Source organism: Cheilinus undulatus, linkage group 6 (genome assembly GCF_018320785.1).
Source record: "Cheilinus undulatus linkage group 6, ASM1832078v1, whole genome shotgun sequence".
NCBI lineage: Eukaryota > Metazoa > Chordata > Actinopteri > Labriformes > Labridae > Cheilinus > Cheilinus undulatus.
This window is the reverse complement of record NC_054870.1, coordinates 36,021,880-36,305,975: the sequence shown is the minus strand read 5'-3', so window position 1 is coordinate 36,305,975 and position 284,096 is coordinate 36,021,880. Positions and strand designations below refer to the sequence as shown.

The 284,096-nt window shown below is 40.3% G+C and overlaps 3 protein-coding genes across 8 annotated transcripts in view; 2 read left to right on the top strand and 1 right to left on the bottom strand.

The window, feature by feature from the left end:
- The first annotated feature begins 61,043 nt into the window (after positions 1-61,043).
- zmiz1a (zinc finger, MIZ-type containing 1a) lies at positions 61,044-252,826 on the top strand. Of its 6 annotated transcripts, XM_041789652.1 has the most exons (25): positions 61,044-61,177; positions 104,036-104,145; positions 128,599-128,676; positions 186,371-186,479; positions 190,947-191,060; positions 199,777-199,882; positions 221,530-221,565; positions 234,370-234,505; positions 238,272-238,386; positions 238,503-238,723; positions 238,819-239,020; positions 239,117-239,398; positions 240,315-240,494; positions 240,663-240,731; positions 240,820-240,985; positions 241,075-241,216; positions 243,302-243,512; positions 243,687-243,792; positions 243,952-244,112; positions 244,215-244,282; positions 244,365-244,433; positions 244,514-244,797; positions 246,723-246,925; positions 247,413-247,706; positions 249,828-252,826. In XM_041789652.1, the coding sequence occupies exons 4-25, from the start codon at positions 186,411-186,413 to the stop codon at positions 249,933-249,935; spliced, it is 3,342 nt and encodes a 1,113-aa protein (XP_041645586.1). In that variant the 5' UTR covers positions 61,044-61,177; positions 104,036-104,145; positions 128,599-128,676; positions 186,371-186,410; the 3' UTR covers positions 249,936-252,826. The 6 variants fall into 6 exon arrangements, with proteins under 6 accessions (XP_041645586.1, XP_041645589.1, XP_041645590.1 ...); XM_041789655.1 differs by lacking the exon at positions 221,530-221,565; XM_041789656.1 differs by lacking the exon at positions 247,413-247,706.
- Positions 252,827-253,860: 1,034 nt separating this feature from the next.
- Positions 253,861-262,543, top strand: ppifa (peptidylprolyl isomerase Fa). The gene is made up of 6 exons (XM_041789094.1): positions 253,861-254,081; positions 254,162-254,192; positions 254,304-254,392; positions 254,953-255,049; positions 256,318-256,393; positions 256,504-262,543. The coding sequence occupies exons 1-6, from the start codon at positions 253,938-253,940 to the stop codon at positions 256,637-256,639; spliced, it is 573 nt and encodes a 190-aa protein (XP_041645028.1). The 5' UTR covers positions 253,861-253,937; the 3' UTR covers positions 256,640-262,543.
- Positions 262,544-264,152: 1,609 nt separating this feature from the next.
- Positions 264,153-284,096, bottom strand: part of zcchc24 (zinc finger, CCHC domain containing 24) — a 54,777-nt gene continuing 34,833 nt past the window's right edge. Inside the window, exons 3-4 of the mRNA XM_041788664.1 lie at positions 268,721-268,885; positions 264,153-265,024 (exon numbers count right to left, since the gene is read on the bottom strand). Coding sequence (XP_041644598.1) covers positions 264,911-265,024; positions 268,721-268,885 — 279 coding nt within the window. The 3' untranslated portion in view covers positions 264,153-264,910. The remainder of the gene's footprint in view (positions 265,025-268,720; positions 268,886-284,096) is intronic.

Below are 284,096 nucleotides of genomic sequence, written 5' to 3'. Positions count from 1 at the left end.
TACACTGTAACAGTATGAAACTTGACTGTAATAGCGTGTATGACCACACGATGGCTCCATTTGTTAAAGAAACACCACAAATGTAGCCCCACATGCAAACCTCCACTCACAGCGTTTACCTGATAGTGAAATAATTCAGCTGTAATTCATTATTTTGGTGAGGCTCCATGTTGCTTAACTTTACTGCACAGATATGCCATTCTTTTGCTCTTTTGCATTTTCCTGTTTATAAACACCATTTGGAGGAGAATAGATGCTCTCTCTCCACAGTGTGACCTTTTGAGATAATTTGCATGGAAATACCCAGAGCGAGTGTGTGTAAATGAAGTGATTAAAATGCCAGGGAATGGATCGTCCTTAGGGCAAACCTCACCCACCCCCAGGAGTTCCTCCGACTGTTTCCCATTCTTTAATCAGGGCTCCCACAGATCCTTAACAAGTCTTAGTTTTGGTATTTAAGTTTGTGAGGTAATGAAAGGTGCTAAAAGTCTTGGGGTATTTTTTGCTGAGTGGTGCTGAATTTTTGGCTGCACTTTAACTTCCTCAGACCCTGCATGCAAATATGAGAGGACATGGCATTTTGGTTTTCCTACAACAGTAATAATTTATTCCATTACAGTTCTTGAGAAAATTATCTGGAATGTCCATTGAAGTTGAAGTAATTTGACTAAAAATGTCAGTTATTTGCTGTTTGGATATTTTGGGGAATCTTCTTGGAAATGTTCAGATATTTTCGTGGAAATTCAGGGGATATGTTTGTATATTTTAGAGAGTTTCATTGGAAGACTTGGGGAAATTGCTTTGAATCTTATTGCATTTTTATGGGAATTCGGAAAAGTTATCTGTCATTTTTGGGGGAATTAGATTGGGAATTTGGAGGCAGGAATTTGGGTGTTTCATGGAATTTTGGAGAATGTATTCATTAATCTTTTTGTATTTGCTAAGAAATTTTAGGGCAAATTTTTGATATTTTTCAGGAATTTGAGAAGTTCAGCGACTTGCATGGTATTTTTAAGGGGTGAAATTTTTATTGGGATGTTTAGGTTTTATGCTAACATTTCACAAAAAAGTTGAGAACTATTTTAAGAAGTTTTGGAGTACTTTAGATACATGTATACGATTTTTTACAGATATTTTCGGTCAGTTCGTTGAAATTTTTGAAAATTAGTTTGGATTTTGGAAAGGAAAATTTACCAAAAAATAATCCTGTTCAGAGACAAGGATGATGTTTTAACCTCTAAGTCCCTACTTATCCCAAATTAGTGGGAGAAACTTACATTAAAAAAAAAAAAAAAAAAAAAAGGCTAGGTCTCAGGGGGCTGAGACATGTCTGAAAACCAATCAAATCTTTACTGCCTGGTTAGTATTTTTTTTTTTAAGTTCTTTTTTGTAGATTGGATTGTTCACATGACTGTTCACATCCTTATCTGCACTAATATATTACATATTCATGCAATGCAAATAAAGGAAAATAAGGAGAAGATGGAGAAATGCAAGTTTTCAGTAAATATGGCAAAGTGTTATAGTTACTACCTCCAACCCCCAGAACTGCTGAACACTTCAGACTCACATCCTACTATGAACACGTGTGTGCATAATATTAATGTAAACTTTATGGTACATAATTTATAGTGTTTTAATCTTAAATTAAGCTAAAAACTTGCTTATACTAATTATCCTATGGAGCAATATGTTAATCCATATAAATCTAAAGTATTTTAAATGTGTTAATTTAAAGCCTTTTAATGCGCAATATTTCCTCATGACAGGGTTTTAGAAAGTACAACCAGGTTTACCTTCATTTAATCCAATTTTGGATTTCTTCTATCAGCCCGTGATAAAGCGGCCTAACTGGCTGTGTTGAAAAATCTGACGATATAAATGCACTTTTTCCCACGCCATATAGAGGTGATGGTCTCTCAAATGAAGTGTTTCTACGTCGACGGCAGCATAGCAGCAAACTGTACGGCGGAGTTACCGTTGTAACTTTGTATGCTAGCTAAACTAGAGTTAGGCGTTATAAGTGAGCTTATTTCGAAAGATATACAACAAAATAGGCTATGTCAAGAAAAGCAGAAAAGACAATTTTCACAAGAAGGGTGAAAGTGAGTGTTTTTAATCTGTGAAGAGCAGCTGTTTCTGTGCTGTATCCTCGGGTCTTGTGTTTTGGTTGGCGAAAGAAGCTGTGGGGCGCCATTAGCCTCTAGTCAACAGTAACTTTGCACTGAATTTTCCTTTAGCCAGCACACTAAGGGCTTAATGGTGACCTAGCTAAAACAAACACTGTAAAACATTGACATTAATGTACTCAATGGGCAAAGAAGGCCAAGGGAGGCATCACTGACTCACATCCTAACAAAGCAAAAGCTGTCATTCAGTAATGGCGGGCTGGTGAAAGACGCTCTGACCGCAGTGGCCAAAGACTGTAAAACTGGCGCAAACATACTGACAGCGAGAGCGTCTCTGCTTCTTCTGAAAAACACAACCAAAGAGGCTGATATATACAATGTTCTGGAATAAAGCCCTAATTTTTAAGGAAAAACATGCCTAATGGGAAAACTGGTGTCTATTACAGCAGATAGAGCTTCAACTATGATCCAGGATCTACTAGGCCTTTCCTCTGCGCTGTTCACCAGCAGTATATATGTGCAATATGATTTGATCATGTAATGACACTTAATAAGAGGATCATATATTATATAACCTGTGGGTCCATTTGAATGAGGGCCAAACAGAAGAAGCTTCAAGCTGTTTAGTCAGGAACTGTCAGCTGAGTATGGTGATGTCCCTTTCCACTCAGAGGTATTGAGCAAAGACAAGATACTTATGATCTCTAATCTGTACAAAAAGTACCTGTGTTCATTTGTACAAAGTAGCTTCAAGTGGCCTGTTGCACTAGCTATGCACAAGTTATGGTTTCAGATGCACACCGAAGCAAAGTAGAAACAAGTCAAGTTGTAATTTGAGTCATCTAACTGTTTGAATGCACCATGGAGGGGTAAGGTTGATCTTAACTAGTCCAAATTAAACAAAATATTGTAAAAGACATTAGGCTTCAGTTTTGTTTTGTTTTTGTTTTTTTTACCAATCATAAAAAGTATTTTTAAATGCAGTCTCTCATACCTCTTTAATCTCTAAATAGACGAAAGGCTGAAAATAATTTCTTTTATCTGCCGTGAACTGACTAACAGACATGAAAATGTGGGTCAAATGTGTCAAACTAATGGGATTTGGGCAAATAAAGCATGTACTGTAAACCTACAGCTAGTGTATTATAACAACAGTGATATGAAGTGGTGAAATCGTAGACAACAGGAGGTAATCTAACTCTACTTAAGTGTTGGGCAGATGATGATGTCTCCACTCATCGAAAATGAACACACAAGTCCCAGAAAAGTCACGATGTATTTCTGAGAACACACTGTTGGCTATAAGCCTTCTCCTCCTCCTCATCCTCCCACATTTCAAAATGATACACTATGACAACTGCATTTATAGAGGACTTTACACCTACTAGTTGTTGGTTGGAAAAATTAAGTTGTAACTAAAGCCTTTGCTGAAACTGTCTCCATTGGTGCAACACCTTATACATTAGCAGTGCATAAACTCAGTCGTAAGTTACAACTTAGGGTACATCTGAGCTTGTGCACTGCTGGTGCAACCCTCAGAAGATGAATAAAGGCAGAAGATTCCTATTGTAAAGTGCAATGCTATGCTACTGGACACAAAACCACAATTACTGGATTTTAATAATTGTAGGAAAGAATTGTGAAGGTACCCCTGATGTTGCCAGGCAGTATCCCTGTTGAGAAAGGCTGACCTGGACTACAAAGGGAGTAAATTTCAAGAATATTAAAATTAAAGTAAAAACTAGATGTGGAAATTCATAAATAGAATTTGGTAGCCTGTTGTTGTAGATCTCCTAATCGCACATTATCGTTATCGTTACGTCCTTTCTTTCTGCATTCCTATTGGTCGGTTAGTCGTCATGGGTCATAGCAGCACTCACATTGTGAGATGGTCCTGAATTTCTGACACTGTCAGAATTTTCCCCCAGGCTATCTTTGCTTGCAAGACCATGACAACGGCCGTCTGTCAGCCTGTCTCACAGTGCAGCGTAGGACACCGTTTCAGAGCCACGACTGAGATTTAGTCACAATTGGTCATCTTTTGTCTAAAACACCCCAAAATCACGCAGTGTGTACCAGGCTTTACACATCTCTGTAGTGGCTTCATTTTTACAACCATAGAGTTTGCTGCTTGAAGTGGTCCTTGAAATGCTGTTGCTGCATTGAGGCTGTTTATACATGACAACAATTTCAGCTGAAAACTGTAACCTTTAATTACATATTTGCTGTTGGATTACAAGGCAACATTTTGGATGGACTAATATAGAAAGTTTTTCAAAATAGGTTCCTGATTGGGAACATTTAAAAATGGCACCATGTCCGTCCTCAACTAAACTGGCAACAGCCCAACAAACTTCCTCCGTCTCATAGTTCCATCTAACAGCGACATCTTCATCACTCTTGTTTTGCTGCGCGTGCAGAGCACACTATGCTCTCATTGCTAAACACCACTGACATCACAAAACAAATCTTAGGAAGCAGGACAAAAATCAGACATGCTAGACTTTCCATCTGGAGGTTGTGAGCAGTCATAAGGTGTCTCAGACATGTCATTGATGTAGTCCTGAACTGCTATGACTGTCGGATCAGGCTGTAATCGTGCTAAATTATTGTTGTCTGTGCTGGCTTCAGCTGAGTTGACCGAAATTTGTTTGAGAGAGCCTTTCCAGTATGGCAACCACCTTTGATGGGCCTCAGAAGTACACTTCAGAAACCACCACTCTGTCATTGATGTTTCATCCTTGTTTCTATGCTTCACAGTATCATATATAACACATATTATGATTGTCTCAAACCTACATGACATATTTCCATGCCCTCAGAAAGTGCTGAATATAGGCCAGACATTTCTCCTCTGTGCCTACACCACTGGGAAAAAGAGGAAAACAGTCGCTTGGAGGCTCTTCCATTGACACATTTTGAGTTGTGGGCTCTTCATACCCAGTAGAAAGGCCTATATTTATACCCAGCATCCCTTGTGGGCTTTTCTTCAATCGATGCCAAGATTAAACACTGACAGTTTATCAAGATAATTTGGACTCCAATAAGCACAACAGAGAATGGGAGTTACTGTATCAAACCCCCATTGATTGGGTGGACAGTGAACTGTTGCAAAGGTGAATATATTAAAGAAAAATCCATTTTTATGCAGAGTACAGGAACATCTAACAAATTGGTGTCCAAATAATTGGACTTTATTTCTCCCTCAACAGCATCTGAAACCAACTATGACCCAGAAAAGAGCTGGCAGATTCATTTATCTCAGCTAAAGTGTGTGTTAGTGCCACTGCAGAGCGTGAGAGTGGGTGGGTGACTGTTGCTTAGGTGTTGAGGAAAAAAAGATGCCAGCGACAGAAAAAGAAAAAAGGCAGTGGGGTCTCTCACGGCTCGACGGTGCTCTACTGGTGTGTGGTTGTGGGAGGTTTGACATAAGTGGAGCTTTCAACCCAGGGACTGGTAACAGATGGTGTTGGGAAATTAAGCTCCTCTCTCTGCAGCCCTGTCGGTCCGTCCCAGGAGTCTCTGCCTCTCCGTCTTTGTCTCTTCTCCTCTCTCCCTGCAGCGTCTCCTTTTTCTGTGTCCCTCACTCATTCCTTTTGCTCCTGTTTCTCATCATCTGGCCCCTTCTTTTGTTTCGAGTAAAATCAGTTTCCCTCCTTGCCACTCCTCATTTAAAAACAGGAAGGTAAACAATATGAATATGATAACAGGTCAACACAAGGAGTAGGACAATACATAGAGATTCAGAGAAAGAAGTGAGCAATAGATGCACTGGTAGTGTGATCAGTCGTACATGAAGTGTTAAAAAGGATGCTCACCTTTAATCTTCCCTGGAACTCCTTTAGATGGGCTGCTTTTAAAGACAATATCTGACAGTTTGAGGGCAACCGCCCTTGACATTTTCTATAACTTTTAATTTACACTTGTCCCTCCTGGTGTTAAGCTTCTCAGGTTTATGGAGGCAGACGTGACGTTAAAAGCTACGGTCATAATGTTTACAAGTTATCTAAGGTGACTGCAAGGTGAAGTCAGGCCTGATATTGACCATTTTTTACTTAATATCAAGTGGAGAAGCATCTACTGATTTGTGCAACACTTGATTAATTCGTGACTCTGTTTTGGTAATCATTCCTAAAAACAATTAAAGCTCCAATGAGATTACTATATTGACCTTTTCCCCTCTGACATCAAAATATCTGTGCTGCCCAGGCCTGGATGGCAAAAAGGGATGTTACCTACTGGATGCAAGTGCTAAATAAATACTGTTATCTAGAGATGTGTGCAGTTAGGCGGCTAATGGAGAAATGCTTGTTCATTAAATTTAAACTAAATACCTTTTTTCAGGCCTGCAATCCCAGTCAAATGTTCTGGAATATGATCCGAAAGCAAGGATGGTCTGCTGTTATGCAATCCTGCATCAACTGTACAGATGAGAACGTGTACTTCCCACTAAATAAGAGGAGAGGCATATTTTTAAGGACATTTGCAGGCCAAAATATCAAAAATATATTAATGTTAAAATGTTTTTTTTAATTTTTCCTTGGGGGAGGCTCACTCTCGAACACTTTGAAAACCCCTGATCTAGAAAATGGGGATATAGTTGTAAGTAGGCTGTGTTAGATTAATACTCACATAAACCAAAACTTTCAGAGGTTCTTTGACGATGATGTCATGAAGCAGCGGAGAACACTCTTTGGGGTCAGGTAGCAATGTCTGCATAAAGAAATATACTAAAAAGGCCATGTTTTCCAGGCATTCAAAATGCTTTTAGTCTCACGCTGACTTTCAACACACTTTTTTCCTGTTGATTCAGGCACCATCCCTAATCATGGCCATACACTGGAAGAATTGGAAGCCATCAAAACACACGAGACTTTGTAGTGCAGAAGCTCAAAATGTCAGTATTAGATACCAGTAACTCTGTTGAACACAGCATATTCCACTAAAATGTCTCATTTGTCAGAAGCACTGAATGGGCTAGTAACCCTGTTGTGACCCTGTTTGACTTTAAACTGGATGAAATGTTGAAACATAAAAAGTCTTTGCAAATGCCACTTTGTGTAGTTTTCCATTAAATACATGTCTGATGAATATATTTTAAATTTCTCAGAAAAACTAAATGAAGAAATATTCACAAGGACAGCTACATGAGCATGAAGGTTTTTGTTAGCTTTAAGATCCCTGCCTATGTTTGGAGAAATGCCCCTTTCAGTACAATCTTTGCAAATTTCTGTTTGTGATTGCCCTTGAGGTGACTCAGTTCATTTAACAAAGTCACTGACATTTATGTTGTGTTTAATAGACTAATTCTATTATGCTATTTCCTAATTCTTTATGGCTTCAAAAAACAACACTGGTACTTTAGTGGTCCACTGTAGTGAGTGATAGCATGGTGGTCACATGACTGCAAGATGCCAGTTATGAAAACAGATAAGGAAACAAAAGATTACAATAATTTTTACCTTAATATTTGATACGATTAGACAAACTGAGGAGCAATTGTTACGTAGCTTCATGTATTTAATGGCACACCATACAGTAGCTGTAGTGTTGATATCAGGATACCCTGCTAAGGACCTCTATGGACCCCATACTACCAAAAAAATCACACATAAGGCAAAGGATAGGGAGAAGTTTGTCATCAGGATATTCCCCTGTCTGCTTGCACAAGAAAAGGTATCTGTGTTGTGATAGATGGTTGTGAGGAACACATGTTTACGCCCTCACAACAGGTGCAGTTTTAATGGCTTAGCCTCTCTCCATGCAGAGATTTGCACAGAAGAAAAGGGACAGAATTTCTGATGAGTCACTGTGTGTGTTAGTACCAGCAGACATCAATAGCTGCAGTAGATGTCAAAGACAACGCTCTGGCTATTTTTTCAGCCATTACAGGCTACATACCAGTGTGGTAATATGTAATAACACTGCTCCAGCGTGGTTATTATATATTGATTTTTTTTTTTCACTGCTGTTCTTTTAAGATTATGATTATAAAGCAGGTTGGTGTTTGCTTTTCACCCATCCGATTCAAACTCAATGTTTACAATGATGCTGTGATCATTTCTGCAAGGGGCAACTTAGTGCTGTAAAGTGTGGCCGGGCGTTTGAGGATGCTACGCATCTTAATGAGGTGTGTGTCTCTTGTTGGCCTCAGCGGGGGAATCATCACAGCTCATTTTGCAGTCCTGCAGTGTCCTATCAGCTTTGGCAGCCTGCACTAAGTTCACTCCATCTGCCAGTTGCTAGGTGCTGATATATAAAATGATCTGTGCCTCGGTAGCCCCTGAGCACCAGGGAAGTGATTTGCTTTTGAGGACAAACTGTGTTTCCTGAATCCTAATTATCCTCTTTGCATCACAAGCCTGACGTGGTTTTGTCATTTATCCCTCTCTGGAAGCAGTAGAGGAGGAGAAAAAGGCAACAAAAAAGCGGCAGAGACTGCAGCAAACCACATCTGCCAAAACAGACAAGGCTCCCATGGATATGCTGTAAAGTCTTTGAAATGCAACAATTGTATTTTCCATCTTTTTTTTTTCACAGGTTCAGGGAGAGGTGGAAAAAAATGATACCTGCTGTTTAATTCTGGCTCCCTAACTGGTGTGCACACACATGTGGAAAATCACTTCTTGGTTTCAATCATGTGAGGTGCATTGAAACCACTCTGCAGCCTTTTTTCAGACTGTGAACATGCTGTCTGAGGCTCAGAGGACATCGGACTGGTGTGAAAGCGTGTCAGCCCACCTGCCACCTACATCCGCAGGAATTCTGTTCATTTTTGTTGGCATGGGAGGATAGTCGGTACAGCAGGAAGAAAAAGGGAGCGGGAGAATAATACGGCCGGTTGTACAGGAGGAGCGAAAAAAAGGTTTGGCTGAAGGGGAGGTAAAGGAGAGTGGGAGAATCGGGAGGGTGCAGTAATGAGAAAGGGCAGCAGATGTGAGTGACAGTATGATGGAATGCTCTGTGTGATGGCCACGCTGTACTCTACAGACTGAGGAGCATGTGTGTGCACTCACTGAGGAATCATGTGTGCATGAGTGTGTCCTTGGGTTTTCAAGAAAGGATACCAGATATAGGCTTATCAGGTTTGCACAAAAATAAAGTCATATGCCCTCTCAATCATTTACCAGGCAATTCATCATAGTCAGTAGCTTTGCTAATTAAACTCCATTATACCATGATGCTTTGTAATAGCGCATTACTACCCTCATCTTTTAACATCATGCAGATATATACAGTATTTGCTGCACAGGCGGGAAGTTTTTGCTGCCCTGTTTTTTTTCTTGACATGAAATCTGTAGAATCACCATTATTATTAATCCCTTAATAATTTCATTTCTTTCTGAGCTCCAGTGAAAGGATTGCACCACTTTCACAACTGCAAACAACATCAGCAGTTTGCTTATTTACCTGATCATGACAGTTGGACATTTAGCAGCCAGGAAATTCAAAATTTTAGCCATGTGGCAACCTTCAGTGTTGAAAAATAAAGCCAATGCTGAAGTGCAAAAAACTGGTGTCCGCTTCAGGCTTGCTACAGATGGTAAACAATCCTTATCAAATTCCTCTTTTTTCAACAGAAATGAACATTCTTACAGACTGGTACAAAACTGTTTTTGTTTGGAATGGCTAATTTCTTTGTTGAAAAAAAAAAACACAGGGTGTGAATTTTTGAAAACTCATCCATTTTGATTTTATCAAGCCATGCATAGATTTGCATTCTTAGGGGCATAGCTGCATTTAATGTGAGGTGGATGCTTCTGCTGTTTTCTAGCAGGCTTGAGGCCCACCTGAACCCCAACACTTTGCCTGTTAATTCATAGCTTTCAGTCATGAGACTGGCAACAACAGAGTAGGACAATGGTAGTTCCCATTTACCACTATGTGGAGCTGCAGCACTAGCAGTTTAATTTTCCGTCTCTTTGAAGTAACGTTTTTACATCCAGTAATGGCAACAGAGGAACTGAGATAATCATTTAAATTGTACAACTTTTAGACATGCCAGGAAATTGCTGAGATTTTGTGACCTTCAGATGCAGCTAAGCTAAGCTATCACCTTTTGGCATTATATTTAGTCATCAAAATCATCAACACAGCTAACATATGTGGCAAGTTGTGGTGTTATAGGTATAGAAGAACTTCCTCTGAATCTGCTCTCCGGTCTCATGCTACAAAACATTTATTGGAGCTTCATTAAAATTGGCATGCTAGTGATCCATCTCCTGAATGAACTCTGTGTTGGAAAGTACAAGAGTTCATTAATATAGGTCCAAATGACTTATAGATCTTGAAATATTAGTCACAGTTTATTGCAAAAAGGCTTTTAAATGACATTTATGTTGTGAATCCACCAGGGAAGCAAAGAAAAACACAATATATGAGGCTAAGAGAAATAACTTCCCACAAAGCCAGAATGTTTTCTAAATTATCCCCATTCTATAGATGTTAACTGCATATAGACAAATTTATATATTCAATTTATGAACTGAACACTCCCTTGTGCACAAGACTGGATCCTTGTTTTCAATCAATTGAACAAATTTGTGTTTGGGCTTTATGCTGCATCATGCAGCTTCAGAAGCAGCAATATAACTATGCTACATGGTTTTCCAATAGCAGTCTGAAACCAAATTGTCCCAGTCTCTTTTGGTTTAGCAGTAATTTGATGACTCTCTAGTATATCATCGCAGAATACGGTCAGATTATAATGGACTTTCTTTCTAGTGAGGAAGGGACTGAGTTGTGTTTGGACCGCACACAGCACTTGGCTGACTGCACGACTGAGTTACTCTGCCATTTTTCAGCCTGAACACATTCCTCCACTCATTGGTATTCCTGTTCATATTACCCTCTTCAATCAGCAGCAGAGAAGCTCTGATTAATGGCAACAGTGAGAGCAATCTCCCAGTGATTCATTAAACAGGACTGGCATGAATAAAAAGGGAGATTTGCTCATATTGCCTCTCAGATCCCATAATATGTTCTGTCGCTGAAGAAATGCATAATTCATGGTGTTGTTAGTGACTCAACGTATCCACACATACAGTAGTAAAGCTATACTAAATGAGTGAAAAGTCAGATAACTAATCAGCCTTGTATCAGGTCATAGTTGGGATACACATCAGTCTTTAGAAAAAGACATACGTAACTAATTAGACTGTTGTAGATTTTAAATGTTTACATTTTTGGATTTGATAAGCATAAGAGCATAGAACAGTGGCAACTCCAATTGACCACTATGTGGAGCCGCAGCACTTGCATTTTAATTCTCCATCTATTTAAAACAACATATTTAATCCATCCATGCAGCAGAAAAACTGTAATATCGATATAAACTATATTTTGGTCACTTTGGACCTTTAAACAGCCCCAGAAATACTATTTCAATCAGTACAAGCCACTGTCAGAACTTCACACTTGTCGTGCTTATATACCCGTATAGCTAAAGTAGATTGGAGAATCTTACTTCTTGTACCATCACCAAAGTACTTACAGCTTTGTGTGTTTTCAGTGTTTTTTGAGTTAATAGTGCTGCAGTTGAGGAAGTGAAATGCAAGAAATTCTTCATCATCAAAGCATAAGAATGCTAGTTAGTCAACATTAGTAAGTCATGGTGATACTCCCTAACAAGACTGCCAGGATCACTGTCAGCTGTCACTTTCAGTCAGCATAGGTGAATGCTATAAAGTCCTACAAAATCAAGGGAAGAAGAGGAAAGACGGGACATAGAACTATGCTGAAATGGTGGGCAGGGCAACAGCCTTGTCTTTAATTTCATTGCCAAGTGTTATAAGCCTTGCAAAATGGATTAATTTTCCAGGTTCCATCTTGCAAAGCTTCAAGCTGAAACCTGCTCCTGGTCAGAGAATGACTGGACCAATCAGCATCATTTGAGGAGTGGTGTGCTTTAGTAGTACTGCAAGCCAGTAAACAGTGGCTGCAAATGAAAAGATTAGCATTATGGCAGCAGTTTAGTCAGAAGTGGACAACATTTCTTAATCAAAAGAAAAGCAAAGAACTCTGAAAAAAGCTTTTTCTCAGTTGTTTTTACTCACTCCTAGAGTGTCAGCAAGAGTTTGATTTACCTACCAGTTCACTGGAAGTGAACAATGACATTGGCTCTCTGTTGAGCTTGTGATGTGTAGTTTACTCCCCCAGGTTGGCTTACACCCACCACTTCATAAAGTTCTTTTCCAAAGTGTTGCTCAGATGGATGTGAAACATATCCATGCCACGGTTATGTGAAACTGCCGTTTCAGGTTGAAGTGTTATGTTATTACCCAGTTAATAGCTTGCTTGTGGTGAATTTCCTGCAGTGTTATCTGTTGCATTCTCACATGAGCACTTTGATTTCATGCAGAAATGTTACCAGAGGACTACTGAAGTAACATTTCCAAATGAAAGTTCATCCATTACAGTTCAAATAAAGTACTTAGTTGTAGCGCTTTCATACCTGGAATAACCTTCTGAAAACTTCCTGCAATTTTTTCAGGTGAGCTGCATTTGTGAACACAAACAGATGAATTGAAATGAATATTTATACTGAATATGCAAAGAGAGCAAAATGGGCATACAAAAAAGAAGAAGAATGGTATATGTGTATTGTAGAGGAGCAAGATATGTAGATAATGCGAAGAAATATGGACAGACAGGACAGTTTGGTATTGGAATATGAATATCAGTTATGAATATTTATAGAATAGTAGATAAGCATGTGAGTTAGCAGTTAAGGTGCTTTTATGTAATGTTTTCTGTTCACCAGTGTATTCTTCTTCCCTCCTCTTTGAGATTGTGAATTGTTAAAAGGATGCAAATTCTGAATAAAGTGTTCCTGAGACCCCACCCCTCCACTCCAACAAGTAACATTTCCCACTTTGAGGTGTCCATGTGAGCAGGCAACTCAGGAAGATTTCAGGAGCAGCATGCTATGAAATTTTGTTAAAATTTTCAGGATTGCTCATGTAAAAACTGTTTTTGCCATATGGTTTTTATGCTGTACGAAAGGGTTACTGTAACTAGCATTGCTAAAAGAAATGTGGCAAAAAGAAAAATCTTTATATTGAGCACTCTAAGTGCGTTTCTATACCAAAAGAGACCCCCTCCCCAGTGTCTGAACCTTTGCACTGGATGAAACCCATCTCCAGAAAATCACCTCAGCGCTACCATCCGCCATATTACCCTGGATTGATTTCTATCAAACATTACCCCTGCAAATGTGCATGAGCATGGCCCATCAGGCGAGCGTCATTACAGCCGCTCGTTTGAGAGGTAAGAGACGATCGGATGTGACAGGGGCGGAATTAGCTTTGTGTTGGCTCTCCGTCACTCTCATCCCTAACTGCTGCTGGGTGGGGGAGCGTGATTAAAAGGATATATAATTCCACCCTGCACATTAAAGATCCCTTGCCCCACTTTTCCCTCCTACCTATACCATGAAGCACACAAAGGCCGTGGCTGTTCTACTGTAGTGCTGCGATGGAAGCCCCTCTTATTTCTGCTGCCTTTTCTTCTTCAAGGTGATTGCTGATCTGAGAGATAAAATGGATGAAAGCATCCAGGTGGAAAGCCAATCATATCGAGATCCCCTGTATTGCTTTTTCATTATAGAGCACCTACATGAAATGGATGTAGCGGCCAGTGTAACTGAGCTGAGGCCGTGTTTCTTTACACTGGCTCCATAGTGGTATCTTTTGCACCGAGCAGCCTGCTGTCTCATTGAGCAGTGTTAAAAATCAATAGGCTCTGACCTTACCTCTGTCAGGAGGCATGTTGGAGACCCCCATCAGAACACAGTATGTCCTCCACTGTCTCAGTACAAGCTTCAGCCAGCTACTAAAGCCTCTAGTCAACACTGTGGATGTCAGTCGAGTACTTGTGGATATGTGTTTAATAACTCGGCAGTTAAACCATTGCATGTATGAATACATTAATTTGCTAAGTTTTATTGCTATATTTAGACAGTTAATAATTTGGCTTCACATCTAAGAATGCAAAGCTTCTCAAATGGTGTAATAAACAGCTTTTCTTTCTAGCAACACTTCTGTCTTAATCATTTCTTAATGATTTTACAGGTTTTTATGGATACATAAAATGTATTCTAAATCTTGATTCACATACTTCTCTACAACTCAAAATGTGGTTGACATTTCTGGGTTTAAGTGAAATATTCTTGCATGTTGATATTTTATACTGTATAAAAAGCATTAGCTGTGTCTCATTTCAGAGGTGGCATCCCACAGCAAACACAGCCCTCATAGCCTTTTACATTGCTCAGGCTGAACTGAAACAGGACAGTCTGAATCAGAGCTGGATGACTGGGTTTAAATTTTTTAATGATATGGGGTATGTGTAGTATGAAGGACATGGTTCAAGCCATTGCTGTCAACTCTTTCACAGCCCAACTTTCACATGCTACTCTGAGAGAAAATATCTAACAGTGACATCTGTCTGCGAGTCTGTCGTACCTGTCAATTTAGTAACAGGCTGCTCTTTCCTCATCTTCTCCACTCTTGTAGCTGTTGTGATGGTGGCTTTTTCTCTAGTTCAACAAATGCCATTGGTTTGCTAAAGTCTTCTTCCACAAAACTTCATGTGGGCATATCTCTGGTCACCGTTTTTTTCATTAGCAGGCCAATCTTCTCCGTTCTGGTATTGAATTTGAAATGATTAAATTACATGAATCATTGTATTGGCCTAATTTTATTCTAGGGATACAGAATATTATTGGCATGATGTCAATATTGGCTGCAGGTAGGAGCTTAAAAAGTTGATTATCTATATCAGCAGTTATAAAAATTTATGCTGATGTTTACAACCAACACATCTGCTATATATCAGCTTATATTGTCTGTTAACATTGGGTGTTTGTATGGATAACTTTTTGATGTTCAGGCAGGACCAACAGACTTATGTCAGCTTAAGACTTTCTTTGTTCATCACCATTCCTTACATTTAAAAGTGTGTTTTAAAGACAGGCCTGAAACTGACACTGAAATCAGTATCACTTAAAATTAATTTGAAAATATTGCCATATCAAACACCTGCAAAAGTCCAATATTGTGCATCCCTAATGTTTTTTTTACCAAGCTGCCCTAGTCTAAATACAGAGGATTTTAAGTTTGCATTATCAGCTGTCTCTGCTCTTACCCATACATTTCTAAGAGCTGCTCTGTTGCCTATTAACTATAACCAGCAAACAGAATCGTTACTGTAACTTAACCTGCAATTTCAAAGATATTCAAAGTTTCAAGGACCCTCACATTTTTTAAACTAGTATTAATTATCATAAGATTTAGTTACTCTAGGACTTGTATCTGAAAGTGTACAGTGCGTTCAGAAAGTTTTTCGACCCCATTCACTTTTTTAATTAAGTTATGTTTCAGCCTGATGCTACAGTTGTTTAAATGATTTTTTCTCTCATTAATTTACTCTCAGTATACCATAATAATAACAAAGAAAAAAAAGAATTAAATTTTTTTTTCCAAATGTATTGAAAAGAAAAAAACTGAAAAATCACATTGTCATAAGTAATCAGACCCTTTCCTCATTCAGTGGCACCACCAGCCATAATCGTGTATGCACTGTGTGAACATTTTTTTTTTTACCAGTATATACATATTTTTGGCTGACCACTGAGGTCAGCCCTGCAGATGGCTCTGTTTGTATACTGACTGACTGACTGAGTGATGCTACTTTCAGGGCCTCAACATAACGGAGTCGGGTTTGCTTGGACTGAATGCTGTCAGTAATGGCCACCTCCACTGTGTTAACTAGAGCATTACATACAGAGTTGTGCTATGAGCAGGGTTTAGTGGGACTGAAAGCCCTCTAACGGCTGCCTCCACTGCTCTAAATACTCAGATATAGCTTTAGCATTGTGTCTGTTTTACCAGAACTGGACCATGTTTCTGTATGTTATAAAGAATAAAACCAACCCTATAAGATTTTCATGTTAGGTAAGATGTTTTCACTTTTCTGCTTTGGCATGACTGTGTGATAGTTAAGGGGGAAGGGTACCTTCTTGTGTACAATGACTGCTAGTAGAGTGGTTAGCTATGACAGCAGTCACAGCAGCACTTTTGTCAAGCTGGACATTTCTTTATTAAAACAAGCGAAGAGAGCAACATTAAAAGCTTTCTGTGAACGAGCTTCATTATGACTGTGTGATAGTTAAAGGGGGAAAGCGTTGCTTGTTGTGCTTGTATACAATAGCTGCTAGTAGAGCAGTTAGCTTGGCCTTAGCCAGACCAGAACTTTTGTCAGAAATGTCCAGCATTTCTTCATTACAGTTAGCACTGAGAGCAACACGGAAATCTTTCTGTGACAGAAAATGATGTTGTAGCTCTTCTGCCGACCTGCTTCAACATGAGTGTGTGATAGTTACGGGGAAGGGTTAGTTGTTGTATACAGCTAATGACTGCATAAGCAGGACTGTCAATAGCTGGGACTGAGCCACAGTGGCGGTTTTGTCTAAACAACACAACATGTCTAAATCCACACAAGCGCAGAGAGCAACACTGAAAGCTTTCTGTCACAGAAAAAATGTTCTCGCTCTACTCCTGGTCTGTTTCGGCATGGCTTTCCAAACATAGCGGTGGACTTGTCTCGTATTTTCCAGCTTTAGCTGTTAGCTTGGATGTCGCTGTAGGGCCAGTGCTGTTTACTCGGAACTGGACCGCTGTTCTTGTTAAAACCAGTTCTTGTTAAACTAGCTCAGTTGTTGTGTGTCTGTGTGTGTTTAACCAATCAGATGCGGTAGAAGAAAAGCAGGAGGGGAGGGGGAATAACGCTATGAAGGGCTTCAATACACACAGAAGGAGACAGAGAGAGACAGAGGACAACATGTAGCTTTTTACATTTACTATAACTTTGGCTAAAAATAATAAACAAATAGCAATTGGGACAAATTCACTCTGCCAGAACACATATTTCAGGCAGGCATTTCAACAGACATCCCAGAAAGTCAGCCATATACAAGGTTTTTACCTAGTCTTGTTTAATAAAAATAAAAGTGTGACAACAGCTGATGGTAGTTTTTCTCCACAATTTCTCTCCTCTTCCTGTTCTTAAGTTGTGCTGCGTCCTCTAGCAGATGTGATGATGCAAACACATTTAAAGCAAGGCATATAATTGGTGCCGCATTATTTGTAGTGGTAACAGGTCAAAGCTCACTTTTACAAAACATTTCTGGCGTCGAACTATCAAGTTAGCAACACGAGCTTGAGTTATCTTCAGATTTCTATCCAAACATTAACACTGTGCTGAAGGTTCTTTTGACGATGCCTCCTGCATGCACTCCTCCTGCATGCACTCCTCCTGCAAGTGCCGAGCGCTCCTTCAGCTGCTTAGGTTGGCTAAAAACATCTAAGGAAGACAGGCAAGCATCTGAGTGGGCTGGGGGAGATGTCAGATTAACTTATTTTAGGTAGGAAAGCTTTTTTTTCATCCTTTGACTTTTCATTGCTTATATTGACAGGTAAGTTTGCTGTAACTGATGCAATGTTTCTTCTAGTTCTATCTGTCCTTTTCTTTGCTGCTCTACATTACTACTATTTATGTCAAAACTAAAAAAATGAAGGGGGTCTGAATACTTTCTGAATGCAATGTATCACTCAGCTGCTTGAGAGTTTGTTGTCATTTAAATTGGGGGTGCAATGATTCTACAACAGCACAATAGTGATGGTGATCGTTTTGCATTGCTGTAGAAAGTTTTCGCACACTTACGTGTGTAATAGTGATCACATCATTGCTGTAGACTATTAGCCCTAGTATTAATTTCATATTAAGAAATAGTTTGCAACCTTTTTGAGAAATATCTGATTCTGAACATGGATTTTCAGTTATTACTTGTTAGCTATACATTCAAGTCATGAATATTTATTAACCATAAAGATGAACATGAAACAAGGGTGTCATTCTGATTCTGTATTTTCTTACTAATTTTAATATGCAACCTGCTCAGACTACAGTTCTATAGAGGACTGTATCTGCCTTAAAAACCAAGTGAAATTGGGTCATCCATAATCTTTTAAGGAAAATTACACCTCAGAAAGAGTGATTTCTCCTTGTGTCAGTATTTCAAGTTGTGTAGATGGATTAGGGTAGATGTTGAGAAGCCCATTAATAATTAAGAGGAACTCAGTGTATAAGCTGCTCCCTGTTGTGCAGTCAACTGCACTGGCTCAAAAAAAAAAAAGAAAAAAAAAAAGAAAAAGAGAGAGCTGGGATAGACGAGGAGGGGATGAATGGTGAGAAGGGCTTATGAAATATAGATATCAGGAAGAGAGCAGATGGGGAAAGTTACCAAGGAACTACACTGGTCTAATGATGGCTTAAACTGATGGAATGATTGTGCATTGCTTGAGTAAAAATCTTCTCTTAGTGGTCCTAAAGCCTCTGAATAAGATCTACTGAAGGTCAGCTGTAAGTATAACCACTGTGGGTATAATACATTATGTGATCAATGACTTTCTACACATTCTGATCCTTTCATATGTGGCATTATGTTCATGTAAGAGCATGGTAATTGTCTCCATGGAAGATCATATGTCTGATATTTCAATACAAGGCTCATTAGCATCCATTAAAGGAGGAACAATTTCTTTAAGTACTTCCCTGTGTGTTTGTCGGAGAAGAGGCATAAAATAGCTCACCTAGGTAATCCCTAATGGCTGCTGTAACGCATGCATGATTTCCTGCCTGCTGGCGCAGCTATTCCAAGAGCAACAGCTATGATTAGCGTCCCAGCGGTGATGTTTATTCCCTGTGAGGTTCAACCCAGAATCTTAGATATCTGATGTGAAGACGTATCATAAAAACTGATCAAATATAAAGGAAATGTATTGTCTTGTAATTGTTTGTGTTTATTGCAGAGAGACAATCTTTGCTGAGAGCAGAATGATAGCTTGAGTTCTCTGGGGTAAATCAGCTACCCTGCTTATTCTAATGCATTGAGAGAAAAAAAGGCAGTGAGAAAAGAGCAAGCACGATCTTGCCTGTGAACCCGTGCCATCATGAATATTTACTTAATACTTCAGAAGACTAAAGCAGCAGGAGATTCAAACTTAAAATGAGTGCATTATGAGCCACTTGAGTTGCTTTTATGCCAAATGTTACATGCTCTGTTGGGCAAATGACTGCAGGATTTGCACTGGCCTCTGTTAAAGCCCTGACCGTAATATTAAGATTTAACATCAGTGCTGACATAGGTTGGAGGAAAAAGCTGTTTTGTATTCCCTCTAGAAGACCGGCATCATACAAACTAGTGGGGAGGGTAGCATGCTATCAATGGGCTGACTGGCCGAGCGGCTCTGGCGTTCAGCTTCAAAGAAGCGCCTGTGGGCATCGTTTCTAATATTGTCTCAGAGTCTGTGTTTTTCACAAAACTACTGATGCATGAGTAGCCTGGAAAAACAGAGGGGAAACATCAAAAGTGCTTTTGAAGTGCGGGGGTTTTGTCAGGCCTCGACTAAACGTTTCCACCTGATTGGTATACAGCCATCATCTGAAGGTGATGAGGAGAGTAATATTTGGATCGATAAAAAGAGCAGATACATGGAGAGAATGTGTTTCTCACCCTCAGAAACAAGGCGATAACACACTTTCTCTTCATGTGCTAAAAGAGCTGTTGGACCTCCTTTATCACTGGGATGAACAGCTGTGTTTTCCTTATGCACAGTTCACGTCTGGCATTTTAATCCACAACCAAAACAACACTATCAAAGTGGAGGATATACCTAATTGTATCATCCTTCAGCCTGGGCACACAGCTCGAGCAACGTTTAGATTTCTCCCCCTACCCCCACACTCTTTCCTCCCTTTTTCTCACATACTACCCACATACACATACGTAGCATTATGTAACCGGGCGGTTGCAGAGAGAGCGGTCCTCAGAGGGGAATGTGTAAACAGCTGCAATGTCTTTGCTGTGCACACTTTATCATCACGGCATAACACAACACCTCAGGCATCTCATGGAGCAGAGACACCAAGAGTTTCAGCAGGGCTTGCATAAGTCACTCTCAGTTTCTGAAGCTGCTTTTACACAGCAGGAACTTTATCCAGAAACTTTCTGATATATTAAGCAAGTTTCTTTTACCTTGACCGGGTTCTGAAAAAGTCCCAGAAACTTTTTTTTAACCCCTCAAAGGTCCTTGATTGGCTGATGGTGCTTTCTGAAAGTACAGGAAGTTCTAAGACAAGTCATGCAGTGCTAAACAGCCCTGATTGGGGGAATATTTTCAGCATTTGTAAGACTCTTACACATGAGCAAGCTAAGTTGAGTAATCTTCACAGGTATTCAGACCTCAGTGAAAAAACAAAGGCATCAAAGCGGTGGAGGAACCTTTCTATGCCTTTAGAAGCAACACCAATGACTTAATGTTTGAGGTACTTTAGGTAGAAATGTGGCTTTAGATGAAGTTCTCTTACAGCCTGAGATTGGTTAAGGAATACACAAAATTGATCACTGGACTTATGAATAAGTGTTGTTAATCCATAGCTATAATTGTGTTGATTTCGGTACCCCTGCAAGAATTAAAGAAGCATCCTTTGAAGGACCAAGATTTCATAGCTTGTGTTGTTCATGGTCTGGTAAACAGAGGATTCCCTGTTTGCATCACTAGTTGTTCCCACTCCTACCAATTTGTTTCTAAATGGGAATTAGCGAACACAACTAGTATCACAAAACTGTTATGTTTAAGATGACTTTAAGTTTCAAGCCACCCTTTGCTGTTTTAAAATTAGTATTGGTAGTTAAACCTATCTCATTTGTATTTAAGTTGTTCAGAGCACTTATACTGGCTCTGTCCACATTACTGCTCTATTGTACATGAAGGCTGAGTAATGCTATAATTCCATTTGTGATAAACCAGGTTGATTTCTCTTTCTGTCAGCCAGGTATACAAAGAGATATGTCCTTTTTCCCTTCATGTATAATTTTATGCAGGGGAGTACTCGGACACATGCTAACGGACTCAGAAACACAAACACACAGGCACACTTCTCCACACAAGACGGTGGTTGGAGTAGGCCGAGGACACATTTGTCACTCTGGCAGGCAGGCCTCCCATTCTCTGGGTTGGTGGCCTGGTTTCTGCACAGGGGCTGGGCACCTCCCCGCCTGTGCTGCCTAGTAACTGTCAGATCGAGCAGTGATTTATGCAAATTGGCAGGAAAGGGCTTGTGGGTCAGCCGCGATATGAGGTAAGACCATCATTGGGACAGGGTACAAAGGCGAGTCAACAGAAGAAGTCATGCTGCATATCCAGCCAGGAGCCCTTCATGCCACTAGCAGCTGAGAGATAAAGCTTGAAACTGACTCAGTGTAGGAAACTTAAATATGAGGAAAAACTGAAATTCATCCTCTAGAATGCCAAAAGACAAAATGAAAAAGACAAAAATAAAGTAAAGGTACTCAGCCTGGCTTCAGTATCTTTAACATGATTGTCTTGTTTGTAACATCAGAGACTGATTAAAAACACCACAATTTCCAAGCAGCCATCACTGCAGGATAAATAATGAATACTAAAAGCTCCAAAAAGGTCCAAAACACAAACAACACCCCCCATTTCTCTTAAGAATACAAAATGAGAGAAATATCTATCAATCATGGCTGCCAACTTCTGGACTCAAATCTGTCCCACATGGTTCTCTCACAATCAAACACCTGCTCACTTTGTTCCCCCAACACTTCACATGATTACTTGTGTGCAATTTGGCAAAGTCCACCTGTGCAACGCTTCTGGAAGGCGCTTAGAAATAAACAAGCTAATAGAATGGCGGACTACCGTCTGCTCTGCTAGTCTTCATGTTATCCAGGCAACCTTATAGTCCCTAACCGTGACCTGATAAAATATCTGGGGGTTTTTACACCAAAGCAAATTCACAAGTTTAATCCTTTTTTTCTACTTAAAAAACTATGGATGAGAAAGAGATTACTCAAACAAGCTTTTCTCTTATTTTATCACTAACATTTAATAGTAACAGAATTTCCCTTTAGGGATAAAGTGTGAGTCTTTAACTTGTCTTTAAAAGTAAATTGTAGTTTCAGGAGAGTATTATAAGGAGTAGCATAAATGTGGTAGAATATTTCTAAAATAGGCAACATTTCCCTATTATAGTAGATGAGATTATGTATTCTGTTTCAATGTCCTGGCACTTTAAACTCAACTTTTTATGACTCTGTATAGCCATGCCAAGATTTGAACAACAGTTAGGATACTGGGAAATCAAGGAGAAGAGAAGGGGGGTTGCATGTGATCCCAACAATAAGTTGTAAACAAACAAAATCTTCTTCTTAAGGGGAAGTAATGTTATGCCTGACCTAAAGCTGGAACTTAAACCAATTTGAGTGTAACCTTTACGTCTAACATGGAGCAGAGGTAAGTTTAAAAGTCAGACTTAACCTCCTATTTCCACATGCAACTGCTGCACCAGTGAAACGCACTAAGGAGCAAATCACTCCCTCTCTGTTAATCAGAGCATTTCAACTGCCTATGCTCTGGTCCTGCGAGTCCCAGAAGCGCCCCACTTCTTCATTGGAGATATACGGCAGGTCTAGTTTTAGCGCTTGTCGCTGGCAAACAGCATTAATCCAAACAGAGCAGACTGATCCAAACAGCTGGAAAAACATGCAAGGTATCTGGTCAGTCAACACAATGCATGGACTCTTAACCTGACACGCCAGATGAATTTGTTTCACACATCCATCTTTAAAACCTCCTATAGATGGTTTATAGGAAAGGGCAGATCCTTTGAAAAAAAACTTGGAGGGTGATTGGATGAATGTTCTGTCTGTCACATCATCTACACAAAAATAAAGAACTTAGTGCCGGTCTTTGTTCTTCTTTTAGAAGAAAATGTCGTCAAAATTGGATAAAACTGACGCTATAGCTAACCTGACACGCCAGATGGATTTGTTTCACAAATTCATCTGGAAAACCTTCAATACAAAGTGTTTGGGAAAGGGCAGAGGATTTGAAAAAAACTTGGAGTGTGATTGGATGAACGTTCTGTCTGTTACATTTTTACGGGCTAATCAGAGCAACAAAACACGTGATGTAGCTGCGACCGAGGTGCGTGTTCACAGCTACCGAGGAATAACACGAACCATGGATACTGTAGACATGTCAGTACACGACTTTTGTCGTTTTTGAAAAGAAAACAACTCACGGCTGTTATGCTCCGACTCATCTCCTCGACCGGCGTGCATCTTTCAAACTCTATAAACTCCAAAATTTGAATAAGTTACTCATGTCTGCCATCTCCTGGTGTAAAGTGGTAACAGCGCAGCCCTATCTCCCAATAGTACAGAATCCTTTAAAAAAATTCCTGGATCCAGATGGTGATCCGGATCAGTCCCAAAATCTAATCGGTTCTTCCTTATGCCATTCCTGACATTTCCTGAAAATTTCATGAAAATCCGTCCATGACTTTTTGAGTTTTGTTGCTAACAAACAAAAGAACAAACAAAAACCCACCTGATCACATAACCTCCTTGGCAGAGGTAATTAACCTTTTAACTTCATAACACACTCACCCATGGCAGAAGCAATAAATTAATGGAATCATGTTGAAATGAACAATTAGTCAAACCCCTAAAGGGTAAAATAATCTGCTGTTGACAGACTATTCCTGCATGAATTCGTGCCCTATCGTCTTAAGGGCTGCGCTGTGTTTTGCAGCGTTGCATACATGCTTACAGTGTGCAAGGTCGCTTGCCTTCAGTTGGTGCAAAGCCACTGTGCTTCAGAGCACAGCGCTGCCAGTTTATGTGAAAATTCCTAGTTATCAAATGTAAACAGAAAATGCATTGCAGTGGTCATAAGATGTAGGTTGAAAGTAATGCATAGTGGCTGCACAAGTTATTTGTAGATTTGCCAATAAAAAAGGCATGTAGACAAGAGAGAGTCATCTGCAATCAGATTAAAAATCTGGAAGCCTGTAAGGCAGTGAGCCTGTATACAGGCTTAGTTTTAGCAGGCAAGCCCTTTTCAAATGAACAAAATAATTTCTCCTCAATACAACATGTCAAATAGAAACACAGAGCTGTCACTGACTTTCAGGTGCTGATTGCTGAGAGTTAATGCACACTTATTAGAATATTCCCCCTCTCAGTATGTCCTAATCATCTATTTTAATAAAAAGAAGATACGCTATTAAAACAAAAAACTTGTGGGGTGCTAATTTACTTAAAAAGACTCCATAACTCAAGACAGTGGCAGGCGTGAGGTGCATTTTCAAACACTGGGGGAAACATGTTAATATTTATTAGACAACAGCGTGCTTGATTACAAGAAACGTTTCTTTGGCTCTAAAGAATTTATGATTCTTTTTGGCTTCATCAAAATCCTTTGCTGATAGTTTGAAAGAAGTTAAAACAGCTACCATGGCTCCAGGAGGCTAGTGCCACTTTAATGGAGCCGATGAAGGGCTAAGCAGTTACAGTAGGCAGAACTGGCTGCAAATTACATCTTATCCCTCCATTTCCTCAGCTAGAGGCCTTTTTAAGAACTGATCTGAGGTAAAAACCCCATGAAGGAAAAGGAAATATTTGTGTACAGGTAAGGTTATATAATTAACATTTTGTAGTTTCCCTCTTAGCCAGATGATCCAGGTGTTTTCAGGTGCCAGTCTGACATTGCCACTCTTTGATAAAAACAGTTGTTCTTTCCATTTTAACAGCTGGGCTCTTGTAGAGCCTGGCACACCTTAATTAGTGTGAATACATTAGGTCTGTGTGAGATCTTGCTACCTGGCAGGGGTTAGAGCCATGGAAGAGGACTGCAGAGGAGCAGGCTGCAGCAGAGACGCTCTCAGACCCCGCAGTAATGACCCTGCCAGGCTGACACCACACTCCCACCTGGGGGACCACTGCGGCTTTCCAATGACAGATGGAGGGCTGCTGAGACAGGAGAGCCAGGCTGGATCACTGCAGGCTAACAGAGCGACCATTAGACCATCAGACAGTGTGCCAGCAAGCCAACATGTCTTTGTGTTGGCGGCACCTTTGCCTGGTAAGTAATGTAATGGTGTGAGCAGACAGACAGCCAAAGCACTAAGTATATGTTTACTCTATCATCATATTGCATCTGTGGTTATGTTTCAAATCACTTACACCCACAGAGAGATGCACTAAGATTAGGTTACTGTCTCTGTGTTTCAATGCAGATGCATGATATAAGACTATAAGCCTTGTTTGAAAGGGTACTTTTTACTTTTATGCTTTAATAAATTGGATGATTACACCCAAGGTCAATTTTCACAGTCTTAAGCAATCCAAATAAACCAAAAACAAATTTCTTACCTCAAAAGATAAAGACAATGCCAATATCACTTGTATTTCACTTCTTTTTTGAATGGCTTCAGGTGGACACCTGAGGAATTGTTGTTTGTTTTATTTCTGTGTACATCTAAAGTGGCTTTATTTTAATACCAGAGGTTACCTGTGCTGATCATGCCCACAAACATAGTTGGGCCTCTGAAAGGCCCTGTAAACGGACCCTCTACCCTTAGGTACAATAAAATAATGATACTGCAAGCTTGATGGGTCAGTAGGATTAGCACTAGCCCCCTGGCTAACATGTGCCTCCTTGTCCTGGTCCAATCAACATTTTCAGCTGACTGAATAAAGTTTGTTGCAGGTATTGGCACAGATATACTGTCCAACAAAAATGGACTTACAGTCAAGTTCAATAGGCCTGCCTATAACTTTAAATGGAAGCTTAAAAATGTTTAGTTTTTGTTGTTTTAATAAGTGCTGTAGACTTTTAGCTAAAAATAACATTTGGCTATCATTATTCAAATTTACTAACCTTCATGGGACCCTAAATGGCAGCTTGGCCACAGTACAAAATAAAAATCAGGATATCATGAAAAGTTTACTTTTTTCCCGTGATTGAAAGCTCATAAAAATTTTAGTATGTTTTAGTATCTCAAAAAATTAGAGTATCACAAAACACTAGTCCAAATTTTATAATATAGAAATGTTGACCCTCTGGAAAATGATGCTCATTTATGCACTCAGTACATGGTCCTTTTGCACAAGTTACTACATTTCTGCAAGAAAAAAAATGGCATGAAGCCAATCCATCTGTGGCATGGCTGGGGTGCTCTGAAGCTGTATTGTTGATTCTGGTGTCTCTCTCTTCCTCTTTACATTTCCCCAGAGATTTTCTGTGAGGTTTGGGTCAGACCAGTTGGCTGCCTGGCCAATCAAACACAGTAATACCATGGTCAGTAAACCAGTTTCTGGTAGTTTTGGTTTCACCTTGGGCAGGTGCCAAGTCCTGCTGGAAAGGGAAATCAGAATCTCCAAAAATTTCTCAGCAGATGGAAGCATAAAGTGCTCCAAAATCACCTGATAGACATCTGACAGCGTTGACATGATAAAGCAGAGTGGACCAACACCAGCAATGACATAGCGGCTCAAGCCATCACTGGCTGTGGAAACTGAAAACACTGGACTTCAAGACCCTTGAATTCTGTGCCTCTCAGACCTCCCCCAGACTGGAATTTTGATTTCCAAATCAAATCAAAATTGAGTTTCATCTGAAAACGGGACTTTGGACCACAGAGCAACAGTCAAGATCTCTTTCTCCTTAGCCCAGGTGAGACACTGATACCACTGTCTGTGGTTCAGGATTGGCTTGACACTGGGAGCACAACACTTGTAGTCCATTTCCTGGACCTGTCTTTGCATGGTGGCTCTTGATCCACTGACTCCAGCCTCAGTCCACTCCTTGTGAAGAACCCCAAAGTTCTTAAATCTGCTTTGTCTGACAGTTCTTTGAAGGCTGTGCTCATCCCTTTTGCTTGTGCTCCATTTCTCATTACACTTTTCCCTTCCAGACAACTTTCCATTAATATACTGTACTTTGATATAGCGCGCTGAATACAGCCTGCCCTTTCAGCAATCACCTTCTGTGGCTTACCCTCCACTAGGAGGGTGTCAGTGATTGTCTCCTGGAAATGTACTAAGTTAGCAGTCTTCCCCATGACTGTTGTTGTCTGAAAAGAGGATGCGACAATAAAGAGTAAGAGAAAAAAGGCTCAAGAACACTTGACAGACCTGACCTGAGATTTCTGTTAAGAAGGATTTTTACAGGTACAATGCATTGTTGAAGAAGCAACATCTGACACTTTTTGTCAGTGTCTGTTAACCCTTAATTTGAACTTTGGACATGAGCATACAGGCCTGCAGTGACAGCTTTTTTCCTTCTGACACTGATCAGAGAATTCATTTGAAGCCATCAGATCTCCACCATGTGGGGACTTCCACCGCTGCCTCTGATGACCAGCACTGCTCCTGTGTTCCAGTCAGCAGAAAAATGAGCTCTTTGGTCTGGTTTGTGTTAGTGATATAAACGTTAATAAATGAAAGCTCTTCTATCACACACCCTAAGGCAAAGACTGGCGGCTGGCTGGGACTTCACTTGGCGGCAGGAGAGCGATGGGGGAATGAATGTGACAGTTCTCATAAAAAGAGAGAGAAGGGGATGGAGGGATTAAAGAAGGAGAGAAGGAGAAAAAAGACACCAGTTTTAATGTTCACTGTCCATGCCCTGTCCTGAAATGCTTGAATCTAATGGGGGACAAGCATGCAGCACCTCCTGAAGGTTGTACTAGCAATTATGCCATTTAGGAGTCTTTGACAGTCAAGGTCGTATCGGCAAACAGACATGAGGAGCATTATAATATAATGTTCTGTATTCTGTGTGTCACAGACCCTTTTAGCTGAGACAATATCAATCTTCTGAGTGTCACTCACCATGCTGTGTCCACTGTGACCTCAAAGCCTGTAATCCTGCTTGTGCTCAGATGGGTAAGATTCCAAAAATACAAACAGACGGCTAAATTTGGTTATACTTTGCTTGTTTTTCCCCAATTCAGATGTTATATTTTTCCCCAAGGATGTGGAAAAGCAATGAGGAGAGCGAGCAACTAAAGCCAGGATCAGGTTTAATCAGACTTCACTCCAGGTGTCACCCAGCCTGGCCTCTCTTCCCTCCAACTTCTTCACATCAGTCCTGATGATTGATCAGACACTTCAGTGTAGTCTGTCACATCAGCCAGCCAGTTCACGGCATGAATTTATGTCTCTATGATCGCCTGATCTGACACAGTGACCATCATAACAGACAAAAAGATCATGTAGTTTGACCTCAGCCTCAGAGACACATTTCACTTGAACCCTGTAACCCAGAGAGAAGGAGCTCCTAAGAGAGGATGACAAAAGCAGATGTGGAGGGAGAAGTCTGCCAGGAAGAGTTGATGTAACAGTTTGTCGGGTGTTTCTGGTGCTCATTTTATTCACTCTATGCAGGCTGTCAGGGGAGACTGTGCATGTGCAGAATGTGAGTAGGAACAGTGTGCACCTGAGCACTCTGCAGGAACATGGTTACTATGGACACAGGAGATTATTATAGGATGCAGACAGCTTCATCTGTTGGCATGTTGGAACCAATAACTGAAAATAGCTCAAATGTAAAGCAACTTCTCTTTTATCTTTCACTTTAAAAGATCCAAACTGCTGCCTTTAGGCTATCTATCGTTCTCTCTGGGTACTTTGACTTCCCCTTACAGATCAGAATCATGCTTGTTAGCTGAATTGGTGACTTTACATTGTCTATGACTGGTTGTTTGTCTGTATGTCAGGCAACTGGTCCACGGTGTACCCTGCTTCTTGAACAGTGACAGTTGGGATCAGCTCCAGCACCTGTGACCCCGAACAGGACAATTAGTATAGATAATGGATGCATGGATGGCAAGTACAAGATAAGATCCAGCATGTCAGCCTCCTTTGAAATACAGAAAAAGATTTTGCACGTCTATTTCATTCATTCATGTTTACATTTGTGTACAATCAAAGGAAAAAAAACAACAACAACTATTATCCTAACTGTCACGTTATGCATCTCAGTTATTTTCCCCTTCTGTCAAAAACATGAAGACACTTTCTTTTTCTCATGGTCATTTTTTTCATAATTTGTATTTCATTTACAAGATTGTTCCATTCTGAATGAATTGGTGGTGGCAGTACCTCAGTCCACCCTCATCTGGATACAGAGTTACAAAGGGTAGTGGTGACATCTTCCCACATTAAATGGGACAACCCTTCAAGTTCCTGCAGCATAATGTAAACAGACATTACCACAACAATAGACGTGCCTATTATAAGTAAATTTTTTTAAAAATTGTTCCAAATCCAAAGGTCCATATGCACTGAAACAACAGTAAATTATGATATAAGAACATTGTCATAATTTTTTAGATTGTGCCATTCTGGGGGATTTCTCGTGACACTCGTGTGTCTCCTAAGAATCTCATTTTGAAACATTTCACACTACCCCTCCATGCCAAGAAGAATTTGGACACCTAACCCTAGACGTGAACGTGCAAAAGGTAAGGGTGAGGTTAAGCAGTACGGACAAGGAGTGTATTGGGATTGAGCACAGTAGGGCAGGGTGGAGTGCCAGGGGTACATGGCTCTTCAAATAGAGATTTTCCAGAGGCCCACTTCAAGCTAAGTGTTATGGGAAATCTCAAAAGGGTCATTTAATTTTGTGGAAGACTTCCGCACTACCTCTTGTAAGGCTGATTCAAGGAGCAAAGGGCACTCAAAAACCAGGGGTAGGGGTTAAGTTAGATAGGGGACGGAGCCCAAGTCTGAAAATTGGCTGGAGAGGTGCCATTTCTCAGAACTAATGAGATGCTCTTAGCCAAGGTACTGAACCCTCAACTGCTCTAGCACCATCTCACCGTGATATCTCTGTTAGTGTATTTCCATAGGATCCTGTTTGTGCATCTGTTTCAGCCCTATGTGTGTGTAGAATTTTCAACAAAAGAGTGTAAAAATACGAATTTTCTCCTAATAAAGTATCTTAAGAAAATCTTAAATCCATTTTGCCGAGTGGTTAGGTCACACCTGATGTAGGCGTGTGGCCCAGGTTCAATTCCTGTGGCCCCTTTCTAGCATCCCCAACTCTCTTATCCTTGTTTCTGGCTCTATCTGCTGTCTTTCTCTCCAAATAAAGGAAAGCCCCAAAATATATCTGTAAAAGTATTTTGAATTAAGTTATATTTCTTATTTTTTTAACTAAAGGTTTAAAATAGAACTGAAATGATGCCAATATGAATTTCTGCAAGTTAGACAATGTCCTGTAGTTTGGTTTCACTATCAAAACTTCCCTTTAAATCCATTTTTCACACTTCATTGTGCTCTATGTTGCATGTTTTCTTGGATATACAGCTGCATTTTAAAAAATTGAATATCATGTAGAAGTTCATTTTTCCCTGTGATTTAACTCAAGAGGTGAATCTTCCATATAATCTAGATACTTCTCAAACAAAGCGAAAATATTTCAAGACTTTTTGTTTCAGTGTTGATAATAACGGCTTTCAGCTCACAACAAAAGCTTTTGCATATGACTGAATAATGTTGCAGGTGCTTGCATGGATACACTGCCAGTCAATTCTGGCCTTACAGTCAAATTCAATATGCCTGTGTATTGCTTTGTCTGGGCAAGAATAAAATGTGTAGTTTTGCTGCTTTGTTAAGTACTGTAAGAATATAGCTATAAAAATAATATTTGGCTATCATTATTCAATTGTTGATTTGAATTAATTCTGCTATCCTTCATGAGCCCCTTAATTGCAGCTTGGCCACAAATTAGATATTAGAAAATCATAAAACATCAGGCCAAAAAAAGGACTTATAATACATTGTTTTATCTGAAAACACAACTTTGGACCACTGAGCAACGGTCCAGTTCTTTTTCTCCTTACCTCAGGTGAGATGATGAAAACGATATCTGTGGTTCAGAAGTGGCTTTACACTAGGAACATGACACTTGTAGCCCATTTTTTGACCCACCTGTGTGATGGCTCTTCAGCCTCAGTCCACTACTGGCGAAGTCCCCTAAGTTCTTCTGCTTTGGTTGACAATCCTCTGTAGGTTGTGCTCATTCCTGTTTCTTGTGCACCTTTTCTCACCACACTTTTCTCTTCCAGTCAACTTTCCATAAATATGCTTTGATACAGCCCCTGAGGACAGCCTGCCCTTCAGCAATGACCTTCTGTGGCTTACCCTCCCTGTGGAGGATGACAATGATTGTCTTCTGGACAATAGTCAAGTCAGCAGTCTTCCCCATGATTGAGGTTGTGTGGACTGACCAGAGTGGGAGAGTTAAAGCTCAGGAAACCTTTGCAAATTGGACCTTTCCACAATATTCTAATATTTTGAGAGGGTGGATTTTTGATATTCATGAGCTATTGGCTGTAATGTAATTGAAATGTTTCACTTTGTATGAGATGAACCTAGGATATATGGAAATGTTACTTTCAGAAGTATAACCACTGGGGAAGAAAAGTACTTTTACATGAAATTCTTATTTTTTTACATGCACCTGTAGTTTCATCTGAAAATACAGGTAGTAATTCGTAGAATTGAATAAATTAGATAAAACAGAAAGAAGGAAAATTCTTAACTCGCAGACCAGAGCCAGTCTTATAGGAAATAGGTCTCTTTCTGGCATTTAATTTTACTTTCTTCTGATTTCCATCCTTTTGTATCTTTCTACAATTTTTTTTTGAATCACTCACCACCTGCTCCTCCTCCTCCACCACCGTCACAATCTGCTTTAAATGTTCAGAGAGGTGACAAGTATGCCGCTTGGCGCCAGAGTACAGAGTGTGTTCAGACACTTTTCACCAAGGGAAAGATATATTAAAGTTAATGGTGTTAAAACTGGAACCTCTCCACTTTCCATATGGCCCATTGACTGCCAGTAAACACTTAAAACACAGAAGTGACTCTTCCTGCCAACAGAGGGTGCTGTGTGATGTGTTTGGAGCACAGCTTTGGGGTCTGTAGGTTGAGGTTACAGAGAGGGGGATAATTATATTTAATTAAGCCTGGTGCCATCTTCTCCATACCTCCTGCACCCTTTAGCGATGACAAAACCACACAGTGCATCTGGTTAGGCAGAATAAGAGAAAATGCAGAGTTAAAGCTTTACTGTCCTTTAAGGTTCTCTGATCATCTGGGATGCATATGTATCCTGCAGGATTTTTCTCCACCACATTATTTTTTTTCATGCGGTATTCTGGTTTGAATTAAAGAGGAGCTGGAAAGCATTAATGTGTGTTATCACTGCCTCATGTATCCTCTCAGTGATTTACCTCAGTGTAGTCATTCCACTCAATCTTCAGCTACTGGTCTCTAACAACCTTACTGATTCTCTCCATCCATCTACTACCTCTCTCCCTGCATCCCTCCTCCTCCTCCCCTTTTCATATACCTCCCATCATCCTCCCCCTGCCTCCCCCCCTCTCCTTCCCTCTGCTGTTTCTTCTCTCTGCTGGTAGACACAGAGTCAGCATGGGAGGAGATTAGCTCAGTGTGTTGGACTCATGGGAAAACCTCTGAATATGCAGCAAAAGACCTTTTACTACACCAGATCTTTCTTCCTTTCTTTCAGATGATCCCCTTTTGCCAACTTTCTCTTGTCCTTTCTCCTGAATTGCACAATGCTTATATGCATGCCTATCCATTTCTCATTCTCATACTTTAATCTATTTTCAAGAATATTTAAGAAAACATTCCTCCTTGACTACTATTTTTAGCATACCCCCAGCAAACATATTTATAACTTCTCAACAAAGCAAGGCTTTTACATTCTCTTCTTTACTAGCACAGTGTTTGATATTACTGAACTGGAAAAACGCTGCTCCACCCACCCACACTTACCTCATCCATAACATTATGTCTAATCTAAAGTTGGAAAAGATTCGATATACTGTAAAGGGCACTCTTAAGAACTTTCATAGCACTTGGAATGGATTTATTAATTATGTCAAGGACCTAGATAAGGGGTGTCCAACTTTTTCCACTGAGGTGTGGCATAGGAAGTGTATAAGGATGGTGGGGCCACTTTCATATGCCACACCTTGATGATAGTGAAGTGAGTAAAACCAATGTTATGGTGGTTAAAATATGCTCAGTGATTAGGTATGATTAAATTGATAATTAATGGCTGACAAGGCAGTTAGCCAGTCATTTTAAGGATTTTAGGAAGGCCAGTCAGATTTCAGGGGGCCCTGGTTGGCCCTGGCTACGACTGGCTCTGCCTCTAAAACACCGCTGGTGATGCTATTAGCCTTTGTAATCCGACAGGGCATTATAAATCAAACTATTATTATTATTTTGGTTGCCAATATGTTTATCATTTACAGTTTTGTGTTCATTTAATCACAAAAAACTAAATTCAATAAGTTCTTCCCGTCAAAATGTTTGTTTACAGAATTTGTAAAGAAGCACTAAATGATTTTCTTCAAACTTAACACAATCGTCTTCTCTGACTTCATGATAAATGATTAAATTTTGGAGGTCAAATATCAGAGGTCAAGGTCACTGAGCCTTCTGTTCATCCTTTGCTCATAGGGAATCTGAGGATGTTTTGAGAGGTTTCTTCAAACACTGCAGATATGTCCACTCTGACCAAAGGATCAGCTCATGGAGGTGTAAGGTTAAGATCACTGTGACCAAATCTTGCAAGCACAATACTTCAAGAATGCACTGAGGGGAGGTCAAATGTCATTATATTATGTGTTAATTTGACTTTCATACATTTAACTAGGACTCTTGTCCAAATTTTTTTTTTACAAAGCATGCGTGTTTACAGTATAAGAAATTAGATTTCTATCAATCACACAGCCATAAACACCCAAAGCTCTTCTGCTTGATCCCTCTTCTTATACTTTCACTGTTCAGCAATTGATCTATGGCTAAGCCACGCCCCCTCCACTCACGTGGACAAACAATGAACATTCAGTGACAGGCGCTATGGCAGGTGTCACAGTAGGAGACATTTCACAGGAGGCCATTGATGATTGTTGGAGACAGAAAGATCACATATCATCTAGAAGTCACCAAAAGGGTCTAAACTAAGCATTGGGGGGGATATATTAATCATTTTATTGTTGAGAAGGTCGATAAAAAGCTTCAGTTACAAGCCAAAATTTATAGGCCCCAGTGCAAACATGATAAACCGCATCTCATAGCCATCACAATCTCAGACCACAAGACAGAGGATCAGCATCAAAGTGCCACTGAAGTTAAGGTTTTTGGCTCAGAATGTCAAAAATATAACAGCCTTTTTACCATCTTTACCAAGAGTGTCTCTCCGTTAGTTTGGTGCTACAGTATTTACACTGAATCATTCAGCATAATGTTTGCCAGCCTTTGTTATCTTGGCTATTACAGAGAGGTTCATGAAGCTAAGCTCCAGAAGTTAACGTTAGTTTACCTAGAGCCCTTTGGACAACAGCTAACAATGATGTACGATCACCAAAGTACAAAAACTAACGTTAGCCTAACTTTAGCTAATGTTTGAAATGTTTAAGATAACTTTATATTTATTTCCAGCAAAGTGACAACATGTTGCCTCAAATACGATACTGGCTTACCTTAGAACAGATGTAGACATCCTTGTTAATTTTATTGACGTTGAGTTGATGTTGTGGTCTACCACGCATCTATATCCAAAGAAGACACTTTTCTCGGTTTAGATGTGGCTTAGGAAAGGGTTAAAAATACACTCCATCGCCCAGACTCTCAGGATACCTTGTGTTGGAGTTGCATGTACCCCATGAACACCGTTTGACCATTTTTAAACTCAAAATCTCAAAAAAAAACTTATAAAACCGGACGAAAACTGACTTTCTCCTATTCATTTCAATGGACGTCCAGGCAGCAGATGTCCGAGTGTATGGAATGGCTATATGCACTGTGATTGGCTCATCGCATTTGAGGGTGGGACTTAGCCATAGGTCAATTGTGTACCTCACAGAAGCGTAGTGCTGGGGTGGTACTTGAAGTCTTTTGACAAAACTTTATACTGTGGCTTTTATAGTTAAACCTTTTTGTGTATGTTTAGCTTAATAATCACGTAAGATTCATGTGCTGCCACACTGTTGCTTTGGTAGGTATGATACCTTAAAGAAAGATCATGGAACATTCAAAGCAGGTTTTCAGATAAAAAAAAAAAAAAGCTCTCTTTGGACTCACCTCCTTCATCCCTCAGCTCCTCCTTCCCCTCCTCCCTTTTTATGCCCCTAAAACAGCAACCCTGAGAGGAAACTTAAGCTACATATCAGGAACAAGTTCTTCATTCAAGGGCTGTAAACACAGAGCTGAGAACAACAAACCCAGAGGAAGTTTGACTTTACTCCCTTCTTTATGAAGTATATTTAATGTTTTTTCCTGAATGTGGAGAATATTGTAGGTCTTTTATACATGTTCTCCAGGTAGATATGAGTGGACATAGACTGGATGGTAAATATAAATTTGTCTACGTGAGTGTCAAACACACACATCATACCACTCCTGCATAATTCAGTTGCCTAGTTTGGAAAAATCTGTCTCACTACTGCTTTGGAAGGCAAATTCTTTTTACTGCTGAAGGTGACTCCTCTGTTGGTCTGAGATTACTTATTTTCCTAACAACTTGATAATAAATCACATACACATTTGTTTTCAGTGCAGAGGTTTTTGTAATCCCTGTAAGTTGGAAGGCAGGTGCACTTTTCATAGTAAGGTCATAAGGGCATCAGAAAGGCCTGTTTGGCTATTTTCCTTTCTAAAATGGAAAATGACACCATTAGCCATTTCATAGACCTTAATGTAATGACCCATCAGTAATAGCTTTAGTATCACATTGTTGGTCCCAGTCATATTTAAATTAATTGCCTGTTCTTTGTGAGTCCTCTAGTCTCATATTGTGTACACCCCGTCTGTGCGCTCCTCCTGTTGTCTCCCTGCCCTCGAGACGTCCTTGGCTGAAAGTGTCTGCTCCGTGTGGATGTAATCCTGGTGATACATGGTAAACTCCTGACCCGTCTGCGCCGTGGCCTCTCTGTTAGATGCTATTACGCGGGCCTCTAATTGCTGCTGACATTCATTTACCCACTAAGGCTATCACCTTCCCCATTACAGCACCGACTTCTGTCTCTGGGATTTAGCCTGCACCGCAGAGAGGTGTGTGTTTGTGCATGTGCGCCCATAATATACAGTTCAGCGTAAGGTAAATGATGCTAACTATCCTGCAGCAACACTTTACCGTTCATAATCAAAGACAGTTTTCAATCCCTTTCCCCTGACTGCTCTCCAGCATGGTCACTTGTGTGTTGTAAAGCAGCCACCGTCTTATCAGCAGTCCCTCAGAATGACAATATTCACCGTACAAGCCACAGCTTGATTACACAGGGAGTTATCATCCCAGAGCATGCCATGGACCCACCTGCATTCTGTTGCATGTGTAACACTGATTTAAGCTCCTGTGAAATACTTTTATAGCCAAAGAGCTATGACATGGTTCAATCTTCATCATTTCTGATGCCCTCCAAAATTATTTTCACCACATTTAGTCTTTTTCATGAGCTAATCAGGGCAAAATGGAGAATATTATGGCTCTAATATCTCACAACCTTGCCTGTTTTCAAGCTGTTTAGGGATTTTTTTCTTAACTTCTTTGGGATATTGGAGCACTATATCTGCTATCTTTGCAAGGTTGGCCCGTGCCTGTGTGTGTGATTAAGGAAGAGGGTGATTTGGCAGCTTATCTGATAAACTGGGATGCAGGATGTGGGAATAAAAAGGAAACTGATTGGGTTCATCATGTCCTAAATACTCCTCATTTCAAAAACATTATTTAGATGTTTTTAGCACTGGCTCCTTTTCTAAAACTAAAACTGTGACATTTGAATGTCATAGGTTGCAATTAATTATGATATGTATGTCCTTACCAGCGGTTCCTCCCAGGGGTGGTCAGCTTGATGGATCTGATGGGCCGATCTCGAGACCAAGACTGTTCTCGAGTACGACAACACTAGCTCTAAGTATGATTGTTTGGTCAGCACCAGGGTTCAGTTGACAAATTTCATCCTAGTGCCAAAGAACTACAAATGGACTTAAGTTTGTTTCAACTGGACCAAACAAGTTAGTTGTGAACGCACCCTCAGATGCATCCCATTTTGAGTAGTTATCACTAATCTGTCAATAAGAACTGTAGGTGTTGCTGATAGCCTGTTAGATAATTATCCTGGTAGGAGGTTCCACACAGCTCTGCTGAGCATTTTAGCATCTTTGAGGTCTTTGTTCATACAAGGGCTTGTGTCAACCAACAATATTTTTTTCCCTGTGTCTCTTTATACTGTGCAAGCTGTGTTGATTACACGCTAACAAACAACATAAAATGATGCTTACCCTACCTCCTTACCAGTTTGACACGTAATTGATATTTTTTGTATGAAGCAGACTCTTAATCTTGGTCTAGGTTTGACTGAAGCTTGAAAATAGGCTATTAAAACTCTTCATGTGTTCTCTAGTGCTATAGCCTGATGCTTGCTGCTTTCTCACTGTCCTAGCCAAGACCCCATACGAGGGGCTAAAGGGGAGAGCTTTCTGGGGCCCAGCCAAATGGGGGGCCCAAGAAGGTCAGCAAAAGCATGGTCCAAAGTAAAGGTAAGTTGTGATAACATGTTTTTTTTACCTGAAAAATAACTACTCTTATCAAAGCACCAACTATTTTTATTTTATTTATCCATGTTGAATACAAGCCTTTTTAAAAATGTAAACACCTCTTCTAAAATAGGCAAAAAGTGGAAAAATGATATTGAAGTGGCAAAAATGGGTTCAAGTGACAAAAACAGGCAAAAAATGGTTGAACTTGTCTATAAAGTGGAGAAAATGGTTAAGTGGAGCAAAATGGGTTCAAAGAGGCAAAATGAGCAGAAATTGTGCTAAAATAGGATTTTAGTGGCAAAAATAGGCCAACAGTGTTGAAATATGTTTGTAGTGACAGATGGGGAAAATGGATTAATGGAGACAAATATAGGCAGAACCAAGGTCATGATAGTTTGGCAAGTTTTTAATGTTATTTCATTTTTACTTTTTGTTTTAAATTTGAGTTTAGTATTATTATTTTTTTCTTCTGGATTGTTAGCTTAGTCTAGTTTATATTTGCAAAAATGCTTCATTTTGGTTTAGCTTTTATTAGTTTTAGTGTTAGTTTTAGTTTTAGTGGCAATATGGGGAACTTGTCATGGTCAGGACCCAAAAGGGTTCTTCACTTTTCTCTTTATTTATTCAATTTTTATGTTTGTATATAACTCAAGACCTAAGATTACCACTTTATAAAGTATTTCCAGTCAAAATCAGGTGATTTTACATTCTCCAGGCATGGGTGTCCAAGACTAAAATTAAGGAGACTTTGTCTCTGATTTCATTTTATTTTGGTTTGTTTTGTCAGCAAAGAACTAAGTTTTAGTTAGTTCTGGTTTTTTGTAAAGCTTAGTTTTTATTTAGTTTCAGTGAACTCAAATAATTTTTACATTTCAGTTTTAGTTTTTTAGTTAGTTTAAGTTACCTATGATAAACTTGGGCAGAACAGGGCAAAAACTGGAAAAATTTGGCATAAACAAGCTTAAGAAGGGTTTAAAAAGTGGCAGAATGGCTTAAATTTGGAAAAATGGGCAGAAAAGGTGGTGTAATAGGATTCAAAAGTGGCAAATATTGGTTTAAAAAGGCAGAAATGAGCAGAAAAGGTGATGAAATATGATTAAAAAGTGGCAAAAATGGGTTAAAAGTGCTGTAAACAGGCAGAAAAAGTGATGGAAAGGGGATCATTTTAAAAGGTAGCAAAAATGGCTAAAATGGGCAGAAAAGGGAGTGAAATAAGATATTATAGCGGCAAAAAAAAGTTTTTTAGTTTTAGCATATGTTTAAGGTTGTAATATTGGTTAAAAGTGGGAAAATGGGGTTACAGAGGCAAAAAATGGCAGATAGTGTTAAAACTGTGTCCAAAGTGGCAAAACAGGCAGAAAAAGTAGTGGAAGGGGCTTTAAAAATGGCAAAAATTAGTCAAAATGGGCAAAACAGGGCAAAAATAGTGAGCCAAATTGATGAAGAGTATCACCAAGACTAGCATAAATTGTATTGATCCAACACACTTACATACGCTCTTGGGCCACGGCCAGATCTATGGTCAGGGCTGGTCCTGATGCACAAGTAAGCTAGCTGTTACAGAATCTCTTATTAAGGAAGAACTTAATAAGATTTTAAGCCCCTTTACTATTTCTTCAATGTTGTAAAATATTATTTGATATTATTAACAGTGGATTAAAATGTATTTACTTCAACATTTGTGCTTGCTTGTTTTGCTGTTAGCTTTTTTTTCTATTAGCATCTTTGCAGCCAAGCCTTGCTCTTTTTATGTTTATACCTGATGCATAAAGCTATCAACAATGACATTGTTGATAATAAACCAGTTGTTTCTGGTTATAAACCCTCTAAAGCTATCTCTGTATTAAACCCCTCAGGGACCTTTTGAGAAGCTAACACTCATCTGATATACAAGCTGCAGCCTAAAGAAAGCGGCCGTCACAGCACCACTTTGTGTGTCAGTATTTGATGCAATACTCCACACATGAGAGCCTATATGTACGTGCACTTCTCTGAGAGGGCCATTTGGAGTGCAGCAGGTCAATACACATTCATAGAGAGTGTATTTCCCTGAATGCTTCAACAGTCTGTAAAGCCTCAGTGCCACTTTTCCACCATATTCTGCTTACTGCATTAATCCATCGTACAAAAGCGTCAGTCTGCGCTCTGAGAGAGGACACTTTTACACATACACACTGAGAGCTCAGAGCCACAGCAGAGGCCTACATAGACACACATTTTCACAGCTTCAATGGCAGAAAATCCATACCCCTTTCTGGGCGGAGGAATTCCATTAGATAATAGATATGGAATCCATCTCGATTCCCCACCTTATCTTCTCCGGGGGTGAGGGATCAATACTGGGGCTTCAGCTCAACTGCCAACAATAACAGGAAATTGATGGGACAGCATAAGCAGTGCAGAGGGCCTGTAATGGCACTTTCTTGGCCACCCCTGTAATGCAAATCAGAGGGGGAGTTAATTGGTGAAAGGCTGTTTTAGTAATGAGGAGGAATGGGAGCTGATGTTTGGAGTTCATGAACCGACAAAGATTAGGTTGTTGATTGTTAAGGAAACAAATGTGGAAAATTTACAAGGTTGAAGTAAAGTCCCTAGCTTTTTTTTTTCACATGCACTCCTGACAATTTACAGAATATTTTAGGGCAGCCTGCACCTTGAGTTTTCCTTTTACACATGTCCATCACAGTGGGAGACATTTTACTGGTGGGCAAACGATCTCAGAGAGCAAGAGATTATTTAAAAGGAACCTGCAGAAGTAGAAGTGTAACGTTTAGAGAACATTTTAGACTTTTGCACATGCACTCCTGAAGATTTCTGGAATATGACAGGACAGGTTGCTGCAAGAAATTTTACCATCAGACAAGATCGGGTAATCTCAGGAGGCAGGATGTTGTGGAAAAAGCAGATGAAGGAAAAGAGTTGTTTGTCATGAAGACAGTATTCGCCCCTTTAAAACAGTGTGACACATAACTGGACTTTATCCCAGTATGAACAAATGAGCAGAGAAAAGAGGCTGAAGCAGAATGAGGAAACTGTCATTAAAACACATCGCCTATCCAGCCTTGCCATTTTTGGAGCTGTTTGAGGAACTCAGAGCGGATTTGGAGCCAGCCACGAGGGGGAGTCACACAATACCTGCAATGACAAAACTCCTTGCAAGTTTACATTTTTTTGCATCTGGGTCATTGGTAGCTATTACAGCTGGGATCTCCCAATCCCGTTTTTCTGATGTTCTGTGTGAAGTTGTAACACTTAACTTTTCTCAAGCTAGCTTTAAATGCACACATGGGGGAATTTTTATGGAAAATAGAAAACCTTTTAAAGTAAAGAATATATCAAAATGCAATAAACAACGGTTCCGAAAAAATATAATCAATAAATCTCTCAAGAGAACATAATGGGTTTAAAGACCCTGTAAAGTGAAAATAAATCTGTATTTAGGTTTGTTGTCTGACAGGTCATTGTGTTATGAACCCCCCAGGTCAAATTTCAGTCAGATAAAACATCTCAAAGTTTATAAAATTAAACTTCAAAATCATGTAAAATGAGACAGTAAAATCTGGTCCAGGATGGTGTGGGCGTGTCTGTTGAATGAGCTGAAGCTACACCCACTCAGGAGAAATACCATCCTCTCAAATTAAAGAAAATGCCCCAAAAGTATCAGAGGGGCGGGGTCACCATCTACTGTGGGCTCGTGACATCATGAGCCAACATATTGGCCTCGCCCACATGAAACCAATCCAGGAAAGAGGTGAGAAACTTTCTAACAGTCTATATCCAGAATTCAGTCACAAGTAGATCTCAGCATTTTCACTTGTTTACAGCAACTATATTCCAACATATCTAGTGTGTTAAGACAAAAACTTTGGATTTCACTTTACAGGGTCTTTAAAGTGCCTCCCATGTAATTAACACCCCCCCAACATAAGTGCACGTTGTGCGTAAACTTAAATGAAAAGTGGGTCACAACAAAATTAAAGATTTTATCTCAGTCTTTATAATTTCATAATGAACTAAAAGTCCAAATCTAATGAAAACAGCAACCTCGTCCTTATCCGAGCACTTTTAAGTGTCTTTTGTCTTTTTTAAATGTCTATGACTCACGTAAACACAAAAGTCTATAATCCACCAGTCTCCTCAGAAAAACCCCCACAATAAACCCACACAGCAAAAACCCCCCAAAACAAAAAATATGCGATCTACCGCTTATTAGTGGTATACCAGGTAAAAAATACAAACAGAAGACAATCTCACCCAAATCCAGGAAGCATAATCCAACAGGAAAAACTTTTTTTCTTCTCCCCGACTCCCTGAGGGCATCTTTGCTGTAGCTCATTTAAGTGTTTATTGGCTTTATCCATCAACTCCTCTTATTCTGTAAGGTCGAATTTCATTTTGCGCATTCGGCTCTCATGCTGTAAACCACGAAACATGCAAAACCCTCATTTAAATAGGCGTCTCCAACACGTTTGCACCTCTTTTCATTTATGCAGTCACTCTTAGTAAACTACCTGCAAACCGTGGTCCAACCCCAAACGCAAAATTCTAGATTGTGCAAGCAAATCAGTATGCAAATTGGGATCTCATTCTGGCTCCTAAGTGTATTGGAATATGGTTGCTGTAAACATGTGAAAACACTGAAAACTACATATGACTGAATTTTAGTTTTAGACTATTCGAACGTTTTTCCCGCCATTCCTGGCTGGGTTTAATTTGGGCGGGGCAAATGCGTGGGCTGGTGATGTCACCAGCCAACAGTGGGTCCCCTCTAACACTATGATATAAAATCACAGAGCAGTTCATCTCAGTACACTCTGTTGTTAGCTGATGTCACTGCCTTTATTTGAAGTTAAGTCAGTTACATGCTGTTTTGTTGTTCGTTGTGAGGTAGATTTCCCAAATCTATCAGCCACAGTGGCCCATGGATCATTAAAAGCATCATCATAGAGATCTGAGCCAGAAAACTGACTTTGTCTCATCTCTGGCACAGAGCCAGGCAGCTGCAGCCTGATCATAAGGTCAATGTAAGGTCAAGGGGCAGGCTAATGGCGTGAGTGCTTTTCTCCATTCAGATTGTAGCATTTTTAAATTTGAGAGGATCAAATTTCTCCTGAGTGGGTGTGGCTTCTGCATTCAACAGACACGCCCACACCATCCTAGAAGCTTGATTTCATAAATCTAGAATTTTTTTTTTTTTTTTACTGAAATTTGACCCGTTCGTTCATAACACAGTGACCTGTCATACAACAAACCTAAATACAGATTTATTTACACTTTACAGGGTCTTTAAGTGTCTTGACCAAGGACACATCATGAGCTGGGGGTGGAACCCCTGACCTTGAGTGACAACCAGCTCTACCACTGATCCAGAGCTGCCCAGAATTTCAGGTGAGGTCTGAATGAGAAGTTTGTGTATTTGTGTTCCCACATGTGGCTCAACTAGAAAAATGTCTGTACATTAAAGTGAAAAGAGTTACTGTTTTACAGTAGAAACCAAAGAGTGGAGACTGACAGAGAAACAGTTCAAGCACAGATATCCGGTTATCTGAAACAAATGGGTGTGCACACAGTAATGGCTTCTAATTTTCCACAGAGCTGTGGAGGTTTCCTGTCAGAGTTGCCAGGTGCTGTGTTTACAGAGGCCGTTGCCTGGTAACGCATTCCAAACAGTGCTAGGATATGAGGACGAGGAAGCAGTGGTGAGGTGAGTGTGGGGTCAGGTCAGGTATACGACACAGGGCAGTATAGATCCTGGCGTACTGATACCGCTCACAGAGGGACATGGGTGGTTCCTTTTTTTACTTACACAAGGATGAGTCATGTTGTGTTTGTGTTACAGTGGGTCCCGTATGTGGCAACATGTGGGTGGGTGGTGGTTTGGAGGTTTACAGCTCGCCGGTCAGTGAGGTCCATAGTCCGTTCTGGCTGAGATGTTTGCACAGCTAAAACACCGCTCATTGCGTCATATCACAGAGGGGTGTCAGCGGCAGAACTGGAGCATGGAGAGCATGAGTGACCACTGGAAAACTGCAGACTTCACCCTGAACCAAAATGTAGAGACCATTTCAACCTTATTTCAGCACAACTTTATTGGTTACTAGTAGGATTTAGAATTTACCTTAAGATGACGTTTTTGCCACAGAAGGGTCCGGCCCCTAGCCTGCTGCAGATTTTATTGATAATGTGCTGACTTACATGATAAGCTCCCCCAGAAAGGCCCTTTAACATTTTACTGTATCCAGGCACAAGGCTAACAGGAGCATTACCTCTCTTTTATAGTGTTGTACTGTGAAATGACCTGGGGAGAGAATCAAGCCAACAAAATTTAGTTTACTTTTAAAACACTTAAAAAAAGTTGATAGGGCAGGGTTTTTTTTTATAAATCTATAGAGGCCCTGAGTAGATCCATGCATTTGATAGGTTACTTTCCTGTAATACGTTTTTATCCCATATTCCCTGAAAGTACGAATCAAACATCTTGGAACTATCAGTGTGTGATCTTTGTCAGATTCCCACAATCTGGAAGACATCAGCCGTTGTACCTTTTCCTAAATTACTCTCTACCTTAATAAGCCTTCCAAGGCCAACTACCAAGAAGCATCCCTACAGCATGATGCTGCCACCACAATGCTTCACAGGGGGGATGGTGTGTTTGTGGTGATGTGTAGGGGCTGATATTAGGTTTTTGGATGACACTGTCCTATTTCTGCTTCATGGTTTGTAGGATGATCAAGGTTCTGCTTTACCTGATTTTGTAAGTTTGCTTGATGATAACTATCTTGATCTAAATGTGACTAAAACCAAATCTATGAAAATGATTTCAGACACAACATTGAACATACAAGTGCATATCAAAAAATTAATACATCATGAAAATGTTCGTTTCTTTCCTACCATTTAATGCAAGAAGTGAGACTTTCATATGAAATATTTCATGACCTTTTTGTTTTAATCTCACATCTATGGAAAATAAAAAGAAATCTGAATATTAGAATATCACAAAACATCAGTCCAAAAAAAGATATATAATACAGAACTGTTGACCTTCTGGAAAATTATGTTTATTTATGCATTCAGTAATGTGTTGGAGCTTCTTTTGCACAAATTACTGCATCTATACAACGTGTCATGGGGCAGTCAGTCTGCTGGGGTGTTATGAAGCCCGGGTTGCTCTGATAGCAGCCTTCAGCTTGTCTGTAGTGTTGAGTCTGGTGTTTCTCATCTTCCTCTTGACAGTTTCCCAGAGATTCTCTATGGGGCTCAGGTCAGACCAGTTGGCTGACCAATGAAACAGTAATACCATGGTCAGCAAACCAGTTTCTGGTAGATATGGCTGTATTGTTGGCAGGTGCCAAGTCCAGCTGGAAAGGAAATCCAGCATTGAATCCAGACTTGCTAAAACACAGAGGACCAACACCAGCAATGACATGGCGGCCCAAACCATCACTGACTGTGGAAACCTCACACTGGACATGAAGCACCTTGGAGTCTGCGCTCGGTGAAGACAGTCAAATTGCTGATTCCTACAGATATCTGGGAACTGTGTTTGACATTAAACTAAAGTGTGATGTTAACACTAAATCTCTTGTCAAACGAGGATTCATTTGATGAGGAACTGAACTCTTTTAATATTAGCAAGATGGTTTTATGGAACTTTTATTGCTCATTTATTGAAAGCCTTCTATCATTTTCTTTTATTTCCTGGTTTAATAGTTTATCTATTATGGACAAAAACATCCTGAAAAATGTTGTAAAGGACTGCCCCAAGATCATCGGAGTCAGCCGGAGACTGAGAGATTCAAGTAAATAGGAAAGCAAAGAACATTATCAGCCAACTGCATCATACTTTGGGTTTATTGTAAAGCCTTCAGCTCGTCAATACAAGGTACTTCTGAGCAAAACCAACCTTTTCTGAATTTTTTATTGCATCTGATATCAGGTTACTGAACTCAGATGGCAGTCATCATTTCAACTGACATTTTTAACTACTGCCTACTTATACTGTAGATGTTTGTGAGTTTATATATTACCTTATGTAACAGTCTTGGACCTTGTAGTCCTTCGCTGACCTCTGTCAGTGTTGACATGTTACAGTCAAATGTTGAGGACATGGGTGAGCTGCAAATCCGAAAAATCTGTTGGGTTGTTTTCCAGATCACCAGAATATTTTCACTTTATCATGAGAAAGTTAGCTTAAAGTATGATTTTGATGATGAGATTCTATTGGTCATGATGGGAAAACAAGCTTTTTCTTATCAAGAAAATAAAATTAACAGGTTAAAATCTTAGAGAAACATCTGAAATGACTTGTTATTATGGGATAATGGACCAAAAAGTTTTTTTGGATGCATGTCAGCTCACTACTTTTACTTCTACTCAAGTTTTAACCAGAGTAACTGTGCTTTGAGTACAATACTCTAATACTCTACTCAAGACAACGATTTGATGTCACATCCCAAAATAACAAACTGGTGTTGACTCAGTGTTGATACCTCTGTGTTAAACATTCCAGAGTTGTTTTTGACTCTCAAAGTGTAATTTTAACTCAACTTTGAGTGAAATGGTTTACAGTGTTGGAGGGCGTTTGGATGTGTTTAGTTATGGCTGTTTTACGGTGATCCCTGCTGGGGTTCTTTTGCTCATGTTTCTGGTGGATTCTTGTTGTTTTTTATGTGAGGCACATTTGTACCATGAGTGAAGTTAACCACTGGGTTAGAGTTGATATCTATGACTTTGGCGTCTCCAAAGGATTCATAGTTCATATTCTTCATCAGTAAGCATTGCCTTGCTTTGAGGTTGACTCGGCTTTGTCCTTGCCAGAGGAGACCCACCTTACTGCAGCTCTGTCATACCGTAAAATATTTAACACTTTCAAAAGTGCAGTTTATTTTTACAGTTGTGTGGACCAGTATAGACACTTTTAAAGTGTTGAATTTAACTCTGTATAAGTTTAATTTACACTTACAATTGTACTGAGTAATTTACTTTATTATAGAGGTGTGACTTTACTGAGCTACCTGGTTGGAGATCTGTTCTCATGTTGTTTTTGCCATTATGGAAATATCATTTTTTACTGCACAACTCCTCAGCAGCTACTCAGTAATCAATACTTAAAGTAAACTTATTGAATACGTTTTACTGTTACTTGAGTCAATTTACAGACCAGTACCTTTCATTTTACCAAAGAAACTGTACTTTTACTTGAGAACAATAGTCGTGTACTTTTTCACCTCTGTTCTTAACCTGATTTGTTGGACATTTTCTCTCCTGGACTGTAAACTGTAAGGCTTTTGCTTCCTTTTTTTGTCCAAATTAACTACATCAGAGCCTTTAAAAAGTATGGTTTGTTGTTGTTTTTGAAAGCTCTGGCTGTTGAACTTACCTACCTTACCTACTTAACTACCTCAAAACATCACCCATTAATTCTTTATTTATTCTGTCCCTTGTATTATTGATGCCATGTCATTAAATGTCAAGCGCATTTCAAGTTTGTCCTTAAAAAGTTCTATACAGTTAAATCTGGTATTATTCATTGTTTTTCCTCCAGCAACTGAGCAATTGCCACTGGGCCGTATGAGGTCTCGGTGCCACTCTGCTCACGCTATTTCTTTCATTGCAGGGATTAAAACCTGCCTGCTCTTTCATCACCAGCTACACCCTTACAGTAACTGTCAGTGAAACTGTGTTGAGCAGCATCTGGATGAGATTGTCATGGATGTGCTCGCTCTCATTCCATAACTAATCCTGTTCTGTGATCTCTGCACGTTACAACTACAACCCACAACCCTCCTACCCCCAAACCACTGACCCAAATGAACCAGCAGGTGGTGCTGTCATCTGTACTATCATCAATGGATTAAAGGTTTTGGCAATGCCTATAAAATCTGTCTATCCATATTAGAAGTCTAGCTGTGTTTTTAGTGTGTAGATTTAGTAGTCAATGCCTATTTTGCAGCTCTCAGTGATACTGTGCTGCTCTGTAATCAGTGACGATGAAGTAGATGAAAAGATGAGGCCTTTTTAGATCATTTAGATACTCATGATTACAAGTTGGGAGCAACACGCGTCTCCCTCTGATCTCTCTGGATAAAATCAGAGTCTTATCTGCAGAAATGGAGTCACATCTTCATGGACAAATCCCTGTAATGTCATCCACAGTGCCGAGGGGAGACCACCCTCAATGGGAGCAGGGTGGTGGGAGCTCATTTCATCCCACACAATAGATTCATCTCTCACACTGCCTTGTTAGACCACACTATTTCTGTGAGTAAAAGTCTCTGTATTAATGGAGAAATGTTCTGTCTGAGCCTCATCACTGTGGGGAATTAAGGTCATGTTTTCATGCCTCTTGAATACTAATAACTGAAGATTGAAGCTCCCCTCTTCATGGACACATAACGGTCTAATCAGGGTCCTGATGGGTCAGAGAAGCAACTGAGAGAAGACAGAATGTTCTCGCAGATAAAATCATGCTGCAAATCTCATTAGGAGAGAAGGATCAGGACATGATCTTGGCGTTTGATTGAGTATCGAGCCTTTGTGGCGGTGCCTTTTCCTGCGCCTTGCTCTCCTCCCTGCACCATGATGTCATCTGTGGGAAGGTATTTCTCCCAGACACAACCTGTCTGCTTCTGTCAGGGGCCGCAGTAACTCGAGCTGCCTTAAAAGTCTGGGAGGGAGCGCCGGTCACTCGCAGACAAGGGCGTTATTTATTTTTTCTGGAGGAGATTCAATACCTCCTCCTGCTGCTCCACGGCTCCGGGCTTCGTCCTGAACTCTGAGGCGCAAAACACTTGCCCTCTCCAGAGACACATGAGAGGTTGTGAGCTTGGAAAAGTGTATAGTGCTGTAGGGTGTATAGCTTGATTAGTCACTGTTAATGTATAGAATCACAGAGGTGGCTAAGACTCTGAAGAAGAGGTCAGGCTGTGTTGTTAGCCTGTCCTCTGCTTAAGAGTTGAAGAGTTCTCTACTTCCACTGGCTTTAATGTAGCACAAAACCGTTCAGTGGAAGCTTCATGGAATGGGTTTCCATGGCCGAGCAGCTGCATACAAGCTTCACATCAAAAAGTCCAATGCTAAGCATCAGATGGAGTGGTGTAAAGCACACCAACACTGGACTGAAAGCACACCAGCACTGGACACTGGACAGCAGCAGAGATGTGTGCTTCACTGTTTGGCAGTCAAATGGGCGAGTCTGGGTTTGCTGGATGCTGTGAAAATGTTCCCTGTCTTACTCCATTGTGCCAACTGTGAAGTTTGGTAGAGGAGGGATAATGGTGCAAGGCCGTTTTTCAGTGTTTTGGCCCCTTATCTCCAGTTAAGGGCAATCTTAATGCTTCAGCATACCAAGACATTTTGGACAATGCTATGCAGTTTATAACAGCTTGGGGAAGGCCTTTTTCTGTTCCAACATGACTGTGCCCTAGTGCACAAAAACAGGACCATAAAGACGTTTTTTGATGAGTTTGATGAGAAGGAACTTGACTGGCACACATAGAGCCCTGACCTCAAGCCCATTTAACACCTTTGGGATGAACTGGAAGAGTGGAGACTGTTAAAGCTAAGGGGTGACCTACTCCATATTAGGTACATGTGTTTGAATGCAATGCCATTACAGTCCCTCTTGGTGCCATCGTCAGGTGGCCAAAGACTTTTGTCTATAGTGTATAAGCAAGAAGTTATGCATCAACTCATTCAGAATACTCATTCCAATATCCTTAGCTTTCAGTGCTAATTTAAATTAGAAAATGACCCTAAACTTAGCTTTAAAATGATGGGTTAATTTATGTGACATCAGTTTCATTGCAGTAATCCAGTTTGTTAGGTGACAGTACTGAGCTTGATAACAAAAAAGTAAGGAGGGCTGGGTGCACAGATGGTTGAGTGGTTTGAAGCGCGCACCATGTACATGGACAGCCTGGGTTCGAATCTGGCCTGTGACCCTTTACTGCATGTCTCTCCCCAATCTCTTTCCTGTTCCAAGTCTATCCACTGTCCCCCTCTCTCTAATAAAGGCCCAAAAATAAATCTTAAAAAAAAAAAAAAAAAAAAAAGAAAGAAAGAAAGTAAGGTTGGGGACAGCAGATGATACAAACATTAAATCCTACACTTTAATTTTAGATGAGCCTGAGCGATGTATGCAGACTACAACAGTTGAATCCTTTAAAGGATGTTACCCCTGAATTAGAACACAGCTTATATGCACCACAATGTTTGTAGATGCACATTAAGCTCCCCACTGTATGTCATGCTAGTATAGCCTATCTCTTACTAACATTCACAAAACTGACAGTACACCAAGGGTGTCCAAACTATGGCACTAGGGCCAAATGTGGTCCGCAGTCCATGCTTTATTGGCCCAAAGCAAACGAAATGAAATATGGCACCCTGTAGACAATGAAGCTTGTGCCTGACTGATCTTTTTTTTTCGTTCCAACACTAGATGTTGCTGCTGTGTAAATTCTTAAAACAAACATTTTGACAAGAAGAATTTGTCATGTTTTTATGACGGTGAGGCAGATGCAGCGGTAGTCTGGGGCTGACCAGGGCCCTCTGAAACCAAAATCCTTGACAATGGTTGGCAATTTCTTTAATGAGTCATTGATCTGGCTGCTATTTTTCCTCCAGTATATTCAGTTACCAAGCACATCTTAAACTACCATTTCATCTGATTGGTTCGACTAATTTTAACACATGGGTGAGGGATATCAAAGTGGCACTCAGTGTTTCTTTAGCTGTTTTCCCGCTCACTTACTCACTCAATGTACTGTTTACATAGCACCAGTACACTTCAAATGTTATCTCAAGACACTTGTCAAAGAGGGCAGGTCTAGACTGGTGGTGTATGATTTAGGGAGCCCAACATTAATCCACCATTAGCATTAATGAAGGTTAACCTTGTAAAGCAGATGGATACACCCATTTCCTTGTTTCTCACTGGTGAATCCATCTTGCAAAGCTCCCATCTGAACCGTTTGGGCCAATCAGCGTCGAGGCAGTACTTTCAGCAGAGTCGTGACGTAAACAAGCAGCAGCAAGAGCTGGTGCAGTTTTGGAGGAAGAGATTAGCGTGGATGCTGCTAAAGTGCCAGTTTTATCAGAACTTGACATTTCTTCATTAAAAGAAGAACAAGGAACAGCAGTGAGATGTTTTCTTTACTAAAACGACAAAAGTCGAGTACTTACATGTCTACAGTCGACATGTTTTGCATTATTAGTGGCTACGTCACGTGTTTTGCAGCTCTGATTGGCCCGTAGAGATGTGACAGACAGAACTTTCATCCAATCACACTCTGAGTTTTTTTTCAAATCCTCTGCCTTTTCTCAAACTTTTCCTATTGAAGCTTTCCCAGATGGTTGTGTGAAACAAATCCATCTGGCATGTCAGGTTAAATGAAGGTACAATGGCAAGACAAACTGCTTTAACAGGTAAAATACCTCCAGCAGCACCAGACTAATGTTGGGACTGGCATGGCAGCCATATAGCTACAATGCCATACACAAATGTTGTGTGACACTTTTTGTCCAGGCTTTTTTAATTCTTGTCTGAATATTTCCCTACTTTTTAAACTACAACAGTAGTTCAAGAATTAGGGTTGTTTCTATTTTCACATTTTGAATGCGTGGGTAGTTGTGAACAGCTTAAAACATGGCCTTTTTGGTACCATTTCCCGTTGCAGAAATCACTATTCCCCCTGCATGGAAAATTCTCAGCTGCTGTGTGACGTCATCTGCAAATATCCTATACAACTTCATAAGACAATTTTGGGGGACTGGGGGGAAAATCTAGAAGAATTGGGTGTAAAAAATGGGCCTTTAGGTTCACACATTCAACTATTTAAGGATTTTTTTAGTGAAGTTTGTGCATTTTAATTTTAAAAAAGATTTTTAAAATATTCTTATTCTTTGTTTCCAAAAAGTCCTCTTGAAAGTTTTAACATCTTGTGTTTACAACAAGGAGATTTATATTCACTGCAAATGTTTTTGATCAATTTGACTACAAAACATTCAGTAGATTTGATAGCAGCTGCTACACTCGTGGGGATTTCAGTCAGCTTTTCCACACTGCTACAAACAATCCCAATGTGTGTGCTGGCCATTTAGCTTTTTTATGAACTCCTTTCGGGGGTCAAATGGATCTCAAGAATCTGTGTTTAGGATGAGTCACTATGATGTGGGGAAGCATTTGGACCATTGGAAACCAGGGTAGCATGAGTAAGCATGGCACTAACAAGTCACAGTGAGAGTATTTATATCTTCAAAATTAAAAAAAGGGTTTAAAGGGACATGATGCACAAGAGCCTTGATAGAAAAAACTATACAATAAAATGATCAATCATGAAGGAGATTAATAACTTGCTTTAACAAGTTCACTGCAGTTTAATTTAAGTGAAAGGGTGAAAAAAAAATCCGACAAATTAGGCACACATCAGCAGAAAAGGCAACACAAGACACAATATTTAACATGCAACCCTGCAACAAATCTTTGCTTGAAAACATGCCCATGCCTAAGCATTCTGAGCTGGAGTGCAGCAAATCGATTGGCTTAAAAGGTTATGCGAATCAATACAAAGTTGTTTTGGGCACCAGCGCTATTATATTAATGTCATCCTGAGAAATAGGCTGTATAGCTTAGGTGGCTTGTCTGCCAGCCTGTTTTCCTCTTTAACTCCAGTCACAAGATGCTTGTTACAATGCAAGGATTGCTATTAAAAGCTGTTTAAAATTGTGGGGTTTTGAATGAAGCTCTGTAAGGGAATTTTTCACGATCAGAAGGATGAAAATATGAATGTTAACTATATTTAAAACACTACTAAAGCCGTGCACTAGACTTGCAGGTAACCTATGCATGTATTGGAGCGAATAAGCTGAATTAATAATGTTCAAAGTCCTCCTGAGAGCTGCTCTCAGACTAGTGAGGTAGCTAGTTGTGCAGTCAAGGATGACACAGAGGTTGAAGTGGTCACACATTCACTCGGCTCTCTTCCTATCCCTCTGGCACATGTTCTTCCCAAGGTCAAACACTGCATTGCATAATAACAAAAAAAAAAAGGCCAACACATACGCATGCATGCAAACCATGCAACAATGAGGGGAAATAGAACTAAAAATAGCTCTATCACTGCAGCCATCACCGCCAGCATTGGACCACCACTCCTCCCTTCACATCTCATAACTGATGCTTCACATGCAGCCAAGAAGAGTTCCTTAACTGAACGCTGACCTCAAGTTACACATGCTTTATTGCACATGCAGCTTAAGTGCTGCATATATGTTCCTAATTTCTACCAGTGACATGTAAACAACCTATGACACTCATGTGTTAAAGCACAGAATCCTTTATCCCACCGTCCTCTGCCTTTTCTCTTCTTTCTCCAACCCCCCTCCCCTGGTTTCATCCCCCTCTTCTCCACCTCCTTCCCATGGCCTCAGGGAGCTGTTAGCTATCTGGATGCTGGAGCTCTATTGTGAGCACTCATTGATTGCCTGTGTGCTCCCCACAGCCAGTCGGGGCCAGTCAGCATGGGGCCCCGGCTGTCTGCCTTATCTGCCGCTGCTCAGTCGACACACACTGCAAAATAAAAAAAATAAAAAGGAGAGAATGGAGAGAACAACTAGGAGAGAGAAAAAGAGAGGGAGAAATGGAGAATTTATAAGGGCTGTCCAAGCTTCCAGGAGCCAGCGGTTAGATCATCTGTTTTCTGTCCCTCTCTCTCAGTTCCTTGTTCTTCTCACAGCCAGAGACAATCAATGGTGTACTCAAGCAGACATCTCTGGTCTTGTTTTAAAATAGTGCTCCTCTTCTGCCTTTTCTCTGCAAGAGACGATCCATTTACTGCCCTGCGTTTTCTTCGCTCGCCCTGAATGTTAACCTCGGTTTCCCTGCATCCTGCTCCGACCACTTTGTCAATCAGTGACTTCACTTTCACACAAAAAACACAGGATTTACAACGATGGTGCAACCCAGATCTAACCATGCGGAACAGACTATTGACCTTGTATTTAGACCAGGATGTGGCAACCAACTCAAGGTTGAATATACTCATATGTACTCATACTCGTATGCTTGGTATGTGAGTAAGTAGTCAAAGTTAAGCCATGTCTGCAGTTTGTTGATATTCTAACATAAGTGAGGATGAAAGCGTAGAGGAGGATGAAAAACTGTGCACTTACAAATTGACAACAGGGATGAAGAACATCTAGGAAAATAAAGCAAACTTTCAAAATAATTTTAAGAGCATGTATTGCATTATTAAGTACTAACCCGAGTGTAAGTACTTGTACTCCTTGGTCTGGAAAAATATGATATTGGTGCATCCCTACTATGTTTGGTATGGTATAGTATGGTACTGTGTAATGTCTTTTCCTATCCTGTCATATTGTGACAAATTTTGTTGTACTCTATCCTTTCATATGGTTCTATATAATTTTGTATCATATCGTGGTATATTGTATCTTGTTTTACTGTATCCTATAGCATTTATCATCATATTATACTGACTCATTTTATTATTTTTAACATAAGATTGTGTTTTTTGGTATGGTATGAATCAGGACGGATCAGAACAGATGGTATCATGTCATGTCAAACTGTATCCTGTGGTATAGTTTTAGTTTTATATTGTATAATATCACTACTCATCATACCATTTTATTTTGTTGTATTTATTTTTGTTGTATTTTGTTGTATATCATAATGGAGCTTATACTTTCATATGGTATCATATTCTATTATTGCATTGCATTTTATTGTACCATATCCCCCAACTTTTCTCTTATTTCATTAAATGAACGTTCACCACCAAGACCATCCTTGGACTACTGATAATTGATGTGATTTCTTCTGTAGCGTTTAATATCCATCTGTTCTCACTTCAAATAAATAATTCAACTAGAGAAAGAGATACCATTTATAGACACAACTGTTAGTTGGTTTTTTTAAACGAAAAAAAGGGAGTCATTCATGTACAAAAGACACCGCTGCAGCCATACTCAAGGTAAAATATTCTAACTGTACAATCTCGTACATTCCTGCAAAAATCTCTGTTAACTCATTGTGTGCCATTGACGTATATATATGTCATTTAAAAAACAACGCTTGAGTGCCATAGATGGATATATATACGTCAAAGTGTTTTTTCGGCGACTGGCACAAGGGGGCGCTCTCACACTCCCTGTGAGTAATTTTGGGGCTTCTGGGATACGTAGTCGGAACACTACAGTCGGAAGTGATGGTAGATCAAACGTCAGCGGTGGAGACCCTAGGGTCAAAGAGCAGAGCGGTCGTTACGGAGGCAATCTAAGCTAAAAGTTCTAACTTAGACGCTGGAAGAAACTTTAACTTTTGCCTGAGAAATCGCTTACTCACTGAAACCGACACTGAACTTAACGACAGCGAATCCAGGGATCTGCGCTTTTATTCATCTGTCTCTGCAGTCAAGAGGCTAAAGAATGCCGCAAGGTCCCCCCCAAGCGTCAGAGAAATAAGGCAGCCTCTCGCCAGCTGGATGCATACAGTGACAAGCAGGAGAGGACGTGGGCATATAGGGGGTTCCGTGGAGGCCGTCCAGTTCTAGAGTGTGAATGGCATGACAGTGACTGTAAGCATTGTTATTTATTTTACAATAAAATAACATTTGTAATACAATTTTCAGATGTCTTTTATGTTATTGAAGGCAAAATTATAACATTCAAATCACTGTTCTGCTTGACAGACTCTCTTTCACAAAAATGCATTTTTCTGAGCTTTCTAGAAAAAAAGTGGTCTTTTTGGTGAAACTAGCCTCTATTCAACTTAAGATAAAACAAGAACGGAACAAGCTACAAACAAACGTTTTTTTCCATGATGAAATAGAGAGTTTCTTCTTTCATTTGAGCTATTTGGTGTTTTCAGAATCAGAGTACAAAATATTCTGTGGGTCTTGAAAGATGACTCAAAATTGCCAACAACGCTGGCACAAGGCACTTTCCATTTTACGAAAGGGCTAGCACTCAATGAGTTAAAGACCTTAGCTACAAGAATCTTATTGCCGTTAGGCCATTATAAATTGCATTGATGTTGTAGATTTTGTCATCCTTATTCTGAGACATTTTTAAAGGTATGAAAGCTATGCATTGATTTAAGCCATACAATAAAGTGCAAATGGCTTGAAAGTGCAGCTCAGACTGGAGAAGAATTCAGCGAAATAACAGGGAACAGCAAGACACTCAGGGCCCCATTCAAATAATCAAATACTGAGAAAATTAACTTTTTTTTCTAATATTGTAAGGTCCCTGTCAGTCATGGGTCATCAGAATTGAGTTAACTTTTCTACTGGAAGTGGCATCTCTGATTATTACTATCATTATGTGCTGTTACAATGTGCTCACTTTATGCTTACCATAGTTGTAGAGGTATACCACAGCAACTGTGCTAGAACTTAAACATAAAACTGCTCATGAGTCATGTCTGACTAAAGTCGAACTCTATCACTAAAGCAAGATAAAGAAGCTTTTTCTTGGTCCTGCAGTGTGAAATGGGCATCAATCATCCAGCAAATCACTCCCACTGATGATAGAACTTGTTTATTAGTATCTCAGTGTTGTGTTTTCGACAGCAGGGTGGCACTGTAAACAACCATCACACCTCACCATGAAGGGGAAGAGCTGATGTCAGCACAACTGAAAGTCTCCCTCCATCATGTAGCTACACAAGGCCACGGCAGCATCCATCACTCCCGCTGCTGCAGCTACAGAGAGGAGCCGTGTCGCCAGCACAAAGCCTACAGCAAGGTGGCCGAGAGAGACGTACATCATTCTGAGCTTCAGCACAAGTCAAAAGCTGAGTCTAGCCTTGGTCGTCACCCATGTTTGTAAGGTCTAAACAGTTTTTCATATGTTGATTTAACACACCCCTACACAATGCAATATGTATTAACCTTGTTGAGGCATGCTTCATTGAGAGAGCTCTTTGTTCTACTTTGATGCATTCATTGAGCTCTTTGAAATGCCGCCGGATGAAATTATACACAGAGCCAAGTCTAGCTGGAGTCACCCCACCTATAATCCATCCGTCTTGTTGGCAGCCATCTGGCCATATTATTTTGTGGCTAAGGCACACGCGTTGATATGAAAGCCAGGACTTCTGACAACAAGCCATTGTTTGAACTGCAGGGTGACCCGACTGGCTGCAGGACCCCCTGACACCGTAACAGGCCCTGTCATCTTAAGTTGGTTCAAACAAAAACTTGATTGATTATCCAGAACGTACAATATTATGATAAGACTGAAACCTCAGTGGTAAATGCCAACAATAGATGGGTCAGGTGTTCATCTCAAGCTCTGGGGGGAAGTAATAGACACTGAACCTATCTTTATTAAAGCCACTGTGGGGACTTTTCATTCTGGGCTGCTGTCTTTAAGCAGTCCAATATTTCTCTCCTTGTAAACTTTGCGGGTGTTCTCTTGAGATGTGCTTCCTTGTTGAAAAATACCACCATAGGGCTAATTGATGGCAGATGCTATCTGTATCTTCATCAAATAATGCCTCTGGTACATTAATATTATACCACCATTCATTCCATATACATAGTCTACAGTATGGAGAGCAGGTTTTGGTTCAATTTTATTTAAGACTTTATGACCCGTTTTAAGCCCAGAGAAGAAGAAGGAGCCTCAGTGCTGAAATGCAACAGCGCATCTAAAAACACGTTGTCCCTGGTGAAGTTATTCACTGTTTAAAACAAGTCCCGAAAAGATCGTGAAGGGAGTATAAAGTCCTCAAATTTTAACACAACAGATCTTATTGGTAACTTAAGATGTCGTAATCCTAACGATAGACCATTAACGGAAGATGAAACAGCAGTAGCCGCTAGCATTGGCACTGCTAGCATTAGCCCAAAGCCGAAGACCTAATCTTGACAGTGCAGATTCAGCAAGCATTTGAAAACGGCAATGTTTGCCATATATTTCAGAAAAAAATAAAATAATAATAATAATAAAATTAAAGATATATATAGTATGTACAAAGTTAGGGGCAAAAATTCAACATATTGTATCTATGAGTGTCTGACAAGCTGCTGTTCACCAGTGATTATTTTGTGTAACCGAAATGCATTTTACAGATTCAGGATAATCACAGACATTACACTACATCAAGTCTGATCATAAGTGAACATTGGCCTTTTTTGGCCTTTTCAGACAAAAAAAGTGGTAACTTGACAGCTGCATAAAACATAAGCTCATGTTTGCATCTGCTACAACCTAGCCAATTGATTAGCAAAACACAATCTTAGCTAGCATGACTGTTTGACAGTGGTCCAAATCACATATTTCTGTTAGCATACTTTATTGCAGTACACTTTAATGCAGTACACAGCATTTAATCACCAAAAGTTGTTCCAAATCTCACACAACTATTGCACTTACAGGAAGTGACAACGGTTTCACTGGCTTTTTTCCTTCACCTGTTTCTTATTTAACAGCAAATTGCAAACAGATGCCACATTAATATGACAGCTTTTTTCACCCACTATTAAACTAAACTTACCTTTTATTTTAATATACGTTATTCTCTCAGAGAAAACAAACCTTTTTGCCTTGAATGCCTTTTCATTATCAAAATGTGCTGCCGTTGCTAGCACTTCATTAGCTAGCGGATGCTAACGTTAGCATGCTAACAGTTCCATATAAATCACTACTATGGCATTTATTTAGGCTACAAAGTGTCCGTTCCACATTCAATTCTTGGACAGTTTTGAGTGCACCAGTACACTGTATTTGAGTATACTTGTCAAATGCAGTATTTAGTAGGAAAGTTGGAATACACTAAGCGTTTGACAAAGCAAAAGGAGCTTAAGAAATTACTGGCAAACAAAATATATTGCGACACAAGTGTTCATGTATTTATTAACTTAGTAGGATATGCATAATTTAGTAAACATTAACTGAGCACAGGCATGAATATAGGCCTTCACTCTTGAATTACACTATCCATCTGATTATCCTTATCCTTATTAATCTGGAAGAGATTAACTGACAATATGTCATATTTTCACCTTTAATATTGCTTAATGCTATGTAACAACACAGTTTGACTTACTGTGACAGCATCTTGTGTGAACCACAGACAGTTTCACTGTTTCATAGCAAGTAGAAAACATCAATAACAGAAGCAGTGTCTGAACAAAGACATGGGTCATCTCGACAAGCTATTTCCAGAGGGAAAAAAAATCTGATCATGAGTTCACAGCTACAGCACTGTGACATTGACTGCCCGCCTGATCTCCATCTAAGAAACGGTCCCCCCTGAAATAAAAATGAGTGACTGCCGGAGCCGGTGATGTCACTGGCCACATTTGTCCCCCATCAGTGTGGGTAGCTCACTACTCTGACCAGGGGGGCTGAGGCGTCCGTCCTTGAGACACTGTGATAGAGACACCCACCCCCCTCGCTGCTGATACCCTGTTCAGGCCCTCACTGCATCAGTGTCAGGAGCCCTGCAGGCAGGAAGCTAAAAAGGATGGCAGCCCTTTCCTTCCTTCAAAGAGGAGAGCAGCCCAGGCCAGGAGGAGCTGCTGACAGGAATTTGACCCCCGGACTGATGACATTATGCAGAGGAAAACTGTGAATTACCTTCCAGAAGGCCTAATCTTGTCACCTTTCATTGATGATGTATCTAAATTTATCAGCCAAGGGAAATAAGGTGATTGAGAGGTGCAAACGCAGACTTACTGGCAGTTTTTTAAAGACTGCTATTTGCAGTTGATGCTCTGCCACTCCATTGTTCTTTTATTTTCTCTGCATAAAAACAGAGTGTAGAAATCCTGTGTGCAGGCACAGCATGAGGAGTGAGTGATTCTATCTGATGCACTGCAAGCTGAGCGGCCCTCCCTCTGGGCAGTTCAGCCTTGCCTGACTAGGAAGAGAGGGAAGAGCTTGTGTGCGCTAGCGTGCGTGAGTGCGTGCGCGTGTGTGCGTGTCGGGAGGGGAGACATTGTTCCTTGACGTCACCGCTCAGCCCAGCCTGCCGCTGCTCTCAAACACGTCTTTGTTATTCCGAGGCTTCCACCGGAGACCGGCCATCCGCAAAACACGGAGACCCGCCTGCAGAGCTGCTGGAGCGGGTAGGAGGTTGAAAAAGGTTCACGGTTACACAAAAAACACACGCACATAAGCAACCACACATGCACAGGCACAAAGTAAAGGGAAGTTCCGAATATAATGTGAAACTTTAAGTTTCTTTTTTAATGGCTCAGCCGTTAATGACACTGAATAGTGAACAAAATATTCTTCTTCTTATTATTATTATTGTTATTATTAGCCTATTATTGTTTTTATTTTATTTGATTGCTATATTGTTGTTGTTAATAAATTATTAGATAATTTCTATCATAATTAGTATATTGTTGTAGTTATTTTATGATGACAATATCAATACGATTATAGTAGTTATGATAATGATGATGATAATAATAATAGTTATTATTATTAATAATAATATTGTCATGGTAAAGAATTTATATTCGTAATTCTTATTATTGTGTTGTTGTAATAGTAATACTAATAATTTTCATAATAATAGTTAAAAGTAAAAGTAATTTAATAGTGTTTTACTGTTTTGTTATTGTAGCTGTTATAGGAAACTATAGGAAACATACCTTATTTAATATATATATATAGCTTATTGTGATTTGAATAGTTTAAAGCTTAGCTTAACTTTTAAGAAAAATCTCTTTTAATAATTTATAATTTTATTTCTTAAACTCAATATTCAAATATTTTGATAACTGGTCAAATTACGTGAATCCACTGTGAACAAAAAAAGCAAATTAAGACTCTTAATCACCATATTGTCTGTATTGGCCTCTTGTCTACTAAATGTTAAAATTATCATCTTTATTATAAATAAATACAGTTTACTTTAAGGATGGATATATGATATAATGTATGTTTGCGTCGTTGTTTTGTAATTTATATAGTTTTAACTTGTTTATTTTCTAATTTATTTATTTATTTATTCATGTATTCATTTGTACTTACATTATATTACTGCCGCTAATTTCCAACAGGAAGTGCTCCGTAGTTTTAATTAATGTCTTAGAAAACAATTCCATGTCTTTAATTGTTGAATTAAACAAAAACAGTCTAGTTGCAGACGGCTATTTTATATATGAACACTGCTGTAATTATACACAAGCAGACAATAGCTGGAGCTGTGAACTGCACTCCGCTCCAGTGTGAAACGTGCTGTTAACAGCCCATTAGCGTGTACTTACACCTTTACACTCAAGTGTCCTTCCGCGGGAATCTAGGTCGCGTTTTCGCAGCGACCGCCAAGCACGGCTCTCTCTGGTAACTGAATAGCCAGTGTAATCTGACACTTCAACTTGCCGTGCTCTACGGTAGTTGATTCAGTCAGTCACTCACACCGTCTCCGGGGCTCTCGCGTCGTCTTTGTGAAGTGCAGAGAGCGAGACAGAGGAGCGACGTAAACACGAGGTTTGAAGGAACAATACGCGGATTCGCCACTGACTCCGAGCTCAAAGTAAGTTTCGCGCCTGCTTATTTTTTGTTGCAAAGCGGGGTTTGAATGCGTGTGTGGCTTGCTCAAGACGGGGGTTTGCCTCCCGCTGGACACAGACTACCTGCTAACAATAGGGTGACCTCCTGGAAACCTTTAACAGCCGCGGATGAACTCGTGTCAGAGGGGGCAGATTCTGGCTGTGTGAGCGGTTACGGAGCGCCTTTACGCGGCGTTATTACCAGACTTGTGTGTATCCCATGTTTCTGCCCTTTGTGGACGAGTTGAGCTGGAGCGAAACAGCCAAAGTCAATGTGTCTGCATGGTTATTTCTAGATAGGTGCATGCGTTATGTGAAGACAGGAATGTGCTCGTAGACAGTGATTGCAGGTCTGTGTGTTTCTCTCTGTGTGAAGTCTCGGTCGATCAGCTGATGGCTTGGTTGATGCCTAACTGAGAATGTATGTCACTTAGCTAACAGTCAGCGGTGCGACTGGGCTTGTTGCTATTATAAGCTACCTGTTGTAATGCAATTAGCAGGCATGTCCATATGTTACTCTGATATGTCAGTGTTATTCAACACCATGCAATGCAGCTTCAGTGACATTTGCCACCTTGAGGTGCACTGATAACACTGATTGGATCCTCTCTGGGATCACCCAGAGATCAGTCGCCTCTAATGTGAGGTCATTGGACCCTTTAGGGCTCCTTAAGGGCACTGTATGGGCTCTGGTGTAAACAGAGAATGGGTCAAGAATAAGAGAAGCTCAAAAGTGTTTCTTGTATTTATTTACATGCATTGAAACCCTCATTGCTCACCTTAATGGCAGTGCAAATATGCATCCGAATGCCGATTGGAGACCTGCAGCAGTGGCACATTTTCCAAGCCCCTCTGCAGCCAAGTGTGATGAGCTGCTCGACTCAGCACAGCCCTATATGCCTTGAGTCTGGCGGACCCTCCCCGTAAAAATTCCTCCCATCTGGATGTGAGGCCAGTTGGGGCAGAGCGCAGCAGAGGGGGCTCCCGACAGGAGGTGGAGGAGAAGGAGGAGACTGCTGCTCTTTCATTACGGTGCACCCAGTTAAAGGACAGCTAACTTTGGCAGAGGGTGAAAAAGGGGCCTTTGCCCTTGTTAGTAAGGCACTCAAGTTAAAGGGAGAGTGATGAAAAGCAGAGTTCTGCAGTTTTAAAGCCAAAAATATTCACTTATGTTTGATCCAAAACCAATTTCACTGATCCTGTAAGAACAAGTGATTTTGTTGCCACCATAAGCACTAAATCAATCATCCTTACACACATAAAACAGCCACTTTCCCCTAGAAATCTCACCCTGTGTTAACAAAATTGAGACATTATGAGTCAGTATGTATTGCAGGAGTATTGCAGAGGATTGCAGGTGTTCATGTTATTGTGTCCGCTCCCTGTATCTCAGTCTGGAGAGTGCGTGTAGAGTGTAAACAGATTTAGGATGGGTGCACCCTCCAGTGTCTCCTTGCTCGGTAATTTAAATTGGTGATGTAATGAAATTGTTTCCGCAGCAACACTTGTCAGCGGCTCCACATTAATTAGTGCTGTTGGACTTTTTTCTCCTTCTTCTTCTGATGAACTGAAGCAGCGTTAAGTCATCTCAGCAAGGCATGAAAGGAAGGCACGCTTGTTCAGAGTGGGTTACCTGATAAATTGTGAAAGAAAGAGGGCAAGGAATTAAAGCCATCTGCAACTGTTTGAAACTTGGAAGTGTGTGTTTTTGTGTGCGTATGTTTGTGTATGTGTGAGTTTTCTTTCCTTCTGTTGTCCCTCCTGGGGCCTCTCTGCAACCAGCCAGCCAGCCAGCCAGCCAGCCAGGCTGTGAGACGAGACAGAAGAGTGTCTGATTCACTAAACAGGCTAAAGGCTCCACTCACTTTGAAATCAAATTTGGCTTTTATTTTCAAATGCTCACTGAGACTGGACTGTCTGGGCCTCCATGCTATAATGTGAGGGAGATGATGCCGGAAATATGTTGGGAAATCTAAAACAGAGACAGAAAGGCAGCACATGCACTGGCAGTGGTGGAGAAGTGCAGCTAAACATGAGGAAGCGTGTTTATATACTACAATATGTTTGTTCCCTAAAGCAAACAAGGAGACAGAATGGAGAAATTACACTCTACACAGAAGAGCCAAAGAGATGGATGCTAATATTTCATCAATCAATATTTCAATTATTTGGTAGCTGAAGTAGATGTTGGCTGATATGAATGAAGCAGCAATTTAATGCTCAATCATGAAGTAAACAGCATAAAGAGTTTTTAGCTGGTTATGAAACCGACTTACATTAATACAGAAGCCTCTTTATGATGTAATCCAGACCATCAGCTATAAGGTTGACGATTTTTGTTGTGTAATTTTGATGCATTTTTTTTTTCAGTGTTTACATTTTTTAGTTATATTTCTGTGCTTTTTATGCCTTTATTTAGAGTGGAGCAGAGAGTGGGGCAGAGACACCCAGGAAAGGAGCCACATGCTGCCAGTGTGCATGGGGAGCAACCTAACCATTAGGCCATCTGCGCCCTAGTGTTATAATTTACATAGCAAAGTTTGGATACATTTTTGCAAGGGAAACCTGCACATGTATGCACAGGACATGATCTGCAAAAAGAAAACAGGGGCTGCCAAAATCTCTCAACAGAGAGGTTTTCTACAGTTGCTTTTATAAAAGGCAATAAACAGAATGAAAACATTTTTCATACTCTAATACTTAAAGCTCCTGTCAGGAACTTTTCATTTGTGTCAATTTTGGCACCCCCTGTGGACAAAGCTGTACCTCTTATCTGATTTTGTCTTGACCACCTGAAGTAGCATTCATAAAAACACACTGCACCCCTCTTTATTTAAACAGTAAAATGTATCACTATACCCATGAAGTAGTGAACTGCTTATACTGTTTAGCATCATTAGTAAAACAGCATGCATTTTACTTTGGTAAAGGGTGTAGGGGTACATTATTTTAGCTCAATATGCTGCACTTACCACGAAAAATGGAGGCTTCACTAAACAAGCTCAATGGCAGAGAAACTAAGTAGGGAAGCTTTGTACAGAAACAAGCACCGTTGTATCAGCAAAAATGTGACACAGACATTTATCAGCAGCCAGTTTCTTTAGATGTTGATTTAGGCTAAGTACAAGATAATTTGTCAGTCAGGAGAATTCACCTGTTGGACAAACTCTGATCTGTTTACATGGTCAAATATGAAAGAAAATGCTGTTACAGAGGGAGTGAAAGGTGATGAAAGAAATCAGTTTCATATCAGTATCATTAGCCAAGTTGTTACTTTAACCCTTTGACACCCGAGCTTTTGTTTGGCATGCATTTTTACTATCCCACACTTATTTGGGATAAGTAGGACCTGGTAAATTGAAACATCAGCCTTATCTTAGAACAGGAATTTCTTGGATATTTTCCTTCCCAAAATCTACACAAATTCCCTAAAATTTCATAAGAAAATACCTAAAATTCCTATGAAAACTTAAGTATCCCATAAAAATACCCCACAATTTCCTCAAACAGTTCCCATATGTTTCAGTAAAAATGTATCATAAATTGTAAGTATCCCAATAAAAAATACACAAAAACAGAATATAAATGCCTCAAGCAAAGTTGCCAATTTTCAAAGCAATTTCCCCCTAAAATTTCTTAGCAAATTCCTAAAAATGTACAAATACATTCCCCACAGTTCTCCAAAAATGAAGGAAACATCCAACAAATGCTCTGATATTTCCATGAAAACTTCCCAGAATCCCTGCAGGATCAAATGGCTTAAATCACAACATGTTCTAAAGAATGTCCACATGATTTTATACATGAGTAATACTGTGAAAAACAAAATCTCATATTATTTCACCCCTTATTGAGAATCTTTGCTGTGGCATTAATCAAGTAAAGGCTTTTTCTTCTAATCACTCTGTCTGGGACCTCTCCTGAGTCAGAAGTGTAAGGCATAAAAGCATATGATGACAAAAATACTCAGTCTTATCAATACTGTGCTTGTTTGCTTCTGTAGGTCATAAACAGGCATCAGTGCTAATGTCAGCATGCTTTAATACCAGCTAAAAACTCATAACAGGAGCTTTAAATGACTTTGTAGTACAGTATAAACATTTGTTTGTCTTTCAGTCTCTTTGTTCAGTCATTTTTCAAGGGATCTAAAGGTCCTGTCCAAGCAACTAGAATGGAGGAAAAGGAATGTTTGTGTTGCTGTTAAAGCTCCTGTGATTTTCAGTTTGTGGCCATTTTGGCATCCCTTGCATAAACTGCAACCCCTCATTTCTTTTCACATATTTGGGAAATGTTTCAAATAGAAAAACTAAACTAAACTTTCTTTATCAGTCACATTTATGGCTCATCTTTACGCTGCATGATTAGTTTCTGCATGGTGCTTTAACTCACTGACACCTACCCTCTGGCAGCAGTTTTAAGAGTTGAAAATAACTACACCTGAATAAGTAATCTTAAAGCTGGTGGTTTTGTTTGTCTTTGTAGGTCACTTAGAGGCAGAAGTATTAATTTCAGCCTGTTTCGTAACAGGTACAAAAACTCCTCACAGGAGCTTTAATGACGCACCACAGGACTTTGTGGATGCAGTCGACCACCCATGTGATATTTTAAGGCTGCTGAATCACAAGTTTAGCTACAGGCAATTGGGTTATTCTTAATGTTGAATCCCGAGCCAAAGTGGCTGATCAAACATTTAATAAACGTACTTGTAAAATCAGATCTCTCATAACTTTTACCAGCACCTCATTATTACCATTTTATTCATTTAATATAGAAAACTTTGCAGTGAGTAAGATTATAAATTCAGGTGTCCGTTACAAACACCTGCAGCTCCAAGCCCTGTGTTATGATTCATAAAAGGAGAAAGATAAGTGCACCTCACACTCTCTCTGTTTGTGAAGCAACGGGTGAATACAGTTAGTAAGTACAGGAAAAAGAACAATTACACGTGTCTGAGTAATTAGCTTTTCGTTACTCGGCAATTTAACAAGTTAAACAGTCTTTACTGCTGTTTACTGAGTGCCGGCACAGCTGCAGCCTGCCAAGTGCTTAAAACCTGGCGAACGCTAATCAATGTTTTGACAGCCTGACATTTCATCTAGCTGTTCACGTTGGGTTGAGGACCGCCGTGAAATACTTGCTGCCTGTTCACTTGACACGGATTCTTGTAGTCTGGTGTCTCGCCGTCAGCCCGAACCAACCCACCCACCCACCCTCGCGTCCTGAGCAGAAGTCAGCCTTTGTCTGTGTCTCTCCTTCTCTTCTGTTCTGTCTCACTTGTGGTTCATCTTGGCAGCGCTCATGCTTTGTTTCTATGTGCCTATTTTAGTCTTTAATAGGGAAAGTTGTGTTGCCTCAGAGCGTTTTAAAGAGTAATTTTGAAAATAAGGTCTGAGGGGAAGCTTCAGCTTTAAGTGAGGAGTTTGAGTTGAGGTTGTGCCCTCGTGTCAGACGCTTAACTACTTCCTAAACGTTGTTGTAATTCCACCAGTAAGCCTGCCGTCAAGCCCTCCTCAAGTTAAAAGCAGGTAAGTGAGAAAGTTAAGTATCCAGCTGGTGTAACTTCTCCTGCTGGCCAATTCTGATGACATCATTTTGGTACAGAGAGCCAAAGTGGACCAACATTATGCGCTGGGTTAAGAAAACCTCAATGGCACATTCCTGTCAGTGCTGCAGACTTAATGCTGTGGCTCTGCCTGTGGCTGAGACATGGTCGGGTTAAACCTCTTAGATGACTGAAGGAGTCATTCAGCCCATGAGCAAGGCATATTCAACCTTTCAGCTGCAGCAAACAGGATTGTTTGGTGTCCAGCTGTAGAAAACTGTGACTCTGCTGAGCTGTTTTCAGGTTAGTAAAATAGGCCAGGCAAGAAAGGATCACAATCAGGAAAAAAAGCCCTCATAATGCATGACTTTCATCAGCTGTCTTGTCAAGAAGCCCCCCACAAAACAAAACAGAAAGTAGACATGCACTAAGAATTTGGGCCGATGCTGATGTTTAAAATGTCAATTTATCTGATGCTGATGTTTTCTTTGTCTGTCTTATTACTACGTTTTTTTGAAAAATTGATTCATAAACACAGATGAACTGTGGCTACTGATATCTGTTCTTGCAGCATCCTTTTCCAATGGCTGGTGTTTGTCAGCAGGTTTTAAACTGGCCGACACTGATGTTAAACCAACACATCAGTGCTAGGGATAGCTGAAATTGTCAGCATGATATCGATATTGGCAGATATTACCTTAAAAAGTGGATTATTGGTATCGGCAGATAGCGAAATTTCTGCCAATGTTTACAACCAGTATTTTGGCTGTAAAAGTCCACCTATATCAGCTTGTACATTGGTCACAAACAAATAAATGAGTGGAGTTTTTGGTCACTTTCACATCTGATAATCCAGGTGACTTAAGATTTCTGCTTTTGCTTTGGATTTACTCTGAGCAGACAGCAAGGTGGCGAGCTGTCCAGCATGTTGTTCTTTGCATGACAAATCAGTACCGAAGAAGGTGAGCCAATATCAGAGCAAGCAACTACGATATGTTGCCCTGGTTACCCAGAAGCCGAGTGAGGTGCTGACATGTATTTCAGTGTGATAAATTACATATATCTGTAAGTCATTACGTTTGATGCCACTTACTGTCACAAGTTGGTCCACTTTGCTTTCACACCACAAATGAACTGCACCAGGGTTTATTTAGGAGTGAACCAAGACCCCCGTTTTTAAACAGGGCCCAGTTCACTTGTTTGGTCTTTACCAGAGTTTGAATGAGCGTTTACCACCCCAAACAAACCAGACTATCCAGGGAAGATGGACCAGAGGATATTTAAAGCAGACCAAACAGCTCTGTTGTGGATGTGACTTTAAACTGGAGTCTGGACCAACAAACCTAGATCAGCTGAAATAATTTCCTTTATTTATCTTTATTCCTTACATTTCAAAGTGTGTTTTAAGGACTGAAATTTTAGGCTTGCAACCTCAGTATCAATATCAGTATCAGCCAAAAGTATATAGTAAAGATCAGCATATCTAAAATCAGCAAAAATTCAATTTTGTGCATCCCTAATCCATGCATCCTTAAAAATCTGCCAAGCCTAGGTCTAATATGCAGAATGACCAGAAGGAGGAGCCTTCCATAATATTTTCTGTTTCTGGGTTAATATCATGAGAACATTCAGTACATTTGTACAAAATACAAACTTTCTGGCTAGTATTTGTATCTCCTTGTAAAACTGAATGTAATTTGTAGGTATTAACAGTGAGATCAGTTGCAACTGTCTGTACTGCAGTCAGCTTTAAGGGAGAAATTGAGACATTTTGACTTGAAGTGTAAAGTTGACACAGGAAACTGCAGATTTAATCAGGATTTAACTGATAAGTTTGTGTGAATCATGCATAATATTAGCAAACCATGGCTGACAGGTGGGTTTATGTAAAAACAGAATCTTAAGTAATTCCTGATTGAACTGTTTCAATATTAACTGTTTTTGGGGTTTATTAACAGCTGTTGGTATTTAAAGACAAATGATACCATAAAAGAATTTATTCATGTTCTGGTGCTGGATGGGGAGGCTTTGGGGTGCCTGATGTGGCCCTGGGGCCGCCAGTTGATTATTGCTGGGCTAGGCGGATGAAAAATTAAGTAAATGTGGAGGTACAAAAAACTGCAACTTTTGGAATATCCACTTGAGAAAATTTGTTAGAGCTCATCTGTTATGGTTTTAAAAATGATAGTGCACAGTTAGGGCCATGATCCGTATGACTGTGACTCTGTGGAATGAGTGAAATGAGACTTTAAGGTGCAGTGGTGGACGTGACTGTGGCTGCAGGGAGATTCTGCAGATGACTGACAAAGTGTGCTGAAAAGGGACAATGGATCATAAGATTAATCGTTATAAAAAGAAAACTGATGCACTAAGTGTGGACCTTAATCACAATTAATGCAATTACTCTTGACAGCCCTAAAATAAATCCAATATTTTATAAGATGGTTGTTTTAGTGGTATAATTAAGTCAAATATTTACAAAACTTTTGTTTCAAGAGTCATCATTTCAAACTCCAGTTCCCCAAAACATCCGGGAGTCACAGTCCATTAAGTGCTGTTTTTCTGGGACAAGAGAGTGAACCAGAGTGCAGAGCGAGGAGAGAGTGAAGAGAGAAGTTGCCGTCCCGCCCCTGTCACCGTCTCATGCATGTTTGATTTGATGTTTCTTTGAGAAACGAGTGCAAGGGATGTCACAATGGTCCATGTCCTGTTCCCATCCGCCAAAAGGCTGGGGCCCTTGAATCATAAATGACACCCGGCCTCAACCAGGAACAATATGAGAGTGTGCGCCCGCACAGGAGGAACAAAATGTTCCCTCCAACCATCCATCCATCCATTCGCCCACCGCTGCTGCCTGCACTCAAGACTTCTCACCATCGCAAGCAATTACCCTCACTTTTTTCCTCTTTTTTTCTTTTCTGCTGATGAAATCCTCACAGAGAGCCTGTCTCAGCCGTGTCTGTGTTGTTGTTGAAGCGGAGAGAGAGAAAGGGTTAGCGATCGAGAGGAAAAAGAGATAGTATGTGTCTGAGTGAGTGGCGTTGGCGTGTGTCTGTTTGGCTTGTAAATCCTGTTTAAGCTAAACAAACTCATTGTCCTCATCCTCCAACTGTGTGCTTTCCCCCCCTCCCTCCCTCCTTTCTCCTCATCTCTCTCTCTCTTTTTCTCTTTTGAGTTGTAAGTACAGTCACTAATTAGTCCCCTCTCCCTCTTCATGCTGGGTCAGTGGGTTTACGGTTTCAGCACTGATCTGCTGTGTTTGCCTTGTCTCTCCTGATACCAGAGCGACGCCTGCGAGCCAGCGACTGCTGCTGCTGCGGCCTCCTCCAAAAAGGGTCTTCACACCTCGCACGGTGTCCCACATGGGTTCATTTGCCAGACAGACACTCAGGACTGTGCTGGAGCTCGCTCTCATGCTGCTTGAGTTCATGCCAGGTGCTAAGTCCTGCAAAGAACTGTGCCCGCTGGGTCAGCTCAGAAAGTTGAAACCGGTTTTGTTTTCATGCAACAGTGCTACATCGAAGGGAGGATGGCAGACGACAGCAAATATTTTCTGAAAGCTTACATGCTACATGCTGTGTTTATATTATCAATTGTGCTATAAACAGCCCAGTCTAGTCTCCGAGTGCACGGCAGTGTTGATTTTCTGGTGGAGGTTGCGTGGGAGACGGAGAGTGATGGCAGAGTTTCTCTGAAGGCGGTCGAATTGTCTCCAACAGGGCCTCCAGGGATACATACTTCCTTGTTTTCTGACAAAGTAAATTAATGAGGACGATACTAATGCAAAGGGACAGTGCTTACTCTTCGTGGTTATGCAGAGAAGAGGGAGTCTAGCAGTATCTCCCCTCATAAAACAAATTCTTACACTTGTAGAAAGTTGTGAAAAAGCTGAAATGTGTTCAATAAAGAAGAGAAACTTCTTTGCTAAGACGTGCACTGCATGCAAATGAAATATTATGTACCTGTAAGGAGTCAGTGTAGGCAGAGGTAAGGTTGTACACTAGATTGATTTTTCACTTGTGCTTTTGCTCTGTTAATGAAGCCCGTTGAGGTTGTTACGAAGAACCCCTCAAATCATATTGGCATACAGTCTTGAGCTCCACTAAGGCTGTTTTCTAACCCGCTTTCCAGCATTGCTCAGCTACAGAATAAAAAGTCTATTACTGCGTGCAGTGTGTTTGCCCGCTCCGTGCCCTCCCCTCCGTTTTGACACTGGCAGTTGAGCCAGGCGCTTTCCCAGGGTTCTAAGGACTGACATCCCTTTCATTTTCCCGCCTGGGCGGCTCAGATAAAGGGGCATATTTTAAACCTCTGTGTGGATACACCAACTGTAAAGAGAGACGGGCTGGTGGGCTAGGGCCGAGCCGCAGCATTAACTTCACAGGGAGAGAGAAGGTCTGGCTGTGAAGAAGGGCGAAAGTCTGCTTTATTAAAAAGTGATCTCAGCGATTTTGAAATAAAGTATAAAGGACTTTAACTGGGTGCAGACCTGACTTTGCAAATATCACAAATATTACCTGCAGATAACCAATCTCTCTCCTTTATCAGGGGCACCATTTTTACTCCTGACCTCCCTCTGTTACACATACGTCCTCTCAGCGAAGAAAAGCCACGATGGAAGCTGTCGTTTATCAAATCAGTAATGAGAGCGGGCTAATCGTGTGTATTCCAGAGACGGCAATGATACACTGCCTGGCGCTTGCCAGGGATCAGCCTCTCAACAATGTTTATCATTGTCTCCCTGGGCCCTTTAATTATCTAGCAAACATTATTGACATAACAGCAAGGGTGCATGTGTTCATGATTTTAAAGGAGCCTGGGTTACTATTATAAGATCTTTGTGCTGGCAGAAATCACAGCCAAGAGATTGTTTTTGTTTCAAGTTCTTGAGCTTGTATTTGCTGTTATTTGCAACACATAAACAACTTTACTTTTATAGTAATGACTGACAGCTTGGTGTTTCAGGGGTAAGTTCAATCCTCTACACAATGTGTGTTTAAATAAGGCTTAAAGGCAACAAATTGTTTGAGTTTACCAGTGTTTTTTCAGCAACAGCGGCTAGCTTTAACAGGAAGCTCCCCATATCCAAACAGTGTACATAAACGATTCCAGTTTTTAAAATTTGTTCAGGAAAGTCAATAAAGACAAATTCAGAACAAAGCTTTACATGTCAAAAGAAAGAAAAATAATTGCATAGAAAGACAGTAAATGCTGCTGTTTTGTGGCCATGCTAGCAGTTTTTCAATACTTTTTCAGTCTGTTAGCCAAAACAATTAGCAGATCATGGCTAGTGGAACAGCTAATAAGCTCCACGTGTAGAGTGGTGCAGGAATGAGTCCTAGAACGTGGAAGTGAGTTAGTATTTTAACACTTCCAGTTCCCTCGTCTGAAAGTCTGAGGGGTTTATCACTGAGTTTTTAGTTAAATGCCTGAATTAGGGCCTGTGGTGAACACAAGCTCAAGAGTGTTTGACATTTTATCCTACAACATAAAATCAATCTGAAACGTGCCCAACCTTTCAGTCGTGTATCTTTTCATATCATAATAAAGGCGGTTGCTAAAGGAGAGCAAATAAAGACTACAGCGTTTGTCGGGAAGGTTATACGTCATCACCTGAAGCACGGCGACTAAGCCTTCCGCTCACTTGTATCCGTGGATGATGACATTAAATTCAGTTGACAGTGTTGTAGTTCAATATAGCATGACATTAGCTTTTTACTTTCACCAGTTATATTAACGAACCAGATATGATGCTTATATTATCAATTTATGAAGATAATCGCTATAATCAAAAGGTGTAAGTTTCACAAACCTTTATTGGACACAGATCGTATTTTCAGCAATGACCCAAAAACCCACTGAAAAATCCCATAGACTCGCCACTGAGTGAACCCATGCGACGCTAACTTTCGGGTATTGCCAGCAAAATTACGTCACAACTGCACCACTCTATTAACATCCAGTTAAAAAGAAGGAAAGAACAACTAGTATGACTTTAAAGGACCTGTTCAACCTAAAGCTTTGGATATGCTAACGCTAGCATGTTTATATTACAAAACTAATATAGCTAACAAGGTTTAATATGCGAAATTAAGATGACTAGGTAAACACGATAGCTGTACAAAATCTAAAGTGTACAGTGTGCCCTTACTTTCATTAATATACTTTATTACAGTATACAACACAGCACTATACAACCCTAAATCATAGTGAGGTAGCATTGTCCCAAATCTTGCTCTGCTGTTTTGCATTTACAGAAAGTGACAACAGTTTAACTGCCTCTTTTGTCTTCTTCTACTTCTTTTTTTGACAGCAGTTTGCAAACAGATGACTATTTTCAACTAATATGAAGGTCTATCATTTTATTTTAGCATTATTCCTTCCAGGTCTCACCTAGAAGTGTTTAAACAGTAGATGTGATTGAGAGATGTGAACAGTGAAAAAGCAGAATGAATCAAAAGGTAGCAGTAAAAGTGCAGTGTGGAGTTTCATTGGTTTAATCATTCTGTTGTTGAGAACGTGGATTGGATTTGACTTAAAGTGCTCTGTAAACATCCAACCTTTGTTTTCTAGTCAACATTGTACGATTCTGATCGTTCTTTTTTTGTATAAAATGCTCAAAAAGTAGTATTAATCTTTCTCAATTCAGGTCTTAAAAAGTCTTAAATTTGACTTTTAAAAAAGTGTAGGAACCCTGTAAATTAAATCCTGCTTCTATGAACACAGGTATATACCAGTGCAAATATACTCACCTGCAGCATGCCATGGCTTTTGCACAGAGAGAGTGAGAGGAAGGGGAAACAGAGGATCACTTCATCCTGAGGTAACTCTGCTCACCTGTAAGACGTGTAAACAACACTTCAGCTTAAAATCAGTTTTAACATCCCTGCACTCAATGTTGTTTTTCTTTTAGAGTCAAAGCATTTTGTTAAAGGATTAATTGAAGCGCCTGCAGAAGTGTATGTGGGCAGTACCTGCTTAATGGGGTTTATAAACACCTAGTGGTATACCGTAACATTGCAAAGCAGATGGATACGCCCAGTTCCGTGTTTCTCACTGGCGAATCCATCTTGCAAAGCTCCCGTCTGAACCTTTTGGGCCTGTTTTATAAAGTGACAGGACCAATCAGCGTCGAGGGGCAGTACCTTCGGGCACGTCGAAGTCCTGACGTAAGCAAGCCGCAACAAGAGGCCGGTGCAATTATGGTGGAAGACATTTGCGTGGATGCTGCTAAAGCGCCAGTTTTATCAGAACTTGACGACATTTCTTCGTTAAGAGAAGAACAAAAAAACAGCATTGAGTTGTTTTCTTTCCAAAAACAACAAAAGTGCACTGACATGTCTACAGTCGCCATGGTTCACGTTATATAGTTCTCTGTAGTGTTAACTCCTTCGGTAGGGGCACAGCTTAGGAGCGACAGACAGAGCGTTCATCCAATCACCCTTCGAGTGTTTTTTCAAAGGCTCTGCCCTTCCCCAAACACTGTCTATGAGTGGTTTTCTAGATAGACGTGTTAGGTATACCGTATACACCAGTAAAATTTGGAGAAGGTCTGATGGTATTTAAAAATGGATACCACCTAATGGCTGACACCCATGCAAGGTGTTATCAGACAAGCATTGATGGATTAATCATCTGTGTATTTTGCTGTTAATGTCGAAGCTCGGGTCTGTAATGACTTCTGCCATGGCGCTTGAATACTCTACTCTTAGGATCTAAACAAGCATAGTGCACATTTAGGCTCTTTCAGGTTAAACCAGCATATAAAAGCTTCTGAGGCAATAAGTAATGCTGTCAACTGAGTGCTGTCACCCTGCTACATAAATTGGCTCTATTTTGACTTTTTTCTGCATGTTTTTTAAACTTGATATTTTTCAAATGGTCTGAATCTAAATTAGCATTTTATCAATAGTAAGATTTTATGCTAGGAGCATCATTTTGTCAAAGTTACATGCCAACTTCTCTTTTGTAAACATCCCAAATTAGCTTTCTCATTGACGTTCCATCAGTCAATTTTCCAGTAATTTATCCTGTAGAAAGAGTCGATGGAAATTGTTAAGAGCTCCTGGGTGTCTGCTCCTTTCCAAGCAACTACCCATTACTTCAGATTACATGCATTAGCAGCATCTAATACAGCTATTACACATCTCAGCCATATTGCTTTCACAGCCATCCTGTAACCTTTGCCTGGCTGCCCAGTGGGAGCCCATTGCAAGCTGAATGGCATGTGTTGACATTGTTAAGGATACACGTGAGGACATCACACGTTACATGTCTGACTCATATATTTGGACGAGAGAGTGCACGTTTGTGAGTCGGGTTAAGTTGCCATCCCATAGCAGAAACATCTTAAGGTGTTGCTCGATGTCCTGTAAATGAAAAGTGGAGGTCAATGAAGGCTGCAGCAGCAAAAACAGCAGGCATACAAAGAGCTGGGAAATATAGATTAGGGGCAAAGCGTATGTTTCCTACCCCCACACATTTACAGACCCATCCTTTCCTCCATGTCATGTCTGTGTAAGCACGTCTCTCCGGATATCAAATCAACATGATTGTATAACAAGAGAGGAGGTGTGTCTCATTGATGGGTGCATGAAATCACCTTTGCTTTGCTGTGAGTGTGTGTGCATGCTGCCGTGAAATGTGTGTGAGGAAGAGGGAGAGAGGGACGGTGGGTGGGGGTGGAAGCAGCAGCAGCGGTGGCTTGGGGTGAGGTCCTGCCCTGATTTTCTCTGGAATTCCTTTGTTTTTGGAAGCCAGAAAGGGGGAAACTGAATCTGTGTAGCCCGAGGGGTCTCCGCTCCTTGAGATACTCCGCGCTCACACAATCACGCACACGTAGACACACATCTCTCCGTCAGTTCTGATGGTTTTAGGGGTGGCTCTGTTTTCAAAGCTTGGAACAGTCAAGGTGTTTTTCACCTTCCAGGAAAGAAAAAAGACAAAAGGAGACTGCACCAGGCAGCGCATCTCCGGCCTGGAGGGAGTGATGCTGCTCAAATGTAAATTTGCTCCACACTCAGAGCTAGTGAGATTAAATCCTGTTACTTAGGACACAAAAAATACCTTTGGATGAGTAAAGAATAGAGCACAACAGCAGAAAGAGCACTCTCCTACTTTCATTTAAAAAGTGTGGTAACTATTGCCTAATGTTTTCCATTTTTAACGACGCTCCTCTGCAGATTAATACATGTTTTAATGGCGTTTTGTGGCCACTTGAAGGGCCAAGCCTGCTGCAGAAATGTCGTCAGCTGCTCCTGCAAGCTGAAAATTTCCCCTCACATTCATGCCTCATTAAATCTGATAAACCTTGGGTAATGGTGTTAGAATTGTACAAAGGTATCTCCATTTACGCCGTGCCACAAGTTTTCCGTGACCAGATCCTTATCTGTGGGGCTGTCGCTTTAAGTAAGTAACTTCCACAAAGCCCTGCTTTTCCCTCTCGTTTGAAGGGGGCTCGTGTTGAGCGAGAGGGAGGGAGGGGGGCTGAAAAGGCTTGTTGCCTACCTCCATTGAGCCAGCTTCATTCTTTGCTGTCCCCTGGAAGAGGCGGGGGGGGGGGGTTAAAGGAGGGGAGATGGCAGCAGAAAAGGGGAACAGGAGAAGGGCTAGAAGGTCTGGTCACGTGAGCAGTAACAGTGTTCGTGCTGGTCCCTTTCAGGCTGTCACAGTAAATCTGTTTGACTTGTCACTTTGTAAATCATTACGGAGGCTAAAAGCCTCTCTATTGGATTGTGGTGGAAGAGGGGAGGCAGCAGGTTTCCTTTGTGCCTTCTTGACGATGATGATAATCAAGTTTGTTTCTGGCCATCCTGCTGTGAGGCTATAATTAGCTCCTTTTGCTCTTCTTCTTCTCTGCTTTTTTTGCATGTTGCGCCTCAAAGTGAAAGCAGAGTGGAGGAGTCATTGTGAGGAGGTCATGTGTTGATGGGTTTTATGTGGAGGTATCAGTGGATTTTAGATGCTGTTATTTAGTTTCAGTAACACAGCTTATGTACTTTCCTGTGATGTGCAATTAAAAAGCAAGCTTTTAAGCATTTTCAGTCCATATGCCCTGTTTTTTTTATCAGATAGGATAGCAGAAGAGGGTACAGGAAATATGGACAGAGAGTGGAGGGGAAACATGCACCAAACAGCACCTGCATCAAGATTTGAACCTGAAGACTGTAGCCTCTGAAAATGAGAGCCTGCGCTTCTAACAGAGCTAAACCATTGCATTTTATTTTGATATCTAATTCAAATGAAACTATTTTCCCTAAAGACAAACTGTGTCAACACCCTTTTTAATCTAATAAGAGGCTTTTCATTCTGTTATTCTCTCTCTGATATTTTTATTGCAACAGTATGATCCTTCTCAAGCACAAAGATTAACTAAATAGTTATCCAGTGCCATCAGCAATTTGGAGATATAAAAGTGCATTACAGTGAAATTGATATTAGTTTTTGATGTATACACCCTTTTTAAAGAAACTTCTCTCCAATACTGCTGACTAGAAATGTTCTAATACCATTTCTTCCTTCCTAATGTCAATTTTGATACCTTGATCTGATGGCAAAAACCCCTTAAATATGAGTGTGAGCCAAATATATACAGTATGTAATATTGGTGGGAAAACCCTTATTGCTTGAGCTCTGCTGGCTTTGACTACTTTAACAATCTCTGTCTACTCAGCAGATATACAGTACTGCTTAGAACTTTTAGGCATGTTTGGGCCAAAAACTGAGGCTAAAGTAAAGTGTAGTTGGGCGAGTAAGATACTCGAGGGCACCATCCAGCAGGAACGAGGACTGACACAACCCCAGTTGTGCTGTGGATGTCCTTGCATATTATCAGGGGCTTCTGTTGAAAAAATAAAGTTCACATCTTTAGGGAGGAGTAAGGGGAGGATGTGGAGAGGTAGCACAGCCTCGGGTACTGCCTGGGCGAGTAGTAGGGTTGCCATGTGCCCCTGGTCGTGTTGTGGATGTCCCAAAACCACTGGCAGTATCTGGGCATAATACCAGGGGTGAAAAGACCCAGACAAAAAGTATGCTGTCAAGCTTGACCTTGGCCTCTGAGCGATCCACATCTGTGTAGGCCAGGCCCAACTCTGTACCCCCTCACCTTCAACCCTGGGTTGTGGCAGATTGGGCCCTGTGAGAGCCCTCTTAATGTCTTAAACATATGCACGTGACTACCTGCAAAGGGAAGTGGAGCTATGGTTATAGTTCAGTAAGTAAATTGAAGTGGTCTACTCTTCATGCCCCAGTATGCAAGCACTGGGAGAGAATTAATTTACCTGAGAAGAGTGTCACCTCTGCCTAGGTAGGTAGAAATATGAACCCTTTTAGTGTAGATACTAGACACTCTTCCTGTTGACCTTGCTATCAAGTTAGCAGATGGCAAACTTTGAGCATCATTGGTATCCTGATATTGTCTTGATACCTTGACCTGATATTGGCCAAAACCCTACAATGCAAGTGTGAGCCCAAACACAATGGGGAAAAAAAACATGATTGCTGATACTTTACGAGCTTTGAGTGCTGTATCACTGTCTGCCCATACCACACTCAGTACATTTACATGAATAATAGTTTTAAGTTGAACTTATTTTAAGAATATTTTACTATAATGGATGAATATACCACTTTTAATCATTTGGATTTCTCTTTGGGTTTTGTTTTTTGGAAAGCAACCCCCAGCCCTTTTCAGTGTCTCATGAACCCAACATGGGAATCACTGGCACATCCAAAGGTAAAACATAGACAACGGTGCAGCTCTGTACGTGTTCTACGCTTTACTTTTGACATACAGTCATGTGCATACATTTCAACAATGTAGGGCTCTACAGATTGATCACAATTCCAGATATACTAAAACCCTGTACTGGAGGGAGTTGGGGTGGGGGGCAGCCAAGGCCAAGCTGGATGGAGCAACTTGGGGTTCAAGACCCCCTTGGGGGTTTGCAAGACACCGTGCCTTCCAAAAAAATAAATGTATTTTAAATGATCTCAAATTGTGTATTTGACCCATTTTTTCAATGCATAAAATTACTTAATTTTAGTTGGGGTCCCTAGTCTATGACACTCTTATTTTGGGGGTTGAGAGCTAAAAAGTTGAGAACCTCTTTGGGCCATGCGTACTCGCTATATCCATCCCTTACTCTGCCCTAAAGGTTCTGACTTCATTTTTTCAACAGATAATTTTTCCATGCCCCGGTCATATGCAAGAACATCCAGAGTATGACCAATGTTGTGTCAATCCTCCTTACCAACTGATGGTGCCCTTTAGGCGGCTTACTGGCCACAGCTGCGCCTTACTTCAGCCTCAGTTTTTTGGTCCAAACATGCCTTTAAGTTCTGCACAGTACTGTACATACTACACCTGTAGCGTATAGTGATAGCTAAAGGCAGACATTAACGCCACTTCTGCTCTGCTAAGTATTCATGCTGTTTGACTTCCAGGTGAAAGCTAAGTATGGAAGCTGTGGAGCATGCACAGAAAAACCTGGGCATTTTGGGCTAGATTGGGATGTATACAAGAGTACAAAGATCCACATCCACATTTTGTTGCAGATTTTTATTAACATGTTTAGTCCAGTTTTAGTCTAACTTTAGCAGTAAATTGACTTTTTTCATTGCAACACTTGGCTGTATTGGCTTAACCCCACCCTGTTATTTAGTGCAAGTTAGGTCTGAGGTCAGTATGGGTGACACTTACAGCTTAAAGTATATCTTTACTTGTAGTGTGACTTTCTGATCAAATTGGTTGCAGTCTGACAGAAATATAACAGTTGCCCCCTCCTCCTATGTTATTTCTTCCTTTCCTCTCCTTTCCTTTAACTTGGCATCCATCTTTCTCCTGTTTTCTCCCCCTTTTTGCTCTCTCCTCCCCCCACCTCTCGTCTTTGGTGTGTGTGCCAACAGCACTCATGCCTGGAACAGAGCGCCCGGGCAGACATCTGTCGCACTGTGTCCCTGATCTGATCTGCGTCTCGAAGCATCGGGGTCACGAAGAGTAGCAGTCGCCGGTCCAGACGCTGTGGGAGACAATCTGTGTTTTTCGCTCTTTTTGCCTCTTTTTCATTAAAATTCTCATTGCACCCAGCCGAACCCACACCAGGGTGTTTAAGCTGTTTGTCGTCTCTGTAAAGTGGAGCGTCTGCCGTGTGGTCTATGTTGCAGCACTGGGCTGGCGCTGTCCCGCGCCTCCCTGATAAAGCTCTTTCTTAGACTCACAGGTGCAGAGAGCAGAGGAAAATGTGGCTTTATCAGGCTGTTTGTCAGCCACAGTGATGTGCAGATGATCTGAAAGGAGGATTTTTCAACAGTTAAACCGGATCTTTGTGCCCGGGGCAGCGCCATTAATGACAAAACCAATGACAGAATGAAGAAAAGGGTGTTAATTGTGGCTGCTCACTGGAGTTAGACAGAGTTTAAGACTGACATACACGCCGTCTGCCAACTTTGATACTTCACATACCATCTTGAGAGATTAATGCCTGTGTATTGATCTTGCTCAGTGTTTTGACATTTATTGGCGGTAGCATTTTATTTAAACAGGTGACAAGACTGGTTAACACTCAGCAACGATGTCAAAAAGAAGTGAAATGTTGAAGAGAGACTGTCATAAAGGATAACAACAGCACTTTTTGCATGCTTAAGCTGATAAACCTCAAATAATTTTGGTTGTGTTATACATTTACATACATTTTCTGACATTTACAGATTGATTTCCTGCCTTCTAGGCACCTTATTTCACTGAAATATGAAATATAACTTGCAAAATTTGATTGACATTACTAATCCATGACAGTACATAGACTATTTAGTTGCCCTTAAGTCATGTTATCTGAACTCAGTGATAAAGTTGACAGCAGAGAGTAAAAATCTCCTCCTGCTGGGATATTTGAAGATGCTAAAACTTTCAAGATTTCACAGAAATCTTTTATAAAGCAAGAAACAACTAAATTCACATGCTCCTCCTCACATCCCTGTTTACTCGCTGGCTTTTCTGATTTGATTTTCTGACAACACGTCTTGTCAGAGCTCTGTTTTTCAGTGTTCGACTGTCAGCTCTCAGATGTTGCCGAGTTTTGAAATTGGTCCCTGTTTGCAACTAAAATACCACACAATTTTTAGAGCAACTTTGATAAAAGGCCACAGAGGTCACAGCTGCTCTGTGATTAAGTGTCGGGCTTGAACAAGTTTTAAAGTTGATTGTCAAGACACAAAGACTCATCTGAAAGACAGGAGAAAGAAAAGCCAAAAAGAAGCTCAAATAAACTTTGTGAGCTGTGATAAATAATTAGTAGTAGGCTGTATCATTCAGCTATGAGGCTCAACATGCAAAAACACAAGCTTTGTTTTTTTTCCATTGTGTTTGCCATTGCTTTTCTGTACGACATTTCGTCCCTGTTAGCTGTTTCTGTCAGCAATGTCTGGTTGTTTTATTGTGTTAAAGTGGCTACTAGGAATGGAACTGCAGGACATGGCACATTTAGCCAGGTAGGTTATTAACCCAGATCTCTTGGTAGTTAGTGGTCAACCCAATTCTTAACAATTTCTGTCATGATAACTGATAAATTGTAGGAAAAGCATCGCAGTCTAGTTTTACATTGATATAATCATGATAGCAAGTACAGTTAAAAATACTAAATTCCTATGATGGTATATTGTGGAATTAGTTGCCATGAAGTAGTGTCATGGGGAGTTAAATTTACAGGATTGCATATATGAGGACATTGATATATTGCTTTATCTAAACTTGGCATAAACGTAAGGAAATCAGATCTGAGTATGTGGGTTCTGCCCATGAAAAATTTGCCAAATCTTCTCTGCCATTTGCTCTTATTAGGTGTTGTTTGGTGGACTGGATGATTAAAGTCTGAAAAAACAAGACATACTGGCAATTCAACGATTTCATAAACACAGACACAACAGCCTGGCTCCTCCTCCTCATGCTGGTCACCAGCCCGGTCACACACTGCTGTGGGATGGCATCCCATTCTTGAAGCAGCATTTGTCCCAAGTCAGCCAGTGTTGTTGTGTTGGTCACTCTGGCACCAACGGCACGCCCAAGCTGATCCCACAAGTGTTCAGTGGGGTTGAGGTCAGGACTGTTGGCAGGTCCTCTCCACTCCCAAATTCTGGAGGTCGTCTCTGATAAACCCCGCTCTGCATCGTCAGAGACGATCTGGCAAATCTTTCATGGGGGGCAACTCAGCTCTGCTGCTCATCCCACAAATGCATGTTCTTTACAAATGTGGCACCATTTATAAGGGAAATAAACAGGCTTCCCAACAGTGTAAGATTTATTGCCAAGAAGCACTGTTACAACAAAGAAATATTCTACCAAACACAAATTCCCTTACTTTTGTGCTAAGTGTATTAAGTCCACCCCTTGTGTCTTTGTTTCATGGAGTTGTTTTAGTTTATCATGTTGATTTAGCTTATTCAGTCCCTTGAAAATCATTTAAGATTGAATTTCAGTGTTCTGGAAATTCTGTGCCAGATGACAGCTAAGTGGGCCTGGGTGACACGGCCTAAAATTTATAGTAATTTTTTGCATTTTGCAGCAATCCCTCTCTTTATAACTTTTTTTTCCTACCTGGTAAAACACCACAGCTGACTTCCTTGAATCATCATGGACTTTAAACAAGGAATTCATGAGTTTAGACACACCTTTAAACAGCCATTGTAATACAAATTGCTGCAGTGCTTGTCTTTAGCCCAGACAGGCCGACAGAAGCAAATACACTCACTTCATGTTGCTGTTACTACAGACAACAAACTTCCGGAGGAGAGAACACACCTTTTACCTTACTAATGTGCTTCACATTAATCACACAGACACAAATGGGTTACGCTTGGCTTTTTATCTGGTTGCTCTTTAGTGTTGAAGCAAAACATGCTGCTGGTGCACTCAGACTGAGCTGCTGTCAGTCACATATCACTGTAGCTGCAGCTGACAGTGGTTTGGCTGTGATAATAAGAGGTAATAAAACAGCATTTTTTAGCAGATAATGGCTGTAATCAAAACGACCGCTACTTGGCTGGAAAAGTAGAAAGTAGCAGTGTTTTATATTGCAGATTTAAGTTGCAGATTGTTCTATTAAGGGTAGTAGGTCAGTCGTATTGCACATAGTTCCTTAAACTGAACACATGACATTTTACATGCTACAGCCATGATACAGTTGCCATGCTTACATCATTTTCTCTCACTGTTTCCTCATTCTTGTATTATGCTCTGATTGGCTTTGTTTCAGCTGAACATAGGCATGACATATTTTGAATTGCTGATAAAAAAATCTGCCTGTGGGCAGCATTTCAGAGGTCTGGAGCCATGCTACAGAACCAGCACTGTGGTCCTTTATGATAAAGCAGTAGACTTGTTTGATTAACTCAAAGCCTCTGTAAGACGCGGCTCTACAAAGCTCCTCCTGAGTCATAGAATCAGAGACTGCTTTGATTCCGCTCATCTCTTGTGAGTCAGCACAGGCACAAAGTAGAAAGGATATAGCAATGTGTGACGAGAAGATTAGTCCCCTCTCTGACACCTGTCCCCTTTCAAAAGAAATATCTGAAGATCTTGTTTACTTAGTATAAATCCCTTAGATGGAAATCAGGCTAAGATTAGATAAATGGCCTTACACAGCTCTTATCTTTTGAGGGAAAATTGACCCGTGACACTTTGTTGGCAGGACCAGAAGCAAAAGGTGGCTCCATGATCTGAATGTCAATGCATTTAAAAGCAGATACAAACTGTTTATAAAGTGTACATAGAAGAGCCATTCAGTAGCACCGCTGTGCTGGTTTAACATGAGAACGGCTCTTATGACCAGACAAACTGCAGGCCAATATACACTGTAAGGACATTAAAAAAACAGCTATGCTGCAAATTTCAGATAACATTCACTAAGCAAATATTAACTGGCTGGCTCTATGCATTAATTCAGTTCACTTACAGAAGCACAGCCAAGGCTCGCAGTATGCTTACACTGTATAAATCACTCTTAAATAGGTTCATGTTTGTGCTCAATAACACCCTTTCACCTTGATATATCTTTATTTGCACTGTCATTATGTATCTCATTAGCATTTGGCTGCACATATTCCATACAGCTTTTATAGCCCTTTGTGTGTTTTTTAACTTAAGAGCATCAACATTATATCAATTTAATATGAACATTTAGATTTTTTAACAGTCATTCTTTAATTAAAGAGGGCTACAAAATAAAGTAATGTAACTGCCAATCACAATGTCCCATAGCCCAGACTGTTGTCCCCTATTTGGCTGTTTTGCCCATCCAGACCTCATGTTTTAAACAAGAAGATATAACCCCCTTTTAGATGCAGTGTCTGTGAGACTCTACCATCACTTTGCCTTTGGATATTGCCCCCTTTGTATGCCTTTTTTATATTTAGATTAAATCGGTAATGTTGGTGTAATATCGGTTCCTGGTGTGTGATTTCAACTCAATGGTAGACCAACTTGGTTCGACCATAACGCCTGGTCTATGTGTCTGACTCTGGACCATGAGCTACCAATCAAGGCTACAGGAATTTGTTGTATGTTTTTTGTCCAAAGATGCATGAGATTCTCGCTCTAGCCCTCATCATATTGGTACCTTCGTCTTGTTTTCTTCATTTGTGTCAGCTCAAGAACTGACATGCACACGTCATTTTGTCTTTCTGCTTTGATTAGCCAGCCATGAAAGTGACAGAATGTTCCTCCAATCACTGTCTGAAAATGTTTTAAAAAGTCCTGCCCTTCCCAAACGCTTTCTGTGGGAGCTTTCCCTGATAAAAGTGAAAAAAATGTCCATGCAATGGAGATACAAAACAGTCTATCTGGTGTGTCAGGTTAGAAGTCGTATACATTCCCATTTTGAAATGTCCATTTTTAAAGCAAAAGTCTACATGTTTACAGCCTGGTTAAAAATTGATTTTGATTGGAATAGTTAATGACTTTTGGGGCACACACTGTAAAAGGAGGGAATTTCTTTTTTAATAAATCGTCCGTTTTGGATTTAGGATAGGGGTTACACGTATTTAGCGGCATAGCTGATATCATAACTGCAGTCAGCATGGTGTAGCAGTTTGTTTGGGGGCTTGAGGCCTTTCTCAGCTCCACCTTACTTTCTGTTACTAGGTTGAATGGAAATGTGAGAGAGTTTTTCAGTATGGATTTAAAGGCAGCTGCAGAAACCAAATGGGTGACATCAGCCAGACATCCAACGCTTTTACGCTTTATAACAAGGTACTTTCCTCCTCCTACTACTTCACTTTGTTTTCCACCACAGATAATTAAATCCTGAGTATTGTCAGACATCATTTTTAGTACAACAGAACCAGAGGGTCATGTTTTTAATGGTTTTGAGTTTTCTAAAAGATTAATTCTAAAATTGCAGTTTTTTAAAAACTACTTTCTAGCTCAGGTTATTTAAAAAAGGAGTATGTGCAACATAATCTTACTCTTACTCTTCTCCTGCATTTGGATATTACCCACATCCTCAAAGTGTCCGTGCAAGAGTCAAAACACCACAAAGCCATATCCACAACTTTTTGCAACAGGAAACAAAAAAACCATGGAGCTACCGTGTAAATCATTTTATCTCTACGTTTGTGCATGCTCTATATAAAGCAGAGTCTTGTATTTATAAAAACCTGCTCACTACTGCACCTTAACTAGAAGTTTATCTGGCAGAATCCTTTCAGCGTCCTCTCCCATGCCTGGTATGCAGCAGCCTGGAAAAGGTGTTTTATAGCGATGACAGGCAAGGTCGGGCCACTGAAACAGGACAGTGAGAGGGGGTGGTGGTAAGGGGAGGAAAAGGGGGATGTAGAGAAAGTGAAAGGGAGTCACTGCAGCTCTCCTGGTGTAGCACCCTTTAGTCAGCTGCAGCAACAAATCAAACATACGCGAGCGTCTGCTGGCTCTTCTCCATGACACTGATCACTGGCACACAGAACACTGTCAAAAACATCTTGATGGGTAATTAGGAGTACTCCATCATTTCTGCCATCACTTAGCTTCGCTGCGGTGCTTGTGTAGTCCAGCATGTGTGTGATGTAGCATTTAGTGGCTGTGCTATAAGATCTGCAGAGATGCACTCTAAGTGTTTTACACACTATAACCCCTGCTAGGTCTGAGATAGAGGGATCTCTGCTGATCCTTCACAGTCAGTCCGAAGCAGTAAACTCTAGCTGACTCTTGTGTGTGTGCATCTTTATGTGCACTATGTGTAACCTTGTGGTTGTTTTAAAAGGGTTGCAGCAGTGTTACGGCTCTTTGTGAGTGTCGCTGATGCACATCGCGTCCTGTGTGACTTTGACCAGGGGAGCCTCGCAGCTTTACAGAGCAGAGCGAGTGTATAGATTGAGCTTTTAAAGCGCTCTGCATACATACGGCTAGAGAGGAAAGAAAAGGCTGGTGTGCAGGTAGAAGGTTACCCCCTAACCCTCCTTTTTCTCCCTTGTGATTTAAACATTCAGAATTTTCCCATTAACCCTCATCACTCACAAGAAGACCTCCACTAAAATGCCTCCTTTTTACACTTAACGCTGGGAACAATTTTGCAATTTGTGCTGTTATTATCCCAATTTGCGCGAGCTGAAAATGAGAGAACGGGATTGTGTGCCCTTTGATTAAGTGGGATGTTTGAGCGCGAGGCCCTCCACCTTCAAGAGAGATTTGATACTTGAGGGGTTGAAGTGTTTTTGATGGAAACTCCATTAATGATTGATAACAGGAGGAGAGCGCTTAAAAATCTCCCTGCTGCAGCGCCATCAATTATTTAAAGCTCTCTCCTTGCATTTTGGTGGCACATAAAATATCAGTCACCATCTTGAAATCTCAAGTTGATAATATCAGTCAAAGGAATTAAGGCTTTGTATTGATTCCCTCAAATACTCTCCTTGTCCTCGGGGTTAGAAGTGTGCATTTTTAAGGTGATTCTTGCAAGAGATTGCAACAATTAGAGCGGGTTTGTTGCTGTCATTTCCTCTCATCAAAGGAGAGTGTTTCTTCACTTCTTAGATGATTTATAAAATTCTCATTGATATTATCAGAGGTTTATGATTTATTAATCAAAAGAAAATATGTCTCTAACTGGAACTGCTTGGCTAATTTTAGATACAAGGTTAGATAACATTTTTAAACAACATAGAAACTGAAGAAAGTGATGTTGGTAAAGTACCAAGGTTGTCTTCATACTTGAAACATGATTGTCTTATACTGTGCCTGGGCTCAATTTATCCCATCTCCTGCTGGTCTGCTTTTACATTACTGACATCTTCTTGTGTTTGTAACTCTGACCAATATTAGGAAAAAGATTAGACTACCCTACTACCCTTTTCGTAGTTCCATGTCTACCAGAGAAAGTTTTTGAGGGACAGGAGATATTAACTCTACAAGTCTTCTCGCTGACCGCTACCCAGTACTCGGGGAGGTTGGGTTTTCATTTCCACCTGCAGTCTGTGCATTGAGCCCACATGAATTATGCCCCAGACCACCTCTTCAAGCAGACTCAGGCATCGTATGCTTGCCTCTCTCAAATGGAACCAGACTTTGGGATCAAGTGTACGCCCTTAATCTGAATCCACCAGGGATGTTCCGATACCATTTTTTCTTTCCTGATATAAATTCCAGACCCTCACAAAGGGAAAACAATATGGCATTCGAGTTAGCATTCGAGCTAGTGGTAATAAATGATAGCAAGTCAATTAAAATGGATAAAAAGACGTTCAATATCAGGTTAAGAGATGTGGATTTAATCATTTAAGTCCCCAAAAGTCACATGAGTTCCAGGCTTGCTGAAAAAAATGCTGCGATAATGGATTCAAAGACATCAATAGCGTCAATGGGACAGCATAACGGCAAGCTTCAAGAGGCAAAACAAGTAAGAAGCAGCGATTTATGGTTCAAACGTTATTTAACTTTTGATAAACTGTGTCTCTATTAGTGTGTATGATAGCGCCGGTCTGGAAGGCATTTTGGCCATCACATTCAGAGAAAAAATGTCATGCAGCCACCATTCTTTGCTGCTGCAGTGGGTCCTTTTGTTCTTCGTTGCTCTAAAAACAGTAGCCTGTGCATGCAGTGCTTTCTGGCAGCGAAGAAGAATTGATTTCTGATTTAGTGTCAACATTTAGCATGGCTAAATGAAGCAAAATATAAAGCTAAACCACACAGTATCTGATCGGTGCATAAACTCGTGTTCTCACCAATATCAATACCTGTATTTTAAGCAGTATCGGACATATTTCTGATACTGGTATCGAAATTGGAACAACCCTAGAATCCGCCGTTGAACTTTGGTCTATTTTCTATACTGCTTATCCCATTAGAGGTTGCAGGGAAACTTTGATATGATTTAAATTAAAAAAAATCTACAATATTTGATAGCGATGAGGATATTTCTTAAATATTTGAATTCGGGCTGTCACCTTTTTTTCAAAATTCAAACATTCATTCAAAACAGAGGGTAAAAGTTCATATTCGAACTGTAATGAATGGTTCAAAGTCCAAGAACATACTGTATCTATCACAGCACCATCCCGCTTGAAGTAGTTTGCCTTTCGAACTAGCAGTTGGAGCTTTCAGTGCAACTTGACCATTGTGTGCCCTCTTGACCTCAGTAAATAAAGACACTGCTTCCTTCTGGCTTGCACTGAAATCTCACTTTAAACACCGTGATTTGCCCGTGTATTATGTGGATATTAACCATAGACGATAATCGATGCTTAAAACCAATGACTGATACTGGCACATGCCAACGTTAAACTAGTGAATCTGTGCATCTCTATCAAAATACTTCATTAGGCTAAAAAAAACCTTAGATGTACAACTTCATCTTTGACAAAATAAATCAGTTTTTGTAAATGAAATCAAATAATTAAATCTTAGTAAGCGCAGTGACTTTCAAATATTGTTTTAACTTAGAAATGCATCCTTATGCCACAAAAATAGAAGTCCTATGCACCAAATATTTGTTAATTTCTTGTTTTCAGTCATCAAAAATCATACACAAACCAGTGCACAGCATCAATAAGAATTAAACAACCTCAAAATGTATTAAAAAAATCTTAATGCATCCTCTCCTCCAGGTTCAAGGGTTTATGACAAAATATTGCCCCTTTCCTACATATCTTGACATGGTTGTTTGCCATGAAATACTTAAATCTTAAAAGCTTGAATGATTCAGCCAGTGTTCATGTCAAGAATCCTGCACACACGGCACATGTCGAGTACGATGTTGAGGGACTGAGTGGATGTTTGAAGTGATGCTGGAGATTCGTGTCAGCCAGCGTTGGAGTGTTGGGAGTGCGTGTCAGTGCAGCGGCAGAAGTTCTCCGGAGCTGAGAGCTGATTTGAGCTGCATGGAGACGAGCTGACAGGCCTGCAGGCTTCTCTGTGTCATTGCCAAGGTTCCCGTCAGTGCAGAGCACCGCTGTACTTCCACGCAGGAGCCCCCTCCCCACTCTCCCCGCCGCCTCGATTAAGTCTTTATATTGCATGTGGCAGCGTCAGAGCAAAGTGTCCGGCCACTCTGCACAAAGTGCTCTGAGGATGCTCGAAGGCACGCGAGGAGAAGATGTTTTCAGGATGCTTCAATTGGTCATAGAGCTTTGTTTTGCAGGTAATGGTTATTGGCTCAGATGGGGCAAGAAAACACCTGGCAGTTGGCGTATTTCTTGTTACGCCCTTTTACTGGGTCATCCTGGGGGGGATAGAGCAGAAATAGAAAATAATCTTTACCTTATTTCTGTATGGTTTAATTCATGATCATCACTGACTATTAATGGATTTTGTCACCACTGTATTGATGTTGTTTTTTCTGTCCAAATCAACTGCAGTCACTTTAGATAAGAAAAAAAATCCTCCCGGAGATTTATATCGGGCCTAAAGGACGTAAAGATAGAAATGAACCATGACAGCAAATAAAAAGTAACAACAATAAAGTGACGGCTGCTCTTATCTAAACCCTCGTCGCTGGTGTCTCATTGTGGCAGTGAGGCACCGTGCGTTGCCCATCCTGTGTCAACAGCACTGTATTTACATAAGCTGTTTCCCATCTCGGCCGCCTGCTTCTGTCCCCAGCGTGCAGGGAGCTGCGATGGTGAGGCGGTGTGATTAGATTTACAGATGGAGATTAATGTGAACAGAGGTAATAGCACAAAGGCATAAATCACAAAGAGGAGGCTGGAAGCACTGTGCTTGACCTTTTGAATGGTGATAATGATGCTGGTGGCAGATATGCTGCTACAGGAGCTGCAGCGGGGCAAGCTTGAGTTTAGACAACCATGTCATCAGGGCAACATGTTTCAGTCCCAGTGCGATCTCAGTTTCTTTTACTGCGAGTGGTGCAGACAGGAATGCCTGATTTTATGGCAGCTTTATCAAAAAAGTCTCAATGGTAGTTGTGATTTTTGTAGGTTTTCTGTGTTACATATACATCCAGTTTGCACTTCAGAAAACAATCCAATATCAACATGCACTGGCTGAGAGAGCTGTTTCACATACTGCCATAAAATACAAATTTTGAACTTTGAGTGCTCTTTTCATTCTATCCATATGGGCAAAGGACAAGTAATCTTTACTGATACATTTATACCAATCTAACAACTATTTCAGGTGCTGTAAGAGAACAAAACCAACATATCAGTGAGTGATGTGACTCTATGTAATAGATCCTGCAGTTGGTAGAAAGTTAAGAAATAAACCTCTGGTTTGTCAGTAAACTTCTAGATAGGCCTACCCCAATACTTTTAATTTCTACACAAGACCAATCTATCTGTTGTTTTGATGATGAAAGGTACCAAAGAATGATCTTCAGCCATGTTTTTAATTGAAAGATTGCAGCAACAGGGTAAAGGAGTGAGGTAAGACATGCCCAGTCATGTGCCAGGATAAGGATTCAATCCTGCAACCAGTGCATTGAGGAGCGTAGCTCCTGTATGGACACATGTTCTACCACATGAGCTAAACCGGTGTCATGTTTTTGACCTGAAGCTGCAACAAAAGAGAGGCTGGACCGTCTGGACTGTCTTGTATGTTTGTAACGTTTTGGTACCAAAATGTGACCAATGACATTGTGTGATAAAGATAGTTTTTAGGAGTCTGCCTGCAATTTTTGCTACTTAAAAACAAGAAATTACCCAATACTGGATTACTAGTGCTTCTATTTAAATTGGAGTGGTATCAAAACATATAACTATAACATTTGATTTTCACTAGTGCCAGTGATTGGCATCATTTAAATTCTACTATGTTTAAAATGTGAGTATGTACCCTGTGACCACATACATGAAGCTGTCAGAGCTTTACACGCTGCAAACTGAAGGGAATAAGTGAATGCAGTCTCCACACAGAGAGAGCTGCAGGCACCTGGCTCCATGCTCTTTCTTTAAGTGGGAAGTGAAACCTGTCTGTTTGTCTGTTTGTCCGTCTCCCCCGTCTGTCCGTCCTCTCTCTGCAGAGCATCAGCAGGGTTATTAAAGGAGCCCTATGGCTGCCGCTGATAAGGCCTGTAATGGTTGCTGGTGCTGCCACTGACAGCGCTGCCTTTTCCTTGCTGCCTGTCTGCGTGGCAAACACAAGTGGCCTGGCTGGGGGATTACTGCCTGCTGCCATTTCTGCTGATGCCTTTCTTTATGTTATCCCCTCCACTCACATGTGCCGCATTTGAATAACTTGGCTGATGTTGTAGAAATGGAACTCCTGGAAATCTTTCCAGCCGTGCATACAAATGACGGACCGAATGCTGTCACAGACTCGTGTTTTTCTGTTTTTTTTTTTTTTTCTTTCCTCCCTCCTTCCAGTGGCCATAACTGGTTATTTACATGCTCTGTCACTTACAGGGAGGAGTGATGCTGATGGGTTAGGAGGCTCACTAATCCACTCTGCCGCTGTCATTAGGGAGAAGCAAACAGACTATTACCACCACCTCCTCCTCTTTCTGCTCATCATAAGCCTGCCTGAACCTCTCACACACACTCACACAGCTGTGATGGAGAGTGCCTCTTGTTTCTTTAGCGCTACTGAGTGGAGCCCTGCTTTGGTAATTGATCCTGTTTGCTACATGGGAAGGAGGGGGGAGGAGAAGCAGAAGGAGGCCCTAAGTGTTGTCAGTTTGCTGCATTAATTTTTCAACCGTGGCCAGAGGAGGGGCCCACCGCAGAGCTCGCACAGAGGGACCACGCTTTCCCTAATGCTGCTGCTTCGTCCATCTACATTTCCATCCCTGTTTATCGGTGCTAAATCTAAAACAAGTCCCTCTCTATGAGACTCATTTGTGATTCATGCTGTCGGTCGCAGCCGCCTGCTGATGACATATTTGTTTTCGTCCGTCTACTCTCAGAAATAGAACCTCCTGGTGGTTTGTGTGACTTGTGCCTCTTTGTCTGGCTGTTTGCTGCCTTCTCATGGCGTACAGTATGCACATCTGATAATAGACAGACCTCATTCTGTGCTTTTTGATCCCAGCTCCAGGCTCTGGTCGCTGACTCACTCATGATGTCACTCAGCCAGCTGAGAAAGAGGACTCAAAGCTTAAGAAGAATTTTCTTTCCCCTGCTGCTTTCCGTAGTAGAAATTTCTATTATTGCCTCTATGTTCTTCACGGCTCTCCCCCGCGTTCCCTCTCAAAATACTCCTCTCCTATAATTAGTCCCAATGTTATCACAGTGCCGGTCAGTGCATGGAAAAGCATACCGCTGAGCGATTTCTGTGTCCGTCAGAGCCGCTTTAGCAAACACTTCCGTGAGTCACTCAGAGGTGCACACAGCCGCACAGGACGTCACTGCTGACATTTGTTACAGATATGACTCATATATTCTTTCTTTTTATTTAATTCTTCCAAAGCAATTTAAGCCTGACACATTTCATTTAGCATCTCCAATGCTCCCAGAGCAGCTCAGAGCTCCCAGCATGCAAATTGTCCAAAAGGAGTGCTTGGTGATGATGCAGTTTGTAAAGCACACTGTGGGAGAGGAGTGCCTGCAGGCTATGATGGAGTTAAGTCATGATCATTGGAGTTATAGCACCCACAGAGCAGCACCCAGGGACCAGGAAGTTACTTAGCCATAAATAGTCAGGATGGGTGGCATGAAGGGGGCAAATCTGCTCCCAGGGGAGAATAAAGTCAAACTCCTCTTTACTGTAAAAAAACACTGAAAGATCACTGAAGGAAATGTCCACTCTTCTGTGGACGGACCTTAAAGCTCCCCATCAACACTGTCACATTAAAAAACAGCTTTTGGAATATTTTCTTAAAGTTTGGCCTCCAAATTTAATGCAATTTAAAGAGGTTTTTTAAGTAGTTTGGCAAAAAAGTGCTAAAAAGTGAGTCCTTGTCTGAAAGACTATGAAACTGATAGTGCTGGTATACTAATGAAGTAGGGATGCAGAATATTATCTGCATAAAGTGAATCATCTGTATTAGATATGAACATTTCTTTACAACCAATATTTGGGTTATAAAAATCAACCTGTATCAGCTGTAAATAAACACGGGCCTGGTGCCAGCCTGGAGGATGAACATTTGGAGGCCAGAGCAGTGCAGGACCAAAGTTGACGTGGCAAAGTGCCAAACTGGCATATGCTCCCATACCTGACCTGATATGGACACATAAGTTAGTGGAGTTTTTGGCTGGACCAACAGACCTGCGTACGTCAGCTGAAGTCCTTCTCTTTAATTATTATTCCTTAAACTTTAAAGTGTATTCTAAGAAGTAATGTTTTTCAAGACTGTCTTCTCATGTTTTTAATTTGCTCGAGCGTTTATTATGGCAGCATAGCATTGTTTGGCCTCAGGCTCCAACTTCATCACTCCACGCAGATTTATTTCACATGCAGAAATAAGGAGTGATGATGATGATGACATCTCAAACCCCCAGTCAGAGCCAACAAGCGGATGCTGGGGTGGAGGAGGGTTGAAAGCGTGAGCAGTTGCAGAGTAGAGGAAGAGACTGGAAATCTAGCAGCTTAGACCACTGAATTAGGAGGATATGAGTCATGGGATTTGATTAAAATGTGTGTCAGGTGTGAATCATTAGGCTTCAGATCAGTGATTCTCAACTGGTCTAGCCTCAGGACCCACCAACATCTTTGATGACAAATCACAACCCAAATTTTCAATGATTTTCAACAATACACGTTTGATAAATAAAAATGTTGCACTAAGGCTCTTGGATGGAACAGAATTTTTGACATGCACAATAGACAGGACAAAACAGATATGTTTTACAACCCTCTTTTCCCCACATGTAAATTTTAGCTTATTTTCCAGCGATCTTGGTAAAAGCAGCTCTTTTATTGCCAGAAAAGGTGATAAATATCAATTATCACAAAAAAGAGAAAACTAAATGGTATAGTTGCATTTTCTTCATAGACTTTTGCCACCATTTTTTTCTAGACACACATTGGTGTCTAGAAAAAAAACTGCCCACTGAAAACTGCTCCATGACCCGCTTTTGGGTCCCGACCCACCAGTTGAGAACCACTGCTTTAGATGACTGCCAGAACTAACCCATGGGCTTCATTGCATTTAATTTGTTCATCCTCAGACTTTAAATTATGTATTTTAAGAGCTGAAGTTTTTAGTCTAAACAACAATTAAATATCAGCGTATCAGCAAAAATCTAATGTCCCACATCCCTAAAATTAAGTCTTGAAGGGATCATTAAACAAAAATGTCAAACTTTTCCCATTTCCAGACAGTTTGTACAAAATGCATACACTTGAATCAGAATAAAAATAGCTGCTTTTTGTCATTTTATTAGTAGAAAGTTTTGAATTTGAGCTGGTAAACTAGAACACTTTTGTGAATGGGAAATTCTGACTTTTATAAATCGCACTATTTATCCATTAGTTGCAAAACTTTATCAGATGATTTCACAAAGTTGGAAATCTTGCACCAGGTTCATAAACAAGTGCTTAAAATCACATGAATTAGGGGCTAAAACATCACAATCCATAGTTAGACTGCAAAATTAAACATTGGATCCTAAATTTCCCACAGTGCAGCTGATCTTTCAGTACTCTTCTCCATGTCCTAAAATCGTTCACATCTTTCAAACTTGAGTCCTTTCTTCTGATGTCAGCTTTCTGCTGTCAGTTTGTAATTTTCTAGCAGAGATGAATGTGTTTGGGGCATAACCAAGGTTATTCTTCGGATTTCGGAGCACTCCTGAGAGACACAGAAGTTTTGATTTCACTGCAGTTAAGAGACTGAAAATATACTTTCAAAATGACTGAATTAAGTTAGTAAGTTAAGGGTACACCTAATTTATCTAGTTGCTCTATAAGTTTAGCTGCAGTGACCAATGAACTGATGTGTCAGATTTCCTGTACTTTAAGGGAATTCTACTAAAAGATTCTTGTGTTAGTAAAGGTAAAAAGGCAGAGGAGACACGTGGAATATGAGACGGATGTTCCATTGAAATAATGGAATTTCCACCTGTTATGTAAGACTAACTGTAGCAGGGCTCCATCCAAATGAATTGCAAAATTAAAACATTTTTTTGCAAATTTGGCAGAAGATGCAAATTTGTGTTTCCACCCTAACTGTAATGCATGTATTAGGTTTCAACAGGTCGAGCAGTGGGTGGTGCTACCTATGAAAAAAGTTGGAACAGCATTTGTGTTATAGTCAAGACTCTGCCTTAGAAGTTAGTGAAGATTAACTAAACTGAAGAGGGTAGAAGAAACCTGTGTGTTTGGTTGAGTTTTAGTGTCACACTTTGGTGTGTTGAACCTGAGCTATCATGGTTTATTTCCTAAAAATGCACTGCAAAACATATTTTTTTGCTTTTATCTATACCCACACTTTTCCACCTCCTCCAAGTGTTTAAACCTTTTAGTGCTGTTTTCTGATGCAGAAATCAAAAATGTGCATTAAAAGTGGTGGATGGAAACTCCACTTATTATGTCTGGTCATTAGCATGACTGATAAAATTCAATTCAGTTCTATTTTTTATGGCACATTTCACTAAAATTCAAACTCAATTTGCTCCTCAGAAGATTAAAAAAGAAAATTAAGAGGGCATTTTATTAGACAGTTTTAGCTTCTTGCAGATATGATAATTTTGGTGAATGTCTTCTACTTAGTTCCAAGAAATAGCTGTGGAGAAACGACATGTATGTATTAAGGGAAAAATAAATTGTGTTCAGTTTACATAGTTTAATTGCTTGATCACATGTTGATAATTACATTTTAAAATGTACTTCTAACTACACAGTTCAAAGAAATAAAAGTATCTTACAAACAAACATTTGAACTTACATAGTGTTAATTTAAGAAAAAGTCCAGTGCTGAGTCTAAAGGAGTCAACAATTATGACTCTTATAGTTTCCAGTCTTTACAGTGGTGCAGTTGTCATTGCTGTTGGCTCACAGCAAAAGGTTCAAATCCTGGATTGTTAGGGTCTTTCCTTGTGGAGTATGCATGTTCTCCCTGAGCATGTATGCTTTCTGTCCTGGTAATTCCTCCTATGGTCCAAAAACATGCCGCTGATGTAGATGAGTGACTCCAAATTGTCCGAAGGTCAGGAGTGTGAATGTTGGTTGAGGTGTTTTCACAGTGCATTTCCATAATGGCGCCATAGTGAAGCTTTGCCATCTTTAAATCTTTAATTTTTCACATTGATACTGCAACAGGCTGATATCTGGTGCCACTTTCTGTCAACACACACTGATGTGGCAGAAGTTCTGGAGAGCATGGCACTGTGGGAGCTCTACATAAACACAATGTCATATCATGCACTCTGTGCATTCCTCTCTGGCTCTGCTGATCCTGTTTTCGCCTCTGGAACTCCCACCAAAGCGGGCACAGAAAAGGGATCACTTTGACGTACATAGTAAAGTGAAACACCACATGTGCTGAAATATCATGGCTTCAAATCACTCCGTAAACTGGGCTTTTGTCTCTTTAAGTTTGCCCCATGATTGACTGGTGACCAGTCCAGTGTACCCTACCTCTCACCCAGTGACAGCTTTGATTGGCTTCAGCCCCCCGTGACCCCAAAAGGGACAAATGGTATAATTAATACTTGGATGAATGACACCTTTTTTTAGTTTTTAGGCTTTTTTATGCCTTTTTGTAGAGAGGAGGACAGTGGATAGAGCTGAGAGAGTAGAGCAGAGACTTATGGGAAAGGTGCCATAGGCCGGATTTGAACCCGACCTAACAACTTGGCAATCTGTGGCCCTGAAAGACACTTTTTGAAGCCACCTGCTTTAAAAAAAATAGTCTCTGTAAAATTCCGTTTCAATTGTATTGGTTAGCTTTGAAAAAGGGGGAAAATCATTTTCATACAGTCATCTTATGCAACAGCCTGAGCTGGTTAAAGCCACAGTCCAGACTATAATCATGTCTGCCATTTGGTGACACGGTACATTTTGGCACCGTGTAAACCTGACTGTTTAACCTCACCATGACTTCATACCAAACACAATGAAGGCAGGGCAGGGCCACAGATGAACTGTGTGATTTACAGCGTCTCTGAGGTCACACAGGTGAGAGTCCTTTCTTCCTTCTCTCTGTTTTCTACCATCCAACAGGTGTGTTTTCTCTCAGGTGTGATACCTCTCCCCCCCTCCTCCCTCCTCCCTCCTGCCAACTCAGCTAGCCAGGACAGGCCTCCTTCCACTCCAAAACCATGATTGCATTCTTGAGCTATTCCTCCCCCTCCTTCAGAACAAGAGCCCTCCGCATCTCTCTCCCTTTCAAGTAGAGGCTGTCGGCCGCATCGTCCCCCTTTGAAGATGTAATCTCGGAAAACACAGAGACATCTCCGGGATTATCTTAAATGTCTTCAGTGTGTCAACAGCCCGACCTTGTTGCCGAGACGCGCTGGGCTGTTTAAAGGGATCGGCTTGTGATGACAGCCAAGGAAAATGCGGCACTGCAGAGGTAATCACAGGGTCAACTCTGCTGACTCCATTCAGGGCTGGACTCCCGCTGTTCAAACTGGATGATAACACACACAATGAAAATGATGTATTCCCCCTTGTGGCAGGGCTGTGTTTACAATTGAAGGTAATAGCAGGCGATGGAGCGCTCAATAACAGATGGTGTTTGTAGGTGAGGTTCATTTATGTCATGGCATTTTCCAAAATGTTGTGAAAATCCAGCCTGTGTTACATCTTAACTAAGCATACACAATAAAAGCGGAGAAGCACCATTGAATAGTCACAAGAGGGAGAGTTACTATACACCAAATTAGAGGCACATAAGTGGGCACTCCTTGAAAAGGATCTTGACTTTGTAATCACATCAGATGTTATCAGGAGGAGATTTTAGGAAGGGTAAGTGCTCAGAAACTAAATCAGAGAGAAGCTGCCAGGGGAACACGTTGTTATCATAATTACCTGCTGAGCGACGACTGCACAACCCTTGTTGATGTTGACGCCGAGCTGCCCTCTGTCATGTGTGGGCTGCTGCCTTCGAGTCGACACATCTCTTTGTGCTCTGTTCTCCCTGTGTGTTTTTCTTTCTCTCTTCCAGCCAGGAAAACACATCGTAAGGCCAAATATTGTTTTGGTGAGATGTGGCTCAGAGATTCAGGACGGACTTGTGTGCGTGCGCTGGCGGGATCCGACGCCCGCTCCTGGGAACCTCCTCGTCTTCTCCGTTTCAAACAACAACCTGCTCCTGCCTGCCTCCCTGCCTGCATGGGATTTTTATTACAAATGATCTGTTTGAATGAAACGCAGCCCCCGGCCTCCTTCGCTGTTGGCATTTAAGCTGCAGGAAATAACAGATGATGATATCAGAGTGGGAGAGGGAAGAAGGAGAGGGAGAGACCACTCAAGGAGGAGAAACACTTGACCTGTTTGTTTTGGGAAAATGGTATTCCTCCGCTAATTTCCTCCTGATAAGTATCTGACAGCTCCTAGTAAAGTGTTTTATCTCAGCTGGAGGGAAATGGCTTCTCTCACTCAGAGCGCCGATCGATTCGAGACACACTGCTGCTTTAAATTGCATTCTCTGGGTTTTAGACTCCTTCTATTTGCATAGAGGTAATCAATTACATATATTAGCCTTTTAGCAGACTTCTCCTACCTACTTTCCTTCCTTTCTTACCTCCTTAGACGCTCCTGCACACTCTCCCTCCTTCCCCTAACATCATCGACTGCTGTTTGCCATGTTGGGGGGCATTGATTTTTACTGCTCTGCCTCTCTCTCTGGTTTAACAGCTGATGAGTTGTGTTAAGACGCCCAGGGACAGCCCTGCCTGTTTTAAGGAGATGAGGTCGGCTTTTATAGCTCTCCTGCTTCCTCAGCCTCGGATGATAAGGTGTGTGTAAGTGTGTGTAAGAGTGGATGCGAATGTTGAGACTATAGGATTCCCCACAGGAGGCTAAAGTAAATGCTGCGGTGTTAAGGGCTTTTAAGAGACAAACTCAGGCTTTGTCATCTGCAGCATTTGGATCACTTTAAAGACTTTGTGTTGAAAATTGGTTTACCTCCAACGATGAGCGGCCACATCATCAGATATGATTACCAGGATTGAGCAGCGTGCATGAAACACGAGACGAAACACGGATGTAGTGGAGAGATTCAAAGGTGACAGGAATTTTGAGTCTCTCTGCAGCACCTAGAACCACCCACATCCCACACGAATGCTCAGAAGTCATAGACACAGACACAAACCTCATTTAACACGATTAGTTTCTTTGAGGATTTTCACCGCAGCCTCTCATATCTGGGATGAAAGAGTTCACACTTCTGACAAGGAGGGAAAAAAAGAGCTGGAGTCTGCAGAAGCTAGCAGCAAGCACTCAGCTTTTCACTGCAATATTCACCACATTATTAAGGAACACATTGCTTTGTGCTGTGTTGCTCTCAACACCATCTGTAGTGTGCTGCTCAAGTGGTAGCAATTTTCTCCCAGTCTCGTGTCTCTTGCGCTGTATTACAAGTGAAACTCGATTGCAGATCTGTGCTCTGCTCGATGTTCTACGGCATTCAGTTTCTCATAAACGTTTGCATTCTTCACTGATTGCTCCTCGGCAGTTTTCAATATGCAGAAATGCACTGCTCCCTCACTATTTAGCTCTTTGAATCCTGAAGTCATTTCAGAGTGGGAGAGAAATATTTGTGCTCAACTGGGATCCAGTCTAAACTGTACTTTTAAAGACCCATGGTGCTGGATTTTTTAACCTTAGAAAGCTAAACATAGCTCTTTTAAGTTTGAGATGCATGATACTATAAGATACCACACAATATAAAAATTTCTGCTGATGTTTTGCCCATAAAAATCTGCCTCTACCAGCTGCAAATATTGGCCAAAGGAACAAATAAGTTTCTGGAGATTTAGGCTGGACCAACAGACCTACTATATGAAGTCTTTTTCATCATCCCTACTCTTTAAAATGTGTTTTAAGGACCAGAATTTGTTAATTTGTTCATCCTCAAACTTTAAATTGTGTGTTTTAAAGACTGAAGTTTTAAGCCTTATCTGTATTTAAATATCCATGTCAGGGTGGGAAATTAGCACCCACCACCAGCCAAATGCAGGTTAATTTTTAGCAGTGTCAGGTGAATTAGCCTAACTTTCCCGCCACCAGAGCATCAGAACATCAATTAATGTAGCAAAATGATTCTGTGGCAGTAGACTGCATGAATTAAGTCCTGTTTTTTAGTTTACAGTTGACTGTGTTGGAATAGTTTGACTAGAGATGTGTATCGAAATTTGGTACTGGTACCAACACATCTGATACCTACTGGACCGAATTACAACACAGGTATCGATACCTCATTACGATACCCTGGCACCCCAATGTGACCCCCTCTCACCCCAAATGAAAGGCAAGAAATACATTAAGGAATTTGTGATTCATGATTTATGTGTTGAGTTACAGCGGTTTCCTTTTCTTACCCCATAGTTTGACTGGCGCTTTATAAAAATATTTCTGCAAATCCTTTATGATACTCAAACAACTTTTAGTCTCTGGCCGACTTTCAACACACTTTTTTCTCTCAAAAGGGGTGCAGGTGGCCTAGTGGTTTAAGGCGCGCCCCATGTAAGCAGTCAGCCCGGGTTCAAATCCTGCCTGTGGCACCACTGCATGTCTCTCCCCAGCTCTCTCATCCCTGTTTCCAATTCTATTCGCTTTCCTTCTCTGTCAATAAAGGCAACCATTTTGGCGGCCACATGTATTAAAAGTCACGATTTGGCACCAATTTCAGAAAAAAATCCAAAAGATACCCAACCCTAGGTTTGACTCAGTATCTATCCGTCTACCTGCTAAAGGTGTCTTTAAACTGGTGTTTTGCTCATCTGAAGTCCAAGTTAGTTAAACCAGTTGATTGACAGTGTGAAATTGCAGGAATCGTGCACAAAATACTAAATTCTCATGAGTCTGACACTCATAATGCAGGATGAGCTGCATAATTTTACATGCAGCACACATATGCATGGACAGGTATACAACACAATGTGAAATAATGTGATAGAACACAATACAGTATGACAAGAAAACACAACATGTTACGAAACAACCACACAAGATTACTCAACACTGTGCGATGCAGTGTGGTATAAAATCAGCATAGTTTAGTACAACACAAAATGACACAATAAAATTCATAATTCAAACATGAAACAGCACAATGTGACACCACACGATACAATATACCACAGTACAGCATGATAAAACATGGGACAGCACCATAAGATATTACAAAACGCAATACTAGTTTGCTCACATCAACAAAACATCATGATACAGGGATCCTGGGATTTTTAACACATTGCAAAGAAATCATAGAATGAGAAATTGTGATATCTGATTAAGTGAATGATAAAAAATGCCCCTAAAACCTTCTGAGCAGGACTGGTTTATTTATTCACTCCAGTTTGGTGCCAGCTTCCCCTCTTATTATGTTTCATGGCTTCAATTCTACTTACAGCTGTCCAGCATTATTCTGCTGTCTTCTTTGTCTGCCCCTTCTTCTTCTTTGGTCAGTAGTTCTCCCTGGTCATGTCTCACCATCGTGAGTTGTGTAGAAGTGACCAGACGACCACCCTATCTTTATTTTTCATTAAAATACACTAATTTTATTATTCTGTCACACAAGTCAGGACAGATATTGCTGTATCTCCCACCCCTAGACGACACTTAAGAAATATATAATTGAGTGAATAAAACCTCTTGAAAATCTGCTTTAATACAGTAATTGGATTCTCAGGACTGAATGTATGTCCAACTTAACAATGTGATATTCTAATCTTTCTCTTAAAACCCATAACCTTTACACACTGGCTGCACAGACACACATTTTAAAGAGGGTCCATCGGTGCGTGTTATAGCTGGGTAATATCAACCTAATAGGCTTACCTGTCAGCACTGAACGGGGACGTAGACCCTGTAAATCACATTTGTCTGCGACACCTGCTCGCCTCCCTGCGTATTTATGGCTTTCTCCTCCGCCCTGTCCTCTTCTTTTTGGCCTCAGTCCAAAATCAACCCCCTCTTCCCACAGTACGAGCCTCAGTGTGCTCCCTTCTTCTCATGGATTAAATGAATGAGCAGGTGTTCAGATGTATGGGTGCCCCAACCCATCTATACACCCCCCTCTGGTAGAAACCAGCCATGTATTGTTTTTTAGATATTGAAATCCAAGATATAGTCTCTTACTCAACCTACAGAATATTGTAGTGTATGTTTTTTTTTAAACAAAGCACTGACATCGAAACTTAAGTATACCATGGCCCAGTCTGAAAGCTGAAAATCTTGAGCCCACCAAAGCCTTCATAAGGTCAAAAGATATTGGATATCTGCAAAAATCTAACATCATGCATCCCTTATAATTATTTTCAGTCTAGTTTTTTTTCGGTTGACTACAGCCTGAAAGAAATAAAACTGTGCTAACATTCACTATTCATTCACACTCTCTTTTAGGGTTGATCATTAATGGCAAAAAACATTATCACTGCTATTTGGAGCGATATTGAGATCTCGATTATTATATGTACAACTTTGTGCATGAATTTTAAGTTTTCATTAAGTTTGTTGTGTGCCTTGAGAGGTAGCTATAATTGTGTAATGAATCCTGCAAGTTAACTTGCATTTTTCAAGCTCCTTCTGCTGTGGCTCCCTCTGCTCCTCACTTAAATTTAAGTGAGAGCTGACAAGGAGTGTTTCATGGACTCAATTAAAAGATTGTTTGCAATGGGATTCCTGTAGTTGGTGAATTAACAAGAATAAACACTCTCTTCAAATATTAAAATGCTGTCGAATAAAGGCTTTTTAATGTTAAAAGTGAGAGCTGTTTTGATGGGAGGGGCAGAGCGGAGGAAGTGAGTTTGCGCTCCATTTAGCACATTTAACAAAACCTGTGGACAAAACAAATGCAACATGGCACAGTTGTCATTTAATCTGATTTATGTAGTTTTCATGATCGTGTGAAGTCGAAATTAAAACTTTATTCAAACCTAGATCAACAACCCAGCACTAGTTTCTATCATTATCACAATATCTCAATGATGTTATCACAAATTGAATATTTTTCTCATAGTTTCCAGGTTGTGAATTAAAATACCTACATTTTCACCTGCTCACATGAAGTCACGACACTGGCATGTCCACATTTACCATCTTACTTTATCCTGTCTGTATTCCTACAAACGGGAATTAAATTTTCACTCAATAAAGGCACTAAAACCAATCACATGCACTGGGGACACTTTTAAAAATCAGGATTACTTTCTCTCTTGGAATATCATCCCAGCTTTCTTAATAGGACTTAAACTAATAAAACTTAAGTGCATTGCAGATATCAAGAGACAGAATGAGTGGTAGGCTAATCCTGAAACCTGTGTGTGTTCTTGGCCTCTGCTGGATTTGTGTCGGCCTGTAAAGGGTGCAGCGAAGCAGTGAGGAGAGACTAAGAGAGGTGTATTAAGGCTGTGAATCCGGCCGCTGTGTGTGTAATGGACTCAGGATGAGGGCTGACCAAGAGCCAGGCTGCTGATAACCTTTAGGAAGGACATTGTTCCTGTGCAGTGGGGGGTGGGGTCGCGTGGGGAGGTGGAGGGGCGGGGGGGTGTACAGGACTGCTGCAGTACACAGGCACGGCAGTTTGATAGGTGGTGCAGTTGTTCATTGGTTCATTGGCTTTCCGGCAGGGTTAGGTGGTAGAGTAAATGGGGCAGTATAGCAAACTCCCTCATGGCTCCCTGCATACATTTCTCAGCACCAGGGGCGTATTTCTCTGTGATACATTTGTCCTCTGTCTGAACCATGTTCTCCCTGGCACTCCATTAAAAGAAGTTTAACAGCCTTTTCTTTTGTCTTCCTTCCCCTCAGATCACCGCTTCAGGAAGGGGTCAGCGAGGGATTGGCGTGAGGAATACATGAAGGGCCGGGTGGGGGAGGGGGCGGCGACCACAGCACCACCACGGTGAAAGTTTTCACAGGTAAACCAATTTTTTTTCACAGTTTGGTCGTTGTGCACATTCTTAGGTGACTTTTTCCAACTTGGGGCAGACTTGGCACGCATATGTGGAGTGAGGGAGTAGTGTGGCTGGTTTTGATTGGACCCTCCTGGGCTGGCGGCCTGGGAGGAACTGGGAAACTGAGCAGTCTGCAGCTGCTGTTTATGAGGAGCTTTGCAGGATCTCATTTGGCTTCGCTGAAAAAAAAACCTAGCCAGTCCACAGAGGAAGGCCTGTAGCCAGTGTCAATACTGGGAGATTTAAACAAAAACCATGATGCTATGATTTAAGACACATTTGTTTCCCAAAAACTCACTTTTTTTTTTTTTTTTTTTTTACATTTTACAGATTCCTTTCAAGGGAATGAGGAAACAAGAGTTAACAGATTTTTAGGCTGATGTAGATGCAACCCTACTTTAACCTGAGCCTATTTCTAACTAAACTCCAACCTGGATTTACCCTTTAAAGGACACTCATTAAAATACTTTCAAATTCAAAATTACTGTACATATTTTTTCATTATTATGGCAAAAATCAAGGTCAACAAAGTGAGCATATGTGGTTCCTTGTCGGTTTATGGCAAATTTAAAAAAAAAGAATTCCATAAAGTGTATGCATATTAAGATGTTAATAATGGACACAATAAACACAAACAAGACATGGTGAGGTTGCCTTTAGATTCTGACCTATAAAAGAGGTAAACATCACTGGCTTCAGAATACTGTGTAAATAACTGTGGTACCATCCAGTTTTATCTTTTAATTCCAACAGAGGACCTATAATAATCACAAATATTGAAAAAATAGCAGTGATGGGGCTCATAATAAAAATTAGAACTGATTTATGCAATTTAAGTTTAATGAAACTGATAAAAATGTTTTAAAACTGACTAAAATCACATATATTTAACTTTTTATACCACTTATTTTTCTTTATATTCCATCAGAAAATGTGAAAAAACATTACGAATATTAAATGTCTGAATTAATTTAAAGATAAATAAGGCTCATGGTAAAAATAAAACCTGATATAAACCACATACGTATAATAAAACTGTTCTACAGTTATAAAACTGACCAAAAATCACTCCTTAATTACTTTTACTAGGAACAGCACACGTCCCTGCTTTTCCTGTGCTAATAAGGAAAGCCTAAGGCAGGGAGAGAAGCAGACAAAACCCAGAGCAGAGCAGGCATCATTGACAACAGATGAAATTGATTAAGTCAGAAGCAGATGAGGGAGGAGCTGGGGTGGAGGAGTGTTGCAAGAGCAGCTCGAAGAGGGGATGGCAGAGTGTAGCCAGGCAAGAGCAGTTTAAATATGGCAGCATGTATGAGATTAGCCAATAGTGGGCTTAGAGCATATCAGAGGGCCACCAGCTGATGAGGCCTTGAGAGCAAGGAAGGAAGTCAACCAAAGTGACCATATGTGGTTTCTTTCCCCATAAAGAGTTATAACTAGGTTGCTTCTTTTTCTGGGATTTGGTACATTCTCTCTGCAGAATTCTCACTGGTTTAGTAACTTGTTGACAAATTGCCTATCAGGATTGCACTGCTAGTGAAACATGAACCTTTTGCAAACAAATTCCAGAGTTCTGCCCAGTACTGATTTAGAAAAGTTGGCCACTTTTGAAGTATATCCAGAGTATTGCCAAACTCCTAGCTCCATTTTCACACTATTTTCTGCCTTTCCTCCTGTAGTCTTTGCTACCAGGGATTAAGGAGGATTGGAGGGGTTTTTGAGGGTGGGTGGGTGCAGATCCAGGAAGCAAATGGATAAATAAAGTGCTGGTTAATCTTCCTTAGTGTGATGTGTGTGTGTGTGTGTGTGTATGAACACTGAGCAATTGAACCAACCAGGCAACATCTGCCTCACACACATGCACCCACATATACCGTTCAAACACACATGCACGACTCACAGGGATCAGCCAAAGTGATAAGCACACGGACGTCAGAGCACTGAAAGCGACAGGTTTAACACACACAAATAGACCATCGGCAGAGTGACAAGTAGAGCAGAGTGAAAGAAAAAGAGACGCTGCCAGCCGACAGAACAGAGCTGCACAATGTGACAGCCCATGACTGCAGACACATGAAAGTATAGGAAGACAACTTTTACTGTGCCTCTCTGCTGCTGTCGCATTGAATTCATCTCGCCTGGTATCCATGGACTCATATCTGCTTCTTTTTTCTCCTCCCTCACATTAACACATACGCAGCCTACAAATTTTTGATCAAACAACTGTGCAATTGAGGCAGAGTTTGGCCAGACAACCAGCCGTGATGAGTAATGTAGAGCTCCAATGGTTTAATTTGTTTAGAAAGCCTATCATCGCTGCAAACATGTTACACACTGTTGCCGTTTACAGCCGAGTTTTTTCCCCTGCAGTTTAATTGGATGCATTTTTAATGTTAGCAACACACAGTGTGAGCACTGTTGACACTGAACACTGTCGCCGTTGTGAAGCGATGAAGCTGGGACTGGGGGAGAGGAAGGGTGAGTGTATGTGTGTCGGAGCGTGAATAAATATATGTAAAGTTTTAAGTTCTGCATGTTTGTGTTCTGTAAATTAGACCTCAGGGCTACAGTGACTATGTCAGTACTACTTGGTGACCAGTGCAGCTGTAATAAGGCTGATTTGGTTTCCTGTACCCTAACCTCCTGCCATTGAGGTAAGCTATAACACATCCTGCCATAGGTGCTACCATACTACACTTTGGACCTATAGTCCAACAGATGTGATTAAGCATCCTGAGCATTCAGTGAAACCAAAATCCACATCAATCTTACCAATTAAGCTGCAAAGATTCCTCAATTCAGTTCAGCTTGAAGCAGAACAGATTCTTGCATTGAAGCAGACAACCACAATCATGGATGTTTAATGACTTGTTTTTAGTATTTACTACATGTCTTATCAACAGATCTCTTCTTCTCTGCTAATTCTGCACACAATGCTGCATTTGTCAACGGAGTTACAATTTATAGCACTAAATAATGAATTAAAACTAAAATTTTCTAAATAAGCACACTTTGACACAGATCGGCATAATAAAGACACTAACACTAACTACAAAGACAAAAACAGTTGCTGAAAAAGTAACAAGAGGTGTATTTTTACCTGTCCATCTGGTAACATGTGGGAGAGTGATTTTATGATCAGTATTTAAGCTTTCAGTCACATGACCTGCATGGAGGCGAGGAGAGCTTAGGACAGTGGCAGCTAACATTGACCACTATGTCGAGCTGCAGCACGAGACACTAACACTACATAGTGTAATTTTTGCCAAAATTTCAGAATGTTGATAATTGTCATAAAAGTATAAAATCAACAAAAGTTTGTAAAATTGTCGAAGTATCAAAATTGCAATTTAAATTTATCATCAGCTAAGACATGTTTAGAAGTTTGTTTATGTTTAGCTTATATTAATTATAGCCAAATTGTAAGATTTGTTTCTTTGATCTTGTCAAACTCAAACATGGTATGTACAGTTGATAAAAAGAATGCCCACTTACCAGGCTTTGTTGTATTGACATTCTGCCAACAACACCAGTTTAATATGCTGCATTTTTACATACCCTGAAAATCTTAGAAGTTAAAGCTCGTCCTCCATGAAAACATTTTGACTCAGCAAGCATAATTCACATTGCTCTGTTAGCTGCATAAGCTACAAAGATAACGAAACTACATAGATTACATAGCTATGTAGCTAACATAGCTTAAGCTACGCTCACAAAGACACTACATAATCTACATTATCAACATAGCTAGGTTAGCTTTAGAAATGTTTGCTACAGCTCATATCAGCTACGTAGATGTTTCCTATGTAACTATGTTAGCTTTAGCTAAAGCTGACAAAGCTAAAGCGAGCCACTAAAGTGAGCCACCATTTGTTTATCTACTTCTAAACAGGTCTATACATAATTTAATACTGGATCGGACGTCTGATCTTTTTCTCTGTTTTATTTATGAAATGCAGCTTAGTCTGTAATGTCTGCAATTTGGTTACTTTATGAATGTAACTGCCAAACCTTCTTTATTTATAAAGTCATCTTCAATCTAATACATTGTACTGGCAAATCACAGCACTTCCTCTCTGAGATGTGTGGCATCTCAAATTAACGATTTGTGCGAGTGGCCTTCAGAGATGTATGGCCTACTGCCAGACTCCTCTCCATATGCTTGCATTCTAGCATCCTCTGTTAGCTGGCTAGCATGTTTTTATGCCAATTGCGCCTTCTAACTTTTCAATTCAATGTATAATTGTGCTTCAGTCTGATAAAGACATCTGAATGTTGATAATATAGGACATATTCTAGCAAAAAAAACATGACTCAGATTCACATCAGGTTGAAACTAGATTAACAAGTTCCTTTTAATCATATGAACTTAAGTGGACCTGTAACAATTAAGCAACTGAATTGGTGGGAGGAACATTGTGGAGGTTAGGTGTTTTGCAGGCACATGGGATGTCCCAGAGATTACCATAAAAATGAATGGACTTTATGAATGGAGGCAGTTGACTCACCTCTGTACACATGCACAAGTGAATACAAGGAGTTAGTGTTTCCTTTAAACCTTCGAGAAATTTATCAGATGACGTGACAGTTACACTCATAAAGGTGGAAGTACTGACTTCACAGTGCAGCAGCAAAGGACCTGCTGTTCACTATATGTCTTCTTTTATAGTTTACCTGTAAGGCACCTGATCTTTACAAAAACAATGTGAATCTCTAGCAATGATGCTCAGTCTGTAACAGTTCTCCAGTTTATAGACAGAGTGGTTGAATTTCGCCAGCCTTGGTGCACATAGATCAGCATCCAGTTCCCAGGCTTTTTCTTTTTTGTAGTATTTATTTCTTCCACATTTTTGTCATTTCAAACATTTAACTTCCATTTTTTATGCAATTTTCATTGATTTCCTCCTCTCTTTCCTTCATTTTTCCCTCATTTTCCTTCATTTTTTTCCTGAGTAAATGTTTCAGATGTAAAAGTACTCAGTTGATGACACAAGCCTCATGTCCTGCATGTCTTTGTTGTGTCTAGGATTGTGACAGAGGTTTAGAGACATAAGCTGAGAAGCAATGGGAAAAAAGTCCAATGAAGACTCATATTCTTTGAGGAATCTCACCTCGGGGCACTGCAGCTCAAGAGACTGTGATGATATTCAAAAACAGGAATGTGTATTTTTATCCATGCCGGTTATACTCATTGTGCACACCGTCTTACGGCCCATTTTTCACATCCACAAGCCGGCCTTTTTTTGGATTGTGAGCTGCAAGAGGCATCTCACAAACAGGCAGAGGTATAAAGTGGTGAGAGTGGGAGGATGAGAGAGAACATTGTCTTCTCCTTTCCAGCTTAGGGACAGAGCAGAACAGGTTGTGTGAGGATACTTGCTATCCTTAACAGCGTCTCACACAGCCTCGGGGCCACCTCTACCTCTCTGATGCAGCTGAGAATTTGTGTTGTGCAGAGGAGTTGGAATATGTGCAAGACATTCCTCAGTGTCAGGTGGCATTCCTCATACATAGTAATTAGCAGAGTAACGCTTTCACTTTGTCATGTTTTATCACATTGAATGCAGCAACTTAGGTTAACATTTCATGATAAAAAACAAAACAAAAAAAGATCACCAGCTTGAGAATTTTACCCATCTCACCTTGCTGCTTGCTCTAAATCGTTAGCTGCAGCTGGATTACAAAGCAGCAGTGCCACATTCCTCTCCTGCATTCTCCAGGTTTTCTACATAATTTGGTGACGCAATCCAAAATATGGGGCTGTGTATTACAATTGTTGACATGACAATTTTTCACAAATGCATCGACAAAATTTAAGTTTCAGTTGCTTGTTGACTTATAAAAATTTACCCTGTGAAATAGGAAGTAGTGTGGTTTCAGAAGGCAGGGCACAATGTATGAAAGGATGCACCAAGATGGTTGAAAAGTAACAGAGTCGAACAGTTTTCATTATATCAACACTATGTGTAATTGGAAATATTAACAGTATCAATTAAAGAGCATAGAATAATATATTGTTGTAAAGAAAATATAACAAAAGATCTTCATGCCATGCATAGTTTGCCCTGGTGTCATGATGGTCACTTGACAAAAACGCCACCAACCCCTCCCACTCATCTATGGTGAATCTTCCTGAGTATTTATTGCTGCATCCACACATCGACTCATCCTCACTTTACATGGGAAAACAACCGTGTAATCTGTAGGAAAAATTTAGGGTAAATTCTGGCTTTGTGTTTGTTTGAATTCAGCTACAGAAATTGAAATGGTAAGCTTGCCTGTCCCAAGTGTGTTCTGTCAAAAGGACTGGTGGGGAGTGAGTCTCTGCCTCAGGTGAAGGAGTTCAAGTATCTCAGGGTCTCATTCACAAGTGAGGGTAAAAGGGAGCGTGAGATTTACAGACAGATTTACCAGTCGATCTACCCCCCACCACTCAACGTTCTCTCCAAAAATAGTGGTTGAATTTCTGCTAAAAATGTTGTAGATGTTGATTGGTTTACTAACAGGGTTTGACTTGACATTATATTCCTGCAAATGAGATATTACCCTTAGTTGTTGCACTCATTTGAAGTTGTACTCTTGTTAGTGATTCTTGCTCTTAGGTTTAGACGAACTGACAAACTGAAAGCCTCAGGGCTCAATTAGCATTTGTTGCTCAGATGCTAATATTTGTCTGGCTTTTCACTTGTCTTTTTAAATACGGCCTGAACCAGACTCCCATGTGAACCGGTTAAGGCCCTGCATGCACAAAAGAACAACAACAAAGTGTGTCACAAGCAACGCAAAGTTTGCTTTTGTAAACATGGCAGCAAATTAAGTTAGCATGGAAGCCGGTGAATAAATGAAATGAGGGTAATGAGGAGTATGAGGAGAAATTGTCTTTTTTTTACTATTACTCCCATTAGTTTTTAGATTTGTTTGTGGGCTTTTAAGTCTTTAATGCAGAGAGGTCATGTCTGAAACAGGGGGGAGAGTAAGAATTGACATGCAGGAAAGGAGCCAGATTTAAACCTGGGAGGATGCCACTCAGTAGAGTCAAATATGAGGAGCAATGGCTGAGTACAGAGACTCCTGCTCGTCCTACTGTCTCAAGATTGTGTCAGTTATCGCTTAAAAGTGGCTTCAAAGTCGCGTATGGATCGAACTGTTCTGACTGAGGTGGCATTGTATCTGATCAAGGACTGCACATGAATTAAAAAAGACCACATTCCATAAAACTTGTGTGGTTCAATCATAAAAAAAATCAGCTCTTGCTTCAAGTGGCATGCTTCACTCTTAAAAAACGAAGTAATTGCAAATGCAATAACTGCAGTTCCTGGTGTGTCCACTTGAGGCCAGATCAAAAGACTTAACAGCCCATTAGCACCCTTGTTTGGATCCCTGTTTTCACAGCAGAATAAACATGTCTGCAGCCTGATTCCAAAGAAAAATTTGGTGCCAAAAGATTGAAGAGCTGTTTATGACCATGCCAAGTGTTCTCTTTACTCTTAGATACTTTTGTGTCATAAAAGTGGGGAAATATTCAGGCAAAGAAAAAACAAGTTTAAACCATCTTTTAAGAGAATCAGATCACTTGGCTCACGTCAGTAGAGCTGGTTGTTTGGCTCTTAATTTGGTACCAGTTTGGCTATTTGAATGTGGATTAAATAACGACAAATGACTGAAGAAAGGCAGCTGGCACTCAAACGGGAGATAGCTACTGTGGCTCACATTAAAAAATAATTTCATAGAACAGGCTCATTCATGAGCAGCACATCATAACCCTGTTGCTCACTCTTCAAGGTTTATTCACTTGATAGCATATTGCCATTTCAATTAAAAGCATGTTTAAGACAATAGGAGGATTTTTTATATGTTAAAGGCTCAACTAGCCTATAAGCTTAGTGCAAGACTCTTCAAGACTCCCTTAGACGGGGCTAGACGCTAGGATGTCTGCAGGACTGAGTAATTGTGATATTGAACATCTCCACATCTGGTTCAACTGTGGTAAAAATCCCTTTTTGTAAAGTCTAGGGATCGTGTTAAAAATTTTCTCCATTTAGTACTAATTTTCCTCCGTTCCCACTTACTCCTAATGGTTGCCCCCAACTTCCTGACCCCCAACGGACATTCGTGATCAAATGACTGCGTTCAGCCTATTGGCACAAAGTGGGGTGAATTGCCTTATTACACATCTGTTTTGATTATTTAGGATAAGAAGTTTGCATTGACCCTAAGTTAGTGTGGAGAACATGTTTTATACCATACATGCCTGAGTCACATATTTGGGTACTTTCACCAGCAGTGTAAACATAGATGTTCCAGGTGAGTGAGCTGTCATAGTCAAAATAAATGATCAAAACTAGAATCAAGGCTGAAGCTGGAATTAAACACAATTATCTCTTGAAATGTCTCCAAATGTTGATATCATCTGAAATGACATCACCCCGGTAGGCCGCCATCTTTGCTCACTTCTCGGTCCATGATGTTATCCATCACAGGGGTCTCTCTGTCTGGCGTCGTCAATTACCCAGAGGAAAATAACATTAGAGGCCTGAATGGGACACGGAGCCGTGGCAGGCCTGACATGGCTGTGTTATATGATTACACAACCTGTTGGCTGTCCGCCTGTCAAGTGTCTCCGCGGCCCCTGATGAATGGCTGTAATATGCCGCGCATCACAACACACCACGCCACACACTCATTAATGGCTCCTCATAATGCATGGGACGTTCCTGCGACGCCGCAGCAGGACTCAGAGCGAGAGGAGGAAGGGGGGGGGTTGTAGTGTGAAAGTGAGAGTGAGAAATGGCGTTCATGAATACTCCAACCTTGTTTCCGTGTCGCCATTGAAGGTGGTAAACAAAGGAAATGTGGTGAATAATTTCACAAATGGTGTGGCAAGACTCCAGCAGACCAGCAACACCTAACCAATGAACTCTAGGACGAATGAGGGAAATGTAGGAATTTTTATTATATTATTGAAAAGTGCGATGCATATGTTTCTCTATTGCATACATTCTTGTCCATCTGTGGCCTATTTGCATAGATTATCAGAAATGAGTGCAATGCAGCGTGCACGCCAGTGTGTGGGAACACGACAATAGAGTTGCTGGAAGAAAAGAAGATTGAATCTGTCGGATGCCATGTGAAGCTTAGCTGATTGCTCTTTCTTTCAGAGAATTAGGAGACACGCTACCCAAGATCCTCAAAAACTACTCGACTCTCGGCTTAAACAAACAGATTTGATTCGACACTGCTGCGAGTGGTTTTGAATAAACGGTGAAAACAGTTCTGAATAAGCTTTTTATTTTTACCGCACAGGGAGAGTGTGCTCTAGTGTTGCAACAAAGTAGTTTTTCACAGATTGTACCAGCTAAAGAGGTTATCTAAAGCATACATGACCCTCAGCCACATTACATGCTGGTATTTATGGCTCTGTCAGACTTTTAGTGTGCAATGCCTGCTGGGAAACGTCATTGCAAGAGTGTCATTGATAAGCACATTCTTTCTCTGGATCTGGCATGTTTGCACGCTTGTGCTATATTTTAGTTTGTCTCACCTTAAAGTGTATTTTTGCAGGAAGAGTCGCAGATGTTTAGAGATTTCCAATTTCACCTCGCTCAGATGTGCCAGGCATGATGTCGTGGAGGAAAGTAGTGAGCTATGCTGCACCTGCCGCGAGTGTTTACGTCTGCGAGAGAGGAAGAGACAGAGAAAGACGCTCTGTCTGTATGTTACCCCTGTAAGTGTGCGGGTTCCCTCTCACAGCATGACTTTCCCAGTTTGAAATGCAACACCTGCAGATGTGTCTTGTAAACTGCGGTCCCCAGCTTCTCTCCCATTCAGAGGGGACCACTGAAACAAAGCAATTAAAGGAGCTCTCTATATGGGGGGAAGATTTGGTGTGTGGTTGGGTGTGCCTGTCTATGCATGAGTTTGTAGGAGATGATTCCATTGTTACTGCTAGGGCTGAACCCAACTCTCATTTTAGCACATGAATCAGATTTGGCTGGTCAATAAAAAACTGACCATTTCCTCCTCTTTGTTTTCAGCTCAATGCAGCACCAAACCCTACAATCAGCCTATTAGAGTATCACATTTTACATCTAACATGTCTATTGTTTTTTTTTTTTTTTAACAGAGCTGTTGGTGAGAAGTCACATTTTCGTCATTGTTACTGTTTTTGAAGTACATAATATTGTCTGATTGTGGTCTTTTGTCTGCTGGTGAGTCAAAGTAGTGTAAGATCCATATTATTAGTCACAAAAATCTATGAGACACAGTCTGCTTTTCAGGAAAAAAGACTCAAAATGTCTTCCTGAGTGACAATTTCCATTTCCTTCTGCAATGCCATAGCCATGGGTAGAGATACCGGGGGAGGGGCAGGTACATTATTATGACATAGTGATGTCACAAGGAGCACTGATTCTGAGTGGATCATGGACAGAAGTATTAGTCCACACCTGTTGATTATTCAGTTCTGGTGTTTCAGTCAGACCTGTTGCCACAGGTGTATAAAATCAAGCACCTAGCGACACAGTCTGCATTAAGAAACCTTTGTGACACAAAATGGGTCATTCTGAAGAGCTAAATGACTTCAAGCATGGTACTGTGATGGATGCCACCTTTGCAAAAAGACAGTTCATGAAACTTCATCCCTGCAGGGTATTTCACAGTTGACTGTAAGTGATATAATTAGAAAGTGGAAGAGCTTAGGAACAACAGCAACTCAACCATGAAGTAGAAGACCTCCTGAAATCACAGAGCGGGGTCAATGACTGCTAAGAGGCATGGTGCACAAAAGTCACCAACACTCTGATGAGTCCATAGATGAAGAGAATTCAGCAATGTCCGACAAGCTGCATGCAAGCCTTAATCACAAAGTCTAGTGCTAAGCATCAGATGGCGTGGTATAAAGCACACCAACACTGGAGTGTGGAGCGGTGGAAACGTGTTCTGTGGAGTGATTAATCCTTTTTCTCTGGTTGGCGGTCAGATGGGTGAGTCTGGATTGGGCGGATGCTGGGGGAACGTTTCCTGCCTGACTGCCTTGTTCCAAATGTGAGGTTTGGTGGAGTAGTGACAATGGTATGGGGCTATTTTGTACGGTTTTGGCCCCTTATCTCCAGTGAAGGCTAATCTCAATGCTTTAGCACACCAAGACATTTTGGACAATGTTGTGCTTCCAACTTTGTGACAATAGATTGGGGAAGGCCCTTTTCTATTCCAACATGACTGTATTCCAGTACACAAAGAAGGACTAGAAAGACATGGTTTGATGAGTTTGGTGTGGAAGAACTCTACTGGCCTGTACAGAGCCCTGACATCGACCCCAGTGAGCACCTTCGGGATGAACTGGAATGGAGATTGCGAACCTGGCCTTCTCATCCAAGATCAGTGCCTGACCTCATAAATGCTCCTCAGGATGAATGGGTACACAGGCTTACCAAGATGTGTGGAGGCTGTTGTAGCTACAAAAAGGGGGCCACTCCATATCAAAGTACATGTAAGTGAACACAATGTCATTACAATCCCTGTTGCTGTTACGGTCAGGTGGCTAAATTCTTTTGTCCTCATAGTGAATGTACTATATTTCTAGTACCATCTGTTTTGTGCTGTGTTGAGTTTGTACTCCTGTTCATCACTGCTTTGGTAGTTGAGCTCTCAGATTGCAGTAATGATAGTATAGCTGTCGATGTGATTTTTTTTTTTTTTTTAAATAAAGAAATATGGTCAAGGTCTGGTTAAACTGCCACTTTTCCACAGCTACATCCATGCTAATAGCTACAGCAGTAGCAGCCATTGTATACACCACCTTACAGTACAACTTAACCTTTAATGATCGCAAGCTCATGCCAAAGCAGGTCGGGAGAAGAGTGAAAACACCTGTTCTATCTTGGCTCTTTATTTAATAAGGAAATGTTGTCCAATTCTGAATAAGCTGCTGCTATACTATAGCCACATCTGAGCTAATTGCTACACCGGTGGCAGACAAAGCCATCAGCTTCTAGTATAACTTAATCCCATCAATAGCTACTGCTTTATTCAAATGATGCTGATTGGTCAGAACCATTTTTTTGGTCTGGCACTAATGTGGATTGGAGCTTTTCAAGGGAGATTTGCCTGATGACAGACTTACATTTTATGTTTGCAAATATTAATAAAAAATAACTGACAGATTTGCCACAATGCTTAAGGCCCAAATGCATCATTGCATCCCTAGCATCTCAATACACCAGATTTTATGGTGAAGTGGCCTGTCAGAGTGCAGCCTCCTTCACCTTAAATGGTTAAAAAGCACTAATTTTTAAATCAAAGTTGCTTCATTCAGTGTTTTATTGTTTTGAATTACAAGGGATGCTTGTTTTATACAAAGGAAGACCTGTTGGATTATTTTGCTGTGGTTAGAACTTACTGAACAGCTCTCAGTCCTCTTGAAGTCTCCTAAAATGGAAGATTGAAAAACTATTATTTTTGTTCCAACTTAAAAGGACTCATTTTAGGTGTTTACCATTTTAAGTCACTGGATCCATGACTTCAGCTGATGGGTAGACTTGTGCATATATATTCACACCCATCATATCTGAGATATTGATGGGATATCTTTTGAAATGTGGTTTTCAGTTTCTTGTCTTAACAAAACTGGAGTAAAGATTTTTAATCAACACAATGAGAATAGACCCAGGGTATTTTTGCCTCGCTATATCTGAGAAAATGTTGAACTCAGAGAAGAATTTATGTGGAAAGAGGACCACTCTGCAACAACCACAACATTAGCACTTCTGTCATAATCTGTCATGTCAGTTTAGTCAGTTTAGTAAAATATAGTGGCCAGAGGTCACTGACAACCTGTTGACACGGTGCAGATTTATGCAGCACACTCTCACACATGCAAAGCAAAGGCAGCCACAGCCCAGTTTTTGGCGCAGAACTTCAGAGCAGTGGTTTCTTGTTGCTCCTGATCTTTGGGTCCTTCCAGCTCCAGATACCAGAGCCCGAGTTATTCTCTGCTCTGCTCCCTGACCCTCCTAATTGAGAACGGCTGTGGCTGAGAAAGACGAAGCTAAAGAGACAGAAAGTGGGGGAACTGACAAAAGAGTACAAGGGAAAAGAATGAGCGAGTACAAGAGGAAAGAGCCGATCAAGCGAAAGATCGATGTGTTTTTAACAGTTTCATGGAAGCCAAACCTCCTAACTCTACCTTTCCTCTCTGGCCATGAGCCAAACAAAGACAAGCACATTGTAGCTTTTAATATAGTGTATGATAGCTGCAGGAAAGGAGAAAAATGTGGGTTTACAGGGGAGATAGAGCGTCTAGCATAAAGGGAGAATCAAAGACGAGGGTTGGGAAGAAGAGCGGTAAGCTCAGTGACAGCTGCATGCATGTCGTAGTGGGTGACGGTCTGTCCGTCTGTCAGAGCAGATATTTCTGTCTGTTTAGTGCTGCCTTACTGGCTGCCAGAAACACTCCTCATGTCATCGCTGGGTGCCTGCTGTCACAGGCTAAAAAGGAGAGAGGGAGTGGAGTGTGTGTGTGTGAGGGAGAGTGACAGAGAGAGTAACTCGAGCAGCTGTCTTGAAAGCTCCTCCACTCTGTCAGTGCATCTTGAATCTGTTTCCCCCCTGGTGCCTCCTCGGTGAGACAGTTTTTCAGGCAGTTGTTTGGCCAGAAGTCTAACCTTTTCTGCTGTTAAAAAGACACACTTTGGGGAAATGGATGTGTTGCACAGCTTGAATGTTAAATGACAGGATCATAAACACTGTTTACAGTCATTTAACCCAGCATTAGAGGCCCCACTGTAGCCTCCTGATCATGATATTCTTGTAAAAAACAGGATGATCCAAGTAAAAAAAAAATCTAAACACTACATTAAAAACAATATATTTTTTCAAATCTATATGTTTACACATTTTTTATATATATTACTTAACCTAGGGATGTGCATTCCAATGGAAATTACTCTTTGAATGTCTCTAAGAAATTTAGGAAGAAATGTCCGAGAGCACTCTGCGGGACTTTTAGGTGAGTTTGGACCAAAAATTGAAGCTGAGTTAAGGCATAGATGTGGCAAGTAAGCTCCCTAAGTGCACTGTTGTGTGGGAAGAAGGACTGAGGTATATGTAGGGGGGGCTCCGAGGAAAAAAGGTTGGGAAACACTGGCCTAGGGTACTGACCAGGTGAGTAGTAGGGGTGCCAGAAGCCCCTTGAATGTCCCAAGGGCTTGAAAACTACCAGCGTTTTTCAAGTGCATTACCAGCGGTGGAAATGCCCACACAAAATAAATGCAATCAAACCTGATCTTGGCTACTGAACAACACATACGTGTCTCAAGTTTGACTTTGGCATTAAGATGTAGTTTTAGATTTTGAGTCCACAACCCACAGTGGCAGGTAGATGAAAAAGTTACATTTCAACCCTGACAGTTAAATAGTCTTTTTTTGGTTCGGAAGGTTTCTTACTGAGTGAAACAACCTTGGAGGTATTTAAGTGTCAGCCATGTTAATAGCTGTCTGAATCCTCTAAATGAAAAAGAAATGAGCTTCATTCCTTCCTTTATTGCCTTTAAGAAAGGTGAGAAGAAAAACTGATCCACGATTCCTTGCGTCAACTTCAAAGTGACCCACCGCTTTATAGCTCATGAAAACAAGCCATCAAAATGGCCGTGGAAAATTTTAATGTCATTTACAGTGAATTCAACAATCACTGCTTTTGATGTAGCCTAGTAAAGTTAGTGTGGTAAAAGTTTACCCAGGCCAGTATGAGGTAGGATTTCTGCTGTTTAAAATTGTAGGATGGACATTGTAGGAACTTGGGATAGAAAGACTGGGGAATGACATATGGAAAAGAAGCCACAGGCCAAGTGTGAACCCAGACTGTCTGCTTTGAGGACAACGGCCCATGCATGGACATTACCACTGAACTAGTAGCATCCCACATTTATTGTCTTTGAATTGAAAAATACCACTATAAAGACAGGTAGGTCAAAAGCAGGACCGGCAAATTCTCTGTAGCGCCCAGCATTAGAAAGCTTTTCTCACCATGGGCTGTACCAAAAGTGTGTGATGTCACATTTGCTATCATTCTTGTGTCATCCAATACTATTTCATAGACAGTTGGCTCCAAATTATTGCAATGCACCATTGAAACTGTGCTCATAAATGTTCCAGAAGTCATTGAACTACTATGACTTTGTATACCCTGTAAAGCCTCTTCTCGTACAGGTGATTGCTACCATGTTCTACTCTTGTGTTTGCTATGCAGTCAGCCTGAAGTACCAGCACCGACAGTAGGCGATCATCTCAGAAAACTTGTAGCAGCTGTATTAAAAAGACAAGGTGGTAGGCGGCTGAGTCTGTCAGTTTTGTGTAGGAGGAACAATTTGCATGAAATATTAAATAAAAATTGTGCACTGTTTTAAATCCTCCTGGGTCAAACTGACTGTGAGTGTAGGTGGCACAGTGAGACAGTGTAGAGCTGAAAATCCCTCCATAGAGTTATTCTCGCTCGAAAAAGTTCCAAAAAAATTAACCTGGCAAGTCTGCCTTGTGAAAAATATACCATGTTCTACAGCGTGACAGAATTTCAAGTGGGTATTTTGGATACTTGTCGCAGCGGCTGCTACCATTTAACATACTGAACTAGCATGAAACATATGGGTGATTTCACTGTCTGCACTCTCAGTACTCACACAATGGACCAATCTATTAAAAGCATCTCTCATCCAAGGGTTTCTGTTTCTTACTAATATGCTGTATTTCTGCCTTTAAGTGCTGGCCATTGACTTGTTTGATTGCAATCATCTGTTGTTTCAGTGCCATTGTGTGATTACAAACACGTGTTTTTCACTAAAGGAGATGGCCATGGAGTGAGGTAATGGAATAGTATGAAAAAAATTAAGAGCACTAAGGAGGTACTGGGCTGCACAGTGGCTTAGTGTTTATCACGGATGGTGGGGTTTTTAAACATGAGGCGGCTAAAGTGGTGAAGTTGCACATTTTTGTGTGGGGCATGTGTTTTCTCTTGTTTTCAACTCACCAAACTTTGACTCACAGTTTGAATATTTGCAGCTTGGATGGGGTGGCACTATCGTTGAGCTGCCACTGCAGGTACAGTGCCGATAAAAAGTATTCACCCCCTTTGATGTTTTACCCTTTTATATATCAATCATGGTCATTAAAATTCAGCTCTTTGGAAAAAGGAGGAAAACAATTAAAAAAAACCCTGTTCAATTTCGAAATGAAAACAGATTTCTACAAAATAATGTCACTTAAAGAAGAATATTTAATGTAAAATAAGTGACTGCATACATATTCACCTCTTTAAGTCACTATTTAGTAGATGCAGCTTTGGTTTCAATCACAGCACTGAGTCTGTGTGAATAGGGATAATAATCTAGACACTGCAATTTTACTCCACTCTTTGCAAAACTGCGCAAGCTCTGTCAGCTTGCATGGGGATTGAGCTTGAACAACCTTTTTCAAGTCCAGCCACAAATTCTCCATTGGACTGAGGTCTGGGTTTTGACTCGGCCACTCCAGAACATCAACCTTGTTGTCTTTAAACCATTTCTGTGTAGCGTTTGCTGTATGCTTCAGGTCACTGTCATTTTGGAAAATAAATTGTCCCCAAAGTTGTAGTTCTTATGCAGACTGAATAAGATTGTCCTCCAGGATTTTCCTATATTTTTCATCATTCATTTTACCTCCTACCTTTACAAGCCTTCCAGGGCCGACTGCCGAGAAGCATCCCCACAGCATGATGCCTCCGCCACACAGTGGAGGATGGGGTCTTGTGTCTTGTGTGGTGGCCAAAAAGCCCCATTTTGGGCTCATCAGACCAAAGAACTTTCTTCCATTTGACCATGGAGTCTCCCTCATGACTTTTGGCAAACTCCAGTAGAGATCTAATCTGCGTTTTCTTTAACAGTGTCTTTCTCTTTGCCACTCTCCCATAAACTGGTGAAGAACCCAGGCAATAGTTGTTGTATTCAGCGTCTCTCCCATCTTAACTGCTGAAGCTTGTAACTCTTTCAGAGTAGTCGTAGAGTGGGGTGTTCTTTTGTCTTCATGGTGTAATGGCAGGCATGAATACTAATTAAGCAGTGACTAGACCTTCAAGACATAGTCTTTATACTACAATCACTTAGGACACATTCACTGCACTCAGGTGATCCCCATTTCACGGATTGTGAGACTAGTAGCACCATGCCTATTTTACATTACTTATTGTTATTTAATATTATTTTGTAGAAATCGCTTTTCAATCTGACATTAAAGAGGGGTTTTTTTTCAATTTTTTGGTCATAAAATCCAAATTATATTGACTGTGATTGCTTTATAAAATCAACAAAATCTTAAAATTTTGTGACCTTTTCCCTGAGTTTTTTTTTCTAAACAAAACAATCCTGCAGCTCTCGGAAGAAGGGTCGCTCAGTTCTCCGAGTGTTATCCCCAGGCTGGAAAACCCCCAGATTTTTAGCAATAACATGAGCATTCACAGTGACATTACCTGTAATTTTGTGGCAGCCGTGACAACATGTGTCCAACTTTAGATTGTGTACCATCAGTGTAAGCTTCCTGACAGTGCTGTAACCGCACACGGTGTTTATGTTCTTTAGGTTAACACGGTTATCTCTGTCCGTAACCCGAGCCCTCCACCTACATGGGCACTTGGCATACGTTCGTGTGGTTGCGTGTTTAAAAGTGCGCGATCTTGCAGCTGCGGGACTCGTCTCTATCTCCCCCAGTCTCTCTCTCTCTCTCTCTCTCTCTCTCTCTCTCTCTCTCCAGAAAGAGCTGCAGGGACTTGCCAGTATTTTCATTCCCTCTGGAGGCATTTCCGCACGCTAACAAAGCCCGGCCTGCGTGATGAAACGGGGAGGAAGCAGCTTTTGTGGAGAGAGCAGCCAGTTTTTTGGTGTGTGTTTTCTGTGTGAGTGTGCACTGCTGACCCTGTCTAACAGTTTGTTACATGCAGATTTACTTTTGAGCTTGTAATTCAGGCTGCTCCAGGCTCTTGTTTGCTTACGAGCCTACTGTAGCACGAGAACAAACCTACTCTCAGTCCCATTCAGGAGACAAAGTTGCCTCCTGTTTGCCTCTAATTAACTGCTTTAATACCTAGCATAGTTTGATTTGCTGCTTTTTTTTACTGGGCTTGTTAACCCTCAGCCTTTCAATTCCTGTGCAGCCTTTGCCAAAAGGAAATGTGTGCTGGAGCCTGGGTCACAGTTCTCCACAGTGCCTGGCTCTGGGAATTGACTGAATCAAACTGTTAATAGTAGAAAATTATAGTTTTGTTAAGCTAACATAAAACACCCTTGCCCTCATGCCTACAATAGATAAAAACACAGATTTAAATCGAAAATATTCTGCCTATTTTTTCAGTTCAGTGACTGAGTATTAATATTTCTTTCTGCCTCTTTGTGAAGTCTGTGGTTTCCAGAAATAACTCAGGTGAAAGCTCACACGAAACATCATTCCTGCTGTCTCACTCGAGGTCATGACACAGCTACCAAAAAATCACATTTTCAGAGCAATAGCAAAGCAGAATCTGGCAACCGCAGTGTCACTAAAGCAGAGGGTTTTTCTCTTCTTTGGGGTTGCAGACAGAGTCAGCGTCCTGCGGGCCTTGTGACACACGCTCATGCCCATAAACAGGGATTTGGCCCTCTGGAGAAAATAACCCTGATAATTACTGGGTGCATATGGACCTGCCCACAGCAGGAGGAGGAGGAGACGGGGGTTGACTGAGAAGAAGAAAAGAGAGAGAGCCACATCCGCTGGTGCATTCCTCCATGCTGCGTCATACCGGTGCTGAGTTTCCCCTCAGTTTGCACAGAGATTTCCACAAGGCAGAGTGCAAAGGGCCACTGACACAGCGCTCCGGGCTGTGGACAGTGACATTTAAAGTTTAACAATCTGCACGTTCGGAGAATCCCTGTGGTAACAAAAAGACAACAAATAGTGGTTTTACCCGTATACAAAACACCTGGAAAGTTCACGGCTTTTTTAGGGTGAGCTGCTATAACTGAACAGGTGTGAATTTTGGGTGAGCTGATGTGAGAGCAGAGCAGTAAATATGTGTGATAACTCACTGAGAGCGTTTGAGACACGGTGATAAAGTTTAGGCTACATCCTACAAATGATCTGCATGGCCAGTACAGTGGCTGTTGGGCCACTGTGGATCAGTAGGTAGAGTCAGTCATCCTGCAATCAGGCAGTGGGTCGGGGGTTCGATCCCCAGCTCCTGCAGTCACATGTTGATGAGTCCCTGGGCAAGACACTTAACCCCAAATAGAGTAGTCAAAAACAAAAAAGACACACCATACAAGCTCAAGTCCATTTACCATTTAAAATCTCCACAGAAATATTTTCCATCTTCTTCACTATATTTTCTATTTTCCAGCAAGGATTGAACGCCACCTTGCTGTACAATTAAAAATCAGTACAATTCAAGATGATTCAGATGGATTTGGCAATTGCAACATCTGAGAGCCCAGATCAGTAGAGGGCTGCAATGATGGTTGAGCTTCTTGAACTTTGTCCCATCTCCACACAGGATCTCTGGAGCTCAGTCAGAGTGACCATCAGGTTCTTGGTCACATCTCTTACTAAGGCCCTTCTACCCCGATTGTTCAGTTTGGTCAGGTGACCAGCTCTTGGAAGTGTCCTGGTTGTGCCAAACTTCTTCCGTTTGAGAACTGTGGAGATGTGTACTCTTGGGGACTTTCAGTGCAGCATAACTTTTTTTGTGGCCTTCTCCAGATCTGTGCCTTGCAACAATCCTGTCTGTGACATATGCATGCAGTTCCTCTGACCTCATGGCTTGGTTTTTGCTCTGATGTGAATTTCTAGCTGTGAGGCCACCTAGAGAGGTGTGAGCCTTTCCAAATTATGCCCATTCAAGTTAATTCACCACAGGTGGACTCCAATCAAAGTGTGGAAACATCTCAACAAAGATCAAGAAGAATGGGAGGAACCTAACTAAATTTCAAGTGTTTTTGCAGAGTCTAAATGAAGTTGATATCACAGTTTTTTTATTTTTACTGAATTTGCAAAAATTTCTAAAATTCTGTTTTCACTTTGTTGTTATGGGACACTGAGTGCACATTAATAAGAATAAGATTTTTTTGACTGTAGCATCAGGCTCAAACAGAACAAAGTTGCAAAAAAGTGAAGGGGGTCTGAATACTTCCTGGATGCACTGTTTAGTATATTAGAAACATTTTTAGTCCCAAACTTCTTGCAGATGTATTCATACAGTTAGGACAATGTGCAGGAGTTTGTGTGCAATATTGGTCTGTTGAAAACAAGAAAATACCCAACATCAGGTGCCAACTGGATGCCTATTTTGTTGCCAGGTTATTGACACATATCTTGATGTTGTTTGACTTTTATTGGTGTCATAACAAAATCTAAAAGTCTAGTACCATTACAACTCTATGGGAGAGCTGTGGAAGAAAAGAGACTGAGCCTGGTGACCTAACTCCACCGATTTCTCCTCTCCCCCTCTCTTTCTGCCCTCCACCCCCCTGTCACGTGGTCTCTCTGGTCTGGCTGAATTGGCATCATTACAGCAGCCAGAGCCGAATGTCTGTGGTTGGCTCGCAGCCCGTCTGCTCGCCTGTCATTCAGCTGGTTAAAGAGGCCTTGTTGAACCGCTGCACTGTGCCCGGCTACTACAGGGGCCATTCATGCCTGCAACGGCAGAAAACAGCCAAGTCCTGTCATCAGCGCCAGCTAGCACATACCATTTTACTACTGGAAAATGACAAGGGCATTTTGCTTGGTAAGCACAGACAGCCCCCCCCCCCCGTCCGTGTCAAGCAACCTTGTAACCCGTTTTTCTGCTTCAGAGTTTGGATTACATATCACAGAATGAGAGGCTGCTTTCTGACAGAGCATCTTTAGACAAACAGTGCTCAAGTCTCAAATATGTTGTCTGTCTCTGTTGTATGTACGCCGCCTACATGGAGTGTAAAGTGAACTAGACTGATCTGCTCCCAGAGGAATTGAACAACAACAGCACAAGACAACAAAACAAATCCTTTGTGCTGCCTCGAATGTCGGAAATTTCAAACACAAGACTTGAAAAATACAGTTTGTCACTCTGAGAGGATTGTTTTTTCTCTCTTCAGTTGTTCTTTGTACCTTTAGCTAATGGCAGCTCTTCTTGTTGTAGATGACCTGCGCCTTTTTGCAGTGTTCTCCGTCCTTTTCTCAGTCCCAGAGTGACACTCAGAGCGAGGACATGCCATGACTTCATCCTGAACTCTCTTCATCCTCCACTTTCTCTTCCTCCCTTATCCTGTCTGCCCCCCTTTCTAGTCCTTTCTGAGTCTGTAGTCCTAACATCTTCCCGCTATGATTAGCATTAGTGTTTTTTTCCCTAGCCAGTGTAATGTCTAGAGCCTCCTGTGTCCTTGGAAAGCCGCCTAATAAGCTCAGACACAGTGCTGTCTCTGCGCTCCCCGGGCCTATTCTCCAGTGTCACCCGGCACACACTGAGGTAAACAAAGACTGCCACACGCACACAAACTATCCTAGTGGTGTGCTAATAGACCAGCACACCAGCCCACTGAGGATGGCGTCGACGCTAGCTCGCTAACGTTGACCTTCCGTGTGCCAATCACAACAAATCTGCTCCCAGATTTGAATATGGGGAGGAGAGGAGTGTAAATTGAAAGCAGAAATCCCCGCGGTGTGAGACAAGATGAGCCTCTGAATAAATTATTCAGATGGCAGCCTCTTTTTCCTGCATGATTCTCGCCTTCTGCTACGTTTAATGGCATCTGTGACGACGCCCATTGGAGATTAATCCAGATGTAAGACATTTGTGTGTGTGTTTCTGTCTCTCTGTGTGTGTGGCCTGCTCACCCTGCTTCTCCTGCATCCCGTTGTGTCGTATGATGGGGAAACAAAGCCTCAACAGGGGAATTTATTTCTCCTCCGCAGAGGGCTGTAAATAAACAACTAGTGAATCAATGCCTCCATTTGTTTTTCTCTGATAATTCTGCCTGTGTCGCACGGCAGAGTGACACTGTTTTTCTAAGTCGATGTCACTCTCAGCAGCCATATTTCCTCTCAGCGAGTGAGAAAACACGCCACCCGGCCTCATGTTTCATTACCAGGGATCAGTAAATTACTGTGTGCTTTTTAAATCACTCATTGCAGCTCATTTAGCACCATGATGGAGCATTTGTATGAGTGGGAAATAATACCCGCATTAGATATTGTGCTTTAGAACTACTCTTTTGACTAAAGACATACAGGCAGAGAAATTACCAGGTGTAATTGAATAGAAAAAACACTGGAGCTCCCATGGTGAATGTGTATCAGTCTATCTGAGTCTATCATCGATGCTTGCAATGGTTGAATAAGAAATATATGTACAAATATAATATGTACGGTGTTGGAGAAAATGCTTCTGCAGATTTTTTCTCAGACCTGTTTGCATTACATTATACAGTACTGTGTATACGTTTTAGGATGTTTGGGCCAAAAATTGAAGTGTGGATGTGGGGAGTTAGCTTCCTCAGGGTGCCATCAGGTGGTAAGGAGGGTTGACACAACCCTGGTCATGATCTGGATTCCTTTGCATTTTTACCAGGGGTATGGGAAATAATCTATGGAAAAAGATAAGAAAATCCATGTTTTTCAGGTGGGGTAAGGGGGTTGATGTGACAGGTAAGCATGACCTAGGGCAGTGGTTCCCAACTTTTTTTTCCATTTGGCCCCTCCTTCACATATTGCTGTCAAAAATCACATCACATCTTAATTGTTTTCAGCGTTTAAAGCCAAATGAAATCACCCAAAACACAAGTCCTATTACCTCAAGACCTTTGCATGAACCATTCATATATGTTTTATCATGTTTTCAGATAGTTTGAGTGAACCTAATTTTAACAACCTTAGAGCAGACAGATCCTTGTGCTCCCACTGAAATCTCTGCCTAATGACCTAGGGTACTGTCCTGCCGGTTGCTGAGTTGCCATGAACCCCTGATCGTGCTGTCATTTTACTTGACTTGGCAGAGCAGGTTTAGAATTTTCATATAGGAAGACAGGTAAAACCTTTCCCTCCGGGAGACCCTGAAAAAGACTACGTCTTATATACGGGTGTGATTTATATTCCACTGATTATGGTACTCTTTATTGGAAACTCTCAAAGTGAACTTGTCTTTAAAATGTTTTTTAATGCAAAAAAAAAAAAAAAAATATATATATATATATATATATATATATATATTGTAATTTCCATTTTGTTGATTTTGGTTCCAGGTTGACTCTGATATCTGCAATGTTTAGGTATCATTGAAGAGAAATGAGAGAACTTGTTTTGTTTTTTCCCTATTTCTCCAAGGGTGAAACTACCCTCCAAAATCTGGGACTAAAGTGTTATTTCTCTGATGCTGCTTTGTTGTCTTCAGTAAGTATAATGAGCAGAGCACAGGTCTCTTCAAATATGAGGGGAGGTTCTTACATTAGCTACAGTTCAATGACCAACAGCAACAGTGAATAATGGAGTGAGCCGAGTGATCCACAGCTCTAACCGTGTGCAAACCTTGATTAGGAAGCAGTTGTTACACTAATTCAACTGTTGATAATGCCAACCTGACTTCATGTAAGAGCTCTAATGAGTGCTGGTTAACAATACTTTTCTTTGTGCTCAAGTATCCTTTTCTGTATCCCATATCCAAGTGTGAAATTACAATCACAGATCATATTTAGTTAATTAAACTCATATGACTAATTTAATTTGACTCAAATATGGGGGAAATGAATAAATCATGGAGGCGTATTTAGCTTGCTAGTGCTGGTGTTAACAGTAATTAAATATGGGGCAATCTGCAGCCTGTGAGTTATCTCACCGCCTACTGTACCGCCAGTACACATGTGGAAAAAATAAAATCAGACGGTTTTGGGAAGCACTCTTGCAGAATATTAATGAAAAGATGTGGGAGTCTCAAACAGGGAAGCAAAAGAGTTAAAGATGCAGTCCTGTAAAGTGAGCTGGCGCATTTATAGTCAGCGAGCGGCCGTCCCATTAGGAGATCTGCATGTCGTACTCAGAGAAGAAGCCAGAAGCAGAAGAAGAAATGTTCCTCCATGATTAGAGCCTGGAGAGTTCAAAGACAGCTGCTTCTGCAACCAGAGTGGCGCAAAACACTCACAAGGAAGACGAGAAATCAGCTCGCATTTGTCATTTAAGTGTTTTATCTTTCATATTTGGTGGGGATTAGAGATGCACATTCTCTCCGGCTCTGTCAGTCCTTGTTATGTGCTTCCAATCTGTCAGAAGCACGACAGGGCGCTTTATTACATCTCGATAAATGATGCCACCTAAGTCTTGTTTTCCTATCACTGAAAAGCAGATTGTGTTTTGTCACGCTCCCTGATGTGCGTTGCATTCTGTTTTGTCTCATTTTAGACTCGCTCTGTGATTGATGAGGATTAAGAAGCTGATTTTTGCCTAATAGGGAACACAGGAGCGTCCTCATCCACACTGGTAAGAATCCTGATTTAAACCTACGTCTTTATCCAAACAGTAAAGCATCAGCTGATACAGGCACCGTTTGTTTTTGCATACGAAGGAGAGGGCTGCAGTTTGGATTTTTAGCTTTGTTGTGTCAGAGCAGCCTCTCAACACACTAATGTTTTATCCTGGAACAGAACACACTGGTGATGTGTTTTGAAGCTACTCAGAAAGAAGTCAGTGTACTTTCAAAATGAAATAAGGAACAGGAAATAAAGGAAGGGCATGAATCACACAGTTTGTAAATTCTGTCTCCTGAGTGCTTTCACTTAACCTGATACACCAGATAGACTGCTTCACATATTCATTGCATGGGTTACATCACACCCACATGTGTAACAGCCCATACACAGTGTTTGGGAAAGGCAGAACCTTTCTAAAATTTTCAGATGGTGTTTGAATGAACGCTCTGTCTGTCACATTAATTATGGGCCAATCAGAGCAACAGATGACGTCTGCTGCTGCTAAGAAACTTCATAATTTAAGCTTGACAGGCAGCTGTCATCATTATTAACCATCAGTGGAACCAGAAGCCAGCTGGGAGAAGATTACAAAAACAAAGAAAAGCATCGACATCGCTCTATGCTCTTCCTCTGACAAAGAAATGTTGTTCAGGCCTGATAAATCTGTCGCCATAGCTCAATCTATCCTAATCTCTTCAATGGCCTCCATTGTTTACATGCTTGCACCAGGCCCGTAGCTACTTCCTTTTTCTAACCAAATAATGCTGATTGGTCTGGTCATTCTCTGACCTGCTTGAAGCTTTGCATTTGGACACATCTGACAACAGACACGGAATCTGGCCAATCGGTATATGATGAGTAGGAGTGTGCTACTCATTTCTGCCCACCTCTGTTGCTCATTTCTTGTTTTGAATTAATGACTCTGTTCATTAAAAAAAACAGAGTCTAAAAAGTGTAAACTTAAACACTTTTTTCTTTCATTGATGAATTTCACATAATAAAGGTTAAAAGCTGTCAAAAGTGGCATTCCTGGTTAATGCTGTGAGCAATCTCAAAATACTTTGTAATCAGCTTACAGGGTTAACCAAGAAGGCCATAAAACAAAAAAATGGTTACTGTTGTTGAATACACCTTATGGAGTGCAGGTTTTACTGAACAGAGTGTTCACTCCAAACCAAGAAGTAAGCAACAGAAGTAGATGATGCTGAGCCAAATGTCTGCTCGATACCTAATCCTGGAATGTCTTGTTTAACATTAAGGGGGCAGGAAGTTATTTGTTAGGGGGCGCTTTTTGCATCTGATGGTAGAGAATAATCATGAGCCATCCCAAATAAACAGAACAAGTTGTGAATGAGATGCAGCAACAGAATAGCATTACAATTAGCCGTTCATGCTTCCTTTAGCCCAAACCACACCAGCACTGGACGGTCCCGTCACATCATATGACGTGCCTCATTTGCCGACCCTTGCACACACCGACTGCAGCGAACCAACAGTCAAACTCCTACAAGCCACTGCATGGCCAGGTGCTAGCCTTCCAGCAGCTGATGCCTCCCACTTGTTCTACACCTGGAGCAAAAGATGGCGCTTCATTTTTTGTGTGCTCTCAAACAGAGCTGCTACAACAGCAGCCAAGATGGAAGAAACCGCTGATCTCTCAGGAGAGCAATCTACCAGCCACGGCTGAACACGCCGCAAATAGAGCAATGGCATAAACTGCTGCGGCAGATATTGTCCACACACATCTAGTTGCATCTGGTTGATTCACTCATAGAATGATAATAATGGCCACAATTGTTTGGACACATATCTGACAGCCCCAGTGTGTTTTGGGCTTTACGTAGCAGTCTTCCAAGTAGCATCCAGGGTTGTTAGGATAAACATACCATGTCTGTTATAATAGTTTAATCATGGCAGCTGCTGTGACAACAAACAGGCTGTTAGAACAGAGCAGTCATTTTTAAAGTATTAGAAATTTGTGGGAGCAACTTCTCCTCAGCTGTGAAGATTACACACAAAGTCCTTCTATCTCCCTGCATTACTCACATTCAAAACACACATTTTAGAGATTAAAACTGAACCTTAGGCACATCTGAACTGACTGAATTGATTTAACTGTTTTGGACACTTACATAATGATTCACATGATAGAGTGATAACATTTTGTGGTATTTCCTCTTTGCATCCAAGGCAGCTTGTTTTCGTCAGGTAACGACAAGCACACGAGAACCCAAACAAGCTGTGACGCCAAGTCTTTCTGCACGTCATCATATTGCTTTTCTTCTTCTGATGTGGGTTATTTGGAAAAATCCCATTGAAAGGATGTTTACAGGAGCACATTCTTGCACCATTACCTCAGTGGTGATGCCTTTCTGGCTCTGCTTCAAGCGGTCCCAAGGGTGTGAAACCTGAACAGCAGTGTTAGCAATGTTGAACCAATGGTGTGTTACCATGTATGACTATTGATCTGTCTCTATCAGCACCAATATCAATCTTAAAGAGGGAGACAAATGCTACACCAAATATCCCGGCTCTCTTCTGCAAGATGAGTCTCCATTTGATGCAGAAACATGCATGAATTCGGTGTCCAATTAGCCTTTGAGCAGCATGGAAATTATGTATTCAGTTATCTGCATGAATATTAAGTGTTCATTTAAAACCCCAGCTGAGAAGAAACACTCCATTTATCGTTGTTACTGTGTCAAAAACCTTTGACTGACGTGATGGAAGATGTAATTGGGGTGGATAAGGATGAAAGAAACATCACAGTAAAGGGCGTCACATTACACCAAAAAATTTCATCCCTCTGCTTTTGTTTGTTGGGCTGTGCAAAATGTCGACGGTGTAGTTTGTACACATGTGAAAACGGCATCAAAGCGCTGCAAGGTGAATAATTTTTAGTGGCATCTGCACATTCTGCAATATGCTAATGAGCAAAAGCTGCAAAAGCCAGATTGCCAGGAGAGAGAGAGAGAGAGAGAGAGAAGAGGAGATGGAGGGAGAGAAAAAAAGAAAGAGAGGGAGGAGAACGGAGTGGAAGAGAGAGAGAGAGAAACAGACGGAGGCTGGTGTAAATTATGGATGCAACCTGCGATTTCCAAGAGGAAAAGAAAAGGCAGAAAGAAACCTCAAGTCATGCATATCAGATTACGCATTTACCACATTTTCTTATCATGCTCCGTGAGCAAACTCGTACACAATCTGGTCTTTGTGTGTCTGTCAGTGTGTCTTTATGTGTTTTTGAGAAAAAGAGTGACAGAGGGATAGAGAGCACTTATACATTCATCCATGTCATGTTGTGTAGAGCTGCATTGTGCCGTCAAGCGTTGTTTGGCCAAAGCTGAGTTGACTTTGGTTGCACTACGGTTCTGTTGCTTTGTGTTTAACATAAGGTTGTCAGAATGTTTCATTATTTGATACTTTTAGTACCATATGTTAAAAACTAAACTTAAATTTAAGATTTATTTTGAGGCTTATGGCCTTTATCAGATATAAGGCAAGATGATGACATGAGGGTGAGGAGCCACAGGTCAGACTAAGCTTGTAGGACTCTAGCCTCTGTGTATCTGTATCTATCCATCCAGGGGCTGGAGCCTATCCCAGCTGTCAATTGACCAAACTTGTCTTTGGGAGGAAGTTGGAGTACCCAGAGAGAGCCCATGCACGCATGGGGAGAGCATACACACTCTGCACATAAAGGCCCCCCAGTTGAGATTCAATCCAGGAACTTACTAGCTGCAAGGCTGTAGCCCTAACCCCTGAGCTGCCATGCAGCCCATGTAACTGCACACTGTAAAGTCAACTTAGTTGGCCTTACTTATAAAAATGTGGGAACTCAGTGCCTCAAAAATAACAGTTAAACTAAACTTAACATTTGTGAGTTAAAAAACGTGTTTATTTAAATGTGCTGCAGTTACACTAGCTTTATATTTCTGAGTTAAATACTGATGCTAACTTTTTTATTTTAAGTGTGCATACTAGTTAAGAGCTAATTTGTTAAATGTTCAAAAAAACCTCGATCACATACTTTCATCTTGATCATTTATGCCACTCAAGTAGGCTGACTTAAGTGACTACAAGTGACAACAACTGAGAGATGAACCAGGAAGTCCTCCTCCATCATGTTCAGGAGCATGTTTAAGAAGAAGGTAGTGATAGATCCTGAGGATAGTGCTAGTTCTGCATCACAACCAGGTGCCAATAGAAACAATCATTACAAAAAATTAGATAATTGCATTATATTCAGGATATTTTTTTTAATAACTGTTCAAGTGTTCAAATATGATTGTCCATCCCTAACTGAAGCCCTCTGCTTCCCCCATCTTAATGAGCAATTGAATTGAAGGGAAACAAAACTTTAAAAAACTACATCTTTTTCATTAAAGGTGTACAGAAGAGAAATGAATTCCTCAAAATTGCAGGAAAACCTCGCAGATCTACATTGCATTAAAATACTGCCAGTATATCTGTATGTTGAGAAGCTGCTGATGTTTTTGTGCAAATTAGACTGTGTGCAGGAGTTTGCCTGCGTTTTTGGTAATAAAATACAAGGGATGCAGATGGCCTAGCGGTTAGGTTGCGTCCCATGTACTCTGGCGGCCTGGCTTCAAGTCTGGTCTGTGACTCTTTCACTGCATGTCTCTCATCCCTTTTTCCCAACTGTATCCATTCCTCCTCTCTACATGAATGCATAAAAGCCCAAAATTATATCTTAAAAAATAAAGAAATAATTTTTGAGTAGTCAAGAAAGTAACCACACAGTAAATCTATTCTTCTATGAGCACTTCCAGTAACTTCAACCAGTCAGAAAACACACTTGTAAAAGAAATTTTTGTGTAATAATACCAGGAATGCTGAGCTACCTGATGTCTTTTCCTAAAAATACCAAGCTCTCATCATGTATTTTGCTTGCTTGAGCAGTTCTAAGTTAAGTAAAAGTGAGTATTCGTGTCCCACTACCACATCCCACCCTCGTGTGCCAGTCCCCTAACAGCCTGTGTGAATAATGGATCCATTCTTGAGTCGTGTCTGTGACTGGGAGGAGGGGGAGACTGTGCAGTGGTGTGGTTTCCCCACCAGAGTCTGAGGTGGAGGAGACAGGAGGGGGGCTGCGTGGTCTGGAAATAGCTCCAGTAGAGCCCGGGAGGAGCACCCAAGGTGGGCCTCTGTGCCAGCTTCACCTTCCTCTAACACGCTAGGAAAGTACGGTTGGATTAAAAGACGGGCTAACTTGTCACCCTTTAGCTGTGAGTGAGATTCCCACAAAGAAAGGAGAAGAATTAGAAAGAAAAGCTGGATTTTCTAAGAACTGGACCACAGCCATGTAACACTTAAAGCGAGAAGAGTCTCCAAGCCGGTGAACAGAAACTACGAAGCCGCCCTGGAATTTGCCTGCATGTAAATGTGTGTTAATGTTCAAAGTAGGTCATTTATTTGGAGCAGGGACAGCCGTAGTGTGCTTCTCTGGAGCGATGTCAGAGCGGGGGGAATCGTTTCATAAGCAGACACATCGCTGGATTTTGTTGAACTGCGCCAGGGATTAACATATGCCGATATTTTGTTTATATGTCAAATCCTGATATACCAGAGAAGGAGGAAGAGGAGGGAGGGAGGAGGAGGATGGCGTGGGTGGCTGTTGAAGGTGAAAATGGCTATGGTCAATCCAGAGACAGCATCAGTAACCACAAGCACAGATAGCAGCCTAAAAATCAGACTAAATCAGATTACCAAACAAACAGCTAAGAGGATTAATGCTGATCTCTCTCTCTTTCTCTCTCCCTTTCTCTCCATCAGACGGACATTAAATCTACAATCTATAAATCCCTTCAAATGATTTTACTTTGCAGCCCTCGTCCTTTGGTCACATGTTCGGAGTGAAGCCCCTTCTGCTCTTGGTGAACTCTGCCATTTTTATTCAGCCCTCAGGCCTCCAGAAATTGCTCTACTAAACAGGGAATCATATCAGCCTGTAAAAATATCTACACAAGGTACAACACGACCCCCCTACACACAAAGCCATATACTGACTGTTAAACCCCATAATGTCATAATTAAAGCTTCTATGAGGAGTTTTCATTTACAATTAAACACGCTGAAATTAATACAGCAGCCTCTGTTTGACCAACAAAGCAAAGAACACCATTAGCAATAAGACTTATAATTTCTGTCTTGTTTTTTTTAGAGCCTTTTTAACTTGACGGGGGGTAGGTGTCACACAAAATAAAGGATTAAATTTCACAGCAAAGATTCACAGTGACTTTTACTGAAGAAGGCAGGAGGCTATTATTTCTATTAGAAGAAATTATCAAAACTTCTCTCAGCTTAAAAAAAAAAACCTGAACATTTCTCAAATTTACCCAGGGGAGCTGCATATGTGAATGCAAACAGCCAAGGCTGCCCAAAAGGAGGGCAAAGGGGGCTCAGCCAAACTCGGGGCCTGTGGAGGACACCAAAATCATGGTCCACTATAAAGTTAAGCTGTGATAACCATATTCCATTTTTTGACCTGAATAATAACTACTATTATCAAAGCCTGTATGTATGTATTTTTTTTATATGGGAAATATATCCTTCTTCAAAATATAAACCCCTCTTCTTAAAACTGAACAAAATGAGATAAAAGAGGCAAAAGTGGGTAAAAAGTGGAAAAAACAGGCAGAAAAAGTTGTAAACAGTGGTAATAAGTAGGAAAATGTGTGAAAGTAATAGTGAAATTCAGTTAAATGGGCAAAAATAGGCAGAACATGTGGCGAAGAGCTTTTAAAGTGGCAAAATTTCTTTCAAGTGGTAAAAATGGGCAGAAAAGGTGGTGAAATGGGATTTAAAGTGTCAGAACAGGTTGAAATTGGCAAAAATGAGAAAGTGGCAAAAATGGGTTTACAGTGGCAAATATGGGCATAATAAATAGTCAAATTAAGGTAAAAGTGGCAAAAATGGGCAGAAAATGTGGTGAAACCAGATTTAAATGTGGCAAACCCTAACCCAAAGTGCCAAAAATTGGTAAACATTGCACAAAATGTGATGAAAAAGTGCAAATAAAAGTGGCTAAAATATGTAGAAAAAGAGGCTAAAAATGGTTTAATTTAAACCCTTTTCAAACAAAGTTCTGCTGGTGTCGTATGACTTCAGAAATATATTTATATGGGGCAGGTTTACAGCAATGCAATCTCTGTGTTTTTCATAATCAGTAGTATCAAAAAGTTCTGTAACTTTAAAAAATTACAAATCTTCTGTCATGTTTTTAACCCAACACTGCCACAAACTAATAGAGAGAGAATCAGAATTCAGATTCACAGGGTGGCAAACACAGATGTTTTTTTTTTTTTTTTTTTTTTTTTTGCTGTGGTCTGATGTGTTTTAAACATAGATTTCCTCTTCTTCCTAAATGAATTGAAATGATGAATTTCCCCTTGAAGAATTAATGAAGTAGATCATTCTCTTGGTAAAGTGAGACACACAAAGACACAGCTTGATTCCATGTGTCAGGTTGTTACAGCTAGGGCTGTAGCAGCACAAGTCCAAATCAAACTATTTTGATATCTTGCTCAACCCAACAGCTTTAAAAATTAAATACAAATATTGAGCAATGTCTTGTTTTTAATGACTGAATATTAAACAAACTCCTGAACATGATCCAGATGCAAACCATCTCTTTCCCTAAATGCTGGTCAATCATGAGCCACAGATGTCGCTCCTCCCTCGACCACGACTGCAGATGTGGAGAGAACCGACGAGAGAAAATAACAAACATCATCTTCCTCAAGGCTTCAGTGCTGAGAGATCTTGTAAAGTTTTGGAGGCTTTTTCACATTTATCATCTACAAATTTGGATGCGTTTTGGGAAAATATTTCAAAGTGGCTGCTGGGAAACACCCAAATGACCCGGGCACAAGAAGTGAACTTTCACTGTGTTTATGAAAACTGGGCCTTCATTTGCAATAAATCAAAATTAATACAGTAGTAAGGGGCTTAAGGATGCTAGGACATGTCTTAAATTTAGAGTCTGTTCAGTTATGTCAGTCAAAGAGCTATTCAAAAGTCTTGTCATGAGTCAAAGTAAGATATTATTTATTGCACTTTTTGCTCTAATTTGGGTGGGACAGCTGAAGAGAGACAGGAAATATGGGGAGAGAGAATGGGGGAACACATGCATCAAACAGCACCAAGACGGGAAATTTATCCTGTGACCTGTGAATCAAGGATTACAGCCTCTGAATGTGGGCTCCTGCTCTATCCAGTGAGCTGAACCGCTGCCTTACCACCCTACACTCTGTTATTACCTAGGCCAAGGAGGTTATGTGATTGGCAGGGTTTGTTACTTTGTTAGTTAGTTTGTTAGTTCGTTAGCAACATAACTCAAAATGTTATGGACGGATTTTGATGAAATTTTCAGGAAATGTCAGAAATGGCATAAGGAAGAACTGATTAGATTTTGGGAGTGATCCAGATCACCATCTGGTCCCAGAATTTTTTTAAAGGATTCTTTACTATTGGGAGATAGGGCGCAATTGCACTCTGTTCTCTCTCCACCCCACTGCACTGTTTCACTGAGTGCTTCAGAGCAAAACAGGCTGGCAGTGCCACTTTTTATCAGCTTTTCTACCTCATTATGTCAAAAAACATGCATTTAAAGAATACAGTGAATACAAAGGCTGGGTCTTTTGCTGTAATTTGTGCAGTGGGTCTGCACCAAGGGAAGTCCTTTTTAAGTTACTGCGATATTATTTATGATTATAGGGGAAAACTGAAAAATCTAGGGCAGTGTTACTCAACCCTGCTCAACCACAGAGACAAGTTGTTGAAAAATACCTTTGCGAGAGCCACTATCTAAGAAGTGAAAAGTGGCAAAAAAGGGTAAAAATGACAATAAAAATGAGTGAAAGGTGGCAAAAATGGTCAAAATGCAGCAAAAAGTGGCAAAAATGGGGAAAAGGGGCAAAGTGGGCATGAAGTGGTAACAAAGGACAGAAAGTGGCCAAAATGGGTGAGAAGTGACAAGAAAATGAGTTAGAGGTGGAACAAACAGTAAAAAGCAGGAAAGACATGGCAAAAATGAGTAAAAAGGGATTAAAACAGGCAAAAAGCATCAAAAAGGTGGGAAAATGGGCAAAGAGTGACAAAAAGTGGCATTTAAATGCAAAAGGCAGTTACATGGATGAAATGGGCAAAACATTGCTTAAAGGAGAATAAAAGAGGCAAAAACTGGTGAAAAAGGGCAAAAATGGGATAAAAGTGGCAAAAAGTGGCAAAAAGTGGCAAAGTGGGCTTAAAGAAGTAAAAATTGGTTATAACTGGCAAAAAAGGGGCAAAAATTGCAAATAAGGGTAATGAAAATATACTGACAAAAATGATTGGTTGAAAATTAAAGGCAGGTGTATAATTGTGGGAAACAAACTGATTAATGTGACCTGTAATGGATAAATTCTGAGGTCAAAGTAGCCCTTTTTAGGGTTTTCCTGGGGGAGTAATATTTCAAATTTAAACATAAAAGAGCCACAAATAATCACAAAAGAGCCACACATGGCCCAAGAGCCATGCATTGAGTATCACTGATCTAGGGTAAAATATAGTGATGCTGCATTGACAGGATATCTTTGACTCCCTTCAGTCCCTCCAGACTTGGCTCAAGGAAAGCTAATCACAAACAGGATCCTATGGACATGTACGAATAGTTAAGAGGTTCAGCCTTTGCTCATGTGCACCTCAGCAGCACCTCTCCTCTCCAGCTACCAAACCAGTTCACAGGTTTAGCTACAACCGCCCCCAAGCAGAGCAGCATTCACCGGCGCACGCCTAATTAACAGAAAACATAATATAAAGAGGAGAATAATTACACCTCGTCCCTGGCTTGCACAGATCAAACATGTGGCAGCCTTTCTTTGAATTAATCTCAGGAATGATTGTTAGTGTACTCTGAATCAGTTATAATACATGTGGTTCTTCAGGAAATCAAAGACTGCAGATTAATTTGGTTAATATTTCATAAAGCTTACAAAGCAGAGGGCATTCAGGGCTTTTCAGATTATTTGTTCTCAGACAATATTACAACCACAGCTGAGCCACTGAGCGTCTACAGCTCTGCAGCGCAATGCAGAGACAAGGCACTCTGCGTTTAAAGTGTTTGTCTGCGATAGTCTTGTTTGTAAAATGGAGCATTTTACCTTTACTGATATGATTCAGAAGGATGCCAATTGAGGTGCAGCATGCTATCGCTGTCTTTAGAGCTGATAACTGCTGCTACATTTGTATTAATATCCTCTCTGCTGCTCTTTGATATCAGCTGATTCACACCTCGTCTAAACACAGAAGTACAATGCAGCTTTGCTCTGTGACAGCTTGACAAACCCGCTCTCAATCACTCCCCCCTCCCTCCCTCCTTCCTGCTCTCCCTGATAGAGCCGTATATTGTAACCAACAAGACTGTAATCAGCACTAACCTAATCAAATCATTGCTCCAACAAGCAGCCACTGACTGCCGGGCTTCCAGAGGAAAAAAAACACACATCTGAAATCAGGAGGCAGGCAGCCTGTACAGCAGTTTGTACTGTAAGAAGCCGCTGCTTGAAATGTCAGGAGAAGTAGGATTATATTTTCGAAAATGTCACTGACAGCATAATAGCCCAGAAGAGGAGCATCTCATGCTATGTTTGTATCTCATGTCAGCAGGTGTGAAATGTGACTCTGTGTGCAGTAATAAAAAGAGACTGTGGAAGTAAGCAGAATGCATTTTTGTCTGGTGGAGCTGCTGTGTGATTGGCAGTGAGCAAGCAGTCGAATTAGTCATTAAAGTGTGTTTTTAGATCCACACAAACAAAAGCACATCTCCAAACCAGCTCATTATCAGCAGCAGGAAAGCTGCCTGGGCACTAATACAACTTGTGTATCTGTGTGTGTCTGTAAGTGCGTGTTTGCAGCGCTCGGGCTCGTTCCAAGATTTGGTTAACCGACTTGGCTCGCCCAATCACATCGCCACAGAGGGTGCAGTTACTTCGGCCTCTGTTTCATTTAGTGGCACCCACGCGCTTGACTCCTTGCCACAAAAACACACAAACACCCCTTTTCTCTTTCTCCCCACAATGCAACAGACGTTTTCACACATGCACGCACACACACACAAAGCTGAATGAGAGAGTGACAAAGTCAGGGAATGAGGGAAAAAATGAGAAAGTACCAATTAAGCTCCGCAGACAGCTCTGCCAGCAGACATCAGGAGGTCGGAGGCAGGGAGTGTTTGTGTAGGAGAGGAAGAGAGAAGGCTGTTTGAGCCGAACAGTGGTGTCTTACTTCTCCAACAAAATCAGTTTTCACACTTCTCAAGTGCATAAAAAACTCATTACAGTTAGGTGTCATAAACCTGCTGTGGAGGATGACAGTTACTAAGAGTTTGTAGCTCCTTGTTTGTTTTCAGAAGTTTCTCTAAAATGATGCTGTAGGTTTGTAATAAATATGCTGTTTTTACTCAATGTATGGAAAAACTGTTTATAAAGTGCTTTTGGATTAAAGCTCAAGTACTTTTTGATAGAGCCTCTCGATTGTGCCAAAATAACATCTAAGATTACTTAGATTTATTTTGATTTTACATCTGAAACACATGCATTTAATGACTGTAAACATTCTGAACATTTTACCATTTGAACACTTTTAAAACAATAAATACATTTTTAAAAAGTTTGAAAAAATATGCAATAATATAAAAGATATTGAATTAAACAAAACAAGCATAATGCAGCAGAGTAATCAAAGTCATAATAGTTCTAGAAATTGAAACTTTATTACCTTAAATATTAAGATACATAGATTTTATTGTTCAAAATACATGGTATTGAAGTGAAAAGATTTTGACAATCTTGTTGAGTTTATTTGCATGATACTGCTATTGGTGTTGATATTCACAACATATTTATCATCTGTAAATATCAGCCTGTATCGACTATAAGTAACAACAGTAGGTACCAAAGAGTTTGCAGAGTTTTGGGACCAACAAGTCTACATTAGCTGAAGTTTTTATCTTGATCTTCACAAGGTTATCTAAGGATTGATGCTTTATATCTTTATAAAGTAATGTGCATATGTTTTAGGCATTTAAGGTGCTAAGGATATAGCAAGGGCCCTGATGTGCCACAGCCCAGGGCTGGAGAGGGGGATAGGGCAGCCAAAGTCAAACTTGACACAGGCCAACACATGTGCCACCCAGCAGACAATTTCAAGCTTGATGGCATCTCTTAAATCCAGGTGAAAAAGTCCCAAAGACCACCAGCGTTTTTTTTTTAGGCCCATCTACAGCACGACCACGAGTTTGTGGCAACCCTGCTACCCTAAGCTGTGCTTACTTGCTACATTCACCCCTTAATCTGATCTAAAGGTGTGGGCTTTGTGTTATTTCTTCAACTGATAGTTTTCCTTTGGCTTTATACTATGCATCGACATCTAGAGCACGACCAGGGTTGTGTCTATCCTCCTTCCTGCCTGATGGTGCCCTCAGGCAGTTTGCTCACCACATCATCTTCATACCTGAGCCTCAATTTTTGGCCCAAACATGCCTAAAAGTTCTGCACAGTGCCTTCTATTGGTACCAAAATTTGTAGATAAAGTAGATAAATAGATTGTAAAATAGCCTTTATTTTGAGAGTACTCTTTGATATCAAAGTTACAAAGTCTTTTGCATGGACAGAAATAACAAAAGAAAAAAAAAACATAATCAGACATGTCACAAAAGCGCACATTTTAAAACATGAAATCAATTGAAAAGAATTCTAAAGTAAAAATATTTTTTGAAAGCAAATCAAAAAATGAAATTTAAGTCAAACTTAAGTCAATTCAAGTCAAGTAAAATTGGAATTAGATGTGTCTCACTGTCAAAGTGTATGATTGTTTACAATTTGTACACATGAGAAAACAGCTCATATATTTTTAAAGCTCCTGTTTTATCTTTTTTGCCATGTGCAGACAGTGGCACCTCTAATGTCCTTCCTTATTTTATCCTCTTTATGTTATAAAAAATCTGTCTAGCTTTTAGTAGTGAGCATATTCAAATGGACTGGTTTAGCAGGCTAAAGTTAATCATTTCTTCGGACACCTACCTCCTGGCAGAAGTTAAAAATAAGCACTTAGAAACTTTTAATCTTTATGCTGATGATCTTGTTTGCATTTGATGGTCATTAAAGTTAGCAGTATTAATTTAAGTCTATATTTTAGTCACTTAAAACCTTCTCACAGGAGCTTTAAATTTTAGCTCTTCGTATATGCACTTATAAGTCGCTTAGCTTTAGCCAGTAAGCTAAAAAAAAAGAAAACACCACAAGTCCCTGAAGCCTAATTTGAGACATAGAAATTTCTCGCCTTCTCCAACCAGCAGCATTACCCAAACATGATTTTATTAAAACTGTACTATGTTTATTTATTATTTAAAGTGTGTACAAAAATTAAATAATGGCTGCAAATCCTTAAATTTGGAAGATAAATCAGGATGGGTTTAGCCAAAATTTCAAGAAGTATTTTTTATCACAGACATTGTCTTAAAGCTTCTGTGAGGAAATGTTATTTTGGGTCAGTTTTGGTGCCCCTGTGAACAAAAAGGGACCTTCACTCCTTATACTGTACATGTAAATGTTTCTAATAATCAAAAATTTTCATCCAAATTTCTTTTGAATGTCAAATGTGACAGACTGCTGAGTCGTTGCTGTGGAATATGTCTCTAAAATAGTGAGAGAGACTGTTTTGGCATGGTGCCGTATATTACCTGGTGTGACATCTACCTCGCAGCTGAGTTTACACACATTAAAACAAACAGCTATAATGAAATAATTGGTTTCCCTGCTTATGGCTTTGTTTGCTTTCATTCATTAGTATGCGTCAGCGTTAATTTCAGTCTGTTTCATAAACAAATACCAACTCTTCATCAAAGCTTTAAATGTGAACCATTCAAGCACAAAATATGTCTTCATTTTGCTTCATGTCAACAAGCAGTAGCCAATTCTCAAACCCAAACAACATAGAGACAGAAAAACTCTGTCTGTTCTGCCAAATGAAGCCTCCTCCTCGTCTCCTCTGCGCTCATGCTGCGAAACAAAAGGCTAGTTTGGCCAAATCAGGACTGACATCATTGGCAACAGCTGCAGGCGGCATGTACTGTGTGTGTCTGTGCACGTCTCTGCGTGTTTACGTCTGTGTGTGCGTGTGTTTGTGTCTGTCAAGATGAGGTGACCTGATTGCTCAGCTGAGCAGTGAGGGAAGACCCGGCCGCGTGTTGTCAGAATAGCACCGATGTAACAAACACAAGAGATGGACCACAATGCACCCTGGCTGGCAGCCCCTCCCTCTCAGGGTCCCTCCATGTTTCGTGCATGTCCGATCTACACACTCCTGGCCATGCCAAAGCAGATTTGGAAATGAAAAATGATCCACTGCTGGCCGACTACTGCTGTACCAGCTCCCAGCTAAAGAGTGGCGGGTCAGACCATATCCCATTTAAAGAGCCTTTATCCTTTTTGCTGTTTAAACTGAGCTAGTTTCAAGTGGACCTCACCTCTATTCGACCAATCACAGTAGAGCCAGGTTAGTCTCATGTGGCATTTTCATCTATTTCCCATAGCAATGTGGCAAACTTTTATGGGTTTGTCAGACATGGTTGGAGTTGTAAAATAGTTCATAGAACTTTGTTCTATTACAGAATTACATTTTCATATTAGGCAAGGTTATCTTTTGAAAGGTTTTGATAATATCAGCCATTAAAAAAGAGAAACATACAATTTTCAATGGTGTCCTTAACAGTAAAACTCACAAAATTAAACTCATTGATGACTTTCACAACAAAGTCTGTGACATGTTCTATGATTAAGTAGCTTTTTTTGTCACAATTATGATTTGAAAACATGAAATAAATGAACTAAATCACAAAAAGGAGTTCACAGAAAGAAAAAAGATTAAATGTGTTGGATTTATTGAAGGAACACCAGAAGATGAACTGAAAGATATTTTGTAAATCCAAAATTATTAACAAAAAACTGATTTAATTAAATATCTGATCCAGAGTAGTTTATATTTATTTAATCTCTATAGGAAATTTATGAATATACAGTACTCAAACAGGCATTTTTAATTGAGTTGTACCGTAGTTAAATCAGGACTGCTTTATCAAGAAACATGTGATTGGCAGCTATCAACATTTCTTCATTAGCAGTTATTAATCAGTATTTAATTCTGTTATTTTCGGTGTGGCTGTTCTGGGATTCCCCTCCTCCTCCACAAAACCTACATGGAAAGTATTACGCAGGAACAGCACACATTCCTGCTTTTCCTATGCCAGTATAAGGCATAGCAAAAGTATAAAGGCAGGGAGAGAAACGGTAAAAAAAAATCCCATCATCAATGACAACAGAATGACATTGACTAACTCAGAAGCAGAGAGAGCTGGGGTGGAGGAGGGTTGTAAGAGCAGCTTACGGAGAGAGCGGCATAGCACAGCCAGGCAAGAGCAGTTTAAATAAGGCAGCATGAGAGCGATTAGCCAATAGGGTGCGTAGAGCAAATCAGCTGACCGTCAGCTGATGAGGGCTTGCGTGAGATCAGCTGATTTCAGTTATGGCAGCACTTGACTCTGGCCAGCCTGAACTAACACTATATCCTCAACTTATCTATTAATAGTAGATCTCACCATGTTGCCGCAGTTTTTCAAAGCTTAATGAGCATAACTTCATTCTAAATCCTTTAACCAAGTAGTTTTACACTAATCTGATTAATTACAATCTCTTGATTAATAATTCCTTATAATCTCATGGAAAGATAATGTGAGAAGGACTGCCTTTAGAATGCACATAGCTAGCCAGCTAAACAGCTAAATTTGGATATTAAATTAACCGATGCAAGATTTACTAGTTGGTTAAACTTATTACCTATAATTTTTTATAAACAAAAGCCTGAAATCTTCCTGTCGGAGTTTACCCCGGCACTTTGTTCAGCACTTCATTTTATTTGTACACAATTTTCACCTTGTTGAATGTTAATTCTACTTTAATCTGATCAGGTTTCTTTACGTTCTTCAAGTATCTTGTTTTGATTGATTAATCAACATAAGTGCATTATTTTGACAGCTCTACTCAACACGTGGATGGATTACAATGAGAACAAATAATATCATAAGCATAAGTAATATTTCCTTATCGTTTTAATATCACAATACCTTGATCTGGAAAAGGGTGACAAAGCATGCAAATAAACTTTGGATTTTATCCCATTGTCCCTGAGCAGACCATGGGAAATGTCCTAATTAACAAGAGTTTGGAGAAACTGTGATCAGACATCTGCACAAGTCTTTCCACAGCCAAAGAAGCTGACATTTCAGTCTGATACTTGGATGTTGCCATCTCATATCTCCACTAATGGCCAAAGCTGAAGTACATCTATGGAGTGTAAAATAATTTCCTTGCTCAGTATACTCTTTTTTCTTTTCAGTCTGAAAGGAAACCAAAGAAGTCTTTACAGCTTGATGTGGGAGTTTTTACTCAACCAGCTACAGAGGCTGACAGTCTGTAAAACAGGCAATGAAACATGTCTCCCTCTGCCTCAAGGAGCTGTTAACCCACTTAAATGGGCTGAATTTTGTTTGTGGAGAGTTTTGCTATTACATGGTGGCATAAATGATGTTTAAAGAGGCATTTTAGTGTTGGAAAACCTGCTGAATTTTTATCCTTTTCAGCCTGACTCTATCCAATTTGAAACATTGATTAACTGCAAAAAGCACTGAATATTAACAGCTTCAGAAAGAAAGATAGAGGTAGCTTGAAAAAAAAAAACTCAAGCAGACAGCGGATTGTTAGTGCAAGGAAAAGGTGGGTGGCCTTATGATTCACCCCTTTAAGCATGAACACATGAAGTGTCTCTTCAACACACACATACAAACAGAAAATTGGCCCCCAACCTCCCCCAGGGCCTCACCTCAGCGCCCCTGTTGTGAACCATGTGTTTGTGTGTGAGCCTTAATAACCTTACTATGACCATCCCATCCCTGCTGTTCCGTCTTATTACTCCCTGTGTACTCTCTCTGTCTTGGCCAGGAGAAGGATAAAAGATAGAATAGATTTCAAGCAGCACCTTGGGGGGTGGAGAAAGAGGGGAACAAGAGCCGCAGGGCTGGGGATGGCAGAGGTGACGAGGATGGGGAAGCTGGGGGAGAAAATCAAGGAGGGGAAAACCTAGAGAGAAAGCATGGAGTGGAGAATGGAGAGGAAGGTGGGGGCAGGTTCGTATTGATATAGTTCAGATGGATGAAGGATTAGTGGATCCACAATGAGCTCTGAGCTGCTGCCCCCTCCTCCGACAGCAGCCATGGTGAAGTGGCTCCTCTTAATGAACTGTGAAAATGAAAAGGACATGCTTACATACATGTACTCACATAGACATGACATATATGAGAGAAACTGCCTTCAGTCAGCTCTATCAGTTCACAACTCTATTCTCTCAGTCCTACAAAATCTGTACCTGTAGTATAGTATAGTATAGTATAGTATAGTATAGTATAGTAAAGCGCAGTATAGTATAGAATATTGTAGTATTATTGTATATAATACTGTGTAAGATATTGAAGTATAGTAAAGTGCAGAATGGTTTATTGCACTATATTATAATTTCTCATAGAAAAGTATAAGTATAATAAGTATAGTATAGTGTAATATAGTATAGTATAGTATAGTTTTTGAATCAACGGAGGAGAGAAGCATTGGGAGAGGGAAGGAGGTAGACACTGTGGGTATGCTAACAGAGCAGCGTGGCGAGTTAGCGGAGAGTTATCTGCGTTCAGAGACGGCCTACGAGAACCGGCACTGGGTCTGTCATCTTGCCTTGGTTCAACTTTGAAAAGGAAGAGGCCGAACTCATGCGTTAATCGATAAAATACGACGCAAGATGATGCCGAGATAATGGCTTTAGTAACACAACACGTCTCCAAAGACACGAGCCCAGTGTTGTTAAAAAGCCAGGATTTTTAAAAAATCATAGAGACACTCCACCAAGGATACGTGATTTGCCTGGACGCCAACATTTTGTTGAAAACTCCCTGCAATGAAGATTTTAAATGTTCCTACCTCCAAACGAGCCCCCCCCCCCATGATCACACAGAAGAGTTTATTAAATAAGGTATAAAGACGCTCTCATGTCATGAACTCATCAGAAACTGCTCCAGCGTTCATCAGCACAGAAAATGGACTAATAATATCACAGCTGTGAGCCTGAATAATGGACTAGGTGGCGGGGTTTCAGCCATCAGCTACATGCAGGATTGGTGAGTTTTGTCCATACACTGTAAAAGACGGAGTATTTAATGATTTATGTGTTTTTGATTTATTAAAAAAGTCTGAATGAAGTCTTTTTCAAAATAAAAGTGTGCTAAATTTGACTTTATATTGATTTTTACCCTTTCTTCATACAATTTATTAAAAATCCAATAGAACAGCCTATTTTTATCACCAAACTAGTGCCATTTGGGGCTGAATTAAACATTATAAAGCCACTCAGAGGACATTTCAACATATCACGATATATATCGTGTATCGGGATATAGCAGAAATACATCGGGATATAAATTTTAAGCCATATCGCCCAACCCTAGTATAATATAGTAAAGTATAGTATGGTATAGTATAGTATAGTATAGTGTTGTATTGTATTGTATTGTACTGTATTTTATTGTATAATTTAGTATAGTATAGTGCAGGGCTGTATAGGATAGTATAGTAGTATAGGATATACTGAAATATTGACTTGTCAGACCACAGTACACTTCTCCAATGTAAGTCAGTCCACCTCAGATGATCCCATGCTTCTGGATGTTGTTCATAAGTGGCTTTTGCTTTGAATGGTAGAGAGATGCAGCTACGTAACAACTGTTGAGACTATTTGCCCATGCGGTCAACAACGTATCAAATCTCACACCAGCATTGACTGTGAATGACTGAACCCTTATTAGTTCACATTTTACACAACATACCAACTATTTAGGAATTCTGTTTCAATTCCTATTATTATTATTATATGTTTAAAATGTATAAATTATTAAACATAGCCGTTGATGTAAGGTACTATTGAAACAGGGTCATATTTATACAGATATAGTCATCCATGGACTTACAGGTAGTCTAATAACTGAGCATTGAAAACACAGAAGTCTCAGTGTCATTCTCCACTCAGAGTCTTCAGTGAACTTTCTTTTCTGCTCTGTTCATTCACAAAAACTTGATATGTCTGCAGGAGAAACGTGAGCACTGAACACTTATTGTTTCTTTTGTTATTCTCTCCAGACACACACAGAGACACACTCCCCTCCTGCAGCAGATATAATAGACGAGGTTGTAGCAGTATCTGTTGCTGCTGTTGAGAAATGCTTGGTTAAAGTGAGAGCTGATGGTGTGTACAAGGATCAAGACACGCGAGAGTCACTTGAGTTCAGGTTTTGTGCGTCACTGAAAGCTCCTTTTTGGGCCTGTTGGATTGTTTGTGTCGCGTGTGTACTTTAGTGTGTGTTCTGTGTCGATTGAACAGGTGTTTCTGATTGTGAGACTTGCGTGTCTCTGTACCCATTTCTGTGTGTTTTGAATACGTGCCAAGGTCTGTGTGTATTTGGTGTGTACGTGCATCAGCGAGAATCCACAGGGTCAGGTGTCTGTCTGGTTTGATGCTAGAGTGGAAACGCAGAGAGTCACATTACAGCCGGGGTCATCTGTGCTGTCCCACAGGCTCCAAAGGTTAAAGTTCACTGTGTGGAGGTTTGGTTTGCCTAGGCTTCCTTACGTATGTGCTCTCATACTAGACAAACACACATAAACAACAAGGTGACATTAGGTGTCTTAACGTGGAAACTTGCTTTACCTTGTTATTGTCATCTTTGTGCTTTCAACAATGGCAACAAGACAAAAATATTGTCATTTCAGTCTTTATCTGCTGGTTGCTGTGTGTTCTTATCAAACAGCTTTAAATGTCATAATAATGTTTCCCAAAGCCCAAAGGGAAGTTATACACCTCATCTGCATCCAACCAAAAGGCAAATCGAACATGTTTAGCTCCAGACTAGGCCTGCACAATCTGATAAGAATATGCTGTTTGTAAGAGCACTGCTCAATATTGCGAGAATGGTATAAAGTGTGTTAAGTATCTTTGTTTGCAGCATGTTTTTTTAATACAAAAATGCTTTTTCCACCAATTAAGTGCCACCAATTGATCTGAGGGTGGCTAACGGCCAGCTTGAGTTTGACTTTATTAAAAACATGTGATAGCATGACCACTAAGCTAGGTTTCGCCATACATTAAAAGCTGTTTTGTTGAATTTCAGTGTTAAACTGAGTTGTTTTAAACACCCAAAGTGTAAATTTAACTCAACTCCTTTATTACATGGCCTTAAGTGTTAGCATTATTTGACAGTGTTTGTCCATTCAGTGTTAGTTCAACTCAGTAAAGAGGGAAATGATTTAAGCTCCATCCACTGCCACTTCAAATCTGGAGGGTGGATTTTTTTCCCATCATGCCCTTGGGCAGAGTGTTTGGGAGTGTTTTAAATGTTGCCTGTTGTAAAGTGATCACTGCTGGGAGTCCTTTGCTCACTTTTCTAGTGGATTATAGTTGTTTTTGATGTTAGACACCTCTGCACCATGAGTGAAGGTATTCACTGAGTTAGTCGCTGGTTTACAGCAGAGGGTGGTAGCCTAATTTTCATCAAAGGCCATGGCTTAGCTGTTTTTTCTCTTTTCTCCAACTTTGTAGGAAGACACCTGACTATTGCAACAGGTTTTTGATACAAGGTGGAAATAGTTATTAGGTATGAAAAGTGTGAGGTGCAGATGGCCTAGCGGTTAGGTCATACCCCATGTATGCCGCCGACCTGGTTTCAAGTCTAAAAGTAGTCATTGAAGGCATTTACTTTAACAGACACGACAAAAATACCATACATTTCTATCATACAAGCAGTTTATTAAAATGCTTGTTCAAATAAAAGGGACCATAATGCTTTAAAACAACACTGAATTATTTAAGATGGTGTTCATAATTTTCAAGTCATTTTTTTTTTTTACCACGAAACTTCTTACATTTGTTTACTTTTTTGAAGTTTGAGCGGCCATCTTGCTGGAGATTTGCAGGCATTCGGTGAGATTTCCTTTTACAGTCAGGTTGGAGGGTCCCTCTGGAAAATCTCAGTTTGTAAGCCCATGTACCCTGAGCATTTCGCCCTACCTCTTCATTATATTAAGAATCAGAACCCGACCCTTAGATGTGAATGCACAAGACACGGGGGTAAGGTTAAGACGGGCAAGGGTGGTACTGGGACTGAACCTGGTTATGAAAATCATAAGCTTCTAAATCGCTGGATCTCTGGAGATTTACTGGGCAGATATTCATATGAATTAAAATATGCAACAAATGTGCATATCAGTCACTAATGTACTTGCTGACACATCCTGAGAGTCTAGGAGAAACTTGTAAAAAGCGTCTGAGGCTCCAACCATTACTGGAAAAACTTAGTACAATCCCACATGTTTGTGTCTGTAAAGCAAACTTACAGTGACACCAGAGTTACATAAGCCCCATTGTCCGTCTCTCTCTGTCACTCTCTCTCAGTCTTGTTACTTCCATTCACCCCCCTCCTCTCTTTCTTTTTTTTTTTCCTTTTCTACCTCTCTCATACAGGAACTGGCCAATTTCCTGAGCCTGTTTTTCCATTTTGCTTCCCTCTGCGTGTATCTTTTACATTTTCTGTGTTCCCTCTGTGTGTGACTGTTTGTCATCCTCTGTCTCTGCTCTCAGCTAACACCTTAAAATGTCACACCAGTTAAATTTCAGTGGGGCAAAGCTGGATTGAAAATGACCCAGTGTGCTGAGAGTTTGAGGCAAGTAGTGACTTTTTTGGTGTAACGCTTTGAAAAGATTAAAAAAGGATTCATTTTTAAAGCTACAGCAAGGAGTTTTTTTTAAACAAATTTAACAGGTAGAAACATTGTTTTATGTGTGGTTTAATATGTACAGTCATTTTAATGTTTTAAGTATTTCATTTATGGTATAGTTGTGAGTCTAAAAGCAAAGAAGTGGAGGATTTAAAGCGATTTTACATAGATAAAAAAGTGTAGCATGAATATATTTAAGCAAGAACAATTTAAAAAGTGCATTTAAAGACCTCAAAAGATACAAGCAGTGCAATTTAAGAGAAATTAGAATAAATTTAAGGGTCAAAATGTTGCTCATACCATCCAAATTAATGAGGATTTAATTCCAGTGTGCATGGCTATTTTAAAATGCCTCTACAACTGCTCCTTTTTTTCCTCAAAAGATTTTATCGGCATATATCAGCATGACAATCCATGCAGTTCAGCAGTTGGTAAGAACATTTTCATACTCAAACAGTCGCCTTGAGGTCTTTATGCAGATCTGTCTGGGGTAGTGTCCTTCTTTGAACCCGTCAGTGTAGCATTTCCTTCAGTGGGTGTCTTTTGTGTCAGAAATTCATGCTCCATTGACTGACCATCGTCAGTGTCAAGGTCCAGTTCACTGGAGTGTATTTTCCATTTTTTTAAGTACTTTAATATTTCTTCTTACATTGATAAAATTTTAGATGCCATTTTTAACAGCAGTTTTGAATGAAATTTCTCTTAAAATGAGGCTGAATATGTGGCCTCTTTAAAAATGTAGGGTGTTGATTATGCTAACGGTCAAATGTTAAAAAACCCTTTTTTCGTCTTCAGCTCTCTTGACATTTAATTGCATTGTTGAAAAATTATGAGTATTAAATCAGTGATGCCTATAGATAAAACACAGATTCAAACACTGCTGTATAATTATTTATAAATCTACAATAGGCCTGTTTCTTCTTTACCTTACTACATCAGACAGAGGAACACGGAAACTTCCTATCTATTCTCTCTTTTACAAAGATTGGAGCTGAACTGGGAGAAAAAAACACTTGACTTGTCACAACCTTGACTTGAAACAGATCACAGAAGTACCAGATAGTTTTACTGTAAGCTTTCATGGTGGTTTGAAATGACTCAGCACACAGAGCTGTGGATCTTCTGCCTTTTTACTCTTTTGGGTGTGGTTAGTTTTGACAAATATTTGTTTTACTTATTTCATGTCTTTTTAATGTAATTAATCATCTATCTTTTCATACTTAAAAAGGTATTGTTGATCACAGTTTGTTAGAAACTTGCTCTGCTGAAAATATGACAATAGGCTGCCCTTTAAAGTCTCTTCCAACTGCCTTTTCACATAATGCACCTTATGGTGGGGGGGTTTCCTTGCTGCACTTAAGGGAGGGTGTCTCAGAGGCAAAAATGGCAGATGAAGCAACTAAGTCCAACTCTATGATGTGAGGTTTGACAGTTTATCGAAATTTAGATTAAATCCCTGTATGTCTCTGTGCAATTTTCAAATAGCAGCGGGGCATACTGGTTTCATCAGGGGTCTGGCAGGAAAACTTTGAGGTAAGAATATTAGGCGTCTGCTGCTCAACTGGAAAATTCTGGCAAATTTTCAGAACACATGATAAAATATCTCCTGCTTAAATTAAGGTTAAATTCTAAAAAATATAACAAACATGATTTAATCTTATTCAGCAGCCCTCCCTTTCAATAGCCACTCATCCTGCTGCATTTAGGCTCGAAGCTCGTGTCTCCTTTAAAATCAGCCTAACCACCAGTAGAACACCCTCAGGTTTTCCTTATCCCTTTTATGGCTGTTACTAATTGACTTTAAGTTCATTTAGCTTGTGCTGCCAGCATACGTGTCTCAATACTTTTTGTTTTGTGTGGCCGGTGCTGCCTCTGCTGATGAGGGAGATCCTTATTGCCTCTGGCATAGCAGCTCATGGAAATCAATGTTTGATTTGCCGGCTACTTGATAAAGGATTTAATGCTGAAACATGCCCCCGCCCTCTGCTGCCCCTCTCACGGTGCAGAAATTGCCTCAATGAATCGGTTTGTTCATTTTGCCTCCATTCCGGATTGTGTTTGCAGAGTGCAGGTATTCCTCTCCGATCATGCGCGTATTTGTGAACATTTCAGCAGGTAATAAGACAGCTGTGATTACCTGACAGAGCCTTTCGTCCCCTCCGGACACTAAATATGTGCGTCTTTGCAGTGTCCAGGGTGCTGTGTAACCCCCTCACCCTCCCTTGCTCTCGGTGCATACGTATCGACCAGCCTCTGGAATGGAGAAACGCCTGCCCAGCACACAAAAATCAATGGCTGCTGTTTTCTCTCCTCCAACGGCCTCTTGTTATCTGCAATGAATACAAAGCACATATTGTAGCACACGAGACACATGCTCATACACCTCATCTTTATGTGCACTCCCTTTGCACAACAGCAGCGGGGTCACATACGAGCCCACAGGAGATTGGGCTAAATTACTAGTCGGTTACACTTTATTGGAAGAAATATGGCTCTCAGTGTGTGTTTTATCATATGAAGCATGTTTGCAGCCGAGTCCTCTGACACCTAACAAGACTTGAGTGGGACCTACGCTGCTGCAGCTTTCATTGCTCTGCAAAGTTTATTATTGCTTCTACTGTATACACTGTACGGTGCCAGCAAATCAAACAAGGCAGCCCAGAGCGTGAATGAAACATCATCCGTCTTCTATTGTGTTGATTAGCAAACTGGCCAACAAGTGTTTATTTAGCCAGAGCAGTCACTATATCAAGCCTTTTTTTCACAATTATGCAAGAGTCCCTCCCTGTTTCTCCCTTTCTTTCCTCTCGCAAAACTCGTTCCTAAACTCTTTCTTCTTTTTCTCGCTGTCAGAGATTATACGTGGAGGGAGGGAGGGAGGAGGGAGGTGGCAGATTAGCGGCAACCGTCCGGCGGGCCCGTCTGTCTGCCATCAGAAAATAGAATTCATTTGTGTGAGCCAGATGCTTATGCTCTGCTCTTTGCGTGGCGGTTTATGTGTGTGTTGCTCTCGCAGAGGAGAAGATTGGCCTCTGGGCTGGGGGTGGGGGGGTGTTTGACGGTGGTGAAGTCTAAGGTGGGGGCTAGCTTACATCCGTCAGGCAGCTTTTGTACTCACATCAAAGGGAACAGCCTCGGCCCTGATGACTACACACAGCCTGTTTAGGTACAGTATAAACACAAATGTGTGCAGACATATGTAGAAAGCACACAGGGCCGCTCCACTCCTGCTGCGCTTCCATTAAGAGCTTTGGTCATTCATAAGCTGCTTTTAAGATGCGCCACCCCATGGTTCGGAGAAACTCCACAAGATCACTTTCCTGGTATAATTCAAGATAGAAGCCAAAACAAGAGATGAATCAGAGTGGATTTTAGAGCAGAAAGGAGGAGTTGATTGTGTAACCTGTAGAGTATCAGTCTTCAGTATTTGTTAGATAAAAGTTTGTCATGGTAAGAGAAAGAAATCAAGTTCCAGCCAGCCTGTCATCAGGCAATACATCTTGAAAACCAATCCACAACGTTTGTGAGAAACCGAAAAACAGATCTGACCAATCAGCATTGTTTGAGGAGAACGAGGCAGTCGCTGCAGGGCGAGGTTTAGTTGTACTAAAAGCTGTAAGCAATGGCAGTTGGCTCAGATGCAGCCAAATTTAGTTTCAGTTTTATCAGAACTGGACCACGTTTTTTATTAAACAAAGGCAACACTGAAAGCTTTCATTATGGAAAAGATGTTTTTGCTCCTTCCTTAGTTCGCTTCGTTTTGAGTTTGTGATTGCAACAGGTGACGTTTGCTGGTGTATACAATGGCCACTGCCGTGCTAGTTACTAGCATGGATGTAGCTGTAGGATAACAGTCTATAATCCAAACTGGGAAACACTGAATAAAAGAGCTTCATTAAAAACTTCTCTTGGCAGTGAAAATGATCATGCACGTCTCCCGAGCGGCTTCAGTGAGAAACTTTCTTTCTTGAAATTCACATAAAAAGAGAAAAGTGTTGTTTGATCTTATAAAACGCTGAATTTTTGGAAGTTGTGATGTATTTTACCTCCATTGCAAACGGCCAACGGTACTTTCTGAAATATTGCGTTCATTTCCTCCAGTGTTCTTTTTACACTGAACCCATCCCATAACTTTCAAGTCCCAGATAAAGTCATTATGTCATGCTTGAAGCAGCAGCCTACACAGCTAGTTGCATTGTTCTAACTCTCTAACTTTATAAGTCTAATGTCTACCACGTGGCATGGCTGTTGAACATGAGTCTGGTTCTGCTGAAGGTTAGGCCTGTGCTCATGGGACATTGGGACTTTCTAAGGAATGTAACCCTAAAGAATACAGCTTAGAGAGGGAAAAAGGTGGATTTGGAAAATCTATAGTCCCTTACACATTGCCAGCTCAAGACAGGATATTTATCCCACTGTTATGTCTCATCTGCAAGTGCAATAGTTTGGAGGTGTAATTATACTGAGGAATGATTGTGTATGAGAAGCTCACACTGTTTGTGCTTCTTGTGTCTCAGCTATGTCGTTAAACAATGTGAAACCACACACTTGAATATCAAGACATTAAGGACAATAGTTTCATGTAACTGTAGTAATTGCATGACAGTAGAAAAAACACTAAAAATACTTGTGTTAGCAGAAACGTCAATGTTAAAGTCAGCCAAATATCAGTAAATCTGCAACATGTTACATTAGAAATTCTCAAAGGTTAGATTTTTTGTTCAGGAATGCAAGTAAATAACTATAATTTGACACATAAATCAAGAAATAACAATGTGCTTTACTACTTTTTCAGTTTTTTTGTAAATCAGTAAATTTGAAAATTCATGGATAACAATAATAATTATATTTTAGCATTAAAAATATCATTTGGGTTAAAGAGCTTCCACATATTGGTGTATTAACCATTGCTGAAACATAAGATATGATTTTGGTAATTACCAATGCTGTTAATTTAGGGCAGCTGTGGCATAAACCTTAGTTTGGGTGTTGGTCTAATAAATTTATAAAGCACTGTATATTTATAATGCAACTGGATTGATTTGGCAATTTTGTCAGGCAATACACCAGTTAAGACTGCAGAACCAGAAAAGGTCAGTAAAAGTAAAATCTATAGTCCCTTACACATTGCAAGTTCAGGACAGGATATTTATTCCACTGTTAAGCCTCATCTGCAAAGTATAAATGCTTGGAGGTGTACTGATGAGATGAATTCTTGTATGCGAAGCTTCCACTGTATGTATGCCCGATGCAAATGTGCAACAAATCAATTGATTAATTAATTAAATAATCAATTAATTGTGGCATAGTGTCTTCGCTATGTTGCTATAGGATAATGAATGCGCAATGGTTTGACATGGTGGCAAATATGTTCTTGTCCCAACTTTTTTGAAATAAGTTGCAGTCATTAAATTCAGAATGTGTGTATTTTAAAAAAGTTTATTAAATTCTCTTTTTTGCTGTTTAACTGAATATAAGTTGAAAAGGAATCGCTGTATCCTGTTTTTTTTCCATTTTACAATATGTCCCAACTATTTTGGAATTTGGCCGTTAAACCTTTCATACTGAGGTATTTATTTAACTTTGTTGTTAAAATGTTTTTAAACACTGCGGGGAAGCTGTTAAAATGAACACACTTAAATACCAGCTGCACTTTAATATGAGTTTTAATTTATTGACATTGTGGTAATGCTGTTAATTGCTGTTTTTAATATTAAATGAAATCATGTTTGAGCCTTTGGATGACACAGCCATTAAATGTTGTCACTATTGTTATTCCCTGACATTTTATTGATTCTGCTGTGAGTAATGGAAATGATCAGTAGTTTAGTGGAGAAAAGACTGAGAGCAGACAGGTGCAGTGTTAACAGGCTGAGGTTGGGTTACTACATGGGGGGAGTGGGGGGGCTCTGTTGGGGCTCTCGACTTCAAGTGTTCAGGATGGGAGCAGGGAGGTTGATGGATGGACCCAGACTGGAGATCTCAGGGAGGGCTTGGGAGGAGGATGCTGGAGGAGGTCTGCGGGGTCCCTTAGGAGGTACAGGGAGAGAGAGAGGGAATAAAAGGACCCGTCATTAATCAACCTCCCTCCACCTGCTGCCTCTTCTCTTTGCCTCCTCTCCTCTCTTTCCTCTTTTTTCGCCTCATTCTTCCTGAACACTTCTGTTCTAAGTCCAAGTGCAGTCCTCTTTGTAAGCGTCTGTTTTACAGCCTTTGAATGGCTGTATACTTACTCCCAAACATCACTCTGGGAGGTGTTTAATGCTATTACGAGGTGGCAGTGCAGGTACTCTGCCCTCCAACGAGGAGAGATGGACTCATGCCGGGGCTAAACACGACTTAGTTATCTTAATTCACTTAAACTCGGGTTCCTCTGCCCCTTGCCACCTGCCTCTTAACTTCCTGCTATGTGCAGCCCTCTAATGCTCGCCTGAGACTGCAGTAATACCAAAGGTTGCACTTTTTTGTTGCTTCGAGGTCAGTAAGAACATTACAAGGTGCTCCGACAGGTCAGACGTCTTGGCTGGAGCCAGTGTGTGTTTGATTTGTTAACTCGTCTTCCCCACAGCGTCTGGCGGAGGAGGGTTAGCCTCTCTGAGTTTCCGGCTTACTTGCGATGAATTGGGATAAGAGCTGGAAGATCCTGGTTCTTTAAAGTGTCTTTTAGGGAGTTAAGGCAATTAATGGATTAGTCTACAGACTCCTGAGAGCTTTTCCAACAAAAATGCCAAAAGTTCAGGTGTTTTTTCTGCTGTTAAAAGGATTTTTTAAAGTTTTCTATGGTGTAGAAATGGATAGCTCGCAGGCTCGCAGGCTTTCAGTCAAAGGCATTATCTTACGAAGTCACCAAAACAAACAAAGGCATCACTTTGACAACTTGTGAAGCAAAATTTGAATACCTTCTGATAAATTATAGACTATACAAGGTTTTCATGTGTAGAGAAAAGCCCCACAGCATTGTATAGGCTACATGATGTTTTTAAAGCAGTGTTCCTGTGCAAACTGGAGTAAAGATCAAAGAATAATTTCATGTGCAATAGAAAGTTAATATTTAATTATCATCCTTACTTAAAGGACAATTTAAAAAATTCTTTTAATTAAAAACCAACACAGCACACAAGCTGTTGTCCTAGTTCGGACACAGAAACAAAGTCTTAAAGCTCGGATGAGGAACTTTTAGAGTGTTATATAAAACAAAGACAACAATTAATAGTGACAACCTTATATGAGACCATCAGCATAAAGACTGGCTCTTTTATATTGTTATTTTACTGTGTGAATCTGAACATTGACATCACTCTGCAGAAATAAATGATATTTTTATTTATGTATTTTTGGGCTTATGCATTCATTATATACTGGAAAGTGGATTTGAAGTTTATGTCAATCCTTTTATAAGACCTGCAAAACCAATCAGCACCAAGAAGGTGCCAAAATAGCTTTATTTTACAATTTCCATGGCAAGACTCTATATGGTTTGATAAGGGCTGAACCATTTGTGAAAAAAAATCTATTCATAAATCTATTCATAATGTGTAGGGCATAAAATACCTACTACAATAAACTGAATTAAGCTGGTATTTTAGATTTTACAATATTAACATTCAACTTTTATCATGTCAAGGTTGATAAATAAATTATTTATTAACATAATATCAAGGTTTTTTTTAGAATGAGCACTTTTTTGGTTAACTCCTTATAAAACAATATTAGCATCAGTCTATCCGTTATCTGTGCTAATCCCTGCTGTCATTGGATGAGAGATGGGTTGCACCCTGGACTGGTTGCCAGTCAGTCATAGAACTGACAAATAGAGACAAACAAGCAGCCACGCTCACAGTCGCACCTACAGTTGATTCAGAGACACCGATTAACCTAACAAGCATGCTCTCATACTAGGGGAGAAAGCTGGAGTACCCAGTGAGAACCCTTGCATGCACAGGGAACAACCCTGCCCAACTGGGATTTGAACCAGGAACCTCTCTCGCTCTGAGGCAAAAGCATTAACCCCTCAGCAGCTGAACAGCCCACAATGTTAACAGTATTTTAAAACATTTAGACCTACAGAAACACTTTGAAATGAGATAAGCTGGTGTTGTGAATCAAAAAGGCCCTGTCAGTCATATAAGAGGTCTTTTGTGTTTAAACTTTTGTGTTAAATATTCATGATATCAAGGTTAGATAGTAAATGAATCAGCTTAACAAAACTGATATCAATGTAGAATATGTTCCAGCATGTTTAAAAAAAACATATAGAAACACAATAACAAAGTCATTGTTAAGCATCGATACATGAAGTCCTCTTTCAAGAAGATAAAACATTTTTTTGTTGGATAGATTTTATCTGTATTTTGTGCTATAATGGCTTTCAGTGTACATGGATATTGTGTGTGCAAACATTCACGTAAAACCAAACTAAAAATGGTGAGTTTCTGAATGTGTCTCTCTGAGAATGATTTCTTTTGCTGCAGGAACTTCACAGTAAAATATCACTCAACCTGACGGGAGACTTATTGAATCATTTAGCAACACACTGCACCTAACTTGCAAATTTTTATACAGACTGAGAATATCAATCTTGAAGTGGTTTTCCCTTAGAATGCACTCTCATGTGCACAAATGTGCTCATTCAGTAAGATTATTGGCATTAAAGCTACTCTCAGCTGATTCAGAGGAAATCTTTCTGCACTGATAAGACATTAATACAGCAATTATGAAACAAACCACTATTAACATTAACAACAGAAGCCAAACAAAAGCATAATTAAACACATTTCTCTCCCTCTGCTCTTTAAACATCAACATTTCACAGCTTCTCTCCCTTATCTGCAATCTCTCGCCTATATATTAAATGAGCAACAGTGTGGGCTCATTAAAAATGCATGCTGCGCATTGAGCCTCAGAGACCAATTATCCCACCTAGCTCCTTTACAATGGCTGATAATAAAAGCCCCTGCAGTGGACCACTCCCCGACTGTCTCACTGCCTCCACCACTCTCACCCCTAACCTCTCTCTTTCTTTCCTCCCTCTCTCTCGCTCCGTCTCCATCCGCCTGTCGTCTTCACACTGGATCATCAGTAAACAGGCTTTTCACTGGATTTGATTGAGTGCAGTGTTTTGATCTGTTGGGATTTGAAAGGGGAGGGTGATGCTGTTGTGCTCTGCAGGTGGCAGGCATTTGAGTGCAAAAACACACACAATAATGGTCTTACATGTGTAAATAAATAGATGATTCTGTTAGCGCTCACGTCACGCCATCATGCTTTCTGACAGGAGTGAGTTGAGAAGATCAGAGTGCCGTGAGCACGGAGCCTGTTTCCCGCCACATGCTCGACATCAAATATGGATGCGGGTGGGAAGCAATTGCATCACTGGAGCACTTTAAAGCTCCCATACGTGCAACCTGCTCATCAAAAGGCTGCCATCACTGCATGCATATGGTGCTATATAATAACTATACACAACCCCCCACCTTCTGTTTGTACACACGTTTGTATGTGCATCACTGGTGGTGTACTCTTTGAGGATCAAACACATGTAGCTTTAGCTCTCAGCAGGCGAGGGTAAAGAATAATGGTGGGAGGATGGTGTTCCTGCAGCTGATGATTAGGTTTCTTTAAACCCAGACATCCCCACATGTCTTGAGTTGTCACCACCACCTCTCACTACAAAAGGCAGAGAGCTGATGGATGATACAGCCCGCTCCAACACTTCCACGCAAACAAATACAAGGAACTTTGTCTGCTGTTTCTCCATGAGCGTTGAAATGCATTTTTAATCAACAACTTAAGTAACTGATTAGGGGTTTTAGGGTTATGTGCACTATAACTATCATCCTCACTAATCAACACCAGAAATGCTGGTCTTTTAGGGGAATAATGACTCTAAAATCTGGAATATTCTAATACTTTTTATTGCTTTAGTACAGTTTGGTATGGTTAACCTTGATCTTGCTTTTATTATCACAGCCAATTGTGCCTCTGCTGGGTAGTTAAGGCGTAAGCCTGATGCTGATATCTTTGACATCTGCATAAAAATGTGACACAAGAGCAGTGGGAGCTAAGTGGCCTTCCATTCAATTTAATGAAGAACAGAATGCAAGAATGCATGCAGGAAACAAGAGGCAGGACATTTAGCTTTTCATCATTCGAAGAAGATGCGCAGAAGTGCATTTCATTAGGCTGATAAACAGCAGGGCTATATCCTTTGGGGTCAAATAAGCTTGCTTGTTACCCCAACAGACAGGTGCCAAAAATATAGGAAAGTACAAATCTGTTATTTTGGTATCTTTTCCAACTTTTGAATGTGGAAATGCAACTAAATGAAGCTTAGGCACATGCCCAGCTGACCCCAGTTATCACCTTCCATCTCTCATATACAATTATAGCTCTTTCTTTAAACACAGCGACCCATATAAATATGTCATCGTCTCACTAATCCTTGTTGAATCAATGCTGATGCACCCTGTTGCGAAGCTGGCAAAGCTTCACCTCCTCCACCCCAGCCTCCTCTTTTACAGCACAAGCTGGTCCAGCCTCAAATTCAGATTCATGCATCAATGGATGAATTGCTTCTGAACTAATTTCATTGTATTCAATATGCATTGTCATAAATGTATCTAGCTATGGTCTTCTTGGAAAGTCAAAGCATGCTGCTTGACTATTCCTGGGAGCATCTTTAGAGCAGAGCCTTCTCTGCCAAGTTAAACTGTACACCCATTTTGCAATAAATGGTTAAATGTATGACGAAAGTATTCCTGACTGAATTGGGAATTTTACCCAGCCAAACTTAATCGAACGATAATTGATGGTCTTTGGGGAGAGGAGACAATAAAAGATGCTGTACTTGGGCATGAGTGTGTTCACATCTCCTGGGGACCCTGTCTAAGACCTCCACTACAGGTAGACTTGAGCATGGTGCCCAAGTACCATGCATCTCAGGTCACACTGATCAAATAAACCATACTTTGGGATCAAGTGTCGATCCAGGCCCAGGTTCCTAAAATGCAGTCTGGTTTGGGGGAAGGTCTCCCAAAGGAAAACAAACTGTTGTCTATCCTGCAATTAAGTCCACAACATACAGCTCTTTTATTTTTTTTACATGTAGAGTTGACATTCCTGCTAGCTACTGGTAGGGTAGCTGAGCTTGAAGCTTAGTTGTGACATACTGACTCACTACGCAAGCCACGATGCTCTCCTTCACTGTTCATTGGTGCCTTTTTTTAAAGATTATTTCTTGTGGCTTTTTTGGCTTTATTTGGATAGGGCAGCTGAGGAGAGACAGGAGAGAGTGGGGGACGACATGCATCAAACTGCACAGAGACCGGGTGTCAATCTTGCGACTAGTGCGTTGAGGACTACAGCCTCTTTATATGGGCGCCTGCTCTCCCCACTGAGCTAAACCTGCACCCTCACTTGGAGTCTTTAACTGAGTCTTTGCAGTCAAACCAACTACCTGGCATAAACCTTCTTCAGTAAGTTCTTTGATTCACCAGAGTGTTTCCTCTTTGTTGTTAAAGGCTGGTCTGGCTTGAGCTGTTGGCTACAACACTGCTTTGGTGCAGAAATGGAGCCAAAATGATTGCAGAGTGTGAGTTAATGACTCCCTCTCTATCTGTTTAGGTTGTAGAGCATAAATGAACCTCAACACATCTCAACCAATGTGGAAACTGTAGACAATATTTGCTGCATTAATTTTGATCCTTTTTTAGGGAACTTCCTGTTCTGATTGTGACAACACTAAACTGGTGGAGTATTCATTTAATTATGGGACTAATCAGCAGAGCTGTACCTTTGTTGTAGAGTGTTATTCAACACAGACACAAAACCTATCAAGGCCAGAAGCCACATTTGGTTTGATATGTCTGCTGGTAGAGGAAATCCCTCCTCTGCTCCCTGAAGGTGTTGTTAAAATCAGACTGACTTCATTAATAGTCTGATCTGGATATAATTAAGAACGAGCAGAGGGCGGCCAACAGGGAGAGAGACGGTGAGAAGAAGAGCATCTCCTCCCTGCTCTCTTTGTAACTCCCTACTGCTGACAGGCCGAGGAGGAGGAGGAGGAGGAGGTCAGTGGAGTGTGTTTTTCGATGAAGCTTGACCCTCTTTGTGTCATCTTGTTGCAGCTTCTTCAATGGAAAGGTCTATTACAGCCGGGCTAACGCCACGCTCTAAGATGTTTTGGCTCATTTGTCTGTGATTAGTCTGCCTGCCTGCTTTTGTTTAGTGTGTGTGTGTTATCCAAAACACACCCATGCACATGCACACGCATACCAGTGCTTCTCCCCTCGTGTTTACGCAGCACTGGGTGGAAAACACAAATTGGAGACAGAGCGTTCCCCGTCTGCAGGGCTTGGAAGAGGGTTTGGGCTCGGAAAGCTGGCTTTCCTCTCAGGAAGTGTTGTTCCTCACCGCTCTCCATAAACACTGGAAACGAGACCCAGAGAAAATGTCCCAGACTCACTATTTCCACTGTAAACACGCAGACATACACATATTATACTGCTCCCTGCTCTCTCCATTTCTCTCATATGTGTCTCTTCCCTTTCTCTGGCAGAAGTCTATAAATTTCCCCTGGAGGAGAATGAAGTAAGCCGGAGTGTGTAATCCAGAAAGCCAAGCCCTGACCTATGCAGATCAGCTGCCTCAACTTTTACACTAAGGCATGTTATTTTAAAGGCTTTGCAATGTCTTAGCACTGAAAATGAGCAAAAATACTTGGAAATAGAGACCAAAGCATTCTAAAAATACTGTTTTGTAGCTTGAAATTAGACAAAGAGACTCATTGGAAGAGCATTTTTTAAGTGTTATTTCTCAACAAGTCAGTTTATCCAGATTCAAAGTTTTTTTTGCAGCGTTTTTATGATTTGTGCAACAAAAAAATAAGATTTTTCTTTCTAGGTATCATGGCATTTATTCCAAATCAGAGCATTACATACATTTCTGACAGCCTCTCTCACAACTGATCTTCATTTCCATCTGTGCTAGAACGGAAGTGCTGTAATTTGCTGGTAAAACATATTTCCGGTTTTAGATTTTTTCTCAAATTAAATTTTATTCATAAAAATGTCTGGCAGTTACAGTCATGAAATAACCACATAAACATTACAGACTAAAAAACATTTCATAAATAAAACAGAGAATAAGGTCAGAGTTTCCAAGCTTTTGCTAATGCTAACCTAGCTGTGCTAACTATGTAATTAACATTATTACATAAGTTAATGTGGGTTAGCTGAGCAATGTAATCTTAAGCAAACATAGCTATGTACTTTTACTAGTTTAGCTTTGTAGTTATGTCAGTTATGTAGCTACATTATCTACATAGGAACATTAGCTTTGTAGCTACATCAGCTATGTTGCTACATTAGCTATGTAGCTACATTATCTACATGACTTACACAGCTAACGAAGCTATGTAGGCTATGTTTGCTACATTAGAATGTTTTCATGCTTTCTCCCTGCAAATTGACTGTTTTCACATCTGTTTTTTTTTTCAGGTCAGTTTTTTTAACTTTTATCTTTTGCTATCCTAACATTACCTTTGCCCTTACCCTAACCCTAAACAGAAGTTTAATTGTGTTTATGGGGATTCAAACCTGACCCAGAGATATTTGGGTAATCTCCATCCTTACAAAATCACAGTCTCTCTGTGCAGAGCTCTATGATGTATGGAATGGTAATTGCAAAGAGACAAAATTTCTGGAAATCTGCCATCATGCCTCAATTCAAGACTTGGCTGACTGATCTCACATGTGTACTGCATAGAGAGAAGACAAGGCATGGCATAATTGACAGCCTTAACAAATTTTTCAGTATTTGGAAGCCAATTTTGGATCATCTTAATCGATATAACAGAGTTCCTGGACAGGAACAGATTTTATAGTCTACTCTTTTTCCTTTCTCTTTATACCTTGGTCTAAGATACACAGTATTGTGCTAGTGATGCAGTTTAGCTAAAATGTCTGAAAATGCAAGCCCCTTTTTGGTTTGTCCTTTTTTAGCTTGCTCATCCTGCATAAAAAAATACTAATTATCTTATTTAAATATTTTAAATAACAGTAATAATACCTGTGTTTAGCTAACTAGACTAAACTCAAGTAAATACATTCTGTAAACCCATTTTACATGGAACAACAGTATAACGCCATACCAGTTGTTTAGCTGGCTAATCATGCACATCCCTACTCCAAAGCATTTGATAAATGTCAGGCTGTAGTCAACCATAGAAAAACTTGGTCACCTCTCTGTGTGTATTGCTGAGTCTCTCAATCATCCAGCTGATCGCTCCCGCTGTTTCATTCTCATGTGTAGACATGCACACAACCAGCCAGCAGGATCTTGGCTGGATGAGAGCGTATCAACCAACCAACTGTGGAAGATGTCAGCCCTAGATCAATGCAGGTTTGCATCTTAAACTTGGACAAAAAGATCAATTAGAAGAGCTTTTAGTAAGTTTTTCATCTCAAAAAGTCATTTTTTTCCAGATTTAAAGCTTTTCTTGCTGTGTTTCTATAATTTGTGCAACAAAAAACAAGATTATACTTGTGTGCATTCAACCTGATATTAAAAATGCCTCTCACAGAAGTGTAAATGTTACTTTTAGGGCTTTAAAAAGTGGCGTTATCAGGCTGTGTAAGATTATAAACCCACACCAGAGAGAGAAAGACAGCAAGCTCTTTCCATTAATTTTAGCTGTCATGGCATTTATCCCAAACCGGAGCATTATGCTGTGAAAATACCATGGCTAAGTCCAGAAAAACATCCAAACAGCACTTGAAATGCTCCCATTTTGTCACTGTCAGATGTGACAGCAGTGTCCAAGAGTTGTTAATGCATCATGAACAAGTTGGTGCCTGTGATATAACTTCGGTTTAAACAGAAAAGTTCCAGATTAGCTCTGTTTTTACATTGAAGTGACACTGCAGATGCAGGGAAAGTCTGTTGATGCTGATGTGTTTTGTTGTAACAGCAGCCAGACGTCACCTTTTGCTGCCTTTTTTCTCTCTCTGCTGTGGTTAAAACGCCGCGCTCACTTTACCACCCAGCTGGCTTACACAGCACCCTAACCTGTGTGTGTGTGTGTGTGTGAGAGAGAGACAGAGAGAGAGAGAGAGAGAGAGAGAGGTTAGAAACCCCTTTTTTTATTACATTTCCTCCGCAGTGAAAGAGGAGGCAAGATGGACACTCCATATCTCCCCGCTGCGCCAGAAAACTCATCTAAATGGAAAACACATTGTCTTCATTATTTTGCAAGAGCTGAAAGAACAGGGTTGTCATGGTAACAGCCATCTGAGTGAGCGCGAGCGGGCGGCCGAGGGGCTGGTTTTAGGGCCAGAGGAATGGAGAGAGAGAGAGAGAGAGAGAGAGAGAAAAGGAAGGGAGGAGGAGGAGGTTGGAGGGAGGAAGGTTGCTGGTGGAAAGAGAGGAGAGGGGACGGAGATGGACGTAAGACAATAGAGATGGAGGGAAGGAAAATAAGAAAGTGGAAAGAGAGAGGGAAGGAGAAAAAGAGAGGGAGAGATGTGTGTGAAGAAGCAGGGAGTGCCTTTTCCAGTGGAGCCAGACTGTGCAAATGGCCAGTTAGAGGCTCTCAGAGAGCAGTTCAGAGGCCCTTATTAATTTCAAGGGGCAGCAATATGGGAGATTTAAACTGAGTCTCCCTGCAGCCAGACTGTTTGTGCAAATGTATGAGAGTGCACACCGATGTACAGCTAAGGGAAAAGCTATCTCTGCCCGCTGAGCTAACATTAGAAGAACTGGTGCTTTGGTAAACACATCGAGGAGGGGGCTCCTCTCTACTCTGCCACTTTTGCTCAGCCAGCCAGCGCCCCGGCGGTGATCGACAACCTGCCTGCCGCTGTCTTTATTAGTCGCTGTCTCTGAACAGCCTCTGGCAAGCAGCGAAAGCCCAACACCATAACGCCCTTCATCAAATATTTACCCCCTCCCTTGAATCTACAACCTGCACCAAGGCCACGTCAAATAAAACCAAGTGCCAAGGCAATGTCTAATCCAGTCCAATCCTTCTCCTTGTCATTCTCGTCCCCCTTTCTATGCCGGGGCAGATTTTGAAGACGCTCCTGTCAGTTTAGCATCAAGCAAAGGATTAGCGCTGTTGCTAGAGTAATAGACCTACATGATTGTTTATTTACTGGTTTATTCTGTGTTTTATAGCCGGTGGCATTAGAGTGACTGAAGCCTGACACGACATCGTTTTGACAGCCGTTGCACGATTAAGGAAATTAAAGTAATTGCAAAAGTCTTTGTCATGTTAATACTAACAAACCCCCTCCTCCTTGGAGTGTTTAACTTTGCTTTGACATCCAACCTTGTGCATCATTCTCATTATTGTTTGAAAATGGGATAGAGAGGAACAATCAAAACACATTAAGGCTGTCACTTCAGTAAAAACCCTGACACTTTTTGATACCAAAGAGGTTAAAGTGATTCAATATCTTTTATTTTCACATGAATTGAGTGAAAAGTTTCTAAGCTTTGAAAATTACAGATCTTAAGTTTTGAACCAAAAGCTTCCGCTGACATTCAAGAGAGAGCATTCACTTTTTTTGTAGAATACATGAGCGGCATTTTGTTCAGTTTTAACAGTTTGCAGGAGTTTGATTGCATTTTCTTTTGGTTTTAAGAAAATAGGAAACTAACCCGGACTTTCTCCAGATGGGATTTATTAATATCAGTGCATCGGTGTTGGATCATTGGTGTTGCTTCTAGCCTCATGGCAAATATTTGCCTTCTTTTGTAGCTGAAAAATGTGTTAACAGGTAATTGTTGGGTTCAAATGCTCTGTAGAAAGTTGCCTCGGTTTCTTGTCCTTTCTTGTCTGGCATCCTGACTTATGCAGGTTGTGACACGGTTATGAAGTTTGCCATTACAAACCAATTGGTCGAGTTCAGAAGGCCAAGTAGACAAGGGGTTTACATTTTACTGAAGTAATGATGAATACAGGGTGCATTTTTGCTAAATTGGTCAGAAAGATGAGTATAAAGGGTAAAGATGAAATATAGTTTTCATTAGTTAACCTTATAATGGGACGTATCTTTGATGGTTGCCATGGATCACATATGGCTGGGTGAGAGAAAGCCCTCCTCTTTCCCCCTCTATGGGTGGCTTTGTGCTGTGGTACAGGTATCAGTGTAATTTGATATCTGACTGTATCATACTAGAGTTTAATTTCTTGTATATGGAAATACATGGGAGTTATAAATGAAGGCCCATGCTTTGTAAATTCATTTCATGTTCAGTAATAACACTGTCACATTTTAAAACTTTGAAACATGTTTAAAACTATGTTTTCCTCTATTTTATTGAACGTTAGTATCAAAAACATATTTTTAAGTGAAATTTTTTAAAATCATGTCATCAGGCAGGAATTCAGAAGAGGAATAAATCTGTCATACAAAACAAACCTTTGCACTGTTACAGTTTTTGCGCTGTGGCATAAAAAGACATCCGTATTGTTTAATTTTTAATAGTTTCTTAACAAAAGCTTAAAAACTAGCCACCATTTTTTTATGTTTTGATATGGCATGATATAAAATATGATAGGATAAAAAACAATGTATGTTATGGATACTTTATGATACAATACAACACTATACAATAAGAGATGATACTATTCAATACAGCAAGATGTATGATACAATAGGATATAAAACAATATGATATTTTACAATATGATATAACACTATGTGATATAAAATGATACAAAGCAATACAATAAGATGTTATAAGATTCAACACAGCAAAATAAACGATACAATATGATATGATACGGTATATATAATATATCATATATATAATTATATGATACAACACTATACAGTACGATATGATTTATCAATACAGTATGATATACTATACAATAGGATGTAATACAATATGATATTGTATAATTACGATATATAACATATATATGATATATAACATAAAGCCATCTGAAGTGTTACTATTCAATATGATAGAATATGGCATGATATACAATATTATAAGATACGTGGCACAACACGGTTCGCAATACGATACCCGTGGCACCATTGATATATGTTGATGCAGCTATAATCAAAAATTGCCAGGCCATCATAAACATCATGATACATGATAATCTCAAGATTACTAAATTCCCCCCAAAAGGTCAAGAGCAAACTGATGTATTCATTCACCATAATTTGGTGTCAGTTTCACCCCTCATTACTCTTCCTGTTTATTCTTTAACCATTATCTGACACTACTGCATTTGCATCTTTTTCTTTTATCCTGCTGTCAACTTCCTTATCTCATAAACCCCATGAAGTCATGAAGAAGTGATGCTGTGAGTCAGATTGGCAGAGGAATCTGTTTAGAGCATTGTACATTACTGTAAATTTAAATGTCAATATTTGGCACCAGTGATTCAACACGAGTCAGGACTGCAGTGTTGTTATATGAATTTTTTGCCTCACCCCTGGTGTTGAGTGTTTCTGTCTGGGTCATTTGGGTGTTTCCTAGCAGCAGTTTTAAGGTGTTGTCTTTCCTGAGAGAATCCACATCCGTCGATGGTAAATGTTAAAAGCCGCCCTAGCCCTGTAGAATCTCTGGATACTGAAACCATGGTAGAAGTTGTTTTTCTCTCATCACATTACTCATTTCATCTCATTACATGTGCAGTCATGGTCAAGAGAGTAGTGGCTATGGATCCTGACTGACCAGTATTTAGTGGAAGAGACAACCATTCACCCGCTCTGGCTGCTCTGGCTGCTCTGGTTGACTGTTTTTGGGCCAGCTGCATGTCTGTCTGTAGCTCTTAGTGATTCATGTCACACTGTAATTGGTTTACCTGCTCCCTGTGTGTCTGCGCTCTGAGTGGACCAAAACAAATTACCCAGGGATGACCTCTCGCCATCTCTACCTCTCCCCCCTGCTCCTGAAACCATTTCCCTCTATCTCTCCCTGCACGTCTCTCTCTCTCTTTGCCTCCCACTTCATGTAATATGTCATATGAGTGTTTTTCTCCTGTCTACATACCCTGAATCTCCAAGCAGAGCCACAAAAGAAAAAAATTTTAGAGAGAAATCAGACTGAAACATTAAAGTCTTTGAGCTTGAAGATATGTGTTTCTTTCAGCTTGCCAAACATCACTTCAACATGCGACGCACACACGAAGATAAGCTGATAGGATGGTGTAAGATCACAAATAAACACTCACACAGCACTGGCTTTCTTTGTAGCTCTAAAAGAGTGTTTTGTGAAAGCTGCAGTGAAGCACATTAGCCTTTCAAAGCTGTATTTTCTGCGCTCACTGTGCCAAATAGTACCTGTGTGGATTGTCCCTCCTGCGAGAGAAACTGCTGCTCTGTGTACGCCATTAGGGCTGTTTCATTTTCACAGCAAGCAGATGTTTTGTGTTCTTTGCAACTCGTGCCCTCACTCCGACACACGCTGCTGAATAAACACACACACAAGCGGAGCAAGATGAATGGGTTCATCATTCTCCCCTCTGCTCGTGTAGGAAGGTCTCGCTGTCTCTGAGGTTATTTAGCCGTTACAGTGAAAATACACCGCTGAAGGATTTCAGTGTGCAAAGCTTAAAAACACGATTTGTTTGTATTTGTTACACCGACTCAGTGCATCTGCTGGCAACTAAAGGATCTTGTTCTAGTGGCCTTGAAGAAGTCATTTATGTTTTAACAAACTTCAGAAGAGCTTTAGTGTAGGCAGAGTGGTGAAATAATCAATACAGATGTACTACTTTTGAGAGATAACCCTTTAAATTCAATCCATCTCACTGTACTGAATTACAGGAAAAGGTTTTGTAAAGAGTTTTTTTCTACTTTATAGAACCAGCTGAATCCTTCCAGGCCTTATCACAATGACTGGAAACAGTTTTTCTCTGACATAGGAGGATGGTATGATTTTGGCCTATTGACCAGTATAGCACATTTAAAAGAGATTAAATGGTGACCAATAAAGGCTTTTTAGCTGGTGCAGGCAGTCAGCAAAGGTACAACACATTTGCACTCTATTATACTTTTAGTGTGTATAATCTATAGCAGACTTGTCACAATACCATCATTTTAATGTTTGATATGAGTGGAATAAAATCCAGTTAACCCTGAGGTGCTAACATTGTAATGCATTGTCTCCCAACCTTGGGGGGGATATCTCAGGGTGGAGGTGATTAAGCCATTAGTTTCTGTTAGGGCCTTTTGATAAGAAAAGCATGCATTGGCCTTTTTTATGGTTTTATCAGTGAATCAGTTCAAATCTATGATGATTTTTGGCGACAGTGTGTCACTTTTCCTTCTTCTTTTCTCGAACTTGATGGAGTAGTGAGGCCGGCAGCAGGAATAGGATACCCCAAATGAAGTCTAGACACCAGTGGTGGTGACAGAAGGAATACGATAAGGAGGTGGCAATGAGAGCATGCAGGATGGCACAGAGGAGCTGGACCTAGACGCAGTTGAGATGTAATGGAGGTGGCTGGGGTGGAGGAGGGTTGCAGCAGTTGCACTGAAACAACAGACTGACTGTGGAGGAGAACAGACTTGAAAGTATGACAGCGGCATGATGGTTGGATCGAGAGAGGCCGTGCTAGAATGGGGTTGGATTATAACTTAAGTACCAGCTGATAACCAGAGCAGGATGCCATGTGAATGTAGTATAAATGAAGCACATTGATGCGGCACCTCAGATGATAGAGAAATCCAGATGTGTTTGAAATCTGACCAGAAAGACTCAAATATAAGCCACAAGCCTGTAAAGTTGCAGTTATGTTCACTGTGTTGTGCTAACTCTGAGACTGGTGTAAACAAAGCCATCAATATGAGAGTGTATGTATGAGAGGTAACCATGCCCCTGCCTGCTTGGGCTCGGATACATGTGAGCGTAGGTTAGTGGAGGACTTCAGAGGCAGCACAATCATGCTGTAGCAGGAACGGGGCAACTGAGCCTTGTGTGAAGTATTTTCATCCTGAGCCAGGGACTACTGTTGTAAAGTCACCTTTAAATATACCCAGCAAGCCTGCTGTTGATCAATTCAGCTGTTATTCAGCAGCCAAGGCTGTTTTTTCTCATCACTTTGCTCTGAAAAGTTGTATTTTATGAAGTAGTCCTTGTACTGCTGTCCTTTTTGTTGAGTCATTCAGTGAATAAATGACATGTTCTGTACTCTGCTGACTATTCTCCATATTTTATCCCTGATTTTGGCAGAATTTCTTATCAGAGAGAAATTAAGTGGTAGAAATGTTAGCTTGCATTTGACCTATAAAAGACCAGAGGGAGAAACAGAGGTTGTTCTTCAGCAGTTTTCTGGAAAGGGCTGTGCTTTTGGAGAGTCAAAGTGAAGGCGCATGGAGGGCACACTGGCACAGATATATTTTTGCTCTCCCTAATGACACCAATACCATTTCATGGCTTACTGAGCAGATTGAATCACACTCCCTCTTTGTAAGTCTCACTCTCTGGCCCTGTCTCTGTGTTTCTCTTTCCTGCACACACTTCATCACTCTCTCCTCACACACACACGCTATCACATGCACGTTCATATGCTACCGTACATCGATGTGTTACGCTCAACCCGCTGGATGTTGTTTAATTGCATTTGGGTCAGCAGTTTGCCGGTGCTGAAACCGAAGGACATGGAATTTGTCAGTTTACCCATTCAGCAGTCACAGGGGGCGGCGTGTGAGCTAACAGCTCTGCTGGAGTCAGGCCCATAAGGTTAGCTTTACACAAGCCTCTCAGACTGCCCTGTCAATCACTCTTCCCTCTCCTCTCCTCTCCTTTGCTCATCTCTTCTCACACACTCATCTTAAAATGTACCAGACGGCTGTTATTCCACTTAATAAAGCTTATGAGACTTATGCACTACTCGGAAAGGGCTCAGCATTTCAGGCGCTCTTGTGATGACCCGGTGCAGCGATAAAGGCTACACATTGGCCTTTTGTTCCCCACACACACACTCACTTTTTCGCATCACGAGTGATCAAATCTCGCCTTTCTTGACCGTGGAAAATGGTATGTGGCAGCCAGGACATACAATCTTTCCCAGCTGGTATTTATAGTCTTCAGCAACTGGAACATTGTATGAAATAAGGAGTTCATTCATTCATCATGTGACGCTCGAGCTCCGCTCTGCTCATGGATGACCTGATTTCTTATCTCATGGTGAGATAGATGGACTGTCTTTATTAATGCACTCAAAATAATAAATACAAGGGCATGTGCACCAACAACAACAAAAACATAAAAAAGACTGCAAATTATCCCAAAATCAGGGTTTATGAACACCAGAGTTAAGCAGTAATAAAGTACAGTGATTCAGCATGTGGTAATCTTTGGTGATATTTGTAACACAGTAGAACCAGCTGACATAGAACACCGTCTGCATTTAGTCTTTTTGGCCCCTGTAGGGCAGTACAACAAGCCACCAATGCAGTGCTAACATATTTTTTTCATATGATTATGAGACTTGTTGAATATCCTGCAGACTGCATGCTTCAAAATATTGATTTCACTTAGAAACACTCTCGTCAGACATTTAACCATTTTATTGCAAAATGGGTACAGTTGTACTAGGGCAGAGAAGGCTCTGCTCAAAAGATGCTCTGAGTTAGTCAGGCAGTATGCTTTGGCTTTTCAGGGAGTGCATAGCCCCCATGACAATGCATACTGAATATGATTAAATTAGTTTGAAAGCAATATATAGTTGCATGAATCTGAATATGAGGGTGCAACAAGCTTTATGCTATAAAGGAGGAAGCTGGGGTGGAGGAGGTCAAGCTTTGTGCTATAAAGGAGGAGGCTGGGGTGGAGGAGGTGGAGCTTTATGCTATAGAGGAGGAGGCTGGGGTGGAGGAGGTGGAGCTTTGTGCTATAAAGGAGGAGGCTGGGGTGGAGGAGGTCAAACTTTGCCAGCAGCAGCAGTGTGGTGCATCAGCATTAATGCAAGCAGGGGTTAGTGAGAAGTATGTCATATTTAAATATTTTGCTGTGTTAAGAGAAAGAGCTGTGGTTGGCTGGGGGTGCTGGGAGGCGACAACTGAGATCAGCTGATCCCAACTGGCCGTATGACTACCGTGTCCTACATGAACTAATGCTGAGCTTCATTTGTAGCATGTCTTTGCTGATTTAAATAGGTTAAAATGTAATCTGCTCAAAGCCTGCACGCGCTGGATACTGTATATCATGGTGCTTTAAGATTCATCACTAGTTCTAAAGCAGTCACTCATCACCGCTTGCTTTATTCTCATGTAGGGTGGTCTTCCTTTTCATCACACAGACTAAAACACTGGTATTTTTTCATTTATAAGTGTGTCTTAGGTGTGCTTCCCTCTTATCTCCTCACCTACATTGTACCAACAAATACAGGAACTCATGGTCTTCATTCACAGGATCTTATATTACTGTCTGTCCTGAGGGTCAGGACTGAGCTTGGGAAGAAGGCTTTTAAGGTTGCTGCTCCCTCTAGCTGGAACGACCTACAAAAAAATTTAAAACTTTGTGAAATGTGCAAACTGGATGCTTTTGAACAGTTCCTAAATGATTTGGAGGCAGATGCATCTGTCTGCAGATGTTTTGTCTGATGTATGATGTTTAGAACCCTGGAGGTAGTTGTTATGTATATTTGTTGTTTTGAGTTGTGATATGTGTATTTGTGTCTGTTGTAATTATGTAACTGTGTTGCTGCCTGTCTTGGCCAGGACACTCTTGGAAAAGAGATTTTTTTAATCTCAACAAGTCTCTTTCTGGTTAAATTAAGTTTAAATAAAATAAAAATAATCAAAAGCTCTTTTGATTATCAGTAAAAGTGGTAGCAGAATTGGGATTAATAAGGTACTTGGCTATGGTGAGTTCATTCACTCAGATAGGACAGTGGACATAGTAGGGTCAGAGAGTGGAGAATGATATGTGGTGAAGGAGCCACAGGTTGGACTTGAAACTATGGCCTGCTTTTAGGATAACAGTATTTGCACCCCAGCTCCATGTAATTAAGCTCCTTTTAAGCATCACTTTTCCACTAAAGTCACTTTGTTGAAGCACTGCTTGAATACAGTACAGAGTCATTCTTCCACCTGAAGCACACAAGCCAGTTGTTTGGTTTGTAGGATTCAAGTCAGATTGCAAAAACACCTATCTTGGTATTCACTTATGTTTTACCCTCTGAGGCCTATGATGTCAACAAACAAGAAGAGGCGGGTTATTTAAAGTTTAATAAATCGTTGCCATTTTCTTTTTTCTCCAGTTGAAACAGGCCATTATGTTGTTCCAGTAATGCTATCTATGTCTTCTTAGCCCTTAAGGATGTTTTTGTAGCGAGCCTAGAACTTTCCAGCAGATTTAAAGAATAAATCCACACCAGTATTTCCAATATTGAACATCTTTTATCAATTTTTAAATATTTTTTTTAACATGACTGCTGCTAGCTTTGCATGCTCACCACTATATTGTATCCCACAATGCTTTGTGCCATGCTGTGATAACCAATGGCAGACTGCTTTGTCGTGGCGTCATGCTTTGTCAAACTGTGCATCTACGACTGAGCAGATCATACAGGAGACGTCCTGAATAGCTGGTTAGAAAGAGACACATAAGCTGGGATGTGGCCCTCGGAGTCACTGCAGACAGGATCTGCTTTGAGAAATGGCTCAAAAGTAGCCAGTACAAAAAAGTGCAAGGACTTTTTTTGTAAATATTTGAATATTTTGAGGAGTTTTTGTCATAGAATTATTTTTTTTTACACTTTTTAATCCCCAAGAGATGGAAGAACAAGTTTGTGCAAAAGAGTCTCGGTCATTATTGTTGAATACCAAGGTTGTCCTGTACAAAAGGTTGTTTGGAGCTTGAATGTGCACCACAGGGTTGATGTTTTAGAAGACTTTTTAAGACATAAGTCCAGGAGAGACAGAATTGTTGAATAATAGCTTAAGGTTTTTTGTGCAAGGCACAAATTTGACATCTTGTTTGTACTCGTAAGTTGCATTAAAAAGGCTCAAATGTCTTGTTATTACAAAAACACTGTATGTGCAAACACTTGCAAACACATCAGCCTGTTTAGCTCCTAGTATTGAAATGTTGAAGTCTAACTATGTAGCAGACAGTTAAGGCTAAAACGGGCTTAAAAGCACTGCATCTCTGTGCTCACTTTGCACACATTGATCTTTTTTTGATCTTGCACATGGAGTGGTGAAATAATCGGCTGCTCCCGTGGGTATCTGGTGGCGCATACCTGCAATATTCCACAACTGAAGCTCCGTATTTATAGACAGCAACAGAGCAGCTCACATATCCCCACATCACAGCTGTTTGCATTGCAGTGTTGGGTGTCACATAGCTCGCCCGCTGCTCCTGTGGTTGTCACATTAAAACAGAAGATAAACAAACAGCAACATTTAGAGTTTATTTTGTCCACCCCTGGGACAAGTCATTTCAGATTTTTATAGAGGCGGGTGGTTATGATGCTGCGTGTGGAGGGGTTTTTAGAGGCCGGAGGGAGTGATATCAACACCAATAGATGCTTTTCTTAGAGAGGGTGAGAGATTAGTGGAAGAGAGGATTATAGAAATAATGTAAGGAACAAAACGAGGTGGACAGACAGAGATATGAAGAAGAAATAGTAGCTAAAGACAGGTTGGAGTGGACTGGGGACAAGAAAGGGCAGAAAAGGGACTGTCTGGTTATGGGAGTTTGCCACTGGAGATAATAGTGTGCTGTGAGAGAGAGAGATAGAGAGAGAGAGAGAGAGAGAGAGAGAGAGAGAGGGCTGGTGGCTTTTTACAGACACACTGAGAGCAGAGATTGTGGGAGGGAGGGAGGGAGCGAGAGGCTAGCACAGCTGAGTGGTGTTGATTGGCCTGTTTGAAAACACATGAACTGCAGATGGAGGGAGAGAAAGAGAGGGAGAGAGGAGCTCCGTGCACCGGGAGAAAAGTGTTTGCTCTGTGCCGTGCCACGCTGCAGCCCAAACCACATTAGAGCAAATGAATCCATTCCACCTCCTGTTATGGCAGCTCCCGCACAGGGCCCCAGGAAGGAGGGAGGAGGGAGGGAGGGGATGGGAGGAAGAGTGGCAGGAGGGTTGAGATATGAGGGACGGAGAGAGGAAAATGATAGAAACGGAAAATGGAAGGTGGTGGAAAGGAGTCGCATGCTGTGTGGCTCTAATGATGTCTGAGGGCTACAGAAAAGGAAGCAAAAAGCACAAAGTGGAGAGAAAGAGGAGCGCTGGCCATATAACTGAAGAGGAGGAGGAGGACTGATCCTTATGTTCTCCTTTTTCCCAGTGTCCCTGAATAATGAAGATGATCCCTGGGCACATGGTTGCTCATTTATATTGTTGAGCAAAGCCAGATAAGAACCACCACAAGCAAAGATGTTGTTTTCCATATAGTGCATACAGATCTATAATAATTTTAATTAACGGAACATCTTTTATGTGCTTAATCTTCCCTTAAAGGCCTTTAGAAGGCATTCAAACCACAGCATAACTTCAACTTCCAACGTACACGCTAATGAACTCACTACTGCATGAATTTATGTTGTAATTTAATGTAATTTCTAGTTTTAGCTTGATGTTGTCACTTATTTTAAGGACAAAAGGAGTCATTTGTGACAACAGTATGATAGTAGAATCGGTACGTAGGTCGAGGGAGTCTGGACAGAAGCTTGCACCTCTCTAGTAACCAGACCAAGTCCATACTTTGGTCTGAGCTGGGACTTGAACCAGTGACCCTCCAGCTCTCAATGTAAGTCCCTACAGACAGAGCTGCTGCTGCGCCTCCATTATGAATAAAAGAAAATTTATTCTGAATGAACTTACCTGGCTACAATATAGAAAATGATAACTGACTGCTTTGGACACTTTTCTACTTAATGTGCCTTTGATGTGCTAAATATAGTTGTGCGATGTAAGAATTGGCCGCCATCTTCAATTTTGAGTTTAGTCTCCCCGTAATTGGCTCTCTATTCAATCCAATGGCCTGTGATTCATGTAATCCCAAAACATAGCTTCATTCATACAGTCATTTACGTCTGGATTAGGCCTGCACAGATGTATTAGCTAAAAATCAGACTTAGTTGACACTTTTTATGCACATTTTCAATTTGTACAGGAAAGAAAATTAAATGCAGCAAATTACAAGAAGATCTTAAAACATCCCAGATAGTTTTTAGTCTTCAAGCAGATGGAAAAGTTGCTGTATAAATGAAAGGAAAGTGTGTTTTTTTTGCAACAGAAATCTCACGTCCCACATCTAACTAAACCCTGCTTGCATTATTGCTGATGCACCACACTGCTGCTGGCAAAGCTTAACCTCCTCCACCCCAGCCTCCTCCTTTATAGCATAAAGCTTGTTGCACCCTCATATTAAGATTCATGTTTTTATTATTGATTGCTTTTGGACTAATTTTATTGTTTTCAGTATGCATTGTCATGTATCCATCTATATGGGGGTTTCTAGCTATGCACTCCCTGGAAGTCAAAGTATGCTGCTTGACTAACGCAGGAAGCATCTTTTGAGCAGAGCCTTACCCGCCAAGTGAAACTGTATATCAGTTTTGCAATAAAATGGTTAAATGTATGGCGAGTGTTCCTGACTGAACCTTCTGTCTTTATGATTCCTTCAACCTTTACAAGATCCCAGTTCCAGACTCACTGAAGCATCACATCAGCATAATACTCACACCGCCACGTTTCACTGTGGAGACAGTGTTCTTTGGTGATACGCCTCTCCTGCCTTTTTAAACATAAGCAGCGTCTCTCATCTGACCAAAGGACATGCTTCCAGTATGCAGAATCTTTTTCCAGGTTGTCCTTAGCAGACATCAGTGCAGCTTGAAGGTGTCACTTCTGCAGAAGTGGTGTTTTTCAACTTGGCCTGGCAACTTTTACTAGTGTCTTTGCAGTTGTTCTGGGGTCTTTAGACACATCTCTCACTAGTTTTCTTTCCAGAGTCTTTCTAATATTTCTCTTCTGACCTCTGGCAGGCTTGTTCTGTACTGTGGGGCTTTCTTTGAATTTCTTGAATATACTTCTCACTCCAGTTCTTGACTCTTGGAAAGGCTGATAGCTTTGTAGATCCTTCTCCTGCTTCGTGATCATCAACAATTTCTTTTCTTTGAGTCTAAACTAATTTTTTTCTTTTTCCATGATGCTTTCTCAAACCCTTACTGAAGTTTTAATACTGTGTGTTAATTGTAAGATAACCTCAACTTCATGGTTTGTTCAGTGGCTCAACAAAAAGGTCAGTTCAAAGGGGGGTTATAATTTAGACCCTGGTAGGTTTTTGTTTTTGTGACATAATTTTGTTTCTGTGTGCAAAGTAAATTAATGCACAATTTAAAATAAAAGTCAGATGTTTGGAAAAGCTTTGTTAGAAATTTCTTGCTCTGCTTAACAGCACTTGGGAAATACTTTGAAAAGAACTGAAATTGTCATGGGGGGGCTAATGATTTTGTCCTCATCTATAACTCATCTGGAAAGCAGGCATGGAGATTAATGATGATTTAATGGAAATAAATCAATATCAGAACTTGCAATCAGTCTAACTGTTATTCTTAACATTGGTGTGGAAAGCTGTATCCACACTGATTTTCACATCAGATCAGCTCTATTTTAACATATTTGTGCCTTTGTTGTTTTGGACTTTGTTGGCCAGTAGGTAAAAAGAAACTAAAACAGGAATTTTGTAGTAAATATATCATAATATCTGACACAATACAGTTAGCTGACTATTAAGTAAATGTGTCTTTATGTTTGCAAGCTTTGCGCTTGGTCAGTTTTCTTAAGACTTTTCTTACATTTGTCTTGATGACATCCGTCTTCATGTTATAAAATATTCCTGATAATCATGTTCCCATCTTGACACTGATTCCATCCATACAGCCGATCCTTCCTCCTAATGTACTCCTCCATAATAGACAGTATTGGAGTGCAGTATAATCTCCTGTTTCCATTCAACCCCCACTGACTGATCACATTCATAAAGCAAGCTACACTTGACAAAGGTGCTAGTCATTTGTCTGAAATGGGAAATCACTCATGCTACGAGTGATCATACACCACGTGTGTGTGTGTGTGGATGAATAAGTGTGTGTGCTACTGCTGATAATGAAGAGATAATTCCAACACTCTCTCATTTTCTTCCTCTCTGAGCCTAGGCCTTTTTGCCCCCTTCCTGACATACTCCACTGCTTTCATATTACTCCGCTTTTGTTTCTGAGTGCGTATTTCTTGCCCCACTTCCTTCTGTGTTTTTGTCTAAGGAAAAAAAAAAGAAGGCGGTAATTAAAAAAAAGTGTGAGTTTAGAGACAGCAAGAGGAAGAAAGAGAGGTTCCTCCAGTTTTTGGTATTATTTGCAGTTCATCACTCGGCTCTGATTCATGGCAGTGTCCTCCCACTGCTGTTTAAGGGGAGGTTGTGATATGAACAGCATAATTGGATGTGTAATCCTTTGTTTTGCACCTCTGGTTAAGCAGTGCTGAGCGAGGCTGATTAAGATGTTTGGAAGACAATAAAGATGCATCTTCAGCCTGCACAAGCTCCAACAACCAAATCAGCAGCCCAGAGAGTCTAAAAACGATAAAAATGGGAAAAAAGATAAGAGTTCCTCTATCAATCTTAAGTTTATTTTCTCCAGTCCTGAGTCAGTTTTTTTTAGAGGAAAGAATGCTTCCCCTGTTTCGATGATTTGGCAGATTATGCCTTCATTTTTAAGAAACAGGGAGGGGTGAGGATGTAGGGTTTCTGCCATGTTTCCACTGGAGCAACGTCTGTTATGTAACATATTTTCCCCTTCAACGTCAAGCAGGGGGTCGTCACTGAGGTCACCATTATACAGAATGTTTTTGCTTTCACATAGTTCAAGAACCATCAAATGAGACTGATACCTGTTTGGCTAGTGCAGCCACAATAAACAAGTCCTAGGCAGCAAATATTGGGAAATTTCTTGTTTATAACAAGAAGGCAAACTCTTGCACACTGTCTAGATTGCACAAAAATGTTGGCAATGTTTCAATCCCCAAACTTCAATGCAAATGTACTTTTGCAGTTTAGGAAGTGTTCTCTATTTCTGTCACTCACAGCAGCTATGGGGTAAAATGTGACTGCAGGTTTGGTACTTTTGAGTAGAGCTGTACCAATTAATTCAACTCATAATTCTGCTGTTAGGTCACTGTTGAACATCAGGCATCATGGCAGCAAGGCAGTAGCACAGCTACAGTGGCTACTAGTGGTGGGCAGATGTGTTGCATTTAGCCAATACTGAACTGGAAAAAAAATTAATCATAAGCTTAACAAACCTGTAATTGTGATGCTGATTCAACTTCAATTATCTAGACCAGTGGTTCCCAAAGTGGGGGTCAGGACCCCAAGGGGGGGTTCCCGAGACAGTGAAGAGGGGTCGCGGGATGCTTTCCGACAAACAATGAAAAATGTAATATAATGTAAAATCATAATTTTCTTATTTATCGTAGAATTTTTTTTCATAATAAGTTCAATTTAAAATAAAAACGTTCTCAAGTGATGTTTGTGCTTAAATGCAAAGTTATAAAAACTACCTAAAATACAAGTTTTGTACATGGTGCTTTGTGCAACATCGTGCACTCTATCCTCCTCAAGGGCAGGTGGGGATCCCTGATCTCTGACGCGCTATTTTTGGCGTCACGGGCTTAAAAGTTTAGGAACCCCTGGTCTAAACAGTTAATTGCACGCATCCCTAGTATAGAGCCTGTTGTACTCAAAGCAAGAGCCCAGCTTCAAATCTGGCCTGTGGCTCCTTTATCACCTTTCATTACCCAGTCTCCCTCATTTTCTAACTTTGTCCATTGTTACAGCGCTGTGCAGAACATTTAAGGCATAAGGTGTGTAAAGGGTACCATTGGGTGGGAAGGAGGATTGACACAACCCGGTAGTGCTCTGGATGCCCTTGCATATCACCAAGGGCATGGGAAAATAATCTGTTGGAAAAAAATAGCAAAGTCTACACCTTTAGGACAGAGTAAGGGTTGGATGTGGTGAGTAAGCACATCCTAGTGTACTGTCTGAGCAAGTAATAGGGTTGGAACAAGACCCTGGTTGTGCTGTGGATGTCCAAAGGGGCTTAAAACTACCCACGGTCTCAGAGCATATAACCAGGGGTGAAAAGGCCGGGACAAAAAGAGATGCTGTCAAGCTTGACCTTGGTTGCCGAATGACTCACACATGTGGTGACATTTGTCAAGCTTGACCCCACCCACACTTCCCCATCCCTGGGTTGTTGCACATCAGGCCCTGTAATGAATCCTAAGCACCCTATATGCATAAAACTTATGCTCTTATCTGTATGTCTGAATAAAGACTTAAAAGCCCCCAAAAATCTTTACAAATATTTTCAGGGGAAAAACCCCCATCCAAATATGATTGGAGCTTTATCCAAATATGCATAGTTTTACAAATTGCTCCTTTTAACTGCCACCAAAGGCATTTGGTATATGCTCTTCTTTGTTAAGTTTAGGATTTGTTGAAAAATAACATTGATGTATTAGTAACTACATCCAAAAATAAGAAAAAAATATTTCTTGCATTTAGAAACGAAAGATAGGAAAAGACATATTTTTCAGTAATTATTAAAATGAACAGGGATTGTATCATTTCAAAATACAAGGTTTTGGAAAATATTGAAGTATGACATTTTTTGACAACCTTAGTTGTGTTTGTGGCCCATAAGTGAGGTAAATTGACTTCTTATCTCATTTACAACACCTAGTCTGAATGGATTCAGCATGTCTATCCAGCCACTTTTCCACCTCACTTACTTTCCTTTTAGAACCTGCAGGCCCGTCTTTTAATTGGCTAACAAAAGTCCACTGGTAGGAGGAGGGGGTGTGTTTGAATTGGGGGGGAGGATTATTGGGCAAAAAAGGCAGAATTCTCATCCCCCTTCAACCCTCCTCAATCCTTTTCTTGGTTTTGGCTTGGTGTGTTGGGCCAGCAGGGAAGAAGGACTGGAGGAGAAACAGTTAATCAATAGCCACAAGGTCAGACGGCCAGCGCTGGGGCTGGAGCGTGCCCTGTTAGCGGTCCGTGGAGCTGCCTGGCTTGCTGAAGGGGATTTGTAGCACTTGTCAGGGGCTTAAAGGAGCCCTCTCTGGACCACTTGCTCCGGGTGGAGTGGAGTGGAAAAATCATGCTGGTTAGTAGGCAGGAGAAGGAGAGGGAGACCTCTGCTGGACGCTGGGAGAAACCACAGCTGAGCAGAAGTAGGCCACCCAAAGTTCTGGTCAGATTATGAGCGGTCAGAGTGGCTTTGTGTGCCCTGCAGGATGTTAAATTAGCTGTTTGGTGGGGAATTTTCACAGATAGCCTGCAACCACTGCTGCATCATGTCTAAATAACCTTAAAGGAGGCATTTTGCTGCCCACAGTTTGACCACATTTGCTCCAGAATTCCCCCTCACTCAATCCAGCAGTGTATCCGCTGTTGTTTAAGACTTTGTGCAAGTGCACTCCAGGTAATTCTACTTGGCTAATGCTTAAGCTCAGAGGATTAGTAATACACTCTTATTCTCAAGGTGTTTCTTTGAAGTTTTACCTTTACGCTTAATCAAAGTGAAGAACTCCAGCTTTTGTATTTACATGCTCTTTACTGTCTGTGTGTGTGACAAAGAAAGAGACAGAAAAAGACTGTGAACACTTCCAGTGCTCTCTCTAAGATAAGCCCACCAGACTGAGTATTACACATAGAGAAAGCTCTCTGGCTGAGTGCTGCGCTTGTATCGTTCCCGTTTTCAGGATCTGTTTGTCACTGCGGGAGATCTTTTGGGACCCTTTATCAGTAGTGAGCAGCTTTCTAGAACCCCCGCCAACCCCCACCTGTGGTTTCCTAGTTTACCTTTTGTGTGGAGGAATGTGAGGCGGACCAACGCTGATGGAGATAAACACTGCGATGGTGTGGGACAAGCAAACCAGCATGATGTTTCATAATCCAGCCTGATTCTCCTAAGATGGTCAGAATATTAAGCTCAAGGCGGGAAATGTTCAGTTGTTTCTACACAAGGCAGACACAACAAAAGATGCTAAACCTCATCTTGTGGTAGCTTTTTTTCCAGATTTATTTTTGGGCTTTTTGTCTTTATTTTGTTGGACAGTGCAAAGGATATTGTTGGAAACTGTGGAGAGAGATTTGAGATTTACATGCAGGAAAGAAGCCTCAAGGCTGGACTTGAATCCAGGCCTGCCTACTTGGAGGACCATAACTACTCGCTACAGCATGGTGCATTCCCTAAACACAAGGTCCTCTGAACCCCATATGTGTGTTTATAGTTAATCCACAAAGGATTCTCATGATGTTTCAAACTTTTTTATGATAAAGGCTTGAAGCCAAAGATATCAATTCCTGTTTGGATACCACAGCAGCCAAACAAAGAAGTTCTAGGCACACAATGTTAGGAATTTTCTTGTTTTCAATTTAAAAAATGCAAGCAAGCTCCTCCACATGGCCTAAACTGCTCAAACATGTTTGCAATGTTTTGTATTTGCACAGTGAGTCAGTGTGCAGGAGTTTGCTTGCAGTTTTTGATGGTTTCTTGCCTCTCCTATGAATCTGCCTTATGAAGTAGTTGCAGTTTTTGTCTGATCTTTGGCGCTTTTTGTTATGTTAAATCAGTAGTTCTCAACTGGTCTAGCCTCAGGACCCACCACCATGGCCTCAGTAAGAAGTCGTGACCTGAATTGCTGATACTCCCCAAAAGTTTCAGAAAAGTACCCAAATTCCTCATGTTTTAATTGGAAGATTCCTGAAATATTCCTGTAAATCTCCTGGAAAAGACTACCGAAAGGTTCCTCTAAATGTCTTAATAATTACAACTGAAAATTCCAAAAAGTTTCTTGTTCCTTGTGAAAAATTCTTCAGAATTTATCTACTGGGAAAGTCTTTGTAAATGTTGCCAAAGTTTTCTCAGAAAATGGCTACAGAAAACTCTGATTGCAGGAGAATTCTTAAACTGCCACTGGAAAATTACTTTAAGTTTAAAGTAAAAAGTTTACAGCAAAAATTCGTCAAAGACTTTGGGTAAATTCACAACAAAAATCCTGTATAATTCAGAAAAAAAATCTGCAACAACTTTTTTCCTTTCTGTTATCAAAAGGTAAATCTACAGAAAACAATTGAAAATGCCTCATAGATACTTTTTTTTTTCCTGGCACACATTTGCACCCACTTTTGGGTCCTGCCCCACCAGCTGAGAACACTGTATTTGTCCATTGTAGCAACATCTCTCTGTTGAACAGAGATTGTCATTTCAAAACAACAGGAATTGATTAATACTGAAAAACTTGAACATGTAGTGTTAGCTCAGGTAGGCCACGGTGTCCAGCGCTGCCATCTCATCGAGATCAGCTGATTTGCCCTCATCAGCTGACAGCCAGCTGATTCATGCTAGCTTTCTATTGGCTAATTGTGCTCATGCCACAATATTTAAGCTGCCCTGGCATGCCCTTGCTTTGCTGCTATCTTTACAAGCTGCTTTTGCAACCCTCCTCCGCCCTAGCTCCTCCATTATGCTACACCTATGTCCTTCTGTTGTCATTGATGCATTCTTTGCTCTGAAGTTTTTTGCTGCTTCTCACCCTGCCTCAAGCTTTCCTTGATTTCACGGGTAGGGCAGGAATGTGTGCTGTTCCTGCTTGATGCTTTGCCATGCTGCCAAATATTAATAAGCATAATAACAGCTGACAAAAAAGTTAAGATATTAATAACTGCAAACTATGTGTGTGGTCAAACTAAGTGATCATGAATGAACTGAAATTTTGGACATCTTTGGATGTAACCATGTAAAGTGTTTAAGTTATATATATATATATATATATATATATATATATATATATATATATATATATATATATAGCGCTGGACACCGTGGCCTACCTGAACTAACACTACATGTTCAAGTTTTTCAGTATTAATCAATTCCTGTTGTTATATAATCATGTGAATGCGAGCCCATTTTGATGAAACTTGGGAAAACATTATTTCTAAAATACACACTTTGTCCTTTTGTGTTCATCATGGAGTCATCCTATTTAAAGTGGTGCACCATCTCCACTACTCCAATGATAAATTGGCAAAGATACATCTTAATGTTGACCCAGCGTGCCCCCGGGTGTCAGTATTCCCTTGTTTCCCTTTGTCACATGTCTCGGTTTTGTCAATCTCTATCCAATTTCGGGACCCTGGTTTTTCGTTCTCTTTCAGCAATAGGGAATGAGACTATTAATCCCAACCCTCTGACAGCGATCTTTGGAGTGGTAGAAGAAGGGATTTGAAGGGACTTTCCTGTAAAAATGCTATAGCTTTTGCATCTCTTATTGCCCGTCATCTCATTTTTAACATTTAACGCTGTAAATGTGATAAAATAGTAAGCATATTGCATTTTAATGTCTTATTTTTGCTTAATAACAGTTTTAGACTAAAGTACCTTGTGTTGCTCTATGTTTGAATGGTGTCTATGAATAGACTAAGTTGTAGAGTTTTCACACGAAGGTAACAGACGTCAATAAAGTTCTCCTCCCTTTTCATCATGTTTCTGTTTATTTGTATCAGTGCTGCTTTGAAGCATCACTGTCTCACACTGTTGCCAAAAAACAAGACCCACTCGTGGTGGATCGAGCCCTTCAGTGAGTCAGCCTCCATGTGTGCCAATTTGTCAAGCTGCTAAAAAGTAGTTTGAACTTCAGAGACTGCACACACTTCACATAAACCACCTGACAAAAAAATGTTCTAACAGACATTTCCCTTCACCTCTCCTCTTCTTTTACAGATTAAAGAGCTTTTAATGGCGTCCCGGTAGAGGCATCAAGATGAACACGCTACCATCGATGGACCGGCACATCCAGCAGACCAATGACAGGCTGCAGTGCATCAAACAGGTGTGTACAGAGACTCTGCATCTGTTAGTGAGATGTAAATGCAGATTCTAGAGGCAAAGGCACATGAGTCCTCTTTTTTCTACTCTCCTTCCTCTTTTCAGCACCTTATAAGGACATCAGTTTTCTGGCTTTTAGCCGCAGTCACACAGATCATGTTGCACAGAGTCATAAGAAAAGGGAGGCAAGTGAAAACAACTTCAAACACAGCAGACTCTCCTCCTCTGTTTCCCTGCGCTCCCTTACATCACGTTCCTTACTCCTGACGTATGCTGGCTCTTGTTGTGTTTTTTTCTCTTTTTTCTTAAATGCTTCCTTGCCTGCCAACTTTCAGGAGACTCCCCTCAGACAGATACAGAGAGAAATGCAGGCTCAATCAAACGGACAGACAGAGAGACAGACATAACCCAGGGCTACCTACCGCCTCTGCCTGCGATTATGAGTCTACAAGAACTGGCTGGCTGGCTGTGGGCTCATTTGTTTACACTATGTGGGTGTGATCCTTTATATCTCCCAACATCCATGCGACACCGTGCCTTACAGTGAATCAGGGAATGATCGCGCTTTGAGCTCTTGATTATGAAGTGACATATTCCTTTTCCACGTGCCTGCTGTTAAACCCACCCCCTCTTTCAACTTTCTAGCACCCACTGTGATAGCTGTTATCTAAACACTCACTACTTTGCTTCAATTAATAATAGTAGTGATAATAAATAATAAGGCAGTTATTTTTTAAAGCACCTTTACAAACACAGAAGCAACAGCATCCAGAAGAAGAAAGCACGAGAACCCAATCATGAAAGGAACAAATTAATGCAGAAAATCATTAAAACAGCGAAGAACCCCCAAAGCAAAAAATAACCCAAACAAAATGACAAGCCCAAAAAAATCCCAAGCAACACAGAAATCAACAGAATGACTGGCCATAGAGAGGACCAAAGCTATAAGACGATGATAGCATTTAAAAGTGATAGTAACAATTTAAAGATACAACACAAGATAACCATGATAGAAAAGGTAAAAGAAACAAAGCAAGATAGAGCAATACAAAGACAAAGAAACAGTAATGAAAAGAGAAAAAGCCTCTAAAAAGAGATAGTTTAGTCAACGCTATAATTCTATCCATGCTGGGCTGTCTACAGAAATGCTGCTGGGTCCTTACAGCACTCATCACCACGGTCTGTATGACAAAGTTGGCTAGACTTCTCTGGCACAGAGGCGTGATAAACACCTGAATTGAATCTCTGATTGGACGCACACCATCTGTCATTACATCTACGTTGAAATGGACCACTAGACGTTACCAAAGGCACTCCACTGACTGTCTAATGCTATAAGTCCCCTGTTTACTCTGCATTTGAAAAACTGCCTTTATCTTTTATGCTCCTAATGTGGAACAATTGACACAATGTCAAGATTGATAATTTTAGCTTCTTTTTGACTATTTCAGCTGATCTCAAATCATTTCACAAATGTGTTATTGCTTTTACTGAGTGCCATCCCTTCTAGGTGTGTTTTTAATCTGTCTTTTTGTATCTTTCCATCAATTTTAATAAGAGAAACCTCATTGATTTTCAAGATTTGAAAAGAACTTGAAAAATGAATAAAACATTAAAAGCCATTTTAAAATAGATAGAAACAATAGAATATATTGGAAAAAATAAAAAAGTGCAAAGTATTGAAAAGTATGAATAAATAAATTCTTTAAAAACAAGCAAGAAAAATAAAAGCATTCATGAGGAATATCAAAGTATTCAAACAGGTATAGATTTAAAATAAAAATATAAAAAACTATTTAAGCAATTAAAGAAAACTGAAAAGAGTGAAGAGATAAAAGCAGTAAAACATATAAAAGCAATAAAAATATATAAACATGTTAATAAAAGCCTTAAAATCAATAACAGGTAGAAGATGAAAAGATTTAAAACAGATAAAGTCAATAAAACTGATAAAGGCAACAAAATTAAAAAATAAAACCCTTTAAAGCAATAAAAATAATAAAACTTACCAAAATAAACACTGGAAAAAGAAAAAATCAATAAAGGCCACAAACGCATTAAAAAGGAATGGAAACATAAAAAGAGACAACAGCAGTGAAACAACAACAGAAAAAATACATAAACTCAGAAAAGTTATAAAAACAATGAAATGTTTGACAAAGCTTTGTTGAAGAGTTACAAAACTTCAACTAATGAAGGACTTAAAAAAATTGAAAAAATAAAAGTCATAAAAGCACTTAAAGGGGATAAAACAATGAAAAGAGACAAAAGCCTGAGTGAAGAGGCAAAAGAATCCAAACAAACAACCAACCAACATGAATTAAAGTGACACAAGTTGAAGCAACAGATAGATAAAGAAAATTAAAACAATAAAAGGAAAAAAAAAAACAGGAAAAAAGATTGGGGCGCTTGGCCTTGTGGTTAGGTCACGCCTCATGTACACGGGCCTATGACTCCTTTCCAGCATGTCTCTCCCCTACTCTCTCATCCCTGTGTCTGATTCTATTCGCTGTTCTTCACTATTAATGAAGGCGTGAAAAGCCCCAAAATATATCTTTTAAAAAAAGAAGCCAAAAAAGCACTAAGAAGAAAATACTGATTACTGATTTATTAAAATCAGTAATAAATGTTCTGTTTTCCTGATCTTTGTAAGATTTTCTTGAATGAATAAAATCCCCTCAGAATTGACTCCACTTACTTCACAAAGCCTCCTCAATTACTCTTGGAGGCGTCACTGATAAGCCCTAAATAGCTCGATTTAGCACGGCTAGCTAAAGACACTAATTGTAGTTTGGTTTATACACTGCTCTGCGCGGGCTGTAATAGAAGTGGTAGTAAAGCAGACTTCAAAGGCAGAGGAGTCAGTCAGAGCACGCGGCGTCTCCGCCAGCAGGGTGTTGTTTCTGTTTGGGGAAAGCCACTGGCACGGCGCCAGGTGTTTGTGCTGCTTTTCATGCAGCCAGGTATGCACGGCACAGCCTGAGATCCTTGACTGGCCCCAAAAAGAGGGCATGCAAGTCCATCATCGTGCTGAGGACGGTCTGTCAAACGTCTGGCTCTTTGTCTGCTCAAACCCCATCACTGCCGCTGCTTCTGCTCCCCCACCCTCCCTGATCTTGTCCTCATCCAACCCTGAACAGCAACAACAACATGAACAGCTCAGGCCCCTAAAAAAACTCCTCCTCCCCCCTCACACCAGAGTGGAGGTTGTCAGGCAGAGTCGGTGGCGAGCTGCAGCAGGAAGAGCTGTGAGTTCAGATGCAGACAGACAGCCCCTGCTGTGCCAGTTCTGATTCCCCTCGCGCTGGAGGCTGATACGCCTCCCATCAAGCAGCAATAATGCCAGATTATATCACTCATCTAGAACAGGCTCTTCTTCTCCTCCTCCTCCCTCCCTCTCGCTCAGCAACAGCATCCCTCCCCGCTTCTCTTCATCGTCAGTCAAACCCCCCGCGAGAGTCCACCGCTAACTCCACACCGGCTAATCTTCACATCAAAAAAGATGAGTCACTCAAGGCCCCTCTCTCGAAGCTCATGATATCATTGGAGATTTTCTCTGCAGGCGGGTCCCAGGCATGATAAGTTGGGACTGGTTCACACCGAAGAACCCCTTTGTAACAGAGCTGCCCTTTGAAACAACGCTCACCTCTGCTGCCCCCTAAAGACAATAGCGCTACCTTCTCAACACGGACACACAAAACAAAACGCTTCAGCTCCAGATGAGAATAATAAAATGCTTTCAAGTGGGCTCAATCTCGCCGACTGAACGAGTCTGCAGCTCTGCGCCATTTCAGAGCTATTAACCTCCTGAGCCGTGAAGAAAGGGAGCCCAATTTTAAAAACCGCTTATTGTGTCCTGCCAGCCCGAGTAGCCTTCAGACACTGGGAAGAAAAGACTCGACTGTTTCAGGCCTCAGTGAACAAGCGAGAGAGACAGACAGAGACTGAAAGAGATTAGACAACACACCAACGGTGCACATTGAGTCCGCACACAGAGCTGCCAGGACCAAGGTTGTTTTTCTTTGTGAACAGCCAAGGCAGCCAGTGGACTTGCGGTGCCGGCCGAGGCTCTGTTACACTCTGAAAACAGGCAATGAAAGAAGGGAAGAGAGAGGAGGAGGAGTGGAGGGAGAAAAAAGAGGTTTGGTTGCTGTGTGGGTCATGGGGGTGAAGGCTGGGTGTTGCCAAGAGAGATTAACAGGAAACACTGGCATCATTGTTGGTATGGGTGTGATCTTCTTCCCACAATGCATCAGAGGACTGAGTGGGCGTACATTGGAAGGAGTCAAGGTCCTCACAGGGTTGTGCAGAAACACAAGACATTAAATCAAGACAGTTTGGAGGGAAAGAGCGAGGCTGCACAACTATTTGGTTTAAGTGTTTTTCCAATTTGTACTGAAAGGGAATAAAATAATAATGCGCATTATTTCCCATTGTTTCTAATGGCCGTCTTGTTTCTCTGTTTGCACAGCACTTACAGAACCCGGCCAACTTCCACTCGGCAGCCACAGAGCTGCTCGACTGGTGTGGAGATCCCCGGGCCTTCCAGCGACCTTTCGAGCAAAGCCTCATGGGATGTCTGACGGTATGCAGACAATAATTATGGTTTTCGCTTGGGGTTTTTCAGGTACTTTTTAGGAGACATGAGCAAACAGTAATTAGATTTTGGACACCTAGGGAAAAAAAGACTGTCTCGTGTGTCCACTTCTGTGAGTTTGATCTCATATTTAGAAAGACTTCTGCTTTGCCCAATGATAATTCAAGTTTAAGCAGGTAAGCCCCTTTCACACATGCACTAGTGACAAATATGCAAACGATTCAGGACAAAATTGAAATTTAATTTCATTCTTAAATATGACCTTCATTAAGTTATGGGAGGAGGGTGATTCAATAGACAAGACATGATTTAAAAAGCAGGCTGCATAAGTCACTGTCAGTACCTTTACATGCACAGTTAAACTGAGCCACATACAGTGTCTATAAAAATTATTCACCCCGTTGGATGTTTACCCTTTTATTAATTTTATAAATCAATTACGGTCAATAGGATTTGGCTTTTTTGAGAAAAACAAAACAAAAAACCTACTTTCATGTCAAAGTGAAAACTGATTTCTAAAACGTAATGTCAATTAAATAAAAATATGTAATGTTAAATAAGTGACTGCATAAATATTCACCCCCTTTAAAGTGAATGACCTAATTCAACAGAGGTCCAGCCAACTGGTACTAAGAAATGGTGATCACCTGAGTGCAGTGAATGTGTCTCAAGTGATTGTAGTATAAAGACACCTTTGTCTGGGAGGCCCAGTTACTGGTTAGTCAGTATTCCCGGCTACCATTATACCATGAAGACAAAAGAACACTCCAAGCAATCAGAGAAAAATGATGGAAAAGTATAAGTGAGGGGATGGATTCAAGAAATAATTCCTGGGCACCGAACATCCCCCAGAGTTCAGTTAAATTTGTCATCAAGAAATGAAAGGAATATGGCACATGAGCAAATCTGCCTAGATCAGGTCGTCATCACAAACTGAGTGACCATGCAAGGAGGAGACTAGTGAGAGAGGTCACCAAGACACCTAAGACTACTCTGAAGGAGTTACAAGCTTCAGCAGTTGAGATAGGAGAGACTCTTCATAAAACAACTGGCAAAGAATGGCAAAGAGAAAGCCTCTGTTGAACAAAACTCATATTTAATCTGGACTAGAGTTCACCAAAAGGCATGTGGGAGACTCCATGGTCAAGTGGAAGAAAGTTCTTTGGTCTAATAAGACTTAAATGGTGCTTTGTGATCATCATACAAGATGCTATATTTGGTGGACACATCACCACAAACACACCATCCTTACTGTGAAGCATGGTGGTGGCAACATCATGCTGCGGGGATGCTTCTCTGCAGCTGGCCCTGGAAGGCTTGTAAAGGTAGAAGGTAAAATGAATGCAGCAAAATGTAGGACAATGTTATTCAGTCTGCAAGAGAACTATGGCTTGGGAGAAAATGTATTTTTAGCAAGACAATGACCCAAAGCATACATTGAAAGCTATACAGAAACAGTTTAAAGACAACAGGGTAAATGTTCTGGAGTCAAAGCCCAGGCCTCAATCCAATAGAGAATTTTCAATTCTACATCTAATTGGAGGTATCTAAAAAGACATACAAAAGTCAAAAAAATAACAGAAAAGAGCATGAAGTGACTTCAAACATGCAAACCAACAGCATAATATAAATGTTAATCCCTCCCTCTCACTTGCAGTGAATTTCCCTTGAAATTACCTGCTGCTTTCACATATTGTCTCACCTGACTTCTTGCAGAAATTTTACAAGAGGTGTGGTTGAAAAAGTCCAAGAAAGGTGATAAAAATAATGAAGCTAAAGCACTCAGACATTCAGCCTAAGTGGAATTTTTCTGGACACTCTGGAAAATGAGAAAATCTTTAAAGAGTTCATACATGTGGGAAAATAGCTTTAGTGGCTGGCTGTGGTTGCAACATGTGTTCCAGAAGTTATTAAAAGCTGCTTTTCAGGCTGTCAGGGTCCAACGACACGGGTTAAAGTCCTTGTCACCCACTGTTTCTCTCCACTAAGTGCTGAAGTCTGAACAGGACTGTGGGTAGCCAGTAACCCCTGGCTACAGCCTTTCAGTCCACCAGTTACCATTCATTGATTTGGGCTCAGGGCCAGAGAGCTACCCTGCACCAGGTGTGTGAAAAACCTCACTCACGTTTACACACATACAAAGACACATTGCATACACAATCACATGTGTGAAAAGAGGCTTTGGAGCAGAGAATTGAAAGTTTCATGCATTTATCGCTGAGATCGCTCCGTGAAACACTGAAGGAACATTGTTGGCAGCTGAAGTGGTAGCGTGAGCAAACAGATAAATGCTCATTAATGTGCAAATCACAATAAAAGCCTCTTAAAGGCTGATAAAGAGCTATACAATAGAGCCCCACCACTGAGATCCCTCTCAGCATGGGGCTGTTTCCATCAGCTAAATTGTTTCATCAGACTCAGAGAGCAAACAGCTTCTTATCTGGAGAATTACAGCGTACAACCAGTGGGTTCAGTCTTTATCAAGGACTTTACTAAACTCGTTGGCTCTGCATCAGAATGCTGAAGAGAAATGTAAAGATGACTGTGCATTTATTCCATTAGAAGGCTCATATGGAGATTCTTTTTCCCTCTGGTATAAGTGGAGGTCGTCTCAGCTGGGTTTTCCCCAGACCAAATGAATGTGATGTAAAGGAGCTGTTGATGCCATATTAGCTCTGTCTACTGTACAAGTTTAGATTTGTCTGTCTCTTTTAGTGGTGGATGGAAAAGCCAAATTGATACCAAACCTTCAGATTTTAGTGTTAAAACAGCAGATTATCAAGAGAAACCCTAAGTAGACAATACATTTTATTTAAATCGATTTTAAATGACGTCTTTAATTGTTGCACTCTGCTGTTTCAGTTTCCATCTCCATGGATTTGAGCCAAAGTTGTGTAAATGTGTATGAAAATAGGCATTTCTACGAACTGGTTTGAACAGAAATGTCCACCTAATTTGAAACCTGGAGATTTTAGCTGATAGATTTTGTATTTTTTCTATGCATTTCAAATTTTTACCAGTTATTTTCATCTAACCTTTTCAAACAATTATTTGTCATAATTGATAACAGGAATGCAAAACACACTCAGAGCATAAAGAGTAGCTGACTGTACACAGAACAACCTGCCTACTCAGATTAAATTATCAGAGTTAATCTGACACTTCTACAGTGTCTATCTAAATGGTTTCACTTCACAGACTCTTTTTGGAGAGTTGGTACCTTAACACTAATTAAGTGTTAATTAATTTATTCTTCTTAACTTTAACTAGCATTACTTAAGCTCTACACTTCTGAAAAATGTACTCTCTCAGTGGATAGTTTTAAAATATAAAAAGTATTATCCTCACATTAACACTGTAAGGTGAAAACATTTATCTAATTATTTACTAAAGAAGCTGAGAATATTGTTTAAAAGTTTTAATACATGAACATGTTATTTCCTTTTTCTCAGTGTAAATTTAAAGTTTAATCTTTTTATTTTTAATTTTATTTTTCATTATCTTTACAACATACTTTTTAGAATCAAATTAAAAATTTTGAAGATGTCAAGTGTTTTCTAGTAAGTATGCAGCCAAGAGACAAACACAGGGTTGGCTAACACCGTTCAATGAGAATCAGCACACCACCTTTTCTTGTAGACTACGCTGTTCCACTGGCGAAATGTTGGTAACTCAGTTGATAACTTCACTCATGGTGCAGAAGTGTCTAACATCAAAAACAACAGTAATCCACCAGAAACATGAGAATCCCTGCTGTGATTAATATACAACAGGGAACATCTGTACACATTTAAACTCATGTAAATCCATCTAAAACCATCTGAAACACATCTAAACACTTTGCACAAGGGCATGATGGGAAAACTCCTCCCCCATTTCAAATGGCAGAGGGCAGTGCAATCAACCCTACAGAGTTGCAGTAACACTGAATCCATTAACACAGTCAAGTTAAAGTACTGGTCTATAAATCAGGAAAAGTAAAAAGTAAGTAATTCAAAGTTTACTCAAAGAACTGAGTAGCTACTTCTGATATCCAAGGAGCTTACACAGTGAAATATGATCTTTCCTTAATGGGCAATAACAAAAAGGTCATATGGATCTTCAATCAGATTGTTTATTATAAGGTGTGACTTAACCTAAAGTAAAATGCAACAGCTGTTTTGAGGTAAGATGTGGCCTTATTCTCTCATTATGTGCTACTGACCGTCACGTGTTGTGAAAGTCAAACTACTGGTCATTCTGTTGTTGTTGGCAGAAAGCTCTGACCTCCTCGTTACAGCTTTTAGTGTTTGTTTTTCACTCGGTATTTGATGCTTTTTCAAAAATAGTGACAAACAACAGTTCAAGATATTGTTAAATTAAAGTGTTAGATTAACAAATAATTGTTAAATTAGTGATTTTACAAAATACTCAAAAAAGTAGAAGTAAACAAAAAGCTATATGACTACAGCAATTGGAATTAATGTAATTGGTTACTTTCCACTCCTGTTCATTATGTACATGCTTGATGTACATTTTTATATGTATACCATCAACCTGCTGGGGAATGTGGATGGAAATTAGCCTGTGGCTACAATCTGGCACATTTACATGTCCATGTTCATTAATGTGCTCTGTCCCCCCGTAATGAAAGTAAAAAATGATGACCATATCAGGATCACTCTCAGCTGTTAGCTAGCTTAGGTGCTGTAATGTTGTATGCTAGACAGTCATATTTTTATGAAGTTAACACAATATTTGACAAAAAATTAACTGGCTAAAACATAGGTGGCAACCAACACTGTCTCAATAGTGTGCAACAGCAGGAAGCTTTTCTTGCCCGCCTGGGGGCGGTTCCAAGTTTTGTTACATTGCATTGAAGCTATGAATTGATTGGTGCATCAAAAATCCAAGAACAAGAATACATGTGAATTTCAGAGAAAGCTCTAAGGCAAAATCCAAGAGCCTCAGTTTCAGAAGCAAGCAGCAGCAACCTGAACAACAGGAGAATGGTTTCAGCATGGGTGCAGGAAATTTTAGGAAGCAACTATAGAATTTTGAGCAAGCAGATATATTGAGAACGAACAAACTGAACTACACACAAGAAGGTGGTTTTGAGCTTTCGAGGAAAAGTTTTTTTTTCTTTCAATCTTAGGTCAAAATCAATGTCATGCTCTCTAAACTTTAAATCACACTATTGAATAAAGCCACAATAGCTTTACAGTTGAAGGACTTTTATATAATGAGAAAATGGTTTGAGCCATAAAACTGTGTCACAGCCAGATTTAATTTAATTAACCCAACAGTGACACACACACGCATTTACACATATGTAGAAAAATATTCCACCACCACATCCCACATTCATTATTAGAGGTAGGAGTACATAGATATATGATTGAAGCACTTAAAAGGACAGAAAGATAGATCCCAGCCCGACAAGACCTGTGGGTCCGTATGTAGTATCATTAAAAAGACATTCTTTTTAAAATTTGTCTTTTTCCTCTGATTGTACATTTAATGTTTTTTTGCGTGATGAAGCAACCTTTGTCTCTTTAAGCCACAGTGAAGCAGAAGCAGGCATAGGCAGCTTTATCAGTAGGCAAAGGTAAGAACTTGCCTGGGGCCTTGAGTTCCAAGGGACCTGAATATATAGTCATTATAGATGTGCATCAAATATGAGGTAAATGTCAATGATTAAAACGTGTATTTTGAATGTAAATGAGTGAGAAAAATAGAATAAAATTAATTTTTTATTATTTGAAAAGTCCTGGGAGGACCTGTGTCTCCAACAGCAAGGTCTAAGCCCTAAAAATATCTCCATATCAAGCACATTATAGTCAGATAGTTCACTATAGACCACTGTATTATTACTGTATGTGGTAAATGGCTTGCAGTGTAAAAAAATGTACAATTTGCAGCAGAAGAGCAAAAATACATCCGTTTATTTTATTTTTTATTAGTTACATTTGACCTAGAGACATGTTAAAATACTTATATGTGATGGTTTTGATTTTTGAGAGATGATGAGAAAGTTCTGTTGGGTATTTATATTTCAAATTGGGTATATCCTGTAGTTCTCTGACTTTTCTACTTGAGCAGAAAAAATTTAGTTCAGTTGCTCTCATTGCTTTTAGCTAAATGTGGAAAGGCCTCCTCGGTCTCTTCCTGGGGTCTCCAAATTACTAACTGCCCCTGGTAGGAGGGTGGAAGTTTTGGAACTCTGAAAGTCTCATAGTTGTTGCTCTGACTTATAAAAGTATGTTTTTTGGGGGATGGATTTAAACACTAAAGCTGTTGTTGTGGCTGATTTTATGTTTTCTATATCAATAGTTTGGGTTATGTCAGAGCATGCAGATATCTGTATCATTCCTGCCTCCAGTGCTGCAGAATTTCAAAACCGCCCACTTACTTCATTAGGAGCTGTCTATCACTTCCAGCTGCTTCAACAACAAGCAGAAAGAAAACTCAAAAATTGCTGCTTTTCTTCCTCCGGCACAAAGACAAACAAACCAGAATGTGAATGGCCCAGTAACCCCACAGCCCCCTCTCACAGCGCTGTTTTCATATTGACAGGAATATGGGTCTAAATGTACATCCTCGGAGGGAGATTAAGCTGAAAAAGGCTTATGAGGTGAAACACTGCTAAATCCATGTTGAATCTATGCTAGCCTCTGTAGCTGGCTGCCTGCCCTCTGCAGACTGCGGGGCAGACTCACTCGCGCAGGAAATTAAACGATTGACAACAAACATGATTCGAGCGTTTGTCAGCGTTGTCATTGTTTGCATAATGTGGTCGGGGTTGAAAAGATTATGTTGTGAAGCATTCATCCCTGGAACGTCATCCTCTGAACAGCTTTGAACACACGTAACATGATTTATACCAGCATCTCTTCATTAAAACAGTCTCATGTTTACTGGCTTTATTGACATCATTTAAACAGTTTTTCATCCAGCGCTCAAAGGCACTTTATGATTGCTTCCTCGCTGTGATGTTAGCTCTCTAAAAAGGCACCCCGGCTGACCTTGTTAACTATAATGTGTGTTTTGAGGTCAGAGGGAGCAGAGGAGTTGTCATCTGTTAGCAGATAAAAGCGAGAGGGGTTTCCCTTTTAATAATGATTTACCCCCATCTCCTGAGCCCTGTTTAACATCACTCAGCATCCCCTTAAACATTGTAAGAGAGAGTCTGCTCATTTCCCATAATGCTCAGCCTCTTTTTGAACATTAGGAGATGATTAAGTCCAACAGTTTTGGGCTGGCTTCTCTTAAATTTTGTGGGAAAGGGAAGATTTTAACCTTTTTCACCCTGCAAAATCATATGTTTACAGTTTTTCTGAGCTAAATTCCTCCTTATGGCTTCAAATAATCATTATCTAATGGGAAATGACTATTATTTCCTTGGACTGCTCAGTGAATTGATCTGTCAGCCTTTAGCCAGGGTTAGGGTTAGATCTCGGCTTGGTTTGTTTAAGGATAACCTCTCAGAGCGACTGTGGTTTGGCCTCTCTTTTGGGGTTGATTCCGTCGTCGGACTCATCCTGTTTGTGGATCAGTGGAGCAATCCAGACTTTAGACTCCATGTTAATCTCTCTGTGTCTGTGTGTGAGAGTGTTTATACTCTGTGTGTCTGTCTGGCAGCAAATGAGGTTCAATGATAATGGTGTCTCCAAATATAAACATAATTAAGGCAGAGAAAGAGTTTAAATGCCTTTACTAAAGCTAAATGTGTATTTAGTTTATATTCCTCCTGTGTGAGATCAATATTTATGGCAGTACATAACAAATGCACTTCAAGACAGATGGATTAATCACTTAAAATATTTGCATGTTGTCAGTCTATAATGGTACTGAAATAGTGGGTATGAGGCTAAACTTACAGATCAAACAGTTCTACATGGTGATACTGCCTAAATTTATGATTTGATACTGTTAGCTAGAACTTGGTAGGTAGATTTGTACAGCATCAGCAGTTCTGAGGACGTTGTGCCTGTCCATTGTGGTGAAAAGGGAGCTCAGCCCAATGGCAAAACTCTTAATTTATCGTTTAACCTTCACCTGTGGTTGTGAACTCTGGGTAGTGACTGAAGAATGAGATCACGGATGCACATGGCCAAAATGAGGGTGGCTAGGCTCAACCTTAAAGATAGAGTGAAGAGTTCAGACATCCAGAGTGAACTAGGAGTAGAGCCACTGCTCCTTCACATCGAAAGGAGCCAGTTGAGTTAGATCGGGCATCTGATCAGGATGCCTCCTGGATGCCTCCTGGGTGCCTCGCTTTGGAGGTCTTCCAGGCACATCCAGTTAAGTGTAGACCTGAAAAAAAGATGTTTAAAGCTTGATTTTGGAGCATAGGGTTTATGTTTTAAGAGTGTTTTAAGACAATAGGTCCAGGTGAGACAGAGTGTTAAAAAAATAGCAAAGTGCTTAGAGGGCTTAAGTCCAAAAACAGCCAATATAGGATACCTTCTTGTTTTATAATTGCCAAAAGTTGCAGAAGTCATGCACTCATTCTATACTGCAGGAAAGACATCATTAGTGTTTTGGTGCTTAAACATTGCAAATATTTTCATGCAGTTTGGAAAGCGTGCAAGTTTTAGCCCACAACTTTCAATAGATGTGATCCTTTTCTAGACAATTTTTAACATTTCAACCTTCAATGTGATGTTTGTTAAACTCACCTCAGTTGTTTATTTGAAAATGAAACCTGGTTTTGGTATTTCAGGTGGTGAGCCGCGTCGCTGCCCAGCAGGGTTTTGACTTAGATCTGGGCTACAGGTTGCTGGCTGTTTGTGCTGCAAACAGGGACAAATTCACCCCAAAGTCTGCAGGTAAGACTGAACATTTTTATTAAAACAGCAGCAGATGCATGCTCATACACCATCTCATTTACTGCTGTTGGCGTGCAAGACAGTGGACAACATAGTGCTCATTGTTCCTCATGCTATAACTGTGCAGTTTTTCATGAAATACACTCAAAACAAATAGTTTTTGGCTTAAAGTCCTGCAGAAGTAATCCCTGCTTCATTGTCCTGTAAAGGCCATGCTGCACATTATATTTTAAGTGCTTATACCTAACAGATAGCTTAATTTACCATTTATTTATTTCTTTGGATACACATTATGAAATAAAAGTGTCCCATGATACATTGGTTAGGACATTTTTGATACCTACAAACAACTGCAACCACAGACATTACACAAGAAGCCCACAGGGCATTATAATGTCAGATATTTTTAACCCACATTAAACATTAATGTGCTATTGAGATGAGCTGTCTGGGTGGTAGCCTCTCAAAAACAGTCTACTCAACAGTCTTTTCCACACAGAAGAGAAAGACTGAACAGAAACCCTTCCTTAAGTCATTTATCTATCAAATCCAACCCCTGCGGATCCATACCCCCTCCCTCCCTTCCACTCTTGCTCTCACAGTCCTGCAGGCGCGGCCTGTTCCTGTACATTTGTCAAAGTGAAATGTGCAAAGGCGAGAGAGAGAAGAGATGGATGGCCGAGGAGGTGTCGCTGATGTGTGCTGGACCGCTCACTCTGCCTGACAGAGACCTGACAAAGCTGTACCCATCCAGTCAGAACACAGATAAACCTGAGTGCGGCAGTTACATAAATGGGAGTAGCTGGAGCTAAATATTTGGATTAAACTGTCTGATTTTTTTGCTTTTGTGACAAGAAAATATGTCACCGTTTCATAACTGGTGCAGATATTTTAGGCAGTGTTGTGACTGAATAAGCAGGGAGCAGAAAGGCATCACTTTCTGCTGTTTTTTTTTACTTGCTCTGCAGCTCTGATTTTGACATTTTCTCAAGCTTAATATCCTCTTTCAGTTGTAGTGGGAAGCGTCTTGTTTGGAGGAACTAAAGTGGTCAGACAGACGTCAGTGTACAGTATTGATCGCTGTGTTTCTCTCTCTGTCTGTGCTCCTGTGTCGGTGTAATGCGATTGTTGTCCAGGCACGGCTGTCTGTCTGCGCCCGCCTGACAGTCAGAATCATCCTCAGGCCCGCTGATGGTTCTGGGATCTAATAGAAGACAGCACACAGGGTTTCAGGAAAGAGCGTGTTTATGCATGGTGTACAAATGGGAAGTGTGGGGTGATTATGCGGGGTGGTGGTAGAGGGGGGAAAGGATGGGAGATATGATGCAGCGAGTCATGAGCAGAGGCAGGCAGGCTGTTGGGGTGGGAGGCAGATGTGACTCAATGCTGATCTTACTCACCAGGCATCCGTCTTCCCTCCCGTACAAGGACGTCTGTCTCAGAGAGCAGACGGGAGGGCGACGGAAGAGACGTGATGCACACTTTAACTCAGATAAACATGCAATTGTCTTCTAAATGCATCAACACTGATACAGAGGAGCTTGGCTTTTATAGCTCTGTTAGCTCCATCCTGATTGAGTGTCTTAACTTTCTTTGTGTGTGGGTCTAATTGTGCAGCCCAAGCACAATCCTGCGACAGCCCGCATGGCGACAGAGGGCCACAGATGTGACACCTGAGAGCCCACATGAGGGCTGAGGAGTCTGGGATGCTCTCTGTGGACTCCTCAGGGGAAGAGGGAGGCTCTTAAGACTGCAGATCAATCACAGAGATGCTTCAAAGAGGAAACTGATAAAGCAATTATTGCTATCCTACTTTTTTAAACAGCCTGACAACTTGAGTTGTTTCAAATTAAGATTTTATTTGGAGTAAGCTCAATGAATGCAAAAATGCAGACGAGGAAGGTTATCAAGTTTTTGATGCTTTGATACCATGTCTTTGAAAACAATACAGCTGGCACACTTCTAATGATCAGTCATATTGAAAAGTACAGAAGCTTCATAAAGATAAAACCATAGATCTTCTGTTATAATTCTAATGACATGGAGCTTGCAAAGGAGAGTGCTTCATTCGGATTCTCAGGTCAGTTATACAGATGTATCTAAAGTCCTTTTTGTGTGCCATGAAGGTGAAAAATTAAGCTAATTTATTTTTCAAATACAAAGAGAGGGGACACTCTAAACTTGTTGTTAAACATGGGCAACATTTTGGAACTAATACATTCTCAATATTTTGTGCAGCTAAGACAGTGTGCATGATTTTTTCCTGCAATTTCTAGTAATGATGAGGAACTAGGCATGGTCCTATATAGACCTTTTGCAAATACATCTCTAATATTAACGTAACTCACTACAGTTGACAGCAGAAGTGCTAATGTTTGCGTTAGGCTGCTATGCATTTTAGTTGACAACCACATTTATTTAGAGAATAAGTGTGTGAGAGTAAAAAGTAAGGAAAAGACTTAAATGTCTGCAACTGTTAAGTAAAGTAATTCACAAACAGAGAAACTTGTAAAGAGCAGACTGAAAGAGGTGTTTCTCCGTGTGTAGGCAAGTGATCTTTAAGCTTAAAAAGCCTTGATGCCTAAGTAGCTGTCCTCTTTGTTTAGTTTTTTTTTCTAATTAAATAAACCAAATCAGATTACACAAAGAAGTAAGTTATTTGTCTTTTTTCAGCATCTTGTTTGGTCTAAAGTCACCTGTAAACAGGTACCCATTTTGCTCCTTTAGGCCAGTGTTTGCCAGCATTAGCATTAGCATTAGCAATAGCCCCTTTAGTGCTTCAGCTGCAAATTTATCAGTGCTATGGAAAATGCTGTTAAATGCGTCGAAAAATAATTTGCAGGCATGTAATGCTGACCTTTAAACTTTTAACTTTACGTGTACAAAATGTGCACTACACAGATCAAAGCTAGGAATTAGGAGTATTTATTTAGCATCTAGAAAGTAGCATGCCCATTATGCAGTCCAGGCAGTGGTGAGGCCGGACGGAATAAACTGTTTGACTTCATATGCAAAAGCCCAAAAGCTGCCTAGGATTTGTAATTTAGTTGTCTGAGTATCCCAGCCAGTATTGCTTTATTTTGATTTTTACAGGAATTGTATCAAATAGGGATGCATGATATCATCGCATGATAGTTGTATTGGCAGATATGGAAATTTCTGCAAATATTTACGACCCATAGTTCAGCCTGAAAATCTGCCTATAACAGCTGTAAACATCGTCCTCTGAACAAATAAGTTATTTCTTTTAATTCATCAAAATTCTTCACATTTTAAAGTGAATTTTAAAACTGATATCAAATTGTGTGTTTTACAGACTGAATTTTTGAATCTGAACAACACTTAAATACCGGTATCCTAAATTAGTAGTCTAAATGATAAACTGTCTGCATATTGAATATTGGCAAAAATCCAATACATGTGTCCGTAGTATCAAAGTAAATATATTGTTATTATGATAACCAGGGATCTAATGATACACTCAAGCCAAGAAATGGTACCTAGCATGATACTGGCTTCCTGACATGATTCTATCACAATGTTGTACGCTTTCTAGTTTTCTCAAGACGTGAGAAAAGGTTAATTTATGAATAAGTATGATTACGAAAAGAACAATGCATTTTTGTTCTTTATCTACACAAGAGAAGATAAAGCAGATAGTGCTCTTTGCCCGTTAAAAAACAAGAGTGGTGCAAGATAGATTTCACGACAAACTAAGTGCACACAGAATCTAGAAGATCATGCCGAAAATGTGGGGGAAAATTACCAAAAAATAAAAGAAATTGACTTGAAGAAAGTCATTAAACCCATCTGTATGCCTAAAAGGGCATTTAAAAAGTCACAACATTTTCATTCTATATTCACTGTTAAATCTTGACCTTTTTCAATTACTTTTTTCCATGTGCTTTTCCGTTTATGCCTTTCTTCTATGTTAGATAATCCACAAAAGTACTCGAGTTGCATAAAGCTCCTTTGAGTAATTTTTAACAGTTATGAAACAGACTTAAATCAATAATGAGACCTTTTAATGGGGTGAAAAACAAACTAGCCAATCAGCATAAAGAGGTGCTATTTTATATATAGTTATTTTAAATGTCTGAAACTGCTGCCATAGGGTAGGTGTCAGAAAACGTGAAGAAAGGCAAACTGCTGAAAAGCCCTTTTTAAAAACAGTTCCTTTGTCAAAGTTCCTCATGAGTGATACATTTGATTTGAGAGGACAGCCGGATGGCGCACCAGCAGCTTGGTGGTTGTGTCTGCACAACATAGGAGGCTGTTGTCCTCCAGGTAGGTGGTCCAGGTTTAGGTCTGGCCTGAGGCTCCTGTTCTGCACGTCATTTCCCACTCTCTCTCTCTCTCTCTGGTTTCTGACTGTGACTCCACTAACCTGTGGGAGAAAGGCATGAAAGCCTCTCCCCAACAAAAAAACTCAGACAGCAGGGTGAAATTTTTAATCACTTAAGACATAACTTTTATATTTACAGGATGAATCAGAGAAATGAATAATGTACCACTTTGCCAACAGAGGGCGCCAAATCAACACCAACTAAATGTTCCTCACTGTAGCTTTAAGTTGCCCCTCTGTTTTATTATCAGAGTATAAAGTGCTGCCCAGTAAGACCTGCCGAGTGACGCGGGGAGATTTTCAGTAACAGCACAGCGCTGCTGATGAGCTGTCTGCAGATTGTGACCCTGCAGTAAGGCCTGGCGGGGATTAGTGTGTTGCTCTAATCTGGAATGAGCCAGAGAAGAGAATTATCTGCTGTTAGGTGAGCTAGCATTAGCACTGTTAACTGTACAGGATAGATGTAGTGCTGTTAGCATGCCAGCAGCTAGCATTGTTTGACGGAGTCTAATCTAGAGAGAAACAGCTATGAGGTTTTCATGTTTTCATGTTGAGCTACTTGTTCAAATGTTCTGCTGTAAAGTCTGCAGTTCTGGTTCTCAATCTTCTTACAGTTGTTGATGTTTTTGGAGTAATAATCTGTAGTCTGAGCGCCTCATTAGATAATAGTTGTGCTGCTGCCCTACAAACTCACACAGCCCTAATAGACTGAGCTGCTGCTGTGAAGTTCAGCGGACAACAAATCAGATTAGCTGCGTAATCTGTCGAGGGTTTTACCGTTTCCTTCCTCAGCGAATCTGCCGCCAAATTCACTGCAGTTTGGTCTCTTTTAATGAAGCTGCAGTATATTCAGCCACATGACTGTTATAACAACTAAAGCACATTTTAGGACAACTTTCTTATCTCCTTTACTCAATAAAAAGATCATCCTTATTTACCTTTTAAACTCTAATAAGATACTAGTTAAAATCAAATGATAAAAATATAAAATATATACTAGAATTAAATAATAACAGAATAATGCCTGATATAATACCACAGCAACAAAAACAGAAGTCCACAGCACCCAATATTTGTTAGTTCTGTAAGGAATTATCTAGTAAGTGGGTTGTTATTGTATAATAAAAACCCAGCAGCACCCCTATGTTGAGGAACAAACAACCTTTACTTAACATTATCTCACTTGTAACATGTTCACCACCATTTTGAAATGTTTTCTCTGTATTTGTGCAATAAACCCACAGTTTCCACATAGTCTGTGTCCACAGTCTTCTCTCTGTGCTGGGGTTTTGCTCCATCCAACCCTCATTCACTGGATCCATCAACCCAGAGCAGCTGGACACACCAGATCACAAGATCACAGCAGAAGTTCATGCAGGAATTACAAGAGCATGCGAACAGCCATACATAAAAGGAGAACATGTAAACGACCAGTTACTTTTCCTTTTTGAGGCTGGTTTAATGCCCGTTTTAATTTTATTCTTTGGTGGGTGGTTTGTTAATGGAAAAGTAGGTTATGAAAAGGTTTATGATTCCTTGAAAGTACGTTTGGTGCCACATATAATCGTGTTGTTTACCTCAAAGATTAACTCCCCTTCATTCATGGGGTCATATTACCTCTATGACTCTTTGACCAACTGATGACTTGTGGCTTGTTCCACTGGTTCTGACAAATTATTAATATGGGGATGATATTCCTGAGTCCATGCATTGATCTGCTCTGTGCAGATTGACGAATGCTGGCAGCGTGTTCCATTGAATCTTGACTTGACGCAGATCTCAAGCAGGACAGAGTGACAGAGTGGCACTTCAGGCGAGCACTGAAGACAGATGGTGGTGTAGGAACCCCAAGCTTGCCTTGAACATGCCTCGGACCAAGGCTGCCCATAAAGGGGGATAAAAGGGAGAGCTTTAAGGGCTCAGCTGAACTGGAGGCCCTTGGAGGTCAGCAAAATCATGGTCCATAGTAAAGTTAAGCTTTGATAACCATATTCTGATTTTAACAGGAATAATTACCACTTTTATCAGCACAACACATCATTTTTAATTAATTAGCACCGTAGTATATAGGCTTCTTAAAAATGTAAACCTCTTTTCCTAAAAGCAGAATTGAAATGGGATAAAAACGACAAAAATTGGCATAAAAGGTGGTGAAATAGGATTTTAAAAGTGATAAAAATATATCAAAAGTGGCAAAAATTGATTAGAAGTGGAAAACTGGGTCAAACGTAGTGAAATGCAGGAACAGTTGGCAAAAATTGGCATAAAAAGGAGTGTAATGAGGTTGATAAGGGCGATAATGGGTCGACAGAGGCAACAACATGTGAATAGTGGCAAAAATGGGTTAAAAGTGGCATAAATGGGTTTAGGTAATCAGAAATGAGCAGAAAAGGTGATGCAATGGGATTAAATAGTGGCACAAATAGGTTAAATGGAAAGGGTCAAAATTGGCAACAACTGTCAGAAAAAAAAGGTAAAGAAGGGTCCAAATGTGGCAAAAATTGGTGTAGAGTTGAAAAAATTGGCAAAAAAGCCAAAATAATATGAATGTGTCAAATAAAAGTGGCAAAAATGGGCATAAAAAGTGGTTAAAGGGGGTAATAATAATCCACAGAGGAAATAAAAGGTAATTGGCAAAAAATGAGTAAAAAGTGACCAAAACTGTCAGAGAAATTGGTGGAAAGGGTTTAAAAAATGGCAAAGTGGCTTTGAAATGGCAAAAATGGGAAGACAGTGTGATGATATGGGATGCACTAGAGGCAAACATAGGTTAAATTTTGCAGCACAGGTGGAAAAAGTGATGAAAAGCGGTTGAAAAGTGACGAAAATTGGTAAAGTAGTAAAAATGGGTAAAATGGGTGGAAAAGTGATTAAAAAGTGGCACAAATAATTAAGTTCATCATCAGAACTCTAATTATAGTTCGACACACTTTTCAACTCCAGTATACTAGCATCAATGCTACTGATCCAACACACATACTGTACATTGATAATGTCAATAAATCACAACTGGAGAGGCCCATTCACCGTGTTTGTCAGCAGCCTAGGTAATTCTGTGGTCAGGCCTACTTAGACAGAACATGACTATGAGAAACTTTTGGGCTAGTATTTGTGATTACTGATAGATTCATCTTTCTGCAGTGCAACTAGCCTATGAAGTATACACTTTTATACAGTATCCAACCAAGATTGAACTGATTTGACACAGTTGGTTTTAAAAAGACTAAAGTATCAAACATTTTGACAACCTTACCTAATGATGTCCCCGATAGTTGAAGGTTTCAGTGTGATGAAAGTAAATCTTGTGACTCAGTTTGTTTTATGATTCAAACATGACTCAGCTCGCTTTGGATTAGACGTAGCTGCTCCCTGGAATGATTGCTATGTTCTTAGAAATCTGTCTTTTAATGTTTAAGTCAGATTGCAGGTTACTGCTTGTTTTCCTCTGCCTTAACAAAATAACGTTTCAATAATTTACGTTGGCAATGCTTGAAAAACACAATACACACACAAGTTTAAGCTCAAGCTGTTGTGGTTAAATCAGATGGGAGTTTAAAGCTCCCTTTTATCTGCAGGAGTGATAATCATCTTTGATGTTTTTCTTGTTGGTTTCTCTTCTTCAGCTGATTAAGGAGTGTTTGAAACAGAAAAAGGGAAAATATGACTAGGAGGGCTTAGCTTTGTTCTGATGGTTGGTAAACCCCCCCCACCACCACCACCACCCACTCACAGCTGACATTAAAGAGAAATAGTCCCGGCAGAGCAGCAGAATCGTCAGCGCTCGGTCAGTCAATAGAGCGTGCCGCTCACAGGGCGATCACATCAGGAAAACAAGCACTCTGCTGTGTCAACAGTGACAGAAAAACTTCCAGGGTGTGGCTGTAACTCACCCCGAACACACACGGAGAGATCAGGAAAAAACAACACTTCAACAACTTCAGCAAGCAGCGCAGGAGAGTGAAAATAAGTGCTCCCATTAGACTTCATAGAGGAGTGTTTGAGCGCCTTACTCGCTCTCTCTCTCTTCCTACAACATGTCTCCCACTTATCTGTCTCAATTTACGTCCACTTGATTGATTTTCTCACCCCTTCCTTCTTTGAGCTGCGTGTGTAGAACTAGAGGAAGGTGTAGGCATCCTTTGTTACTGACCCAATCAACCTTACAGACTTTTATATTTAATTACTGCTGAGTAAGAGCAGCGCGCTGAATTATTAACAGGAAACAGGGGTTATTTTTAGCACGCAGGCCTCTCCTCTGACACTCTCTAGCAGTTTGATGATGAAACCCCTCCGCAACCCCAAAACTCCCTTCAGAACTTCACTATTAAGTTTACAGAAACAAAGCTCATGGGGAACTACTTTATTAGGGTAGCTTCATCATCCGCCTGGGGCTCGCCGGGTCTTCTATCACTCGCTGCTTAATTGGTTCGGTTTACACAGTTGCAGCTAAATTCATTTTCTTAAAATCCCATCTGAGCCCACACTACACAGAAGACTTTGTTCTTGTCAAAACCGGATGAGCAAATGATTTAAATCCTCCTTTTGTTCAGGGTTGACTGATCTGGCACCAACACCTCAAACCTCAAACTCAACCCCCTCCTCAACCCAACCACCCGTCCGTCATCCCCCTTAGGGGCTTTTGACACACCCTTTTCAAGTTATATTTCTGTCCAACAATGCCTCCGTTGTGTGTGCGTGGGATATTTCTCTGAAACTGTTGATGACTGAGCGCGTCTGTCAGAGAAAAAAGCCACACAAAAGGCGACTTCCCTGCGCTGTCACAGGGCCAGTGGGCTTTCCCCGCTCTTCGGCGGCACGGCACAACGCCTTGTTTTTGGTGAGAAGAGAGAGAACAATGACAGATTAGATCTTTCTTTTTCATTCATCCATTTTTTTTTGCATGGTTATGCAAGGGGAAAATGAACTCAGATTCACCCTGAACCTGCCTCGTCTTTAATTCATCTGCACCCGGCTGCTCTCTGATGTGCGTTGGTAGTTGGATTTACAAAGTTGCCTCTGATGAAGACGTGGGGATGTTGTCAGATTAGATTGTCCTGCAGGCAGGAATCCCCTCTCTGATACGGCTGATAGCTTACAGCTTTTGTAAAGATTGATCTTTGTATCTCATACTTTCTCCCACTTCCTCTTTTTTTTATGCATTGGCTTTCAGCCAGCCTGCATAGCATATTAAGCTCCACCCTTGTATGCAAGTTTGCAATCTGAGCTTGCAGGGTTCTGTTTTTTGCCCTTCCTGACAAATAGCAAGCACATTGACGGATTATGCATGTGTGAATCTGTTGGTGTGATGGCAGTTTAGAGGACTGACTAGCCTGAGCATCAATAACAGCAACCCCCCCGACAAGAGGTGAGAATCACTGGAATATCTCACCTGCTCTATCTCTACTCCTGTTTGTCTGCGTCGGCTCGCTGGCGTTATCTCTTCCTCTCATCCTCCCTCCTCCTCTTCTGCTGTCTCCTCTTCTCCCTCGGTCTATCCAAACCCCCCCTCCTCCTCCTGCTGTCTCGAGAGTGTGTTGGAGCCGGTAGCAGGTACAGCAGGAGCCCATTAGTGCACAGCCCCTGCTCTGATTGGATAAGCTGGAGAGAAACCGGGAGACTGCCTCTGAATAATTGATGTGCATTGTGCAGACGCTGGACAAGGGGAAAAAAAGACAGATCAGAGAGCAAGGGAGGAGGAAGAGAGTGAGCAAAAGAAAAAAAAGAGAGAGAGAAAGACAGGAGAAGTAGAGAGAGAGAGAGAGAGAGAGAGGAAGTAAGAAAGAAAGAAAGAGTGAGCAGAGTAAAGGATATGTGCAGAGAGTGATAAGGCACAGGCAGGAGGCTCGGGAGCAGTGAAAGCTTTGAGAGTTGCCACCGGCCTCTGCGGGAACAGGAGCATTTGTGACACTTGAGTCTTTTCTCTGCGCTATGAAGGGAATGAGATGAGATGTGCAGGGACTTTGCTTGGCTCTGGGTAAGTGAGTGTGTGTATCTTTGCTTTGCCATGTGTGCACAGAACTATTTGATATATTCTTTGTGTGCATGCGTGAGGCATGACCGGGGGTTAACAGGCCAATAGAGCAGTCAGTCTGAGAAGATTAATTAGAGTTGCAAAATGCAGCAGAATTGGCTCGATTTTGTCTGGATGCAGAGCTGTTTTATTGTTTAAAGTGTGCATTGACATCACTTTGGCATGTGTGAGTTAAATGGGCTTCTGTCAAATGCACTAGCTGCTCACAGAAGACAGGATCAGCACAGATCAGCTGACCACAGGTTGACCTACATGCTGTTCTGTCATAAGGCTATTCTGAGTGGGGTTTTGTGTGTGGGCACTGTGCACATGCATACTACAGTTTATTGGTTATTTACTGGCTTGTTTCTGGGCTTTGTAGGTCAGGGTATGAAAGGAAGGTTAAGTCTTGTTATATAAGGTTTAACAGCAATACGTCAAACCTTAGCTGTCTCATTTTTGGTCAAAATGATCTTGTTGCTCTTAATATAAACCACATTCACATGACAGGTCCAGATAAATGTTTTATTTCAAGGTATTGCAAGGAGAACAAAAGGCCCAAACTGCTTGTTGCTAGTAGAACAGATGCCAATGCAGCTTGTTAAATTTCCTGGATTGAGACCTTTATTTTACTTGAAGAAACTGAATTTCAACATTTTTCTTGCTTAATTGGCAGCAATTTAATTCACCTTTGTTTACACATACATAGATTTTGCAATTTGCAACAACTCAAGTATTAGGAATATTTGTCTTGTTGTTGCACTTTAACATTGTTCTTTAGAATAAAAGTTAATGTACAGATTTCCTGTAGACCCCTGAAAAGTCTAAAAAAAAAAGTCTTTCTAAGTCTTATTTTTTACCATTGCTTACAATCATCGCAGCAAACCTGTGAGATAGTTTTATGATAACTGTCACTTTATTGATTGAATAAACTCAATAAATGTGGCAGAAGTCATCAAATTTGAGCAGTTGTGACCAAAATATTTTTTGTCCTATACCATTTGACGTTCTTTTAAAAGTGTATGTAATCAGCAAATTCAGCCCTGGTACTGAAAAGTCTGGCACGCCGTTGATTTTTGACCATTTGCTAAAAGATGTTGGTAATTTTTCTCAATTCAAGTCTTACAAAAGTCTATAAAAGTATTAAATCTTATTTTTTAAAGTGTTTAGGAATCCTGAGTTTATGTACCAATCACCAAATAAGTCCAAATAAAAATCTTATTTCTAGGGCTCGACCATTATCAACATAACATCAGTATGACAGCTTAAAAGTAAAATGTTGAAATTGGCAGATATGACAATTTCTGCTGATTTTTATAACCAATGTATTGGCCATACATATAGGCAGCATTAATCATATATAACCCTTAAATACTAGCCAAATCTACAGGTGTACCATCAGGTAGAGGTGCTTACCTAGGGCCCCACACACTCAAGGAGGCCCACGTTGAGCCCTGAACATTTTGAATAAAGCCCCAAATAAAAAACAACTACCACACCGTCAACTTCTCTCTCCTTGCAAAAGAGACACTTGGTGGTCTTTCTGTTTAAAAGGTGCACACATCGGTATCAGAATAAGTTAAAATGAGTTTGGAAATATCGGCACATGGGATATCAGCAGAATCTTATGTTGTGCATCCCTATTTGAAGATGTTACAAGCAGAAAAATAGCAGAATTTCTCATGGTGAATGAAACATTGTCCAATTTAGTGAGCAAAATGCATTTTTTTAGGTTTTTTAAATTTGATAAAGATGTTAGGTTTCTTGAGATCAGATAAAGGTCTCACTAGGCCAGTGTTTCTCAACCTTTCTTCTGTTAAGGAACCCTTCAAAAGTTTGAGAAATCCCTCGTCACCACATACATAAAGTCTCCAGAAAAAGATTTTCCATCCCTATGACTGCCCAGAGGTTTATGTGGTAATAAAATTGATAAGACAAATTTCTAAAGCTCTTTTGTGAAACATTTAAAAATATAAAGTGATCATTTTGACATGAAAAACACACTTTGAAGAGTTTCTCACTCCATGGACACCTGCCAAGCTAAAGAAAACCTGCATGACCCTTACGTTAATGTGGTTTCAGAAGCATATGAGACCATTTTGATAATTCATGCTCAGATAGCCAGTGACCTGTATATTCATGGTAATTCTTGGTTACATATTTAGCATTTTGAAGGCACCCATGATGATGCCAGAAGGCATCCCAGGGTGCTACAGCACCCCTGTTGAGAAAGCTGCACTAGACAATCTGCACAGTGTCCAAACACACTTGAACCTCAAAGTCCAGTATGTTTGACCAGTGAAAGTGGTCCATACCATGCTAAAGCACTGTTAACTTTCTTGGCCCTATCACAGATGGCAGAGGTGGGCTTGGGTACATTACGTTTGCTCCTGTACATGCACAAGCGTGGGGGCTCAGTGTGCAATTGATGCATAATCAGTTCATTCTTCTTAACAATCATTTTAACAGTGTCAGAGTTTTAGAGACTAAAACTGACTAAAACAACTCAAAATAAGCCACAAAGTTGGTAAAGTTACTGTCATCCTCAGTGTGTATTTCTCAATTGTTCTGCGAGACAGTGCAACTTTTAAACTGTGTCTGCCATGCTACAAAACAAAGACATATCCGTGCTTAGGCCCGGTTGGGCTTGGAGGAATGTGAGTGCAGGGCACCATAGAACTGGGAAGGGTTAACAAGCATGCTTTGGAGCGTATGGGGCAACTGGATCAAGTCGGTCTTCTCCTCATAGTTGGTAATTTTGCTTGTTGCATCAATAAAAAATAGCAATTTCAATATTTGTTTCCTTGTTTTAGCTTTAATTTATGCGTATTTTAACTTGTATAAAGTGTAAAGAGATATTGACCAGAAATTAGACGGATACACTTGCTAAGATTTGAGTGTTTGCAGTGTAGTGATGAAAAGTATCAAGTTTAAAGTGAAGGTGGTTTCAAATTTTGGTAATTTTGAGAAGATTTTAGGCCTTGCTTTATTAAGGAAAATAGATTGCAGATACTTGGCAGAAAAGCCAACATTGCATTTAGATAGCATGCCTTAAAGCTCCCATGAGGAACTTGAATTAATTTTGGCACCCCCTGTGGACAAAATGGTACTTCTTGTCGCTTTGTCTTGTAAATTTAAAATAAAACTCATCCTGCTTTCTTTTAACCTTAAAACACATCACTCATCAAGATTTCTGGCTTGGTAAATTTGAATTAAAAAGGTGTAAAGGCATATTAATCACTTTATCTGACACCTACCCCACTCCGGCAGTTGTTTTAGGCATAATGAAAAATCACAAATAATGAATCAGTCTTCTTTCTGACTGTCTTGTTTGCTTTAGTGGGCCATGAGAGACATCAGTATTACTTTAACTCCCCACAGGAGCTTTTAAACACATGTAATTCCTTAACAATTCGCTGTTTTCCATCTTTGCACTTGTTGTAAAGCTTGTGTGCACCTGGTGTCTCTGCAGCATCATGCATTCAACAGCTTTCTCCCTCTTTACGGCACCTTAAGGAGCATACTTTGTCCATGTTGGTGTTAAGGGTGCCAGCGTGTATGAGCTTTAGTATTTCTATGTCAGGAGAAGATGACCCACTTTCCAATGTGGATTCTTTTTTTAAGTTGTTGACCTGTGCTTGGGGCCAGAGCCTGTCTGCTTGTCCACTCATTAGGAGAGAGAAGAGGGGGAGGAGGAGGAGGAGGAGGAGGAGGAGGGGGTGGTGGTGTAGTCATGGAAGGACAATGCAAGTGCACAGAAAGGCTTGCTTTTTGTTTTCATCTTCTTGCGGTGTTAATGCACCTCAAATGTCTCATAACTGGAAATGGTACTTCCCACACATGACTGAGGAAAGGTTACTCATGCAGTAAAAGCAACACGATGCTGCAAGCTATTCAGTCAGAGCTGCATGTAACCCTAAAACTGACAACTTGAATTAGAAGAGGGCTTTTGCAAACAAAAACACAATTGTCTGTTGACCTATGCGGGAAACATGATAACACAATACAACTTCCAGTTAGCTGGTTACAGAGCAGCAGCACTTCCGGTTTGCCTGGGCGCTAAAAACCGTCTGCATCCTCAAAAAAACCCTCAATCACCGCCACATGCAGCCGCTTTACCCTTCCCCTTTCTCTTTCTCTCTCGTTGCTTGGTTTGTACTCTACACACCTCCTGTGCACTTCCCATCAGACCGTTTGGTGACTCATTCATGACATTTGACTTTGAACTGTACGTGCACAGTTAATTTTCTGCTTTTCTTTGCCGTGAACCATTGCCATGCTGGGCCCAACAGCCCCCCCTCCTTCCTCCTGTCACCAGAAGCCAGTTGTGTTGCATGTGTTCATGCAATTTCAGGTAGGACAAACTGATGGCAGGTATTGATAGCTGCGTGGGGTGGAGCTAACAAGAACCCCCCCTCAGGCGATGCAGAAACACAACATGCAGGGTGCGTTTCAGGAAACACTCGTAAAATTCTTCAGCCTTGTTAATCACTTCCATTTGTATTCAACACTTCTGTTTGTTTTGACATCTCACCAGAGCTCCTTCACACATTGTTCCTCTTTACAAGGCTGTCAGCATTTCACAAACATTGATACTTTGCAATACCAGGGTTATAAAATGATCAAATCTGTTTTAATGATCAGTAGTATCAAAAAAGCTTAATTGATTTCAGTAGACAGGTGTGTAGGAGAGGACGGACTCCATTTAAAATCACAGGCTAAGTCATGCATACTGTCTAAACTGCACAGAAACCTTGACAACATTTTGACACCTAAATGCTGCCAAGGTTTTTGTGCAGTTTAGTTTGCAGGAGCTTGCCTAAATGAAAGCAAGATATCACCCAATTTCGTATGCCTAGGACTTTCTTTTTGTTGCTAACTGGTATCATGATAATGGGTTCACAACATTTAAAAAGTGTTCTGGTGTTTTTTTTTTTTTTTTTCAGATTTAACAAAGACTTATTGAAGTCAGTGTATGATGAGTATAATTTTTCATTTCAATTCTTTAACAATAACAAATATTACGTATTTTTCTTTAAAGATATAAGCAACACTTGGGGCACAGTGGTCACCCCACATGTATGCTGGCGGCCTGGTGGTTTCTTGTCATTCCTCGCTCTCTATCCTTGTTCCCAACCCTTACTGATAATTATATAAAGAGCTGTGAAATAATTTGTATTAATGATATGTATATATCAGAAATGTTTTTTAATTCTGAGGTTTTTAGTTACTTGTAGTAGATGTAAATATAAAACTGTTTTCACAGTGCGTTTCCATGACTGCGCTGTACAATCTTTGCAATGATTACACCTAAAGACATTCATACTGATTCTGCAACACCATGGTATTTAGTGTCCATAGACTGTTGAAAATATTTGACTTAGCCTGAGTTAACTATAAATAACTCACCGGTTGCTATTCTGAAAACTGTATATGCATCAGTGAGTTTGCTAAACTAATTATCTGTCATTTTTGTATTACCACAGGCCTGAAATACTGTTCAAATGCTCTTTCAAAACTGTAATGAAGCCTCCTGCCATTAGTGGGTGCTAAAGGCCGCCATCGCCCTGTTCCCCTGCATTTTACTGGATGTAAACATGAGCGGTTAGCATGCCGTAGGAACAGCCAGTATGTCAGTTTTTTGAACAAGAAAATAGAAATCAAGTTGTATGTAAGCTGATTAGGGTTATACATACATTTAACTACTCAACTAAAGTGACTAGTCACCACATTGAGCACGATATTAATCTGCAAAGAAGAACTAAGGCTGGCAGACTAGCTGCTTACTTTAGCTAAACTTGACTCAGCATACCAGGCTCACATCATCTACCCACTGACACATGAATTATTAAGAATTTTCTTCTCTTTTGACTAGCCAGTTAAACACAGTTTAGATGGGTGTTTAGCTGAACAGGAAGTTGACGCCTTGGAACATTCTTGCTGAGATTACTATCCAACTAACCCTAGATGAAGCTTGAAACAAAGAGGGCAAGTTGAGACAGGTCTTAAGCCTCCTGACAAACAGCTACATCATGCTGGCATGCAGTTATATCAGTCATGCCCCTAATTATGTATTACTTGATATCTAGACATTATTTGATATACTGATTTTGAGAACTAAAACTAGAGAAATATTGGTTTTGTTGGAGTGTTACACCAAAAGAAGAAGAAACATCCATGTTGGCCATCACTAAGGTCTTATTTTAAACATCAGTATTGTATTGGCCCTGATTTTACAATCGGTGCATCTCTAGCAGTTGTTTTACACTTCTATGTTGGTTTTATTTTTCAGCCACAGAGGTTGCCACTTGATTTATTCATATTGCATTATGTCGTTGGAGAAAGGTGAGTTGGCTGCACCACAGACAGTCACAGTTAGACATGCACACCCATGGTGTCTCTGTAACATCTCTGTTAATACCTGAAAGGCCAGTAAAGGTACCAGATGTGACCGAGCTCACAGATCTGTCTGGGGGCCTGCATCTTTATCCTGCACCTTCCGATGACGTCACAGACACTGCTGACTACGGCAACTCCACATGGACAAACCACAATGTGGTGGCGTTGATAGATATTTTAATCAGTCATTTAAAGATGGATATTGTGTTTTTTTACTGAAAGTGACAGATTTTATGTTAAGTGCTTATTAGTTTTTTTCTGTTAATACAGTAATTTTAGTAAATAAAGTTATTGTATCATATTGTAATTATTTTTCATAAAGAACCTTCTTTTGTAGGTAAAAGAAATATTTTAATTACATATTACTAGAAAGATGTTTGTAATGAGAAATATGTAGGGAAATAAAAGAAAAAAATATTTTTTAAAGTTTAATTTATTGTTTTTCATAAATGATAAATTATTTTTCTCTCTCACTTGTTGAAATATTGTTTAAGACATAAATCATAGATCATCCTTCTGACATACAGCAAGAGCAAACCGGGGGTCATGGTCATTTCAGACACTATAAATGTCACAGAATCAAAATACTTCATTCAAAATGATGTTTCTTGCACCCTCAGCATCACCTCCAAACATACAGAGGGTTAGAAGTGACTTATTCGGAGGTAAAGAGAACGTCTTAGTATGAATAACATTACAACACTGAAGTTAGCTTTCTAAGTTAGCTTCATAGAAAGCTAACAGGTTCGCTGCCAAAAAAAAAACGATTTGTCATCACAGCCAATCACAATGTGCTACGTCATCAGAAGGCGCAGGCCCTGGACAGATCTGATACCTACATCGGTGTAGGGGTTCACTTTACAGGTGTGAATATATCACGTTTTAAAACGGCACTGATTAGTGAATCAGCTCTCTTAAAAATTAGTCCCAAGAGATGATTTCTGACCAAAAAGTCATCTTTGTTTTTGTTCAGTTTAGACAGTGTTCAGGAGTTCGACCGTAAATTTTGAGCCGTGAAATCAGGGCGCACAATATTGGTTGCTTAGGACTTCAATTTTCCTTGCTGTTTACAAAAATACAAATTTAAAATTTTTATTGTATGGGAGTTTAAAATTCAAGCATGTGATGACCCTGCTGACTGATTCACCTGTAAACGTCCTGCAGCTAGCATGTCGTCACTTTTTAATCACTGTATCTTTCTTGAAACTGCAGCCTGAAGAAAATCTGAGTTCTTGATTGTGTTTTCACTCTAATGATTTCACTGGAGGAACAACAAGAAGAGTGCGAGGTTAAAAGACATATTGTGGAAGCAGAGACAAGGAGTGTGGCTGCTTATAATTAGGCGTGTGATATTTGCAAGTTCCCCTCCAGTGGTGGGGATCTGCACGTCGCTGATAAGAGCCGTTCATTCACAGCTTCTACCGTCCTCTGATGCTCGCTCTTCTCATGCAATGAGCCTTACTGTAAGCGCACACACTCACTGTGTTTGTTTACTCACCCACACACACCTCACTTTCCATATTTACTTTCTTTTTTTTTTCTGTTTTCGTACGTGTGCTTGTGTCTACATACCTGTGTACCCGTGTGTGTTTACATGCCTTACATGAGAGCAACTGTGCATATTTACCGTGTGACTCAGGTGTGGATATTAGGCGTGTGTTATCGTGGGATCGTTGCACGTTGTTGTGACGGTTCTCTGATACAGATGCTAAAGGTGAGGTGGTGACCCCGGGCTTCGTTTTGTAAGCAGGACACGCTGCTGAGTCACGGAGCATGTGACGCAGAACCAAAGACCACCTGGATTTCAAATTCCAGCGGTGATGTAGGTCAAATCTGCAGGTCGATGCTGTAACCTCTGTCATAACAGATGTACCCAAAGCAAACCTGTAGTGCTGAGTGAGGAATGTGTTATGTCACTCCATGCTCTAGCGTCACAGAGGGCAAAACTACACATCATGTCGAGCTAAAGCGGAGGGCTTGTTGATATTTTTAACCATATGTTTTTAATTTTTCGTTTGTTTTTTTTAGGGTCAAAATATTTGATTTTCGCGAATATCTGATTTGACAGTAATCCAAACTCATTTTAGCCAACGCTAATACTTATCTTGATTTATGCATGATTTTTTTTCCAATTGCAATGAACACCACATCTCTCCTGCACTGGAATTTATCTGTTCCTCTTATTCTGACGGTCTGTTTACTTTGAAACAGGCATTAAACAAGACAAATAATAGCACGTTAACAACCAGCTGGCAGACATTGAGCTTGGTCATACACAAAACAAATATGTGACTCATTCCTTATGCAATATGTACTTTCAAATCAAGATTAATTCTCCTAATTTAACAACAAGTTTCCAGGGTTGTTCCCTAATAGAATCCCAATAAAGTGCTTGCAAGAACACAACAGACACATTCTTTGGGTGTAAAAATTCTGCTGATCTGTTTGGTCACTATAATGGTTGCAAATATCAGCATTAAATTTAATATCTGCTGATCTAATAATTGACTTTTTAAGTTATTATCGGCTGATATCATGCCGATACTGTTGTGCATCACCAACTTTTTGCTGGAGTATTTAATGAATCAAATGTTAAGAAATGACAGAGTTGTATCAACATATTTCAAAATGCAAATCTACATCAATTAATTATTGAAGCCATAAAAGGACATACATTCTTTCACTTAATTTCTCTCAATTTGTTGTGAAAATGAATGAGTTAAAGATGTTTTTTCAAAATCTTGAGAAATGAACTCCTTATCATGGAAAAACAAACGTTATCTCAAGATAAAAACACAATTAAGTCAATATCTTGGGGAAACAACTAAGATAATAACATAGTATGGTGGATATAAATCCACACTGTATGACCAAACAGTTGTGTTAATTTAAAAATCCAAACTAGTTACCTCAGTTCTATTTTCCTGAGTTGATAGAACACATTGTAAGTTTTAATTCAAAATCACTTGATCCCTTTGAGTATTTTCATTGTCATTGTACTCAAATAACTTAACAATCATCCCTTAATCTTTAGAGCTTTCCAGAATGCCTTTAGGCACTGGACACATTTGTACCATGAGTAAAGCTACCCACTCAGTCAGAGAAGTCCGGCTAGTGGGGACCAACTCCAACATAGCAAGGATGATGCACTGAACTCTGTGGAAGAGCAATTAGTGGGTCAAAGTGCACTTCAATCAAATTCACTTACATAAGGCGACATGATTGTGCAGAATTAAGACACCTGAAAGACATGGGGAAAACTGTAGTGGATGAGATCCACTGCTTAAAAATGTTTATGTAATCAGTTATGACAAATAATTTGAGTATTTTCAACTTGTTTTGTTTCACATTGTATCAGGATATTTTAACATGCAATCTTTCATCAATTGAAGACTAGAGAAAAAAATCATCCATTCCTTTTATCTCACTCTATTTTCCCATGAAATTTGTCAAAGTTGTATTTTCAGGATATTTAAACTCCTTATCATGGGAAAAGTCTATACAGCTAAAATAAATTAACCTCCTACAACAGGAAACAAGCTATGGTGGATATATATCCAAACTGTTGGACCAAACAGTTGAGGGTTGTTAAAAAACGAGTTGTGTTAACCTAAAATTCCAAAATAGTTATTCCAGCTTTATTTTGCCGAGTTGATAGAACACATTTGAGTTTTAAGTAAAGAGTACTTGATCACCTTTAGTATTTTTATTGCCATTGTACTCAAACAACTTGACAATCATCCCTTAATCTGCAGAGTTTTCCCAGAATACCTTTAGGCATTAGACACATTTGCACCACAAGTGAAGCTACCCACTCAGTTGGAGAAGTCCCACCTGTGGGGAGCAACAGGAGTGTTGCATGAATCATATGCAAAAAAAAGAGCACTTCCTGGTTCAGTATGCAGCTTTCAGTCATGGTTACTTGTAGTCAATCATATTTTCTGGCTTTGGGTGGCATTGTTATTCAAAATGTTTGCTGTTAATAATGCGCTGCTGACTTTTTACTTTGACTGTCAGTAAAGTTTAATGTCAGTGTGATTATCACAACAAAATTTTATTTCTTATTTTTTTAAAGAGATCATTTAAAATATTGTTTGCTAGACCTTGTCTCACTTATAACATTATAATTATTTTATTTGAAAATTACTATGAACTGCTTTGAACTTTTTCATGGCAAATACAGCATATTTTTTATTATCCAAACCACTGGTGTGCAAATAAAATACCCAAATGAGAATATTTTATGTGGCAGTAGGGAGAAATGTTGCATGCAGTAAAGAAATAAAGACATTTGATTAAAACACAAACCTTTTTTGCAGTAATTTCTTTTTTTTTTTCTCAGATCAGTATGTTTAGGAGAAACTCAGCATATAAGATAAAGTCAAAAGCTTACAATAATATTGCAGTTTTAGTCAGGCATTGTTATATTGACCTATTGCTGGCCCTCTAGTGCTCCTAAATACACCATTTATATCTCTCTATATTTCTTAACACCTTAAAAAGTACACATAAAGACTCTACAGTACAAAATGAGCTCTACATCATGGTGTTTTTTCTTTGCAGTTTTCTGACTGTTTGTTAACAGCACACGAAGTGGCAATACATGACTCATGGGAACGATCACTTAAAGCTTCTATAAATACCACCACTATGCTAAAATATGTTAATTTTTGAAGCCAGTCTCCATCTAGCTGAGTTTGACTAAACATTGGACCAACACTGCGACTGTGTTTGCTGTTTTCTGTGTCCACCCGCGACATAAAGATTCAACATTCCCCACCCGAGCTCCGACACCTTCAGTCAGATCCAGCCATCATTCTGCATCATGTTTGGTGTTCATGCTGATTCTGATAACTCTGCCCCATTTAAAAATGTGTAATTTGAACCCCACAGAAACCAGCACCTGCAGGAGATGTCAGAGTGACTCAGGTAGAGCTTTACCCTCCCTTCTGGGCTGCAGCATCTCTCTCTCTCTCTCTCTCTCTCTCTCTCTCTCTCTCTCTTTTTTGGCTTGTGACCCTCACGCACACATTTCCAGGGGAGGAGGGGATCTCTACCCACTCCCTCCATCTCCACCTGTCCTCTGTCTAGCATCTCTCCATCCATTCATCCTCCCCCTCTCCTCCCTCTGTCCTCACGTCTGGTGCTCAGCCAGAGGTCATGAATGCAGCTCTGTCAAACCGGCCCAACGAGGAAATGAGCAAAATGGAAAATAAGAGGCAACAAATTGTACAAGAAAGACCAAAAATAACAATTAGAGCTAGACAATGATTCAGATATGGATTTTTATTGCTGTGTGCAAAGAGTTATTTCCATTAAAAGCCTAGTTTTTTCTGGTGGAGTGTGATTTCTGACACAGAGCTGTCTCTCTGCAGGGCATGTTTGAGTTGTTCTGCCTCCAAGCTGTTGAGACTAAAGCCCATTCGATATGCTCTTCCCTCTGAAGAAGTTGGCTGAACAGAGAGGGGGCAGGATGGGGGATATCATTGACTGCTTAAATGGCTTCCATTACACTTCAGCAAAAAGCATGACTTTTTTTATTATTTTTCAGGATTTTATATCCCCTTCATATCGTCTTCTGCATAATACTCTGTACCCACACAGCTCAAACCTACCTGCCAGTGTTGTACAGACTCCTGCCTATGATATCTATTATAAATTGCTTCTTTTTTATCATCCCACACATTGTCTCAGAAGGCTTCTGTGTCTAGTGTTGCAGTGTTCATGCTCAGAAAAGTGTGTTTTTATGTAGCATTTTCTCTTTTGTCTTGTGTATTTATATAAATCTGCAGTAGAGCTGTGTGATCAGTATTAAATGTTTCTATCAGAGCCTGACATAAACAGTGAAGGTGATCAAATGAGGCTCAACACACAGATTTTGTGAAATTTTAGAGCCAGGGGGATGCAAGGATGTACTCTCAGGGTAGTGGAGAGTAAAGTAACTCTACAAAGGAGATCTTGTTTCTCACTGGTGCTTTACAATGCTGTTCATTGCTACTGCTCCTAGTTTTAAATGATCATAAAAAGAAATGAGGCTTTAACAGTCATGATTATCTAATATCTTGCACTCTGTATGAGATATCAGTGGGACACATATTGAAAAAAAATCCAGGAAGAAATTAGAAGGCCTGTTATGTTCAACCAAGGATTTCTAAACTTAATTCCTAAACACATTTGGTGTTTTTTCTGTTTAGTAATTCCACTAACAATTGCAGTGTCACTAAGGTGTCTGTGAGTATGTCAGGGCATGCATTCCTTAAATACTATTGTTATGCCACTAAAAAATTGTGATGTCTCTAGCCACGGATGAACTCAGAGTGGTGGTGGTGGTGGTGGTGGGGGTGGGGGGGCAATTACCCCCTTGGTGCCCTAATGTTTGAAAAATCACTGCAAAAGTGTCCTCTTTGGTCCCCTATAGGTATGTAAACATAAAGTTTCTCTCAAGTGCTTTCTGAATGGACAAAATTTTAAAAGTGTCTCTTATGTGCCCTCTGAGTGGACAATATTTAACAAATTGCCTTTTTAAGTGCCTTCTAAGTGGACAAAATTTGGCAAAGTGGCTCCTATGTGTCCACTGACTGGACAAAATTTGACAAAGTGCCTCTTAAGTTTCCTCTGAATGGTCAAAATTAGACTAAGTGCACTCTTATGTACCCACTGAGTTGACAAAACTTGACAATGTGCCCTCAAGTTTCCCTTTCATACATACAATACATGATGAATTACCCTCCACGCTATCCTTCCAGTTGACAGTTGTTAGTAAAATGCCTTCCAAGATTTCCTTCTGGGGGCAGAGTTACCTTTCAGTGGACAAAATCAAAAGGGCAAATGTCCACAAGTGGGGAAAACACATTTAAGTTGTATAATTTATATTGTCACTAACATCGTCCCTGGTGCATCAGTGATTTAATACTTCCTCGTTTCTCTTGTGTTTTTACACAGTTCTAGGAGGCTTATAATTTTAGAAATGTTGAATCTTATCCAGGTTTTGTAACTATATTATGTTAAATATTTAACAATGTTTTTTTTACTCTGGTGCCCCTTGCATATATCAGGTGCCCTTCTAAACATTTTGCCTTTGCCCCTCAAACATCCTGAGCCACTCTTCCTAGCAACTAAATATCCTGTAAACAAAAATTCCAGTGGTTTCTCTTTGCTTTTTTGGAACAGTGAAATAACATAGCTCCCCCGCATTACATGCTAGGACAATCCAATTATTTCTGCTATGGTGTAATATTTTCACCTTTATTCACACTGCGGGAGTGTGAGAAAGCACGGCACAGCTGGACAGCCACATACATGTGTAGTCAGACATGCACACACTGGTGTTAATTTTGGCAGCTGTTTTAAATTTAGTTTTTGATTTTACAATTTAGATTAAACTGCCTGTTAATTGAAGTCACGATTTAGTCATTTTCACCCTTAATAGTTTTTGTCTTGTTGTGACGCTGTCAGTGATACAGGTAAATATTCCCAGGCTGTTGATCAATGACATTCTGTCAGTCAGTTTCAGACAGCTGGTGCACTGCTCCCTCACACATATTATGCAGATTAGTATCCACATGCCTGTACAGAAAGTGGTTGACATTGCTCTGGTCAAGTGGTTATATGCCAGTTTAACCAGGCACAGCCTACATACAGCTTTATATCCATCTCTTTCCTGGATCGAAATACTGCCAAACCAGGATGCCATCCATCTGCTGCTCTGGGTTATGTCTAGGCAGAAGGGCAATGACAGCAGGGCCAATTAAATGGAGCTACAGCCTGAGTCTTCCACAACACAAGAATTGGTTTTATATGGTACTATGTATTCTGACAAACATGATTAAATGTTTGAAAATAATTTAATTTCAAGAAAATTATCAAGTGAAACAGCTGATAAAATTTTACATTGAGATCAAAATATTTTTTAAATTGAAGCATGTTTTTTCAGTCAAATCTGCCTGTTCAATTCATAATGCCAGTTAAGACCTCACCCTTTATTTGTATGGCACCAATTTATAATCAATGTTATCTCAAATCACTTTACAAAGAGGGCAGGTCTAGACCGTACTTTGATATATTATTCACAGTGACCCAACAATGACCCACTAGTGCAGCACTAAGGTTACAGTGGTGGTGAATAACTTCCTTTTACCTGGAGAAAACCTCATGCAGTAGTGCCAGATTCATGTTGAACAACTGTGTAGGGTGTTAGGACATATGCTGATCATTTTTTTTTTAATTACTGCATGAGTCTTGCCTATTTCTTGTGTTTTATTGTGAGAAACAAACTCAATGCTTTCACTGCTTTTGAAAAAAAATCCATAGTAGCAGCACCATAGTTGGTAATACACCAATTAAAAAAGAAGCCAACGTAGATGTGTGAAAAATACCTTTCTGAAAGTGTTCACTTCATACACTTTCAGCTGCAGAAGCACTGAAAGTCACATCCACCAGCCCCATTACCCCAGTTTTACAGCAGAAATAGACATGTTTACAGCCTGGATAGAGAAAACAGAAATGGTTGGAATAGTCAGTGTATTTAAAGTGTCTCACTGAAGAATGAGTTAAGTATAAGTCATCATCAACAAAGCATTATTATCAAATTTTATGTCATCTATAAACACAGCTATAAATGCTGATGCATAAGCTAAACTTTCTTAACCCTAACCCTAACTGTAACATTTACTAATGCTTTACTGATCCATTATATATTTTATAGATAATATGTAAAAAGTTAATAATGCCCTATACATTATAAGATAAGTATTAACTAATGCTATACTATGGTATTAATACAACATTTATCATTTTTTTTTCCATTAGTGACATATAAATCAGTTGATTATGCTTTACAGGAGTTAGACTTACTAATATTTAGGGCTATTAAGATTAAGCAAGTTAATCACAATTAACTAGAATCACCATTTGTGCACTATTTTTTTGATAACAATTAATTGCCTGCTCTATTATTTCTATGAGCACACTTTGGTTAATCCACATCAGCATCTTCCTGCAGCTAGAGTGATGTAAAATAAGTGCTGGTGTAGCATTTAGCTTGGATGTAGCTACAGCAGCAGTTCTGTCAGACATATTTCTTTTTCTGAAAAAAGAACAAAGAATCACACTGAAAGCTTTCTTTGCCATTTTTTTTTTTTAATTTCAAGTTTTATTTTGGGGCTCTTTTGCCTTTATTGGAGGGATAGGACAGCAGATAGAGTTTGAAACAGGGTTGAGAAAGTGGGAAATGACATGGGATGAAAGAGCCACAGGCCAGACTTGAACCCGGGCCAGAGGTTTACATGGGGCATGACCTAACCTCTATGCCATCTGCGCCCCAGTAAAGATGTTTTTGATGACCAGCTTTGGCACAAGTTTGTCTCACCATCTGGCTCCAGTGATAGTTAGCAGCTGTAGTGGGGAGTTCACTTTAGAGCACTCCAGTTATTTGACTAATGCTTTACTCATGTAATCCTTGATAGTGTGTTATTATATAAGGTTTCTGATTGTCTTTTTTTAAACGTGTCCTTCTTGGTTTTAAGAAGTGTATGAGTTATGAATTAAAAGGGGCATGGCTGATATGCCTGCAATCAGACTGCGCCTTTGTATCAGTTTCTAGGTTGATCTAAAGTTAGTTTGAGACAAGGTTTTTCAACATCACTACTGCTTCAGATCAGCTTCAAAAGCTCGCGCTGCACCATGTAGCTGACATCACTCAGACTTCATCCAACACTTACACTATGGCTCATACTCTCTCTGTATTCTCCTTTTTTGGAGATGTTTACTGGTAATCTTTCCTTCATTCAGTCAGAAATATTTCATTTGCTTGTCTGATGCTTGTACCTCAAACAGTCATCTAAACCCTGACCATGCACTGCTTTCCACCTCAAACATGCCAGGTGTTTCAGGTGTTTAACTGTAAAAGTTGGATCCCCATTATGCGGCTCCTTTTATTGTTTTGTGCAGCATACATTCAAAGTGTCCAAGAATCTGCTAGTCAGCAAGCTGTCTTGATTTAACCTGCAAAATGATTCGCTCAAAGGCTTTAACCACACACAGACGCTAGCACACACACGGCACTATCAGAGTTCAGAGTAATTAGCGTTGGGGTTTGCTTGTAAAAGAGGACTTGTACACCCACTCTGTCATTAGTTAATGGGCCTTGCAGCCTGTTACCAGAGCTTACTCCGGCTCCCTGCTGCTCCCGGAGGGGCTGAGGTGAGGTGAGAACGAGCCTGGGCTTCTGCTATCAGTCAGCCATACAGCATTAAACACAGCCTGCGTGAGGAGGGCCCATATGTCTCGGGGCATTACTCACTTGGAAAGCTCCAGCTTCTAAGAAACGGAGCCGTTCGGAGAGGGTTCAGAAGAGTTCCCTGAGAAATAAGCTTATGTTCTGCTCTCTATCTCTGCTGGCCGGGGACGGAGCAGACTAGCTGTTAGGGAGAGCCTCTCTGTGTCAAAGCCCATTACAGAGACTCAGATGAACTCTGTAGACCTTAGTCACCTAGGGCAGGAGTCATGTATTTAAAGAGTTAGTTTGACATGCCTTTGTATGCAGTCACGAATGCATTCTGATCTCTCTCCTTGTAGTTTAAAGATATGAATGGTGAGATTAGGCGCCATAAACTCGATTACTGGATTTTTATGGGTGGCAGCTTCTTCCTGTAAAGGTAGGGAAACACTTTTTTAAACATCTCCAAAGAGGGCTGTCTCTGCTGCGGTGGTGTAATTTTCATATTTAAATAGACACAGCCACAAATGATGTTGTTAGGAAAGAAAAATACACTTCATTCAGCTGTGAAATGCCTCTCTACAGGCTCTTTCAAACTATTCAGCTGTTGTTAAGGGTTGTAACTTACATAGACACCTCTGTTTTATTTTATTGGCTTGCATCTTATATCCTTCAAAGTTTAAAGTGCCTTTAGGCAACGCTCAGGATAAGCCTACCTTGACACACTGTTTCTACAATCTCTCTATTTTCTTACCCAACTGTAAACTGTCGTGTCAACACATTATCATACGCAGTTGCACCTGCTTTCTGTAGAGCTGCGACTTGATCCTCCAGATTATCCAGTGTTTGGGTAAAGCTAGACAGGAATCGCCATTAAACATTCAAACTGCATGCAGACAGATTTAAGAAAAACATCAGTTCTTCCCTCTGTACATGTGAGAGGAGAAAATCTAGCACCATTTCCCCCCCCACTGAGCTACATCTTTGATCTTGACTGCTGTAGAATTTGCTCATCGTGGAGGAAAGTTATTATTTTATGAAGTTGTGAATCAGTCTTGTGATTGTAAGGGTGTGCTGAAACTTTGTAGCTCGTGCAGTTTTTTAATTAAATTGTATTTATTGTCTTTTTCAAGGAAAAGACAATACAGCTGTTACAAAGAAATTTAATACACTTAAACATAGAGCCTGTATAGGCTGCAGTAACACAGCTTAACATCCATTTTGGCATTCAAATGCCAAGTAGTTATCATCAATGCTAGGTGTGGGTGCACCTTTATGCAGATGATGTGATATCTAATAGCTTAAAATTGCATACAAAGCTGGTCTTGATTGTCTTTTTCTGGGTTTATTTGGTACTGTGGTGTAGATCAGTGATTCTCAACTGGTGGGTCCGGACCCAAAAGTGGGTCGCAGAGCTGTTTTCAAATATTCTCAAGTTTGTCTAAGGGTTTTTTTAAGTGCTTTTGTTCCATTGTTTAAGCTTTTGATAGCAAAGGAAATAAAACTTGGGTGAATTTTAGGGGTCTTTAAAGATTAAATCTACACCTGTAACTCCAATTTTGGACGTCTTTTATCCATTTTTAATCCATTTTCGATCGTTTCTTCTACTAGCTTAGCATTAGCCACCATCTTGAGTTCCCACAACAAATATATCACACGGGCCTTGACAACCAATGGCAGGCTTTTCAGTTGTCACATCATGCTTTACCAAACAGTATGGCCTGGGTGGCTCTTAAAAAGAGGAAGAGGTCCTGTGATGTGGTCAGAGAAGTGTTATTTTTTATAAAATCTGCAAAAATCCTTCTTTCCTTACTTTTGTATGATCATTACCCTCAATACAACAATTCATATCACAATGCAATTTAAGGCTAAATAATCGTAGACATTTTTTCAAATCGTCCAGTCCTAGATCAGTTTACTTTCAGTTCTTTTTAAACTGAAAGTCTTAGTTCAAGGGGGAATATTCTGAGTATAAATATCTAAGGGAAGTCTTTTTATGATCATACCTGATATACAGTAGTTTTTACGACCTTTGCCAAGAATTGTAAAACTGTAGGCCGCTCCGAAGACAGTAATATAGTTGGCCTTGTTCTTTGTAATTCAGGATTATTCTCACCATAGCAAAGTGACAGGGAAGGTTTTATGTTTTTAATCCCCGTCTGTTTGCCTCAAAGTTAATATGGTTTTGATAGTCTGGCTTTGTACATCTTGCCAGACTCTCTTTCATTCATCTTCAGAGATTTCTACATGTGTCTCAAACCAATCTCGTATTGTTAGAGACTTTTTGCATGTGCACCTTTCGAAATTTTGTGATATTTTGGTTTGCACTGTGGTGCTTTTCTGCAACTGTGGAAGTTTCTGGAGACTGAGGAAAGCTTTTAAAAGTTGGCCTTGGCTTTTCTCCACTTTAGAGTTTAAGTGATTTATCTTCAATGCTTTGGTGTAAATCAAAGAGAACAAGCAGACAGAGACCTCGGCTTCTGGCATCCCTAAGCAAAGTTAGCAAAGCGGCTTAATTACCTTTAATAACCGTTTAGACAGAAGGATCACTACAGAAGTTGACGGTGTCACAGAAAAAGTAGCAAATGACAGAGAAATGTGGAGTGTGAGCATGTCTGATACAACATAGACTGTATAAAACATGGACGTAGTCATGGTGAAGTGACTTGTTTGTTTCTGAAGACGCTTTTAAAAGTCAACCAATTGTGGTTTCTGTGTCATAAACGCTGTCAAGTTGAAATGGGGCTTTTGCCTACTGGCATAGAGCTATCCGTCAACCCAGGCATACCTTTAATTATGCAGATGTGTTCATATTCTTGGGCATGAAGCAATGCAACTACAGAAAGACATCCAGTAGATACTTCAGGCCTACAAATGGCTTTACTTCTTTGAAACCTATTAAGAGCTATCAAACCCTTTTCTATGTTCATTTGTTCTCCTTGGCTTGTGCCCTTGTGATGAGACTCCCATTGTGCCTCTACTAATGGTATCACAGAGTGGACAGGGATGTATCTGGTCCCTGAATTGTTGGTAGAAATGCTGGTTGGACAAGGAGCAGTTCAGAGAAGAAAAGACTCATCATGTTTGAGGCTCTGAGTAACAAAAACAAGCTGAAGTAAGCACCATCCAATCAGTGTGAACACAGAGCCAAAAACAACAAACTCAGAGGGAGTTTAACATCACTCTTTTTTTCAGAGAAGTCATTTCTAAATATAGATTTTGTTAGAATATTTTTTAAGTGTCAATTTCTACTGTGTCTGCTATATTAATACTTAAAATGTTGCACAGGATATCCTCTAGATATATATAAATAAAGAAAAATTACAACCCATTAGAATCAATGGAGGGATAAACTATTGATGGCAAATTTATTTTAGAGCCAGGCAGTAAAAAATTCTGCTATAAAATCTGACATGTGACTAGGGCTTGGTATTGCTTGGGTTTTTTTCTGATAACGGGGCTAAACCGATACTTTTTAAAAGGTGCCTTTGCCTAAATGGTGCCTAAATCGATATTTAAAAAAGGTGTTTTAAAAGTTAGCAGCTGGATAAAAGATGTCTCTGTAATGTAAATGAGTCAGCAATTAGACGCCAGTGAAACATATAAGTGAAGGAAACAGGTGTAACTTCTTCACATGATGTATTTTGTGCCTTTTCTTTGCAGTGGCAGGGTAGGGACTAACTGAAATGAAGCACCAAAATCTGTCTTGGAATTCGGTATAGTAGGTGTGTTAGTACCAGAGCCATGTTGGTCCCAGATTTTGATACTCATCCCTAAATCAGTTGCCTCTAGTGTTTTGGGTTTCATTAACTTCTTAGAGATAACTCAAAAACATGTTTCCAAAACATAAAAGTCTGAAATAATCAGTTTCAACAAAAAAAATTGTATTTTCAACTTGTTCAGTTTTACAGTGTACATTTGACATGGGACCTTATGGAGATTCGTTTGCTTTTGCAGGCAGCCTCAAGTGGTCACTCATGGAACTGCAGTTTTTGCACTGATGCACTGGCTGAATTTTTAAGCCACAGGTTGCTGCCTGTATGAGACGGACCTTTAAAGCAGAACAGGGACATAAAGTGACAGATGTATGATAGTCATAGTGGTGGTTATGTCCTGGTGTTGGCAGCTATTCTAGCACAGGAGGGCTTTGAGGTAAAAACAAGGTCATGTTCACAGACTTTACTAAGCTAAATATGCATGTCGCCCCTAGTGAACATCACTCAGTTTTGAATGACTTCTGGTCTTGTCTGTGTTTTAGATTTGGCCACACAGATAAAATAAGTCACCACCACTTTCTCTCTCTTAAAGCTACTCCATCACTTGTGCTCACTCGGCACTGATCTTTAGGTCTAAATGGTGGGTTGCCAGCTGAAGAGACAGTCCCTCAGTGTGGAGGTGGTGATTTAGTGGGGAGATAAGCTCTCCGTAATGGCAGGGTGGAATAATTCCTCTTTAACTAGGAGGCTTGGTTCTCTCCTCCCCTCTTGAAGAAAGTGTTACTGCTCTTCTTTTTTGTTCTCTCTACTTTAATCTCTTCCCTTCTTTATAGTTTCTCCTTAAAGATTGTTAATTGATAGGAAAGCATAATACACTTCTGGGCCTTGGTATGTCATAATGCACAAGTACAGATCATTAAATTAAATATAGACAGCAAGGATTCATTTCTAAGATCACCATAGTAGCTGTATTTTTACAGGTACACCCATTGGCTATGTATTAATATGGACCAGATGTCTACCTCTACTTTCTTTGTACAAAACTGAAGCCAAACCCCAGTAACAGGCTCCTGCATACTGCATTTCTGACATAATTTTGAACCAGAACATGCACGGAAGGGAACTTGTTATGTCAGAAAAATTGTTGCCCTGCCCCTTCTGCTAACTGAAGCACTCATGTAACTTTTTGATAAAACATCAGAGATCCTTTTGGTGGATGCAGTCCACAGGAGAACTGATTAATGTGTGCCGACATTCAGATCACGTGAAGTGACTATATTATTAGTTTCTGGTTAGTTTTCTCTCCCTGTTACTTTTCTCATCTGCTACTCCAGTTAAGAACACTCCACAGAGCTGCATTTATCGACTGATCTGTCAGTCATGATGTTACATTCAGTCTTTTATTTATCAAGTAAGTCATTAAAACAAAAGTACTCCAAAAAAATTAAACACGGATTAGCGAAGCTAAAACTATCATAGCGGACTCAGAGTAGAAGCCCATCCCTTAAACTAAATTTATGGAACCAGCATTTTTTTTGGCTTATATAATATATAATCTGTTAAGATGAAATCTTAATGATTGCAACATTAAGACATGTATTAAACTTGGCCTATATATTGTTTATGATAACCAGATCAGTGAGGATGAGGAGCAGATGCACAGACATCACTGTGTACTAAATGTGCAGAGCTTTATGGAGATAATCAGTGTCAATCAAATAAAAATCTGACTGTATGATAAGACCTCTATAACAAGTCCATGGTATGATGTTTATTGTAGTGTCAAAAACAAAACAAAACAACAAATGAAGACTTGAAAAAATGAAGACAGCATTTATTAAACGTCAGTTGTACTTCAAATAATATGTGGAAAAAAGTGCTGTAGTTGTGCATTAGGCATAAAAATATAAACTAATTCCTCGTCTACCATTGAAAAATGGCTGCAGGTCTTTGGCAATAAATTCACCGATACACCTTGTGCACCCTCATGCTGTTATGAGGAAGTGGGGTTGTAATCCTGGCTGGATTCTGATCTTCATACCTTTGCAAATCTTATGAGGGCTCTGATTTGCCAAGTGGCTCCTCAAGTTACTCGTTTTCCCTATCAAGTATGTCACCACAGTCTGGCAGTGTTTGCATATTATTTCTTGTTTGTCTGTCATCTTTTCTTTTTTCTCATTTCTTGACACCAAAAGCCAAAATGCTTCCACATGTCAGATTAAAATATCTCTGGAGGCTCCAGAGTCTCACTCAGAGCATCCACCAAATTCTGTTGGATTAAGCCAGTGTTTGGAGAGCAAAGGATGATGGGTGCACAAGGGCATATGGTAACTGTAGTTCCCACTTCCTTTTACACTGCTCCCCTAAAATGTTATACTTTTTGCCGAAAGACCTATCGTTTGAAACCATCACATGTCCATGATGATATTGAGACACTTCCATCATACGTCATCTGTTGTTACCTTCTCCCTCACTCAACCCCCACTGCACTGTTTGACTGTATGCTCGCAGAGTAGAGCAGAGTGGCAGCACCACTTTTTAACAGCTTTTCTCCCTCATTATGTCAAAAAACATACATCCACTGACCAAAGCCTCCAGCCAATTCAGGCTGGTCTTTGGCTCTAACTCTTTGTTTGATACATTTTCATTCGACGCATATTTCAGTTTCCAAAGACTGAATCATAGCCCATCTGTTAACATGGAGGAGGTGGAGCCTATGACCTATACTGCAGACAGTTATCAGTGTAAGCTCTAAATCTTTTGGCTGTAATCCAAGGTGGCTTTTGCTCCATTTCTCTTAATATTCAGCCTACATCACAACTAGACTGCTGTTTGTTTGACACATTTCATTCTTGGTTCATAAATGTTCCCATTTCAATGCTGATTTCAGGGTCACAGACTGGTTAAATCTCTCCCACATGCATTTTTTAAGAACTCCTCATCTTAAAACCCCAAACCTGGTAACAGCACTTTCTAAAAGCTTGTGTATCTGGGTCTACATGTCTAAAAATAGCACCTTAAATTATTAAATTAGACTCTGAACACAGAAATGTTTCCCTTTTGTTTGTTTGTCGTGCTGACTTCTAAAATCAAAAAGCACTGTGTTCAAACGAGCCAAAAAAACTCTGATTGATTCAAAATAGACAAGTTGATTGGCACTGGGGGAAAAAATAGAATAAAAATTGGCACATCATTGGTAAAAAATATCTCTACTCTTGGTTTCCTGAAGAGATGAGAAGGCTGTACTGTGTAATTAGTCCTCAGAGATATGAGAGGACAGAGATGATGAGTGAAAAAGTGGAGGAGAGTGAAGATATCACAGTTTCTTATTTCCTGCATAGATGATATCTTTAACCCTCGATCACGCCGTCTCCATCTGCCTCTCACGCTTCATTTCAGCCTCTCCCTCTCTGTGGAAGAGAATCTGGGAGGTCCTTTTGTGCTGTGGATGAATTTCAGTTTATATTTTACACTGCAGGTAGAGATGGTGTGATGTAAGTGTTGTGAAATCCACACAGCCAAATAATCGATCGGGTTTATTGAGTTAGGCTGCCCCCTGGAGGATTTAGCAATAACTCCAGGCAGGAAACAGGCGTGTGATTCACTGTCCAGAGACCTGCAGGCTAAATCTATTCATCAGATTTGTAAAAACGAGAAAATGCAGTTGTTTTATCCCCACATAGAACCTCAAACATGCTTCATGTAACTGTGAGCAGATCCATATTCATGCTAAAATTGTGTGTGTTTGTTGGGAAGCCAAACAGATGCTTATGTGAGCGTGTGTCTGTGTTTTCCTTGCAGCCCTGCTGTCGTCGTGGTGCGAGGAGCTGGGTCGTCTCCTCCTGCTGCGTCACCAGAAGAACCGGCAGAACGAACCGCAGGGAAAAGTCCCCATGCAGCCCAGCATGAACAGCATGAAGCCGGGCCTCACACACAGGTCAGTGGGGAGTCTTTGAAACACCTGCTGTCAGATGAGTACAGACGGTACTAATCATTCAATAAAGCCACAATCTCAGTTAGGTTCAAGGTTGCTTTTTTCTATCGCACCAATTAGATGAAGCTTTTTATCTGAGGGTCATAAAGTGCACCCAGAAAGATTAAAGAGAGGCAAAAGAAAGTACAGCACCAAGTCAGGAGAAGAAAATAAGTAGATTGTGATTCATTTTTGATGATTCAAATCAACATCTGTCCAACAGAGAGGAAGTCAAAGAGGGAGCTTGTTTTAGTCGAAACAGTTCTAGATATTTAACTTTGCCTTTATATGGTGTCAACCTCACTTTAGGCCTGAGATAGAAATACAAAATAACAGTGTAATATAACGGTTCATAGCTTTTTTTTTTGCTGAAGCTTTTCTTTTACTTGTATCCCGAAAAAGCTTAGCCTCACTGGATCCACACAAATAAAACAAGAGGATCCATAACAAAGAACTGAACTGGTTTCTATACAAACTGAATTACAGGTTAGGCTGTCTAAGCAGCTCAATACAAGTGAAGAAACGTGTTTTTAACACAGTTTTATCTTCATACCTTTGAATACACTATCCAGTAAGTGTGTTATCATTGTTTTTGTTATAAATCTTTTTTTTTAAGATTTATTTCGGGGCTTATTTTGCCATTATTAGAGAGAGATAAGACAGTGGATGGAGTTGGAAACAGAGATAGGAGAGTAGGGAATGACATGCATTTAAAGAGCCGCAGGCTGGACATGAACCTGTGTATATTGGGCGCAACCTGACCAACAGGTTATCTGTGCCCTAGAACGCATGAATCTAATTCAGATAAGCTCAGAACAGACAGAGCATCCTTGAGATATTTGGCTTTTCCAACTACACCCCCACTATAACATACAGCTTCTAGTTTTTCTTTATTTTTTTTAACCTTGTGATCAAAAAAGATATCAAATTGGACATAATTTACCAAATACCCACTTAACCGTTTTACAGGCAGTTCCAAAATTCAGAAAAGTTGATTATCTGTTGTGACTGCACATTGTCCTAGGCCAGGTTCAACAATACAGAGTTAAACCAAAGACAACTGTCAATAAAACAGTGCACTTTAAAAACAGAGTCAACATTTATCAATACCATGACCAAGGCAGGATAAAAGTGTAAAAATACTAGGGCTATCAAGATTGATTGGATTAATAATGATTAACTTTGATCCACAAGCAACGCTCTAATTTTTTAAAATTGCGATTAATATCAGATTTCTAGTTTGAGCTGAAAAAAGTCTAGTCTGGGGCAACTGTGGCCCAGTAGGTCGAGTTGGTCATCCTGCAATTGGGAGGATGGGGTTGATCCCTGCTCCTGCAGGGCCAGTCCTCAGGATACTAGTCACACTTTGCTCCCACTGCTTCATCAGTGGCATGCAAATGGCAATGTTTGAATGGGATTAGCTGATTACTGATGACCAACTCTACATAGCATCTGCCATCAGTGTGAATGTAGAGTGAATGGAGTGAAAGGGTGTGAATGGGTAGGGATGACCTGCGGTATGAGAGTGCTTTGAGTCCTCAGGCGACTAGTAAACGGCTATACAAGCTCAAGTCCATTTAAGTCCATTTATCATAGTCTTCTGACTGCTCAAAGTGCGTTTACACCTCAGGTTACATTCACCCATTTACTCCACATTCACACACTGACAGCAGAGGATGTCATGCAAAGTCAGTACTAACTAATACCACTCACACACATTCACACACCACTGACATAGCAGCACAAGCAGTTTAAGATTCACTGATTTGTCTAAGGACACATGAACATGTGACTGCCTAGGCTCAAATCAACTTTCTTATTGGGAGAAGACTGACTCAACCACTGATCCACAGCTTGCACACAGATTCCTCAAGAATATAAATACGGGACAACATACAGAAATGATTAAGAATTTGTAAGATATATGTTAATATATAAGAATTGGAAATGTAAAGAAATCCTGAGGGGATTTAGTAGACATCTGTAAATGGCTTAAATGATCAAGGCATAAAAAGTTATGAAAAAACACCATAAATTAACTAGAGTATCAAATCAAGTCAAATCAAATTTATTTATATAGCACATTTAAAAAGAGCACAAGCTGACCAAAGTGCTTCACATGTATCAGACTTAACATAAAGTGCAGAAATGTACTTTGAACCTGCAAGGAATATTCATTTTATTCTTTTTATTGAAATTGTAATGTGCAGATATTCTCATTATGATATTAATTTTCATTTAAATTCTTCATGCTGTCATGTATTGATGCCTGGTTTGTGTTGAGATGAGTGCTTTTATTGTGCCACAGATATGACATCATTATACCATCTGGTTGCCAGAAATCATGTCTGACTGAGAACTCCCTATCTGGGAGTATTAAATGTTTTTGTGATCTCAGACACAACTTTTCGATTGTGTTTTTATGGCTGCAATACTAAAAGAAATGTTGATCCTCTGGGTTTAGTTGTTAGCTGTTTTTTTTTTTACTCTTTTCTCTGCTAATTGGGCCTATAATGCAGCCATCTGATAACAGTACCTACTTTAGACGCTGCATACAGCTTGGGTAGTTCTTTTGTCTGTGATGCAACATCAGGCTTTACTTAAGCATGACTTTTCTAACTCAGTCAAAAAAAGTGTAATAACTCTGAAGATATTGCAACAACTGTGCAACCTGTTGGAGTCAAAATTATGAAATTTTTCAAACAATTGGTACTTTTGCTCCTTCTTTTGCAAACAGCCCAGATTGCTTCTATTTCTTTCAAGCAAAATAGCCACCTGGCATACTGTCAACAAAAAGATATATTATGTTAGACATAGACATGTGCATGAATAGATCAGAACAGGCAATGTGACTGGAATAACAGGTGTAGTTGTCATTGAAGATGTAAGTTTCTCATTCTCCTCTTTTTCCTCATGATTCAGTATGCATTACACCAAAGTCATTTGTTAACACTTAATGAAAACCATGAGAGTGAACCATCTTACACAGACACGGTGCTGTGTAGGATGGTTTGAATAAGAGCCAGAATTACTTGAAACAGAGCTGAGGTGATTTAGGGTGGAGAGGAGGAACAAACCGACAGGGAAGAGAGCTGTGAAGTAATGTTTTTGGAGAACATTGTGTCCTCTCTTTCTGGATGAAGCAAAGAAGAGTCCTGTTTGCCTCTGCAGAGGATCTTGAGATAATGTTGTGCCTTTATGAGGAAATATTGAACATGTCGTCCATTCCAAGAGCTAACCTCTGAGCGAAAACAACCTGCTCTCCAAAAACAGCAAATCCTTCCCAATGCACTGGCCACTTGCCTCTCCCCATGAGGATTTAGCTTGTTTATCATATGTAACCCACTCTCATATTTTCAGTTCATATTTGTTTTAAATCTGAACGCTAAACATTCGTACTACACTCCACCAACTCCTATCCAAAAGCTTTCAGCAACTGAAAGAGATAATTGAATCATATTTTGTTTTTACTGGTGTATGTGGACATGAAACTCCTCATCGGCTCATTTGGACTCAACTCTTTAACTCAGCAGATACTGGCTGAAAACATGTTTTGAAACTGAACGCCAGATTTTTCAAATTGCCTCACATTTTGGCAAGAAGAATTCCCAAATTATTCACATTTTTGGACGGATGTTCGGCTCTGTTGGCTTTCTGACGGCTTCTCCCTGGCCAAGTGAGTCTTTGGGTGACATCAGGCGCATGATTTTTGTTTTCATCTCCTTTCCAGTGATGGATCCTTTCCCTATGACTCTGTCCCCTGGCAACAAAACACCAACCAGCCCCCTGGGTCATTATCTGTGGTTACAACAGTGTGGGGCGTGACCAATACATCACAGAGTCAGGTATGTTCTCACATGTACAGCAGACAGTCTCTAAGTTCTAACACAATTAGTGCTTCACCTGTTTTAAAGCCCTAATTGCTGTTCTTTCTTCATGTATTTTAATTGATTAAATCCAGGTGCTGGGTAACCCGATGGCAAACAGCAATAACCCCATGAATCCTGGAGGTAACCCAATGGGATCAGGTATGTCTGCCAGCGCAGCAGGGCTCAACTCACCACAGTTCAACGCTCAGCAGCAACAGTTTCCAAACAAAGGTGGCTCCAACCAGGGGTACATTCAGCAAGGCATGTACGGCCGGCCTGGCTACCCTGGAGGTCCTGGGGGATACAGCGGGAGGTAGGAGGCTGGATACAACTCTCTTTTTAAACATTATCAACCCATGAAAATACACCATAAAGATTTAAATGTGACACAGCTTTTTTTTTTTTCAGTTACTCTGGAGGGCCAAACGCTCCCCCAGGAGGAATGGGAATGACCTCCCACACTCGTCCCCCTGGTGACTTCACTCAGCCAGCCGCCGCTGCTGCAGCAGCTGCTGTCGCTGCCGCTGCTGCTACTGCAACAGCCACGGCAACAGCCACAGTCGCAGCCCTGCAGGAGACGCAGAATAAAGACATGAACCAGTACGGACAGGTACGGTCCAAACCTAGAATACACTCACAAATCTATAATCCAGCTACCTGCTGGAGATCCAAAATAACCAAAAGAAGTCCTCTATTTTGCTTCCAGATGTGTTCGTCTTTCCAAATGGGCCCCACTCAAGCCTATAACAGCCAGTTCATGAACCAGCCAGGCCCCCGAGGCCCCCCTGGAGGGATGAATCCAGGCAGCATGGGATCAGCCATGAACAACCCCAACATGAGCGGGCCTCCCATGGGCATGAACCAGGCTCGAACCCCCAGCATGGGGCCTTTTGGAGCTCACGGCCAAAGGATGCCTCAGCAAGGGTACCCTGGCGGACCCCGACAGGGAATGCCCATGCAGGGGATGAAGAGGCCGTATCCTGGGGAGGTGAGTAAAAATGTCCTCCAATTATAACAAATCTGGGCTCTATTTTCCTTTGACACTATTTTTTTTTTTTTTTTTTTTTTTTTTTTTTTTTACATATGAGACTGTTTTCTTGGCACATAAAAGCATGATCACACCCAGATGGGAAGACAAGAGCAGCCAGGACTGTTTTGGTGCTTTAGTTGGCAGAGATGCACGCACATGACCGCTAAAAAATCACTTAACACCTCACATGTATGTTTAATTTTCCTCGTTCATTCCCTTGCACATTTTTAGCTCTTATAAATTAATATGATCATCAACATAGATGCATCTTTGTGGTAATATGAGAAAGACTGTTTGAAATCATAAGCTAGACTGAAAGCTACTGTTGAACAAAACTCATTAAATCTGGACTAGAGTTCACCAAAAAGCATGTGGGAGACTCCATGGTCAAGTGGATAACGTTCTTTGGTCTGATGAGACCAAAATGGTGCTTTTTGGACATCAGACAAGATATTGTGTTTTTGCGGACACCTAACACTGCACATCACTACAAACATAGCCCTCAGTGTGAAGCACAGTGGTAGTAGCATCATGCTGTAGGGATGCTTCCTGGAAGCTGGCTCTGGAAGGCTTGTAAAAGAAAAGGGTAAAATGAATGCAGCAAAATACAGGAAAATCCTGGAGGACAATGTTATTCAGTCTGCAAGGGAACTGCGGCCTGGGAGCACATTTATTTTATCTGACACTTTTTCAATACCACGTCTTAAAATACTATCTCCAAAATTGCAAAAGAAAAAGAAGCTGTCAGACCAGTCTGTGTCTGTTGCTGAAAACTTAACCATGTTTCACCCTGTCTCTGCAAAGTAGAGCACTATGCACCATATAACACTAAAACATGTGTTTAATGTCTTTTCCTTTCCCTCATTTCTTCCAGGGAAGTTACGGAGGCCAGCAGTACGGGCCAAACAGTCAGTTCCCACCACAGCAGGGCCAGTACCCCGCATCAAACGCCTCCAGGCCACTGCCGTCTCCAAACTACCCTGGCCAGAGGATGCCGGGGCAGCAGGGCCAAGGACAATACCCGCCTGGCATGCCCATGGGCCAGTATTACAAGGTCTGTCGAACCTCACCACTCATCATCAATTTACCTGTTGTCTGCACTTTATTTACTGGATCCTGTTCCAGACTGCACTGTGAAAAATGAGGGAATATTAAATATATTCATGAAACATATTGGAACATCTCTGCATAATTTTTTCACTGTTTCTTATTTCCTTTACAGCAAGAGCCATTTAATGGTCAGAACAACAACTTCTCTGGAGGTGGATACTCCTACGGCCAAGGCAATGGGGTATGTCTCAGGCAAATTTGACCCTCGTCCTTTATTTGTAAAGACTTATACAGATGTTTTCATCATTTTAATTTCCTGCCTTTTACAGCCCCCCAGGCCCGGCAATTACCCCCACTCACCCGTCCCTGGAAACCCCACACCCCCTATGACCCCAGGAAGTGGAATTCCTCCATACCTGTCGCCAAACCAGGATGTGAAGCCCCCGTTTCCACCTGACATGAAACCAAATATGACAGCACTTCCCCCGCCTCCATGTGAGTACTCCAACAGCTTCAGAACAAATGGACATATAATGACAAAAGGCATGTATTTAAAAAACCTCCCTCTGTTTCTTTCCTTCAAGCTAACCCCAACGAAGAGCTGCGGTTGACGTTTCCAGTAAGGGACGGGGTGGTGCTAGAGCCGTTCCGCTTGGAGCACAACCTGGCAGTCAGTAACCACGTCTTCCACCTTCGACCGTCCGTCCACCAGACCCTCATGTGGAGGTAGGACCACTGTCACATGCCGTATCTCATAGACTTCCTGCAATAAGACAACTTTATGTAAACGACTCTCAATCATATAAAACTCCCTGAGGAGTGGTAGATGTTATGAAACTGACTCAAATTAATATTGATCAGTCTTTTTCACCTACAAAGCAAACAAGCTCGTCAGCATAAAGATTCACTGTTTCTGTATTGAACGTCTTAATGTCTGAAATTGCCCATGCAAGGGGAAGATGTCAGACAGAATGATTAACTGCTTGCTGTCAAAACAGCCTTTTTACATAAACATTTAAGTATTAAAAATTGATTGATTGCTAAAAAGCAAGACTTGAACAGGACGGGGTGCAGTTGTATTTTTCCTGCTCTTTGCCGATCATTTCCCTGATTTAAGAACTTTATATTCTAAAGACAACGTTTAATCAGGGTCAACATTTCTGCTCTCGGCAATATCAGATTTTAAAATATATTTATTTAGGCGCGAGGGAGATTTGTCTTGGACAAACAGCTGCCACATAAAAATAAATTTAGCATAGAACATTTATAGACAGACAAAAGCAGAAATGCATAACTCAGTGCCTTTAATCCAATGCTGCATTTAGGAGATTTACTGACAAGAGTTTAAGGATGTAGATTTTATCTCCTCTTTTATTTAATTTGAACCCTGTTACGTCAGCCTGTTTGGGGCAGCTCAGATCTAGAGTATAGGAAATGTGACCGGTCAGCAGTAATCTTCCTTGTTTGTCCGACTGCTTTTACCTTACAGAGCTGTTGAATGATCAGATGCTCCCTCACCCCCTCCACTTTCAATTCTGCAAGAAACATTCTGTTGCTAACTTTTCATATAGTAAACCTGCATTTTAAGATTGTTGTTATTTATTGCGTTAAGTTAAAAAAAATACTAAATAGACATCAAATTATAAGACTAAAAATGGAGCAACACCTGCAGGTGTGTAGGTACACAACTCAGGCAATTTTTGTAACCTGGCAACAATGAAGGCTGGTGAGAATCACTGTGAAATATAAGCAAAGAAATCCGGCTGTGGACACAGACCCTTGAGCTGCAAGGGTCCTCTCTCCTTCTGTTAAACTATTACCAGCTCTGCCTTTAATAAAAGACCCACCTCCACCCCAGCATAAGCCAGAGCTTAAGATGTTATCTCATCACTCTTCAAATTCTACATGTAAACTAAATGTGAGCTTTGTACTGATCACAAACATTGCTGCTGTAAAAACATGTTTCAACTGTAATTGTGAATTGACTGAAATTTACTGATAGGAATCTTTGCATATTAGTTTTATCATCTACAAACTTACAAGACTTTAAGGATGTAACAGATTAATCTTCTGGATTCGCAGCCCTGTCTGTTATTCTTTCTATTGATTGATGCAGAAATTTGGAGGCCATTCTTGAAGTTAGCATCACAAGGGTTCGCTTTACAAAGCACCTATGGGTTTTTATTCAAGGGTATTTAGAGTATTGCTGAAAATCAGGTCAGTGGCAGAAAAAACTAACATTTTTAGTTCATTCAGTTAACGTTCACATGCATTTAGAGGAATAAATGTAACAGCTAATGTTAGGCTAAAAAGGAATTACATTACGTTCAAATTATTTCAGTGTCACCACCACTAACCTCTAAACTTTATTCAGCACGCTTACCTCCTCTGTAAAGGACTTACTTCCATGTATGACCAACAAAATGCTAAGTCTGTGTCAGAAAAGTTTTAGCACTACATCTAAAAGGTGAAAGTGGACTAGTAGATGGGTTTACACATTTGGTATGATGTTTAATGTCCCTGACAAACTCTGTAGTCATTACTTGACTAGAAAATAGATTTAAAATCCCTTAAACTTGTGTTTACCACACACCCTATCTCAGTCATCTAACTGGAAACTCATTTAAAAACCCCATAGACTTCAAGATGACAGAACCAGATGTGCTAAAATGCTAATTTAATTCTGTTTTTAAGACTCATTGCTGCAGCACTCGTTAACACTGAGAGATTTGGATTTTTTTTAAAGTTTATAAACACAGAATCCATCTTCATCCTCCCCTTGTTGACCATGTTATCCTGTTCCTCCCACAGGTCAGACCTTGAGCTGCAGTTTAAGTGCTACCATCACGAGGACAGGCAGATGAACACCAACTGGCCCGCCTCCGTCCAGGTCAGTGTCAACGCCACGCCTCTCACCATTGAGAGGGGAGACAACAAAACCTCCCACAAACCCTTGCACCTGAAGCACGTATGCCAACCTGGGAGAAACACCATCCAGATCACAGTCACCGCCTGCTGCTGTGTGAGTACACACTACAAAGACATTTTAAAAACAGTATAGAAATGTCAGTTTGAATCTCCGATTCAACAAAAAAGCTGGAGATGATCACACGGATTAATTATCTCAGTATGTGTTTAGTACATACACATTGTGTTTGATTTTCAGTTTGTTTCATGTTCTGGTGTTGCTTTGCAGTCCCACCTGTTTGTGCTGCAGCTGGTCCACCGGCCATCTGTGCGATCCGTCCTCCAGGGGCTCCTTAAGAAAAGACTCCTTCCTGCAGAACACTGCATCACCAAGAGTATGCCTCATTTTGTCTCTTAGTGCTGTTAATATGCAAAAGTACATCTTAATTACACAAGCTCACATCTGTTTCTCCTTCTGCTTTGCTTTAAGATAGGTCTTAAAGTACACCTGCAACAAAGTAATGTATTTCCTCTGAAACTCTTCATTTTTTTAGTTAAGAGGAACTTCAGCAGTGTCGCTGCCTCGGCTGGCAACACCACTCTAAACGGGGAAGACGGCGTGGAGCAGACGGCCATTAAGGTGTCACTGAAATGTCCCATTACCTTCCGACGCATTCAGCTTCCTGCACGAGGGCATGACTGCAAACATGTCCAGGTTTGTTTGAAACAAAGAGGCAATAAAACTTTATTATTCATAGACCTTTGTGCCACTTTGAATTGAAGAATAATACAGATTTTCTGCTGTTGTCCTCCACAGTGCTTCGATTTGGAGTCCTATTTGCAGCTGAACTGTGAGAGGGGGACATGGAGGTGTCCTGTGTGCAAGTAAGTAAAAGTTTTTGGAAGGAATCACTTTTCAGAGATGCGTTAAATTGATTTGATCTAATGCTTCTTTTCCTCTTTGCAGTAAAACAGCATTATTAGAAGGTTTGGAGGTGGACCAGTACATGTGGGGGATACTCAATGCAATCCAAAAGTAAGTTTCCTCTCTTGTGCTTGACAGATCCATTTTTGCTACTTTTGCCATGTTAACACTGTTTATTGTCTTGTTAATAGTTCAGAGTTTGAGGAGGTCACTATAGACCCGACATGCAGCTGGCGACCAGTTCCCATCAAGTCTGAGCTCCATATCAAAGAAGACCCAGACGGGCCGATCGCCAAGCGCTTTAAAACGATGAGTCCCAGCCAGATGACCATGCCCAATGTGATGGAGATGATAGCTCAGCTGGGGCCTGGACCAGGTCCAGGAACTGGGCCTGGCCCCGGACCTGGTCCCAACCCCTACCCTCCACACCCAGGTCAACATGGAAGCGGCAACGGGGGAGATTACCCTGGAGCAGGTAAAGGAAAGCAGCCGGGATCCTGCTATGTGGAGAAACAGAAAAGTGTATTTTCTTTTTTATGCTAGGGATGATGATGTGTGTTTTAGTGCATTAAACAAAGAAACAGCCCAGAGGAGAGTTTTGTGCTGAACTTGGCTGAAAATGTTGTGTTTATTGTTCTGATAACATAAAAGATAAAACAAAAATGACACTAGAAACTGTTTTGAAGCTTCTCTGAAAAGATAACATTTTGCATGGGTGGTATAGACTGTATCTGAGAAGTGTTCAGTCTTTGGAATCTAAAATGAAATCAGCAGTCAAGTGCATTGAATCATAGTTCTTCTAACGGTCAGCAGGGGGCAACTCTACTACCTATAAAATGAGTCCAGATGAAACTACTTCCTCTCTATTGACTTTTTAGAGCAGTAAACTTTTTTTTTTTTACAGTTGTCAAAGTCGTATAGTTTACCTTCTCTTTTCAAGTATTCTTAAACACAGCATCATATTAATTTGTCAATTTTGATTTGTTGACTAAAGTGGAATAGAATCACAGTAGAATCCTCAAGGCCCTACAAAACACTGGGGTGCCTCTGCAGACAGCCAATTCAAAAAAGCACAAGGACTTTTTTTGGGAAGATGGAATTATTTTAAAGACTTTCTGTCACAGAATGATTATTTTTTAGCATTTTTGTCCCCAAGAAATCAGAGAACAAGTTTGTGCAAAAAAATCTTAGTCATTATTGCTTACTGTGTGTTACACATAAAAATTTTTGAGTTTTCATTTCCTTTTTAGTCTTTTCTTTTGTCTTCATAGTCCCTTAACTTTTTAAAAAATTCAAGTGACATTAATGGTTCTGTTAACCTGACACGTCAGATGGATGTGTTTCACACATCCATCTGGAAAACCTTCAGTACTAAGCATTTGGGAAAGGGCCGAGCCTAAAAAAAATTAAACAACTCAGAGGGTAATTGGATGAACGTTCCGTCTGTCACATCTTTACGGGCCAATCAGAGCAACAAAACATGTAACATAGCCGCGACCCAGTTGTGTGTGCGTAGCTACCGAGGAGTAACGTGAACCATAGCGACTGTAGACATGTCAGTACACGACTTTTGTCGTTTTTGAAAAGAAAATTACTCACTGCTGTTCTTTGTTCTTCTTTTAATGAAGAAATGTTGTCAAGTTCCAATAAAACTGGCACTTTAGCAGCATCCACGCTAATGTCTTCCACCATAACTGCACCAGCCTCTTGTTGCTGCTTGCTTACGTCACGACTTCGCCGCGCCTGAAAGTACTGCCCCTCTTCGCAGATTGGCCCTGTCACTTTCTAACCGGGCCCAAATGGTTGAGACGGGTGCTTCGCAAGATGGATTTGCCAGTGAGAAACACGGAAACGGCGTATCCATCAGCTTTGCAAGGCTATGGTTCTGCCCTTTCCAAACTCTATTTATGGGCTTTTGTCCAGATGGATGTGAAATATATCCCATGCATATGTGAAACAGTCGGTCAGGTGTGCCAGGTTTTAAGGCTTTATGTGCATTTCCTCTGTGATATTCATCATACTAACATCCAAATTGATGAGTAGAAAAACTGGTCAACACATGCAAAAGTGAGGCCTTTTAAAGATTATGAGGTCCTATGCACCGAGGGTGATTCACATACGGGGTCCAATGGGTATATACATTGGCATTAATTAGTTTAGTTTAATTAGTTTGCAATGCTGCCCCTAGATGGATAGTGCTAATGTAAACAAAAAAACATACAACTGAGAAGCAACAGTTGTAAAACTTTAGGCTAAAGAATATATAACAAAATTACAGAATACTCTAAAAAAACAGTTTGAGTTTGAGTTAAGTACAGTCTGCCGTATAATTGATACTTAGAACAAGTCAGTAATGCCACACTGCATCTTAAAAACATGTTTATGCTTTTGTTCTTCTAGGCAACAGTTACCACAACCAGGGCAACTTTGACTTTCCTCATGGGAACCCCTCTGGTGGTGGAGTGGGAGGAGGAGGAGTAGGCGGTGGAGGAGGTCCCCCTTTGAATGATTTCATCCATGGCCCCCAGCTCTCCCACCCCCCTGATGGACCTGGTGGACTCCTCTCACAGGACAAGCCCCTCAGCCACGGCATGAATGATGCGGTACGCAGGGAAAAGTTGCTTTATTAGCAGTCAGCCAAAAGTTTTTTTTTTATGGTATATTACTGCAAAGTCTGAATGATCCTTGTTTTTTGTTTTATAAATCTCCTGCTAAGTTATTCTGTCCCGTAGCATAATGTGATATCTTGGTTTGGGAACTGAAATCTGCAGAGGATGTGAATAAAAAGTTGAATCAGAGCATCAGATTTGTTAACAGAACAAGGTGTAGCTTGTGCCTTTAGCCAGCATGTGTGCTCAGTCATGCTCACATGCTCATGTCACCGTATAATGTTTCAGCTGTACATGTCTGCTGATCACAGCTTCCATTTATAAGGCCTGTTCCATATTATTCACGCTGGAACTCATTCCGCTTTTCCTCTCTTTCTCCTCCCTCCCCCCTTAACACTTCACTTTCTTTCTTTCTCTATCTTCTTGACTTGTCACTCTCCACCTCTCTGGCGCTCTCTCTGTCTCCTTTTCACACCTGCAGATGTCCCATCCCGATCAGTCCCATAACTCCATGCAGCAGATCTTGCATGCGTCTCCCCACCCCGGCAGCCAATCGGGGCCGCCCTTACATCACACTGCCCAGTCAGGGCAGCCTTTGCATCACAGTGGCCAATCATCGCAGCCGCCTCGCCAGTCGCAGCCTCAGCCGCAGCAGCAGCAACAGCAGCAGCAGCAGCCAGGGCAGAACAGTCACCCCCATGGCGATCTGAGCTTTAACCCCACCTCGGAACAGATGAGTCAGGGTGCCCAGGATATGCCCGAACCCTCGCTGGATGTAAGTGTGCTCGCTTTAAGGCTCCATAAGCTTCCTGTTAACAGCTTGTTGTCTGCTGCAGCTTCTTTCATCTCTTTGCTGTTTGCTCTGTTTCTGCTCTGATCAGTAACTGTGTATGAAGATGGACAGTGCATCCCCAACTTCTTTCACTGTATGAATCTGAAGCCAGAATACCCCAAGAGAGGGAATTCTTTGGAATGTGAACACTTGACAAAAATCAGCCTGATTATAACTTACTACCAGGACAGATCCAGGTTTGACAAAAATGTATTTAACCTGCATTTTAGTTTTAAAGTTTGCCCAATGTCACATATATTTACATGGAGGAGGCGTGGTTTATGACCTGTAATGTATCCAGTCAGTAGGGGGAGCTCCAAATCTGTTGACTTTACTTTCAGGAGATCATTTTGTTCACTTACATCACTGCCTGTATATTACGCTGCCTGCTAGTGAAGCAGAAACATTAGAGCTACCCCTGCTGACTGGCTGCAGCTCATGTCATAAACCGCTCCCCCTCAATAATGACAGATGGGATATAAATAAAAGCTATAAAATTCATACACGTTCAATTTTTTTGTCAGTTTCAAACAAGGAATACGAATCATGATGATGTATGACCAACTGTTAAGATTTTTGAGTAGTTTTGTTTACACCAGAGGTTCTCACCTGGTCTAGCCTCAGGACCCACCACAGGTTTCACAGTGACAAATCACGACCCAGATTTCTAATGTATTTGTCAAACATCTGAATTTATTTAATAAAATATGTTTGGACTAGGGCTGACATTCGGAAAAATAACCTAATTGTGATTTTTTCACCAATATTGCGATTTAATGCACAATTGTTTTTAAGTTCCTTATCTTATGTATCACAACAACCATTACTATATTTAATTGATTAAACTAAGGCTGAACAATTTTGAAAATAATTGCAAATATGATATGAATCGATGTATTAAAAGGGAATGATGGTTTGATGTCTTTCTCTCTTTCAGACAGAAATATAAAAAAAAGGAAAGTAGGATTTTTTGCAATAATTCCTGAAAAACTTGACTCTTGGATGTTTGCATGATGTATAGAGCATAACATCTCTGCCTAAAAACATTGTATTTAACTGATATATAGGAAAACATCAGGTCAAAGAAATATTGTATCTTATGTAGTTTAAAAATTGCAGTAGAACATAATGCTATTCAATCTAAATTTCGATTAATCGCCCAGCTCTATTTCAGACCCTATATGGAAATGTGACAGAACAAAGAGACTGATGAAAATAAGACAGATTATAAAGAAAAATACCAGATAAAATCCATGAAACTTAATGTGAAGAATACCTGACTCATTCACAAGGAATCTTTCATTATCAGTGATGTTTATTATATTTAGTATCTTATTTCTATCATTACTAGTGCCATGTTTGTAGTTTACATCCCACACATCAGGTAGTTGTATGCAGCCCAAGCTCTCTAGTGTTCCCTCAAGAGGTTTCCCCAAGTAATACATGTTTTATTTAGGGAAGTGCATTTATAAGAATGCTCAAGACCTGACTGAACGCATATGAGAATGCAGGCAGTGTTAATTTTGACAGCTATTTTTAAGTTGATGAAAACTCAAAAACATTTTAGTCTAGTTTAAGTCCATGAAAAGTCCTTACATTTTAGTTCTAACCTTTAGTCCAAGCATTTATTGTCTTGCCTGAATCTGGTACCAAGTCATGGTAGTGTGTTCTATGCACCCTGCCAAACCTGGGGTCCCTGTTTTCTACAGCTGGGAGGCAGAATAGATAAAGATGTATTTTGACAGATTTAGCCACAATGGAGAAATACCATGGCTTTTGAATGGCCAACAAAAACTAAACTACATTTTAGTCTCCTTTTAGTCATCTTGACTAAAAAAAAACTTACCTTTAGTTTTTTATTTTTGGCTAGTCTTAGTCTAGTTTTTCTCATGGAAAAAGGGCTGTCAGCCAACATTTTTAGTCTTAGTTTTAGTCAGTGACCTTAACACTGAATGCAAGGTACAGTCAGACTTGCTTGTTTGTAGTTCTAGCTGTAGTTGAGACGTCAAGTGTCAAAAAGATGGCTATCATTCTAAATTCTCATTTGCTGTCTTTTATCCACAGCTGCTTCCAGAGCTGGCCAACCCAGACGAGTTACTATCATACCTGGACCCCCCAGACCTCCCCGCCAACAGCAACGACGACCTTCTCTCCCTGTTTGAGAACAACTAGCCCCTTACCTTCCCTTTTATAAAATCCTGCACCTGTGGGAGCTGGGATGTGTTTGACTGTCCGTCCACAGGCACGTCACCGACCTCCTATTCAAGCTGCTTCCTGTGATCACGCACCCACACACAGTCCCTCAAAAGAAAATGTGTGGCATAGGAGTAGACTGAAAAAAAACAGAGGCACCTGTTTGGGAACTCCAAGGGAGGAAGCAGGATTGCCGCTCACTCCCTGATTTTTTTTTTTAATTTTTATTTTTTTGTCCTGATGTAAAGATTCCACACACCAGTTCCACCGCCTGACTCGAACACGACATTTGCAGCCATGTTGGCGGACACTAAAGTGATATATTATAAGTACATATATGATATTGTGACTTTTCAACTGAAAACTGTGCAGCTATAATCATCATGTGTAAACAACATGGAGGAGAGTGTTGTAGCTTTGTTTTTTTATTATCCTTTCCTTTCTGTGAAAAAAAGAGTCTTGTTTAAGTGTTTTTTAACCTGTTTGAAATGTGTTCTTCCAAAACTGACAGATGAATAACTGGAACTTATCAGAATCAGAGCACTGAAAGGATGAGCGAAGGCGTCCTCCGGTGTTGACAGAGGAAACCGATGCACATTGAGCAATGTAGTGCGTGTGTGAGTGCGTGTATATACCCATTTGTGTGTCTTTTTTGTTTGCCTGCCAGCGTATGTGATGTGAGAGACAGTGCAGAAAGACAGTTTTAGGAGGAATGGAAGACAGATCAGTCCGCTTTAAGAGACGCCCACTTCTTCTTCCAGTCTTTCTGCAGTTGTTTTTGTGTATTTATTGTAACGTTTCGCTCTTCCTCATCCAATTCAGCTCCATTTTGTTCACAAGTGCATGTGTGCCAACGGCTCCTTATGTCTTTGTCCAGCCTAAACGTGCTTGATCAAATTTGTTCTGTCTTTATATTTATTATTTTATTTCACATTCATCAGTTTTTTATCATTGTGGTCCTTTTTTATGTGTGTAATCATTGTCCCACATTGAAACTAATCAGACACCCATCACCAAAGTTGTCCCAGGCTTTTTGTAAAGGTTTGAGCCGCCTGGATATTATATATATATCGGGGTAAGGGTGGGATTCGAGCATCCTTCAGACGTCGAGCAGAGGTTTATAAATCACTGTATTTTATAAAAACGTCTGTGTGATTGTACTTATCTTTCATTTTGTCGTTTTTGTCTGTTGACCTGCATCTTTTCTTGCAAAAAAACACCCTGCATGATCCAACAGTGTTTCCAGATCTGTTGTATATACCCTTTGTGGATACTTAGTGACTGTACAATACTGTACCTATCTATTACTGGCAACTACATGGTACTGTATGTCTGTCGAGGACCTCACACACAGAATCCCCAGTAAGCAGTCCGATATTGTAACTAACTGATCTTAAATGCACTCTCACTGGCCTTGTATTGAGTACCTGTGTGTTGTGTACAGTTTTTCGATGACAATGCATCAGTGAAAGGGAGTATTTCAGCCGCTCAGTAGACGATAAACAAATCGGTCAGCTTTACAGTAATGTTTTTCTGTCTAAACGATTGTCAGCGCAGCATTGAGGTCCACATTTCTCCAAAAATAATTTGCCTAAAATTACTGAAACAAGTGACCTCGTTCTTTTTATTTAAAGTGACAATGTGCAAAACATCCTCCAGCCCTGATAATGAGCTTTTGATATTCATACTTTTGCAAAAATGTGTGAACATGATTTGTGTATTTTTATTTTTTTGTAAAATTACACTTTTTATATTGTTTTAAATTATTGTTCATCCTGTGTTTTTATAACAGGTACAATTTGGTTTACACAGTTTTATGCAGTACAGTACTTACTCTCTATGTTGTTGGATTAAAGTTCCCCCTTTAGAGATTTGTTTTTGTCTTTGAAGAACCAAATATGGATTTCAGAATTGATCAAATGAGCTCCATACAGCACAGCTGAAGGATCAGATTGTTTTCTGTGTTTGTTAAAGACAATGCACTGCCGCATTGGGATCTTTTATTTCCCTACACAGTGTGGAACTGTAACCTTTCACAAAATCACGTCATGTAATCTGAGTGACACAAATTGTACTGTCTGACTGCAGACTTTGGATATGGAGGATTTAAAAGAGAATGCAATTAATGTTGTAAAATGAAATTTTTTGGGGAAGACACGCTCCTGTTTGCATTGCACGGGGAGGATGGGGGCTGAGGGTCTGGGGTGGGGGTTTGGGCTGTAAGGGATACATGTATATAATGTAAATGACAAATAGAGACACGTTAACAGAAATGTATTCATTTTCTCCAGGAGGAGTGTGCATAGTGTATTTAGAATTTGTAAAGCTTCCATCCTCCTGTCAGACATTGAATTGGCAAACTGAGTCTTTGTTTGATTGCGTCTGTGCAGACCTCTCTAACCACGCCTGTTCATTTATGTAAAATACTTTATGTGCCCCTTCACATGGGGTTTCCAAGAAAAAAAGACATTTTTTCCTTTGTGTAATATGAAACTTCTGTGTATTTCTCTATTACCTGTGTACTTTATAAAGGTGCTACAAAATTATGAAAGCCTTTTGAGGTATAATTGGGACTTGGAGACATCGAGCTTTGAGTCGCTCTTAAGGTTTGTTTCCAAATTTACAGTTTGTAAAAAAGAATTTTGTCAAATTTACAATTTTTATGCAATTTGGCAAATAACATATGCTATAAAGGTACAATCTGAAGTGATTGGCACAACAAGTGGCAGTTGTCTCTTTGGTTTTGTACATTCTATGTACAATCATTTCATATTCTAAACTGGTCAGAAAAACATTGTGATTTTTAGTCTTGCAAATCTGTATGTAGTTAGATGACGTGACATCCTAATATTTATCTAATAAATATGTATTCAGATGAAACACAATCAATGGGCTGTGTCTTTTAAATTTAAAGTGCCAGCAACAATCATAAATACCTTACATATAGGGATGCACAAGTACAAGTAATGATATTTAGGTACTTCATAATACAGTTCTTAAAGTTGCTTTGTAGTTACGGCCCAAGGGCTGAAACTCAGAGTGAGACCCCATTGTATCTGTAGGCATTCTTAATATAATTCCACCAAAAGGTCAAAAATTGGGTTGTTTTATGCGATTCATCACAAAATGCCTCTACCGCAACCCCTAAAGAACAGTCCTTCCAGGACAGTTTTGAGCTACATGCATTAAAATTGCAACACATAGATAAAAATCTGAAGAAAAAAATACGTGACCATACTCTAATATATACAAGAAATAACTTCACAACATTTTAAGGTCAAAATTTTCACATGCTTTGCTAATGGACAGGTTCCACATTTTAACCACTACTCAGAGAGATTTTAATTGATTGATTCCAGAATTTTTTTGGGGGGTTATTCTGGACAAAATGGAGATGAAAAGATATCAGAAACATGATTTTCATCATAAGCCGTGGCTGTGCCTGGGGCCAATAGTTTATCGACTTTTTACAGTTTCTAAAAACAAATAATGCGTAAATTTCTGCAGTGCTTATTTCAGTCAAAACCAAACTTCACATACATGACAAGGGTCCCCTCCTGAACATATTCATTCAACATATCTACATGGTAGGTAAGATCATCTTAAAAACTGGTGTGGGACATCCAAAGACCTGTGCCATCCAGAGGCCTGCCTTTGAACCCTGTCATCATGCTGTGGTAAACGCCATCAAACAGGAAGTACTTTTTTCAACGGCTTACGGCATACTCCTACAGTCAGGAATATTCACACACATTACCACGTTGAAAAGACAGAGGTACAGGAAAAATCTGACGGGTGGAAAGTTTGCAGTCTGCTCTGGAGTTGCTTGCCTCCCATCCACTTACACTAACCATGTTCCAACTTCCCCCCACACGGGGTCGCTGTTTGTTCATCAGCGCGGCTCTATGTGACGTCACATGTAAACACCGGCAGCAGCACCCATGGCCTGCTTGCCCTCCTCACTCTGTCAGCTGAGCAGAGATGTTACAAATAAAAAAACGCATGAGATACAGCTCTCCGGGCATTGCCGCTGCGAAGCTGTTTTCCTCTGGTCCCGCCAAAAACCCGGTCGTGTTTCTCGATATCGAGGCCGACGGTGAACCGCTGGGAAGAATTATCATTGAGGTAGCTAACTAGCTGTAGCATTAGCCTCCTTCTAAGGACAGTGCAGTACTCAATTAAATTTCATGTGTCATTTCTTGCAGTTGAATGCAGATGTGGTGCCAAAGACAGCGGGTATGTTCAACCTCTGTTCAATTTTCTACTTGATTCCGTTTTGTTTGTAATATTAAAGTAACTTAAACTGTCTTCTACTTTAATGAATGAACACCATCACTTACTTTACAGAGAATTTCAAAGCCTTATGTACGGGGGAGCATGGCTTTGGATACAAAGGCTCCGTGTTTCACAGGGTCATACCTGAGTTCATGTGCCAGGTAAGACTACTGAAAAGGTTTTTCTTAAAAAAAAAAAAAAAGTTTTCCATGGCGGCTGTTTCTGTTTTGTTTTTTTGTTTTTTTTTACAATTTATCTTTTTCTTTTTTTTTTTTTTTTCTAGTAGCCCGGTCAATTTCAGACGTTGTCCTTGCAGTAATTTGCAAAGTAACAGTTTGTGTAGTTGCATTAACAATATAACAGTCATATGGCAGACCTATAGAAATAACAAAATCATTTATAGTATAAGCACAATGGTCACATGACATAGTAACAGTGACCATAATGATATAGGGTCACTTGACAGCCCTGGTGAAGTGCTGCGCATTGGTATGACTGTGGAGGCAAATAATCAAGGGTAAGGGATTTCCTCACTGAGAGTTTATCCTTTCTGTAGGGCACAAGAATCTTGAGCTTATTTGAAATCGTGAGGGGTGAGACCAATGACTGTTGTGGTTTTATAATTTTACATGGGTAAACATATGTTTAATTATACACTTTCAATTAATTGTATTCATCATTTGAAATTATATTTTTTTCTGTTTTGTTTTCTTTGTTTCAGGGAGGAGATTTTACAAACCACAATGGCACAGGAGGGAAATCTATATTTGGGAAAACATTTAAAGATGAGAACTTTAAGTTGAAACACACTGGTCCTGGTATGTATAACCACAGCTCACTGCAGATGACTTTATCTCCTTTAAGAAGTCAGAAAAATTCACAGTGTTGCTGACTGGTTAGTTGTCTGCACTAGGGGAGGAACAAAATATGAATACTGAAACGTATTGTTGCCCTGACTCATGCAATACAACTACGATTAAATGGCAGCAAATGTAGATATATTAATTTAAAAATAATATGGATATCTAGACAGGGAGTTTGAGTCCCTACTTCCCTGTCACCACTTCATGACAGTTACTATTAGGCTAATGGTGTTATTCCTTCACTTTATTCATTGTAATCTTAGGGTACAGGAAATTATTAGATATTGTTATATAATTGTCTTACAATTGGTAGTTCTGCGTGCCATTTTACCTCAGTTGGCAAAGCAGGTGCCCATGTATTGAACTATAATCCTAAGCATACTGATTGTGGGATTGGTTCCTGGTTCTTCCCCCTCTTTCTCCCTAAATATTTCCTCTCTCTCTTCAGCTGTCTTATCAAATAAAGACAAAAGAACAAAAAATTATCTTAAAAAAGATAATTCTATCTATCCATGTATTGCAGAATGGCTGTATTGTTACATTATTGATAACCTGGGCCATGCATCTGGTTTCGCTGTACCAAATCATGAATTACTGTGCGATTCCCAACCCTAGTCTGTACTGTGCAATGTGTTTGGATTATTTAACAGATTGTCAAACAATTACCAGATTTTTCTAGTTAAGATTACCCTTAATTCCAAACTTAGAACCTGGTTCTTACATTTGTAAGATTGCCCCCCCCCCCATCCAAATGTATCAGAATGGGTAATTGTTAAATTCAGAACTTATCTGTTGTATAACATTTAGCTAATCTCCTGCCCACCCAGGAGTTTCACTTCTAGGAGATTATCTGTGTGTATTAATGGAGCTGCCTTTCCACTAGGTGGCAGTGCCCAGTTTCATGCAGCATTTAAACTACCACTGTACAGATTAGCAATCCCCAGGTGAAGGACCTACTTTTGCACCAATCATAATGACTCCTTTCTTGGATAAACTTGGTCCACATGCTGTTTATTTTGTGCTTCATTTAAAAAAATGTTACATAACCACAGTTTGTATCAATTTTAAGTAAAGAACAGTCAACAAACACAGTTGTTGACTTGCTTCTCTTTTGCTACAGCCAGAACTAAATGTTATTGGGTCAGTGCTAAAATTGGGTCAAGATATCTTGTTGACTGTTCACAATTTAATTGATTTACTTTTGTCCTTTTTAATCTCTGTAGGAACACTTTCAATGGCAAACTCAGGGCCAAACACAAATGGCTCCCAGTTCTTTATCAGCACTACTAAGACTGAATGGTAACTTTGCAGAACTCATCAATTATCTCATTTCTTCCACTCAAAGTCTCAAAATATGAAGTCTGATTTCTTACCGTGGGCTGATTCACTTCTTGTCTCTCCTTTCACAGGCTTGATGGCAAACATGTGGTGTTCGGGCAGGTGAAAGAAGGTATGGATGTGGTCACCACAATGGAATCCTTTGGATTACATGATGGCGGTGTGATTAAGAAAATTGTCATCTGTGACTGTGGGGAGATCAAATAAGACTTAAGATGACACATGGACTTCTGTCGGATGGCTAATCACTATTTAATTCCTTTTGAGCCCTTTATCTGTGACTGTTTCATGGAGGAACCGCTGTAATGAACTTTTTCTTTAAATATGATCTTTATTGTTGATTGAGGTGTAAAGATCCATATATTCATTATTTAAAAATGCGGAAAAATGTTTACAAATAACAATTTTTGCTTAGAATAATTTTAATAATGGCATGAATGGGAGTTTCACTGAAACACTGTAATCTTATTAACAGATATCTAGCTTTTGTAAGATTTTAACTCACCCTATATACTCCGTGTAAGTGTCCAGATCTTCCACTTGGTAAAATTTTCTTACTGTGCAATTATTCTTCATTTGCTACCTATTAAATTCACATTTTCAGATTTTACCAGCTCTGGTCTCAGTGCGGGACATTTGCTCTCTTGTACCATCAACCCTACTGGTTTTAGAGCTTCCTGGAAATGATCCAGAAGCTTTTTTTAGACATCAGGCTCTCCAGTGTGAGCGACTTCCTGTCCATCAGAGCAGGATGTGACATCATGTGACATCCACCTACAGTGGAGCCTGGATATCACATGAATCTAGTTGGCAGATGATAGACCTGCAGGCTTTAGGTTCATTGGACACAGTGAATACAGATGATTTAATCTGCTGGATCCATAAAGAAAAAGTCTTCAATGTGTATGTGGGCCGCTCTTCTCTCTCACTGCCTCTTTATTCGAAACACAGAGCGCCTGGAGGTGAGAGCAAAAGAAAAGAGACCAGGACATGTCTGAAAGCTAGAGACTGGGTGGTGCTGCTTATCGAGCTAATACTTTATGAAAGTAAATAATGAAGCGATGTGAAAAAACAGCTCTTGCCCCTAAATGAAACCATATGCTTGCTGACCTTCCACCGTTTGTTTGAATTCTCAGATTACATTGTTGCTATAGTGACTTTTCAGCTCTCACTCTGTTTGAGTGCGAGATGTTGTAACAAACTTGATATAATTTGGGTCCCCACCCTCCGGTTTAGTTTTAGTTATTTGGAATGCACATCCAATATTGTGCATGGAAACTTGGCCGGAGAGGCGCCTGTGCCTTGGCCAACGTTTAATACACACATGCAAAACAATGACATCTTTACAGCTGGTACAAGCTGGTTCCCCCGCAGTAAATGTCCACATTTATCACACAGCACCCATGTCTGCTGGTGTCCTTTTCTCTGTTTTGGTTTTCTTGTCCACAGTCTGACTCAAAGTGTTGAAATCAAGACCTGACAGCCTGATGTGTCTGTTATCTTTCAGCACTTTCACGGGGAAGGAAAAGTTTAACAAGTCTCTCCCCCTCTTGTGTTACACAACCACCATGAATAATCCATTAAAAAACTCTTTCTCAAAATCTATACGCTTCACAGTCTTGTGTAAGACCTCAAGCTTGCACTGTGTAATGATGAAAACATACACTCTGTAATGAATATTATACAGGCAGGAGAACTCACAAAACAATGAGCAATCTCACAGGAGCACCCAAACATATAAAAATGCGTAACCCAAGCAGTCCTAATTCAATATGACTTTTATTCATCAAACTTGACAGCACTAAAATGTTTTCTTAACTAACAAATAAGGCACATTTTGGAATGCCATTTCATGGACATGAAAAACAGACCTGTGGTCTACCCTCGAAAACCATGACTGTCCTTGTTTCTTGAAATCATCGTCTTCCCTACCTCACGCCTGTGTTCTGTCCAATTCAAATATTACATTATTGCAATATTGCATAACAAACATCTCAAGTGATACAGACAGTAAAGAATACAAACAAAACTTTCCAAATTGACCACATAAGTGTTAACACATTACATTCAGTAAATATGTATTATTCCTAGAGGCTACACTAGCGGTAAATGAAAAACTTCAGGACTAAGAACAATCAGAAGATGCTGATCATGTTAAAAATATGTAGTAGCAAACTACTGTAAAGTATTTAAATAAGTATACATTGCACAAAGTAATATTTCATTCAAAACCAAACACATGCACATGCAAACTCTATAATAGTTCTTTGTCACACACACGTTCTTTAAAGTATACACTCCCTATCTAATCTACTAATAACACTAAAACATTTGATAATAGTTTCTTGTCATTGCTACTTAAAGCAAACTACATCTCACAGTTTAACGTGCTTATACAGTGGTGAGTATCCATCACTTCTTAATAGGAAAAACAAGATTTCTGCATGTTAACACAATAGATCTTCATAATGTTGTTTACAAAATGAATATATGGGACTGTATGGATGTAAATGACAGCTCATAATTAGTTATATAAAGCAACTGAATAACATTGCAGTTTATTCAACACTGATAACATCATAAACAAAAAACACAAAATACAATGGCTTATAATTGAGAAAGGGTATTAATTATGTACCAGCTTTTCTTTATAATATTCTATGTAGACATCAATATTTCCTTCTTAGTGTAACTTTGTTGCATATTCTATACAAAAAGTGTTGTAAAAAATCTTTCCATAAATATTTCTGCAGGATATCCCCTCAGATTCTTGTAAAACATAAAGAAAAAAAACTCCCAGCTTTGTTTAATTCTCAGCAATAGGCCCTTCTTCACACACAAACAGAAAAAAAGCTTCAATATTGCATAACACTTTAAAAGAGCTACGATCCTTGAAAATGATGGCCATCAAATATATACATAAAACAGTCTTTCTTTGTCAGGGAAATAACTCTTGAGTTTTTGCAGATTGCTTTAAAACTTTCAACATCTATTAAGTGTTCCAAAATACACATCTCATTCATAGAAAATAACAAATTTGAGCTGAGAAGGTTGTAGAAAAGTCAAGTATGTGTAATTCAAGACATTACGTCTGAAAGCAGAGATTTTATTTTTTTCTGCAAATGTGTTATATCAACTGCTTCCATTGGCTCTTCCATTTAAAATGGTCTCCTCATGACGGAATCAAACTATAAACGGGATTTAGATTCTGCCAAAAGTCAAAATAACACACTATGAGGTTAGTCTGTAAGGCATCATTGGTATCTTTTCCTGTCACTACAGCCACGCAGTATGGGCTATAAGGTTCAGATGTCAAGACTTGTTAGGTTAGTGGCATCGCACAAGAGAAAGATGTTAATAGTAAGGAAATGGATTGTTCCCATCAGTGGCATAGGGGGATCGAATATGTAACACACAACTGCCTATTCTCTCCTTTAAAGGGGCACTCCAACAATTGTTCTCATTAAGTATAGTGTAGTTGCCAGAGTTTTACTCAAGCTGTCAACATGACAGGTTCATGTCTTCTGTAGCTCTAGAGGGGCTTCGTCCAGTCAGAAAATAACTGATGAAGTAACAATAATGTTGTCATGATTATCAGTGCAAAGGCTTCGAGAAACACTTTAAAGAAAAAGCTTGTGTTACATCACAGCAATGGGTTGCACTGGCTGTGCGCCAGTCCAAAACATAGCAGAGTTTACACTCTACCAAGATGTAAGGTGTTGCGCCAGCTGAGATAGTTTCAATGAAGGCTTAAAGACCAGCTGGGGCTACATGAAGATTTTTCGCCTGACTGCAACCAGTGTTAATTTCGTTGACTAAAACGTATCACTAAAAATGTTCGCTGACAGCCCTTTTTCCATCAGAAAGACTAGACTAAGACTAGCCAAAATTAGGTCTTTGATGACTAAAACAGACTAAAGGTAAGTTAGTTATAGTCAAGATGACTGACTTCGTCAGCCATTTAAAAGCCCTATTTCTCCACTGTGGGTAAATCTATCAAAATATAATGCATCTGTATCTATTCTGCCTCAGCTGTAGAAAGCAGGGACCCCAGGTTTGGCAGGGCCCATACAACACTCTATTATATTTGGTGCAAGATTCAGGCAAAAGAATAAGTGTTTGGACTAAAAGTTAAGGGTACAATGCTTCAAAGATCTTTACCAGGTAGAAGTCAACTAAAAGTTTCACTGATTTACATGATGGGAAATGCAAGACTCAGTATGTTTATATGCAGTGAAGTTGAGCTACGCTTAAAGCTCACTTGTCCAACTGTCCATTGTCTTCCCCCAGTATGCCCCCTTTTAGTTAGTCACTTCTGGAACTCCTTCATGTTGACCCATTACATAACATACAAAACAACCCATGTAATTCAATATGTTCACCTCCCTCCGTCTGTCGTCTGTCTAAAAATGTGTGAAACCCACTCTAGCATTTGCCATGTTGACACCTTTGTCTTGTTTTCTGCCCAGCTTACTTCTAACAGTTTTTATACTGTTCAGCATCTGGGGTACAGTGGAGCATGCTCAGAACATCTAGGCCTGTTTGGGTGGGATTAAGGTCTATACACAAGAGTATATCAAACCCCAACCATTGTAAGCCTTATCTAGGTGTGTTTGTCAAACTTAGAAAAATTTGGCATCTCTGTAATTCAGCTCATGTTTAGTCTAACAAAATAAATCGACTTTTTCTGACTGCATGCAAACATACTGAGTGATACTGTCATAATCATGTCATCATGGGGATCTAAGCTCAGGCTTGGAGCAACATTTTTTTTCCAAAGAAAGATTTATTGAAATCCTGAATGACTTGAACTTCAAAGATCTTGGCATTTACCAAACAGAGGAAAGTGTGCTTATAGTTTCCAATGAGCAGCATTGTGGGAAATGTAGTGATTTTGAGCCAGCCTAGGCACTAATTGAAGGAATATTCCAACCTTTGCAGCACTGATTTTGTCTGTTTCCCAGTGTTTCTAACATAGATACAGGTTTGTGGAACTGCAGTTCCAAATCACCAGAGTGCCCCTCTAATTCTCCAGACAGAATTAGGCTTTTTTCCCCCCAAACTGTTATGTACCATTGTCAGCCACTGCAAACTCTCCCACTAAGGTGTGTGACCATGTATAGTTATATTTTTACAAAGCCACGAATAGATTGCTACAATAGATTTAGAAAAAAAGACAAAGAGTGAGGTCCACAGATTCATGAGCGACTCTGCTCTGTTGTAAGGATTGACTAAGAAATAACATCTTTGTTGATATTCCATGACAACAGACCACAGTAAGATTGTTATTGCCAGCTGGAAATGCTGTTTCATTCAGCCTGTGCCTCCAACTCAGCAAACTGCATTGAAGCGAACACCCACCTCGCCTCACTAGTTCAGACTTCTTACAGAGGAACTTCCTTTTCTCAGCCTTTTGTCACAACTTGAACTTGCATCAAACATCCTGTACATCTCATATACAACATGCACATATACCGCTCCAACTCTGAGGCTGTCCCTACATTTTTTTCCCCAATTTCAAATGGCCTCCAAGCCCTCATACTTGAGAATGATCTAAATCATTTAAGGCACATACATTATGCAACAGTTTAATATATAGCCAACCAGCTTTATAAGGCTAGAAATACAGTACATATAAAATAGTTCACAATACCTATAAAATATTCCATAAAAGGCAGGTTTCTATAAGTCAAAATACATATATTTCCTCTGTAGCGCTCTAAGTATGCACATGATATATGTAAACAGAATGTGTACTTCTCTTCCTTTAAAGACATTGGTTTATAGTAGGCACTCAAAATGAATACAAACCTCTGTTTTAAACTTTATCACTTTCAATATATCCTTATGTTTTCACAATCACCTCCACAATTCAACCCTTCTTAGTTTAAATCCTACCATTTCTCTCAACCAACCTGAAAATCATTGCAGTTCTCAAACACTTCGCCTCCCTCTTGACATTTTTTCCGCAGTAAGCTGACATTTGTAGTTTTGATGGATAAAAGCCCTATAAACATAACTGTTAAGCTTCACTGACTCCAGTAAAGGTGCAAGGTATAAATCAGCATTACAAATATGAACTTAAATCTCGTTTAGCGTCCTTTAAAAGAACTTTTGTCAGTTATTTGAAATTTCCAGCTATAAATTTTAAAAAGTTTAACCTTTAAAACAATGTTTCATGATTATAATCCAGTTGGGCAATTATTTAAAGCTCCTGTGAGGAACCTTTGGTTTGTGTTGATTTTTGCGCACCCTGTGGACAAATGGATACGTTTTTTATTTGCTCATTATGTCCTTTTTGGGGAAGAAAAGTATTCTTGTTTTCTTTTAACCATCAAGTGCCAAGGACAAGAAAAACATTTTTCTATATCATGCTCCTAATTATCTTCTTTGACAGCTTTCCCATGGCTGCTGTTTTTTTAGGCCTAAAACTTACAACATAGAAATAGCCAGACTTCATTAAGACAGCCTGCTGCTGTCTGTTCATTTCTGACAGCCACTCTGACTGTTCATCTCAGACACCGTATAATGGAAATACATGCTTAAACTTAAGAGTTAGGACACAAAAGTTGAAAGTCAAAAACCTGACTTGCAAAACCTGATTGCAAAGCATATAGTAAAGCCAAGTAAACAGTCTGCTTACAGACCATCGCAGCCAGCATAGTTTACACAGCTCTGTTAGCGGTGTAAGCTACGTAGATAATGGAGCTAAGCAGCTATGCAGCTATGTATGCTATGTACACTATGTATCTACATTATCTACATGGCTAAGTAAGCTACATTTGCTAAAGCTACATTGCATAAGCTAACGTAGCTATAGATAACTGAGCTATGCAGCTAGTGTAGCTACGTAGCTAGTGTAATAAAAGCTAAGCTAACAAAGCAGCTATGAAAGCCATATAGGTATGTAATTTATGTCGCTACGTTTGCTAAGACTCACATTTCTAAAATTCAAGTTGCTAAAGGAAACTTATTTCTACTGGCTGATGTACTAATATTAATTACATAGATAGCATAGCAGTGGTAGCTTTAACTTAAGCTAACAGAGCTAAAGCGAGCCACCGTTAATGTAACTACTTCTAAAACATATCTATGCATAATTTAATCCTGGATTAAACCTCTCATATTTTTCTGTTTTATCTATGAAATGTTTCTCAGTCTGTAATGTTTGCAATGTGGTTATGCCATGAATGTAACTGCCAGACTTTGTTTTGGAATAAAGTTGAATTTGGAAAAAAAAAAAAAATCTAAAATTGGAAATATGTTGTACCAGCAAATTATGGCACTTCTGCTCTGAGATACACAGCGTCTCAGATGAACAGCCCATGACGGTGGCCATCAGAAATGTTCAATCTGTAGCCAGACCCCTCTCAACTTCATAGTGATGGTCTTTTGTGTTTGTAGCTCATAAAGATGCTTCAAATTTAATTTCATTGTAAATTATGAGCTCAAAACTCACAGGAGCTTCAGTACTGAAAATTGTGTATATTCGACACTGCTTGGATGAACCCTCTGGTGATTTTAAATCAACATAACACAACGAACATCTACGCCTACCCTTTCTAGCACTAAAGATAGTTGAGAACAAAAATACTACAAGGAGGGTGAATGAAATCTAATCTGTTGGCACAGACTAAATCTAGACAAGAAGCAACCCTACGCAACTGAACCTACAGTAGTTTCTACAGACACACAGAAGCAATAATGTGATACACAAACATACAAAAAAACAATTCTTTATGTCCCAGTTAAAATTCAAATTGCACACTAGACGACAAGAAAATAAATAGGCCAAATGTAAGCCAGGGAAATATGGCACATTGTCCCTCAGTTAATTCACAGTTAAAAAGATGTGCTGCTGACCCTAATATGGCAAGACATCAAAGGCCTCAAATATTTACCATCGTGAGAGACCCGGGTTAAACGTTCATCACATTAGGAAACACACAATTCACTTGGCAGGGAAATGGAAGGCAGATCTCTGTAAACACAAAGCCAACAAAAACCCCAAGGTGAGGTAATCTATTGAGACCAATACGATCAGTGACACCAATGACTGACACTTAATCAACCAAATAATGTATAAATGATGTTAAACGTCAAGTTGGATCAATGCTGTGATATTATTTCATGCATGAGGCATAAAAAGACAGATTTGGCAAGTTTTTGTTTTCATGAAGAATATTTTGAGAGATTGAACCCAAGGCAACATTTACCTCTCATTCCTGGAAGTAATCTTCAATACTGTCAACCAAAAAGGAGAAATCGTAACGGATAAAGTTTTAAGAGGGGCAGAAGATTGGAGAATTAGAGCTACAGTCCATGTTTGAGGTTTCTGAGAAGCTGTGGGGGTTAAGGACACCAATTTCGTGTGCAGATCAGGGATGTGGAAAACCTGGATGGAGGAAGCCTTGATGGAAGATGAGCAATGCAACTTGGGACCTAAAAGTTGCTCTCAGGCTCCGAATGAAGATGATTTTATTGCACACGGCGGCAGTAGTAGCCAAGAACTTTACATTTCTCGCACAGGTGTTGCGGGTGCTCCTTACTCTGGTCAGAAACATCCAGGCCATCTGGTTTCTCTAAAGGGCGCTGAGAATACAAACAGAAGAAAAATAATGAGTCATATTACTCACCAAAGAAGTAAACCAAGAAGCACCCACACAGTATAAACCTCTCAAGTTTTGCAAGCAGTTTATTTGGCACCACGTTGAACTCAGCTATACGCCCAACAATGCTGGCCCCCATCACTGCTCCCATATTCTGCCCAGACTGAATGTGTACTAAACACAATTAGTAGCACAGTTATGGCAACGCATAATCAGCTTTGGAAACTTGAAGTAGACTTTTATAACCCAGTGTTAAAGAGAAAGATCAAGTATGCATTTGATCAGCATGACTTGTATGGAAATATCAGCAAACTGCTATGGCTATGGCTTTCTTGGACTCATTATTGAGGACAAAGAGAATCTATCAGAGCCAGCACGTTCTGAGGTTATTTTAACAACCTGTCTGGAAAATTGTATCCCTCATCTATTGTTTTTTTTCTTGTTCGAACTGCTTTCAAAAACACTACTAAGTCCAAGTCGTCCAACTAGAGAAATACAGGCTACCACGTGTCACTGGTAGAAGATATTTCAGTCTTTCACTAATGAGTCTGCCAGGAAGTTTTGAGACTTTATTATCGGTGTGTCAAAGACATTACGTCCTTAGAGAAAGAAGGAAAATATGATGTATATTTCATGAAGTTCCCCTCCGGGATTGGAGGGAGATTGGTGTCTGTGTTGCAGGCGTCTTCCATGTTTATGTCCTTGTGCAAGAAACTCAAGGGAGTCTGTTCTGTAGATGAAGCTGCAGTCTGAGTATTTTTCTCCTGAAGCAGTCAATAACTTAAAGTGCAATGTGTCTGGAATTGAAGCAGAAACTACAAGAACACAGTTTAAGGTTTGAGGAAGAGGAGGACTGGGACAACCCCTGTCATGCTCTGAATGTCTTTGCATACTACCAGGGGCATGGGAAAATAATCTGTGGAAAAAATAAAGTCCACACCTTTGGGGTGGATGTGGCATGTAAGCACGTCCTAGGCTACCATTCCAGTGGGTGCCACAAGTCCCTGGTTGTGTTGTGGATGTCCAGAGGCCCGAAAACCACCAGCAATCTCTGGGTGCATCACTGGGGGTGAAAAGGCCCAGACAAAAGAAATGCCATTGAGCTCACGTGTGTCACCATGTATCAAGCTTGAATCAAGCAGACCTCCCCAACCTCCCAAGCCCTGGGCTGTGGCACATCGGGCTTGTGATGAATCTGTATTATGCTACATGCCAAGCGTATGTACAAAGAAACTTCAGTCTTCTGAATGCAATGCACTGTAAAAGTTTAAAAATGAGGACAAAAAGGAAAAGACTTCAGCTGATGTAGATCTGTTGGTCCTACTTTGAGGCTCATTTATTTTCTACATTCAAAACACAAAAGGATATGGACACCCTAAGAGATACGGACCAAAATATGCCATACCATGGATAACAGATACATCATTGTGTCTTAATATGACATGCAGTGTCATGACACGCAGTCTCACAGAGTCTGCACAATGAAAAACACAGAAAACATGACATGAACTTTTCTCAATTTGTGGCTTGCCTTGAATCATCTTGGATACAGCCCTGTAACACTCTACTGTTGTTTAAAATGATTGTCAAGGGGTATTAATTGTACTTCACACTCATGTTGCACACCCATGCCTGTGTGCATGCATGAGCAATCCCATCTCTTGCATCCAAACCAGGGCCAAGGAAGTGTACTGGATTTTAGGACTCAAGCATGCTTGGGCATGGCACTAATTGCCTAGTGTGATTACACCCAAGAGGTAACCAAACTCTATGAGCAGCCTGATGGGCCTAGTGCTACCTTCAATGCAGCTAGGGCCAATAATGCATTTATGATAAAGTTGTGAAACGGAGATGACATGCATTAGTATGCTGCTAATCGAACAGTTAGTATGTATTGTATGAGCATGCAGTAGGCAGTATGTTAGGAAGTGGCTTCAGACACAACCATTGTGCTTGTGGAGTAGGCTATTCAAGAGGCTATCAACCTTGTGTGCAACGGTCGTCATATGTCATGAAAGCTACCAGATTTGTTTTCTTTAACGATACGTTTACTCGCAAGGGACATTTTTTTAAATCAAAAAAGTTGGAACATTTATTTTCAAAGGTGTTACTAGAGAGGAAGGGAAAAGCTCTCATAGTCAGTTGGTTGTTCTTGCTTGGCAAGCCTTAAATGTAAGTTAGCTCTTTACTTAGCTTGGTTGCAAAAGTGGCAATACTTAATTCTCCTACTTTCATACATTTGCCTTGAAAGATTCATTTTCAGTGAAGGGCTTTATAGGATGGCTTTAGCAACACTGCTTTTGAGCTATATTAGCTTCTTCCACCTTGAACGCCGTCTACTCTCAAAGGTCAGCCCAGTCAGGATGGTTTTAAATGACCAAAATGTACGTGTCTGCCATCTCAGCCATCAGAAATCACACCCTCGGCTTAAAACAAACACTCTGGGTGCTCAGGAAATATATTTTCCATCAGAGAGGGTCAAATATTTGATGCATGTGGATGGGATTGGAAAATACATATTCAGGTTATTTATGGGAAACCACAGGCAGGGAGGGAGCCGTGCTGAGAGTTTGAGCTCTTTGATACTCGAGGACACAGAGGTTAGTGGTCCATTTCAAACGCTGACAGGGGGAAATATGTTAAGTGGGTGACATTGCAAATGCAGGGAATTTGCTTGCCTATGTGTTGCTTTGCCGCAGGGACACAGAGGCACAGAAGAGTGAGGTTTTTCTCACCAGTGAACTATAAGAAACAGGATGGTTTTGATTGAAATTTTAAGTAGCCCAGGAGTGATGTAAATGCACTCTTTCACCCTTGAGTTTTAGAGGGTATAGTTAATATTCGGGGTTAAGATCTCACCCTGAAGAAGATGCAAATGAAAGAATAAAACATTTGGTAAAAATTATGCATTCACTTTTCATTGTCGGGGAATGTTGCAATGTCTTGCCAGAGATTTAAAGTAAATTTGCCGAGCAGGGTCCCTTTCCTGCTTCATTTTATGCAAGCGTTAACAGAGTGAAACATGGTCAGCCGCAGCATTCAGAGAACGAACAGGGCCTCAAGCAGTAATCCCAATTTTATTTCAGGAAGTGGAATTGGAAGAATGTGGAAAAGCATAAATATTAAAAGATGAAGCTCTGCAGATAAATATATCTCTAGATGAAGAAAACAGGGAGGATTCTTTCTCGAGCCATCCGTCTCTTTTGTCAGTGGGCTGTGAGGAACATACTGGAGGTTAAGCTGAACAGACAGCTCACCAGCACGTTAATTCCCTCTGAGCATTTCATGTTTGGAAAAACACTCCACAGCATCTTGCTTAATATGACTTTCATATTATTCTACGTGAGAGGAATTCCCGAAGCTGTGTAAGCTTCCATTACCCCAGAGTTAGTTTGTGTCTGTGAGCCATTAATAAAGAAATATTTATTTTAGGTTTGTTGTCATTCCCTAAACGATCTAAAGTCTTATCAGGAAATGTTATTAGTTTATTCAATGTTGGATTATTACCAAAAGGGCAAAAGCAATTGCTAATGTTGTTATTTTTATTTTGTTTTAATGAGGCCATCTGAAATGACCTCAAGACAAAACACCGCCATGCAAACCAGAGCCTGGACTCTGTTAGTTTTGATTTCTGACTTAGACACATTGCAAACTTTTCAGAGGGAATTTTCTTCATTACCTGTTTGTGTGGATAGACATTTATGTGGCATTTGATACATTCTTGACCCATGTTGGCCCAGGAGTTTCCGCTCATCCACTTCCTTTTACACTTGGGGCACTTGTATTCTCCGAAGCATCTCTTTTTCCCCTGGTACGGTGTCAGCCCTTCTCCTTTGGGTCTGGCCTGTAAAAAGCAAAAAAAATGATGAAATCTTTGCACATTTAGTACAACAATTATTTCTACAGGTCTGGCCAGATGAGTAGACAGTTACTTCTTCTATCAACATGCAACTTTAATCCAGTAGATGACGCACACAAGCATCAGTCCCTCAGACCTTCAATGCACAACCTCCCCTTCTGTCAGTGTTCTGACTGAATGCAGCCACTTATCATAGATCAGTTATAAAGCCAAAAGTTGATTCAGTTGCTGTTTCTTGGAAATACTTTATACCAAAGTTCTTTCAAGGAATGCACAATATTATCATCACGATATCAGTACCGGCAGACGATAGCTTAAAAAGTTAATTATCAATATCAGCAGATCAAAATTCCTGCCAGTATTTACAGCCAATATATCTGCTTTAATTATCAGCCTTTATCAGTAGGAAATATTGGCTATATGAACTAATACATAAGTAGACCAAAAAAAGGTCTTTTTTCTATGTTTTTACATGTTAAGTCTCTGAATTAAACAAATGCAAGCTAGTGGTGGGTGGGAAACAGATGCCAATACTGTCACTAGTATTACTGAGAGCCTCGCCATGGATTTCTGCAATACCATCATTAGCAGTTTAATCCCAGCCCTTTGGTGATGGTGCACACAAGAGATACCACAGATATCACTCACTGATAGCTCAGACTACCTACCACAGTGGTGGACAAATAAAAATAGTAAATGGAGTGATGTGTGACAAGCAGGTCGAGTCCCTTTGTCCTTTGACACTTACAGAGGACGTATCATGAAAACACATTTTTTTGTGCTTTTAAACATAAATTAGAGTATCTAGAGTATCTTCTAACCCAGAGGTTTCCAAACTTTTCAGCCCAGCTGCAGAAGCTGGAGACCCCCACTATCCAAGTGTTTAAGCATGTAATAATGCAGCCATGTACTCTCACTGGGCCTTTGCCAACACTAGTGTAAGAGCAACATAAAAGAACACAAAAGCCTTAAAACACAATATTTTACATAATAGATTACTACAATACATGCTGGAAATGACTTGAAATAATTGTAAATTTTACTTTGTTTTTAGAAAGTATCTCTCAACCTTCTCAAAGTGATTTGCGCACCCCCGAAGAGTCCTGACCCCCCACTTTGGGAACCTGTGTTCTAACCCACCAAATTTAAAATAAGTCAGCCTAATCCTTTGTTCACAGTCTCTTTATGTCTTACATCATGAAACTGATGGTTTTTACATCACACTGTGACATCACAATGATTATTATTATTATTATACTACCTGCCTGTCACCTGAGATCTTCACCCATAAATCTCTGTCTACAGCCATGGAAGCATACAGCTGCACTTGAAGACAAGAGAGGGGAGAGAAGGAGCTTGTTTGCATTTAAAGAGACACATCAAACTGGTTTATACAGGGTCAAAAACCTTCCTAGTGCTTGATCCATGTTTTATTTGACCAAAGCACAGCATAGACATTTTATTCAGACCACGGACTGTGTTAAAAGGTGGGGATGGGGTATACTCACATACTCTACATACTCACTACCCATAAAGCACAGCCTCCTCCTTGAAACCATAGCTCAAGAATCTATAACTCGATTGCATTAAGTTCCTAATGGTTAAAAGAAGGAGGGCATGGCTGTGATCCCTGGTCAGAGGGGTGGCTGCATGTACTGTAGTAGGGGTAGACTGATTATCAGCCTGGCTGATTATCGATGCTGATGTTTGGCATTTAGCTGATTATCTGTATCTGCATATTATTTTAATGATAATTGGCCAAAATTAATCAATTTGAAGGTGTGCTACTTTAACTCCACTGCAAGATGTATCTTCCCCCTAGCTTTGTTTTGTTTTTCTTACAGTCTCACCCACAACACTATCTGACTGGCTCGATATCTCAAAACTACCAGGCAATTAACACGGAGGCCTGGGTGGCACTGGCACATGCACTACTTATAATCTGAATCGATATTGTCCCTAAAAAAAGACTGTATCGTAAATACTGTAACTCTCTACTTGCCACAAACCGTAGCTCTTATAATGCTCAATTATTTGATAAAGACATTTTATTTTCCTTAGGTCCCTGCTTATTATGTTGTTGAAACGCCTTTATTATGAAGCAGCCATGCCAGGAAATGTTGTGTTTTTAGTATCAGCTTAACACAACCTCACAGGAGCAAAACAAAACTTATGACTACATAGTGTCAATCATGAGCTACAGCATAATGAAAGACAGTGACTTAGAAACCCATATTTCTTTCGTAGGCATGAGTTCAATAGGTCATCACAGGCTTGTCTGAATGTATGAAGGGGTCAAAGATGCATTAAGCAAGTTTGACTTCATTCTTTTTCCTTTAGGAAAGTCGTTATTCAGCAAGCATTCAGTTAGGATTTATTTATCTGCTATCATGATGTTTAAAATGCTGCTCATTATACTTTGAATGCCAAGCAGTGCAAAGAGTTCAGAATGACAGCTTTAAGAGCTACTCCTGAATCCAGCTGGACAATAATGAATGTTGAGTTTTGACAGCAGGGTGTGTCCATGCTTGTCGTGCTAATATCATACAGCACTCCTACACAAAGTCTTGGCACGATGTGCTGTTGTGTAATTGACATTTACTTCAAATCCAGCTGTTTTAAATTAGTCTTCTGATTCTTGCGAGGGAGATGATTACGAAGAGTCAGTCAGCCATGAAAGAAGCACTAGCTTGAGGGCAATATTGTTGGGAGGAGCTGGAGAATGACTTCATGCTGGCAACTTTATTTAGGCCAGTGTAACAGCAAAAGGGGGAAATTCTCATTTTTTCCCCGAAAAGTATGACACAAACAAATTCTGATGTTGTAAAAGGGTTAATCATAAAACACCCTCCATCTTGCCAAAAGAAACCTAAATGTGTAGTGATTAGTTTGTTTGTTTGAGCCTGTCACGATCAATTTAAAGCTTCAGCATCAAAAACCCATCTCTAGGACTAGAGTCTGCACAGCCGTAATCAGCGTCAGCCTGGGAGTGGTTAATTTGGTCAACGAAATCCTTCCATTTTGTAGAAAACCGCAGTTAATGGTGTAGCAGGGAAGTGTTTTTGTCAAACTTTAAAAATGCTTTCATGCACAGATAGAAATCTGATATGTCAGAGAGAAGTAATCTTAATGCACAGCATGCAACAGATGGCAGCTCTCCAGAAGGTTAGGAAAGGTTTACAGAGTGAAATCAGACCTGCCCGGTCTTCTCCTGCAGGACTTGAGATTGTTTTCATAATCACTTTAACATTGGCTGCAGATTTCGGGGTGGATGTGAAGGGGTACAGGGCGGTGAGATTTAGAGGAGGGGTACGATCTGTTTCCCTGGTATTTCATCCCAGGCTGTGTGTGAGTAATAGAAACTTTAATCAGGAGCATCTGGCGCTGCCCTGATAGACGTCAGCACTTTGCATCAGCACCAGCGAGCCGACGTTAAGTATGAGCGGCTGTGCTTCAATCTGGCCCCTAAACAGCATGACCTCAACCTCACTGTCAGCTTCCCATCTCCCACTGTGACAGCAAGAAAGCTGGAAAATCTGACTTCTGCTGGCCTGCAGCACAACAGTTTATGCAATGTGACAGCTTCATTCTTATGCAATCAATGTGTAATCTCAAAGACAATGCTATTGGATTGGATGTTCTTCTACAAATACGCCAGTTAATGCCAATCAAATGTAATCAGACTGCCATTCTGACTCTTAAACCCTCCAAAATACAGAACTTTATAGGTTCCTGCTGCAATAAAACTAACTATTATTTGAGCTAATATAATAAATCTAGCTTTTCAAACTTTAAAAAAACCCAACATGAGACTGCCTCCCGATCTCTCCAGGAGGTCGAACCTTAACGCTCATTCTTCATATGGAAATATTAACATTGAATTTCCTGCTACAGTTGTTTCTTTGAATGTAAAAAAATATCTCTCCCTGATATTGCAGCCAGGACTCAGCAGGACAGAAACAGCACTTGTCCTCCTCATGACCATTCCTCTCCTACTCCATGCTGTTTCCAAGCTCTGGCCTTGGCCTTTGGCTGTGCTTCATGCTCTGACTGCAGCTGAGTGCTTTCAGTGCTCCTAACAGACATTTTTAAAATGGATTGTTTCTCTGTTTTGGTAGAAGTAGTCTCAATGTGGACGTATAATTTATTAGTTGTGTCCAAGCTGTTTAAAATAGCCTTTAAAGCTCCTGTAAGGACCTTGAAGTTTGTGCCAACTTTGACAACCATTGTGATCAAAGTTGATCTTACCTTGCACATTTGCATGCATTTTTTGAGTGAAAAATTGGATGCTGCTGTTCTTCAATTAATGTGTCACTCTTTAAGAATCATACTGTAGAAAAAAGTATCAAAAAGACTGCCTCAGCAGTGTGTAATAATTATCTATACCATGTGTCAGCAGTTAAAAATTATAATATAGACAAACTGTCTTCTCCCCAATGGTCTTTTGTGCTTTTGTAGATCATAAAAAAGCAAGTATATTAATTTTAGTCTGTTTTATAACCAGTTAAAAACTCTCCATAGGAGACTTAAATACAAGAAAGGCTGACAGAACTAGTGCACTAATAGTGAAATATAGATGTAGTTAACTGATAGTGGTTCTCAAGTTGTCTAACCTCAGGATTCACCTTCACTTCCTTATTGAGAGGTCATTACCCAAATTCCCCAAAGTTTTCAACCATTCAAATGTATTTAATCAAGCATATAGCGTTAGTTCAGGCAGGCCAAGGAGTCGAGCACTGCCATACAACTGAGATCAGCTGATCTTACTCAAGCCTTCGTCAGCTGACAGCCAGCTGATTTGCTCCAAGCAAGCTATTGACTAATTGCACTCATTCTACCATATTTGAACTTCTCTAGCCTGGCTATGCTTTGATGCTCCCTCTGCAAGCTACTTTTTGCAACCCTCCTCCACCCCAGCTCCTCCTCTGTGTTTTATCTGACTTAATCAATGTCATTCTGTTGTCACTGATGCCTGCTCTGCTCTGCGTTTATAGCTACTTCTCTCCTGCCTCAGGCTTTCTATGCACAGTCATGGACGAAAATGTTGGCACCCCTGGAATTTTTCCAGAAAATACATCATTTCTCCCAGAAATTGTTGCAATCAACAAATGTTTTTGGTATACATGTGCTTATTGCCTTTATGTGCATTGGAACAACACAAAAAATCCGAAGGAAAAAGACAACATTGACATAATTTACACAAAACTCAAAAAATGGGCCAGACAAAATTGTTGGCATCTGCAACTTAATATTTGGTTGCACACCCTTGGGAAATAATAACTGAAACCAATCGCTTCCTATAACCATCAACAAGCTTCTTACACCTCTCAGCTGGAATTTTGGACCACTCTTCTTTTGCAAACTGCTCCAGGTCTCTCAGATTTGAAGGGTTCCTTCTTGCAACAGCAGTTTTGAGATCTCTCCATAGGTGTTCAATGGGATTTAGATCTGGACTCATTGCTGGCCACTTTAGAACTCTCCAGCGCTTTGTCTCCAACCATTTCTTGGTGCTTTTTGAAGTATGTTTGGGGTCATTGTCCTGCTGGAACCCCCATGACCTCTGACACAGACCCAGCTTTCTGACACTAGTCCCTACATTACGGCCGAAAATGTTTTGATAGTCTCCAGATTTCATGATTCCTTGCAGACAGTCAAGGCACCCAGTGCCAGAGGCAGCAAAACAACCCCAAAACATCCTTGAACCTCTACCATGTTTGACTGTAGGTACTGTGTTCTTTTCTTTGTAGGCCTCATTCTGTTTTCTGTAAACAGTGGAATGACGTGCTTTTCCAAAAAGCTCTACCTTAGTCACATCTGTCCACAAAATGTTCTCCCAGAAGGATTGAGGCTTACTCAAGTACATTTTTGCAAACTCCAGTCTGGCTTTTTTATGTCTCTTTGTCAGCAGTGGGGTTTCCCTCAGTCTCCTGCCATAGCGCTTCATCTCATTCAGATTACAACGTATGGTTCGAGCTGACACTTTTGCACCCTCAGTCTGCAGGACAGCCTGAATTTGTGTGGAAGTTGACTGAGGATGTTTATCCACCATTCTAACTATCCTGCGTTGCATTCTTTTGTCAATTTTTCTCTTCCGTCCACGTCCAAGGAGATTAGCCACGGTGCCATGGGTTATAAACCTCTTGATTATATTACACACAGTGGACAAAGGAATCTCAAGATCTCTGGAGATGGTCTTGTAACCTTGAGATTGTTCATATTTTTCCACAATTTTGCTTCTCAAGTTCTCAGACAGTTCTTGGCTCCTCTTTCTCTTCTCCATGCTTTGTGTGACACACACAGGCACACAACACAAAGGCTGAATCAACTTTTATACATTCTAACTGGCTTCAGGTGTGATTTCTAGATTGCCAGCACCTGTTACTTGGCACAGGTGAGCTTAAATGAGCATCACATGCTGGAAATAAAATGATTTACCCACAGTTTTGAAAGGGTGCCAACAATTTTGTCTGGCCCATTTTTTGAGTTTTGTGTAAAATTATGTCAATTTGGGCTTTTTTCTTCCAATTTTTTTTATTTCTCTAATGCACATAAAGGCAATAAACATGTGTATGCCAAAAACATTTGTAACTGCAACAATTTCTGGGAGAAATGGTGTATTTTCTGGAAAAATTCTAGCGGTGCCAACATTTTCGTCCATGACTGTAGGCACAGGGAGAGCAGGAACATGTGCTCTCAATATTGATCCCTGTTTTTTGGTATTTTTCTCAGCAAGCAAAAACACAAGTAATTCCACATTGAAACATCAAATATCACATCTAAAATGCATCACTTCTCCTTTACATATATTACACCCACATTAGGTTGCACAACCACAAAGTAATCCAAGACTTATTTGGACATTTGGAGTGATAAATGTGAGTTCTGGACTCACATTGTGGTTTGGCCATTGCAACACGTTGGCTCTCATGGAGGTCTTCGGATGAAAAGCAAATTTTGGTTGTGTAGTCATAAACTTTAGCGCCACAGTTGGTATTTCACATTCCAGTGGACCCCCAAACACGTGGGAACCAATGTCACAATAACATCTGGACTGATGTGCCAGCGCTGCAGGCAGAGGCTGGAGACTGGGAAACACAACTGTCAGGGCCTTGGCTAATGCAGGAAGCTTTAGTTTTCTTCACCTACACACAAACATACAGGGCTTGTCTTTTCATTTACATTGCTGCAGTGGATTACGAATCAAAACCCTCTGCTGTAAACACTAGAAACACTGAGTAAATGTTTTAGTTAGGCTTGATTTCCAGGAAAATAACCACCCTTTAAAGCAACGTGCTCAAAAGATTCACAATACACATGGTAGAATGACTAATTTAATGGAACTGCGTCATCACAGCACACAACACTCTAGAGATGAGGCTGCATGGGAGGATGTGTTTTGTTTTCCCTGTGCTCTCTACAAATAAAACCATTCAAGCCAAAGCCAAATGGACATGTCTGAGCCATTTGGAGCATTTTAGGTGTGCATAACCTGAAAACAAAGATTTAAAATTGGTTCATGGATTTTGTGCCAGGAGATGAGCCGTGTTTGTCGAATCACTTTGACGTTACCGAACTGCATCGAGTCAGTGTTTGATTATGTTCCCGAGGCTAGAGCCCTGCATGTTGTTGAGATAAGGGTCAATGTGGAAGACCATACAGCAGGCAGCGTAGCTCCAAAACAACATCTAGTCAAACCACATCCTCATTTGGTCCAGATCACAGCAGGGACTCATCATATCGCGCGCACCCACTACGGGTCAGTGAACTGCTAAATGAGGCATATACACACGTGATACAAGCATTCATTGATGAAATCGGTACGCAAAACATGGCCACACACAAAGCCCCTCACTCGCTTCCTTCCCTTAGGTCTCGTTTAACACCCAGACACAAATGCACACACTCAAAACACATGCACAAATTCCACATCCAGAGGTTTTCATACACTCCTGAGACACAACTGGAAATTCTCAGTGCATGTTTTTTCCTGCACTACTCCCACTTATGAGTTAGGCTCTTCTACAAGGACACAGATCATTCTTTGGCTTATAATGCAGGATTAATGAGCTCATAAGCTGCATTAAATAGAACAAACAGTGCCGGGAAAAGAGACAGTAAAACAAACAGAAGGACAAAAATACGACACAAGAGGACGACAGGAACAGGAACAGGAGAGCTGATAAAGATATCAAAGGAAAGAGGGCTGCCAGGATAGCAGATTTTTAAACTTTGATATAATTTCAGTATAAATCAAACATAAGAAAGTTCCTGTTTGAATATCTAGCAACAAAAATACAGTCCGAGACACCCATTAAAGAATAATTTCTTGTTCTTAAATGACTCAGAAAGTGTAGATGGACTCCCGTACCAATAAATTGGTACCAACATACAGTACTGTGTAGAAGTTTGAGGCATGTTTGGGCTGAAAATTGAGGCTGCACTAAGGCATGGATTTGGCGAGTAAGTTGCCTGAGGGCACCACTGGGCGATAGGGAGGATTGGCACAACCCCCACAACAGCAGCCCAAGATGCTTTTCAAAAAACAAAGAAAACCCCAAAATAATTTCAGGTGGTATACTCTGCTTCCAGTCCTCTTACAATAAATAATGATATAAATGATAAATAAGTTTTTTAAGGCTTGTTTTTGTGCTGTTCTTATGTCAGTGTTTTTTGGTACTGTTATTTTTGGGGTCCCAGGCTGAAAAGTTTGGGAACCTCTTAAGTAGTACATGAGTTTATATGTTTGGCGTGGTGATATTAAATGTCCCTGACAAACTCGGAAATCCTAGGAAGTAGGAATGTTCCTAGGCGTCAATTTCCCCATTCAGCTAAACGCCAAGATAAATTCAGTTTAACCGACTAGTCTAAAGAGAAGAAAATACTTAGAAAGCAGTCAACTTCATCACAAGGCCATTGTGTTAGCAGGTATGTTGTGAGCGAGATATACTGTGTAGAGAGTAGCTAACATTAGTAGCTAGCTCTGCCAGCCTTCGTTCCTCTTTGCAGATTAATATCGTGCTTTGATATGTGGCGTTTTCACTTCAGTCCAGTAGTTATATGTGAGTTCAACCCTCGACAGCCTACATAGCACTTTGTTTACTTTTAATACTTATAAAGCTGCCATACTGTGCTGTTCCTACTACCAGCTAACTGCTAAGCTTCTCATATTTACATCAGGTGAAAGCTCAGACAGGAAGCGGCAGCGGCAGCGGCTTCTAGTGTCAGGAGGTTCATTACAGTTTAAAAGAGCATTATAGAGCAGGATTTCAAGCTCGTGTCTATAAAGAAATGTAGGTAATTCGTTTAACCGACTCATTAATCTTGCACTTACTAATTTGATAAATGAATTTAACTGTTTAACCGTGCATATCCCTACTAGTTAGCCACTAGGTGGCAACCCCCTCTTGTAAAACGTAAAAACCCTCCAAAGTTTACAAGTGGGCACTTCCAAAAACTTAAATGCCTTTTGAGCTTGTGTCAGACTACCTTTTTTGAGCATCTTACCAAAAACTCCTTCATAATCCCACAGACTTTGAGATGATGGAACTGGAAGTGCTAAAATGCTAAGACACTTCAGGGTTTTAGGACTTATTATTTCACCTCTGTATGCTAAGAAACTAACTTGGCATCCCTTTACTTAAGTAACCATCTATTTTCCATGTTTTGTGCAACAGATTGTTTCAGAAGTTAGGTTACCCAAAGGATTCTTAATCTGCTAGCCAGTTAATGGCGTCTTCAATTATGTGTTAGCATAAAGCTAACAAATTAAGATGTACAGTGTGGCTCATCTGTGAGAAAATTATTTTTGTGGACAATCAAATTTAACTTGTTAGTGACTTTTTAATAGTAATTTAATTAAAATATAAAGCTCTAGTATTGAAAATACATTGAGGTATGTAAAGTTTGACAACCTTTATTTCAACAACCTCCTGATCTTCAAGGATTCTGTTACAAAGGGGGTCTAAAAACCTGCTGCTCCAAAACCAGACTCCAACATCCACAAACACAAAAAGAAAAGTGGACAAATACCACAGTTGCCTGATCCAACTGTTGAGAGACCCTCCAATCAGCCCCCTCTCAGGAGGGTGGAGAAAGGGAAGGAGAAAACTGAGGGAGAGAGGGAAAGGGGAGGACGAGGAGGGGGAGGAAATCTAAATCCAAAGCAGATGGCCTCCATAGGGGCAGAACACCAGAAACACTGAGAGCCATCGTAAAATCGCTGCTCTGCTTTCAATTAGAGCCATACATTTCAGCGACAGAGAGAGACAGAGAAAGAGAGGTGGGGAGGGGGATAAAAAAGCGTTAACTAACCACTGTCGCTCTGCCCTCAGCTACAGTGGATTGGACTCATTATCATGTGGAGGAATGTGATTCTCTGGGGGGTCGGTTTTAAAGACACATACGTTGAAGTAACAGAATATTAGGAATGTCAGGCATGTGCTCTGTTGCAGGTAGATTACTGAATCTGAGGAGGTGTGTTTAAGTGATCCCAGTCTAGACGACACCCACTGTGATGCCTTTAAATTTCAGGGTAATTGAGTTAATACCATGAAATTGATTGAAAGGAATGCAGCCCATGCATGTAACACTTAAAATGCAGTTTGAATATCATTTGGCTCTGCTGTAAATCACAAAAAGTTGTCTTTTACTGACCATTGGAAAAATGCAGTCCAGACCACAGACTGTCTGAGGCCTAAAGGTGATCTCGCGTTTGTTGATCTCACATTCCAGGCAAAGAGTAATGAGCAGCGGACAGACACCAGACTGAATACCCTCAGACACTCGCCCAAAAAACCTGAACCCTTAATCCTCTGTCTCCAGCAACAGGAGAGGTTAGCCTTGGTTTAATATTAGATGTCTCTTCCAAGCCAAACCCAAAAGGAATCATTCTGAGCGTTCAAGGTTGTGGATTTCATACTTCTCTGACATACAAGGGGAGACGTCTACCTTCAGTCAATCTAGGCTGCACATACTGCCAACGAACAACAAATACAAGGAGACAGTGCTGTAAAGCTTGGCTTTTTATGCAAATTTAACATGCCATCCCGTGGTTAGGCCGTAAATACAGGAAAACAAGGGATTTGGTGGGTTTGACAACACTGAGGTTTTGGAAAATGGTCAGTAGCAATTGTATGCAAACACTTTACTGGACAGCATTGGAGGAGCGGAGTCTTTGTTGGAAAATTCAGCTCAGAAACTCATGAATAATGCAGCGTCTGTGAATGTTTGAAATTTCTTCAAATGAAACTAAACATTTAAATGAGAAATGATGGTTTGTGTGACTCAACCAAGAGAGAAGAAAAACAAAGGGTTCGTGCTACACTAGAGAAACAAATGTATCACTTTATAAGTTTATTTACATGGATATGATATTCTATACACCAGCAGCTTGTGGGCCAAATCAGACATTCCAGTGGCCTCAAATGACCCTTGGGTAATTTATTAAGATATTTAAATATGAAACAGTGTTAAAACTAATAATAATCACAGTTGTTATACCAGTTAGAGACATCAGCCCTCAGACTGTTGGCACACCAATGCGTATTTTGAGTCAGTGCATTGGAATGAACACTGCTTATTTAAAAGACCATGATTAATAACTCTATTAATTATTAATAAAAACAGTAATAGTACTGATTGGGTTTATTATAAAGCACTTATTGAAATCAGTTCCACAGAGGAGGCACCAGTAGCCTTCTGGGGCCCAGCCAAATGGGGGGCCCATAGACGTCAGGAAAACCATGGTACATTGTAAAGTTAAGCTGTGATAACCATGCTTTACTTATTAAATTAAATAATAACCACGCTTATCAAAGAAATATTTTTTGTTTATTTACACTGTAGCCTATTTCAAAATGTTAACCCATTTTCTTAAATCAGAGTTACCTTTTTTTGTTTTCAATATAGATGGGCACACTGAAGTAAACCATTTGAAAAGTAATGTCAGATTTCACAGCAAAGCCATAACATGCACACATGCCAGGATGCCAGAAAAAAAGGGAGAAGGAACTGATATAATTTTAAGGGAAAAATAATTAAGTAATTGCAGAAAGAGGCATAAAAGGTGAAAAGTAGTAAAATGTGTAAAAAAAATGCAGAAAAGATGGTGAAAATGAGTTCAAAACAGCAAAAAAATGGCATACAATCAGCAAATATGAGAATGTCAAAAAGTTTAAAAAATGAGCAGAAAAATTGTGAAAAGCAGCTAAAATGTGGCAACAATTAGTTACAGAGGCAAAAATGGGTCAAAAGTGTCATAAAATTGGCAAAAATGGGTCGCTAAAGTTGTAAAAAGGGGTTAAAAACTAGAAAAAAAATGATTAAAAGGGGCAAAAATGGGTGACACAAGAAAAAAACAGTGGTGAAAAGAGGTTAAAAAGTGGCATGAATAAATAATTCATACTTCAGATCCCAATACAGCTTGACACATTTTTCAGCACCAAGATGAGGTAACTGTTATCCTGAATGCTGGCACCAGTGCTACTGATCCAACACACATTCATTAATATCGTCATTATATTACAACTGGGAAGGGCCCATTCTCTGGGCTTTTCAGGGGCCCAGCCAATTCTTTGGGTATGCCTGGTCATGTTTACACTCCATGTACTCAAAACAGCCAGCCTGTGTTCAAATCTGACTTGTGGCTTCTTTTCTGCCATTCCCCACTCTCCCTTCCCAGTTCCACACTCTGTCTACTGTCATATCCAGCCTGGAAGCCCAAAAATAAATCCTGAAAAAGATAACATTAAATATCACAGCTATAAAATACACAACCAATAACCCTCTAGCTAATGGTGATGCTATGGTTAGCATTTATGGTTAACTTCTGGGTCAAAGCGTGGAAGTCCAGGCCAGCCTGGTCTGACTGAAGTGTGCAGGAATAAACTGACCTCTAACCTCACTATCTAGGAGTGTTGGTCTGATTTTGAGAAATTTAATTAATGTAGTTTAGTCAAACTAACATGTTCACATATACAACAGCTGGAATAACGATAATTGCACATGTTTTACTGCATGTAAACTCTTTTATTTTGAATCCATGTAAATGAAGGCTGTTCTGGCTGCATGCTGTAGCTCAGGTGCTCTGACTACTACCCTGCAGCAGCAGTTTCACGCATTAAAAATTTCAACACAGAAAACACCAGTCTTGTCCATTTTGATTTTGCTTGCTTTTGCAGGTCATATAGAGGCAACAATATTAGTTTAAAACCGGTAAAAATTCCCCCACAGGAGCTTTAAGAAAAGGGAAACTCCTACGTATTTAAATTCTAAGCTTAACAGGTCAAACACATCAAAGATAAAAGTAAACTTCCCTTTGTTTTTAAAGCTTTGCCTTTAAAAAGAAAAGTGACTAAATAGGCCTGTTAGAAATGTCAAATGAACAGCAATTTTAAAGTCAAAGCTCTACCTGAGTTCCTGGTATCAGAAGATTATCCCATGTGATTTGATGTTCCCATCACCTAACCATAGACTAACATGAGACTCAGACAGGTCAATGAGTCACAGCATAGGCCTCCCATTCAGCTCTGAGAAATACTCTGTCAAAGGAAAACCTCGGGGTTGTTTTTCAGACCACACCAGAAGGAGTTGAAACGTTTGTCGAGTCATATGGGGCAAATAATACTTGTGCAGCAATTCTCAGTGCGCAGTTTGGTTTGGGTTGACCACATGAAGGCAAATCAGATGTGAGTGATGACAAATATGCAAGGAAGAAACAGACTTTCACACGTACAACTATGCTACTAATCACGAGAAAGGGGAAGAAAAGGATGCCTTGTTAAATATTCAAGTCTTTAACCAACCCTATCTATGTTATCTGACATCACAGCAGCACAAGAATAAAGATCTGAGGATGCACTGGAGTCGTCAGCCTGTGAGTCAGAACTGAGGGCCAAGTGAGGCCGTGCAGATGGCCGCAGCTTCAAGCCTCTCACAAGAATGACACTGTCACCACCTCAGCTGTGTGTCACTGCACAAAGAACAAGCATTTTTTTATCGGCTGTTTCCGCTGCTGGACTAAACAGCTTTAACCCTGGGCCAAAACCTCAGCCAGGTGCATTATGGGGGAACTATTTATCAATCCCACCATGCACTACAAGCTCTAAATACAGCCACTGTTTTCTGTGCGTCCCTCTCTTTTTTCTCGCTGCCATCTTTATCACCTCTCCTCTCCGGCTCCTTTGCGGGTGCAGCTGTCTCCTTCTAATGCTTGTAAAGAAAAGTGGCCGAGGCTGAAAGTGACAAGAGAAACAGGTGGGCTGTTTAAGTGATAAATTTGCCCCTGATCGAGCACAATGTACCTCTGTTTGCAAAAACAATGTCTCTGGAAGAGGACTCAGCAGAAAACCCAGATAATGCACTCAAGCTGCCATAGAATGGAGCCTGCTTAAGGAAACATGCAATCAAATCACTGAGAAAAACAAATATGTTGATTACAGTCAGATGTATTTAATGAAAGGCTCAATTCTGTGACTAAAACCTAGACTTAATGACCTTAACGTCACTGTGCATTGCATGTGTCACCCAAATTAATGAGAACAATGTTGTGACACTCTGGTATCTCAGATCAGCATGTGCAAATTAGTTGGAAATTGCTGTAGAGTTATTACAAAGCCATGTTTTTCAACTGTCCCAGATAAAGCTGCCTTAATCCTGGCTAGCTGGCTGCAGCCCCAAACTGCTGGGCTGCTCCCAAGCGTTCCGAAGCGCTCCGATCACTAGCTAGCATCTGGAAACCATCAATGTAAACAAAGGAGCAGCGGAGGAGCTCAGGCCCCGCTCCGCCTCTCTGCATCCCCCAGGACATCACTCAGAGAGAGCAACACAAGAACACCAAACCAGGCCCCCTGAAAAAACCTGTGTGGGTTACAAGTGTGTCGTCTCTTGTGTTGTCCTCATCTTAGGATCTGTGTTTGCTTTGGCTGCAGTTCAGAAAGAGATAGATTTACAGATAGAGTGGATAGGGTTCAGTCCACAATGTTAGCTTTGAGTCTTCTGGAGTTTTTGTTTGGTTTGCTCATTAACTGTAGCATTTTCTGATAAGGTTTCTAATTGCTTTAATGTGGTTTCAGTTAGCGTGCTAGCCTTAAATGCTACAAGGGGGGCAGAGAGGCAGGGACCTGGATGTGGTTTCAACCTGGTTCTCCTCTGTGAAACATCAAAAAAGATCAAAGCATCAATCTTCCCTGATCCTTCT

Excerpts from the sequence above, each read along its gene's own strand:
- ppifa (XM_041789094.1), top strand. The coding sequence starts at position 253,938 with ATGTTACAAATAAAAAAACGCATGAGATACAGCTCTCCGGGCATTGCC. Across the intron at positions 254,393-254,952 it reads TACCTGAGTTCATGTGCCAG|GGAGGAGATTTTACAAACCA; the intron begins GTAAGACTACTG and ends TCTTTGTTTCAG. Across the intron at positions 256,394-256,503 it reads AGCACTACTAAGACTGAATG|GCTTGATGGCAAACATGTGG; the intron begins GTAACTTTGCAG and ends CTCCTTTCACAG.
- zmiz1a (XM_041789652.1), top strand. The coding sequence starts at position 186,411 with ATGAACACGCTACCATCGATGGACCGGCACATCCAGCAGACCAATGAC. Across the intron at positions 239,399-240,314 it reads AGAGGCCGTATCCTGGGGAG|GGAAGTTACGGAGGCCAGCA; the intron begins GTGAGTAAAAAT and ends CATTTCTTCCAG. Across the intron at positions 240,986-241,074 it reads AGCACTTCCCCCGCCTCCAT|CTAACCCCAACGAAGAGCTG; the intron begins GTGAGTACTCCA and ends CTTTCCTTCAAG.